Source organism: Polypterus senegalus, chromosome 3 (genome assembly GCF_016835505.1).
Source record: "Polypterus senegalus isolate Bchr_013 chromosome 3, ASM1683550v1, whole genome shotgun sequence".
NCBI lineage: Eukaryota > Metazoa > Chordata > Cladistia > Polypteriformes > Polypteridae > Polypterus > Polypterus senegalus.
The window spans coordinates 32,293,415-32,581,772 of NC_053156.1; the positions used below are offsets into that span (position 1 = coordinate 32,293,415).

Genomic DNA, 288,358 nt, shown 5'->3' on the forward strand with positions numbered 1-288,358 from the left:
TCTATTGGATTGCTGCTGACAGACGGCCTTATATGGGCAGGCACTCAATTACTTGGGAGGACGCGTAGAATTTCGAAATGAAACCTGCTTAATTTTTGTAAGTAAGCTGTAAGGAATAAGCCTGCCAAATTTCAGCCTTCTACCTACACGGGAAGTTGGAGAATTAGTGATGAGTCAGTGAGTGAGTGAGTGAGGGCTTTGCCTTTTATTAGTAGAGATATATTTATAATGTCAAATTTGAATAGGGAGATGTTACTTCATTGTACACTGGGATCAAAACTGAAACTGAAGATTTGCCTGGTAGTTGAAACGACTCCATGTACACTGAAATATCGCCATTCTCTTCAGGATTTCAGGTACCCCCTTACAGATTCCTCCCTGGCACTGGCTGTGTAAAGTGCCAGTCTGTACCGTAGAGCAGATATGAATAACGTCAGTCCTGGAGGGCCACAGAGGCCGCAGGTTTTTTTTTCCAGCCCAACTTCTTAATGAGAAATTAACTATTGCTGTTCAATCACTTATTGCTCAAGTTACATTTATCTGCTTTGTCTCGCTTGTTAAGGTTCCCCACCCTTAATTGCTTCTTTTAGTCTTAAACAGATGCATTCACACTTTTTAATGGCTCCATGCTAACAATAAGACACAAATGACAAAGAAATCAGCAGTTCTCCACCTTACATGTGTGTGTGCATTCATCATGAATTATTTAGAAGTGAACCCAGGTCTCCTTACTGCGAGGCAGCAGCGCTACCCACTGTGCCACCATGCCACCCATTAGAGATTATGAAAGTACTAAAATTCGAAAGTCTTATATAACTGATAGTAAAGATTGCATTAGCGCTAACAAATGGCAATTATTACTCTGTGAAATAATGGAACAGCGAAAAGAGATCAAATAAATGAACACAATTTTTCTAAATAAACAGGATTGTGAGAAATTAATTCATGCATTTATCTCTAGTAGGATTGACTACTGCAATGCGGTGTTCACTGGCTGTTCAAACTGTTCTCTATACAGCCTCCAGTTAATCCAAAATGCCACTGCAAGAATTATTACAAGAACAAGAAAATATGAACACATAACCCCAGTTCTTAAATCTTTACACTGGCTCCCAGTTAAATTTAGGGCAGATTTCAAAATCCTCCTTTTAACATATAAAGCATTAAACGGCCAAGGTCCAGCTTACTTGTCTGAACTTATCATGACTTACAAACCTGAGCGCACATTAAGATCTCAAGATGCCGGTCTGCTTAGGATTCCAAGGATTAATAAAATAACAGTGGGAGGTCGAGCTTTTAGTTACAGGGCCCCTAAACTGTGGAATGGTCTTCCTGCTTCCATAAGAGATGCCCTTCAGTCTCAGCCTTTAAATCCCGGCTGAAGACTCACTACTTCAGTTTAGCATATCCTGACTAGAGCTGCTGATTAACTGTACAGACTGCATCTCTGTTGTTAGTCATTAGCATTAAAACATAAGTAACATGATAATTATATTTGAATACTAACCCTCACCTATTCTGTTTCTTTTCTCGGTACCCAAATGTGGCAATTGGTGCCACGGCCCACCTGCCAAGTTGTTTGCCTGCCTATGGTAAAGTCATCCCTGATGGAGGATCACAGGAATCATGGGAAAGAGGGGTCCTTTCATCGGAGCAACGTTTCAGCCGTGGCATGGCCAAATGGGGAGGCAGCTAGATGGATGAGGTCTCCAGGACTCTAAAAATATCCAAACCTAATTTTGTCATATCATCTACTGTTAAACCGTACTTCTAAAATTTTTATTATTATGCTGTCTTAAGGAATTGTTCTGTTCTGTATATTGTATTGTATTGACCCCCTACTTTTGACACCCACTGCACGCCCAACCTACCTGGAAAGGGGTCTCTCTTTGAACTGCCTTTCCCGAGGTTTCTTCCATTTTCCTACAAGGTTTTATTGGGAGTTTTTCCTTGTCTTCTCAGAGAGTCAAGGCTGGGGGGCTGTCAAAAGGCAGGGCCTGTTAAAGCCCATTGCGGCACTTCCTGTGTGATTTTGGGCTATACAAAAATAAACTGTACTGTATTGTATTGTATTGTAACATAGGTAATATGACCTGCAGTGGGCTGGCGCCCTGCCCGGGGTTTGTTTCCAGCCTTGAGCCCTGTGTTGGCTGGGATTGGCTCCAGCGGACCCCCGTGACTCTGTGGTTAGAATATAACGGGTAGGATAATGGATGAATAATATGACAGAAGTATGTAGATTTTGTTTGGCTCTAAACTTTAAGTCAGAGACTTGTAGATCGTCTAATTCATGTTACCATCAGGGAAAAGTAGTGTTTCTTCCCAATGAAGAGGAGTATCTGTGAGAATTAAAAGTTTTGTTGTTTGGTAAAAGTGAAATCCACATGCAAGAGCGTCAGAGACACGAGGTGTCGTCTATTTATATATATATATATATTTATATATATATATATATATATATATATATTTATATATAAAGTATATATGTATATATAAAGTACTGTGTATATGTGTATGTATTCTGTATGTGTGTGTATGTTTCTGTATAGTGCTGATTGTTAATCTTTAATGTGTAATGAGTTGAAATAATCACCATATCAATTTAAGTCCGTATTGCCCCTACACTTCTTGTCACTAATTGTTGGGATTTGGATACAATCAAGTGAGAAAACTCAACTGAAAAGGGTGAATTAAAAAAATAAAAATGTTAAAAAAAAGCTTTACCAGAAATACAAATTTGAATTTATTTTACGTGTAAATATATCGCTAGCATATTTTTCTGAAAGCAAAATAATTGAAGAAATAATTGACATAATGAGGTCATTTAGAAGTACAAGCGATCTTCCAATTTGGGAAACTTGTTAGAATGAAAACTGAACTGAACCTGAAAGTAAAGAAATGTTTGCAGTTAGTTTTGAGTCCTCTAGATAGCAGTGATTCAAACTTTGTAATGCAAATTCCCGTTCATGATTATATTTGCATATGCTGTCTTCTTGGAATCTGTTTATAACATCTGATGGGATTCTGAACTTGTTGTATGTGAACATTAAAATAACAGGAGCTTGCTTTGCTCTTTACAGTACCATCACCACCACCACTCTTAGTGCAATTAGTTCTCTTTGTCCCGACTGGGACATAAGGCTGAGATGATCTGATCTGGAAGAGGTGTTAGTGAGGAAAGCAGGGGGGTGTTTACCCCGTGGCCTGAATGGGGTATTTCAGTGCCTCAGTGCAGTGACGCTGTGCTGTAAAAATGGCGTCATCTTTCGGATGAGATGTAAAAGTGAGGTCCTGGCTCAGTGGTCATAAAAGATCTCTGGGCATCCTTTGTGAAGATTAGAGTGTATCCTGATGTCCTGGCACAATCGCCCACTTCAGTCCAGTCATTCTAGCCCTCTAATTATTTCCTGTCTCTAATTGGCTATTTAACCACCTTAAGAGCTCATGTGTGGTGAGTGTACTGGCAAAAATATGGCTACCGTCTTATCATCCAGATGGATGGTACATGTTAAAGGTGGTTGAAGTTGCTCCACACTTGCTATGTAAAGAGCTTTGAGTAGTGAGAAAAGCAGAATATAAATGGAAAGAATTGTTATTATTATTATGATGATGATGATGATTATTACTATTATTATCTGGCCATTGGCAACATGTTGAGTCTCACCCTAGGTGAGGTTCACCTCCATTAATTTAGATGTTATTGTCCTCTGCCATGTTGTTTTTTATTGTCCTTGTTTCCTCATTACAAATAGAGTCAGTCTGTGAGCTACTTTTTTGTATATTATCAAGTGATGTAAAATGAAATTGGTATTATCTGATGCAAAGGAAATTTTCAATTTAGATTCTGTTAAAGAAGGTAATCTAACCTGGTCTTGTTAGAACATCAAAACTTGATTGTTTTTCTTCTTACGTTAAAAATACGAAAAACATGCAGTATTGTATTTCTACTTCTGTTCTCCTTAACAATGATGTTGCAAAATCATTTTTTAGTGTAAGCCTCCCCCTAGTGGTGCAAATGGAACAAGCATTAACCCAGGAAATGTTTGGTTTAAGGTACTGGTTCTTCTTTTTCAGCTTGATGTTTTCTTGCTTTAACAAGAGACAAGAGCCGAGAGAAGATCAGCAAATCCGCAAAGCTGTAAAATACATAAAGCACTGAACATTACTGACATCTCCATTTTTAATGCGAGTTCTGCTCAATAACAAAATGCACTGAATTAGTAGACTAAACTAAAACCCTGATTTTACAATGATGCCAAGAGCATATTGACCTGTTATCATTGTGGCAGTTAATGTGTTTTAAATAACAATTACCTGTGTCACATGTGGAGAAGTGCGCACAAAGGGGACTGGCAAAGGTTTCTAGTAATGGTAATACCCTGCTGCTCCAGGGGTTGGCACTGTGTGCTAGAATCTCTTCTCTTCCTCCCTCTGCAGACCTGGGGCCTCATACATAACGGCGTGCGTAGAATTCGCACTATAACATGACGTAAGCACAAAAGCGAAAATGTGCTTGCGCACAAAAAAATCTAGATGCATAAATCGGTGCGTTCGCCAACTTCCATGTTCTTCCACTACATAAATCCTGATCAGCATGAAAAGTAACGCTCGTGCACACGCCTGCTGCCCCACCCCATCTCCTCCCAGAATTACACCTCTTTGAATATGCAAATCAATATAAATAGCCCTTAAGCTCAGAGTTCTGTGAAAAGACAATGTACGAAGGAAAATATAAATGTTTCAGCGAATACCAAGTGGAGGCAAAGGAAAATGTACTATTTGTTGGTTTAAACAGTGGTATAATCAACAAAAGGAAGTTGATCGAGTGACATAGTGTGTTGGAGAAACTTGAAAGTTCACAAAGTCGCACAGTGCCTGAAATAAAAAAGAAGAAGAGAGAATCGAAGAAATGTGACGTAAAGAAAGTTGTGAAATAGCCCGGGCAAGTGGCGAGAAAAAATATAGCCAGCCTAAAATTAAAGAGTCTTTCATAAAAAGCACACCGTATGAAAAAACGTCCCAGCTCCATAAAGAAATCACATGTGCCATCGTGCATTACATTTGTAAAGGCATGACCCCCGTGTATGCAGTTGGGAAGGGTAGCTTCCGAGACCTCGTCAAAGTCCTTGACCCGAGGTACATTATGCCCAGTCGTAAGCACTTCAGTAAAGTCGAGTTGTCTCGCTTATATAATGCATGCCGGACCCAAGTAGAGAGGGATGTTCGCAGTGTGGTCCATTATGCCTTGACAACTGACCTGTGGACGAGCAGAGCTACGCAGCCCTACATGAGCGTAACCATCCATTACATCAGCAAAGACTGGATTCTCTGTGCTCACTGTTTACAGACTGCGTACTTTCCAGATGACTACACGGGAGCCATGATAGCCCAAGGTGCGTTACTCGTGCAGTAATTTGTATGAGGTACTTTTAGTTTACTGTTCTGTCATTTTTACTGTAGTAATTCTGAGAAAGACCCCCTAATAAAGTATTTATCTATCTATAAATTTGACAGAGTCATTTTTTCTACTTTTACAAAGTAGCCTTTTATGTTTGCACTTTTATTCATGGCTAATGCCTTAAACAGTGTTATGTTCAACTCTGATATTTACTTTTGATATTTTATTTTGGTTTGCAAACTTTGCAGTACAAGGTTGAAAAATGTTTTGTGTTTATTTTTTATAATTGAGTGCTTTTCTGTTCAGAAACTTGAAATGGTTGTGCACTTTAATTTTTTTTTTTAAATAAAGTTTATTTTGATAATACTATTTAAATAACTATGATGTGGATAAAAAAATGTGAAGGCTACTGTAGCTCTACCTCCACCACATCTGTTGTCAGTTGATACATTTATATTGCTAAACTAAAATGTATTTTTCTCATTTGTTACAGTTCAGTTAAATGTCACTTCAAAATAAAGTTGCAAAAAAAAGTATGCAATGATATTTTTGTCAAACTTTTCAGAGAATAACTGAAAACGTACTTTATTGTGGGTGGTATATCGTGATATATATCGTTATTGTGATATAAAATAATCCATATCGTGATATATGATTTTTCCATATCGCCCAGCACTATTGGAGATGATCACCTGGAGGCTCCGAGGGGAAAAAGGAGACTGCCCGAAAACGGCGGCCTGCTCCTGTCGAAGCCAGAGCGCCTAGGAGTCGACTTCCGCGTGACGGTAGCCGAGGAGGGACACGGCAACAAACCCGGTGCAGGCTGGGAAGGAGGAGGACCGCGTCCCGCTGTTTGCGCCTTCAAACCTGAAGGAACGGACTCGGACATTCCGAAGGGGAAGGGGGAGGTGAGCGAGGCGCCGCTCACCCCACAAAAAGGTAAGGAGGGTCGGGAAATGGCTGTTCGGGATGTCATAAAAGAAAAAAAGACAAACCACAGCCTGCTAAAAGCGGCCCGATCCTCAACCTGTGAAGAGAACTCCAAGTCCCAGAAGCCTCTGCGAGACCCGTGTTATTAATAAATCAAAGGGCATGCAGACAGTAAAAGGGCTCTCTTTCACTAATAGAGAGACCCAAACTGTGGACAAGCCCCAGATTAAACAGGGGATCCCAAGAATAAAGAGGGGGTCTCCTGACAAAGTTGAGCAGCGAGCTGAGAGCTCAGGGGCAACCGTGGAACCCTCCTCAGTGGACAAAGGGGCGGAGCGGAAGTTTCCAGACTGTTTCCAGACTCGCAGAGGGATACACACTGGAGGAAGGCGGCTGTGCTACAAATGCCGACCGGGACATATATGGCGAAATTGTCCTGGGAGGACGTGGAATAGAAATCCTTTTTTATATAATATTCCCCCAAGGTTCTCCCAGAAGTTTTCTGGACTTCGCCAGAGCCCGAACAACTCCTCCTGGAGGAAGACCTCCCTCGCGGGGCTGGCCACTCAATCATGATTCGTCGCTGGGGAATACTGTAAGATATGGCCGGCCATTCATCCCAGCCAATACCCCCAAGCCGCCAGGTGGAGCCCTCCTTGCAGCATGGAGGTCCCCAGAAGACCAGCAGGGCATCATGGACAATGTGGTTTTTATGCACAGCCCTGCTGGATGCCATGGGGGCCACAGGAGGGAGCTGCAGGGAGGACCGATTGCTTCTTCGTGCCCTGTGCCCCGGAGGTTCGTCATAGGAAGAGCGACGGACTTCCGGGTTGAAGAAAAGGACTATTTACCCTGACTCGGAAGGAATAAAGACTTGTGGACTGTTGGGCAGAAACACCTCCGGGTCAGGGAGTATAAAAGGACTGTGGGAGCTCCCAGACGGCGAGCTGAGTTGGGAGGCAGGGTGGCTAAGCGTCTGGGAGTGGAGGATTGGTTTATTGGTTATTTGTGATTATTATTGGAGAATTGTGGAGAGGAGCGTGCTTTGTGCACATAATTATTATAATAAATAATTATTTGGACTTTTATTTGGTGTCTGACGTGTGGTCCGAGGGTACAAGGGTGCGAGCAAGCACTTAATCTGTCACACCACCAATTCATGTCCTTACTTTTCTTTCTCCAAATACCCAATCGCCACACAATCAGCTCTGTAATAGGCTGTAAGCCATCTGTAAGCTTAGAACGCCGATTCTTCAAAACTTTTAAGGAACATTGAAATATCTTCATAATGTTTAATTATTCTATCCATCTATCCTTCCAGTGTCACGCCAGCCACAGCAAGAATACAGCGCGAGGCAGGAACAATCCGTGAACGAAGTTCTAGCTCCTGGCTTGCGCTGCGGCACCGTGTAGTTAAAGTTAGTTTTATCTGTATAATATAATAAACATATTTTGCTGCATTTCATCTTAAAAACGATATCGTCATCATATGTAAATACGCACTTTATAAAGTGGCTCAAGTTGTGCAATATTTTAACTGTATCGCAAGTTTACAGTGAGGTGATTGTACTTATAAGTATAGACAGTTCTACAAGGAGCAGTTGATGTACTGATTGAGTGCGTTTAGAGTCCTTGGGATGAAACTCTTACTGAACCGCGAGGTCCGTACAGGAAAGGCTCTGAAGTGTTTGTCGGATGAGAGCAGTTCAAATGGACAGCATGGCTGAGGCAGCGTGGGCTTGATGCTGTATCCCGATAATTCTCTTTCAGATCAGCTGCTGCTGTGATTCCACACTCAGATACAGTGATATAAATACTCCGAGTGGTGCAGTGAGAGTAATATGGAAAAAGATGATCCACTGTGGCAACCCGTAACGCGAGCAGCTGAAAGAAGAAGAAGGTGCAGTGAGAGTAACAACGGTAAAGCAGTTACGGTATTTGGAATAGTTTGACCATTCTGTGGACCATTATATTGTTACAGGTTAATTACAATCATTTGCATTAAACTAATAAGCAATATGCGGTCAATTTCAGTGTATTTATAAAGCCGCGTCAGGGATGTGGATCTGAAAAAGAAAGATAAACCACACAGGAACAGTAGCACTGCTTTGACACTGGGTGCCGCCAGTCTGCAAAACCGAGTGGAGAACTTGTGTACGACAGGGTATGAGGTACCGTGGAAATGGGCGTGGCTTTACGGCAAGTTTATGTTTTATACATCGCCATTTGAACGTGGAAACAGGAGTATGCAACATTTATACATGAGGCCCCTGGAGGTTGACAGCTTTACCACCACTGAAGTCGCTTGCGGTGTCCATCCATCTTGACCCACCTCTTCCTGCTGGAGGTCTTCAAAGCCAGAAGACCTACCATCTTAAATTCAGTTCACTTTGAGCACTCGTGTCTGAAAAGATGTCTACACATTTATCGTATTATTTTCTTACCTGTTTTGTGTCTCAGTTATATGGGGTCACCTGGGTGGTCCCCTAACTCTTTATTGTTATCTCTCTGGTCGCTTACATCTCCTTGATTAGCAATTCAAGTTCAATTTCAAGCTCAATTTATTGTCACATGTACAGTTTAATTACACTTGCTAGCACACCATTGTCATGAATTACAAATTGTTAATAAAAAGTTGATCACCAAATCAATACACATAAAAAGAAGCTGAAAACCCAAGAGAACTCCCTGTTTATTGTGTGTTAACAAAGAAAAAATAAAAGAAAAATGATTTGCACTCCTGCTTTGGTCTCTCTGGTGTGCCTTCCATGTTTGTTGTCTGTATTTGGGCATGCCTGGGTGACATGGTGACTCAGTAAGAAGACCAGGGTTCACATCCCAGTTACTCCTTTTGTGGAGTTTGCAAGTTCTCCCCATGTCTGAGTGGGTTTCCTCTCTCAGTCCAAGGGTGGATTTGCGACTCTAAATTGGCCCTGGTGTGTGTGTATGTGTGTGTGTTCAGCCTGCAATGGACTGGCACCCTTTTCCAGGGTCTGTTCTTGTCTTGCGCCCTGTGCTAACTGGGATAGGCTTCCGCCCCCTCGGTGACCTCATCCTGGATTGAGTAGGTTAGAAAATGATATACCATGATGTTCATAAAAAGGTTTTATAGTAGTTTATAGTTCATGCCAAATGGCGGACCACTCTTGCCTGGAAACTGCTGCTACTGAGGCAATGTTATGAAGTAGCTGAAGGACAGGTCTCTACCTTACAAGGTGGCAAAAACAATCCCCACCTCAGATCCACTCTGTGACCCCTCCGAGCAAGACCAAGTAAGTCAATTTACTTTCCAGTATTCTACATAAATAAAGTTTGTTTGACTTTGTGTAAGTGTGGTGGCAGACACTCATCCTGGTCTCACAGTTGCCTACATGAAGTTCAGCATGCTAACTCTTGGAGAACCCCATGTTTCACATGTCAATCTAACACATGCATTGTGGGAATCACCCATCCCAATTCCTTCCTGTGCTATGTAGAGTGGAGTATACGCACCGTTTCCTGTGTGACAAAGTGAGAAGCATTTCTGTGTGTGTAAAATAACATTAGGGAGCGTGCTGAATAATTTCATTTATTCTTTTTGTGTGCCGTTCTGCATATGAATCCAGCTTGCTATATGATGACTAATATAGTAATAAAGTGCAACACAAACAGGAAACATTTACGGTGGATTCAAAAGGTAATCCGGCCACTTCACTTTCAGCACACTTTGTTGTGTCGTAGATATGATTTCAAATGGAGAAATTTGCCCTCATTGATCATCAATCTTCACTCGATAACCCATAATGACAAAGGTTTGCAAATGAATTGACAATCAAAAGCTGAAATCTCTCATTTATCTAAGCCTTTAGACCCCGTGTTGTGGCACTCCAAATTCTGCAAAAGTGGTTTCATTTTCCTTGAGATGTGTTGAGAATTTGATTGGAGCCCATCTGTGGCAAACTGAATTGACTGGACATCGTTTAGAAAGACTCACACCTGTGTATAGAAGGTCCGCAATTCACACTGCATATCATGGCTATAACCAAGCCATGAAATCTGAGGAACCCCCTGTAGGCTTCCAAGATCAAATTATGACGCCTTTTAGAACAGAGGAGGGGGATAAAAACAATTTCTAAAGCTTTGAGTCATCCCAGGAGCACCGTGACCTCAATATTTGTGAAATGGAAAAAGTTTGGAACCACCAGGGGCCTCATGTATAACGCCGTGCGTAGAACTCACACTATAACATGGTGTAAGCACAATTGCCGAATTGTGCTAACGCACAGAAAAATCCCGATGCAGGAATCTGTGCGTACTCCAATTTCCACCGTCTTGCTACATAAATCCCGGTCAGCGTGAAAAGTAACAATCATGCACGCGCTTTATGTAACGCCCCAACTCGTCCCAGAATTACGCCTCTTTGAATATGCAAATCAATATAAATCGGCCTTAAGCTCAGCCTTCTGTGAAAAGACAATGGGAAAAGCACGGGGGAAAATATAAGAATTTCAGCGAATACCAAGTGGAGGCAAAGGAAAAACATACTATTTGTTCAAATAAACCGTGGTATAATCAACAAAAGGAAGTTGATCGAGTGACATAGCGTGCTGGAGAAACTTGAAAGCTCACGTTCACAAAGTCGCACAGTGCCGGAAATAAAAAAGAAGTCACATATCAAAGTCGCCGTGAAAAGGCGAATTGTAGCCCACTGTCTGAGTGTCATATGAAAGCTTATTAGGGTACAGAGAAAAAAAGGCACACAGTGGGGAAAAAGCACGAAATGTCCACTTCAATCTCGAAATTTCCACTTTAATCACGTAGTTTATTTTGTCATTAAAGTAGAACATCATAAACTTCATCTTAAGATCGTTTAATTAACCAGTTTATCAAATCACATCAAAGTAGCACGTTAAATGCTTTGTTTTGTATTTGATCTTCTTTGTGCTCTGTGTGTGAATCATTACTTGCTTCTTAAACCGGCTCTCTTCCTCCGATTGGACACAGAATCCATTACATTCGTGATATTACAGCTCTCTGAATAACTAAAATACTGAGATGTATACGTGATGTAATTTTCATGATGATAGGAGTTAAAGCACGTTTTTAAACATGGGTTTCACGGCGCAGTGATTGCGTGCGACCTTCAAATGAAATAATTTATTGCAGCAGTACTCAGGGGCGGATCTAGGCTTGTGGTGGCCCTGAGCAGAGGAAGAATCGGTGGCTCCTTCGCCCTCCAATGTCAATATGGTATCTTATGCACGGCGGATGGCGACGTTCGTTGACACAAGCATTTAACTTTTGCCGAAATGTGTCGCTCCGTTTTTAGCTGTGTTGTTATTTTCTCTTTCTGTTTTATATTCAATATATATTGGCGTGGCCGCCCCTGCAGTCCTTGCTTTTCTTTCTCCAAGTAACCGATCGCCACACAATCAGCTCTGTAATAGACGTTAAGCCATATGTATGCTTAGAGCGCCGATTCTTCAAAATGTTTAAGGAACATTGAAATATCTTCGTAGTACGTGTTTAATTATTTTATTCTTCACGCCAGTCCCAGTGAAGAAGATAGATTATTTAAATGAAGTTAAAGTTTTACCTGTATAATATAATAAACATATTTTGCTGCATTTCATCTTAAAAATGATACCGTCATCATATGTAAATACGCGCTTTATAAAGTAACTCAGGTTGTGTAATATTATAACTGTAGTGCAAGTTTACAGTGAGGTAATTGTACTTATAAGTACAAACAGTTCTACAAGGTGCAATTGATTAAGTGCGTTTAAAAGTTCTTGGGATGAAACTGTTTCTCAACCATGAGGTCCGTACAGGAAAGGCTTTGAAACGTTTTGCCGTGGCTGAGGTAGCGTGTGCCTGATGCTGTATACCGATAATTCTCTTTCCGATCAGCTGCTGCTGTGATTCACACTCAGATACAGTGATATAAACACTCCGAGTGGTGCAGTGAGAGTAATATGGAAAAAGATGATCCGCTGTGGCAACCAGTAACGCGAGCAGCTGAAAGAAGAAGAAGAAGGTGCAGTGAGAGTAACAACGTGAAAGCAGTTATGGTATTTGCAATACTATGGCTATTCCCTGGACCATTATATTGTTACAAGTTAATTACAATCAGATGCATTACACTAATAAACAATATGCGGTTAGTTTCAGTGTATTTATAAAGCTGTGTCAGGAAAATAAGGTGTAACCACACAGGAACAGTAGCAGTGCTTTGACGCTGGGTGCCTCCAGTCTGCAAAACCGAGCGGAGAACTTGCGTACGACAAGGTATGAGGTACCATGGAAAAGTGCGTGGCTTTACGCCAAGTGTAGGTTTTATACATCGCAATTTGAACGTGGAAAAGTTCTTACACAACATTTCTGTGCGGACGCACCATTTATACATGAGGCCCCAGGACTCTTCCTCATGTTGGCTGTCTGGTCAGACAGAGTAACCTGGCAAGAAGGGCCTTGGTCAAAGAGGTGACCCAGAAACCAATAGTCAATCTACTAGAGCTTCAGAAGTCATGTGCTGAGATAGGAGAACCTGTTGGAAGGACAACCATCTCAGCAGCTCTCTATCAATCAGGCATTTATGGTTGGACAGAAGCCACCCTTAAGTAAAAGGCATATGGCAGTTTGAAGGATTCTGAGAGCATAAAGAAAAAGATTTTCTGGCCTGATGAGACAAAAATTGAACTCTTTGGCTAGAACTCCAAGCACTGTGTCATGTGAAGACCATACACTGCTCATCAAATGCCTAATACCATCCCTAAAGTGAGCATTGTGGCGTCATTCTATGTGGGTGCTTCTCAGCAACAGGAACATGGAGACTGGTCAGAATTAAGAGAAGGACACATGCAGACAAATATAGAGATGTCATTACTGAAACCCTGCTACAGAGTGTGTGAGACCTTAGAGTGGGGTGACGATTCACCTTTCATTATGACAATGACCAGAAGCGTAGAGCCAAGTCAACCCTGGGATAGCTTCAGGACAAGTCTCTGACTGGCCTTGAGGGGCCCAAACAAAACCCAGAACTAAACCCCAGAGAATATCTGTGGTGAGACCTGAAGAGAAGAGTTCTTCAATAGCGGATTAATGGAAAACTGACAAGTCTGATTTCACACAAGAAGTCTTGAAGTTTGGACAAAAAAATGGGACAGATTTAGACAATTCAAGTCACAGGAGTTTGTGACAAAAACTGGACAGATTAAGACAATTACAGTCACATGAGCTTTTGTCAAAATCGTTACAGATTTAGACAATTAAAGTCACAGAAGTTTGTGACAAAACGAGATAGATTTAGACAATTAATCAATTAATCAATTTGACTTGTCTCTAAAATATTACTACCTGATGTTGCAAATACAAATTTTACAATCGCAAATGTTACAAACCTAACAGAAGTATTCTCTGACAAAACAGATTTAAAAGCACGCTGTTACAAAAACATCTTTAAAAAGTTTGTTTACATGGAAATCTGAATTGTCACAGAACTCAGTAATTCAACTGTACGGATATAGCAATATTTGCATTTTTATTTCTCGTATTAATGTTAAATACTTTTCAGTTACAGGAGAGTAAATATCAAATAATAAAATTAGAACGTGCACTTTGTAAGACAAATCAGATAGTCCATGATGATGTCATACTCTATAAATCCCATGCTGAAATCACCCCAATTATAGCATCCCATTCTGGAAATTTTGAGGTAGTTATATTTTTTAGGGGTGGTACCTCTAAATATTGATATATCCAAATGTTCATTATTAGTAGATCCCGACTGCTCCTGCCAAATTTGAGGTTTTTCGCTAAATGAGAAATAGTGTTTGTGTTGAGGAGTGAGTGAGTCAACTTTGCATTACTTCTACTGTCGCACACGCATGCCTGGGAGAGACAACTCCAGAGCTTGTCAACTTGGAATTCTACCCCGAGCCAAAGGTAGGTGCTAGCTTTAATGTTTCTAACTAACTGTCATGATTTGGTATGATTTTGACTGCTCAAAAACCGCCAATGTCTTCTTTTTGTCATTAGGTCCACATCCAGTGTTGCTTGGGGCATGGCTACTGAGGCTGGGACCCACCCGTAATCAACACGACGGGATAATATTCAAAGTTTATTTTTGTGCTCCTTTCTCGTGTGTACTTTCGGTCTTGACCGTCTTGTTCTCTTGACCACAATTATTATTTCTCGTATTGGGCTTTGGTTTCGCTTTATATTTTGCTTTGTTTTCTTTATCTTGTGCATCTCCTAATTTTTGCTCAAAAGCTCATCTGCCAGTTCGCTGTTAGTACACCAGCATCTCCAATATGTTGAGTTTTCATTTTCGGGGCTTTCCATCAGAAGATATATGAATTCCTCCTGGGAAGTGGGGTGCTTCTCATATTACATGTAACATGTTACAGATGAAAGAAATCTGATCTACTGGAGTATGATTTATTAAGATTATTTGTTAGCTGGGTTGTCCCAAAATCTCATTTGTGTACTTTTAAAAAGTTGTCAAGTTTTCTGCTTCAGCTTCTTTACTCTGTAATGTTTTCATGATTCCCAAGACCCTTTATGGACAGAAGTGCTCTTGGACTCCTGTCTTATATGCAGCTGCCCTTAATTTCTACCAGAGTTCTCAGGTATGCAGTTCACCATTTAATTGTCAAATTTCTGATGTGCCAGTTTTGACATTGGCCTCCTTCTCCTAATTGCCAGGACGCTGTCAAGTGTGGAAGGATAAAGTAAGTGTGAAGTGTGGCACAACTGCGTCTCACTTTGTTCCATGCTAATCAGGTCAATGACCCAGAAGACCTCCTCTAAGCTTGACTCTCCAAGATGCTTGTGCCCAAATATGTCCTGTCTTTTTCTAAGCTGCTTAATCCACACCAGAGTTGCAGGGGGTACTGGAGTCTATCCCAGCTGACATAGAGCTCAAGGCAAGAACAAATCCTGGAAAGGGTGCCAGTCCATCACTGGGAAAACACACACACACAAACCAAACACATACCAGAGCCAATTTAGGACTGCCAATTCTGTTGAGTGTGATCGCTGTCAAAAATAACTCATAATAATTTAAGTCAAATTTATACTTCACATGTGTCAATTACGCTTGCTCTTCTTAAATTTATCCTTGCTTAACTGCTGCTAGGGAAAGCTCCAGTCCCCGAGATCTCCAGTTAGATCACAAACACACAACACTGAGGCGGCAATTGAACTGACGACCAAAGCTTTAGCTCATATATATGGAGTAGGATCGCTGTCAAAAATAACTCTATCTTCTCACTTTTTCTGGCACATGCATATTAACAAAAACCAATTATTTTTACCTCGATTGATAAATAGATAGATAGATAGATGGATAGATACTTTATTAATCCCAAGGGGAAATTCACATACTCCAGCAGCAGCATACTGATAAAAAACAAAAACCAATATTAAATTAAAGAGTAATAAAAATGCAGGTAAAAACAGACAATAACTTTGAATAATGTTAGCATTTACTCCCCCGGGTGGAATTGAAGAGTCGCTTAGTGTGGGGGAGGAACGATCTCCTCAGTCTGTCACTGAAGCTGCTCCTCTGTCTGGAGAAGATCCTGTTCAGTGGATGCAGTGGATTTTCCATGATTGACAGGAGCCTGCTCAGCGCCCATCGCTCAGCCACGAATGTCAAACTATCCAGCTTCGTGGCTACAATAGAGCCTGCCTTCCTCACCAGTTTGTCCAGGCGAGAGGCGTCTTTCATCTTTATGCTGCCACCCCAGCACACCACCGCGTAGAAGAGGGTGCTCGCCACAACCGTCTGGTAGAACATCTGCAGCATCTTATTGTAGATGTTGAAGGACGCCAGCCTTCTAAGGAAGTATAGTCGGCTCTGTCCTCTCTTGCACAGAGCATAAGTATTAGCAGTCCAGTCCAATTTGTCATCCAGCTGCACTCCCAGGTATTTATAGGTCTGCACCCTCTGCACACAGTCTCCTCTGATGATCACGGGGTCCATGAGGGGCCTGTGTCTCCTAAAATCCACCACCAGTTCCTTGGTCTTGCTGGTGTTCAGGTGTAAGTGGTTTGAGTCGCACCATTTAACACAGTCCTTGATTAGCTTCCTATACTCCTCTTCCTGCCCACTCCTGATACAGCCCACGATAGCAGTGTCGTCAGCGAACTTTTGCACGTGACAGGACTGAGTCGTATTGGAAGTTCGATATATATAGGCTGAACAGGACCGGAGAAAGTACAGTCCCTTGCGGCGCTCCTGTGCTGCTGACCACAATGTAAGACCTGCAGTTCCCAAGACGCACATACTGAGGTCTGTCTGTAAGATGCCACATTGTTGCAGGTGCTGTGTGTGCTCCGTGTTGTTCCAGGTTACAACAAGAGTGAAGGAGTCGATTTAAACTTGAAAGAACTGCCAGCTACATTCATGAAAATACGAACAGCAAAACAGGAATTTGAATTAAATGGCGGAGCGGGTGTTTAAGGAAGAAGCCCTGTGGGTGTAACCTTTAAAGTGCAGGATTTCGATGTTATTCAAAATAAGAATACATGTCTGGCCCTGTGAGATGAGGTCATATCAAACATCAGGACAACGATGATCACATTTTTCAACATCAACAGACTTGTTAATAAGGAGTTTGATTGAACAGACCCTGAACTGCTGAGGAGTCTGGGAGAAAGCATTAGAAAACAAAAAAAACGTCTGGAGCAGGGGCACATTTTGCACCACAAGGATGCACCTGCACACACACTGTGCTATCAAAGAGTTTTTGACTAAAAACAATCTGGTGGTTGCCTTACAGATGCCCTAAATTCACCAGATCTCACTCCCTACAACTTTTCTGCTTCCTGAACAAGTTTTTTTTTTCCCCATTTTAGAAATCCAGGAAAACAACAAAAAAGACACACAAACGCAATAGGCACTAAACACAGTAAAAAAAAAAGAGTACCGGAAATGTTTACAGGGATGGAAGAAGTACTGGAACATGGGTATTACATTTGAAGTTTTTTTTTTTACATTCCTGAAATTTTTGGGTCTCCTATCATATCTAACAAGCAAGCTAAACGTATGTGTGTGTGTGTATTATATATATTTATATATACTGCTCACAAAAATTAAAGGAACACTTTAAAGAAACACATTAGATACATCACATCTCAATATGAAGTTGGATATCTATACAAATAACGACAGGGCAATGTCTTAGGAACAAAAGGATGCCAATGGAAATAAAAGTTTTTTGCCTACAGAGGGCTCAATTGTGTAGACACCCTAAAATCAGAGTGAAATGAAGATGTGGCAGGCTAGTCCATTTTTTCAAAAACTTAATTTCTGCTACTCAAAATGCTTTTCAGTATCTTGTGTGACCCCCACGAGCTTGTATGCATGCTTGACAACGTCAGGGCATGCTCCTAATGAGACGACGGATGGTGTCTTGTGGCATTTCCTCCCAGATCTGTATGAGGGCATCCCTGAGCTGTTGTACAGTCTGAGGAGCAACCTGGCGGCGCCTAATGGACCGAAACATAATGTCCCACAGATGTTCTATTGGGTTTAAGACAGGGGATCGTGAAGGCCATTCAATTGTTTCAATTCCTTCATCCTCCAGGTACTGCTTGCATACTCTTGCCACATGAGGCCGGGCATTGTCGTGCATTAGGAGGAAACCAGGACCTAATGCACCAGCGTAGGGTCTGACAATGGGTCCAAGGATTTCATCCTGATACCTAATGGCAGTCAAGAGGTCGTTGTCTAGCCTATAGAGGTCTGTGAGTCGCTCCATGGATATGCCTCCAAGATCATCACTGACCAACCACCAAACCAGTCATGCTAAACGATGTTACAGACAGCATAATATTCTCTACGGCTTCTCCTGACCCTTTCACGTCTTTCACATATACTCAGGGTGAACCTGCTCTCATCTGTGAAAAGCACAGGATGCCAGTGGTGGACCTGCCAATTCTGGTATTCTATGGCAAATGCCAATTGAGCTCCCCGGGGCTGTGCAGTGAGCACAGGGCGCAGTAGACATTTGGGCCCTCAGGCAACTCTCATGAAGTCTGTTTCTGATTGTTTGGTCAGAGACATTCACACCAGTGGCCTGCTGGAGGTCATTTTGTAGGGCTCTGGCAGTGCTCATCCTGTTCCTCCTTGCCCAAAGGAGCAGATACTGGTCCTGCTGATGGGTTATGGACCTTCTATGGCCCTCTCCAGCTCTCCTAGAGTAACTGCTTGTCTCCTAGAATCTCCTCCATGCCCTTGAGACTGTGCAGGAGACACAGCAAACCTTCTGGCAATGACACGTATTGATGTGCCATCCTGGAGAAGTTGGACTACCTGTGCAACCTCTGTAGGGTCCAGGTATTGCCTCATGCTACCAGTAGTGACACTGACTGTAGCCAAATGCAAAACTAGTGAAGAAACAGTCAGAAAAGATGAGGAGGGAAAAATGTCAGTGGCCTCCACCTGTTAAACCATTCCTGTTTTGGGGTCATCTCATTGTTGCCCCTCTAGTGCATCTGTTGTTAATTTCATTAACACCACAGCAGCTGAAACTGATTAACAACTCCCTCTGCTACTTAACTGACCAGATTAATATCCTATAAGTTTCATTGACTTTATGCTATACTCTGATTAAAAAGTGTTCCTTTAATTCTTTTGAGCAGTATATATATATATATATCTCTATCTATCTATCTATCTATCTATCTATATCTATATATATATATATATATACACACACACACACACACACACATTATATCTATATATCTATATATATATATATACATACACACACACATTATATCTATATCTACAGTATATATATATATATATATATATATATATATATATATATATATATATATATATATATATATAAGCGAAGTACTGCCTTTTATTAAGAAGAAAATTAAACCTTTTTCAACTGTGGGAAAATATACCAATAATTATTTGTTAAGGATCTCTTTGTATACCACATTGTCAGTTCGGCCCTCCGGTTGTAATATGACCAAGCTGTGCGCTGAGTTTACTCTTGAGCATGCAACGTACAGTTGGCCATGTGAACAGTAATCTTGTCTCAAATCTCACAGCTTGGATTGCTGCTGTCATAATGGGTTTGAGTTTCATGGTTTGTTTTAATTATGACAGTATTTGCAGGACTTGTGTTTTAGTGACATTCGGCATCTGTCAAGCGCTGTAAGCATACAACCAGTTTCATCGATAACTTCACATCCAGCTTTTGAGAGTTTAAACATTCATAAACATCAAAGTGTCCACTACTAAAATCGTCACCTGTGAATCTAAGATGTTTAAGAGGAATTGGCGGTTGTCCAAAGGTGTAAAATATTTGGCCATTTCGGTACACTTGAAAGCGACAACCGAACAATTCAGCGGCAGCCATCAACTCACATGCAGATGCATAGGTGAAGGGCTTAAGCATTTCACTTTTATAGAGCTCCTGTGTAGTATAATTATCTCCTGTACCGTCATCAGTCCACACCTTGAACCTGTCCCAGTCATTCAATACATAAGACACAATGTTCCTCCGGATATCAAGAGTGAGCCTGATATGGCCGTGCAATATGTAACACAGAGAATGGAAAAGGTAGGTCCCATCTACTGGCATGGAAACCACTCAGTAAGTGACAGTTCTTTAATCGATGGCGATCACCTCGATAGACATGTTAATGCGGGTACGGTTGGAATGATAAAGGACATGGGTACCTGAACAATGTAAAGTAAGTCTAAAATACCTACACAATAACTATAATCGTAATAAATGAACAATAAAACAGCGGAGAAGCCGTGGATTAAATAAAAAGGCTGTAGTTATCAGCAGGGAGATGTGAATCCCGTGGCGAAGCAAAGAAGGGAATGAAGAGACTGGAGTGACAGACGGCCTTATATAGGCAGGCAGCCAACAACGTGGGAGGCGTTGGGATGGGGGACCCAACGCAGCCTCACACGGTGACTGAGCTGCAGGCTATGGACGTATATATGTACGTAAGTAGGATTCAGTTAGCGTTGGGAACCCGCGTACCAAATTTCTTGAAGATGGACCCATAAGTAACAAAGACCGTTGGAAAGTTCAATATGGCGGCCGACAGTGGCGTCATACCACCGAAATAAGTACGTACATTGGTTTCGGTTAGCGCAGGGAAGCCGCCTACCAAATTTCGTGAAGATGGGGCCATAAATAAGAAAGTTCAACATGGCGGACTTTGTTGACCGTTATGCGTAGAATTTCGAAATTAAACCTGCTTAACTTTTGTAAGTAAGCCGTAAGGAATGAGCCTTCCAAATTTCAGCCTTCTACCTACACAGGAAGTTGGAGAATTAGTGACGTTGGAAAGTTCAATATGGTGGCTGACTGTGGCGTCATACCACCAAAATAAGTATGTATATTAGTTTCAGTTAGTGCAGGGAAGCCGCCTACCAAATTTCGTGAAGATGGGGCCATAAATAAGAAAGTTCAACATGGCGGACGTTGTCGACCGTTATGACCGTTACGCGTAGAATTTCAAAATAAAACGTGCTTAACTTTTGTAAGTAAGCTGTAAGGAATAAGCCTGCCAAATTTCAGCCTTCTACCTACATGGGAAGTTGGAGAATTAGTGATGAGTCAGTGAGTGAATGAGTGAGTGGGTCAGTCAGTCAGTCAGTCAGTCAGTGAGGGCTTTGCGTTTTATTAGTATAGATCTGTAACAGGCTCTATACAGTAAATAGAATAGACGGTAACAGATTTGTGCCATACCAATGGTTCATGATATTACAAGGACTCTTACTGCATACGTATGTAGCACAGCCTCAGTTTTTCTTGATCTGTTCGTGTCCAGCTAGGTAGCCTACCATACATTAATACATGATTTAAATATTTCAGTTTTTTTCTATATATTAGGAGGTTTTTCAAAGCACAATGAACTAACTTCATATGCAAAGAAGCCTGCCCAGAATGAAAGGGTGCTTTATCAAGCAATGGAGCTACAAAGAACCACACAAACTAGAAAAGAACCAAAAAAATGCCAGTCTTCTTTAGGCTGCTCCCGTTAGAAGTTACCATAGCGGATCATCTTTTTCCATATCTTTCTGTCCTCTGCATCTTATTCTGTCACACCCATCACCTGCATGTCCTCTCTCGCCACATCCATAAACCTTCACTTAGGCCTTCCTCTTGTCCTCTTCCCTGGCAGCTCTATCCTTAGCATCCTTCTCCCAATATACCCCTCATCTCTCCTCTGCACATGTCCAAACCAACGCAATCTCGCCTCTCTGAGTTTGTCTCCCAACCGTCCAACTTGAGCTGACCCTCTAATGTACTCATTTCTAATCCTCTCCATCCTCATCACACCCAATACAAATCTTAACATCTTTAACTCTGCCACCTCCAGCTCTGTCTCCTGTTTTGTGGTCAGTGCTACCGTCTTCAACCCTTATGACATAGCTGGTCTCACTATCATTCAATTAAGAACCTTTATTTTCAAGAGTCTGGAGGGAATATAATTTTGCCACCCTTCAATGGCTTCATTTCATCACTTAGTTTTGTTGATTACATTATTCAGCACAGCTCTAACTACCTGGAGGTTTTAAGCAGTTGTTTTCAATAATTACTTAAATGTTTAAGATCTAGTGAAGACAGACAATGAATTTATTTGAGTTCAATAAAAAAAAAACTTTTATAATTTACTTTTTTCTTTTTTTGTATTTAAGATAACATGCATACATTTAATTACTTAGATGTACTGCTTCTTTAATTCTTATGGCTTCAGAGCATGTATCCTATTTAAAAAATATATATTTTTAAGATGCAAATTTTGCAATGGAGGTTGTTAAAAATGTGCTGATCTGTATCGCTTGCAGCCATAACAAAGTTTAACAAACGATTCCAACCACTCCCTGAGAAAAATGTTTGGCATGACAGATTCTGTTATATCTATGGATTCAACACAGACATCAGTGCACCATCGATTGGAATGTATTTTGTAATAAAAACATTACTTCAAATGTTTCTGATGCACCATATGTTGGAATGACAAATGCTCTCAGTTATATACCATTTGGCATGGAATTCATAAAAGCAGTGTTAATGTTTGTGATGCACCATCTGTTGGATTGACAGAGACATAGAAACTAGACAGAGACTGACACTTATCATTTCATTAAGTTGGGATTAAAGAAAACCAAACAGGATTTACCTTAAGTGTAATCATGCATCACAGTACACTGGTGGGAATGGGACTGGGGTAATATCAAATCCGATGCTCCCAGAAGGAAAAAAAAGAACAGTCTGGTGCAGGGCAAGTGAGAACAACATTAGTAGAGGAGAGGATAGCCATGAGACAACAGTGTGTCTGAAGAAGGTGGGATAATGCTTGGGAGAGGAAGGTGACATGGGTTGAGCTGACCCAGGAACAGGTTTTTTTTTGTTCAGGCAGTCTGTCATATATTTGCCAGTCCAATGAGCCTCTACATCTAGATTGAGAAGGAGACGCCAGCATGACAGTTGTGTTGAAAATGTGGAACAATATACTTGGATGCTGCTCCAAGGCACTGCGGGTGGGGAGAGGCTGCTGGCAATACGAACAAATACTGCAGGAAATCTCAGAAACCATCAGTGCAGGAATAGACAAGAGCAAGAGGTCCTGTCCCATAAAACAGGCCATAACCTTAATCTATAGGCGCAACCATCAGCCTCTGCAAAGATAAACACAGGAATACCGCTGTCTGCAACAGACTGATTGTTGATGGAGGAACAAGAAGGGTCAACTAAAGTTCCCCCAGCACATTGCAGGAACAACAGCAAGATCAGATGTCTTCCTTGTGTCTCGTGTTATCATGTTGGAGCTAATAGTCCGTTGGGAAGATCATTTGCATGAAGCCATTGAAAGGAAGCTCTCCAAGTATGAGGGACTTGTTAGGGACTGCAAACAGGTTGGAAGGTAAAGTGCATTCAAGCCAAGTTTGGTCACAGGTTTTGCCGTACGACCTCCGGCCAAGGCTTTCAGAACATTAGGCATCAAAGGAAAGAGGAAGAGAAGAGCCAGCTGATATATCACTGAAGTGGCAGAAAGCATCTTGATGACTGTGGTTCAAGAGAGGAGAAGCGTGGCAGTAAAGTAGCTAACTGGCCACCTGCACACAAGTGGTGGTTTGATCAGCCCCAGTTGGGTCACATGGAGGTGGATCTATGATGCTGAAAGACCCAAAACACCTGGGGCCTCATTCATAACGCTGTGTGTAGAATTCACACTAAAACATGGCATACGGACAAAAGCGGAAATGTTCGTACGCACAAAAAAATCCAGATGCATAAATCAGTGCATTCGCCAACTTCCATGGTCTTCCGCTCCATAAATCCCAGTCAGTGTGAAAAGTGACGCACGTACACGCACCTGCTGCCACTCCCAAACTCCTCCCAGAATTACGCCTCTTTGAATAGGCAAATCAATATAAATAGCTCTTAAACACAGCGTTCTGTGAAAAGACAATGGCAAAAGCACTGGGAAAATAGAAGAATTTCAGCAAATACCAAGTGGAGGCAAAGGAAAAATGTACTATTTGTTGGTTTAAACAGTGGTATAAACAACAAAAGGAAGTTGATTGAGTGACATAGAGTGTCGGAGAAACTCGAAAGCTCAAGTTCACAAAGTCGCACACTGCCCGAAATAAAAAAGAAGTTGTCAGATATCAAAGTCGCCGTGAAAAGGTGAGTCGTATCCCACCATCTGAGAGTCATATGGAAGCTTATTAGGGTACAAAGAAAAAAAAAATAGGGCCACAGTGAGAAAAAAGCTTGAAATGTCAACTTTAATCTCGAAATTTGTACTTCAATCACATAGTTTATTTTGTCATTAAAGTAGGATATCATAAACTTCATCTTAAAATCATTTAATTTACTCGTTTCTCAAATACCATTGTAACTACAGTAGCACGTTAAATGCTTTGTTTTGTATGTTCTATGTGCACTGTGTGTGTGAATCACTACGTGCTTCTTAAATGGGCTTTCTCTTCCATTACATTCATGAAATTACACCTCTCTGAATAATTTAAATACTGAGATGTATACTTGATATCAATTTAATGATGATAGGAGTTAAAACTTATTATTAAACATGGGAACACGAAGGTGCAGTGATTGTTCATGCCTCCCGTAAGATGATTGCTGTGCCGTGCGTGACCTTCGATGAAATAATTTATTGCAGCAGTACTGTCTCTTTCAAACGTACTAACTTCCAATTCCTGTCCTTACTTTTCTTTCTCCAAATACCCAATCACCACACAATCAGCTCTGTAATAGATGTTAAGCCATCTGTAAGCTTAGAACTCTGATTCTTCAAAACTTTTAAGGAATATTGAAATATCTTTGTAGTACATGTTTAATTATTCTCTCCATATATCCTTCCAGTGTCGCTGCAGCCCCAGCAAGAATACAGTGTGAGGCAGGAACAATCCCTGTACTAGCTACCACTGCAACACCATGTCCTCACATGTTTAATTATTAACCATATAGATTATTTAAATGGTAACATTTTATCTGTATAATATAATAAACATATTTTGCTACATTTCATCTTAAAATGATATCTGCATCATATGTAAATACACGCTTTATAAAGTGGCTCAGGTTGTGCAATATCATAACTGTATCGGAAGTTTACAGTGAGATAATTGTACTAATAAGTACAAACAGCTCTACAAGGAGCACTTTGTTGACTGATTGATTGTGTTTAGAGTTCTTGGGATGAAACTGTTTTTGAACCGTGAGGTCCATACAGGAAAGGCTCTGAAGTGTTTACTGTATGAGAGCAGTTCAAATAGACAGTGCGCATGGCTGAGGCAGTGTGTGCCTGATGCTGTATTCAGATAATTCTCTTTCTGATCAGCTGCTGTAGAGCTGTGAATCCCCACTCAGATACAGTGATATAAATACTCCGAGTGGCGCAGTGAGAGTAAAATGGAAAAAGATGATCCGCTGTGGCAACCCCTAACAAAGGCAGCTGAAAGAAGAAGAAGAAGATGTAGTGAGAGTAACAACGCAAAAGCAGCTGTGGTATTTGAAATAGTTTGGCATTCTGTGGACCATTATATTTTTACAGGGTAATTACAATCAGATGCCTTAGACTAATAAACAATATGCAGTTAATCTCAGTGTACAGGTGCTGGTCATAAAATTAGAATATACAAGTTTCACTTTTTGAATGGAATTACTGAAATAAATCAACTTTGTCATGATATTCTAATTTTATGACCAGCACCTGTATATGATAACGCTGTGTCAGGGATGTGGATCTAAAAAAGAAAGGGAAACCACACTGGAATAAAAGCACTGCTTTGATGCTGGGTGCTGCCAGTTTATAAAACTGAGCAGAGAATTTGCGTATGCCAGGGTTTGAGCTAGCATGAAAATGTGCGTGGCGTTATGTCAAGTTTGGGTTTTATACATCGTGATTTCAGCGTAGAAATGGGAGTATGCAACATTTTTGTGCGTACGCACCGTTTATACATGAGGCCCCAGATGAACATCAGTAGTAGTAACCACATGAGCCACCATGGTACACTGCTTCTCTGACTGCATCTTTAAACACAGGTGCTGTCATAGCCCCCTGCACGCTGCAAAGTGTTTGATTATTATTTCTGTTTTCTAATCTCACACAGTGGCTGTATGACTATAATTTAACTTCACACTACTTTTTGGTTCCTTAACAAATTACTTTAAGAATTTGCATACATTTTTTGACTGAACCCATTCTACCAAAAATAACTATAAATTTGACATAGAAAAAAGTAGGTTTTTACTATTCAGTAGTTGTGAAAACAAAATTTACAAATATGTCTTAATCATTTGTGGCAGTAGGGGGCAGTAGTGCACCCTTGAACCCTCAGGTACAACTCCAGATACCAGTTAAAAGTCCACAACCTTTTTATTTTCTTTTAACACAGTGCACCAAGCACCTTCCACACTACTCATAAATAACCAATAAACTAACACAATAACCACTCCTCCTCGCCCAGACACTTTGCTCCTCTACCTCCCAGCTCAGCTCAGTGTCTGGACTGAGGCACTGTCCTTTTATAGCCCCTGACCTGGAGGTGTTCCTGTCCCAGCAGTCCACAGTTCCTTATTCCTTCCGGGTCAGGGCAATCAGTCTTTTATTTCACCCCGGGAGCACGCCATTCCTTCTCGTCACGTGACCGTGACGTACTCCCGGGTCATAAGGCACAACAGAGCCCATAAGTCCCCCACAGCGACTCCTGGTGGTCCCCAAGGTATCCAGCAGGGCTGTGTATAAACACTACAGAGTCCATAAGGCCCTGCTGGACCTCGGGGCACGATCCTGCTGTCGGGAGAGCTCCTCCTGGCGGCCTGGGGGTGCGGACCGTCATGGGAAGCCGGCAGTCCTCCACACATTACATAGTCCAGCATTTCTCAACCTTTAAGTATTTGCGACCCGAGTTTTCATAACAGTTCTAATTGCGTTACCCCCTAACATTTTTTTGAAATGTAGATGCATATTTTATTATACCTACTTAACTTTTATCGACATTTGTCTAACTCTATATTTATTGTTCTACTATCAGAATGTAGTTTAAGTTAATTTGTTTTGGTTTCAACAGATGTTTTTTCATATCTTTGATTCTTGTTTTCTTTTTTTCACATCTTCACGCCCCCCTTTTTGTTACTTTGTGCCCCCCTAGGAGGGCCCTCCCCACAGGTTGAGAACCACTGACTTAGTCACAATAAGCATTACATACAGTAAGCTGTGCTCTTTAATAACAAGATGCTAATTCATATGTTCTTCTCTGTAAATATTGTGTTATCTCAATTAGTACTTACAATTCTCACTTTCAACCAGTTTATTACTTTTGAAACGTTTCAAGAAGATATAGAACAACCTCATCGTGGTGTACCTGTAAGTCTAATACAAAGACAAAACATTGGTGGGAATGTAACGGAGCAGCCCAAGGATTATATTTGTCCTTCTAAGCAGGATGTGAGGTTAGCACCTGAATCAATGCAGCGACTCCAATGTACGGTGTAATTGAACTGTAATCGATGTATTTGGCAAAGACACAAGCTTTTATCTTTATTATTTAGAGTTATGTTCTCTTTCCATCATCACTGGACATTTCATTCACTGCCCCCTCCCAACCGCCTTATCTCAGCTCTCTGTGTGCATCCGCAAAAGCAGATTTTCATTGAACCAAGGAACATAATTCAGATTCAAACTCCCTCATGTGCTTGTTCAGCTGCTCCTTCAGCGAAGCAATGAATAATCACAACTCTTACCAATAAAAAGTAAATGGGTAACTTTAAAGATCCACATCACACTACAGTGCACCTCCACCGGAGGCATTGTGGTTACTGGGCAAGTCAGTTTACATACGTGCAACCACAAAGACCCAAGGGAATGCTGGGATTACTAAAGACTTTGTGCATTGAAAGTAAGTTAAGGTTCATGATTTGTTGTCACACATTGCTGCTGTGTACACTGCAGGGTTTGTGTATTTTTAATTCTTACCACTTACCCATTTATTTATATATTTTTTAAATGTGTTACTTCTTAAACAAGCTGCCTGCTGCTGATGATGGTAACTTGGGCCTGCTTCTGTCATCTAGTGACAGCTGTTGCAGGAGAGCTTAAGCACGCATGTCAGATGCAATGAAGTGACAAGGACTGAACAAAAGTGAAGTATACATTTAGTTTTAATCAGATTGAAGTTTAATAAACTTAGTATTGACATTTTAACATACAGAGGGAGTTGTAGTGCAGACCTAGCATTCCTACCTCATAGCTCCAGAGTCTGCATAGCATTTTCTTGTTCTTCGCGTGCTTTAGTGGATTGATTGTTATCGGAGATGTGTGCTAACTATGTAGGTTTACCTGCTTTAACACTGAATACTGGAAATGTGATAGAAATACTTCTCGATTAAGAAAAGAGAGTACATTTAGATCTTTATGTGCTGTGAAGTAAATACAATACAATGCAATACAATTTATTTTTGTATAGCCTAAAATCACAAAAGGAGTGCCGCAATGGGCTTTAACAGGCCCTGACTCTCTAAGAAGACAAGGAAAAACTCCCAAAAAAAAACCCTTGTAGTGGAAAAATGGAAGAGAACCCCCTTTCCAGGTAGGTTGAGCGCAGGGTTATTATAGTTAACGAAGACTAAAATAAAAACTGAAACTATTATTAAAAAAAACATTTTCGTAAACTGAAATAAAAAAAAATACCAAAACCGAAATGAAAAACTGAAAATAAATGAAACTATTAAAGTAGCTGGAAAGGATAACTGCAATAAAATAATAATTTACTAAAAATATATTTAGTTTTCGTCTTAGAATAAATATTCTTGCAACTTGTAACTTTAAACTCTCAAATCAAAAGTCATCCGCCACAAGCCGCCCGCTTATGTTCATAGGACGGGTGTTCACACAGCATTTGCGGTGACAGAGCAAGCTGAATACGGGCGTGTAAATTAATTGAATGCCTTTGACTTGCACAACTTGAATTACTAGTAAGATGTCTCTTCCTGTATTGGCAGCATTTGAACTAGAGGTAACTTTTGTTCTATTTTTCAGGAATCCAAATCATTTGCTGTGAACATGTTTAAAGGTCAGCTCAGCACTTCCCAGGTTTTTCCTTTTCCTTCAGGTGGGTGATTTTCTTTGTCAGTGGAATAATGATTGCTGTTTATTTATTGATATTTCCGTGCAGCGCCGCATTGTGCGTAGAGCTGAGTGCTTAGATGGTTAAACAGACTTCATAAGTGAAGATTACACAAGGCTCAGTCATTAAAACATTTCAGTTTTCCTTTTAATGTTTCAGCATTGAGGTTCTATATATTGTTTTCCCACTTTTTAAACCACTAGGGGTCTCTGTCCTCTGCTCGCTTTGCTTGCCAACCCCTGGGCAGGAGCTGCGCGCTAGCCACTTTGCGGATCTGCTGCTTGCATATGGGGAAGCGGATGTACAATTAAAGAGATTGTTATTTTCATGGGAATTGTTACATATTCATAATAGAATTAACTATTTTACATTACAGAGAGTAATTAATGGTTGAGAGGAGCAAAGTTATTATAGTTAACGAAGACTAAAATCAAAACTGAAACTATTATTAAAGAAAAATTTCGTAAACTGAAATAAAATAATTAACAAAACCGAAATAAAAAACTAAAACTAAACTAAATTATTAAAGTAGCTGGAAACGCTAACTGCAATAAAATGATAATTTACTAAAAATATTTTTAGTTTTTGTTTTAGAATAAATATTCTTGCCTTTAGTCTTTAACCCTTGTAACTTTAAACAGTAAAACAGAAAGTCATCTGCCACCAGCCACCCGCATATGTTCATCCATTGAACGATGAAGGAGAACGTGTGTTCACACAGCATTTGCCGTGACAGAGCAAGCTGAATACGGGCGTGTAAAGCGTGCTAAATAGAAACCGATTTACTGTGCCACCTTTCTTTGCACTTGTATATCAAGATGTAACTCAAATGCCTGAAGTTGGATTGTGCTGGTCAACAAAACCTTTACCGTATGGACAGAAAAATCACAAGTCAGTAACGTTTCAGTTTATTTCTCAGGTGCCTGTGTTTTGTTGGCAATAATTAATCTGCCACATTGTACAGGAGAAGTCATTTTTGAAAATAAAGCGGCACTGATCGAGAGACTGACAAGGTCATCATACAAGATCAGCGTATTGTTGCTGACCAATCACTTTTGCTTTAAAAAAGTCATTTAACAATGAAACGATACAAACCTTGTAACAATGCTGAGTTGCAATCTCTCTGCTGAACTACAGGTAGTTGAAGAGAGTCTGCCAACTGGTTAAAAACCAAACCTACTAATGTCTTTTTGTATTTATTCTATATTTATTAATTTATCTTTTTTTAGGTTATATTCACAGCTCAAAATACCCGATATTGTGAAAATAATCAAGTAGCAGAATTATGTTTTAAAATGTGTTTTTTTCTCTCTCTCTCAAAACAGATAGTTGAAATATGATATTCTTTTTGTTCTTAACATCAGCCATATCATACATATTGCATACCAGGGATTTTTTTCTGCCCTGCATCCAAATCTGCTGGAGTATGCTCCAGGTTTCCTGCGATCCTGCTCAGGATAAACAGGTTTATATAATGTATACAGTGGTGTGAAAAACTATTTGCCCCCTTCCTGATTTCTTATTCTTTTGCGTATTTGTCACACAAAATGTTTCTGATCATCAAACACATTTAACCATTAGTCAAATATAACACAAGTAAACACAAAAAGCAGTTTTTAAATGATGGTTTTTATTATTTAGGGAGAAAAAATCCAAACCTACATGGCCCTGTGTGAAAAAGTAATTGCCCCCTGAACCTAACAACTGGTTGGGCCACCCTTAGCAGCAATAACTACAATCAAGCGTTTGCGATAACTTGCAATGAGTCTTTTACAGCGCTCTGGAGGAATTTTGGCCCACTCATCTTTGCAGAATTGTTGTAATTCAGCTTTATTTGAGGGTTTTCTAGCATGAACCGCCTTTTTAAGGTCATGCCATAGCATCTCAATTGGATTCAGGTCAGGACTTTGACTAGGCCACTCCAAAGTCTTCATTTTGTTTTTCTTCAGCCATTCAGAGGTGGATTTGCTGGTGTGTTTTAGGTCATTGTCCTGTTGCAGCCCCCAAGATCGCTTCAGCTTGAGTTGACGAACAGATGGCCGGACATTCTCCTTCAGGATTTTTTGGTAGACAGTAGAATTCATGGTTCCATCTATCACAGCAAGCCTTCCAGGTCCTGAAGCAGCAAAACAACCCCAGACCATCACACTACCACCACCATATTTTACTGTTGGTATGATGTTCTTTTTCTGAAATGCTGTGTTCCTTTTACGCCAACTGTAACGGGACATTTGTCTTCCAAAAAGTTCAACTTTTGTCTCATCAGTCCACAAGGTATTTTCCCAAAAGTCTTGGCAATCATGGAGATGTTTCTTAGCAAAATTGAGACAAGCCCTAATGTTCTTTTTGCTTAACAGTGGTTTGCATCTTGGAAATCTGCCATGCAGGCCGTTTTTGCCCAGTCTCTTTCTTATGGTGGAGTCGTGAACACTGACCTTAATTGAGGCAAGTGAGGCCTGCAGTTCTTTAGACGTTGTCCTGGGGTCTTTGTGACCTCTCGGATGAGTCGCCTCTGCACTCTTGGGGTATTTTGGTCGGCGGCCACTCCTGGGAAGGTTCACCACTGTTCCATGTTTTTGCCATTTGTGGATAATGGCTCTCACTGTGGTTCGCTGGAGTCCCAAAGCTTTAGAAATGGCTTTATAACCTTTACCAGACTGATAGATCTCAATTACTTCTGTTCTCATTTGTTCCTGAATTTCTTTGGATCTTGGCATGATGTCTAGCTTTTGAGGTGCTTTTGGTCTACTTCTCTGTGTCAGGCAGCTCCTATTTAAGTGATTTCTTGATTGAAACAGGTGTGGCAGTAATCAGGCCTGGGGTGGCTACGGAAATTGAACTCAGGTGTGATACACCACAGTTAGGTTATTTTTAACAAGGGGCAATTACTTTTTCACACAGGGCCATGTAGGTTTGGATTTTTTTCTCCCTAAATAATAAAAACCATCATTTAAAAACTGCATTTTGTGTTTACTTGTGTTATATTTGACTAATGGTTAAATGTGTTTGATGATCAGAAACATTTTGTGTGACAAACATGCAAAAGAATAAGAAATCAGGAAGGGGGCAAATAGTTTTTCACACCACTGTATGTTGTTCTTAGTCTCAGATGTTGTCTCTTTCATTTTGTGCCTGTCCACACTCCTATAACCTACTCTTGCTCTGCTCATTAAGGGTTTACTGTACTTATTAATGGGCTGTTCAAGTCTCACTGCCCCTAACCTTGTCACTAAATGCTTGTTTTTCTTTGTTTCCCTCAATACAACAAGGTGGGGTCTACACACTGATTCAAGCCTTAGAGTCCTGTTCTTCCTAAGCCCCCGTGATTTTCATGATCACACCTGTCAGAACACGGTAGAATTTATTTTCTGATTTTTGATATCTTTTCAGGCCAGGTGAGAAAATTCTGTCTATAAATTGTATGTGCCTGAGATGGAATCAGAGATCAATATGGCTGGTAGAAATAACAAAGCCCAGTATGTGAGATTTTTGAATACAATATTGAAGGCATTAATCTTATTGTCTTGGAGCGAGATATGTTGTGTGCTGTAGACATTCAGAGTAAAAAACCCTTAATCCTTAAAATTCACCTAAATATTCTTACAAATTTTCCTATTCTGGGCAATAAAAGGAAAAGATGACATATGTCAACAGTCGGCGCACATTTATTCAGCACAAATGACATAGAAAATGTTTTAAAAATGATAGAATTGTATAAAATTGTTCATATTCAGTATCTGCTTTTGATTATGCTTCTTTTTATCAGACAAAAACAAAACCAGATAGTAAATACAATACAATACAATACAATTTATTTTTGTATAGCTCAAAATCACACAAGAAGTGCTGCAATGGACTTTAACAGGCCCTGACTCTGGACAGCCCCCCATCCTTGACTCTCTAAGAAGACAAAAAAACACTCCCAAAAAAAAACCCTTGTAGGGAAAAAAATGGAAGAAACCTTGGGAAAGGCAATTAAGAGAGGGACCCCTTTCCAGATAGGTTGGGCGTGCAGTGGGTGTCAAAAAGAAGGGGGTCAATATAATACAATACACAGAACAGAAAAAATCCTCAATACAGTATAAAAATAAAAAAAATTACAAGTACGGAGCAGAATTTAATAGTAGATGATATCACATAATAAGATTTGGATTTGTTTAGAGTCCTGGAGACCTCATCCATTAAGCTGTCTCTCCTATTGGCCATTCCACAGCTGAAACAGCACTGGGCCAGCCAATCCAATGAAAGGACCCCACTACCCGATGATTCCTGCGATCCTCCATCAGGGATGACTTTACCTTAGGGAGGCAAAACAGCTTGTCAGGTGGGCTGTGGCACCAAGTGCCACATTTCAGTACGGAGAAGAGAAACTTAATCATAAGCTTCCACTAACATTAAACGCGTATTATATCTAAACCTGTTAAGCATACAGTTCTATCTGATTGTGACACAAAACTAAACTCCATAGTAACTCTTTAACTGTACCATAATTACTGAAACTAATAGATATAAAAATAAAATAGAAATGTCTTTGTGAAATTAAAACAATAAAAACTAAATTAAATTAAAAATATATGAAGGAAAACTAAAACTAAACTGAATTTCCAAGTTAGGTCAGAAAAAAATATAGAAATAAAAACTAATATAAAAAGGCAAAACTATAATAACCTTGTCTGGGCTTACAGACAGTGTCAAATAAGGGGGTAATAACAATACAATACACAGAACAGAACACAAGTAATCCTCAATACAATACAAGAGTGCAATAGAAATATTACAAGTACAGAGGAGAATTCAACAGTAGATGATATCACATAAATAACATCCATCCCCTATATCCATCCACAACACAAGCCCCCAAAGATTTGAGATAAGAATAGTGGCCACTACACCACCAGATCACACAGTTTCAACATAATGTGTAGCACTCTGGGTCTGGATTTAAGAGGGACATGCTCCTCCGATGGACGTGGACTGTGCGAGGTCCCCAGAGTCCACCTTATTAAAAAGATAAGTGTCTGTATATCCATCCAGTTACTATGTCTCTGTCTGTTTAGTAATAAAATGTATTGCATTTGTCATTCCAACAGATGGTGCATCAGAAACATTTACACTTGCTTTTACAAATTACATACCAAATGACATATAAGAGACTCTGCATGGTGCAGTGCAACCACTTACCACTGAGGTCTACTTGGATGTCAACCCGTCTTAGATGGGTAGCACAGCTAGCACCTGGAGGAGTCAGCTATAAAGCAGCTCTGTGAGCAGCATAGAGGGGACACACAGACAGAGCACTCCGAGAGCACTTTGTACACACTTAATGACTGCTAAAACCCATCGACCTTAATGCTTGGCCACTGGCTGTTTGTCGGCTGATCCTTATCCTCTAAAATCTCTGACACTCCAATTGTTGCTAGTGTCAGCAAACAACAAGGCAGTTTCACTGAAATAATACACAAACTTTATTTTCATTCTAAAAGTATATTTATTTGTAGGGAAACCAGGCATGTAAAACACAAGAATATGCTAGAATTTTAAACTGAAGAAAATATAAAACCAGATCAGAGATACACAACAAGCTTCACGTCAGGTGGCTAATTGGTTTTTGGTTGCTACAGTCTTTGTCTTCTTAGGAGAAACGTTATGCTTATTTTTTCTTCTCCTGTTGTGACGTTTCTCCCTCTATGCTAATTGTGATGTCTCTAACAAAATCCTTTTCCTTTATTGGGTGCCTTGGTGGCTAATAGCAATAGTTGGCCAAAATCAGAGAACTGAGAATTTCTACTGGTCTTGTTACTTGGCAGTGAAGCTACTTGTAGCTAAACATGTTAACGGTCCCAAGTATCTATTTCATATCAAATTGTGTGCATATACACACTGGCTAGTTTATTTGATCTTAATTTTAACTCTTTTAGGGTGGATGTCGACTTTTGTCAATAGGAGGGGAGGAGGGTGGTAATCAACTGTAAACAGTGACAAAACCCTCCCTTATGTTTTAGTTTTATTCTCTTTGCTGGAAGGAAAGTTAGCTTCATGGGTTTGACCGAGATTCCCTGCACTCATGTGAGTAGCGAGGAGCAAACAGCGGCAAAAATGACATTGATGTCTTGCGATCGATTGAAGTGAACCACCAAAGCAAAATGCTTTGCGGAACCTTCTTACATATTATCACTGAATTGGACTCAGACTTGTCAGACTCTGATTTTAATGCAACTGATTGAAAATAAACATGTGGTGTTGAACATGTTCGTGTAACTGATGCACCCACGATAACGTTTGCCTGGGAGGACAGCCACTTACAATGGCAAAAGGTACAAACCAGATTGCATTGCACTGCGAACACGGCCGCCACTGCCACACCAACCCCCCACCATGTGAAGACAGCCGGGCAGTCAGCTTGCCACACATTCCTGCCAGCCAAGCCAGAAAAGACGGCGAACTAGTGGCCACAGCACATAGCAATACACATTTTATGTTGATTTATGTATGAAACCATTGAATTAAACAGTCTAATAGTTCTAGTTATTAAACAGTCTAATAATGTACTTCTAACACTTTTGTAGTATTTGTTTTTACATTTGCCTATTCCTCAGTATTCTTCAGTCTTATTAATGTACATGCCAGTGTCCCCTCTCTATTATCTACTTCTCCAAACCTCCTGTTCAAGAAGGCACTTCCCTGTTAAAGTTTAAGTTTCCCTGTTTAAGTACATTCTTGGTTCACACTGTTTTATTTAATTAAAAGCCATGTTTTATGTAAACAATCCAATCTTCTTATATAATACGCTACCATGGCTGTCCGTTTGTCTGTCCAGGATTTTAAGTCACCTGTAGCTCACAAACCGTTTGAACTATTGGCCTGAAATTTGGTACATATATACAGTACTACGTGACGTCTACTATCCGGTTTCGGAGTGAGGATTGACCTCCCAGGTTATTCCTCTTTTTATTATTATTTTGTTTTATTGTAGAATTAACTCTCGGCATTGGCCAACAGGGCGGCCATGTGGCACACATGTACAGGCACCGCTCTCATCCCTACCACCTTCACCGTCACTTCCCCTACCTCTTCATATCTCAAATCATTCTTAAGTATTCAATCTGCCTCAAGTGCCAGCTTAAGTGAAAGTAATTGCAACACAAACACTCACTTAATCAGTTTTAACACGAAAAGATGCCGACAGAAGAAGAGAATAAGCGGGGCGCTAGGGTGGAGAAAAGAAGAGCTGCTCAGGAAGTAGTGTCGTGGCGAAAAATTCATCATCAGAAGGCTTTTTACCTAAAAATAAAGGCTATTAGGACTCGAGATAGACAGACAGAGTTTTAAAGCTTTATTGCAATAAATCAACAACACGGACTCAACCCAATTCGACCGAATGAGATTGAGCCCTGAACATTGCCATAATCGAAGTTTTTATAACAATTTCTTATCATTTTAACCTTGTTCAATGAGCTCATTCCGCACCTGGCTATACTGTCTATTGTTTATTTCAGTTTCTGTTTTTCTTATTCCTGATTGGTTCTTCAGCAGGGCAGATGTCCTCTATTCCATATTTGGTCTTTCATGGTGTCACTTCCTCCTCTAGCCTTTCAAGCTATACTATAATATTGGCCTAAAGCTAAACTTTAATTTAAAAAGAAATACTGTATATGCTTTCATTTAATCATTGCTTGGCATACTTGAGTTGTCTTAATTCCTACACTAAAGCTAATTTCTAATATATTCTTCTAATATTTTGCTAAAGCCTGAATTTACAAAGATTTTCTCTTCATGCGTTACAGTGTGACCTTGCTTACAGAAAAAGCCTTTTGTTGCCTCTCTGCTGATTCACCAGTTCAGCTTGTTTCGCTACGTGCCTTCCAGAGCCATCTCCTCTGTGTTATCACTTCCTAGCTTCCTAGCCTTGAATCACAGGTGTTCTCAACCTCTTATCCTGTTCTAAGATGGTTTCTGTACGTCATGTTTTGTTCTTTTTCCTGTACTTTCCCAAACTAGTAATTTCTGCTGTAAGCTTAAAATAATGCAATATAACTGATTTTTAGTTAACTATTTGCTTAACCTATCTGATTTGCTTAACATTCTAATTTATGCTTAACCCAATGTTTTAGAAGCTTTTAATTACTTTTTATGGCTCTTTATGTTAATTTGCTATTCTCTATGCTAATATAAAAAATTTTCCTTCTACAGTAGCAAGCGCATCAACCTCTGAGCAATTGAATGCAAAACATACAGAGAAAGAGGATGAAAACTAGGAATGCTCAAGTCAAGTGTATTCACTGCACGTTATCGTAGTAGGTAATGAAACTGCTGATAAATTGGCACAAAAGGATTTGGATAAAGTAGGTTTAGAATTGCCATTGGTGAGAAATGAAATTTAAAGATTGATCAAAAGGTTGATCATAAATGAGTGAAATACACAGAAGACACATGTATCAGCTACATCCAATGGTCAGTGATATATTCAGATTCAAAAGTCATTCATGGCAAGAAGAAACAACAATTACCATAATAGTCTTCAATTTGGACATTGTGGATTAAATTACTATTTATATTACTTTGGCCAACACAGAGATGGGAATTTTCTGGAATGTGGGAAAAATAAAACATTGGTCTACTTTATAATGTATTGCTAAAGGTTTAGAAGAGTACATAACAAACTAATGGATAAATTGGAGACTATGAAAAGCCTTTTAGTGGTAGTGCTGCTGCCTCGCAGTTAGGAGACCTAGGTTCGCTTCCCGGGTCCTCCCTGCGTGGAGTTTGCATGTTGTTCCCGTGTCTGCGTGGGTTTCATCCGGGTACTCTGGTTTCCTCCAAAGACATGCAGGTTAGGTGAACTGGCGATTCTAAATTGTCCCTAGAGTGTGCTTGGTGTGTATGTCCTGCAGTGGGTTGGCGCCCTGTGTTGGCTGGGATTGACTCCAGCAGACCCCCATGACCCTATAGTTAGGATATAGCGGGTTGGATAATGAATGGATGGATGACATATTAAAATGATACAGGGAATTAACAGTTTGAAAGAATGATTTATTGAGAAATCATGAGAAGATACAAGGTATTTTGTTCAGCAGATGGCAGTGATGTATCAGACGAAGTGATGTCAGTCTACCACAACAGTGAAGAAGAAGCTCACCCCTAACTCACCTGTGTGTGTCTGTTGTAACCAAATATGTGAACAGAAATGAAGGAGAAAAGGTAAGGGACTGAGAATTACAAATCTGCTCCAGGCCACAAATCACTGGGATAATATTCTTGGAGAAGAAAAGTCTGCAATATAAGAATAGTCTAAGGTGGAAGATGGAATTACATAACAAGCTCTGTTATTGGCGAGGAGTGGCATCTAAATTGAGCGATTGAGCTGGAACAAAAACCTGCTGCCATTGCAGAGCTCCAGGACTGAACTTGAGCACTCTTGACTTAGTGGATGCTTTTATCTTAGGCGACTTAAACTGTTGCAATATAGAATCTTAAAAAGTATTATATCATGTTTGCCTGAGCCTTGGAGAATTTTTTTTTTTTTGGAAATGCATACATTATATTAAAAAAGAGCTTCACTCTGCATATAAGTTTTTAATTTTGCTCAAATGAAATGTGGTGATCTATAAAGCAAAATTTACAATCTATACAGGCAACTTACAGACTCTTGTAGGTTATTTACCTACAAAGGCATTATTTCTAGTGACCAATAATTTTAATGCATCTGCACATTCTTCCTTTCTTGTTATTCAAGTTATTTATGGGACTCTTTCTTTAAAATGATCAGACAATTTATAACTTAATAGTAGAAGAATTGGTGACAGCAAGAGATTGCACAGATACTGTATGAGGATCAAAGATTTTAGGTAGAGTCACCCATCACCTGGATAGCAAGCCAATCATATGTATGTAACAGCACATGTTTCGAATCTCACATGGAATTGTGACATAAACAACTGCCCTTCCAAGAGACCCAAAAAGGAGCCAAAGAAAGTGAGATATGTCCGAGAAAGAGACACCATTTCATCTCGATATCAAAAAATGCAACTCATGTATCAGCCCGACTGTTAAATCTAAAAGCTTATTATTCTCTTTTGACATTGCTTCTAATCTTTAGTAAGCTTTCAGAGACTAAATGTATCCAGACTTTTGTATATTTTCTTCTCCTGCTATTGTTCTATTATAATAAATACTAGTTTGCTTTATTTTTTTTTTAACTTTATCTTTATATCTGAAGTGAATGAAGTAATAAAGTGAATACTGGGCTCCTACACTCTTAAAAAAAGCTGCCACAGCAGTTCTTCAGAGCCATGCAATAGGGGAACCATTTTTGGTTACAAATAGACTATCCACATTAAGTTTCCAGAAATAACTTTTATTTATTTAGGTCCGTTACAGTACAGTAAATAACCGTGACTAGATGGCAAACAGATCTGTAAAATATGAGCGGCTCAAATTTTAAAAAGACTCTCGCTGCACACAATAACACAGGCTAAGTCCACATTTTCTTAATGTGTTCATATCCTGCTGGTAGCCTACCATACATTAAAGATTTCAGTTTCTTTTCTACATATTAGGAAATTTTTCAAAGCACAAAAAGACAACTTCATATGCAATAAACCCATCCCAGAATGAAATGGTATTTTGTCAAGCAATAGTTCTACGAGGAACCATACAACCCAGTAAACAACCATAAAAATGCCATTAAAGAACCATTATTTTTAAGAGTGCCATTTTCTTTCTTACAGGGTTTAGTAGGCAACAGGGAATACCCCAAAAGGGTTTTAAGCAAGTGCATCTAGGTTATTCTCTGGGATCAAGATATGTCAGCCTTTAGATCTAGATTATATTCAGAGATATTTATATGAATAAGTTCTTGGGGATCAAGGTGTGTCAATTTTTATTTTGTCACACAAGTGCACATAGGAGATGATTTGAAGGTTCAAATAGTCCTATTTCTCAGTCACACTGGGGGTTGGCTCTGTCACCTAATCCTTTTTCCTTTTGTCCCTCTGCAGACCAGCTGAAGGCCCTCCATCACATTGACATCACTACCTTTCCAACCCCTATCGATGTCACTTCCGGCATACTTTGATGACATCATATTCACTACCCAGAATTATTCTTCCTGAATCGTCAGTTCCTGTTCTGGCCTTCCTGACTCCACTCTGTCCTCCGTTCAGCCATAGTTATAAAACAGCTTTTCACCCTGTAAGTCAGTTCTGTTTTGAACTCCAGTCTGTAAAGGCGTGTTTATTTATTTTTGCCAAGTTTTCAAGTATGCAGGGTGGCCATCTCCAGACCTTTTTGTGACTCCTATCATCCTCATTACAAGGTCTAGATTACAGTCAAGGACACAGAAAAGGTGTGTCAACTTTTATATGTCTAGGTAATCCTCATGCCTAAGGGCTAGGTGTAATCTGGGAACATCAAGCAGGTTTACCTAGAGCAGTTTTTCTTAAAGATTTTGGGTCACAACATGTCTAAAATTGGATCACATTGAATTACGATTGAATTGAATGAGAAAGGGTCACAAGCGGTTTGCAGAAAGATTTGGAATGGATTGTTATTTAGCTGCTTGCATGGCTGAAACAAATCCCCTGGATGATGGTCAGCTATGATCCTCCCCACTCAGAATGACAGCATGATGATGGTACGCTGTTTCTTTGCGATTCTTCTTCATCTTTTGGCTGCTCCTGTTAATAGGTCACCATAGTGGATCATCTTCCATATCTTCCTGTCCTCTACATATTGCTCTGTTACACCTTATCACCTGCATGTCCTATCTCACCACATCCATAAATCTTCTGTCAGGCCTTCCTTTTTTCCTCTTTCCTGGCAGCTCCATTCTTAGCATCCTTCTCCCAATAAACCCAGCATCTCTCCTCTGCACATATCAAAACCAAAGTAATCTCGCCTCTCTGGCTTTGATTCCAAACCGCCCAACCTGAGCTGACCCTCTAATGTACTCATTTCCAAACCTGTCCATCCTTGTCACACCCAATGCAAATCTTAACATCTTCTACTCTGCCACCTCCAGCTCTGACTGCTGCTTTCTGGTCAGTGCCACCGTCTCCAACCCATATAACATAGCTGGTCTCATTACCATCCTGTAGACCTTCCCTTTCACTCTTGCTGATATACGTCTGTCACAAATCACTCCTGACCCTCTTCTCCACCCATTCCACCCTGCCTGCACTCTCTTTTTTACCTCTCTTCTACACTCCCTGTTACTCCATACTGTTGATCCCAAGTATTTAAACTCATCCACCTTTGCTAACTCTATGCCTTGTATCCTCGCCATTCCACTGACCTCACTCTCATGTACACATATGCACTTTGTCTTGGTCCTACTGATCTTCATTTCTCTCCTCTCTAGAGCATATTTAAAGCATATCTGCACTTCTTCAAGGTCTCCTCAACCAGTTGCCGACTCTAATTACAGATAATTTGACATCAGCAAACATCGTAGTCAACGGGGACTCCTGTCTAATCTCGTCTGTCAACTTGTCCATCACTATTGAAAATAAGAAAGGGCTCAGAACAGATCCCTGATGTAATCCCACCTCCACATTGAATGCATCCGTCACTCCTACAGCAGTCCTCACCACTATCACGCTTCCCTTGTACATATCCTGTACAACTTTTGCTTAGTTTTCTGCCACTCCCATACAATATCACAACTCTTCTCGTGGCACCCTGCCTTATGTGTTCTCCAGAGACACAATGCAACTCCTTCTGGCCTTCTCTATACTTCTCCATCAAAGCCCTCAGAGCAAACATTGCATCTGTGGTGCTCTTTCCTGACATGAAACCATACTGCTGCTCACTAATTATCACTTCCCTTCTTAACCTAGCTTCTATTAATTTTTCCCATAACTTCATGTTGTGGCTCATCAGTTTATCCCCCATAAGTTACTACAGTTTTGCACACCCCCCTTATTCTTAAAAATCGGTACCAGTACACTTCTTCCCTACTCCTCAGGCATCCTCTCACTTTCCAAGACTCCATTAAACAATCTGGTTAAAAACTCCACTGCCATCTCTCCTAAACACCTCCATGCTTCCACAAGTATATCATCTGGACCAACGGCCTTTCCATTCTTCATCCTCTTCATAGCTGTCCTTACTTCCATCTTGCTAATCTGTTACACTTCCTGATTCACTATCTCCACATCATCCAACTTTCTCTCTCTCTCATTCTCTTCATTCATCAGCCTCTCAAATTACTCTTTCCATCTGCTCAACACACTCTCCTCGCTTGTGGGTACGTTTCCATCTTTATCCTTTATCACCCTAACCTGCTGCACATCTTTATAGCTCAGTCCTTCTGTCTAGCCAATCGGTACAAGTTCTTTTCTCCCTCCATAGTGTCCAACCTCTCATAAAACTCACCATATGCCTTTTCTTTAGCATTCACCACCTCTCTCTTCACTTCATGCCTTATCTCCTTGTACTCTTGTCTACTTTCTGCATCTCTCTGACTTTCCCACTTATTCTTTGCCACCCTCATATCTCTTGTTTCCTCTCCTGTTCTTCCCCATTCCACTATCAAGATTATGAGTCCTCCTTCCTCTGTCCAGATGTCAGGCCACGCAACCTTCTTGTTCTCACCCTTACTACTTCTACTGTAGTTGCCCAGCTGTCTGGTAACTCATCACTGCCACCCAGTGCCTGTCTTACCTCCTCCCTAAACTCAACCTTACAGTCTTCCTTTTTCAACTTTCACCATTTGATCCTTGGCTCTGCCCTCTCTCTCCTCCTCCTCTTCTTGATCTCCAGCATCATCCTACAGACCACCTGTGGTATAGCCGGTCCACAGCTCACGTCAAGAGGCCATTTTCTAAAATAAATAAGGAGGTGTGGTGGTGTGTGGTTGAAGCGGTTCCTGGGGAATTCGTGATGGGGGCATTTCTCTCCTAAGTGCACAGGTGAGAAACCATCCGCATCCGTAATTGTTCCCAGGAGCTGCTGATTTCCACAGCTGCCACGTCCCCGTCATAAATAGAAGCGCAAGGCAGCTAGCACAAGGGAAGAAAAAAGAGAGAGAAAGAAAGAAACGGAGGTTGCAGGAAGCAGCAAGGAAAGAGAGCCAGTGTGAGCAAGCGAGAGCGAGAGAGAGAGAGAGAGATAGAGAGCACGAGCAAGTGAGCAAGTGAGCAAGTGAGTGCTCATAGGCAGTTGGACAGTGAACCCTAGTGGGGTCTTTGGCCAACACCTAGGGCAGTTGGTAGTGGTCGCTCCTGCTGAACATTGCAAGGAGCAGGAGTGACCAGCAGAAGGATGACTCGTCGTGGAAGACAGTGGGAGTCGGGAGGCTTGGGTGATGGATTCCGCTACGTGAGTATTGTTTTTAACCTGCACCATTTCCCTCATTTTTATGGATTATTTATTTAAAGATTTTTACAGCACTGCACTACTTTAATTTGGACACTTTATTTTTGTTTGTTGAATTTAAATAAAAGCACTTTGCACCTTTTAAACCATTCCCTTGCTTCATTGTTTGTGCCTCACTGCCAAGCTCATTGGTGGCATTGCTGATGGTGTTAGGTTCAAGGGCTCCCGGAAGGATGATGAGAGTGTGGACCGAACCTGCATCGCCATACCACAATCCTATGCTGCCTTACTACGCTTTCCCCTGCCACCACTTTGAAGTCTCCATTCTCCTTCAGATTGAACCTCCTGAATAGGATATCTTCTACTTGTGTGCATCTTCCTCCCCTCTTGTACATCACCCTATGTTCCTCCCTCTTCTTAAAATATGTATTCACCACAGCCATACCCAAATCCAGTATCATCTGACCTTCTTCATTCCTCTCCTTGACACCATACCTACCCATCACCTCCTCATACCCTCTGTTCCCTTCACCAACATGTCCATTGAAATCTGCTCCTATCACCACTCTCTGTCCCTTGGGTACACTTTCCATCACCTCATCCAACTCACTCCAGAAATCTTCTTTCTCATCCATCGCACACCCAACATGCAGGGCATATGCACTAACAACATTCATCATCACACCTTCAATTTCCAGCTTCATAATCATCACTCTGTATGACACTCTCTTCACCTCCAAAACACTCTTGATATACTGTTCCTTCAGGATAACCACTACCCCACTTCTCTTCCCATCCACACCATGGTAGATTAATCCGAACCTGCCCCCAATACACCTGGCCTTACTCCCCTTCCATTTAGTCTCTTGCACGTACAATATATCAAACTTCTTTCTCTCCACCATATTGGCTAACTATCTCCCTATACCAGTCAAACTACCAACATTCAAAGTTCCTACCCTCACTTCCAGTCTCTTTATCTTCCTCATCTCCTCCAACCTCCGGACACACCATTCCCCTTTTCTTCTCCTTTGACTAACAGTAGCCCAGTTTCCTCTCAACACCTTTTTTGGCTAACAGTACTAGCCATTGTTAACCTTAAAAAGGGGTGCCCATCACTTTAAGAGTTTTGCAGCAATGTCATTTTTGTTAAGAATCCAAAAATGCTTAACATTATCCTTTAAATGTATTATTATTATTTACTAGCTGACACCCACCATAGCATACGGCGGTGTGAGAATAGGAACGGAAAATGGTGAGAAAGGAATTCAGAAATCAAGAAGAAATAAATAATTCTTGAAAGACGCAGTTGTGAATAGGTGTTTTGGTGGAGATGACAGATAATGAGTCGAAAGATCTAACCCTACAAAAAGCCACGTACAACTGACAGTGGCTGAAGAGTGGCTGTTATAGATTAAGGCAAATCTTTGCAAACATGTACAAAAACCTGTTGACAGAGAAGATACTGTCATTCATTTTATAACAAAGGCTTAGGAAACAACCGTTGCAGTATAACGAGTATGACAGTTTACCTTCCTGTAGCAGGCTACGGAAAAGCCTCCCAGGCGCAGACATGGCTGAAGTGAAAGGTCACGCGGTCAGGCTAGATATAGGGCGGTGACGTGACCATAGACATATATTGGTAGACGCCGCATTCACTGTGTTGCCCAGTCGACACGCTATGTCAGCGCATCCGCCCTATTGCGAGTGGCAAAAGTGCCATTTAAACTAATACAGGTAGACGTGGAAACCAGGTTTTTTGATGAAAAAACAATAACGTTTAAAACAGTATCGTTTACCTACAACAGATTTTGGCGAATCGTTTACATGCAATTATTTATATCTATTTATACACTAATAATGGCAATTATTAAATGATAATAATAATAATTATTATTAAATAATTCCTCCATATAAGTAACATTTATCAGACTGCCTTCTTCCATCTCCGAAACATTTATAGATGTCCTGTTCTTACTCAACACAGTACTGAAGTATTGGTTAATGCCGTAGTCACCTCATGTATAGATTACTGTAATGCTATTCTATCTGACATTCCACAAAAACTTATCCATCGCTTACAACTTCTTGAAAATTCTGCTGTCAGGATAATAACCTGCTGTTCTAAATCCACTGAACATACTATACCTATTCTCTCTCAACTTCACTGGCTCCCTGTTAACTACAGAATACAATGCAAAATACTGCTCTGAACATTTAAAGCTCCCCACTACCTCACTGATCTCCTACAGACTGACGCTCCTCTCGCTCACTCAGATCCTCATCTGCAGCTTTACTTTTTGTACCACACATCAGACTCAGTGCTATGGGAGCTCGAGCGTCTCTCATGGTGCTCCTCAACTCGGGAATTCTCCTCCCTCTCATATATGTCAGCTTGATTTAATAACACATTTTAAAACTGCCCTCAAAACTTATCTTTTCAAACTGGCATACCAATTGTGAATTTTGCACTGTTACTGCCAGTTATCTTTCTTTGTTTGCTGATTATTGCTTTTTGATTTTTCATTCTCTTGTTTTAATTTTACTAATGTGAATTTCCCCTTGGGATTAATAAAGTATCTATCTATCTATCTATCTATCTATCTATCTATCTATCTATCTATCTATCTATCTATCTATCTATCTATCTATCTATCTATCTATCTATCTATCTATCTATCTATCTATCTATCTAATGTTGTTTAATTTTATTGTAAGGTGACCTTGAGTGCTAAGATTATAAAACAGGATTTTCTAATGGCCAAGTATAACCAAAACAATTGTTCAGCCTTACCCATGAAATGTAATCCCTCGGGATCTGGTTTGGAGTGTACAGCAGTTTGTACAATCCCAAACAGCACATGTGTGAGGCCTTTATCCATTACTTCACTCCAAAGCAGTGCCACTCACAATTTAGCGGTGACGTTGACGTACAGTGCTGCTGGTCATGTGCCGTCTAGTAATTCTATGTCTATTGGACGTGGCACCAATGGGGTCATGAGAGAGAAGTGGGGAACACGGTAGTCCGAAGGAGAAATAGGAATCGAGAAGAGCGGCGCGGGAGTATATGGGAGGTCTCAGGCAGCGTGGAGAAGGGTTTGGAAGAACAGGAATAGGAATCGAGAAATGGCGTGTTAGCTGCATGTGGGTAGGACCAGTTTTGAAGAGGAGCCGCAGGCAGCATGGAGAAGGGTTTGGAAGAGGACGAATAGCAATCGTGAAATGCCGTGTCAGCTGTGTGTGTGCGGGACCACTTTTGATGAGGAAGCAGGACGAACCAGAAGAGAAATATATATGAGATGTATTCTGTAGTATTTATTTTCATTTTCATTTGCCATCTTGAGAGTTCAAGGCACAGTGTATATAAAAATATAAAATTAGCTTAAACATAGGAAGCAAAGTTTGGTGTGAAAAACGTTGTCAGAATAGGTGATGTTCAAAGTGGTGCCACTGAGAGGTAAGTGTAGCAGCCACTTCTCTTTTCAATATAGAGTGTATAATGATCTTCATATAAATATAAAGAACAAACTGGTTAAGTTTGCAGATGATGATAGATGGAATGGCAGATGATCTACAATTAGTTGAATTATTACAGAAGGACTGGAAAGAATTCATCTGCCATGGATTTGCTGAAGTCTGAAATTTAATGTAAATAAATGTAAGGTACTGCATGAAGAAGGAAAATGATTAGATTTGAGTACACAATGAGCGGTCTGAAATTTGAAAGTATCTGTTATGACAAGGAACAAAGAGTCATAATGGGTTGGTCATTGCCCACTCCCAGACATTGTACAAAAATGATCAATAAATCCATTATGTTATTAGATTGTATGGACCTGATGTGTAAAGTATTAAAAAGCTCTGAACAGCACAATTAAAAAAAATATAGGATAGCCCTTATCTCGTACATAAGGGACACTTTTACGTACTTATAAGATGTTTTCACGTATGGGCAGGATACTATTACGCACATGCAAGATATTTTTACATACGTACAAGATACTTTCACGTTCATACAAGATCAAGTTAGATTAAAAAAATTAGTAAAGTGCACTTTAGAGATCTTATACATACTTGAATACATCTTGTATGTATGTGAAAGTATCCCGTACATATAGGATAGGGGTTATCCCATAATTTTTTTCATTGTGCAGTTCAGAGCTTCCGTAAAGTATAAGAAAAGAGAGCACTGCAAAAAAAATGCATATGCATAAACTAGACCAAAAAAACATTAAATGGAAGTTGTTTTCCTTGCATTTAGCAAAAATAAATCTGCCTAAGGGGTAAGCTTTACTTGACAAGATTTCTTAAAGTAAGTTAAATAATCATAAATACAAATTAAGTCAATAATTCTTGCACTAAGGAAAATAGATATAATGTCACGATTTAAATCTTTTCATTTTTTGCAGTGAGCTAACACTTAAGCTATATAATGCAGTAGTGAGACCCCATTTGGAGGACTGCACTCTACTGTAGTCCTGCAGCTTTGATTTCTGTGTTACAAAGAAAGACATGGCAGCCCTACAGAATGTCTAAAGAAGAGCAGCTAAGTTGATTCTCTTTGTCATCTTGCAAAGCACTACATTGTTGTATGAAAATTTGCTATACTGTATAAATAAATGTCGTTGTTATTTCTCTAAGACACTGCCTGCCACTGGTGGTGACATTGTGTATGTGTGCTTCTATTGTCTGGTGACACCTATTGAGAGAGAGATTAAGCGTGAATGTACTGTGCAATCAAGTAACAAAAACTAAACTTAGGTTAGAAGTATAAATTTATTCCTAATCAGGTTAATGTTCAATAGATTTAGCACACATGTGTTAACATATAGAGGGAATGGCAGAAATAGCAATCTCGCTTCACAGCTCCAGACTCTGCATAGTGTTTGCTTGTTTTCCCTGTGCATTTGTGTATAGATTGGCATTTGTGACTGTGCTAACTCTGTATGATTACATGCTTTAACACTGAATACTGGAATGTGTCAGGAGTTCTTCTCAATTAACAAAATTAGACTTCATGTGCTATAAAGTAAATAATATCCATCCCCTATCTCCACCCACAACCCAAGCCCCCAAAGGTTTGAAGCATTGATATTTGCCATAACACCACCAGATCATACAGTTTTAAAACAGTGTAGTGTTCCGGGTCTGAATTTGAGAGGGAGACGCTCCTCTGGTGGAAGCGGGCTGTCCAAGGGGCCCAGAGGCCGCTTTAATAAAAGGATACGTGCCTGTGTGTCTGTCCATTTGCTCGTATGTCTCTGTCATTCCAAATGATGGCACATCACAAACATTATTAGTAACAAAATGCATTGCATTTGTCATTCCAATAGATGGTGGATCACAAACGTCAACACAACTTTAACAAATCTCATACCAAGAGGCATATAACAGAGACATACACATTGCATTGTGCACTACAAGCGTTTAATGCTAAGGTCGATGTTGATTACTTAGATTTCAAACTGTCGTAGATGGCAATCACTGCTAGTCTTTGAATATTTCATCTGCAAAACTAACTATCACAACTCTTACTGCCTTGATATTTTGTCCGGTTTAAATGTGAGAAAAGTAGCACTAAAAGATTTGCAGTAACCTACCAGCTAAATTCAGGCAACACTAATCGACTCTAAAGGATTGAACAACAGGAAAAGGTTTAGCCTGTTGGTTTTAATTAACCAGTGATGAAATCGTCATGAAAAGAGCCATTTAGAAATGGGCAGCTGTAAAATAGAAATGGTCTTAAAAAATACAACTATTTTGAAATAAAACATGTAATAATTAAAAAATAATCACATTGCATTTCATAATAATTAGATGACTTATTTAATTATAAGTTTTTCACAATTTTTAGATTCATAAGGGGAAAGTAGCGCAGTAAGATGGCTGCAACAACGACAGCTCCGAGTCATCTCAGCAAAAAGTTATTATTTATTTTCTTACTACTCACTCTCTTTGTGCATACAACTTTATCACACTTTCAGTATGTTGCTAGTCTATTTTTAACTTGTTTTTTTCAAATAATTTTTAGCTTTATTGGAACTAGGCTGAGTGACTTGTTTTTCTCGTCATACACATTTCATTGTATGTTGACCCTGTGTTAACCTACATACTGTATGACAAATAAATAAACCTAAACCTATCCATCCATCCATTATCCAACCCACTATGTCCTAACTACAGGGTCACGGGGGTCCGCTGGAGTCAGTCCCAGCCAACACAGGGTGCAAGGCAGGAAACAAACCCCAGGCAGGGCACCAGCCCACCACAGTTCATTTATATATTGCAGTATTATTTATTTCATAATTTCCATTTTATTTATTTCATTTTGGCACAAACGGTATTCCACATAGAAGAGGAAAAAAAGACAAGCTAATTAAATGAGATCAGTTACAGAAAAAAAATGACTTACTGGTTGCAACAAAAACCTTCATCCACATGGCATCCACAGGACCACTGCAATAGACGAGATCATTTGCCTAGGACTGGCACCGACTCACATGCGGTTTTGTGATAGAAAAGGTGATAGGTTGGAGGAAACAGAATGTTCATTTGTTTCTGAACCTGCTTATTCCAATATTAGCACCTATCCCAGTAGCCCTTGGCACAAAGATGGAGCCAACCTTATGCGGAAATAATTTCATATCCACACTCTTATACACCTGTTTACTTTGAACATGTCGATCTGTTTAATTTGTACAAAGAATATCCAAAAGACACAAGGAGAATACACAAACTCCACACTGATATTACCAGGGGTGCAGCTCTACATGTCAATGTAAGGGACAGAGCTGAACTAACGGTCACCTCCTCAGCCTCACAATATATCAGCCATTTAACAACACCATTACTAACAAAATTTTATCAGTGGGTATTTTAGATCATTAAACCAGTTACAAAACAATAGCAACTCATATTATGTAACATTTTAAGCCAAATGCAAAAGATTATCAACTTGTATTTTGTAATGCTATAAACACAAAATACAACAAAACATATTTCAATATCATGTAAAACCAGTGGTGGACCAAATTTTTGGGGTCCTGAAGCTTGAACTATTATGGCAGCCCTTTCGCAACCAGCAACGAGGTCTGGGTAACCACAGTTATCTTCTTCAATGGGGTTATTCCACGACAGATAACCACAAGTTTTTAAAAAATGTAACCACACATCTCAGATTTTGATTACAATTGCTGTACTGGATTCCTCACATGTCAAAGTCACAGGTGTGGATAACAATTTCCAATGCCTTATAGTTGTCAATTTATGCCAGGATGAAAATATTGTAACGTGCAGGCAATGCTTTCTAGCCTTGTCTGAGGGTAAGGGAAGACTGGAAGGGGAGGTTTCTAATTGAGAGGGGCGTGTTTTCTTGTTTTTGTGGGGTTCCGGGTGTGTGCTGGGGTGGATTTCTGTAGTCAACGAGATTGCTCCATTATTTTTGTATAGGACCAATTAAACTAAAATAAAACTGAAGAGGCCCTGACAGCTGTGAGTGCTCCTGTTATTAATTACCCAGATCGCCACAATATTATATAAATGCATGATGCATCATAGAATAATGAAATAAAACAAAGAAAACACCAGTCAGTATAATCTTTTATTTTAGACACCTGTGAGAATATATACAACATGAAGGACATTTTACAACATATTCACATACAATTTGTTATATCATATTCATTTAAAAATTATTATTTTGTATTGAATTACACTATATTATTGTCTCAGTAAAAAGTGTTACTGTCGATCGCACGCCCAGGATATTACTGAGGATAGAATTTGAATTTAAGACTCGGGAGGTGTGAGGGGTTATTAACGGCTGACCAACAGCTAAATGAAAAAACATAGATGAACTACACTACCCACAATGCAATGCAATGCAGATACGCCCCGCGATCGGGATATGATAGCCGGCATCCGCTGCCCTTCTTGTAAACGGTGATAGGAAGACGTGGTTTTTGACAGCGGCTACTTATTTTAAAACTAATCTTACTGGAAGATCAGTTGGTTGTGGGAGGTGACGTGAATCTTTACCTAAAGTTCGACCTGCTTGCTGAACACTACGAAGATTTTTTGGAGCTGACGTTTTCATATTATCTTAACGGTGTCCACCTTGCCTTTAGCCATGCTGCTCAGTAAAGTGAAGCTTCCCCTCGGCATCTACAACTCGGCCCTGAAGTATCTACGATCTTCTAGCGGGTTGGTACCTACTATACAGGGTGATCCAGATCGTCTGGATGACTTTGATTTATGCGGGAACGATTCCAGTTCGGTGCGAAGACGATTCTTCATGTGGTCAGTTCGCGCACATCTTGATGGTCCGGGATTTTTCGGGTGATTTTCTGTGTAATAAACTTAAGTTATAGCGTAATGAAAATTGCATAATTAGATCTGGACCACCCTATAAACATAATGGGCATTTGAGTGTCCCTTTTGTACTTTTTGTTTTCTGATATAATATGATCAGGGCTCTTTGAATTCTTGATTATCAGATATTTCATTCCAGGGTAAATTTTGAAGCTAAATTTGTTCGAAATCTGTATTCAGAAATTAGTGGGTGGTTGCATTTCCCTTTCTTAGAAAGCTAGGCATGGTTTATTCATTTATTAAGTTTGGCTTCGTTTCACTAGCAGTGAAATGAAAAACGAACGTTAGTATATTAATGGAAATGAAAGTATCCCGTCCCAGTGACCTTTGTTGCTTCATGGACAGAGAAGAAGCCAACTCGGTTTCTTTTCTGCAGTTCAAAAGGATATGTAAGACAATCGGTTATAGGAGTTGAATTCCAACGACTAATGTCTACATCATCATTTGTAATACCGAGTTGGTATATTAATAGTTTAGTTAGACGATTCTACGTGTAACAGTTGGGTAGCGGGCAGTGCAGTTGCCTTATCGATCGTTGTGCTGTCGCAACATTGGGATCTCATTCTGGTTTGGAGTTTGGAACTTTTTTTTCCTTTTCTGAAGATTTTGCACCAGGATCCCAAAAAAGGCCCTGTTACTGCTGATTAGCGATTTCAGGCATAATTCCAGTTTTAGGGGTTACGGTTATTTTTGCCCCTGCGTTTAGTGTTGCACCAACAGTCTTTAATTAGTTTGAAACAAATATACGACGTATTTTAGTTTGAATTATAAATCCTGCCATTTTTCAAACCTGTTTATCCTGAGCAGGGTCACGGGGAACCAGGATCAGGAACAATCCCTGGACAAAGCGCCAGAATACGTTTTATTAAAAACAATCTTCATAATGGACAAGGATGTCTGATTGTAATTTACTACATAAAATCCAAGCGTCAATCCATTATATGCGTGCTGTTTTGTTGGATAAGTAATTTTAAATTAAGCAGGTTTTAGTGAGTAGTGTTCCGTTATGGTACAGGTTATTGTCCCTTGTCCATTCTTCCAAGGACAGGCATCTGTCCCATACACAACTGGCCATTGCTGTACTTTTTAAAATTTGTTTTCCAATTGCCTAACTTTGTATTTTCTAATTTAAAAATATTATTTTTTTAAACTCGATTATACAGTGCAGGGTCACGTGTTTACCATCTCACCAGCACTGAATGCAAGTTGGCAACTGATTCTGGATAGGATTCCTGTCTTTTACAGAGCAATCCTCAAAACACCCACATTCATTTGCAACTAGAGTTAGTAAATTTAAAATTCTTCTTCTTTCGGCTGCTCTTGTTAGGGGTCACCACAGCGGATGATCTTTTTCCATATCCTCCTGTCCTCTGCATCTTGCTTTGTAACACCCACCACCTGCATGTCATCTCTCACCACATCCATAAACCTCTTCTTAGGCCTTCCTCTTTTCCTCTTGCTGTTTATTATTTACTTATTTGGCTGACATCTTTATCCAAAGCAACTTACAATATTTGACACACAATTGGTTACTTTTCTTTTGTTTTTCCAATTGGAGCACAGGCCCATGAAGTAACTTGCTCTGGGTCACACACTGCCAGTAGCAGCATCTGAATCCACAGCCTCAAGGTTTGAAATCCAAAGCCTTAACACTACTCCACACTAACCATGTGTTTTTGCCTAAAGTGCATGTCTTTGAGATTTGTAGGTGGAAAACTGAAGCACCTGAAAATAAAAAGTTGTAGCAGATATTTAGTGTCCACAAAATTAAAAAAGATGGAATCTTAACAGGGATGGTTAGAGCAGTGACTTGAGCAATCTGGGCCTCCAGGCTCAACACAGGGTCCAACAGCTCACCCTGACCTTTATTAGTTATAAGTATTTTTAAATGGCAACCGAGAAATTCCCTTTGTTGTTTAGTCCCAATGAACACTTTATTTTTCTTAGTTCTTTTTGTTTAATTGTGAGAAATCCTGCTTAAGCAGTTAATGTTGTTATTACAGGGAATATGTTTGTCAAGTGGGCTTAAATCACCCGGGGAGGCTGCACCATACAATTGCATATCATCTACATAGCTATGAAAGTCCAGCTTTCTTGAGCTTGTGTGTTGGCAGTTTGTTCCTTAAATGCTGATTGTGGGGCGTTTTTAATGTTTGTTATGGACATTTTTAATGAGTTGCAGTAATAATTGGAGGTGCTTTTTAAAAGTGGTGACTTTGCTTCTGTCCAAGCTGCAGGGTGTAAACCCATCCTGTCTAGATAAGGTCAATGTGCCATGTAGTCTCATATTCTAAGAGGATTGTTCACTTTATATTTGCTTACAGTATGAGTCATCTGATTCATTTAAGGACTACTTTCTGGGCAGCCCACTGGATTTTACATTGCGGAAAGCCACCTGTCCATTTACAAAATCTGTGGACTCCTGCCATATGCCACACTGGAAGGGTTAAAATCATTTAAGTTTAACAATTAAAGAATAAATTAATTCACAGTGTATTTTTGAAATATTCTTTACTTACTGCAGGTTTAACATATTTCCATGCATCCATTTTCAAACATATTTATCCTTGAGCAGGGTGATGGAGATGCTGGAGTCTATGCCAGCAAGCCAAGGGTGAAGATGGGATTAATACCTGGATGGGGCACCAGTGTTTATGTATACTTACAAACAAATTCATAAATTAAGTGAGCATTGTAATTAAAGGATGGCACGGTGACTCAGTTGTTAGTACTGCTGCTGATTTTGTCATTAGCATTCCCTCATTGTCTGTAGGCTTTTCTCTGGTTACTCCTTTTTCCAAAAAAATATGAATTGGTGGCTCTAAAATTGGCCTCAATATGTGTGAGTCTGTGTCTGTGTGTACCCTGTAATGGACTCTCGCTGTTTTCAGGGCTGCTTCCTTCCTACATTGCACCCAATACCATTCCCAGATAGGCTTTGGTTCGCTGCAACAAAGAATTGGATTGAGCATGTCTGAAGTATCAATGTATTTATATGAAAGCTGAACTAGGAAGTTTGTTTGGAGATTGCTCGGTCTAACTATTTTAGGGTTTCAAATGCTTTTCTCTTGAGTAGCGCTAAGCCACTATGCTTCTCCTGGTATTCACAGGGGCTGCTTTGTTTGTAGAAAGTAAGATGCTCAGGACAGCAACACAACAGAGACCTTAATGTAAGACGTCCTTAATGTATCCAGCGACAGTGTTGGCTTCTGAAATGCCTACCGCACATACTCCATAGGTAAAGTGTGTGCCCATCATTTGATGAGCACACCAGGATGTGCAGCAATAATACTTTCTCTCCATAAACCTGTTCTAATAGACTTCTGATGCATTTAAAACCCTTCAACAGAAAAATGGAGAACTTACAAATGTGTCCTTACCATGAGAAAAATCATACCAGGACTATGCAATAAAATAATTATTTCCAGATCTGTTTCGTTACAAACATGTGCCAGAAACACGGAAGCTATGTTTTCTTTGATTAAAACTTTGAAAAGATGTATTTGGTTAAGTTTTAGGCTTTTATTTTCCGGTGGTGCTTCATGCTCCATTGACTCCATTATGAAGCACCAGAGCAGGAAAGATAAATATTTTTTTAATTTATAGGGAACACTTAGTCTTGGAACATAGTTTCCCGTTTCAAATGCATACAGTATATACCATGTTTATGAAGAATAAGTTTGACTTGAAAAATACCAAACTTAACCGTTAACGTTTCAGTTCAGTTTTACCCTTGTGACTCCTGTCTAAAATCACTTAACAATTTGAGGACCCAATGCCCCCCAACCTCTCACCATCACCTGATAGATGGTACCTATGGTCCGGATTGCAATGATTGTCTCATTTCACATCTTCAAAAAGGCTGGCTTGAGTTAAGGTATCAAATCAATCCGGCTCCTTCTTCTAAAGACTACCTCAGTTTGCGGGGTTGAGGAAGTTTGATTTCTAATGTCCACTCAGAGGTCATTCTCATTGTTAACTTGTTTTGTTTTTTAGCAGGCCCAGTTGCACGGATCTTGTTCTCTCCATTAATAATGCCCGTCTCTTTGCAAGTCATTCTGCGCAGGTGAGTGTTCATTTACTTTCTGCATATCTTATCTATTTACAATATTTATTTATTTAATGATTAATTTTTTTCACAGTGCGCAACTGTACATCTCAGTGTTGCACATGCTGAATACAAAATGTTTACTGCAATTGATATTTGTACTTAAAGGCTACAGCCTGTCTACATAACACTGGGAAATTTGTAAATATCTTTTTGGGTAACCACCTACCTGCTTAACTACAAGTTCACATTGTCTTTGATGGGTACAGCACATCTTGGCTATCCTCTGGAAGTCTCAACAGCACTAAGAAAGCCAGGATTGTCTGTATTATTGGACAGTGGAGTCTGCCCTCACTGTACTGAGTCACTGAATTTGAACTTTTATGTAAGAGTGCAGTGTGACTTGGGCTTTCAACTGTAAATTAAATGTTTGCTAGTTCAGTCTACAACACAGATCTCTCTGTGATCTTCAATGAAACAGTTCTTGTGTTGTGGTAATTAGAGGCAGTTATACCATGCTATTTATTGTAATTTGGAATTTATGCCCGCTAAGTAAAACAAACTTTGATGTGTGCTTAATGTTGGTGCCGTCTTGTGTACCACATAAAATGTACTTAATGACTGTGGGCAGTGTTCACATCCGTCAGTGTCATTGCTTCCTTTGGAAGGCATTTTTTTCCCTTTGGCAGGTAAAGGAATTGGTCATGCAATAGTTTGATTTGGAAATGGTAGAGCAGATGTGAGTCCTGAGGCATTCCCTTCCTTTTGCTACAGTGAGGCAGTACCAAAAAAATTTAACAAGAATGCATTCCACTTCTGCAGGTCCTGTGACTGCAATTTTGAAAGTCACCCCTGTGCACTAACAGTCACACTAAATGCGTTAAGAATAGTTTCCACAGGGACTACTAGATTCCTGCCAATTGTGGATATTAAAGTAATTAGAATAGTTGTGTGGTCTTTTCAAATTTTGTCCTATCAGTTAAAGTGTGTGTATAGGGTGTTGGTGTGGATTGAAACAATTAAAGTGTTCAATTCAGTTTTTAACTGTGCTACAAAAATTAAGAGTTATAGTTGGGGTAGAAATGCAACATGAAACATAATGTTCAAATGTAAACAATGTGAAATGATGCAATGAATGCAAAAAAATCTATATAATGTATAAAACATGCATATAACAATGCAAAGAAGTACTAGGCACAAACATAGAGTTAGGGCTCCAGGGATCTGTTCAATATCCAGATGAAAATTAAAATAAAAGTTTGGAGTAATCATAAGAAATGTAGTAATTTACTTAAACATTAATAGTTGCATCATCCATGCATCCATCCATCCTCTTCCTCTTATCCGAGGTCGGGTCGCGGGGGCAGCAGAGTGAACAGAGATGCCCAGACTTCCCTCTCCCCGGCCACTTCTTCTAGCTCTTCTGGGGGAATCCCGAGGTGTTCCTAGGCCAGCCGAGAGACATAGTCCCTCCAGCATGTCCTGGGTCTTCCCCGGGGCCTCTTCCTGGTTAGATGTCCCCGGAACACCTCACCAGGGAGTCGTCCAGGAGCCATCCTGATCAGATGCCCAAGGCACCTCATCTGCCTCCTCTCGATGCAGAGGAGCAGCGACTCTACTCTGAGCTCCTCCAGGATTACTGAGCTTCTCACCCTATCTTTAAGGGAAAGCCCAGACACCCTGCGGAGGAAACTCATTTCAGCCACTTGTATTCGCGATCTCGTTCTTTCAGTCACTACCCATAGCTCATGACCATAGGTGAAGTAGGAATGTAGATCGACCGGTAAATTGAGAGGTTTGCCTTACGGTTCAGCTCCTTTTTCACCACGACAGACCAATGCAAAGCCCGCATCACTGTGGATGCCACAAAGATCCGCCTGTCGATCTCACGCAACATTCTTCCTACACTCGTGAACAATACCCCGAGATACTTGAACTCCTCCACTTGGGGCAGGGTCTCGTTCCCAACCCTGAGAGGGCACTCCACCCTTTTCCGGCTGAGGACCTGGGTCTCGGATTTGGAGGTGCTGATTCCCATCCCATCCGCTTCACACTCAGCTGCAAACCGATCCAGAGAGAGCTGAGGATCACGGCCTGATGAAACAAACAGGACAACATCATCTGCAAAAAGCAGTGACCCAATCCTGAGTCCACCAAATCTGACCCCCTCAACGCCCTGGCTGTGCCTAGAAATTCTGTCCATAAAAGTTATGAACAGAATCGGTGACAAAGGGCATCCCTGGCAGAGTCCAAGTGTTACTGGAAACGGGTTCAACTTGCTGCCGGCAATGTGGACCAAGCTCTGACACTGATCGTACAGGGACCGAACCGCTCTTATCAGGTGGTCCGGTACTCCATACTCTCGGAGTACCCGCCACAAGATTCTCGGAGGGACACGGTCGAACGCCTTTTCCAAGTCCACAAAACACATGTAGACTGGTTGGGCAAACTCCCATGCACCCTCCAGGACCCTGCTAATGGTGTAGAGCTGGTCCACTGTTCCGCGACCAGGACGGAAACCACACTGTTCCTCTTGAATCTGATGTTCGACTGAAGGACCCTCCTCTCCACGACCCCGAATAGACTATTCCCTCCGGTCCCCCTTCTTAAAGAGGGGGACCACCCAGTCTGCTAATCCAAAGGCACTGTCCCTGATGTCCATGCGATGTTGCAGAGGCGTGTCAACCAAGACAGTCCTACAACATCCAGAACCTTGAGGAACTCCGGGCGTATCTCATTCACCCCCGTGGCCCTGCCACCAAGGAGTTTTTTGACTACCTCAGTCCCAGAGATGGGGGAGCCCACCTCCGAGTCCCCAGGCTCTGCTTCCTCATTGGAAGGCATGTTAATGGGATTGAGGAGGTCTTTGAAGTACTTCCTCCACTGACCCACAAAGTCCTGAGTTGAGGTTAGAAGCGCACCATCCCCACCATATACAGTGTTGACACTGCACTTCCTTCCCCTCCTGAGACTCTGGATGGTGGACCAGAATCTCCTCGAAGCCGTCCGAAAGTCGTTCTCCATGGCCTCCCCAAACTCCTTCCACACCCGAGTTTTTAACCGAAGCCGCATTCCGCTTGGCCTGCCGGTACCCATCAGCTGCCTCAAGAGTCCCACAGGTCCTGTAGGACACTGTCTTCATCTTGACAGCATCCCTCACGACCAGTGTCCACCAACGGGTTCGGGGATTACTGCCATGACCGGCACCAAACACCTTACGGCCACAGCTCTGGTCAGCCGCCTCAACAATAGAGGCACGGAACATGGCCCATTTGGACTCAATGTCCCCCACCTCCCTCGGGACATGGTCGAAGTTCTGCTGGAGGTGGGAGTTGAAGCTACTTCTGATAGGGGAGTCTGCCAGATGTTCCCAGCAGACCCTCACAACACGTTTGGGCCTACCAGGCCTGACCGGTATCCTCCCCCACCATCGAAGCCAACTCACCACCAGGTGGTGACCAGTTGACAGCTCTACCCCTCTCTTCATCCGAGTGTCCAAGACATGTGGTCGCAGGTCAGACAACATGACCACAAGGTTAAGTGGTTAAGTTAAGGTTAAGTGATGAGGCCTAGGGTGTCCTAGTGCCAAGTGCACATATGAACACCCCTATGGTTGAACATGGCGTTCGTTATGGACAGTCCGTGATGAGTACAGAAGTCCAATAACAAAACATAGCTTTAGTTCAGATTTTGGGGGCCATTCCTCCCAATCACGCCCTTCCAGGTCTTACTGTCATTGCCCATGTGAGCATTGAAGTCTCCCAGCAGAACGAGGGAGACCCCAGAAGGTATACCCTCTAGCACCTTCTCCAGGGACTCCATAAAGGGTGGGTACTCCAAACTGCTGTTCGGCGCATACACGCAAACAACATTTAGGACCCATCCTCCCACCTGAAGGCGGAGGGAGGCTACCCACTCGTCCACCATGGTAAACCCCAATGAACAGGCTCCAAGTCGGGGGGGCAATAATAATGCCCACACCTGCTCTGTGCCTCTCACCGGGGGCAACTCCAGAGTGGTAGGGAGTCCAGCCCCTCTCAAGGAGATTGGTTCCAGTCCAAGCTGTGCATCGAGGTGAGCCTGACTATATCTACAGTAGCTGGAACCTCTCAACCTCGCGCACTAGCTCAGTCTCTTTCCCCTTCAGAGAGGTGACATTCCACGTCCCAAGGGCCAGCTTCTGTAGCTGAGGATCAGACCGCCAGGGTCCCTGCCTTTGGCCACCACCCAACTCACACTGCACCCGACCTCCCTGGCCCCTCCCATAGGTGGTGAGCCCATGGGAAGGGGGACCCACGTTGCCTCTTCGGGCTATGCCTGGCCAAGCCCCATGGGTGCAGGCCCAGCCACCAGGCGCTCACCATAGTTGCATCAGACAATTTTAATTTTGAAATATTTAAAAGTGTGCTTCTTTTAAAATGTTTAATGTCTAAAAATTCTTCATTATCATTTTTCACAATTCTGGTTCATATTGGGAAGGGAAGAAAACTCATCATATTCGTAATCTTGAAATAGTCTAAAATGCTTTTCTACATGGTTATGTTTGCTCTTAGAGTACTGGCACCGCCAGTAAAGAATCAAAAATATTGTCACATTCAAGATCAGCAAGCTCAATAAAGCATTAAACGTCACTCCACATGCCTATATTAGTGATTCCAATTTTTTTAAATTTAAGTTGAGGAGTAACTTTGACTCCTCATGTCCCATTAGAGGTGAATTCCTGGGGTTTGTCATTGTGGCATGCACAGCTTGTGCATGTTCACCTGTTTGGTGGTTTAATTACCGTGGGCGTGTGGAAGTGGTGGGGCTAGTGGCATTAAGCATAAGGGATGTTGCTCGTCTTTCAGTGCTTTTCCCCTTCACTCTAGAACAGTATTTCCCAAACTCTGCCCTGTGGTCCCCCTGTCGCTGCAGGTTTTTGTTCCAAGCAGCTTCTGTTTTTAATTGGACTCCTGGGCTAATTAAGTGATGTGTTATTTTCCAAGTTCTATGTTTTGGGAACAATATAGAAATTAGAAAACTAAGTTTGGTAAAAATATATACATACCAAGCAGTTATATGGGAATAATGTATTTTTTTTGTTTTTAATATATTCATCGTGATTTTCATTCTTCTTTTCTAGGTGTTCTAATTGTTTAATTAAGTCATTATTTACTAATTAGTAGGTCTGATGCTAAAGTACTTGCAGCATTTGATTATTCAGTGTTTGCCAGTGTGTCTGCTCTGCTCATTTTTAATTATCATTAACATACAACGGAGGAGACAAACTGCCCCAAGAAAGGGCAAGATATAATGAAATCAGCAAAAGAGAGTTAAACATGTAAATCTATAGCAGAAGCAGAAATATTTCTAAATGTCTTATAAATGTAAAAATCATGCTGCTGTGATTTTAGAATAAAAGAAAAATAATGACAGCTAATTAAATGAGATCAATGCTATCTGGTGTTGTCACTGATTAAGAATCTGGTTGGAACAAAAACCTGCAGTCACAGGGGACCCACAGGACCGAGGTTGGGCAACACTGCTGTAGGGGAATCATAAACCATGTTATCAGTAGTGTTTCACCATCTCTCTCCCCAAAGTCTCCTTTGAGCATAACCCATGACACCCTTCCCAGCCTTACATGTGTGAAAAAACATACTAATAATTTATACTGTGTGTGTGCGTGCATATGTGTGCTTATATTTACAGTGTGTGTACTTCTGTGTGTATGTATGTATTATATAGTAGATAATGGTTATATGTACCTATTCAGAGAAAATGAGTTTGAGAGAATATATTTTAGTTCTGGTCCTTTCTTTTCAATTAGTTAGGTTTTAGTTAATTCTGCACAATGCATTTTTAGTTCTCTGAATGACAAATTGCATTTCTTCCCTAGCATCTTGTAACCCCAATCAAAGTGTTGTACTATAACTTTGACCTCAAGTTATATGCATATTATTAAGCACATATTCCGCAAACAGTATTCTGTTGCCCAAATGACGTTTCCAAGTACCAGTCTGTTAAATTCAGAATTATCTTAAGGAAAATATGAAAAAGAAAGGGGTGTCTAGGATTTTTCATCCTTCTGTTTGTTTTATAAACTCACGTAAGATCCTGTAAGTCTGAATTTGTGTTCTAATAAGGCAGCATTTATTGTAAGGCAGGAACCAGTTCATATTGAGGTCCCATTTCATTGTAGGACACTCTTAAACTCGGACAGTTTAATATTGTCTTTGGGGTATGGGAGCCAACACTGTATCCAAAGAAAAACTCTTGTGAATATGTGGATTTTGCACAGTTTCTTGTGTTATAGCATCACTAACCACAGTGCCCTGTGTTGCCATCAGGCTGGTTTTCCATTTAAAGAGCAGGAAAGTGATGGTGAATGTACCGTGTAGTCTGACTCTAAATGCTTAGTCTTCTAAATAAAGAGTAAACATTGATTGTGGACTTTTACCTCTAGTTTCCAAGTCGTCAGTCGCAGAGCTAATATCTTTTTTGTCATTTGGCAAAACATAGCCCTAGTGTGTGCTTGGTGTGTGGGTGTGTTTGTGTGTGTCCTGCGGTGGGTTGGCACCCTGCCCAGGATTGGTTCCTGCCTTGTGCCCTGTGTTGGCTGGGATTGGCTCCAGCAGACCCCCGTGACCCTGTATTCGGATTCAGCGGGTTAGAAAATGGATGGATGGATAGCGTGTACAGTTTATTGTAGGTGTTCTGTGATTGTATATTACCACTGGTTTGATAATTTTTTGTTAGTGGAGTGCTGAGATTATTCTTTATGCTCGCAATTCTTTCTGTGTGGCTGCAGAGACTTTCTAAATTCATGGTGCCTGTTTGAATTTTTTATATGCAGTGTATAGTAGGGTTGCATGGTATACCAGTGCTGAAAAAGTACCAAATATATCCACTTTTTAAAACGGTTCAGTACTAGCATTTCACTAATTTTGGAACAAAAGTTAATGGTAGTTTTCAAATACCTACTGTTCAGTCGTTTCTAACTGCAATTGGAACTCCAAAGTGCCTGCCTACTGCTTGAATTTAATATATACGTATGAATCACTAAAGGGCCCAAACTGTTCTTCAAACAGAAATGCATGTACAGTATGTAATTTATTGGAATAGTCCAAAGAAGAGGCTCCTATTATGGAGGATTTACGGAGTGCAGTGGTGCAGAGTGGTGTGTATGCATGTGGGCTGGGGGTTGAAAACATAGCAAATGTTGGTTTCCTAGCATCTTTCTCTGTCATTTTATAAGAATTATCAACCCTCTTAAGGAGAACCCAATTCAGAACCCCTCGAACCCTCCTTTCGAACATCTATTAATGTAAACTTGCTGGATAGTCTCAGAAGGAGTCTGCCGCAGGTCCGGGGAACGAAACACCTGTGACACGATGGATTTGAGGGGAGTCCTCTCTTGTTTGCTTTGGAACTGTGTGGAAGGTGACCCGGACACAGACAGACAGACGGACGGACATCGCTTTTTCACCCAACACACTTTTATTTACAATATTTACAGTCCTTATCTCCGTGCACTTCCCAGTGCCTTCTGCACCGTTCCCCCAAATGTCCAGGCCTCACAATGCCTCTCTCTCCTGGCCGCCTCCAGTCCTCTCTCCAGCTCCTTCTCTCTGCCACCCGACTTCCGCCAATGACTGGAGGGAGGCGGCCCCTTAAGTAGGAACCCGGATGGGCTCCAGCTGCTTCCCGGCACTTCTCCTTGGACACACTCCTGTGTGGCGGAAGTGCCGGCTGTGCACCCGGAAGCCGTCCGGGTGTCCCCTGTCATCTTCCCCCCAGCACTTCCTGGTGTGGCAATAGTGCTGGGCTCCAGGGTTCCTCAGGCACCGGGGCGCCGCCTGGCAGTGGCCACGGGACCCTACAGGGCTGGGGTTCCAAGCCCTGTACCCGAGGCCCCCAACATAACCAGGACGGACTCCCCAAAATTGTTTATTGCATTAAAACAGCTGACTATATGCCTTAAATCTCCCTTCATTTCTTGTGTTAAAGTTTTGACGATACTGATAACCAAATGCAAGCTGTTCAGCTTTTAACAAAGAAAAGACAGGCTTGTTATTTTAAATTTTTGGGTTGGTAAAATTCAGCCAGTGCTTTAATTATACAGCTATGCTGTCCGCTCTCTTGACATGGTAACTTGTACACATACCTTTTTTTAATCTAGGTTAAAGTTGAATGTAGGTATGACACTGTATCTTGTGACAACACACACACACTGTTGGAAAGTGGGACAAAGGTGAATGAGAATAGTGAGTCAGAAGGAGGCCTCTCACTAGGCAGTCTGAAAAGCTGTGTCTGCTGCTTAATCAGGCTTCTGGCAAAATGTCTTCTTTCAAAATCAATGGAGATTAGCTGCCCTCTTACTAAGCTTTCAATGACTTTAAATGCTTTATGACAGGCAAGTACCAATGTAGGGGTCTTTCTTAGTGTTGTGGAGTGTATAAGGCTGTAAATTCAGATACCCCCAGATATACAGGCGTAAATATATGCTGTATGATTTATGAAATACAATAACGACAACAACATTTATTTATATAGCACATTTTCATACAACTAATGTAGCTCAAAGTGCTTACAATATACCTGCCGTTAATCAGCAAAATACACCAGTGCAAAGCACTTCCAAAATAAGCTACAGCTTTATTTTTACAGTTTTTGTTTCATTGTGTGGCGATAGAACATCCACCAGTCTCACCCCTGCTACTCATGCTGCCGTTTGGGCATAAATGTGTTAGGGCTTGAAGCTAATGAGCCAGGGTACTGTACTGCACCTAGTGAATTCTAAATGTCTGCCTTCGTTTTTCAAGGTTTAATTCATCACACTCTATCTGTTTATTTCCTGTTAGTTGATTGGTTTGGACAAATGTTTTAGTTAAACCATGTTTATAAGATGGTATAGTGGTTAGAGAGGCTGCCTCATGAATCTTTTGTCTAGTTCCTGTCTTTGCGGAGTTATTACATTCTTCTTTTATTTGCTTAGGTGTTTCTTCTAGGATTCCAGTCTTCCATCCAAAGAAATTTGCGTCACCTTAATTGATGATTTTAAATGGTCTTTCTGGGCCAAATACAGTGGTGTGAAAATCTATTTACCCCCTTCCTGATTTCTTATTCTTTTGCATGTTTGTCACACAAAATGTTTCTGATCATCAAACACATTTAACCATTACTTAAATATAACATAAGTAAACACAAAATGCAGTTTTTAAATGATGGTTTTTATTATTTAGGGAGAAAAAAAATCCAAACCTACATGGCCCTGTGTGAAAAAGTAATTGCCCCCTTGTTAAAACATAACCTAACTGTGGTGTATCACACCTGAGTTCAATTTCCATAGCCACCCCCAGGCCTGATTACTGCCACACCTGTTTCAATCAAGAAATCACTTAAATAGGAGCTGCCTGACACAGAGAAGTAGACAAAAAGCACCTCAAAAGCTAGACATCATGCCAAGATCCAAAGAAATTCAGGAACAAATGAGAACAGAAGTAATTGAGATCTATCAGTCTGGTAAAGGTTATAAAGCCATTTCTAAAGCTTTGGGACTCCAGCGAACCACAGTGAGAGCCATTATCCACAAATGGCAAAAACATGGAACAGTGGTGAACCTTCCCAGGAGTGGCGGCCGACCAAAATTACCCCAAGAGCACAGAGACAACTCATCCGAGAGGTCACAAAAGACCCCAGGACAACGTCTAAAGAACTGCAGGCCTCACTTGCCTCAATTAAGGTCAGTGTTCACGACTCCACCATAAGAAAGAGACTGGGCAAAACGGCCTGCATGGCAGATTTCCAAGACGCAAACCACTGTTAAGCTAAAAGAACATTAGGGCTCATCTCAATTTTGCTAAGAAACATCTCCATGATTGCCAAGACTTTTGGGAAAATACCTTGTGGACTGATGAGACAAAAGTTGAACTTTTTGGAAGGCAAATGTCCTGTTACATCTGGCGTAAAAGGAACACAGCATTTCAGAAAAAGAACATCATACCAACAGTAAAATATGGTGGTGGTAGTGTGATGGTCTGGGGTTGTTTTGCTGCTTCAGGACCTGGAAGGCTTGCTGTGATAGATGGAACCATGAATTCTACTGTCTACCAAAACTCCTGAAGGAGAATGTCCGGCCATCTGTTCGTCAACTCAAGCTGAAGCGATCTTGGGTGCTGCAACAGGACAATGACCCAAAACACACCAGCAAATCCACCTCTGAATGGCTGAAGAAAAACAAAATGAAGACTTTGGAGTGGCCTAGTCAAAGTCCTGACCTGAATCCAATTGAGATGCTATGGCATGACCTTAAAAAGGCGGTTCATGCTAGAAAACTCTCAAATAAAGCTGAATTACAACAATTCTGCAAAGATGAGTGGGCCAAAATTCCTCCAGAGTGCTGTAAAAGACTCATTGCAAGTTATCGCAAACGCTTGATTGCAGTTATTGCTGCTAAGGGTGGCCCAACCAGTTATTAGGTTCAGGGGCAATTACTTTTTCACACAGGGCCATGTAGGTTTGGATTTTTTTTTCTCCCTAAATAATAAAAACCATCATTTAAAAACTGCATTTTGTGTTTACTTGTGTTATATTTGACTAATGGTTAAATGTGTTTGATGATCAGAAACATTTTGTGTGACAAACATGCAAAAGAATAAGAAATCAGGAAGGGGGCAAATAGTTTTTCACACCACTGTACATGAAAGAATGCTGTTTGTTTGTTTGTGTGAGTGGGCTCAGTGGTGCACTGGCACCTTGTCTCTGGCACTCCAGCAACCCTGAATTGGATTAACTGTGTTCTGAGAATGTTAATTTGGCTTGTCTTTTTTTCCAGTACACATAAGGGAGAAAGAGAGAGGATACCGTATAGACAACCAATACTCTTTACGCAAAGGGATATCATGAATGCAAGTCACTTTGACAGTGGCAGTTGGGTATTTCAGCCTAAACTGCGCAGCAGTACTTTTTTTTTATCCTGTCCTACCTCTTTGTCCAGTATTTAGTTGTAGACTGTTTCATTAGACAGCATAATAAAGTTGGCAACAATGTGGTATCTTGAATTTGGCCTTTGTTTCTTTTCTTTTTCTACCACACAGCAGCTGTCCAACTGATCTTCTTTTATATTCAATTTTAGGCAGTTTTTGACAAGACTGATGCAGAGGTGGATACCTCATCCAAGTCTAGTGCTGAGAAGAAAACTGCTGTCCTGGTAAGAAAAGATAAAGCTGGAGCACTGGGTTGACTGAACCAAAGTTTAACTTGTGAAATACCTCAGTTTGTTGTTTCTGTGAAATAATTCACACAGATTAGCTTGCATTTTTTAATGTTTACTTCAGTGTTTGTATCGTTATGTCTTATTTCACAATGAGGCTATGTTTGCTATCTAGGAGACAGAGTATTTCACCCTTTCTTGTCATTGCTGTTTGCTAAAGCTCTATGTGGCCTGGTTAGCCTCGTGTTTGACACATTCATGTATACTGTTGTAAATGTTTTATAAAATATTCCCAAACAAGAAGATGCAGAATAAAACTTAAATAAAAAGGAAAACTATACAAGCACTTTATTTAATTAGCAGCCAAGCTGTTAAGCCCACCTTGAGAAAATTGAAAATATAAAAAGTAGTCACAATAGTTAAGTGCTACATGAACACTGTGTACAACAAGTTTAAGAGTAATACAGTTTGGAAACAATTTGCAAGTATTTAAGTATTGGAAAAGTTATTTTTTTCCCCTTCTGATTACAAAATAATAAATTATAAAATAATAGTATCAGGGTAAATGCTTAATTAAAGAAAATGTTTATTATAATAGGTGGGAATCAATCGTGGATTTCATGTCCGCACGGCTGTCTGTCTCCATTCACACTGTAGTATTTCTTGTCACTTGTTCCTCAGTGAGAGACACTAAGGGGCAACAACCAAAGCCTGTATGTTTGTAAATGTTGTATTTCTATAGTGGCTAGTGTATTGTCTTGAGTTGGTTATGTCTTGTATCCTATATTTTGCACACAAACAAAGTAAATTCTGGTGTGTTTCACATACTAGCAATAAAGTGATTCTGATTCTGAAATGCATGTGTGTCAAATATGTCTATACAGTGCTTTAGTTTTCAAGCCATTAAAAACAAACAGATATTGTGCTTTGTAGACATTTATTTTGTTTATTGTCCACTGTCCCCAACATGTACACACTTCCAGATTGTTCTTATATATGCTATCATTTCATTTTCTAACCCGCTTAATCCAGACCAGGTTTGCGGGAGATGCTGGAGCCAATCCCAGCTAGCATAGGGAGCAAGGTGCCAATCACCTAATCTGCATGTCTTTGGAGAGTGGGAGGAAACCTGAGCACCAATCAATCAATCAACATTTATTTATTTATTTATTTTTTTTTTTTTATTTATTTATTTATTAATTTTATTACAATCAATACATAGCAATCAAGTTTTAACAAAAAAAAAAGAATTATGCTAAGAACAGATCGATCCCCACCCTTGAGAGAGAGAGCAAGCCAAACGGTGTAAAATTTAAGGCTTTTAAAAATACCTAAATCAACAAATTCTATGTGCTTTATGAAATCATTTCAAAATATTACTGATTAGATCCTGCCATGTTTTGAAAAAGTCTGCACAGATCCTCTAACTGAGTATTTGATTTTTCCAATTTTAAATAATATAACACATCAGTTTCCCACTGACTTAAAGAGGAGAGTTTGGGTTCTTCCAGTTTATCAGAATAAGTCTGCGTGCCAACAGTGTAGTGAATGCAATCACAGTTTGTTTGTCTTTCTCCACTTTAAGACCCTCTGGAAGAACCCCAAACACAGCTGATAATGGGTTAGGAGGGATTGTGAGTCCAAGACTGTCTGAGAGGTAATTAAAAATTTTTGTCCAGAATAATGTTAATTTGGAGCAGGCCCAGAACATGTGACCTAGTGAGGCTGGGGCTTGGTTGCAACGTTCGCAGGTTGGATCATGCCCTGGAAACATTTTGGAGAGTTTTAGTCGAGACAGATGTGCTCGATATATAATTTTGAGTTGTATAATTGTATGCTTTGCATATGGAGCTTGAGTGAATTCTCTGCATTGCTACTTTCCACTCCTTTTCTGATATATTAATTGAGAGGTCATTTTCCCAGTGTCCTCTTGGATCTTTGAAAGGAAGGGATTGTAAAAGGATTTTATATATTGTAGAGATGGAGTCTAACTCCTTGAGATTGAGCAATAATTTTTCCAGCGTGGATGAGGGTGCAAGATGAGGAAAATCTGGAAGGTTCTGTTTAACAAAGTTCCTGATTTGAAGATAGTGAAAGAAATTTGTAGCTGGAATGTTAAATTTGGAACGTAATTGTTCATAGGATGCAAAGGCGTTGTCTATATAAAGGTCTCTAAGCAAGTTAATTCCAAATTTTTCCAGATATTAAAAACTGCATATGTTTGTGAGGGTTGAAAGAGGTGGTTCTTTTGCAGGGGTGCCACAGAAAGAAGCTTCTCCGTCTTAAAATGCTTTCTACATTGGTTCCAGATTCTAAGTGAGTGGAGCACAATTGGGTTATTAGTGTATTGCCGATAACGTGTGTTTATTGGAGCACAAAGCAAGGAATACAAAGAAGTACTGCAGGATTTTACTTCTATTGCGGTCCATGCCTGTGTATGTTCTTCTATTTGTGTCCAGGTTCTTATCGACTGTATATTTGCCGCCCAGTAATAAAACTGGAAGTTAGGTAGAGCCATGCCGCCTTCTGCCTTTTGTCTTTGTAGGGTCGCTCTTTTGATGCGTGGATGTTTAGAATTCCAAATAAATGAGGTTATTGTTGAATCTAATTGCTTAAAGAACGATTTATTAATGTATATTGGTATGTTTTGAAATAAAAAAAGGAGCTTAGGAAGAATATTCATCTTAACAGTGTTAATTCTTCCAGCTAGTGTGAGATTGTAACATTTGTGTAACATTTATTTATATGGCACATATTCATACAAAAAAATGTAGCTCAAAGTGCTTTACAAAATGAATAGAAAAATAGAAGACACAATAAAAAATAAACATAAGTCAACATTAATTAACATAGAATAAGAGTAAGGTCCGATGGCCAGGGTGGACAGAAAAACAAAAAACTCCAAAGGCTGGAGAAAAAAATAAAATCTGTAGGGGTTCCAGACCAAGAGACCGCCCAGTCCCCTCTGGGCAATCTACCTAACATAAATCAAACAGTCCTCTTTGTATTTAGGGTTTTCATGGAAGGACCTGATGATGATGGTCACGTAGACTTCTGGCTTTCAGTTCATCAATGTTGGTGCATCATGATGCTTTGAGTAGGTGGAGGTGGCGTAGGCCGCCACCACAAAGAAACCGGAAAAAGAAACAGAAGAGAGTAGGGGTCAGTACGGATTTTAGAGCCACCATGAATAGTTATTATGATGAATTGAACATACAGAGTATCAGGATTAAGTTAAAGTGAAGTTATAAAAAGGCCATGTTAAAGTAATGTGTTTTAAAGTGCTCTACTGTATTTGCCTTTATTTGTATTCACCAGTGATATTTCAGTTCTGATATTAATAGTTTTAATTTTTATTTTATTTTATAAAATTTATTTCAATTTTTATTTTGTTCTAGTTTTCAGTGGAGTCAACAATTTTTATTTTTATTTAGTTCTATGTTTAAAATTTTTGTTTTTATATTTAGTTCTGGCCTTTTTATATAATATTAGTACGATTTTAGTTTTTTTCTTTCTGCTGCATGGCTGCGAATGCTGGCCTACACATATTTCAATGCAAGTTTTGTTTCAGTCAACAAAATACACTCACAGTTCATAATGCCGTTAAACACAGCTTGACTAACAATGACCAAACAGATTAAGTGGCCTAATGAGTACAGTTGGCAAGATTGAATGTTTCAACCCAAGAAACCAGTCTGCGCAAGCACATTGTTGTTGAGCTTTAAATAAGCCCAAATTTTGAGAGATTTGTTCATGTTGCAACAATGCCTGCTACACAGATGAGCCACACAGTGAAAATATTCGCTTGACGAGCGCCTGTAATGTAGTTGCACAGACAAGGTCCTTGGCACTATTAGGGACACCAGCAAGACTGTATGTTGATGATTTCTGCTGCCAGTCCTGAAGCAGTGACGTGCGGTGAGGTTCATGGCGGGTGAGGCACTGACTCCTTCAGAATCAGATTTACAAATACACTGGTGTAAAAAACTATTTGCCCCTTCCTGATTTCTTATTCTTTTGCATGTTTGTCACACAAAATGTTTCTGATCATCAAACACATTTAACCATTAGTCAAATATAACACAAGTCAACACAAAATGCAGTTTTTAAATGATGGTTTTTATTATTTAGGGAGAAAAAAAATCCAAACCTACATGGCCCTGTGTGAAAAATACATTCATTCTTTAAGCTAAAAATGTTACAGAGTATTGATCTGTGTCTTGAGGTTACTTAAATCAAAAACTTTGCTACTTCAAAGTGATGTATTCAATTAGTTTTTAATAAGTAACATGAATAGTATTTAATAAGTTAAATAATGAACTTGGGCGGCACGGTGGCGCAGTGGGTAGCGCTGCTGCCTCACAGTTAGGAGACTTCCTGTGTGCAGTTTGCATGTTCTCCCCGTGTCTTGTAGGTTTCCTTCCACAGTCCAAAGACATGCAGGTTAGGTGGATTGGCGATTCTAAGATTGGCCCTAGTGTGTGCTTGGTGTGTGGGTGTGTTTGTGTGTGTCCTGCGGTGGGTTGGCACCCTGCCCGGGATTGGTTCCTGCCTTGTGCCCTGTGTTGGCTGGGATTGGCTCCAGCAGATCCCCGTGACCCTGTGTTTGGATTCAGCGGGTTGGACAATGGATGGATGGAAATAATGAACTTTTAAAGGATAACTTCCAACCACTCTGTGTATACATTTTATTCATTTCTATTCAAACACATTTACACAAGTGATGTTTAAGTCTCTGCCTGCCTAAGATAAACACATTTTACTCCATCAGTTTTTCCCCACACCCAGTAATCTTTGCTAGAGCTGTGCATAGCCTTGTTTTAATGTGTAATGTGAAATCCAAATCTTCTCACATTATTCCAGATGTGGCATCATAAGTATCAAGTGTCCTTCCAGATAAATCAGTTTATGCCACCTAACATTGGGGAAAAACCTGCTTTGTCACACTGTAAAAAATGAATATAGACTTGCTTCAAAAGACTATTTGCTGTAATAGCTTCCCCCAGAGGTGGTTCAACCAAGAACTGAACATTGGGGGGAAGGAAATGGTTTTAGGAAGCAGATGAATACTTAATGTAAAAGCTGTTGACAAAAGAATTAAGAAGGCATAAATTCTTTATTTTTTAGGGCAGTAATCTGAAACAGAATGTTTTGGGTTATTGTATGTATACTGTGTGTGTATATGTATGTTTTATTTATTATTTTTTTTATAATGCCACATCTTCTGATACCTGAATTATAAGGGACTTCCTTATTTAGAGATTTATGCAAAATATGCTAATTCCAAAAATACCTGGTTTACTGTAGGTGTTACACTATTTTGACCACAGCTGAATATATATTGTCCAGTCTGGATGATTTTATTACCTGCAGGCTTTTCTTGTTCATTCAGCTCCCAGTTTCTGCTCTGGTTCAGTGGCTGATACAAGAGCAACGACCAACGTCAGTCCTTGACCCAAAGGTTTTTCTGTTGCTAATCCCACATGTTTAGTACAATATAATCAACTATCCTTGTGCCTGTGCTCATGGTAGACCATCTAAAAAATTGCACTTAAAGCCTGCAGTATCTAACAAATACTTCCTTCATACTCTGTACCAGCTGTCTGACAGCTGTGCCCGTATCCATGTGTATCCAATGCTAATTCCAAAATCCAGTTACATATGTAGCTGATCCTAGCCATCTGCTTTCATAATGAGTACTGTGGCAAGGCTGCATTTCTGGGTGGTCTCAATGTCCCCAGCTAAGCATGTCACATAAATCTGCCACTTGAGAGGCATTTAGAAATCTTTGCTTTTCTATAAAAATACTATTTGATCACCTATTACAATTTGTTCATTGGTAAAGAACATTGTGATTATTTGCTGTAAAAAGACCTGTATCAGCACTACAATATTCATATCTACGGGCCATATGCTGAACATTTTGTGCACAAGACTGACAAAGTATATAGTCAAGGAGCAGACTAGCTTTCATACTGGCCAAATTTGAAATGAACTTATTGGCCTTGTGTTCATGTGACTAACAAAATCTTTAGTTCAAATTAGCAGAATAGCTTTACAACATCTGTCCACACTCTAAAGCACCTCCTTAATATCCAATGTAAATGTCACAATTTATACTTTTTTTTTTCTTTTTTTAATTTTTTAATTTTAAGTTGGTTAGGGGTAGAGAGCAGAATTTAAATTTTTATTTTCTAGTTTTGTTGGTTGTGTTGCAGTAAATTAACTGAATTCCTTTGACTTGCACATCTTAGATTACTAGTAAGATGTCTCTTCCTGTATTTGAGGCATTTGAACTAGAGGTAACTTTTGTTCTATTTTTCAGGAATCCAAATCATTTGCTGTGAACATGTTTAAAGGTCAGCTCAGCACTTCCCAGGTTTTTCCTTTTCCTTCAGGTGGGTGATTTTCTTTGTCAGTGGAATAATGATTGCTGTTTATTTATTGATATTTCCGTGCAGCGCCGCATTGTGCGTAGAGCTGAGTGCTTAGATGGTTTAAACAGACTTCATAAGTGAAGATTACACAAGGCTCAGTCATTAAAACATTTCAGTTATCCTTTTAATGTTTCAGCATTGAGGTTCTATATATTGTTTTCCCACTTTTTAAAACACTAGGGGTCTCTGTCCTCTGCTCGCTTTGCTCGCCAACCCCTGGGCAGGAGCTGCGCGCTAGCCGCTTTGCGGGTCTGCCGCTTGCATATGGGGAAGCAGATGTACAATTTAAAGAGATTGTTATTTTCATGCGAATTGTTAAATATTCATAATAGAATTAACTATTTTACATTACAGCGAGTAATTAATGGTTGAGAGGAGCAAGGTTATTATAGTTAACGAAGACTAAAATCAAAACTGAAACTATTATTAAAAAAAATTCGTAAACTGAAATAAAATAATTAACAAAACCGAAATGAAAAACTAAAACTAAACTAAATTATTAAAGTAGCTGGAAAGGCTAACTACAATAAAATAATAATTTACTAAAAATATTTTTAGTTTTCGTTTTAGAATAAATATTCTTGCCTTTAGTCTTTAACCCTTGTAACTTTAAACAGTAAATCAGAAGGTCATCCGCCACCAGCCACACGCATATGTTCATCCATTGAAGCTGAATACGGGCGTGTAAAGCGTGCTAAATAGAAAGTGATTTACTGAGCCACCTTTCTTTGCACTTGTATATCAAGATGTAACTCAAATGCCTGAAGTTGGATTGTGCTGGTCAACAAAACCTTTACCGTATGGACAGAAAAATCACAAGTCAGTAACGTTTCAGTTTATTTCTCAGGTGCCTGCATTTTTTGGCAATAATTAATCTGCCACATTGTACAGGAGAAATCATTTTTGAAAATAAAGCGTCACTGATCAAGAGACTGACAAGGTCATCATATTGTTGCTGACCAATCACTTTTGCTTTAAAAAAGTCATTTAACAATGAAACGATACAAACCTTGTAACATTCCTGAGTTGCAATCTCTCTGCTGAACTACAGGTAGTTGAAGAGAGTCTGCCACCTGGTGAAAAACCAAACCTACTAATGTTGTTTTGTATTTATTCTATATTTATTAATTTATCTTTTTTTAGGTTATATTCACAGCTCAAAATACCTGATATTGTGAAAATCCAGTAGCAGAATTATGTTTTAAAATGTATCCCGCTTTTTTCAGTTGTTTTTTCTCTCTCTCTCAAAACAGATAGTTGAAATACGATATTCTTTTTGTTCTTAACATCAGCCATATCATACATATTGCATACCAGGGATTTTTTTCTGCCTTTCATCCAAATCTGCTGGAGTATGCTCCAGGTTTCCTGCGATCCTGCTCAGGATAAACAGGTGTATATAATGTATATGTTGTTCTTAATCTCAGATGTTGTCTCTTTCATTTTGTGCCTGTCCATACCCCTATAACCTACTCTTGCTCTGCTCATTAAGGGTTTACTGTTCTTATTCATGGGCTGTTCAAGTCTCACTGCCCCTAACCTTGTCACTAAATGCTTGTTTTTCTTTGTTTCCCTCAATACAACAAGGTGGGGTCTGCACACTGATTCAAGCCTTACAGTCCTGTTCTTCCTAAGCCCCCATGATTTTCATGATCACACCTGTCAGAACACAGTAAAATCTATTTTCTGATTTTTGATATCTTTTTAGGCCAGGTGGGAAAATTCTGTCTATAAATTGTATGTGCCTGAGATGGAATCAGAGATCAATATGGCTGGTAGAAAGTAACAAAGCCCAGTATGGGAGATTTTTGAATCAACACAAATGACAAATCAATCACAAATGACATAGAAAATGTTTTAAAAATTATAAAATTGTTCATATTCAGTATCTGCTTTTGGTTATGCTTCTTTTTATTAGACAAAAGCAAAACCAGATAGTAAACCATGTAGTGTAGTAAGCTTCCACTGACATTAAACGTGTATTATATCCAAACTCATTAAGCATACAGTTCTGTCTGATTGTGACACAAAACTAAACTAACTCTTTAACTGTACCATAATTACTAAACCTAAAGCTGAAACTAATAGATATACAAATAAAATAGAAATGTCTTTTTGAAATAAAATACATAAAAACTAAATTAAAATAAAAAAAATTACGATGAAGGAAAACTAAAACTAAACTGAATTTCCAAGTTTGGTGAGAAAAAATATAGAAATAAAAACTAATATTAAAAGGCAAAACTATAATAACCTTGAAGCGGAGAGCGGGACTTGACAAAATTTCTTGGGAAAAAGACTTTTCTTTTATAATAGAGCGAAATGTTTCTGTTGAATAGGTAGCATTGTACAGCCAAAGGTTCAATGAGGGCCAGAGCATTGTATTTTAAATTTTTAACAATTTGAAATAAAGTTTCAACATCAGTTGTTTTGCAATAAAGATGCAATATCCGTAATTAATTTGAAAATTTCTGATATTTAAAACATTCTATTTGTAGGTCTGGGCCATGATTGCTTTTGGATTTAAACTGTTTTTAAGGCGGTTTGTCCTGGTTTTCATTGCTCTGTAATCTCTTGCCTGATGGCAAAAAGCTGGGAGAGGCAATGACCAGGATGTGATGAATCCTTTGAAATGTCTATTGCTTTTTTGTGGCAACGGAAGGTGTAGATTTGTTCCAGAGTGTGGAGGGTACAGCCAGTTGTTCTCTCTGCTGTTCTGACGACCCTGTGGAGTGCTTTCCTTTCTGAGGCAGTGCAGCTGCCGTACCATACACACAATCAGAACGAGAGCACACTCTCAACGGAACAGTGATAAAAGGCAAGGAGCAGATTTTTGGGGAGATGGTTCTTTCTGAGGATTGTCAGAAAATACAGTCTCTGCTGCAACTTCTTCAGCAACTCCTTGGTCTTGGTGCTCCAGGTCAGGTCATCCTCCAGCTCAAAGCCCAGAAACCTGAACACTGGGACCCTCTTCACACGGGTCCTGCCAATGATGAGTGGCTGGATGTCCGTTTTGTTTATTCTACAGTCAGTAACAAGCTCCTTTGTTTTGGTAGTGTTGAGGAGCAGGTTGTTGATTCTGCACCACTCTGACAGCCACTCCACCTCGTCTCTGTATGCCAGCTCACCCTCCTTGCCCGAGATGAGTCTGACCACCGCCGTGTCATCAGTGCTTTTGCTGGCTAATATACGCCCAAACTTTACACCGGTTGTTACAGACTGAAATCAAAGGCTACTTCTTTTTTGGCGCATACACCGTCAGAATAGTGCTGTCAGATCTAAATAGCAGTGTGGCGAATTCGTGTACTGAAGTGACTTTAGTTGCAGGTGGAACTCCCATTTTACTTTATGGTGCCATGCAGAGTGCAGCAGTCTGTTAGCCAGTGAAAGCACTGTGAGGAAGTTGTCTGTTGTTACGGTTGTGCCTTTATCCAGTCTGATAGCGGCATCAGCCACAGCTCTATTCTCGTAAAAACAATGGAGATAAATGCCATCAGCTCAGAGAGGGAGAGGCAAGTTTTTGTATCATGTGAACGTCACTGAGAGAATAAAACTGAATAATGTAAAAGTAAATTTAGATATTACATTTATCCAGTCTTTCACATAAAATGAACTGACCTTCTTAATCCAATTCAGGTTCCCTGGTGGTTGAGAGCTTATTCCAGACCATTACAGGACTCTCACACATGCGCAAAGTCAATTTCAGTCATCAAAGGGAAGACCTATGCAAACATTAACCAAGAGTGGGATTTGACCAAAGTTTACTGGATCCTTGAGATGGGATTGCTATCCACTACATTGCCTAACTGCCTTAGTTCATTTTTTAAAATTTTCAAATGCTTTATAATGATCTGTTTCATAATATAAATCAGGAAAGTATAGTTGTGTCAATGGTTGGTGCTAATGCCTTATACTCCGCATCCTGGGTTTGAATCTAGTGCTTATAACAGTCTTTGTTGTTATTGGTTGTGTTTTATTTATTTATTTATTTATTTATTTAATATTCTCCCCATCTGTTTATGGATTTTTTGCTAGTACTCTGCTTTTCCTCTTACATCACAAAGACATGCATGTAAATTTAGTTGCCATTCTAAATTGTCTGTGTGTGTTTGTTCATAAGCACAAGTAGGCCCTGTGAATGACCAGTTTGGCTGCTATCTTTCACCCATTGCTACCAGTATATACAGTAGCTATATGATATGGTAATATTCATACATACACTGAGGACTGCAGCTCCCTAATGACCCTGAATTTATGAAACAAATTTGAGAAGACGCCGCATCCCTCATCAGGAAAAAGTGTTTGGGAAGATGAAATGAGAAATTGTATAAAGACATAATAAATCCTTATCAGTGTCTGAAAATGTTGATAAAATATTCAATATTGCAATGTTATAAATAAATACATTTATTTTAGTAGTGTGAATCTTCTGACATATATATAGGCTTCTGTTTCTTATACAGCTAACTTGAAACAATGAAGAATGAAACTAAATGGATTGATGGCTAAGTGATATTTGTGCTCTTTGAGTTCTAATGAGTGAAATATGTCGATGTGTTCTTTGATTGTTTTCCAGTAATGTCTGAAGAGCAGGCTCAGTTTCTCAGTGAACTTGTTGGACCAGTTTCCAAATTCTTTGAAGTAGGTACACTTCTTTTTCTGTTTCTGTGTTTACCATTGCAGTTTGTTTGACATAAAGGCCCAACAGGCTTGATTTTAGAAAGCAATCCAGTTCTTCATCCTGTTATATAACTTTCCATAGCTTTAAATGCTTCTGTTTCTTTTGGAGTTTTTCTTCTTAATTTATACTTTTCTGTATAGTTTGCTCTCATAATTGTGTCCAAATGATGATTAGCAATCAGCACTGTAAACACTATCAAAAGCTAAAGGCCACTACCATTTTCACTTGTCTGTTCATTTAAAAAATGCTGTTTACCAATGGGCACACATATCAGTATGTTTTCAGCGTTGGGATGCATGTAAGGTAGTAAACTCTAAGGGAAAGGAGTGATTGCCATAAAAATGGCAAAGGAAACATAAGCATTTCAGGTTTTGGCAACAGTAAGAATATTATAGTATCACTTTGAATAAGAAAAACAAACATTAATATAAAAGTAAAAATAAAACTGTGCAATGTTAAGATGTTAACGAGCCTGTTAAGAGCAATTGCTACAGTAGTTGAAGAGACTGCTGTACTTTCTTTTTTTACTTTTTTAAAATTGCAGTCTGCACTGATAATTAATTATGTTTAATAGTGTAATTCAGTGATTATAATTTTGCAGAGGTTTATCTCATGCACTTATCCTATTCCTTTATTAGGAAGTTAATGACCCAGTAAAGAATGATGTCCTGGAGAAAGTAGAAGATGCCACCATGCAGGGTTTGAAGGAGTTAGGAGCTTTTGGTCTTCAGGTTCCTACAGATCTAAGTGGAATGGGACTCACAAACACCCAGGTAAAATGGCACATGCCGATGGGAAAAGTAGAATTAATGTTATCTGTTTGAATCAAATATCAATTTAAGCAGTCTTTCAAAACAAGGCAGATGGTAGTAATAGGTTGTTGTACCGTGTTAGCCATTATGAATGTAGAGAAAAGCCAAGCAAAATGACACCTTTTATTGGCTAATTAAAAAGATTACAATATGCAAGCTTTCGAGGCAACTCAGGCCCCTTCTTCAGGCAAGATGTAAACAAGGCAGATAAATTATTTTCACAGCACATAAAGAAGAACAAAGGATTAGCCTTTGGATTTTTTTTTTTTTTACACAAAATTATTATCTTAATTCAGTTATACCAGTATAGGGAAATGTGGAGCAGCACAGAGTGCAATATAGAAAGCAATTCCGAATGTAATGCCTTCTTGTTGCAGGCCACACCCAACTTTCTCCCACTTACCAGGTTTGCTGTCCATTAATCAAACATTCATACCTGTGATCTGTAGAAGATAGATAGATACTTTATTAATCCCAAGGGGAAATTCACATAATCCAGCAGCAGTATACTGATACAAAGAAACAATATTAAATTAAATAGTAATAAAAATTAAAAGAATTAAAATAAAATTAATGTTCGCATTTACTCCCCCGGGTGGAATTGAAGAGTCGCATAGTGTGGGGGAGGAACGATCTCCTCAGTCTGTCAGTGGAGCAGGATGGTGACAAACGTCTGTCACTGAAGCTACTCCTCTGTCTGGAGATGACGCTGTTAAGTGGATGCAGTGGATTCTTCATGATTGACAGGAGTTTACTTAGTGCCCGTCGCTCTGCCACAGATGTTAAACTGTCCAACTTTAATCCTACAATGGAGCCTGCCTTCTTAACAAGTTTGTCCAGGCGTGAGGCGTCTTTCATCTTTATGCTGCCACCCCAGCACACCACCGCGTAGAAGAGGGCACTCGCCACAACCGTCTGGTAGAACATCTGCAGCATCTTACTGCAGATGTTGAAGGATGCCAACCTTCTCAGAAAGTAAAGTCTGCTCTGAGCTTTCTTACATAGAGCATCAGTATTGGCAGTCCAGTCCAGTTTGTCATCCAGCTGCACTCCCAGATATTTATAGGTCTGCACCCTCTGCACACAGTCTCCTCTGATGATCACAGGGTCCATGAGGGGCCTGGGCCTCCTAAAATCCACCACCAGCTCCTTGGTCTTGCTGGTGTTAAGGTGTAAGTGGTTTGAGTCGCACCATTTAACAAAGTCCTTGATTAACTTTCTGTACTCCTCCTCCTGCCCACTCCTGATGCAGCCCACAATAGCAGTGTCATCAGCAAACTTTTGCACGTGGCAGGACTCCGAGTCATATTGGAAAACGTGCATAAACACACGTAATATGTGGGATTAAACTGGAGGGCTATAAAGCTATGCCAACATTGCTGAACCCATTCCTACAGACATTAAAATTCATAAAGTGGCCAGTTGGTCATCCAAACACCTACAAATCTTTGGGGATGTGCGAGGAAAACAAGACTACGGGGTTAGGGGGGGACCCACAGACTTGGGATACACAAATATCAACATTGACAATGTTCAGGTTGTGGATTTGAATCCTGAAAACCTCTGAAACTTCTTCACACTGTGCCCCCAACATACTTTATTAAATTTGAAATTTTTATGGTTATCTTATGTATATATATTTTTTTATATGCTGTCAAGACAGACTCCACTACCAGTTTTATCCCCACCACTATTTTTTTTTTCCTCTTAGCAAGTTAATTAACCTATTAGTGCTTTAAATACAACAACACTGAATTGTTGTTAAGCATTTGTACTTTATCGGTCACTTTAAATAAAAATTTCAAAACTTAATCAGCTATGTAACAGATTGTGTTTTTTTTTTTGTGTTTTTGGCCTGCAGTATGCTCGGCTGGTAGAAATAGTAGGCATGCATGATCTGGGAGTGGGCATCACACTGGGCGCTCATCAATCCATTGGCTTCAAGGGCATCTTGCTATATGGAAACAGGCAACAGAAGGAGAAGTATCTTCCCAAACTGGCCACAGGTAGGCACCAGAGAACAAATCATTTGAAACACTCTGTACAGTGCATATTTTTGAAATTGAAAGAAAGAAGAGAGAGAGTGAGAGAGAGAGAGGTGGGTTGTATGCACACGTGCTTGTCTGTATTTTGAGCACTTTTATTGATAGTAAGGGTAATTGCTGGAGCTGCAATTGGTTAAAAGGGTATCTTATTGCTTACCACAGGTGTATCCTTTCCATGTCATTTTTATTTCTGTTTAATTAGTATTTAATAGCCTATGTTTTTGGACTAATTGACTTTCAGCAGCTCTTATACACTGCAAGACGACGATCTGTCAGCAACAGGTGAGGGTTTGTGAAGTGACACAAAAAACAATGCTTCCAGATAATTCTGTGAGAACAAATTGGAGACATTGCTGTTTTTTTTCCCCATCTTTTCCCCCAGTTTGCTATGGCAGAATGCACTTAAACCACAACATTTTGAACAAAGCAAATAATAAGCTCTGAAAAATACCTTAACTCTGCTCTGGGCAGTAACATTGTATACAGTCTTTAATAATATCTGGATACATTTTCCTTGGCATTAGAATTTACAATTTTGGTAACAATCGAAAAAGTTTTTTAAGAACAAATAGATATATTTGTCTCACTAACGTTTTAGTCCCCACATTTGCATGTCTGAAAAAAGTAATGTATTTTAGTTGCAGTTTATTTTAGCCTTAATTTTCATTATTTACTTGTGTGCATATATGCAAACGTTAAGGCAAAGAATACAGTATGATGAGCCAATTTATTCTTACAAATGAGCTACTTCCAAAGTCTTTGTTTTATATTAGTTTGGTTGAAGCTCGATCTTTTGAATCCAAAACAAGTTCTAAAGTTTGCAGAAAGGCAATAGCAGTTAAAAATTACAGCACATGCAATTTATTTCAACACTTAAAACAGAAATGGCAAAATGGTGCCAGTGCAAGAAAGCATGGGGCTAAAATAAAGCTTTGCTGTATTTTTTTGCCTTGCTTCAGCATGCACCATATAAGGTGTACTCCTCTTTGTATTTTCTGTTAGACAACGTGATTACATTCGGAGCAGAGTGTGCCTTGTCTGTGGCTGGGGGAAGAATACTGTACACCTTCTTACGGTACGATGGTGGCCAGGCAATGGTGGAGGATGACGAATGAGAAAGCTCTCTGAAATGGGTGGTCAGGTCTTCAGATGATAAAAACAAGAGCAAAATAAGGACATAACATGAGCATCAAGATTTAGAGGCTGGTCAAATGTAATACCCAGGTTCCAGACACAAGATTTAAAGTTGAATGAAACAGCCGACAACCTGAGACCTAAGATTTCATGTTGTGCTTGTTGCTAGAAGGAATCCTATAAAGTTCTCTTTAATCCTGGGTACTTCCTCCAGTGTAACAACTCTTTAAGTGTTGTGTGCTCCCCATGGCTAACATCAAGTGTGCAATCTAAAATAATGGAGTAATATTTGGACTGCTTGAGGTCATTCACGAAATGCTCGATTTTACCTTCTCACTTATGGAATTAATGAGCTCATTGAATTGTTTTGCCAAGGCAGCTTATATGGGTGCTGGTGCCATACTCAGCATTATTTATATGCTGTTTTATGAATGAATGCCTTTCTCTTGAAGCAAACAGTGATGATCAGACTCATCGAATAGTGAACACAAAAACTTTGCTGCAAGGGAAATTGCAACAGATTTAACATATAATACAATGGGGGAACAATCAGTTCTTGTTTCTCATTTAAAAAAAAAATGGTTTTAGTATTCCTAGCCATATTTTGTTTTTCCACACACAATGAGTCGTCCCTCATCAAGTTCCCACGTGATTTTAGTTAAGTAATTTGCAGATCAGTTCTCATTATTGTGAAGTAATAAGCTGCTTTTCTTATGGATCATTTTGTGGTGTAAAGAAATCCGTTTTGTGGATTGTCTATCAAAATTAGTTAATACCCTGTAGTTAGCAACTGTAGATCAATTAGTTTAAACCAATCCGGCCATACCATTATAAGTGTGTTTTTTTTTTTTCCCTGGATAGTGCCATTAGCTCTTAATCAGATATCACAGCTGAAAGCTGCTGCCCAGCTGCCTACCCATAATGAACAGATAAGCTATCTACAAAATGTCACTCTGTAAGAGTGACACAGTTAAACAACTTGCACCTTACCACATTTAACATTTTGTCTACCTGTGGCATACAGAAAGGGAAAAAAAACGCACAAAAACACATCTGAATGCAGCTATTGTGACTGTCCAGCCAGGGGATTCAGGGGGCCCTAAGCATTTGCCTAGGTTGCCTAAGCCACAGGCCGGCTAGGACTACCAGTCTCTGGTGAAGCAACATCAATGCTTACAACCACAGCACTTGGCATCCACACGCAACAAATGAGATCAATGAACATTTCATTAAATACCATTGTTTTAGTTTATGTATTTTTTTAATGAATTAAAAAATATAGGATAACAAAAAATGAAATGTGGCATTTGGAAAAGTCTAGGCACTGTTTCAGTTCTGAGATCTCTGAGCTTGTTAGGTAGTCAGTCTGGTCTGGCTTAGCTCATTAGGTGTTAGTATGATGAAGAATTATCACTAGGAATTGTCACCTGATGACCGTTCCATAGCCTATTACCTTCTTGTACTTTTCAAACATTATGCAACACTCCACAATTGTGAGCCCTTCTGAGGATCTAAAAATTAAACTAATTGTTACCTACAAAGAACGGAAAAATGATTAAAAAAAATGAAAGGGATTCAATCTAGAACTTGCCACAGTGCAAAATATCATTAAGAAATATCAGTTAAGGGGAACCATGGAGGTCAAGACAAGATGTGGAAGAGCTTCTTCAAGTCATGGACCTACCATTATGTGTTTATACAAGGCACCTAATTTTACTAAAATACAGAGCAATAGAAAGGAATGAATAGGTAGCTTAAGATAAAACTTTTTTTGTTAAATTAAGCATGCATGAGTTTTTATATTAAACATCAGAAGGAGAAACATCGGCTTTACAGAAGCTCAATAAATACATAGATATTATAATAAACAACAACCCTGTCTCAAATGCTCACATACGTTTCAAAATATATATATATACCTGAATTACTTTGACGTCTATACTCTGGATGAAGATCAGAGCTATTATAAAATTGCTTTTCTTGGAACCCGCCACCATCTTGTTCTTGCTTGCCTTGAACTTCAAATGTCTACTGGCTCAGTGGTCCATCACTTGCACACCCCATGACTGCATAGTCATTTAAAAACTTGTGTAGGTAGCATACAATTAATAATGATGAAAATGCACCACTACAATATATGAACAGGTTTTTGTGCTGTTTTTAATTTATCAGGAGACTGAGTTTTTATATATTACATTTGGTTTTCCTTATCTCATTTGTTATGTTTTTTTTTTACTTTTGATTTTAAGTTGTCATTACATAACTGGCTTAACAGCCTTCTTAAAGTAAATCAGATAAAATGAAAGCAACATATATGTTTTCCATTGGCATCCATAATTAGTTACTAATTAAGGAATTGGCTGGAAGGAAAACCTGCAACCACTGTGGTGTTTCATTTTTGACATCCCTGTTCAAGATTATGGAAAACCAACATGGGTCTTTTTCACAACCTTTGGCCACTGGTGACTTTTAGATAGCTATGTCCTGAAACTGGATAAACTGAAAGCTCTCCTGAGCCGATAAGGGGGAACCCTCTTTCAGTGTCATGTTTGCACCATATGTATTTCTTTTGAGCAATTTAGAGGCTTTGTATCTTCAGATGCTCTTTGAAAGGGTTGGATTGCTCATCAACTTATATTAACTTTGTTCTCATCTCATTGTGCTCATAGGAGAAACTATTGCAGCGTACTGCCTTACTGAACCCAGCAGTGGATCGGATGCTGCTTCCATCAAGACTACTGCCGTGAAGAGTGAATGTGGGAAGTACTATATCTTGAATGGAGGCAAGATCTGGATCAGGTAAATCTATATCACTTAGAAAGATCTAAGGAACTTAAATATAGTGCAACTAATGAAGAAATGTGGTACACAATAAATAAAAAACCTAATTTTTTTTACCATGGGAAGTAGAGTAGATTTGGCTGGAAGTGTGTCAGGAAGAAAATTGGGAAGTGCTGATGTCTGGGTTTACTAGATGGCAAAAACAAAATATAACTGGATAAGGAAAGTCACCAACAGTATACTTTTATTTGGTATACTCATTAGACATCAAAGCAAACGGGCCACTGGTGAATAGAGAAACATTATCTTAATGACTAAGGGAAATAGTGAGACTCTCCTAAAAGTTATTTTTGGACCCATCAAGTAATTTATTTTTGGACCTGTAGTTCTTAACCTATGTCAGTTTGTTTAAGTTTTACATCTGCAGTCTTTCTAAGTAAACCGATTCCCTGTGACCCCATATATTTTTTCATATGCTTCCTTTTAATGCAGATACGGTTATTTAGCATTTGACAGCAATTAATGTTCCAGTCACTTAAATTGTATATGCTCAGGTTTATACTGTTATTTCTACTGTTTTTCATATACTTTTCCTGCATATTTAAATTTTCTGGTGCTTAAGTTGATGTCAGACTCTTGTTGAGGACAAATGATCTAACTTCTGAAAATATCAGTATGGAGTGATCCATACGTTAGTTCCATGACAATTACACTTTAGTGATACCACAGGAAATCACTCAAATGATTTATCAAAACAACTGATTGTACTGTACGATAATATAGAATCAAGTAGATTAATGTACAATATATAATGTTTATTGTGTATACAAATAAATGCAGAATAAAATGAACAAGTAAAGAATAAGTTAAATATTTCATTTGAAACTAAACACATTGGGCCAAAAAAAGTACTGAGTGGCTTAATGCCTCTGTGCATACTGATTTTTACAGATCTTAAGTGTGTGAGTGTGTGTATGTTTGCGTGTGTGTGTTTTTCTCTCTATCATCATCATCAAGAATATGCTCAGTTACGGCAATCAAGCTGTCTGTCATCTTCACTTATAAGATTCTTTATGTGTGTGTTTCAGCATCTACATGTTTGTCTCTGTGCATGCATACTGTATATGTATATTTAAATAAATTATCTCAAAAACTACTTGTGCAAAAACTTGACATATCAGTAGGCCTGGTCCTACAACTAAATGCATCAGACTACAAAAATCAGCACTACATTAAATGGTGTCTATGGCAGTCATCATTGAACATAGGGCAAACTGTTTCGGAAAGATCTCAAGATAAGTGCTGGTCCAATAACAGCAGGCCTTGAACCTGTGACAAGTGAAACATGATGCATCTTACCTGAAGAAAATTCAACTTTTTATCAGAAATTATTGAACATAATGTCTCCATGTTCAGGGTGGGTATTTTGAGGACCACTTGTTCTAAAAAGTTTTTTTTTATTTTGATGTCATGGAGTACTCAATGAGCGCAACATAATGCAAAAACCAGATTATTTAATGACAAAAATTGTAACCTTATGATGTGAAAATTGTTTTTGATTGTCCACAGACACACTCTTCTCTCTCACACACACCATTAATAAAACATATAGAGCCAGTTTGGTGTTACCAGTTAGCCAAACATTTGCATCTTTTGAATGCTGGAAAGCAATGCAGTCCTCAGAGAAAATCTATATGAGGGAGTGAACCAGGAATAAGGCCAAGATTTCTCGTTGTTTGGAGTAGCATGTCTAAGCATTGCATCTCTATCCTGCTGCTATCATACTTAACATTCAAAAGATTTCTGGAGTAGATTTACACTTTAAATACAAATAGATAAAAAAGGCATATTCACTCCTGCTGTATCCAATATACCCAGTAGGTGGGTGGTGCTGTTATTATTTTTAATTCTAAAATGAACACTGTTGTGTTTTCACCAACACAAAGAAGTTAAACAAAAAGTGAATATAGACATCATTGTGCTCCATCATGGAGTTGTGTCATCTGAGGAATTGATTCCTGCCTTTTGGAAACATTTTGGCTCTACATGATCACTGTATCCTCCCTGCGTGGAGTTTGCATGTTCTCCCTGTGTCTGCGTGGGTTTCCTCCGGGCGCTCCGGTTTCCTCCCACAATCCAAAGACATGCAGGTTAGGTGGATTGGCGATTCTAAATTGGCCCTAGTGTGTGCTTGGTGTGTGGGTGTGTTTGTGTGTGTCCTGCGGTGGGTTGGCACCCTGCCCAGGATTGGTTCCTGCCTTGTGCCCTGTGTTGGCTGGGATTGGCTCCAGCAGACCCCCGTGACCCTGTATTCGGATTCAGCGGGTTAGAAAATGGATGGATGGATGGATGATCACTGTAGTGATGGATGAAATGTTGAAAAGCCATCAATGGATGAGATAGCTGAAGAGTAACACTTAAGAAATATGTGGTCCATTATTAAAAGCACAGTAGATACTTTTAAAATTCTCAGCTAAACCTTTTCGAAATATGCACCTTATCAGTTTTCTTTCGTTCTACTCCTATCAATTAATTCATTTTCTTTTCCAATTGCATCTTCTGCAAGGGCAGCTGGGTGGCGTGGTGGATGTTGCTTCCAGAAAAATAAACTATGGTTTGAAATGAACACCTAGCCGTTGTCTGGGTGGAGTTTCACATTCTTCCCATGTCGGCTTAGGTTTTTCTCCCAAATCCCCTAATATGTGCATTTTAAAAATACCCGTGCTTCACTGCAGAGAAGTAGTGTGTTAAAGAAGTAATGAAAAAGAAAAGGAAACATTTTGAAAATAATGTAACATGATTGTTGTTTTATCTTGGTAGAGTAATATATATTGCTCTACTTTCCCCTATTGTATTATTAATATGTAGCCTTAGAATGCCTAATCTCACAGACTTACCACTGTATATAACTTATCCCCACCTTCCCTTCTATATCTATAACCTCAGGCAATTAGATGTAGTAAAAAGACAAGCAGGAGTTAAGTTACACATAAAATAATGTATTATTGATAATATTCATAAATAATAACAAAATGCAAAGTACATTTGAATATTGGCAACCATACAACCTGATAAAATGGTGATGTGTAATTCAGGTGGCACACAGACTTGCAGTTACTAAAATGTCTCTAGTTAAGGCATCGTTGGTGCTCAGCTTTCAGCCACATGTCTGTTCAATATGGCTGCTGAGCTGTGCTCTTCATTGTGTTGTCTTCATCATTACAGGTTAGCAAGAGAGATGCTTCTTCATATGTGGGTCAGTCAGAGAGATGCTTCTTCATATGTGGGTCAGTCAGAGAGATGCTTCTTCATCATATGTCAGTCAGTCAGAGAGAGAGAATGTGGTTGAGCAAGTACATTTATAGATGTTCTCTCCAATTCCTAGAACCAATAGGACATCATGGTACCTAAAGGCCTCTGAGACTAGCCAATTCCAAACAGCCATACCTCAGACCAATGGGTGAAATAGAACATCTTATCTCCTGCCCCCCAAGACCATATATTACACTAACCTGGCTTTGTGTGGGGGATGGGAGAAAAGACTTTAGCAAAGAAATGCTCATCAAACTGGTTTAAGACACATCCCCCAAATCCTGTCGTAAAATTACAAAGAGACAGTCGTAAAAAGGGGGATGGGGGAAGGCAAACATGAATACCTTTCACCACTTGGTTTGCCTAAATTATAAATAAAGACATACAAAACATTTATCAAGTTATATGCAAAATCCTACATCACAACAATTGTCAATGTAATTGTTTTGTCACTGTTATGAGTGTTGCTGTCATCAAGGATTTGATTATCATTATTTCTTTCAATCAGGTTCGTATTTGTAGGATGTGTTGTGTTCAAGTTACATTCGTGTTTGTCAATCGTTGTAAAGATAACAGGTTTCATTCATCGATTTGTTTCTTACTGCATCAATAAAGACGTGACACACTGCATGGACGGGTTTTTTTTTTACACTGTCTTCCTTTAGCAGGACATTGACTTTTTCCGCCGTGTGCTTTGTTTCTGCAGTAGTTGCACTTATGAATATGCTTGTATGTGTCAGACGCTGCCTTCTCAATTGTGTAATTCGGTTTTTGTTCAGCACTCTTTGGAACTGTTGCTTTTTGTCTGTGCACTGCGTCAGTTCACGTGAGCGCTTCGGTGTACATGCATCGAAGGTTCCCAGCTGTGCTGGTGCCATCTCGTGCGATGTCCATGGCTGTATTTAATGTTCGCTAAGACCCAGCACTTAAAAGTTTCTCTCGCAGTTTCGCTGAGTTTATGCCAAACACCACCCTGACCATCTCATCTTCGTCTGCATAAGCACAGTCCTTCACCCTTGAATATTTAGCGGCAGTTTTTCTATTGGATTTCCGCTGACGGACGGCCTTATATGGGCAGGCACTAAATTATGTGGGAGGCCTAACTCAGCCTCCCACGGCCATCGAGCAGAAGTCTATTATAGTATATGGATGAAAAAATAGGATCCAGTTATGACCATTACGCGTAGAATTTCGAAATGAAACCTGTCCAACTTTTGTAAGTAAGCTGTAAGGAATGAGCCTGCCAAATTTCAGCCTTCTGCCTACACGGGAAGTTGGAGAATTAGTGATGAGTGAGTGAGTGAGTGAGGGCTTTGCCTTTGATTAGTATAGATAAATTAATGTGTGGTTGTGTGCTTGAGTAAGAGCAATGATGGACTAGCTCATTATCCAGGACTGGCTCCTACTTTGTAGCTAGTGTTGCAGGGACAGGGTCTACATTATTTGTAGTAGATTGACAATCCTCCTAATTATTGAGTTTATGTATTTCTGTTGCCTCTTTGCTAAACTGCCACATAAAATCAAGCTCCTTGCCATGCAATCTCCATTGAGAAATGTATGCAGTAGAATGGGTCCTATTTAAGAGCTCAGTGAATTTAAAAATGGCACTTTCATAGGATCCCACCTTTTCCGTAAGTCAGTACACATGCTCCACTAGATCTGCACTGTCAAGTGTAAGTGCTATTATTGTGAGGCGAAAGCATCTAGGAGCAACAACTCTAACACAAACAGGTAGACTACACAAACTTGCTTCAGTATCTTGCAGTCTGATGGACAAGTCTTGGTTTGGTGGACACCAGGAGAATGTTACCTTCTGGACTCTATATTAGTACCTACTGTAAAGTTTGCAGTAGGAGAGATAATGGTCTGGGTATGTTTTTCAGGGTGAGCTAGGCCTGATGACTTCAGTGAGGGGTTTTGTTAATCTTCCAGCAAACAAAGACATCTTATAAAATTGTGCACTTCCACCTTTATGGACCTGTTTTTTTTGCATTGTCATGATGGAAGAGAAGTGCCTTACCCATATTGTTGCCATAAAGACATTGCTTGACCAGTTTGGTGTTGAGGAACTCTAGTGGCCTACATAAAACCCTGTTGAACACCATTTAGATGAACTAGAATGCCAATTGCAAGCCAGATTGTCTTGTCCATTGTTTTTTGGCTGAATTTGGTACACATTTCCACCGACACACTCCAAAATCTTATGGAAAGCCTTCCCAGAAGACTGGAGGTTGTTATAGTTACAAAGGGGGCAACTCCACATTAATGCCAATGGTTTTTAAATAGGATATCCAATGAGCTCATATAGACTTGAGGGCTAGGTGTCAACCATCTTTTGGCCATATACCGCATCTTCCTGTATCCTGGTTTAAAAATAAAACATCTGACAACTTAGCTGTCAGATACTGTACTTATTACAGTTGTGCTTAAAAGTTTATGAACCCTTTAGAATTTTCTATATTTATGCATAAATATAACCTAAAACATCATCAGATTTTCACTCAAGTCCTAAAAGTAGATAAAGGGAAACCAGTTAAACAAATGAGACAAAATATTATACTTGGTCATTTATTTATTAAGGAAAATGATAGAATATTACATATTTGTGAGTGGCAAAAGTATGTGAACCTTTGCTTTCAGTATCTGGTGTGACCCTCCTTTGCAGCAATAACTGCAACTAAACGTTTCTGGTAAATTTTGATCATTCCTGCACACCGGCCTGGAGGAATTTTAGCCTATTCCTCCGTACAGAACAGCTTCAATTCTGGGATATTGGTGGGTTTCCTCACATTAGCTGCTCGCTTCAGGTCCTTCCACAACATTTCGATTGGATTAAGGTCAGGACTTTGACTTGGCCATTCCAAAACATTATTCTTCTTTAACCGTTTTTTGGTAGAACGACTTGTGTGCTTAGGGTCGTTGTCTTGCTTCATGACCCACCTTTTCTTGAGATTCAGTTCATAGACAGATGTCCTGACATTTTCCTTTAGAATTCTCTGATATAATTCAGAATTCATTGTTTCATCAAGGAAGGCAAGCCACCCTGGCACAGATGCAGCAAAACAGGCCCAAACCATGACACTACCACCGCCATGTTTCACAGATGGGATAAGGTTCTTATGCTGGAATGCATGAAAATTTCCTTTCTCCAAAAATAACGCTTTTCATTTGAACAAAAAAGTTCTATTTTGGTCTCATCCGTCCACAAAACATTCTTAATATAGCCTTCTTGTTTGTCCACGTGATCTTTAGCAAACTGCAGACGAGCAGCAATTTTTGTTTTGGAGAGCAGTGGCTTTCTCCTTGCCACCCTGCCATGCACACCATTGTTGTTCAGTGTTCTTCTGATGGTGGACTCATGAACATGAACATTAGCCAATGTGAGAGAGGCCTTCAGTTGCTTAGAAGTTACCCTGGGGTCCTTTGTGACCTCGCCGACTATTACACGCCTTGCTCTTGGAGTGATCTTTGTTGGTCGACCACTCCTGGGGAGGGTAACAATGGTCTTGAATTTCCTCCATTTGTACACAGTCTGTCTGACTGTTGATTGGTGGAGTCCAAACTCTTTAGAGATGGTTTTGTAACCTTTTCCAGCCTGATGAGCATCAACTACTCTGGGGAGAAAAAAAATCTTCCTGGCTTGTGCATTAAGCACACTTCATCATCATGGTGTCCTTCATGGTACCTTTGCAGAAGATACTGCAACATCCAAACCAGTTCTGCCAGGTACTACAATGCCTTCTACCCCATGGCTATCCAGACTTTGAACTCTGTGATACCCCACTGCCCTCAGATCTGCTCCTAGTAGCTTATTTATATAGTAGGCTACTTTTGTTGCACTTGTCAGTACTGTTTTTTGATTATTACTTTTACTAATATTAATTATTTACTTCCATACATTTCAAACTACCATCTATTCACTTACCCATTATTTATTTGTAATAATTTATTTATTATAGTATAGTTCTTTACCTGTCTTAGACTTCTCCTGTGTTTATGTATATTTCACACTGCAGTCATGGGGAACGTTATTTTGTAGCAATGTATGCTGCAGTACACTGTATGGAGAGTATGACAATAAAGCCACATAACTTGAATATGTTATTCACTGTTAAACTGAAAGAATTTTCCAGGTTCCACTTTATCGATAACTTTTTTTTTTTTTTAATTCTATAGATCTAAATTGGGTCTCTATTTTTTCTTGCCTGCAAAAAATTTGAGGTTTAATTCACTTAGCCTGTCAGTGAAGGAAATGGTGTTTAATCCAGGAATATGGTTGGTTGCATATTGTTACTTTTTACAGCAAAATTAAACTATTAAACTTGTACACATCAACAACCATTTACTGGTTTCAGATAACTTGTTTATTAAATGAAGTCCCACTCTTTATACAAAACTGATTAAATGACTGCAATTTATTGTCTATACTAAAATGGTTTTTATGCCTACCAAAAATGTGTCCACATTTTTACAAGATCCTATATATATATTGGGAACTATACCTGAATCCATTGTTCCTTTTGCCCTGCAGTAACGGAGGACTGGCTGAGATTTTCACTGTTTTTGCGAAGACTCCTGTTAAGGATGAGACCACTGGGGAGGTGAAGGATAAGATTACAGCATTCATTGTGGAGAAGGGTTTCGGAGGAGTCACAAGGTGAGTTGTTGAGCTTTGTTAGTTGATGTGGTGTCACAAAGTATTGCTTAAACATTTGTGGTTAAACAAATACAGTTCATACTGTAATTTTTTATTTTTACTATTACAGAGAGCACAGCTGAACATAAAAATACATTAAATGTGAATGTGTAATTATACTACAACAAATGTTCCTAGTCATCCATTATCACAATGCAAACTACTGTCTGAAGGAAATTGTACATAGCTATAGTATAGGCAAAAATGCAAACCAGGTATAAAGTGTGATCAGGAAGCCTAAATAAAGATGTACACCAGCCTCAGCTTATTTTTTAAATGCACTGTCTTTATCTTTAAATGCATTTCTAGGCTTACTAGATATGCGGTCTAACTGTTGTGTGGCAACATGACAGAGATTGCATCATATCGCTTTCCTCTTTTGCATCTAAAATGATGCAATTATAAGTAAAGATTATTTGTTATTTAAAAAATAAATTTACACTCTCTCTGCTAAATTAATAAACATCATTTATTTTCTATATCAGATTTCTGTGGTTAACTTCATATTGAGACACTTCTCAAATCACACTTATGTTGTTGAACTTTATTTCTTTCAGTTTTCAGCACAGGGAGTTAAGTGACTTTTTCAGGGTCACAGGTGAGAACTAAACTGACAACTTCCTAGTTACATTATTCAATTCCTTAGCAACCTAGCTTGTACTAACTGCTTCAGAAAGGTGTCCTAAATGGAGAGATGATGCACAAGAGTCCGGATTAGTGACCGAGAGTTCCTGAAACTTTAACATTATTAATTTAGAACAGTAGAGTTTTGGGTTTATCTGGAACTCCCAGAGACCAAAACACATTTCTCTCTGTTGATACTGGCAGCCTACATGCCAAGACTTAAAGAAAGCTGTTTAATGTTGTAATGACTGTATTATCATGCTACACTTGCATCAGATGTACTATGACTTCCTTTTATTGAAGTGGATTAACATACACTTTAAGGTCTTTTGAACAGCCCGAATTCTTTGAAGCATGGGTACAATAAGGTGCTGGAAACCTTCCTTAAGGATTTTGGTCCATGTGACTCAATAGCATCATGCAGTTCCTTAGAGTTTTTTGATCATTCATTCATATTGAAAACCCCATGTTCCTCACCACCCCAAAGGCAGTGTAATGGATTCAGATTTGGGGAATGTGCATGCCATTGGAGTAAATTGACTTTACTGTTTCATTCATTGAAACAACTTGCGAAGATGCATAATGAATAACATGGAACATTATCCATTTCATGAAGGCTGGACTTTAGCCTTAAATGGGATGCATGTGATCAGCAACAGTGCTTAGCTATGCTGTAGCATTTAAGTAATTCTCCTCTAGCATTTAGCAGTCTGATGTGTGCCTTGAAGTCCAAGGAGTTTATGCTTAAGCTTTATAACACACTGGTGAAACCTTATCTGGAGTCCTGTGTGCAGTTTTGTTCTCCAGGCTACAAAAAGGATGAAGCAACACTGGAATAAGTACAGAGAGTGAGACTAGGTTGACTCCACAGCTACAGGGAATGACTTTTAAGGAAAGATTTAAAGAGCTGTGCCTTTCCAGGTTATGCAAAAGAAGATTAAGAGGAGATATGAGTGAAGTGTTTACAGTTATGAAGGGAGTTAGCACAGTGGATCAAAACTGTTATTTTAAAGTGAGTTCATTGAAAACACTTCGACACAGTTGGAGACTTGTTAAGGGTAAATTTCACACAAACATTAGAAAGTTTGACTTTACAAAGAGAACCATAGAGAAATGAAATAAGCTACCAAGTAGTGTGGTAAACAGTAGGACTTTTGGGACTTTCAAAAGTAGACTTTGTTATTTTATAAGAATTAAGTGGAAAGAACTGGTGAGCTTTTTTGGGCTGAATAGCCTGTTCTCATCTAGATTGTTCTAATACAAATATTCCTGACATTATACTTCCAATATTAGCAACCTGTGTCCTTACAGAAGATAGTATGAATCATTGGATTTATGCTGTTGCCGAATTCTTACCCTACCACATGTAAGCTGCAGCAGAAATAGATTTGTCAGACAAGCTAACGTTTAGTTTCAATCTTTATTCATCCACAGTTTTGGTGATGAGGTGCCCACTGTAGTCTCATCCTTCTGTTATTAGGTGGCAGTAGTGGAACCTAGCATGGTCTGCTGCATCTGTATCCCATCCACTGTGTTATCCATGCTCTTCTGCACACCACTTTTGTTATGGGAGGTATTTTCTGCAAAAAAGAAAATGAAATTGAAAATTATAAAATGAAAATGCTTTCTCTCTTTTGCAATTTCATTTTCAAAGTCTGCATGCAAGAATGTTGCAAAAATATAAAATAAAATTAAATGACCCCATTTGCCATTTCATTTTAAGTCTGAATAGCCATGAAGGAGCAAAAATGAAAATTAAAACGCATTTCTACTTTTCATTTTCAAGTTGTCTGCAAGGAAATAGCTTGGGTCAATCGGCGAGGCTTTGCACCTTGATTTCCCACAATTCTTTGTTCTTCGTAGCTGTAGAGCCAGTTTGATCTTGATTTTGATCTTCACGTAATCGTAGTTCAGAAGTAATTAATGTGCTGTTTAATTACAGTATTTAACTTGACGGAAATTAGCCTTTACTATGTCATAATTTACATTTATTTACACTAAATGGAAACGGGATGCTTTGTATTTTTGTAGTATTATATTGTAGAGTCAGCTCTGAGCCACACAATGGCTGGATTTGCTGCTCTTTACATGGTTCTTTGACTAGCTTGCTATCCTTAAAAGGACTGCTTGCCTTTTGCCATACTAGTTGGAAAAGCCAGTGTAACAGGGCAGAGTTGATCACAGTACATGGGTGAAAAGATTAAAATTGCGTGAATTAAACACTTTTGAAGTGAGAAGTATTCTATTGATCGAAGTAGCTCTATAGCTACGAAGCACAAAGAATTGTGGGAAATTGAGATGCAAAGCCCCGCCCCTTGACCTGCACTATTTCCATGTTGAGAACTTGAAAATGCAAAGTGGAAATGCATTTTACTTTTCATTTTTGCAGCTTCATTGCTATTCAGACTTCAAATGAAATGGCAAATGGGGTTATTTCATTTTTTTTTTTATATTTTTGCAGCATTCTTGCGCACAGACTTTGAAAATGAGATTGCATTTTCATTTTTTAATTTTCATTTTCTTTTTTGCAGAAAATACCTCCCATACTTTTGTAAAGAGGCGGCACGGTGGCGCAGTGGTAGCGCTGCTGCCTCACAGTAAGGAGACCTCGGTTCACTTCCCGGGTCCTCCCTGCGTGGAGTTTGCATGTTCTCCCCGTGTCTGCATGGGTTTCCTCTGGGTGCTTCGGTTTGCTCCCACCATCCAAAGACATGCAGGTTAGGTGCCTTGGAGATCCTAAAGTGTGCTTGGTGTGTGTGTGTGTCGTGCGGTGGGCTGGTGCCCTGTCTGGGATTTGTTCCTGCCTTGCATCCTTTGCTGGCTAGGATTGGCTTCAGCAGACCCCCTTGACCCTGTGTTAGGATATAGCGGGTTGGAAAATGACTGACTTACTTTTGTAAAGACCTTTTTTTGTTAGTATGAATGAATTTAGCCATTCTCCTTTGACCTCCCTAATTAAATGTTTTTTTTTTTTTTTTCTCTGTAAACTATAGAGAATATAACGTGAAAATCCCAGCAGGGCAGCTGTTTTTAAGATGCTGGAACCTCCATATTTGGCACCAACAGTCGTACCATTTTTGTTGCCCTTTTGTAATGTTTAATTGAATAAAAACTAAGTGCAGACTATCTGCGTTACTAAGCAGGTGGCTCTAATAAAGTCACCGCTGCATGCATACTTTCTCTCTCTGGTTCATGATATTGTCTGATCCAATACTAAGTTGCATAGAAAATCTCAGCCTGTCTAGCACTACATTGTTTTCATGCATCTAACTGGAGATGAAGATTTGTCTTCCATATGTAACTACTTTATTTTTTTTAAACTACATTTGTTAATGCATGGTCACAGGAAACTAGAGCCCATCCCAACCACATTGCAAGACATGAACCAAACCTGGACAGGATGCTAGCCTGAGATGGACTGTCCTGACTTGAATTTCCATATACGCTGACACTAGGTCAGTTTAGAATCTGCAAGTAACCTGACATGCATGTCTTTGGGATTGAAGAAGAAACACTGACACCACAGAAGATGGTTTATTGACACAGAAACAATGCCAAGACTCCAAACAGACTGTGTCTATGGTGTGGAATGAACCCGGGTCACTAGAACTATAAGGCATCAGTGCTAAACACTGTAAACCTCTGTTGCTCCACATGTAACAAGGGCATTCTTATTGGCAGTTGTTTTCTCAATGTCAAAAGCTAAATTTAGCCTTGCAATATACAGTACATTCTGTGAAATAACATAATAAATAAGAACTTAATGTACTGCGATAAATACAAAATATGATATTCAACAGGTCCACTGTTAATGGATAGCATTCAGACAAGTGGGATGCTTTGGTTGTTTTTCACTCATGCTGAATGTGGTGTAAAACCTGGAGTGATGTTTTCTAATTGAAAATTAACAGAAATGACTGCACAGCCAGGGAAGCTGGATTAAAAATTCCCAAGGTAAAGGTGATATCTTTTTAATATTTATTAGAAAGGTTAACAGTTTAGAAAAGCAAAGACTATAGATTTCTTAAGTGGGCAGTCTTACCTGTTGAATCGTGCATAATGCAGCATGAAGCACTGCTGAAGAACATTTTATGCAATAAAGACTAAAAACTTCATAATGCAGTCTATCATACTTTTCCATTGGATAATAGCTAAGTTGTCCCAATACTTCATCTAAATTCTTTCTAAATGTTAATTCTTTTTGTTCAGGTACAAGGCTCAGAAGTTTGTTTTAAATTCCCACAACCCATTAAGTGCTTAGCAGCTTCTGACTTAAATAGTCTCACTAAAGCCAGACTCATGTATGTCTGGAGACAACCATCAGTGAATTGTGCTTTAACTCTTTGAGGGCTGAATATTTTTTCCAAAAAACAATTTTCTGAAATGCAATGGCGTCACACAGACATCAACATAAAATGTCTGTTGTTGCATGCTGTGGCTGCCAGTTTGCCAAGGATGTGTGGCAGGCTTGTTGCCAGGCTGTTTTTGCGTGACTGGGCCAGCAGCAGCAGCCATCACTGTCGCAGTGCAGTGTATTGCAATCTGGCTTCTACCTCTTGTCATTGTTAAGTGGCAGTCCTCCCAGGCGAACAGTGCCATAGGTTTGTACCTGTTCAGCACCAGGAATAGCTGGGGACCAATCACCTGAAGCTGGCACCTCACAATCGTCTTTGATCGCTTGTATGAAAATCAGAGTCTGACAAATCATAGTTCAGTTCAGAGAGAACGGGCAAAACGTCGTCCCCGGAGTCCACTTGGATCTCTCGCCAGGTGTCAGGGCCATTTTTGCTGTTGTTTGTGCCTTGCTATTCATGGGAGAGCAGGAAATCTCGGCCAAAATCAATGAAGCTAACTTTCTTTCTAGCTGGTTATGATAGTTGATTACCATCGTCAACCCCTCCTTTTGACAAAAGTCAACATCAGCCCTGAAAGAGTTAAACTGGGTGGGAACAGTTAGTACAAAGTGTCACATTTCCAAAGCAATCCAGTGCCTCCTGAAGGTGTTTTTTAAAGTTTAACTGCAAAGAGCACAAATGCTTTTGTTAACCTTTTCTAATCGAGAGCAAACTTCTGATTATGACAATCTGTAAAGCCGAAAACTCTGCTATAAGACCCTCATTAAACAAGTGTGTTGCATGTGCAGAGAGCACATTAGGCATGTTAAAAATAAACCTTACCTGTTGCAAAGAAAATGCCTTTCTGTACATTCAGATTATACATTGGCAATGGAAAACATCAAATGTGAATGATGTGCTGTCACAGGTGCTGAGTGTGCTCTCTTTTGTTCAGCATTACCATGATAGTGCAGGAGTCAGTGTAAGTTTGAAAAAATTGGCAGTTATCTTTGTGAAAATAAGAATTGCAAAATAAACATTTGAGATAAATGGTGTGTCACACACTGTGAAAAGGACTGGTGTTAAGAACACTGATGACAATGAGCCACAGGAGATGCCAATTTCAATACTCCAAATACTTAAATCCGCAAATCTGCTTAATGACACCAGCAGAAGAGTGACAAGGATACATAGCATCCACCTTCTGACTACATGTCTAAATGAATAACTAAAAGAAGTTAACATTTCTGTCGAATTGGAAATTCAAACATGCCTTGCTAGAATGTAATCACAGTGTTTTAACACATTGTGTACCCATAGAGCACAATGCTTATATAGACTGTGTTCACATGTATGACACATAGTAATGCAATAGTCAAAATGACAGAAAGATGATATAGCAGTTAGAAGCACATCTCAAATGCGTGTAGCCAAGTAGCTCTGTCTTCTCTTGCAGGACTCATTAAAATATACAAATTAATCATTAAGCATCAGTTACCTTGTGCTACTGAGCTCCTGAATGGATAAAGGCAATTGTAGCTTTTTATAGCTTTTAAGCTCAGCGGCAAGGTTTTTTTTTTTTTCTCAATTTCATTTGCTCTCTTCCGGAATCCCGGCGGTGGTTTAAGATGCATGGATTGGACGAATGGAGGGTGGGTGTTTTATGAAGAATTCTTTGCAGCACAGGATTTCATTGCTATTTACTACACTCTTTTTGAAACGTGCTGTCCCCAGATGTGTATTCTCGTTTGAGAATCATGTCTGCCTCCGCGAGAGTTAACTTTAACTGCACAAATACTTAATTTCCACCTATGTTCTTAAATATGCAATTCACTACTATAATAAATAATTCAGGTGCATTAGATTTATTAATGCTTTAAGAAACCCTCAATGTACTAATTAATTTAACACACCACTGGGGGAAGGGGAGTGTTCCAAAGTAATGAGGTCAGTGACTTCATTTAATGTTGTAACGGCCTTTCTCTTAGCAATTTGTAGCACCAATTTGTTTGTATAAATATTATAAAATGTGTGTTCATGTAGGCATCATTCAGCACCTATAAAAAGTATTCACCCCTTAACAAGTGTGCATATGTTATAATTATACAACATTGAACCATACAGGATTTAATTTGGATTTATAGCACATTGATTAACATTGTTGTTTTAAGCTGTACCTGTTTCGGATTTGACTTTTCACTTACGATCATTGTCTTTTTGGAAAACGAACCTTCTTCCAAGGTGCAGGGTTCTTGCAGACTGCATCAGGGTTTTCTATTGGAGTTCCATGTATTTTTCTGCAATTATTTTCCCTCTCCCCTTACAAGCCTTCCAGAGACTGCTGCTGAAAGTATCCACACAGCATGATGCTGCCACCACCATGTTTCACAGTGTGGATAGTGTATTTTTGATCAAGTGCATTGTTTGGTTAATGCCCAACACAGTGTTTACTGATAGCCACAAGGCACAATTTTGGTCTTATCAGACCACAGAACCATATTCTAACTGACTTCAGAGTTTTTTCTTTTGTACCTTCTGCTGAGATGTCGTGTGTGTATGTGTGTGTATTTCTTTTAACAATGGGTTTGTCTTTTCCACTCTCCCGTAAAACTGTTACTAGTGAAGCACCCAGGCGAGAGCCTAACTCATTATACCTTGTAACTTCTTCACTTCTCATTTTGGTGGCCCTCCTATCTACTCTTTGGTAATTCTAGTGTTAAGAGACAAAGCCTATGAGAAAACTCGTAGATCTGGCCCACCTTAAATCCCATTGCACCACTCCGTCAGCCTCATTTTTGTCTTCTAAATGTGCTGATAAAGACAAGCAGCAAGCAGCCTGCTATTGCATCCCTCCACCGCCGTAGAACGTGCACATATTTCAGTAGTAAATGGCAAAATTTTGGCATAAACTATATAATGTGTGAAGCCTGAAGTCCAAAGGTCAAATAAACTCTTTCACAAAAGGATCAAAGATGGGACAACAGCTTCTGTGGTGTAGCGGTAAGATTTGCTGACTTGTAATCAAGAGTCCCCGGTTCAATCCCAACTGCCTCCTATATTTGCCATTCAGTAGTGAGCTGCTCTTATTGTTAATATTATACAGTACACACATGCATTTGGTTTGCGTCTGTAACAGACGGTGTACATTTATAGTACTTGTAAAAGATACCATTTTTTTTCACTTTTATTCTCTGTCACGATCACGGTACATGCTACCACCCTAGGGATCTGACGCTGTTAGTTTTTATTTGAAACTGGAAAGAACTGTCGATGTGAGTGGTGTTTTGAGGCAATGGAACTAGACATTCTCTGATCTGCAGGGATAAACGCTGACACACAAACGCTGGTGAATTTGCCTTATTCGTATCTCACTGTCACTTATTTTTTTTATTCAGTTTTTTTTTTAGTGTTCCTGCTTATGCAGAATTAGCATGTACCTTATGGTCTATGATGTCAAAGCCACACTGACAAAAAAACAGAGACATAGGTATATGTTTATATATTTTATATATTTGTAATAACTCATTTTATGACCCGTATAGTACATTTCGGAAAACATTGTGGCATGGATGCAATATTATTCATATTCATTCGCAAAACATCTTGCAGTTGTCATCAGTGACCACGTGTTTTTTTTTCTTTTCTTTTCCCAATCTTGCCAGTCTCCACGTTGTTGTATGGTGGTGTATCTTTTGTACTCCAGGACATGCAGAGGAAAGAATAGTACAGAGAGGTCAGTTCAGCGCTATATGTAGTCATCAGATTCAAATGTTAACAGTTCGCACACATGCAAGGACCGTCCTTTCTACATTTACGACATGTGTACCGGTTGCAATGTTACAGCTGAACTAATTCTGTGACATCTAAATCCAGTTGGCCGATCTAGCGATGATTCATTTGTGCCATATTAAACTATGTATTTTAAATTAAATTTATATGTATGTCTTTTCTAAAACCTTTCTTTCATTATCTTATAGTGGTCCTCCAGAGAAAAAGATGGGCATCAAGGCCTCCAACACAGCTGAAGTCCACTTTGATTCTGTACGCGTACCTGTGGAGAATGTGCTGGGTGAGGTTGGAGGTGGCTTCAAGGTGGCAATGAACATTTTAAACAATGGGCGTTTTGGCATGGCAGCTGCCCTCTCTGGTACAATGAAAGGAGTCATCAGCAAAGCGGTAAGAGAACATCAAGTTATTAATTTTGGCATTAACATTTCTGTAGTACATGGCTAGTGTAAGGGTACTAGCCTCCTTAGTGCATATATTTTTTTTTAATCATATCGACCTGTACCAGTTGCTAGACAGAGGGGCTGAGCTGGGAAAATTGTGCGGCAGGTTAGGGTGATAAAGGATAAAGATGGAAACATACTCACAAACAAGGAGAGTGTGTTGAGCAGATGGAAAGAGTACTTTGAAAGGCTGATGAATGAAGAGATCGAGAGAGAGTAGAGGTTGGATGATGTGGAGATAATGAATCAGGAAGTGCAGTGGATTAGCAAGTTTGAAGTAAGGACAGCTATGAAGAGGATGAAAAATGTAAAGGCTGTTGGTCTAGATGACATACCTATGGAAACATGGAGGTGTTTAGGAGAGATGGCAGTGGAATTTCTAACTAGATTGTTTAATGAAATCTTGGAAAGCGAGAGGATGCCTGAGGGGTGTAGAAGAAATGTACTGGTGCTGATATTCAAGAATAAGGGGGATGTGCAGGACTGCAGTAACTACAGGGGAATAAAATTGATGAGCCACAGAATGAAGTTATGGGAAAGAGTAGTGTAAGCTAGGTTAAGAAGTGAGGTGATGATTAGTGAGCAGAAGTATGGTTTCATGCCACGAAAGAGCACCACAGATGCAATGTTTGCTCTCAGGATGTCGATGGAGAAGTTTAGAGAAAGCCAGAAGGAGTTGCAGTGCATCTTTGTGCACCTGAAGAAAGCATATGACAGGGTGCATCAAGAGGAGTTGTGGTATTGTATGAGGAAGTTGAGAGTGGCAGAGAAGTATGTAAGAGTTGTACAGGATATGTACGAGGGAAGTGTGACAGTGATGAGGTCTGAGGTAGGAGTGACGGATGCATTCAAGTTGGAGGTGGGATTACATCAGGGATCGACTCTGATCCCTTTCTTATTTGCACTGGTGATGGACAGGTTGACAGGTGAGATTAGACAGGAGTCCCCGTGGACTATGATGTTTGCTGATGACATTGTGATCTGTAGCGATAGTAAGGAGCAGGTTGATGAGACCCTGGAGAGGTGGAGATATGCTCTAGAGAGGAGAGGAATAAAAGTTGGAGCAAGACAGAATACATTTGTGTTAATGAGAGGGAGGTCAGTGGAATGGTGAAGATACAGGGAGTAGAGTTGGTGAAGGTGGATGAGTTTAAATACTTGGGATCAACAGTACAGAGTAATGGGGATTGTGGAAGAGAGGTGAAAAAAAAAAGTGCAGGCAGGGTGGAATGAGTGGAGAAGAGTGTCAGGAGTAATTTGTGACAGCAAAAGTGAAAGGGAAGGCCTACAGGACAGTAGTGAGAACAGCTTCCTTATATGGGTTGGAGACGGTGGCACTGACCAGAAAGCAGGAGACAGAGCTGGAGGTGGCAGAGTTAAAGATTCTAAGATTTGCATTGGGTGTGATGAGGATAGATAGGATTATAAATGAGTACATTAGAGGGTCAGCTCAAGTTGGACGGTTGGGAGACCAAGTCAGAGAGGCGAGATTGAGTTGGTTTGGACGTGCAGGGGAGAGATGCTGGGTATATTGGGAGAAGGATGCTAAGTATAGAGCTGCCAAGGAAGAGGAAAAGAGGAAGGCCTAAGCAAAGGTTTATGGCTGTGGTGAGAGATAACATGCAGGTGATGGGTGTAACAGAACAAGATGGAGAGGACAGAAAGATATGGAAGAAGATGATCCGCTGTGGCAACCCCTAACGGGAGCAGGCGAAAGAAGGACACCAGCCCAAAAAATGATAAGCAAAATACATTTTATAGAATAGCTTGAAGTCATGTTTTAACTGGTTTTTGCTCTAAATTGTATTTGAAAATTGACATTATGGTATGAACATTGGATAGCTAAATGGGATGAAAGAAATCCTTGCATTGGAATATGGGTAGAGAAAAGCTCATTTTGCCATGTGTTCACATTATAAATCTGTGAGTTGCACTCTCTTGAAGACCAGCAGGAGGAGCACAAGTTCTTTTTGTATTTGTTGTCACTATACACTGATTCACAACTGAACTTACAACATACACAGTAATTGACAGAGCATATACTGTACCTGAGAAACACACATGCACAAAGTACAACTAAACAAATGGGAATTGGTGGTAAATCAGTCTTCTAACATAAATCCATTTATCTGTTATTATCTAGAAAGAGGGTGTGGTTGATCATTTGATGCAATGTTCTATCGCCATATGCTACCACACAGTGCCTGCCAGTGAACTTTCCTCATTTCCTCCCTCTTCACCTTCTGCAGTCTTTGCTCTGTGTACTTTCCAATGTAAAAGTAAAAGGGGCTAGATGGGCCAGAACAGAAATACAAGATTTATATTTACTGTATATAGAATTTATATATGTACTGTTTTTAGAACACTGCACCATTGACACTTTTGCTAATTATACTTTTGTTTTGACTGGTTTTTAATAAAAGCACTTTTTCCCCCATCCTCTGGCCTCATCAGTAAATTATCCTCATATGTCAGCTCATCTCGGTCATAACTATCGACGATGTGGGTTCAGCAGATTCCCATGTGGGAAGAGGGAGTCTGTAGGGGACCGACATCATCACACACTTGCCCTCCAAATGGCACAGCTGATAGAAAATAACATCAGAACAAGGCAGCTTGTGCACATAGAAGTCTCACTTTACTATGGCTGTCTGTGGATGTTTGGTTAAAATGTGCTTGTTCTTCACTCAGTGAAGTGATGGTTAAGCTTCAGCAGGAGTTGGCTCTCAAGGTTCTTGCAGTGAAGCTGTGACCGTTTAGCAGTGAACAGGAGCCCTGCATGAGTAAAAAGTCTCACAGGCAGCAGACGCAGGAAGTTTGTGTGTGGTCATGTGATTGCGTGGCTATGTCTGAATGGTGAAATGGAGTCATGTGATTATTGTTGCTAAGTCTGATTGGTGAAACAGTCATGCAGTAGATCCACTGGTGACTTCTCTCTTGCAAAAACATTGTAATGTGAAAATGGAAAAAAGTAAAGAGTCGAGTGTTGCCCAATGTAGCGGAGTGAGGGTAGTGTTTCTTCTTCACAAATGTACTCAAGTAAAAGTAAAAAGTATGGTGCAGTAAAACTAGTCTTGGAAGTACAATTCTTTTAAAAAGTTACTCAAGTAAATCTAACGGAGAAAATGTAACTCATTACTACCCACCTCTGATACTCTTTGGTATTTACTAAACCTTTCTGTATGCCGTTAAAGAAATGCTGGTACAATCATTCTGATGGAGGTTTAATTTAAGATTATATTCCATGACAAGTAAGGAGTTTAAATTGTATAATAGGAGTGTGACCAATTCATTTTTAAGGTGAGCTACCAGTTCCCAGTCCTAGTGGGCGTTGTTTATTTTCTGACCTCTTGCATGGTTTAAATTGAAGTGTACCCAATTCCATGTACATGTAATAATAGGTTTTTATTCTGATAAGAAAAAAAAAACATACTTAAGTACTTCCTACTTTGGTTTTTGCATTTTTCTAATTAATGAGAAAAAATGTTTCTGTGCTTATTTGTAAGTTGATATATTGCGCAAATGCCCGAAAAACAGATATGGCTAGCATTACACTACACAACTTTCAGTAGAAGAGCATGTCACACTTAATGACTGCAGTTTCTAGCCCTTGTTGACTTTGTTAGATGTCAGATTACACAACTAGTTATCAGAGGGGATGATGGATTGCACAAGACCCTCAGGACTTCTAAGCCCAACTCATTTTTTTGGCAGCCATTCGATGTAGAGCGTCTTATTTTTTCCTCCTCTTTTCTTCACTCAGGCATGCCATGTTTTTAGGCATTGTATGTACAGTATTTTATTTCTAACTGAACCCCCCAATGACTTGTGACATTTTTTTGAGGCTGGACAGAGAGTGCTATGTCACATTACATGACCGGTTATTGCTGGTTTACCACCACTGCCCAAAAGTTATGTTTAGCCCTGTCACTCTACTTAACACACTACATGACTTTTGTAATGATTTTAAGTTGTAACCTCCAGTTAAGTAATCATAAGATAATCCCTGTGAGTCACTCACAGCCGCAGTACACACGTGTTACTATTATTCGTATAGTGCAGTTTCCAGCTAACTTAGTGCTCTGTAAGTGCTCTGCGACTTAATACAGCAAAGTGAAACTTGTGGAAGACAGCTCTTCTGTTGTAGGAGTTTGAGTGTTTAAACAGAAGTGTAATCTAATATATATACTCAGCAAAAAAAGAAACGTCTCTTTTTCAGGACTGTGTATTTCAACAATAATGTTTTAAAAATCCAAATAACTTTACAGATCTTCATTGTAAAGGGTTTAAACAATGTTTTCCATGCATGTTCAATTAACCATAATCAATTAATTAACATGCACCTGTGGAATGGTCGTTAAGACCTTAAAAGCTTACAGAAAGTAGGCATTTAAGGTCACAGTTCTAAAAACGCAGGACACTGAAGAGACTTGTCTACCGACTGTGAAAAACACCCAAAGAAAGATGCCCAGGGTCCCTGCTTATCTGCGTGAACGTGCATTAGGCATGCTGCAGGGAGGCATGAGGACTGCTGATGTGGCTAGGGCAATAAATTGCCATGTCCGCACTGTGAGACGCATAAGACAGCGCTACAGGGAGACAGGAAGGACAGCTGATAATCCTCGCAGTGGAAGAGCCCGGATCTTAATCCCATTGAGCACGTCTGGGACCTGTTGGATCGCAGGGTGAGGGCTAGGGCCATTCCCCCCAGAAATGTCCAGGAACTTGCAAGTGCATTGGTGGCAACATCTGGGGTAACATCTCACAGCAAGAACTGACAAATCTGGTCCAGTCCATGAGGAGGAGATGCACTGCAGTACTTCAAGCAGCTGGTGGCCACACCAAATACTGACTGGTACTTTTGATTTTGAGCCTCCCTTCATTCAGGGACACATTGTGAAACATTTTTAGTTTATGTCTTATGGTGTTGACTCTTCTAGTGTTCATACAAATATTTACACATTAAGTCTACTGAAAGTAAAAACAGTTGAAAGTCAGAGGACGTTTCTTTTTTTGCTGAGTATATATGTACTATTCATTATATAAACTTTTCTATCAGCCAGTAGTTTTTTTTTTTTTTTGATCTACAGTATAGCAAAAAAAATCCCTTATGTTCACATGGGGAAAACAATAGTAAGCTTAGGAAATGCTGCTTGCTTATTAGGTTGTTTTCATCTTATGGTTCCTTGTTTGTTAGAGGGCAAGCTACAACATCATGTAGTTGTTATTTTTGGTATACAATACATGAACATGTGCAGAGTTTGTTTTTCATCTTGATTTGTTTAATTATATGCTGAAGTACCTTCACAATGTGGTCTTTTTTGGTGGTTCAGCTATAAAGAGACTGGTTTTGTGTAATTAGTCATTTTAAATTGGGTCCTGTGTCAATAAGCATGCATTGCATAGGCAATCACTATAGCCAGGATTAGTTCCTGCCAAGTGCCTTATCCTCTGGAGTAACATAGCCTGGAAACTAGAAATTAGGTTAAGTGGGTTTAGAAACAGATGGGTGGGAGAGAGACCATCTTATGTGTTTTGTAAACATCATATGAATATATCATAAGAAAGGATACAGGATTCTGTTCTTGATATGGCAATTTATGTTCTGATAATTCTACAGTTTCTGAATGCTTAATTCTGGTTGAGGGGATGCAGTTCTGAACATAGGGGCCATCTAGCCTTCACAATTTGGCTCAAATCATAGTTGCTCAGATCCTTATGCTTGCCTGTTTCTTCTTCCCAATGCATTTCCTTCAAGAACTGACTGTTCACTTGTTGCCTGATATATCCCACCCCTTGACAGGTACCATTGTAACAAGATAATCAACGTTATTCACTTCACCTGTCAGTGGTTTTAATGTTGTGGCTCATCTCTGTATTTTCAATTAAATCGGTGTTTAGCAATGCCTTCAAAGCTAGTGTTGATCGTTCATTTTTATTTTGTTGTGTCTTTGTCTTTTGTTCTACTGTAGTTGAAAGATTAATAATTTTGTTGTGACTGCTGTTTTTTATGAAATATGTAATATTATAGATAACAAGCTTCAGACAAAGCTTTGGATTATTATTTTCATTGTTTCCAATAGCATGACTGTTCTTAAATAACAGAAAATTTGGGATCTGTGTACTCTGGTATTTAAAACCTCCGGTCTGATATGTATTGAAGACAAGGGTACTCAATTATGTCTTTGTATTTAGGATTTGTATAAACATTTCTATGGTCCTTTGCTAACTTTTTTGATACTGTAAAGGACAGAGGTCAAAACTGGAGATGGAGCAAACTAAATCATCAAAATATAGAGCACAAGATTGTAATTGGAAACCAAAAAATGAAAGCACGTAATGAAATACCGGGAAATTAAAAATAAATAAATCACAAGGAAAAAGAGGAAAGGAAAAAAGAGTTTTAGGATCCTAAAGTTGGACGCCATGACATTGTTTTGATGACCTTTTAAGTCCACCGCCAATTCAGACATCATTAGTGCTATGTCTTCTGCTATATGCTGGAATGTTACCTTGGATATGGGAGACACAAATAACACAAAATACCACAAATAGTCTCCGAACTCAAGCAAGATGTGTGTCAGTAGTTGGCTATTGAATGTAGATATTTTTATTTACGTTGATATTTGAGGGTTTTTTGTTCTTTTCGCCTAAAGCACCCTATGTTGAAGCTAGCATCCATGGTTCTTTATTCTCAAATTCTGGGTGAAACTCTATGGCTATAGATTATTCTTTGAATAAGTCTATCAGAAAGGAAACTGCTATCTTAAACTGAAATTATCACTGATTACATTTCTTTTTTGGAATTTTTACTACCTCTGTTCATTGAGCTGTAAATTTTGAGAATTTTTGATATTCTGATATGCTTGCACAGGAATTCTGTCTCTGTGATGCGAACTCCGCACCTCTTTTTCAATCACCATTACTTGGTACATTTTGAGTTAATAGTTTTTTCTTTACTGTGCAGAAAATCATAGGGTCAATTGTCATTATTAAAAATGCTATATACATAGAATAAACCAAAAGATTACTCTGTATATGCACTTGTACATACCACTTTGCTGCAAGTGCCTGTTTACTAAATATCCATCCAGCCATCCATTATCCAACCTGCTGTATCCTAACTACAGGGTCACAGGGGTCTGCCAGAGCCAATCCCAGCCAAAACAGGGCGCAAGGCAGGAAACAAACCCCAGGCAGGGCACCAGCCCACTGCAGGGTACACACACACACACCAAGCACACACTAGAGACAATTTAGGATCGCCAATGCACCTAACCCGCATGTCTTTGGACTGTGGGAGGAAACCAGAATACCCGGAGGAAACCCATGCAGACACGGGGAGAACACGCAAACTCCACACAGGGAGGACCTGGGAAGCGAACCCAGTTCTCCTAACTGCGATGCAGCACTGCGCCACCGTGCCACCTTACTAAATATCTCGTATTAAAAAAAAAAATCATATAATAAAACTTGAATCATTCCTTAAGTTTCTGGACCACGATGATGATGATGATGACACAAGCTGACCTGTGCTGAGCCTTTTTTTTAAACCTCATTTTGTGTCAGTGCCCCTTCTGGTGTTGTAGGTGGTGTATTTGTTTTCAGACTTTGTGCAAACAATGTTTTTGTGATTGTTTGTTCAGTGTTCTACAAGGTATAACAGAAAAGGTGGGTAATAAAGACTAAGTGGGCCCCATGTCTAAAGGACTCCCCTGCCATGTGTATCTTTATGTAGGAATAAAAAAAAACTTGCCTGTGGTTTACTGTAAGCTTCCTGTGGCACAGGTGGTGCTGTAAAACCTTTGGTCAGCTTTAGTAGTTTCCTGCTGTGTGCCGCAGGAAGAATTGTGAAGAAAATATTACCTAATGATACATCCTTCTCTGATATGTTTGTCAGCAAGTTTAAAAATGAATTAACTAAATCATTACTTGTATAACTGCACTGGTAACACTTTGATGGCATTGTGTCAGCAGGTCGCATGCTTTACACAAAGGGGCACAAAAGATTACTGTGTCTACTTAGTGAACCGACAACATTTTAAAGAAAAAAAGCAAAAAAAAAAAAAAAATGTGGATTTGAATAGTTCACTAGAAAGTTGAAAATAAAATTTAACAGTCTTTCAATACATTTTTCACATTGTTGACATGAAGCTTTAGACACTTGAAGTGAAAGATACACAAAAATGTTCCCTTTCTGTTTAGTGACAAATTTGACAATGCTTTGCCTTTGTTTATAAAGTTTTAACAAAATTTATATTCTACTTTAAGGTTATGAACTTTTACAGTAGATATTATGGATAAACATTAGTAAACTTATTAGCGGGCAACTTTGCCTTTTTATCTGTTAAAAGTTTGCAAAGCGCATATAGTTTTACTTTGAAGATCTGTAGTTTGATTTTGGTACCTTGTTCAAAGACTAAAATTTTATTTTCAGCTTCTTAGTGCACTGCAGATAAATCTACAATTTAAAAACTTGTCATTTTTTATTTATTTTAGAATTTTCATTTTTGAAAAGAAAGACTTTGTTTATCATCTTGCGTTGTTTTCTTGAACTCTTTCCTGCCAGGTTGCTTGCTATATCCACTAGAGCAGTGCTTCTCAAGTTCATTTTTGGAGAAAGAGGCTGTAGGTTTTTGTTCCAACCATTTCTGTTTTTAATTTAATTTAAGCAAGCTGTTTTTCCCAGTTTCTATGTTTTAGTGTCAATTCAAAAATTATAAAATGTGGTTTCCTAGAACTGAATTGATATGTTGCAAGCATTAATGTATGTTCATGAGGATACATTTTTAGTGTTGGTTTAAAGATTTCCATCATCATTATTTTCATTCCACTTCTCCGCTTGTTCTTGTTGTTTAAGGCATTGCTTACTATCCAGTTCTTTAATGGGTATAACACTGTAGTAGCAGCAGCCTTTCAGCATTCAGTAATGTTAACTCCTGCATTTTCTTCACTCTTTGTTGATTGTTGTTATAGCATACAATGAATATAGGGAACTCCACAGCATAAAGATGAATTAATTCAAAATAAAAAGAGAGTTGAGGATTTAAGTGATACAAACAATACATTCTTATAAACAGAAATCTTTACATGGTTGTGTTTTCCTGAATGCAGAGTAAGAGAAAGAAAAAGAACAATTCACTAAACCCTAAAATTTGTTAGAAATAAAATACTTGCTGATTGTGAAACTGGTTGGAATGAAAATCGGTAGCAACGGGATGCCTCCAGGACTGAATACGAGAAACGCCAAACTAGAGGAAAATAATGAGAAACGTTCCTGCCTCCAGCCCAGAAAATGAAAAAGCTTCCAGCAGGTGATATCCCAGAATGGTTAAGCTGCTAACATCTTGCATATCTGTGGTGATGTAGCCAATAACCAAGAGATGCTTTGATTTTGCCACTCTTTATAACTACACCGCTAAGGCTGCAAGAACACACACACAAAAATACATTATAACTTAAGGGCAATCAACTATTAACAAATAATGGGCACTCTCTAAATGATACTGTCATTTATTTATGGGGTCCTCTGCAGCAGTGCTAAAATTTTCACTTTGCATCTGTAAGAATAAAACATACAACATATTAGTACATTTTTAATAAAATGAATTCTAGCTTGTGTGCACTGCTGCAGAAATCCCTGAACCAAATGCCATTTAACTGAGGTTACCGACAGACTGGTAAACAAACACTTTGACTTGAAAGCTGAGAAGTTTTGGGACTAAATGTGCTTTTTGTGGGCAGATTTGTTTATGTGGGACTGTTATGAGCAGTTTTGCAATAGAATAACATCTCATTTTATCATGAAAATGTTTCTAAATTTTGGAAAATTGCATATAATGTTTATACTATAAAGTATGCATACTGTATACATGTATACTGTAAAGTACTGCCACCTTGATTTTACCTCTACCCTTAATGTATAAGCACAAATAGGTTAAAATACAAACGTACCTCAGTAGCTTTAAATATTACATACTCATGTACAATACATTTATTTTAGATATTTGGTCTCCATACATAAGGTTGCAGCAGAGGCACAATTCACACTTTCTATAAGTGTAATTCAGCTAGCATTAGTAGAGTGCTGTTAAAATCAAACTAACAATTTTGACAGTCTTGTGCCTACTTTACACTTACACACACACACACACACACACACACCCCAATCTGCAGGTTTTGCTATTTGAAATTTCTTCAGATACACCCACAAAGTTACCCAGATGCATATTTCATTTCCACCAAGTCATATTGTGCTTCCTAGAAGTGAGAACATAGGCTTGCAGTTTGTTGCCTGCTTCTGGTCACGCTCTAGGGGAGTTTCCCCAAACCTCTTCACATAAAGCTTATGTTTTACAAAGCTGTAAATCTTTAAGTGCATGCATGAAACCGGATGTTTGGGAGGAATTGTACCCATATTTTTAATAGATAAGCATCAACCTAAATGGTTATTTTGGATTAGATAGAAGATTTGAAATTTTCTAATCTAGAATGCTAATTAATTTGGCTGCTGGCATTTTATTTTCTGTGACTTGGTCATGGGGGAGAAAATTATTGTCTAAAACCTATTAATGTCTATTTTTAATTGCCATAGGGTGACTGCAGCTTACACCAGAAGTATTGGGTACAAACTGATCTGTGTCCTGCCAGCAGTTAAACTTTTTTGGACAGATTCAGCCTTACTGTTTAGAATACACCACATAGTGGAAACTACTTTAAAACACAAGCAGCAATAAAATACATTGCACTTTTAATTCAAACTGAAGACCCATCACAAACATCAGCACAGCAGTTGGGATTCCATTAGTAAATGATAATCACTAACACTGTGATTAAGTTTGGGATGCTCCAATCACATCTTGTAAGGCAGATACCAATCACCGATTTCATGTTACTCGATTCGCTGATTCCAGTATAGATTTTTTTTCCCCTTTTTTATCCCTTTAAAAATGTTTTTATATTAAGCTCCTGCATAGCCAGACACATATAAGCCTTATGCCTTATATTACAGTGTACTTTTATAATAAACTTTAGACCCCATATGTTAACTGTTCATTTTTATTAAAAAATAAAATTCTGTAGGCTTATTGTTCATTAAATAAATAAAATGCTTCTCATAATCACAAGCTGCCCTGTTGTTTAATTTTTTTTTCTGTACCTACCTGAGAAAAGGCTCAATTGTGAAAGTAGTTTTTCACCATTTCTCTAACAACAAATAAATGATGTATTCACACACATTCAGTTAATTGATATTGGCAATATACGCACTTATAGGTTTTAATCATTATTTGCAGTAAAGATTTTTTTTTTTGGTGTTTAAAATATGTATTTACTATATTTGGTTTTTTTTCTCCATTCAATATATCAGCTAGACATTCATAATTTTTGACATATAAATATAAACATGGATTACTATTTTAATTATGTGGTACTTCTTCCCTACCAAAGCTTATGCTCTATGACACACATCAACAAGTAATAAATGGTACAAATCTTTAAAACAGCTGCAAATGTTTCAAATGTTCATAAGTAGTTCATCAAGAAGACACAAGACTAACATGCTAAACATTTTACTGTTAAGCTTACAAGCCTATTGTTTACTAATCACAAATTTCAAATGTGTCTTTATCTTTTCTTTTCCTAATTAAAAATTCAAGCTGCTGCACTTAAAACAAGCTTGCTGTCCAAACTCAAATGGTGTCTGCTTTAATTCAAAGGACAAAATAAAAAGTTCCGAAATCATTAAAGCAGCTTTTCAGGCCATTTGTTTAATGGCACGGGACAACTTCTCTTAGTTTTCATGCAGTTTATTACTCCGCTTTCTTTTATGTAAAGGCTAATATTCTAATCGTGTCTTGCAGTCTGGTACAGCAAGCCTCAACTTTACACTGTGTGAATTTTGCTGCAAAAAAAAAAGAAAGATGCTGGTTCAACTGCCGTAATACCTTATGTAAAGGAGCACTGCAACTATATTACCATAAAGACTAGAAATACAGGCACTGAAAAGAATATTTTTTGTGATCGGCCCTTTACCGATTGGGTCCTTTTTAGTGAAAATTGGCCAATTTAGATTGGCAGCCGATAGATGGGAGCATCCCTAAATAGAAAATGAAAAAAAAAAGCAGCAGTATTAATCTCATTTAATTTTATTTACCATTCTATTTATCAGCACTCATCAATGTAGCAAAATGCGAGTCTCAAACCACCTTTGTCGTAAGGTCAGCTACGTTACTTTTTGTAATAGTCCAATATTTTTTTCCAGTCTTTATTTCCCATCTTTGTTTTCTATTTAAAATATCCTTTATTAGATTATTGTGTCTATGCCGTCTGTTGAAGGTGAAAATGCAATGCAGTTTATTAGTCCATGTAATAAACCCTATGGAGAGAAACCTTAAGTGAGTGTGTTCATGAGTGACATTAAAGTTGTTGAGTTACACGTATTTGAATTCATTTCAATTAGTTTCATTTATTTCTGTGGCAGCAAGATTTTGACAGATGTGCCATTGAGATATATATATATATATATATATATATATGAACACTAATTCTTATTGTTAAAAAGCTGAACTTTGTGTTTTCTGTGTCCCTCAGAGTGCCGTCAAGTTTCCTTTAATACACATGAAGGTTCAGTTCTGTTGATTTCAGTTTACTTTTGCAGGGTCAGATTGCTGTAAGACGTTCACATGTAAAAATGCAAATACAGTTTACTAATTACATATTCAATCAACAGTTATAATTCACACATTCTTTTGGTCCTCAAGACCTCTGCCCTTTGGCCAGTCAGACTCTCTTGGGCATTCTCTTCACTCAGTCTCATTCTATTCTGTGCTATCTATTATGATGACAGAATCTTTTCTTCCTGTGATTCCAAGGTCCATAGTATACTCTGATCTCTTTTGCATGGACAGGATTACAGCTTGGAATTTGCCAATTAACGGTTTACAATTGTTATAACACAGGCAGACCTTTGCCAATCTGCCTCCCAATAGTACGGTTCCTTTGCTTGTTCGGCATTAGTGTTGGATCTGCAATACATTTCCCTGTATACTCCCAAGTGTGTTGTGCTTCACACTGCATCTCTCTTCATAGCTGCCTCCCTGATGTGCTGCACCCTGCACCATATTGAACCAATAAATCCTAATGAAGTTAAGATTGCTTCAAAGCAATAAGAGAGAGGTGTCCCCGGTGAACCCCTAATCACATTGCACCATGCATCACATTGAAGCATCAAGTTGGGTGGTGGGGATTTATGATTGCTTTGTAATAATATGGGGTAAGGTGTCCTCCTTGCACCACCACATCACTCACTTCCCAGATCAAAATGCCACAATAAGTATCGCAATGAACCAATGGATCCCCATGGAGTTGTGATTACTTCGAGGCACAGGGGCACTATCAAGTAACGAGCATATCAAAGCAGTGAAGTGGGTAGAGGGGTGGGTACTGTTTTTAATTTTGTGCATTTTGGTACCTTTACATTACTTAAAATGTCACTTAGTTTTTCATTTAATGTTTGTTTCCTTTATTATCAAAGTTTTACTTATTTACATGATATTTTAAAGGTATGATGTAGTGTTTATCTACTGTTTATAGGTGATCCTTCTGTAATCCGGCATTTTCACTAATTTGGCACACATCAGATCCCAGTTGGTACCAGATTAGTGAAGGCCTACCTGTAGTTTTATTCGTCTCGGTAAAAACGTAATATGCCCAGCTAAACAGCAGCTCTAATCAGACCTGAGACTCAGCCTGAGACTGAAGGGACGCCTCTTATATAAGCAGACAAATAATTTCACAGCTTTGAAGCTCTGTAGCCAAATGCTTGACCTCCCACTGGTATTTGTGTTAATATTTTGAATCTTCAGTTTGAACTCTTGATATTTTAATACACAGTCCAGTTTAAGTAATGCTAAATTCAGACAGGTAAGCAGGGACTTAATCATTAAAAAATATACGTTAGAAAGAGGATTCTGAAATCCTTTTACACTCGAAGTCAACGAAAATATTCTTCATGCTGTGCCACCTTAAATTCCTTTGTTTTGCAAATGAGTCAATCAGCACAAGCAGCAAGTAGCCTGGCGTGAAAGTGGATTAGTACATTTATTTTAACAATTTGTCTTTTAAATGTCTTTGTATAGAGTTATTGGGTGTCAAGTAATGAATTATTAATTATAATTAATACTATTATTTATTTTACTAAGTCTGTTTTTCCATGTTTCTTTGTTGATTAGCTCAAATTGAAAAATGTATTGGTAACAGAACATATAGTGCGCACGCCAAAATGACTAAAGAAACAGGTGATAAGTGGCATTTTTCCATACCATTTTAACAAAGTTTACTGTTCGATGTCACTCACTGAGCACCCTGCTAAAACGACAATAACAACAGTATTTACAACCTTAGAGCATAGACTTCACGACATCATTGTGCATGAGGAAGCAGCGGGTAGGTGGCTGCGCATGCAAGCTGACACTTTGCATGGAGCATGCGTTAAATCAAAAGAGAAACGGTGTGCAAAGATGTTCATGTCTAGGTTGAGTTGTGGTTGTTTCAGATTTCTTCTGTTTAAGATTTATAGAGGCCACGGTGCTCTCTGGAACCTTCAATTATGCAGGATTTTTTTTTTTTTTGTAGTCAGTCCCAGATCAATGAATCAACAAAGTCCTGTTTCTAAGCTCTGCAGACAGTTCCTTCGACCCCATGGCTTGGTTTGTAATCTGATACTCCTTTTCAGCAGTGGAACCTTCTCCTTCCTAAAAATCCATCCATCCATTATCCAACCCGCTATATCCTAACTACAGGGTCACATGTCCAACCAATTGCATTGACCACCGGTGCACTCCAAAGAAGCTGTAGAAACCTCTCAGTGATAATTGATAGAATGAGATCCTCCAAATTTCAAGTGTTACAGCAAAGGATCTGAATACTTGCATCAATGTGATGCAGTATTTCACTTTTTTATTTTTAATAAATGAACAAAAATTCCTAATATCCAGTTTTCATTTTGTCGTTCTTGAGTACTGAATGTTATTTGATATGAGGGGGGTGTAATTTAAATGATGTTAGCACAAGACTGCAACAAAACAAAATGTGGAAAAAGGGAAAGGGTCTGAATATTTTCTGAATGCACTGTATTAAGTTTGTGTCTTGAAAAAACATTCTGTACATAAAGGATAAACAAATGTGCCAATAATATAGTAGACTCTATGCAGTGCTCTTGAGCAAGTACTGAGCCCATAATAAATGTCAAAATCATAAAGCATGGTGTTTTATTAGCAAATATATTAAACATAATGTAAGAGAAACACAAGGAATTAAAAAAATAAACAGAATTAAATTCCAGAATTCTTTCTGTATGTCTTTTTTCACTTGCATATTATTTATTTATTCATTTATTTGTTTTTTTCAATCAGGTTGATCACGCTGCAAACCGGACTCAGTTTGGGAATAAGATCCACAACTTTGGAGCAATCCAAGAAAAGATTGCACACATGGCAATGATGCAGTACGTGGCTGAGGTAAGAGAAATGAAAAATCATCTTCTGGGCAGTATATTAAAACTGCAAAATGTTTCATCAAAAAGCCAGCCCTTAAGTATATCTTGAGATTTTAAAGATGGAAAACTGTAAAGGCCCTAATTTGAGGACGTTCAGTACTGGTTGGGCAAAATAGTTTTTTTGTCCTCTTCTTGTTGGTAGAACACCAACTGCAGCATCTGATGCTGAGATCTTAACATTACCCATTTTGATTGGCCTGTAGTTGTGACTGCAGCACTGCCCTTGCAAGTTCCTAGCATGTTGGCTTATCTAGTGCATATCTAGTGCAATACACACTTACAGTCTGCAGGGTCCAACTGGCAAAGTTCCCAGTTGGGGGTTGGTCCACATCAGTCTCTCTCCAACTATTCATGTAAGTGTCAATAAGAGTAAGTTGTCTGTCTATTAATTTCTTTTTTTAATGTACCATTTAAATTAAGAATTTTTGCTTTTGACAGTTTTGCAGTATGGAATGCAGTGTTGGAGGGGTGATAAAGAGCTATTGCCTTTATCTGTGACTCTGAACACAATGTCAGTACTTAATGTACCTACTCATTTTTGTACCATTTTTGTTATACTGAACACAAATGATTCACCTTCTTTTTCATATTATTAGAACATTTGAAACATTTTTACAGGAACAAAATTTTCAGTTGTTAATCCTATTAACCTTTCCTTTCATAATGTATAACATAAAACACACACAAGAATATACGCAAACAGGAATGTCATAAGCAATTGGTCACCAATATGATATAATTATTTCACTTATTTAGTTTTGTCACTGTTCAACAAAAAGTTTAAAGTGGCAGCGAATTGTCTATTCTAAATAATTTATAAATAAATAAATAAAAAAGACTTCTTAAATATTGACCCATTTTCAGATCTTTGCAAGATCTGGTTGTCTTTTTTTTTAAATTAAATAAAATCCACCTACATAAAATTTAGGCAGTTTCCCATAGTTTGCATGAAATAGACCTGTCTCTGGAAAGTCCCACGGAGGATACTGCTGTTCCTAACAAAATGTATGTCAAGAAAAATGATGCAATTTAGAGAGACGTTTATTGAAAAGAACCAAGTAGGAAAAACTTTAAAATAACCAGTGCACTGAAAATCCCTTAAAGTCCAGCAATTTATCATGTCACTTTACTCATTCTGCCCTTTTCCTAGAAGGGGGTGCAGTATCCAGAGTGGGAAATATGGAGGTGCTGTGGCAGGGTGAATGACTAACAAATTCCTCTAAAAGGATTATTTCAAGGTCTCTAAATCATTGAAATATTACTTTTTGAAACACACATCTCCCAGGATAAGTTGCGGCTCCCCTATGATCCTGAACTGAATTAAGCATTTATGTAATATGTTATGTATACAGTATAATTAAAATGCATGATATAATTATGTAAATTCTTCAACCTGCTTAGTGCAACTCAGGGCTGTGGGATGGAGCCTGTATTGGCTGCTTGAAGTTTAAGCTACAATGCCACCTTTGCCCAAAGTAAGTATGTGAAATTTGTGCTGTACTAGATCTGCCCCATTATTGCTATTATTTTGAAGTGGAAGCGTCAAGGAACAACACAACTCAGCCACAAAATGGTAGATCATGCAAACTCCTCCAGCAGGGCCAAATAGTGCTAAGGCACAAAGGCTTATTTATTTATTTATTTATTTATTTTCACACGCTATCCTCTGTTACTTAACTAATAACAGAATTCCAAACTACCTCTTGAAGCAATATCAGCACAACAACTACGTGGTGGGGAGCTTTGGGAAATAGTTTTCCTTGACCAAACAGTTGTACATATGCCTAAGATCAATATGTACAATGCCAGGTATTGGCTGGAGGGGTGTAAAGCAGGCCAACTTTGGACTGAGGAACAGTGGAAACATGTTATCTGGATTGGTGAATTGTGATTCACTAGCTGGCAGTCTAATGGACAAATCTGAGTTTGGTGGATACATAGTGAATACTTTATTCCTTCTCCACTAAATTTTAATGGCCCAGGACCGTTTTTCAGGGTTTGAATTAGGCCCCTTGGTTCCAGCAACAGGTTACTGTTATTTCTACAGCAAAAACATTTGAGACAATGGTGTAATTATAACTTATTGAATGATACAGTTGTAAGGAAAGCAATTATAAAGATTAAAAAAAAAAGAGAAACAGAAAAAGTAGTTGAGCAAACCTCATGTTATAAATTCTTAGGGATTCAGGTTGAAATGTATGTGTGCTATACTGCATGATGTCCTTTTTAGCATCTGTATATATCTTATGTACAAGCCATCTCTGGTTTTGGAATGCTTTTCCATAAAGTCAAATTGAAGCACATTATTAAAAGAGTAGTCCGTGTCTTGGAGGTTAGTAAAGCATCTGTTAAACGGCAATTTTTAACATTCCTCTCCACATCATAATGGGTGATGGGAAGGGTCAGCAACTTGAAATTTCTTGGAATCACTTTCACTTAGGAAAGCCCAGATGTCTCCAGCTATACTCACCAACTTCTCTTGCTATACAATGGCTGTAAACTGGTGGCACCTGCTCAGCCCAGAGCTACAGGGCATTACAGAGGATGACTAATTCAACCCAGAATATTGCATAGCTCACTTCTGTCAAGTGCAAACTGCCATATTAAAGACCTCTAACATCCAACATAGTCACTTTTCTTGCTGGTCCGTCTGGGACCATTAGTACTCTTGTCACTAGATTCTGGGACCATTTTTAACTTCCAGTCATCTATTTGCGCAAATGTATGTACCGTCTGTATGTATGTATGTCTGTCTGTCTGTCTGATGTTTTAAATATGGTGTCATATTCATTCTTAGATTGTATTATACTACTGTCACTTGTCTGTGGGAGACATATGAGAAAAATAATTGAACTATGTACCCATAGCAGTAAATTTTAACTTTATAGTCAAGTTAACTTGAAGTTGTCCAAAAAAGCTTCATTAGACCTTTAATGATCCTACATATCTTGTTACAGGGTTACTTAGAGCAGAGGCATATAACTTTTGTAAACATTAAAGTAATGTTTTATGATGGAAAATATTATTTTTCAAAGTCAATATAAAGATGAAATTAATTTTCATTAATTACAAAATCTACAAAAATATAAGATAGATAGATAAATATATATGGGTAGACATAAAATAATCAAGGTAGTAAATTAGTATGTACTAACAGTTAAAATATTTTACAAGACAATTCAGTATGAAGAAAGTATATCAACATTTTTCTGGCCTTGTTTTCATAGACAGACCACTGAAAAGCAGTGTTATGTATGGTATTACTGTACATAGTGGTTGATTCCTGTTCCTTCTTCTGAAGTATATACAGTGTACAGTGGTGTGAAAAACTATTTGCCCCCTTCCTGATTTCTTATTCTTTTGCATGTTTGTCACACAAAATGTTTCTGATCATCAAACACATTTAACCATTAGTCAAATACAACACAAGTAAACACAAAATGCAGTTTTTAAATGATGGTTTTTATTATTTAGGGAGAAAAAAATCCAAATCTATATGGCCCTGTGTGAAAAAGTAATTGCCCCCTGAACCTAATAACTGGTTGGGCCACCCTTAGCAGCAATAACTGCAATCAAGCGTTTATGATAACTTGCAATGAGTCTTTTTCAGCGCTCTGGAGGAATTTTGGCCCACTCATCTTTGCAGAATTGTTGTAATTCAGCTTTATTTGAGGGTTTTCAAGCATGAACCGCCTTTTTAAGGTCATGCCATAGCATCTCAATTGGATTCAGGTCAGGACTTTGACTAGGCCACTCCAAAGTCTTCATTTTGTTTTTCTTCAGCCATTCAGAGGTGGATTTGCTGGTGTGTTTTGGCTCATTGTCCTGTTGCAGCACCCAAGATCGCTTCAGCTTGAGTTGACGAACAGATGGCCGGACATTCTCCTTCAGGATTTTTTGGTAGACAGTAGAATTCATGGTTCCATCTATCGCAGTAAGCCTTCCAGGTCCTGAAGCAGCAAAACAACCCCAGACCATCACACTACCACCACCATATTTTACTGTTGGTATGATGTTCTTTTCTGAAATGCTGTGTTCCTTTTACGCCAGATGTAACGGGACATTTGCCTTCCAAAAAGTTCAACTTTTGTCTCATCTGTCCACAAGGTATTTTCCCAAAAGTCTTGGCAATCATTGAGATGTTTCTTAGCAAAATTGAGACGAGCCCTAATGTTCTTTTTGCTTAACAGTGGTTTGCGTCTTGGAAATCTTCCATGCAGGCCGTTTTTGCCCAGTCTCTTTCTTATGGTGGAGTCGTGAACACTGACCTTAATTGAGGCAAGTGAGGCCTGCAGTTCTTTAGACGTTGTCCTGGGGTCTTTTGTGACCTCTCGGATGAGTTGTCTCTGCGCTCTTGGGGTAATTTTGGTCGGCCGGCCACTCCTGGGAAGGTTCACCACTGTTCCATGTTTTTGCCATTTGTGGATAATGGCTCTCACTGTGGTTCGCTGGAGTCCCAAAGCTTTAGAAATGGCTTTATAACCTTTACCAGACTGATAGATCTCAATTACTTCTGTTCTCATTTGTTCCTGAATTTCTTTGGATCTTGGCATGATGTCTAGCTTTTGAGGTGCTTTTGGTCTACTTCTCTGTGTCAGGCAGCTCCTATTGAAGTGATTTCTTGATTGAAACAGGTGTGGCAGTAATCAGGCCTGGGGGAGGCTACGGAAATTGAACTCAGGTGTGATACACCACAGTTAGGTGATTTTTGAACAAGGGGGCAATTACTTTTTCACACAGGGCCATGTAGGTTTGGATTTTTTTTCTCCCTAAATAATAAAACCATCATTTAAAAACTGCATTTTGTGTTTACTTGTGTTATATTTGACTAATGGTTAAATGTGTTTGATGATCAGAAACATTTTGTGTGACAAACATGCAAAAGAATAAGAAATCAGGAAGGGGGCAAATAGTTTTTCACACCACTGTATATGGATGTTATCACCATCACCTAGTTACAATTTTGTTTCCCTAGCTGCTATTTTCATATTTATGCTTTTGTTTTTCTACAGTCGATGGCCTATATGATCAGCTCCAACATGGACATGGGTGCATCTGACTTCCAGATTGAAGCAGCAATAAGCAAAATCTTCGCCTCAGTAAGTAGCTCTCAACTTAATTGTATTCTGAAAATGTTCATGCTAGAGATATAAGGTAGTTAAAAACAAATTTCTAATTTACTATGATTAGAGACAGATTTTAATTAGAATCATTTTTGGAACACCTAATTGTGTCTTTTGTTTTGCTTAAACCCCATTGTGTGTTTGTCCCATTTTCCAGTTTTATACCTAGGTGTTATATATCTGTAAGAATGCTTTGTGACCGCATTCCTGTGAAGAAAGACTTTGGTTTCCTAGACTCTGAAATGGGGAAAAATGGGAAAGAAAAGTATATCCAGCAAAAATTACTTCAGACACTGTCCATGAATTTTTGGTAATAATACACTTCATTTATATAGCTCCATTCCCATCCCATATGTTACACCTTCAGAGGAATACTAAAACACATAAGAGTCAATAGTTAACATCAAATGCAATCAAAGGCAAAATCCAGCACACTGACAGTGTGGGTTGCCTCTACTTTCCAACTCCTCTTGAACCCAACACCTTCAATAATGTAACTGGATGAGCCGGCAAATGATAACACACACACACACACACAACACATTGCAAGAGGTAGGTGCATAATGTGCAAAAGTGCTTTTCTTAAAAAATATGTCAAAATAGTGTCCAAGAGTGCAATGCAAATCCGTAATAAATACATAATCCACAAACAGAAGAGCGTCCATGTGGAGGTTAAAATCAGTCAAACAGTCTAATAAAATAAGGTAGGAAGCTGTCCTTAAAAACTTGAGCACTAAAAGCAGACGTCTCCTTGGCTTAATCCTAATGGGTACTTGCAACCATGGAGGTGCCTTATCTGCAGTTCAGACAACCTTCCAAGCTGCTTCTAGGCTTGGGCTCCTGTAGCCCTCTCTGGCTCCCTGCAGGGCACCACACCAAGCCTCTGACTCCCCCTGCTAGGCTTGCATCCTTGCAATCCATGGCTCCCCCGCAGGACACCTCACTGAGCCTCTCCTTTCCCTGTAGCTGTGCTGTCTCCCTCCAGTGAGTTGCTCCAACTGAGCAGCATGTGTCAGTCACTCCAACTTCTAAGTCTTTCAGCTGAAGTGGCCATCAGCCCCTGAGTATTGATCAGTACAGTGCCCACCGAATAGCTGCCACCACTCCAGTCTGCTTGTTGATCTTGCATTCCCTTTTTCCCTGTTGAAGAAATATGTACACTTCCCCAAACATGTGCATAAAGGGTTGAATAAAGTGGGACCAAGAGGGTTTAAGTGTGATGGAGTTTCATAGTTTTGATTTAAACTGAAGTTTTAAAGGCATCGCTTACCATCTATTAAACATATAGGATCATTCATTTCTAAACTTGAAACAGTGAGAAGTCAAGCAAAATTATACCTTTTATTGGCTAACTAAAAACATTACAATATGCAAGCTTTTGGGGCAACTTGAGCCCCTTCTTGAGGCATTTTGCCTGACCTCTCACTACATCCATAATGGTTAACGTGGTACAACACCCTAGTACTACAAACTTGAAGCATACATTTAATGTTTGTAGGGATCTGCAGTAGTGTTTTCTGGTTTGCTTTTGGCAAGAGAGCAGCAAACTATGGAATGGATGCAAGTCCATGACAGGGAGCACCTCTCACAGCACAGTTAACTTACATGCATGTCTTTAGAAGAGGAGAGTAAACTGGCACATTCAGAGAAAAATACATGTATATTTAGAGAAAATTGTGAACTCCCCTCTGACAGTCCAGGTCTGAGTTTCAGCAGTCTTCTGGAAACATACTTCACCATACTTTGCTTTTTCATTTTTGTTTTATCTAATCTAGTTCAAGGTTATTCAGAAGACTATCATGACAGAACTAGACACAAGGCAACAATAAATTTGAACCGAACACCGGTCCATGCACACACGTGCACTTGCTCAGGTAATAACCTTTGCATACATTTAGATACATGGAAGCTAAAGCTGACCAGATCCAAATTCAGACACAGTGTCCTGGGTCTGCCTTGCAAGTAAGCCCTCTAGTTTGCAGGGAAAACTTGGGGGTTGGTGGCAGGATTGGCACTCCAGCCACCGTTTAAAAAAAAAAAAAATAATAATAAACCACACACACACTGTTCCATTCCATTCAAAGTAGTGTTTTGCTGAGCTGTCGCCCATTGCATGGCTGTGCGTGGGTCCTAATTTGGAATCCTGAAGTGGTTCGTCGTGTGGTGGGTGTGGCAACGTACCATATCAGTGCATGCTCCCAACCTCTTCCTCCACTTTCTCCTGGGTCTGAGTTAGCTACACTATCCTTTTCTGTACCATAAGTAACTTTTAAAGAAGACCATTCTCTCTAAAAAAGAGCTGGGTACCCTTATCTCTTCTGGAACAAATATGTCAATGTCTGGGAGTTCGCTTTTTCTTATTACTTACACAGTACAGATTTACATACAATAGGTCTTTCATAAATTACCTTATAAAGCAGTAAGTATCCATGTTATATAAATACCTTGTAAAAGTATTCAGACCCTTGACCAATTCTCTAATATTATTATAGAGTATCAACTCCTAATATGAGAATTTAAGTGCTAAAAGTCAGGTTTTTTTTTTTTAACGTGACATTGTTTTAAGTTATCAAAAATCTTAAATCTGCTACTGGGGCAAAAGGTAACTGTATAAAATTTTCTTCTTAGAATTCAAGAAATTTGACAAACAAGAGAAGACTATTTAGTCCATCAAACCCATTTGTGTATCTAATGATAAGCTTTCCCGATATCTCATCCAGATAAGAACATGTTCTGGGATGTTTCTGGTTGCTCTCCTCTGCACAGCTTCAAGTGCTGCTATGTCTTTCTTGTACAGTGGTGGCCAGAACTGCACGCAGTACTGCAGATATTATGTTAGTAGTGCATTGTATAGTTTAAGCATAACATCCCTTGACTTAAATTTACAAGTTTTTATGATATATCCTAACATTTTATATTCCTTTTTAATTGCTTCTGTGCATTCCTTAGTCTGAAAATGTTGCATCCTTTTCCGAGGTTGCTCCCTGTATGATAGTGTCTCCCATCTTGTATTTTTAATTAATGCTCCTTTTGCCCATGTGTAGCACTTTGCCCTTTGCTACATTGAACTGCATTGTCCTGGTGTTCGCCCGGTTCTGAAGGTTGTCCAGATCTTTTTGAATTCTTTTTTCTGCCTCACCAGAGTTTGCCATCCCTTCAATTTTAGTGTCATCTGCGAATTTGACAAGTTTACTAACTATACCAGAACCAATGTAACTAATGTAAATCAGAAAAAGTAATTGTCCAAGGACAGACCCCTGGGGGGGCTACACTAATGACCTTACTTCATGTGGAGCATTCTTCTGTTATCTGTACTCTTTGTCTCCTTGTGGTTAACTTTCAACAGATCCAGTTTTGCTACTTACCTCTGATGCCCTCAGCTTCTAGATTCAGAATTAATCTTTAGTGTGGGACTGAGTCAGAGGTTTTTTGAAAGTCTAGGTAAATTATGTCTTATGGTTTGTTTTTTTTTGTCAGTTATTCTAGTTGCCTTCCACTCATTAACCAATGATGGCTGCTATTTAAATATTATTTTCATTTAGGTAATTTTTCTAATTTATTTCTTCTTATAGTTTCCATAATTTTACATGGCACAGAAGTAAGAGTAATTGGGTTATATTTATTAGGATCCATTTAGTCTCCCTTCTTGAAGATTAGAGTTACATTTGCAACTTTCCAGTCCTCATGTACTTATCCTTTCTTTATCGACTGTTGAAATATGCCTGTATTATCGTGGTATTTCCCTCTACTTGCCCTTTACCTGTTTCCTCAAGGGTAAGTGTTCTTGTCAAGTTCGTTATTGGGTTGGTCTACTGTTGCACTTTAAGATGAACACACACATACACAGCTATACGCATACACACAGACCCTAACCACAACAGTGCCCTATGAATGACACACACACACTGATTATCCTCTAGCACTTTAAACCACGCAAGTGTGTTAGGAATAACACAGCCTGTCACTTAGCACTTCTAGAGACTTACTTATTATCGGCACAAACAACATACGATGTTTTAGTGATATCTCAGACCTAAATATTACTTTTGGTCTACAAAAATACATGTAAACATACAAAGACTCAGCACTCTTGACTATAGGCCATTTATCAGCTAAGAATACGTTCTTCTCTCGTACTGTCCCTTCTTTTGAGTGGGACCCTCACTCTCAGCCTTATAAACCTTGCAGCACAGATATAATGGCAAAAAATCTGGCTACACTAGGTGCTCAATGAAATCTAACTTATTAATTCAATCACTCTAGACATTAAGACAAAGCATAGAAAGTTAAAAGCAGCATGATATTTATTACAAGAATAATAATACCACTGGAACAAAGAATAATAAAAAAGAGGTACTGATAGGAAAGTCTGAATATATATAGTCTTTAGAAAAAGCTTACGAAAAAGTTACAGATGACAAGGATGAATGTCCCAGGGAGGCGTTTGATTTAGCAATCGATGTTCATGATGCCTTTCTGACGACCAGTGCCATTTTCGTCCATTCCTTTTCTTCTCCTTCTGTACTTTCTTCTTCACCTTCTTCTCTTTGCATCTTTTCTGTCTCAAACTAAGGCATATTTATTATGAAATGCGATGCCTTGGTTTCACAACACATGCACCTGATTAGATGGCTGTCAGAATGGTTGATTAATTAATTCCCCAGGTAATAAAGTCTTTTGAAAGTGCCTCCCAGGCCGTAAACTCAATTGTTGTCCCAGATGTCCATCCATAAAGTAATCAATAGCCTGAGGTATCAGCTCAGCATTCTTTCCTAGGCTGTAAACCAAATTAGCACTAAGCTATGAACAACTGTTATAAAAGTAAGGTGTAAGGGAAGAAAACCCGCTTTAATTTGTCTTAGTTCATCTCTTGTCTTGTCTCAAACAAAATATAATGGAAGATGACATCTTTCATTTCATTCAATGCAATTGGTAAGATCCCATCAGGTCAAGGGGTTTTTATTGATTTTCAATATATTTTGGGCTTCATGCACATCTGACTCTTCCATTTTAAAATCTTTGAACTCTGAGTTTGTTTTTACCTTTGTAAGAGGCATTCTGCGTCTTTCTTCCTTTATAAATACTTTGGTGAAATATTTGTTCAGTTGATTTGCTATTTCCATCTCATTTTCAATGATTTCTGTATTCATGTCTCTAGGGTTTATTAAATTCTCTTTTGTCATTTCTTTACTGGAGTAGTACTGAAAAAAATTTTTCCTTTCCGTTCTCTAGCAATTTTTATTTTGGTTTCTCTTTTAACATTTCAAATGCATTTTTGATCTTTTGTTGTAGTTTATGATTTTCCTCAATTTCAGAATTATCTTGCTTTTTTTTTTTTTTTAATAATGGTCCAATTTATCCATTTTGGCTGATTCTTTAGTCTTTTTTGTTTATCTGCGTTTCTGAAGTGACACCAACTGTCATTTATAGTTGCTAAATTTTTGGTTTCCTGTTTGATGTTTTGCAAATTCTTCCTAATCCCCCTGCTTTTCTCAATTTTGTTGTGTTGTACATTTGTATGTTTTCAAAGATTATCTGAAATTTTACCAATTGTTGTTGTCACTGTTGCTTAAAGTATTAGTAACGTCTGTTCATTTTACTCGGACTTTATTGTTTGACAAAATGAGATCTAGACAGACATCACCATGTGTTGGGCTTGAGACAAACTGGGTGAAATAACAGTCATTTGCCACCTGCACCATTTCACTTTCCTTGTTTGTTCTTTCGAAACGAGCTTCCCAATCAATGTTTGAAAAGTTAAAATCACCCATGACCACAATCCTCTTTGTTGCTTGCACATATTCTTAAGTCCTTTGTGTTCAGTCTGTCTCCGTGTTGACTAGTGTGCACAGTCATTTGGGCCCATTCTTTTAAACCATTTTGTTGTATAATTAAGAAGTTAAATAGAGCTTTTCTATACATGTCAAAGTGCTTTACATAAACGGGGCGGTCTGGGCACTTCAACCAGTACCAATGTGTAGCATCCACCTGAATGATGTAACGGTGGCCATTTTAAACCATTACTCTTACCACACACTAGCTACAGTATTAGAAGGTGAAGGGGTGAGAGAGATACTGTAGTTAGCCAGTTAGAGACGAGGGTTGATTAGGAGACTAGAATGGATGAGGCCATGAAGGGTTGTTTAACCAGGACTTTGGGGAGCACACTACTATTTTTGATACCTGCCCAGGGATCTTTTATGACCACGGAGAAGTCAGGACCTTGGATTTGTGTCTCATTAAAAGTTTCAGCACAGTTTCTCAATCACCAAACTGGGGCATAGGAACCCACTCACAGACCACAGGGTAATCTTCCCTTGCTGGTGTCTCTAATACCTCTATCAGCAGCAACCCAAGGTTTCCTGGTTGGTCTCTCATCCAAGCACTGGCCAAACCCCAACATTCCTAGCTTCAGGGGGATTACATGTTCTGGAGTGCAGGTGGTATGTCTGCTATTGGTAAGGTAAGTCAGATGATGCTTGTGCACCATACTTTTCAAGCAGTGCCAAAGACTGCGATCAAGCCTTTGACTGGGCAGTTGTAGGATGTTCACCATTTTGTGTTTAAGCTAGTCCAAGGTGACCATGGCCTTGTTTTTAGGATCTTTACCCTCATTAAAGATTAAATTTCACCCAAGCTTCAGATTTTTTTCCTCAAACAGGTTCCCCTACCATATGTACTTGTATTTTCCACCACCCGTTTTTTCTGCTTTAACCAAATGCCCAGTCCTTGCTGATGGAAAAACAGTCTCACAGTATAGTATAGGCACTCCACTGCAGATTTGGTTATTTGTTTATTTTGGGGTGTGGGCAGTATTACATTTCTTTTAACTTTGGCTGAAAAGTCTTGTCTGACCACAAACCTTATCCTTGATCACAACGTGGGACACCTTCACACTTTTTTTCGCTAGCCTGAGATGTACTTTCATATGCGCTTTTGTGCCACCCTCCGATCCACACCCATGTTCTGCAGAGCTCTTAATGTCAGTTTTGTACATCTTTCCTCCATTGAACACAGTATCTCCTTCAAAGTTATGTTTGTCTCTCTCCCTTATAAATCTCTTTCTTGTTTGTGTAAAACAACCTTTTTTTTAGGCAGTGTCTGGGTGTCCTTATGTGGCTTCCACCTGCTGATAATTAAATCAACTGTGCCCTCTGACCTATTCAAGCACTATATTGTTTTGTGATTTTTTTTTCTCCTAATTTCTGCTTGTGTATTTTCTTATGTCTGATTTCTTTGGAATGCTCTTCAGTCCTCGTATTATTCTAATGAGCCTTTAATTGTAGGGTATTTATCCAGAAAATGTGAGTTATTTAAGTGAATCACTGGTGGAGGCCAATTGGAAGGCCATTGGTTTCCTTGATTGGAAGTCCATTTCCACCTGCTGTAAACTTAGACCTTCCACAACATACGCAAATGGCAGATTCATTCTCTTCCTCCTCCTCCTCCTTCTAAATTGCAAATATTCACAATATTGAGTTTCATTTCTTAGAAATGAAGATATACAGTGAACATTTTGGGAAGGATTTGTATTCATTAAAATTTGAGAATTGGTCAAGAAAATAATTACTTCCAAATATGCTTCACAAAGCATTAAAGTATTTAATTTAGTGTCCTTCATCGTGTGCAGTTTGTAGCAATTTTTTACTTGTTTATTGATTTGTTTTATTTCACAAATAATGAAGTCTCATTGCACTTTACAGTGCAGTTACTTCATAAATTCTCAACATCTGCAGAATCCTCCCCATTGGATGCAAGACAAAAAATTAACCCTGGAGGGGCACCAGTCCAGTGCAGGGCTTACTTGTACATGGGCTTGCTTAACAAGTATAACTTTGGGATGTGGGGAATAAACGACAGTACCCAGAGAACAACCCACAGACACCAAGGTACACCTTCTGAATTTCCACACACATCCAACTAATTGGTAAATGGCATGCCAGCTGCCCCACACAGTTAAATGCTCTATTTTGGAAAGAACTGCTCTCACCTACTCTGTGATTAAGAGGGAAAATGTGTGGGTGTCTTTTGTATGTCATATAGAATCTCTTTCTTGTGGCATTCACAACAGTTTGTCTGACTTAAAAATTAATTCAATAAATAAATCATGAAAGCTTTTAACACCTAGAACATTCATGATGAAATTATATGAACCTAGATCTGAAGGTGCAAGTCTAAAACTTAAATAAAAATGTAATGGCTGGAAGATGGGAAAGTCAAGAGTAGGCATTGCTGCTCTTTATTGTGCTCGTTATTGAAAAACATGCAAGCAGTCAAAAGTGAAAGAAAAACTAATCCTAAATACCAATGCCCACATTATTATTCAAATCATCAAAGTTAAACTGCCATGCAAAGTTCCTGACTGCAAACATTTTCTCTTAAAACATGAACCATCTTTGCTTAATTAATTACTATGCTTTTTATGGGGACAAAATGTACTTTTTTCTAAAAAATTGTCCATAATGATCAAGAAAGCTATATAATTCTGTAGTTGGGCAAAGTCTATGATAAAGTCCATTGATAATTCCTCCCATGGTCTAATGGAAGAAAGAGCAGGTTGCAGTAGTTGAGCACCAGATGTGATGCTACACTTTGAATAATCTGTAATGATTTGGTGACACATGCCAGTAGAAGGTTTGAGTAGTTCAGATGAGTTAAGACCAAAGCCTGGACTAGGAGTTGCACTGCATACTCTGTCAGATATGGTCTGATCTTATAGATGTTGTATAAAGTGAATCTGCAAGACCGAGAGACTGTAGCAACATTGTCTCTGAAGTATATCTGGTTATGGATCAACACCCCTAGGATATGTGCAAAGTTGTTAGTAATAATGACCTGTACTGAACAGAAAGATGAACCGAGGTTACAAGAAGGTCTGTCTTTGCCTGGTTGAAATGGAGCTGGTTTTTCTTCATCCATGTTGAAATATCAGGGAGACATGCAGAGATTTCAGCTGATACCATGTTATCCTAAGACCTCTTGGTGCCAGTTTGGCTGAGACTTAAGAGTATCTGAGGTAATGGCACATACCTTTGTCCTTAATTGTAACATTTCACTGTGTCACCTCTTCATAATTGCAAATTTAATTTAATAAAAAAATCCATCCTGTATAGTGCCATTCCTATTAAACATCATCCCAAAGCACTGTATATGGAGAGCACAAATTCATTTGTGTATTTTTGACACAAATTCTCTGTTATTGAAACATAAGAAAGTTAACTGTCTTCTAACACTATCACAAGTGAGAGGAGGGTATTTTGGGACTTATGAATCATTTTACCTGATGGCTTATGTGTTTTAAAGTATCAGTAGGTATAGTTATTCATACTGAAACCTTAAATGGGGAAAAAATAAGCTTATACTCATTCAAGAATATTTAAACTGCAAATGCAACAACCCAGAGTGCCATTACAGTCTGATACTTGGGTTTTTGGGGCCCTTATGCAGTTCTCCAGTGTTTGACACAAAAGTGTTCATTATATATTCTTTTTATGCTAATCTTAAAAGCATGTGGAACCCCCATATTGTATTTTATTAGATACAGTATGAGAAATGAAAGTCGTAAATTAAATAAGTGCTTAAAGGTGGCAGTGTCTTTTTCAGATATACTAGACTTTTTTGTCATAATTCATATTGAATTCATAATACCATTATAATGTATAAAAAATGTAAAGCACATTCACACAAATCATCAGATATATTTTTAAAATTCTATTTTCCTAACTTTAACTGCAAAGAATCTTCCTAATCCACACTTTTTCAGATCATTTCCAGTTGAGATTTGTTCAGTCTCTCTTAACACATAGTTGTTCTTTTAAAAAAATAAAAAATCAAGCATAGAAGTCCTTTTTTGTCAAAGACTTGTGGGGGAAAAAAAAGTCCTAACATTATTTAACAATTTGGACTGCCCGTTGAAGATCATAATTCATTCTGTCCATTGCAGTACATGTTAAATTGTACCAGATTTGCCAATGACTTTGTATTTGTTCCAGTATTTGGCCAGGCAAAAGTTATGGAAATTAAAATGTTTAATTTTATCTTTCAAGTTATTTGTTAGGTTTAAAGATACCTAAGCATATGCCTTTAAAAATATGAGCTTTTTCATTCTAGTACGTTCCTATGCAAATAAATAGATCTTTACAAGAGGCTGACTTCAGTGTTGTCAGAAGTAGGGCAAATGTGGACTAGTAACAGAAACGGAGAGAAGAGTAAAATTACTAGTTAACTGTATCCTCGCTAAGAATTTAATTTGCATTTCTGGCAGTGTGAACTTAACTGCACCTGTGTTTTTATTACATACAGTGCTTGTCCCAGCAGCATGTGGTATAAGACAAGGACAGCCATGATAAACAGTTTCAACTGGAGGCCAACATTGATTTTGCTGTGCAAATTCAGGGACTAGATGCACAGGTGGAAAGCCATATTAATAAGAAAACTCCCTGATGAAGGGAATAAATGCTTTGAAAAATTTTTTTGAAATAGGATCGTTTGAAGACAAAAGCTTCATTGTGTCCCTTGAAATATTGTTAAAGATATAAATTTTGAAACTGAACTTGAATAATTGAATTATTTTAGGATAGTGGAGCAGAGCGGTATGACAAGTTTTTAGGTAAAATGCAAGTATAAATTTTACACATTTCTAAATACAGAATTAGTACGTAGGAAAACAAAGTAGTTTGAAACAGATTAGCACAAATGGAACCCAATAACACCTGTTCATTAATTAATTGTTAACTTGTGGCCAGTTTACAGTGGAGGAGAGGAAGGTAACCTCTCCAGTCGGCAGCATCCCTGGATACAAACCTCTGAGAAGCTTATTGGAGAAAAAGTCAAAGGCACAGTCAGACACGGTCACAGTCTTAGAAACCTAGCCCCCCAAAACAACTCCCCCCAGTGCATTCTATAGTACAGTCTGTGCTGGGTCCTCCAGACTGGTGACAAAATCCATCCATCCATCCATTTTCTAACCCGCTGAATCCGAATACAGGGTCATGGCGGTCTGCTGGAGCCAATCCCAGCCAACACAGGGCACAAGGCAGGAACCAATCCCGGGCAGGGTGCCAACCCACCCCAGGACACACACAAACACACCCACACACCAAGCACACACTAGGGCCAATTTAGAATCGCCAATCCGCCTAACCTGCATGTCTTTGGATTGTGGGAGGAAACCGGAGAGCCCGGAGGAAACCCACGCAGACACGGGGAGAACATGCAAACTCCATGCAGGGAGGACCCGGGATGCGAACCCGGGTCTCCTAACTGCGAGGCAGCATCGCTACCACTGTGCCACAAAATCTTTCCATGCAATAATTTGAAGGCTCCCTATATCTCAGATGATGTTTATCTGTTATGTTTACAAAAATGGAGTAAGGAACAGTGCCATGGGCAGTATCCCAAGCTCAGGCCCAAGATGGCCGCTATATAAATGAGATAAGCCTGGTGGCGTTTAAATCCGGTGCAATAAAGAAAACGTTTTGGAAATGCAGTATCATTGCAGTCCAGAGTGGGCGTTCAAGCATAAATGGGCCATGGTAAAGTCCGCATCCCATCCAGTGTGGGGATCAGGTCTTGTGCCCATTGCATCTGTCCTGTATTCTGAAATCTGCATTCCTTGTATTTAGGTTTAGAAAATTAATCAAGATCATGGCATTTGCCAAGAGAGAGCATCAGGTATAATAGGTAGAATATTATTTAAATGTATTCATATGTCTTTCATTTTTTATTGGAGCACTGTACACAATTACAATAAGGGTATATAACATATCAGCCAATAACTGCATAAGAAATACTACATCAAACATAAGCAGACTTTGTATTCCAAAGTTTCAAGAGTACATTCTGACATCTCTTTCATTTAACCTGAAGAATGAAGTGCAGTTATGTGACTTGAGACAAAACAAAACTTGGATCCTCGGCTTAACAATTATGGAAAAGGGGAGTTAAGTAATAAGATCTACAGTTTCCAAAAAGTTCACATATACTACACAGATAAGCAGTTCATCCATATATCATGTGTTCCTGAGCCCATTGAAGCAGCTTTAAGCAGGAATCAGCCTCGGTGAGGACACCTGTCCATTGTAACATCTGCTCAAATGCCCATCTACCTCAAGCACATTGAGTGGAACTAATGAACCTCAAATGTTCGCCTTTGGGTTATTGAGTGTTACAGGACACCAGAGCCTTTTAAGCAGCATTAAGCAGGAATACATCTGTCCATTGTAACATCCACACACACACACAAACGTCCACCCCAAGCCTATTTAGTGTTACTGATGAACATCAAATGCCCGTCTTTGGTTTGTTAGAGGAAAACCTTAGAGTCTAGAGGCGAATCCACGCAGGCATGGAGTGAACATGCAGACTCTACACAGACCATGACCTGGGGAAGGATTTAATCCATGGTGATAAAGAACACTGCATTACTGTTCTATCCTATGGCTTAGTAATAATTTCTGTTTTCACTAAAAGTTTTCATTTAAGTGTACGCCCTTTACTAGAAATATACAGTAGCAAAAATATTTCACCAGTTATAAAAAGAGAATAAAACATACAGTATTAATGTAGCTGAGTTTAGCTTTTTTCTGCAGGCTTTTGTCACTGTTTGTTCTTCTGCTTAAACTTGAGGTAAGTGATCTAGACCACAGAGACCATGGGTGTTTGTTGATGTGAGAAGTGTGGATTGTACTGGTTTAACAATTTAAAATGGATTCCATAATGTAAAAGAAACCACAGTTTTTGATGTGAAACAGTGATATTATTGGCTGCTATAGATATCTGACAATATAATAAATAGGAAGCTTCAGCTTTTTAGCTTGGCTAAAGAAAATGCAAGATTGTGGATTTAAGAGAAAGAACACATGGTTGACATGTGGTGATAGAATAAAACAATTTTGTTTTTATAAAAGCAGAAGTAGTGGTTTAGGATTTAGAAAAGCCCAAGATGTGCATGCAGGCAAATGAAACAGAAAGTTCAAAGCAACATTTTCTTAACACTTCTTTTTGCAATGTGATATAACATTGTCTAATATTCCAAATTCATCTGAGAGCTTGGTGGGGGTCAGTAGTCATTGTAGCCTTGGGTAGAAAAGCACAAACTGACCCTGGATAGGACAGCAGTCCACTGGAAATCACAGGGTGGGGTATGTTATGGTGTGACCACAACCATTATTAGAATTGAACGCTGGAAGCAGCACTAAACGCTGCACCACCATTTTACAGCAGTGTTAAATGTAATGTAACATTGCAATTGTACAATAAACTTGTTTTACAAAATGTAAAGGTACCATTTAAAACCCATCAGTATTTGAAAACTATGGGGAGTGAATACTTGTGCAAGGCACCGTGTTTTATTATATTTAAAATGAAGTTTATTTTTTTATGTATGTTACTTAATCCACATGGTTTGTACTGATGGCCAAGAACAATTTTTAATCTAATGTTTTTATGCTGAACAGATATAACACATTTTCTGATGGATTGGGAGCCTTTGGTGACTAACGGTGGTCAAAAGAAAGTAAAAGATCTCATTTCTTATGAAAATTTTTATAAATGCTTTTTATCAGGTATCACTGATTTAGGGTGGAGAAAAATACAAACTACTGAGTTTACTGGCTATACTGTAATAATTGCACCGCTTGGGACACACACACACACACACACACACACACACACACACACACACAACTGTAAATGTTTGTCATCGACTAATCCCCTTGTAAAGTTTCTTGAACAATGATAGTCATTTGTGACATCAGAATTAAGTAAGGCCATAGATGCAATGAAGACACACTTTCTTTGCAAGTCTGTGATTTACCAAAAAAAATCCCTACTCAAAAAGCATTCAGTTCAGCAAATTCCTCACTTCTCTGAATTCCCCCTGATTAATTAACTGGCTTGTGCTGTTTAGTAGATGCTTTCTTTAAATGCGGGTCATGTACAGTAGAAAGCTGTGTCATTGCTTTTGATACTTTCTTGTTCACGTTTTAATGCAATAGGCATTATATTGTGCCTTTTTTAAGGGTAACATGAAAATAATATACATATGAACCTAAATTATTTTGTATTTGGTAAATTATTTAAGTAAATATGGTCAGATTCTACCAGGAATGAGGGGGGTTTTTTTGTTTCACATTCCTGGCTGTACTACCCAAGCTGACTTTTGCTTTAATGTTTAAATGAAAATAATTACAAGATGTTGCTAAAACATCACAAGTTTTTTCTCTTCTTTTTAAAGATAAAGAAGGAGACGATTATGTACAATTAAATATGGCATACCATTTTTTTTTTTTTTACTCAACTGCTCATTAATGCAATGGCTCCGCTTGTATGCTGCAACTCAAAATATATGTAATACAGGCAAGGGCAAGAGATTGTTGTCTGTCTAAACATTAGATTGGGCAAGACATGTAATCTAAATTACCATTGTTTAATTATTGGTGATCGATGTGGTGGACCCAGGATCTCACAGATAGCTGCCCTCATGGGATTTTCATACACTCTGGTCTCTAAAGTTTATGAAAAATGGAGCAATGAACAAAAAACACCCACTTCGCTAGCAGTTTTGAGGAAGAAAATTCCTTCATACTAAGATAGTTGAAAGAAGAATGTCCACAATCATTTAAGCTAATACAAAAGGACACAAATACTCAATTTACTGCTCATAAAATAGGGGTATGTAGACAGGCATGTCTAAGTATACACTAAAATGTGTTGAACCTTAAAGTGGATAGGATACAAACGTCGAAGACCACACCGAATTCTAGTCCTGTAATTGTGGCTACAGTGGGCATGTAATCCGTAAAACTGGATGATTGAAGACTTAAATGTCACCTAGTCTAAGCATTCTTAATTTCTTCTGTGACATATGGAGTGTGGGATAGTAGGATTAGAATTTGGTGTACTCTTATGAATCAATGGATACATCCTGCTGTATCAACAGTATGTGAGATGTTTCCATGCCTTACATCAGGCTTCTTAATACCAAGGGATTATCATTTGAATTTTTGCTGACCATGTGTTTGGTAACAAGCTACCCTTTTTAAAATGGTTAATGCTCTGAGTCACAAAGCACACACCTCACGCATGATACTTACTTTTTCTTCATCATCTTTCCCCACCTCCAAATATGGTTGATGTGTTTGATCAACCTTCTCCCTAACAGCTTGGCCTTGCATGTCATTTCCAGTCAAGCCCTTTTCCTTTAGATCTTTTACTTTATCCTTCAACCTCCACTTTGACATCCCTCATTTTCTCTTCCCCTGTACTTCCATTGCCATCACTCTTTTTCTGTCCTCATCACATGCCCTTACTACATCACATGCCTGCTTTATTGTACTTTCTTAGATGTCTCTCCCACTTTTGTTGTACCGATGATGTCTTATTTCTTATTGTGTCATCTTTTGTAACTTCACACATCCATCTCAACATTTTCATTTCTGCCACATCTCCTGCGTTCCATTTACTGCCTATGTTTCAGCTCCATGTGGCATTGCTGGTCTTATCACTGTCTTAAACATCTTACCTATAACCATCCATCCATCCATCCATTTTCCAACCCACTGAATCCAAATACCGGGTCACGGGGGGTCTGCTGGAGCCAATCCCAGCCAACACAGGGCACAAGGCAGGAACCAATCCTGGGCAGGGTGCCAACCCACCACAGGACACACACAAACACACCCAGACACCAAGCACACACTAGGGCCAATTTAGAATCGCCAGTCCACCTAACCTGCATGTCTTTGGACTGTGGGAGGAAACCGGAGCACCCGGAGGAAACCCACGCAGACACAGGGAGAACATGCAAACTCCACGCAGGGAAGACCCGGGAAGCGAACCCGGGTCTCCTAACTGCGAGGCATCAGCGCTACCACTGCGCCACCGTGCCGCCTTCTTACCTATAACTTTTGCCTTAATTCTTTGATCACATAATACTCCTGATACCTTCTTCTAATTGTTCTAACCACAGTTTAATCTGTGGGTTATCTCTGCATCTAGTTTTCTCAAGCTTACCACTGATCCTAGATATTTAAATTTATCCACTCTCTTCAATATGTCTCTGTGCAGGCGGACTTCTAAATCCTGATCATTCTATCTTCTTATTTATCTTCAGCTCTTTATCTTCCAGTGTCCTTCTCCATTTTTTAAACTTCCTTTCCACTTTCTCTTTTCTGGTTCTACAACAAAGTGTCATAAACATTAAACATAAATGATACATGATCCAACCTGCGAACGTTGCAACCAAGCCCCAGCCTCACTAGGTCACATGTTCTGGGCCTGCTCCAAATTAACATTATTTTGGACAAAAATTTTAATTACCTCTCAGACAGTCTTGGACTCACAATCCCTCCTAACCCATTAACAGCTGTGTTTGGGGTTCTTCCAGAGGGGCTTAAAGTGGAGAAAGACAAACAAACTGTGATTGCATTCACTACACTGTTGGCACGCAGACTTATTCTGATAAACTGGAAGAACCCAAACTCTCCTCTTTTAAGTCAGTGGGAAACTGATGTGTTATATTATTTAAAATTGGAAAAATCAAATACTCAGTTAGAGGATCTGTGCAGACTTTTTCAAAACATGGCAGGATCTAATCAGTAATATTTTGAAATGATTTCATAAAGCACATAGAATTTGTTGATTTAGGTATTTTTAAAAGCCTTAAATTTTACACCGTTTGGCTTGCTCTCTCTCTCAAGGGTGGGGATCGATCTGTTCTTAGCATAATTCTTTTTTTTTTTGTTAGAACTTGATTGCTATGTATTGATTGTAATAAAATTAATAAATAAATAAATAAAAAAACATTAAACATAAAGATTACAAAGTCTTCATGTTACTTATTTTCCCAGATCCCAATCCAATAGACTATCAGTAGGATGAGAGTTGTAGTTGGTGGCCAAAGGATCTGCAGAAAATGCATGATACTGTATGTTTAGAATTGGCCAGAAGACCCTTAAGTGTGTTTCCTTTATCTTCTTGAATACAAGCATATTTTAAGAAAGTCATATTAAAAAATAGTAAAAATGTATGATTTTGCATGAACTGTAATGAAACACCCACAGTTTGCACATCAATGTTTCTAATTTCAGAATATTATCTGGTTTAAAATGTAATACCCATCTCATCAGTCTGGCATCATTAGTCACTATTTACAGTACTGTGTTCACACATTCATACATATATAATAGATATAGATATAAAGGTTAAAAGTTTTTCCACATCTAATTGGAAAGAAGGTTAAATATACAATGTTTCATCTATGTAACCTTTGTCAGGTGTACAACTGAAAAGGAGAAAGCAGGTAACATATACAGGGAGAAGGAAGGAGCAAAAGCCAGGGCATATGAAACGAGAGAAGGCTGAGACTAAGAGTAGATGTGGAAAAGCTGCCATTATAGAAGATGAAGGGAGAGATTAATTAGTTAGTCAGTCATTAAGACCTGAAGAACACAAACAGGAAGATAAGTGTGGCAATGATTAATGTATATGTTGTATTTTATAATAGGCTTTGTATGGTCTTTGATCTTAATGTCTCAGTTACAGGGAGCACATTTATCTGCTGGCTATCTCACCATTTTAGCTGTGTAGATGGCCGGACACGGCCTGATCTGAATTCAACAGGTTTCTGAGTGTATGCATGTACATGTATTATGCATACTGTTCTGTATTATAAACTATTAGGTCATCCTTTAAAACCTATCATGATGACATAAGCTTGTGCTTTTGAACTCTTCTGCAAAGTAAAAAAGTGAATGACTAAGACAGATGTCTCTTTCCAAGTAGCACAAACCTCTGGATTAAGATGCTCTCTCCAAATTGCAGCCTGTCCTATTAATGGTACAGTTTCCCACATCTAGAAACCTTCTACATAAATTTTTAAGAATGGTACTCTCAACACTGAATATCTTTTTTTTTTTCATTTTGAGAGTGCTGCCTCCCATTTTGACAATGCACTCTTTTCAGAGAACATTTTTGGTTCCAGAGAACCTCATTGAATTTGCCAATGTAGAGTTTGCCATTCCATTCTTGCCTGCATGGATTTTCAGTTTGAATGGCCTTTCCTCACGTCACAGTGAATGGTGTTTTAGATAGGATCGGGTGTAGCGTGTGCATGGGTGAACCCTAAAATGGGGCCTTGTCTAGGATTTGTTCCTGCCAGATGCACACAGGAAATTCTCTAACCGTCATTGCACTGAACAGGAATAGAGGGTGTTGAAAATGGCAGCACAGTGGTGCAGAGGTTACAACCTATGCCTAACATGTCAGCATCCTGAGTTCAAATCTTGCACAGGGTCATTTTCCATTAGGAATTTAACCAGTATTTTATAGTTCATGTGGGGTTTTTCTCCTGGTTTTACTCCTACATCTCCAAAGAGTTAAATGGAGAATTTAATTTGCTGTGTGTCTATGAGTGGACCCTCCAGTGCTCTGCCACCCTGCCCACAGCTGGTTGTTGCTTTGCACCTGATCCTGTTGAGGTAGGCTTTGACCTCCTATGATCCTAAAACTGGATTAAATGGCTCTGAGAATAAGACTGATGGAGCTACTTCTAGAAAATGTACATTTGAAGTCAGAAGTTTATATCATGCACTTAAGGTGAATTCTTTAAAAATCAGTTCAGAAGTCCTCCACAGATTGTACACTAACAAATGATAAATTCTGCATGTCATTTAAGATATCTACTTTGTTCAGGGCAAAAGTTATTTTTCCAACAATGTTCACAGACAGAGTATTTCACATTTTATTGACTTGTGAGTGAGTGAGTTACACGTTTACATACACGTTGGTAGCATTGCCTTTAAATTGTTTTAACTTTAAAATCTGTGGAGTGGTTATAAAGTGAGTTTTAAAGAATTCCCCCAAGTGTATGTAAACGTCTGACTTCAGCTGTATGCTGATTACTTTGTAACAAAGGTTTGTGGTGCTGGAAATTTCAAGTGCTTTTTACAGAAATTGTAGACATCACTGAACTGAGACACACGTAGCATGAAATAAGCATCTGCAAATAAACTATTGTGGTGTGTTGCTGTTGTGTGCAATAGTCAGCCTGCAGCCCGATTGCCATGTTAATGAGTTTAACCACCACATTAATTCAATGTGGTAAATTAATAAATGTTCAGAGATGCACTGTGGTTAATAAATGAGGATATCACCTTTTTTATTTGGTTCTTTCATTTGTGTTTCCCAGAAAGTAAGTTGCATTTACTGTATAATATGCGAAAACTGTTTTCATAAAGCCTCATGTTCACATGGGAGTATAGGTTTCACTCTGTGTCTTTTTCGTGAAAGGTGGCCATCATTCCTCGTGCACTAAAACTAGATGTTATGCAAATGCAAGATGTGCTTACTTTTTTATCTGATGCTGGAGCCCTGTATTCCTTTTGCATCATCTTAGAAAAGAAAGCTTTAGCCTAAAACTTATGTAAGGATTTTCCTAACCAAACAGGGGATTTTACAAGTCGTGTCCCCTAGATGGGGATCTCCAGCTGCTAGCACATCATAATCTCCATTAACTGAAAGCTAAAACCAGCCACTGCTTTGTTGTTTTTTAAACAGTGATTGATGAATTTATTGTTTTATTTGAATAGGTTATGCTTTTTACAAGGGAATATAATGCTTCTCTCCTAAGTCACATTCACAGAAAATAGACAGAAAAAAGGTGGTTTGACATTCTTGGGGAGGCCTCAATCCACTTCTGGGAGCAGCTAAAATTCTACCCAACCAAAGTATGCTGCCGATAACTCAACACATCTTGTCATCCATGTTGAATGTTCTCTGCCTGGCACAGAGCAATCTGGAGGACCATATTGCGATTTGTACCTTAGGGCCGATTATTGGATTATCTAAGTACAAGCAAAACTGTATAATTTAGGAGTACTTTGCTGAGTTTCAAAACTTGAATTGACAGTTTTTTAAAATAGTTTGGTGAATAGGGATTGGACTGAATACCTTTTTGTTATTTTATCCTCCTCCTACAGAAATGAGTGGTGAGCATACACGTTATATTATGTTGGATTAGTGCTGCTCTCTTTCAGATCTAGGGATCTGAGTTCTAATCACATACCAGTCAGTGTCTATCTTACTCCTATGTCATACTGAATTTTCTTACCTGTTCCAAAGATGTATGTTAGGTTTGTTAATCACCACTGAATCAATCTAGTGTGAGTGAGAAGTATATATGCAATTATGCTATGTGGTCAAGAAGTATCATACATCTAGTTCATGCAAAATCAGCAAAAGTTGTTTCTCTTAAGAAAGAGAAGGAAATGATGAGGGATTGAAGCTCCTTAAGGACTTGAGCACCCTCACCAATTACTCCCTATTTCCTTAACAATGTGTTGTTTTCATATTATAGGAAGCAGCATGGACTGTAACTGATGAATGCATTCAGATCATGGGAGGAATGGGATTTATGAAGGTAAGACACTGGGGATTGTATTCTTAATTACTGGAGAAAGGTCTTGGGGTCTGCCAGTTTTTTTTTTTATTCTGGTAATCCCAGCCTAAAAAATGTGTGGTGTTCTCTTTGAAGACTATGAAACACGCACAAGATATCAGTAAAATGTAGGGATTTAATGGTGATCTTGCAGAGGTTTGAAAGTCTGGTGATGAGATTGCACAGGGTCATGTACATATCATGTCTTCTTCTAAGCTTTTCAGGAAAACTGTTGGTGGATGGAAATGTCATACGGGGTGAGCCAAAATGAAGTACCACATTTCTCCTGGTCTTTGTGTGAGGTAGAGGTAGCTGAGTGGGTTGGGGTGGGTTCCTTTGATAGGCAATCCCTTGTAGTTTTCAGTCAGCCACATGCCTTGGTCTAGTGCGTACTGTGCTTTCGCTGTTGAAGCGTTATTCAAAAACAATAAATCCATCATCACTACACAATGCGCCTTCCGAAAGCACTTCAGCATTTATTATCGTGGTATTTCCTTCCACTTGCCCTTTTACCTGTTTCCTCAAGGGTAAGGGTTCTCATCAAGTTCGTTATCGGGTTGGTCTAATGTTGCACTTTAAGATGAACACACACACACACACAGATAAACACACACACAGACCCTAACCACAACAGTGCTCCATGAATGACACACACACGCTGATTAACCCTTAGCACTTTAAACCACACAAGTGCTATAGGAATAACAGCCTGTCATTCAGCACTTCAAGAGACTTACTTATTTTCGGCACAAACAACAATACGATGTTTTAGTGATATCTCAGACCTAAATATTACTTTTGGTCTACAAGAATACATTTAAACATACAAAGACTCAGCACTCTTGACTATAGGCCATTCATCAGCCAAGAATACCTTCTTTCTCGTATTTGTTCCTTCTGTTGAGTATAGCGCTCTCACTCTCAGCCATATAAACCTCGCAGCACAGAAATAATGGCAAAAATCCGGCTGTCACCAGGTGCTCAAAGAAATCTAACTTATTACTTCAATCACTCTAGACATTAAGACAAAGCATTGAAAGTTAAAAGCAGCAGGGTATTTATTACAAGAATAATAATAATACCACAAGAACAAAGAATACTAGAAAATAGGTAGTGATAGGAAAGTCTGAATATATAGTCTTTAGAAAAAGCTTACGAAAAAGTTACAGATGACAAGGATGAATGTCCCAGGGAGGCGTTTGATTTAGCAATCGATGTTCATGATGCCTTTCTGACTACCAGGGCTGTCTTCGTCCGTTCCTCTTCTTCTTCTCTTCTTCTCTCTTTTTCTCCCTTTGCTTCTCTCTCCTTCTCCCTTTGCTTCTCTCTTCTTGCTTTCCAAACCAAGGCAAATTTATTATGAAATGTCAAGCCTTGGTTTCACAACACATGCACCTGATTGGCTGGCTGTCCAAATGATTGATGAATTAATTCAATGTCCGTTTTCCCACACAACAAAACCTTTAATGTGCTCTGAGGTATCAGTAGTTCTTCCTGTCCCAGGCTATAAAGCAAATTGTTGTTCCAGATGTCCATCCATAAAGTAATCAATAGTCTGAGGTATCAGCTCAGCATCCTTTCCCAGGCTATAAAACCAAATTAGCACGAAGCTATGAACAAGTGTTATAAAAGTAAGGTGTAAGGGAAGAAAACCAGCTTTAATTTGTCTTAGTTCATCTGTTGTCTTGTCTTGAACAAAATATAATGGAAACCAATATGTACAGATTTTATACACCATAACAGCATTCCTCATAATGGTGACGTGCCAAACCAGAAAACAATTCTTCAGTGAGTGGCTAAATTTAGACAGATGGGTACAACATTGAACAGAAAATCTCTAGGCCATCCTGGAGGACTGTACGAACGCCTGAAAACATCCCAGCTGTAAGGGCATCAACTTTGCAGTCTCCTTGACGTTCAGCAAGCAAACATGCTTCTGCCTTAGGCATTTCCAACAAGTCTTTGAAGAGGAATTTGCTTGAGGACCTTAATATAAGATTAAGGCACAGTTCCATTTGAATGGTTGCATAAATAAGCAAAACATTCGCTATTGGGCTGATTCCAACCCATGTGAACTTTAAATGAGATCTCTGCACAGTGTGCTTGTTATAGTTTGGTACGCCGTTGCAGAATTTGCAGATCCCTTACTTTTTTGAGGAAGGGGGAGCAATGGTCACTGTCACTTCAGAATATAACATTAAAATGCTAGAGAACTTTTTGCAGCCCCAACTGGAAGAAATGGATGTGTTGGATGCGTGCTTTCAACAGTATGGATCAACAGTTCATACGCAAGTTTTGCAGCGGATGTTTCCAGGGAAGTTGATCTTCCTGCACAGTGATGCCGGGTGGCCTTCATGTTCACCTAATCTTGCTCCGCACGATTTCTTCTTGTGGGGCTGTCAAATCAAAGGTATATACACACCGACCTCCAAACCTTGAAGCCCTCAAGGACCCTATTCACCACAAAAACAGTGCTATTCCTCTTAAAATGGTCAAACGAGTCATGTGAGCATTCAGAAATCGTCTTGAAAATGTATCACTAATGATGGCCACCACCTTGAAGACATTATTTTTTAAACTTCTTTTTTTTCTTTTTTTTAAAAATCTATTTTGTTTACCCTTTCTTGTGTTGTAATGAAATTTATTTTATCTTGTAGCGTTTTTGTAGAATAAACATTTGAAATGTGGTACTTCTCTTTGGCTTACCGTCTATTACCGTCAAGACTTGGGCGCCGCCGCGAGTGGCAGCCTTTCCAGCAGCTCTGTGTACGATTTTATTTTTCTATCCTTTTTCTCTATTTTACTGATCACTCGTATCACTTTCTTTTATGTGGACTCCCCTGGACAGTTTTTACTATCCATCCATCCTCCATGGGGACTGGAAGAAGTAGTTTGGGAAGCAGGGCTTGAAAGATATTATAGTCTGGAAGATGTCATTGCTTGTCTGTTTTGTTTTATGATCATCTTGGCTCCAGGTGGAAGCGAAGTTAGGTTAGGTTGCCGTGTAGTGCTTAATTCTTTTAGTTGTGTACCTGTCATAGACTCCAGAAGACACAGACTCAATTAGCAATAATATATATTGTAATAAGAATGACCCAGAGACATTGGGAAGGTTTGGGGCAGCCACCCATATAATGTTTCCCGGCTGCAAAATTGGTTAAAGAGAACAACCATGTTCACACGACTGGGTCCAAAACAGAACTGATCATTGTCTTAAGATGGCGGCTTTTAAATGCTCGCAGAGGATTTGATGTAATCAGGACCGGAAACGGAAGTGACGTCGTTGGTTGCCCCGGAACCGGGCGAGATTTCCCGAGAATGATCTGCAAAGAATTGAGAGAGAGAATTAGTACCCTTCTCCACCCCCTGGTCCACTGTGGAATTACATTTACTCATTTCCTTTAATTGTCCCCTAAACACACGTGTGTGACATATATATAAAAATACTCACTCCAATCATGTAGTAAGAAGATTAGATCATCCACTGATGAGTGTATTTGTATAATGCATAATTCCAGACTTACGATGGATGCTGCCAAGACATTTGAGGTCCATTTCTCCAAGATTTAAGTCGGATACTATATATATTATATGGTAATGCCACCAAGGTGAAACTGCTCCTTACGTCACAGAAGGAGTTCAAGGTGAGCAGAGCAAGAGAGGTGCTGCTTTATAAAGACTCATGTGACTCAAAGTAGGCCCAGGAAAGGATAATAGTCAAGAATTGGAGAAAATGGAGAGTGGAGGAGTGACTCATGGAAGGGCTACTCTGGGCAACTTTTTTATGCTCGGGTTCAACACTGCCAGAGGGAAGAAAAAGCAGCTTTTTCATGAGGGGTTGAGGGTGAGTGTGGAGGAATAGAGTTCCTCAAAGGTGGTTGGAATGAAGCCAAAAGGAGCCTGGAAAAGGTGGGAGAGGGCAGTGAGGAGGAAAATTGAAAGGGCTGATCTCTGGAAGGCAAAACCATAACGTAACAAGTTCCTTACCTAGTCTGTGTATAAGATCTTACCGAGTCTATCAAGTCTACAAAGTTAAGGGAAAAGTAGAGTCCCCAGGATGTTAGCTGTGTACGAAGGTTGGAACTGTAAAACAGGAATTTTTGGCCAACATTCAAAAACAGTTCCCACAGCTAGATATGCTTGTCATCTCTGAGTCAACAAAAAATATCATTCATTTGGAAGTGACAGTGCCTTTTTATAGGATTGACCAGAAAGAGCCAATCTATATAATAAAAGACCAGCGCGGTGTCCGTGTCTGGGACCGCGTTCCTTTTGGCTGTTTAGCCATCCGGTAGAAAAGCTCCAGTCCGTCCCCTCTCAGAATTCCTGCTTATCCCCCTCCGTTCTTTCCCCTTTGCTTTTATTTTTCCTGTTTCCGAAAATCTTTTCAAAAGAAAAGTGAAGAAATAGACAGAGCGTCACATTAACGTCTTCTCCCCTCTGCCTATTAAATAAGAAATTAAATGAAATAAAAAAATCACGAAAGAAACAGAAACCACAACCTACCCTTACAGCGTCCACCGCACTTCTGGCGTTACAGCCAAACACGTGGTGTATGCAGGTTATGAGGTGTGATGCTAATTAACGCCCGTACTACAACAGTTGTTGATATACTATTAACTATTTACACGGATCAACTCTTTTGGGGAAGTTCATAACAAAAAAAAAATTAAATTATAAATAACATGTGCACTTGAGTATTTCGAGCCCTGCTTCTGAGTTGGATGGTTCCCCTGGTCACCAATTCGTGTGTTTCACTATGCCCACTATGCCTTTCCGTCTTCAGTTACCCATGTGCACTTGTACGGAGGAGACCTTACGGAACAATGCCGAAATGAAACACAACTAAAACTGCTGCTACGAGAGAGCGTGATCACGAAGCAAAGAGGCAAAGGCGTGACAGTCGCTCCCAAGAAACGAACACTCAGCATTCACACAGATTAGCTCATCGACGCGTCTCTGCCGCACAATGAAAGGCAACTGAAACCCCTACAGAGAGAGAGAAGACAGATTACGCTGTGATCGCGAAAGAAAGAGGCAAAAGCGTGCCAATGAGACACCCGACGAGAGGTCCTTACGATTGCAAAACAACCGTAATAGCCAAAAAATCAAATGTGTTGCGATAAAGGACCCAGTTCACAACTGGCAGCCGCGTTTAAACAGGGAGTCCTTCAACTGTGGTCATCCAACGCGCAACGTAGCGCGCGCCAAGTTGCTAGTTAGATATAAAAGACCAGGTATAACTGTTAAATGCAGGCCTTGAAAGCAAAATGTATGCCAAATGAGGTTTCTTGTATGGTTTTTATGGTCTATTCCCTCTACAAAGCCCTCAGCTCACTGATTAATGGAATGAAAAGGAGCAGAGAAAGCATTGAGATGGTTCTAAATGAAGAGACAATGTCCTTGCAGGACTGAAATTTTTGCCACTTAAACAAAATGGTAGTTTGATCTGCTATAATTTGGTCACCTGGATGAGCATGTCTGATGTTGAAAGACTTGATGCATATGGTAACTTTAGGACCTTCACTGATGATGTGTCTGAGAGCATCAGATGATGTATTCTAATAATAATAAAAAATAGTGCTTTCTCTATGTCTACCTGTTACACCTGTTCATTTTTGCCTATAGTAATGTGATTTCAACTTTAAAGTAAGTAAAATAAAAATGGGCAAATTTCCAATATGTTGCAGAATTAAACTGTAATACGTACTATATTGCCAAACATCTTGCAGTATTATTGTATTGTGTACCATGTATTATCATCATGTTGTATGGCTGAGTCCATACTTATTCTTATTTCTTATATTTAGATATAAACTTGAACTCAGAAAATACCTATTCATCCCTTTACTGAAAAGTTTTCTTTATAGATGTGGATGGTTTTAAAACCAAAAACATATTTATTACATGAACTGTTGACTTTTCTGCTCATATGAGGTTGGACTGGTCACATAACTTCAGGTTAATACACCCACATTTGAAAACATGGTTTGATGTAACTTCAGCCTCTTCAAATATAAGAAGTAACAACAGCAACTATGTGTGCATTTTGAACTACCGATAAAGGCTAAGAGATAAAGAAAAATTAAGTCATATAGTATCATTTCATTGATTTACTTTTATTTCTTCAGTGATTTTGTTCAAAGTAAACTTCATCATTCTACAAGAGCTAAAAAAGCCAGTAATACTGAAATCACTAGGGCTGTGTTAATTCATTATTTTATCTTCTTTCTAAAATCATAAAAAATGAAATCTGTGACAGACAGAAAAATATATTGTTCACCAATATTTAGACTTTGTTTTCAAGCTTAGAAAAATCATTATTTAGAATTGTTATTTGACCAAAATAACACCTTTTAACTGCATGTTACTGTTTTACTGTATTTTGTAGTTGAAAGAGTCAATCTGATGTGCTTGTTATTAGTTTTCTTGTGTTTCTTATTTTGATTTTAGGATGCTGGTGTGGAAAGAGTGATGAGAGATTTAAGAATCTTCCGCATTTTTGAAGGCACAAATGACATTTTACGATTGTTCGTAGCGCTCAATGGCTTCCAGGTATGATAACATTAACTTACTGTAGATAAAAACAGTGGCTGGGTTGCTGGGTTTGCAGTCCAGATTGATTGCAAGTTTGGGTGCCTTTTAACACTAGAATTACCAGAGCCTACGAAAAAACTCGTAGATCCGTCCCACCTTAAAACGCTTCGCACCTCTCCGTTAGCGTATTTTGTCCTTTAAATGTGTTGATAAACAGCAAACAGCAAGCAGCCTGCTATCACAAAGCACAGTTTTCTCAGCTCAAGTCTGTTTACCTGTGTGTCAGTTGCTTAGAGTTGTATAGAGTGAGAAGTCAAGCAAAATGACACCTTTTATAAATACTATATCGTTATTTGGAACACTTGCATTTCATGTGTGTTCCGTGTCTACAACGATCTATGTAAAAACATCGTTAAAACAGAAAGTTTTTCATGTTTTAGTAATAATTGACAAAATGTAGACATGAAGTGTATAATGTGTGAAGCCTGAACTCCAAATATCAAAGAAACATTTTCACAAAAGGTTACAAATATAACAGAACAAATGCGCTTCCAAAAATATAACTGGTAATCAAAGCTTCACGGGCTCGATCCCGGACGAGTTCGTTTTGAGAAGTGAGCTGCTCGTATTCTTACTATTTTAGAGTAAAAACATACATTTGATTCCAGTCTGTAATAGCTGGTGTAATTTATGATACTATGATACTATGATTCAGTTTTATTCTCTCAGTCGCGTTCACAATCTCAACAAACCACCCCAAGCGCATTTGACACTGCTGTTTTCACATAGACGCGCTATAACAGGGGTAAACTCAAATCATGACGACGGTTCTACATCAAATCAAAAATGCACTTTTGCCATCGCTGTACTTTGTATATGTATATCGGAACCACTGTACTCTACTTGTGACTGTAGGAAGTAAGTAAAGAAATAAAGGTAAATGGGTAATTAACATTCGATCTGGCTCTTACAAGGACGTGCATGTGCCCAAAAAATTAACATTTATATGTTACTTACATAAAAGCCAGATCGAATGTATTTACTTCCTACAGATTTGGGATTACCTTTGTTATAGTGCGTCTATGTGAAAACAGCAGTGTCAAATGCGGGGGTGGGGTGGGGGGTAGTTGAAATCGTGAACGCGACTGAGAGAATAAAACTGAATCAAAAATAACGATGCTAACCTTTACAAATATCATAAATTACACCAGCTGTTACAGTCTGGAATCAAATGTATGTTTTTATTCTAAAATAGTAAGAATACGAGCAGCTCACTTCTCAAAATGGGCTCATCCGAGATCGAACCCGTGAAGCTTTGATTTCCAGTCAACAGATGATACTGTTGCACCACCGAAGCAGTCGTATCAAATGCGTGTCAATGTCGCACCCTAACGCGGGTTCTTTTTCTGCAGTTATATTTTTGAATGGAAGTGCATTTGTTCTGTTATATTTGTACTGTTTGTGAAAGTGTTTCTTTGATATTTGAAATTCAGGCTTCACACATTATACACTTCATGTCTACATTTTGTCAATTAGTACTAAAACATGAAAAACGTTTCTGTTTTAACGATGTGTTTACTGTGCATAGATCGTTGTAGACATGGAAAACACATGAAAAGCAAGTGTTCCAAATAACGATATAGTATTTATAAAAGGTGTCATTTTGCTTGACTTCTCACTCTATACAACTCTAAGCAACTGACATGCAGGTAAACAGACTTGAGCTGAAAACACTGTGCGGGGTGGGGGGATGTGATAGCAGGGTGTTTGCTGCTTATCAACACATTTAAAGGACAAGAGACGCTGACGGAGAGGTGCGAAGCGTTTTAAGGTGGGACAGATCTACGAGTTTTTTCATAGGCTCTGGTAATTCTGGTGTTAAGTGGAGTTTACATGCTACACCAATATTAGCATGGGCTTCTTGGAAGGACTTTTTACTTAACACAACCCAAGGGGTGACTTTTTATCCAGTTAGGTTGCTACAAAACAAATGTGGCTGTCCATGAAAAAACGGCATCAGAAAATGGAACAGTGGCTGATATACATTTATTTACATCCAGTCTTTCTCTAATCCACTCATCCATGTTCATGAGGAACCAGAGCCTGTCCAAGACAGGCACTAACCAACACTGGATGGGGAGAAGCCAGTCTCACACACACACACACCTGCGCACTCTCACTCATAATGAGCTCACTGAGAGAGGTGCATTGGGAAATTTGAGTATCTGGTTGGAAAAGCTTCACAGAAAATACAAGCTTCACATGAACAGTGACCAGTGACTTTGGGGCAGCAGGACTAACCACTGTACTACTGGGATACATTTAATTTTCACTTCATTAAATTGTTAAGGAAACAAAACATCCAACTTTAATCTTAGCCACACTTGGTTTATATTACAAATATGCAAATATTGTTAAAACATTTTCTTTTGCTTCTACAGACTGGTAATTGTTTTTGTTATTATCAATCAATCAGTTTTTGTTTTATACAGTGCCATTCACAGTAAACGCCTGCACACAATGCTTTACCATCATACTGAAACAACAATTATGAATTATTTCTGGAAGAAAAATAATGTTTTATGTTTTCACAGGATATGCCATTATGCTAGTGATTGTGTCAGATAAGTTTCTGTTTTAACATTGACCCTTTAACCCCCATCAAATTTTTGCTGTTCATTGTATTTCAAAAACTAACATGAAAAATGCATGGTAAAATGTTATGATGGTGTTGTCTCTTGATTTTTTTTGGTGGTATATATTAAGGTACTGTTTCATCCATTTTTTTTTTATTTGCACACCAACAAACACTTTACTGCAAACGGTAGGATATGAATAACAAATAAATAAACAAATAAAAAGTTACAAGTTGTAACTGCTTTTAATATCAAACATGACAAAAGTATAGTCAGACATTTAAAAAAGTCTAAGATATATGGATGGAAATGTTGAGCCTGCTGATGAAGTAGAGTAGATTTTAGGTTTTATGCAAAAAATGAAGTCTAAGCGAATGAAATGTTTTTGTCAATCCATTAAATCTGGTTTTCCTTATTGTAAGATTTTTTGTTTTTTTATCAAGAAATGTATATGTAGGTTTATTTATCTTATTTAAAAAAACCTTGCAAAGTAAAGTTTGCTTACCCCATTGGCAGATTTGTTTTGCTAAATAAAATTTGTTTTTATTTAGCAAAAAAATCTTCCAATAGAGTAATCAAAATATATTTGACATGATATCTTAAAATAAGGTGAATAATCTTAAATATTAATTTCTTGATAGTTCAGTACATCTCACAATAATGAGATTTAATGACTGTATGCCTTTTTGAAGCAATGATGGCAAATAACCTCAAGTTTTCAGGCTCTCTCTTTTTCAAAGTTTTTTTTCAAACCAAACCAAAATGAGTCCAAAATTCAGAAGTTATGTTTGGCTTCAAAATAATATCCATCTTCAATGTCATTCCTTTTTATTATTCTTACTTAATACGATGCAACAGAGTATTTTTATCCCCATCTCACTGGAATTGACATGCAGCACGTTGGTGCAGTGGTAGTGTTGCCTCAAAGTAAAGAGGCTGAGGTTCAAATTGCGTTTGCATGTTCTTGGCTTGTCTCCATGGGTTTCCTTTGAGTGTCCCTGTATCCTCCCACACTCCAAACACATGTACTGTATAAGTAAGTGAATTGGTATTGCTAAATTGGACGGTGTGTGGGAGTCCATATGTTATTCCTGCCTTGTGTTCAGTGGTTGCTGGGGTGAGCTCCAGTTGCTCTCCGACCTTCCCCTGGATAAGCAGATTAGGAAGATCATTGATTGGCACTGTAATTGTGTCTAAAGGCAGAAACTGTCAAGTCAACATTGGGAAGATCATTATTCACTTAAATCAATTTTTTGAAATTTTGGTCCATTTAGGCAGCATTGGTGACACCTGTAGATTATGTAGTTTTTATGTATTCTTATCCCAGCTCATTTTCAAAGTAAAAATTTGATAACACTTTGGTTTAGGTATTGCAAAAATGCATCTATTACTCATTTATTTTTATGTAACAAGATATTGGCCAAAGTATTTTTTTGTTTTAATGAAGCATCACAATGAGGCACAATGTGGCCCATTAAAACAACTTCACTTTGGAACAGTCAAATGTGTCTTAAGTGAGACATATTTCTCTTGATATTGCAAACTTCAATATGTGGTGTAAGAAACCTTCATATTCATGAGCAGTTTTACCAGCATGTCAAATATCCACTTAACTAAACACCAAAAGAAGCCTTTGTTAAAATCTTGTTACGTAACAATAAATGAATAATAGATGTATTTTTGCAGTTCCTAACCTAAAGTGTTTCCAAAATTTCAGTAGCTACTACCTGATTTACATTTTGTCAAGGTAGGGTATTTTGGTTGATTGTTTTTTTTTTTTCCTTCGGTATGTTGGTTGATTTCTTTTTTTTTTTTCTTCCATAAATCGGCTGTGAGTCGGAGAAAGTGTCGCCATAATGAGCTTGTTAACCATGTACCAGCACAGGCCTAGATAACACTTGTGGGAAACAGCCCGGACACAGACAGGTATACATGATTTTAAAGCACCACACACGTTTATTTACAACTATTTACAAATCAGTGACACACACAACCCAGTGCGCATCACCAATCACCCCAAAGTCTAGGCCTCTTCTTCAGGTCCACTTCCTGTCCTCTCCTCCAAGACTCTGTCCACTTCCACCTGACTCTAGCCTTCGAATGGAGGTAATTGGCCCCTTTTATCCTCACCCGGACGAGCACTAAGTGCATCCCGATAACCTTCCACCTGCCCTCCCAGGTGTGGTGGAAGTGCCAGCTGTACACCCGGAAACACTCCACTCTTCTTCTCCCCAGCACATCTGGGTGTGGCGGAAGTGCTGAGGGCCAGGGCTCCTCAGGCATCCGGTCACCCCCTGGCAGTTACCACAGGCCCCAATAGTGTTGAGCTTCTAAGCTCTGTTCCCGTGGTCCCCAAAGCCACCAGGACGGTTGCCCCCTCATGGTCTAGAGGAGGCGTAAGCCCCCCTCCGGTCCTTTCGGGCATCCTGGCTGGGTGCCACCCCCAGCTGCTTGCCACACACTTTATATTTGTAAATTTGTGAGGTTGTTCTGACCCTCATTCATTATAAAAAGAAAATTCTATTTCAGTTGACACTTTATGAGTATTTACTTTAGTTGAGTTATTCTAGAACCTAAAAAGTGAAGATCATGATTTTTGACTATTTGATCTTATTCCTTATTTTATTTTATTACTGAATTTATTACATCATTGATAATTAATTTTTCCTAATTTTTTATAGTCTTTGCTATTTTGCTTCAGTAAAATGGATATCTGAGTTTTCGATTGAAACCTTTCATATGAATCTTCATTCTTGAATTAATATTGTGGAGAAAGAATTATTAAGTAGTTAGAAACTTTTTACAGTCACAACCTTTGCCTCCTGTTAATAATTTGAACAATCTGTTTCTCTTCTTACTTGCTGGTTTTAACACTTCTACTGACAATTCCTTTGCTTTTAACCTTGCAATATTTCCTGGCTCATATCCCAATTTCCATTCTTCTATACAAACTTTTCCACCTAGCTAAAACTGCTTTGGTTGTATATGCCTTTTTAAACAACATTCAGCTATCAGACCAGGAAATAACATCTTTGCCCCATATTTGGGAGGCTTTTCTTAACTGTATCTGGAGGAAGGAAACAAAAAGGTATGTGTGGAGTGCTGCAACTTTTCAAGTTGTCTAATGCGTATTATGTAGTGGGTATTATAACAATGAAGAACTCCATATTATACATCCAGAAACCTTGTATAGCTGCAAGACTAATCCACATTACATAATTATTGATTTACTTACCTTTCATTTGCACAAAAAGTGGCTTACAGATTGCTAGTGTGTGGTAAAATTGTTTCTGTTTTTGACTCTAAGAGTTGAGTACCTACTTGTCAAGTTAATCTAAATTAGTCTTGCAGTCAATGTAACACTTGTGATTTATAGTCCAGTGCTATAGCCTTGGGGGGCACTGAGCTAATTGATTCGACAGCAAATGAGAGCATTCAGAGAGAATGTATGAGTAAAGCTGGGATCAGGTAATTCCCTTATTCCCAAATTTACTCTGGCCTTCCACATCAGGCCAAGTAGCATTATTCCAACCATCTCTTCACACCGGGGCCAGTCATTACATAAAACTGGACTTTCCCCTTGTGCTGCTGTTTAATCTTTTAACATTAATCATGTTGCATCAGAGATAGGGCTTGTTTTAATTTGTAGCAAATATTTATAGATTTTACTGTATACAGAGGAGCAAACTACTTAAAATACTTATAAAGCAGGAATTGTGGTCTAGTGACTTCGGCACTGGACTTTAAATTCTAAGTGTGCTGTTTTAATCTCTCACTCCTACCCATGGGATCATTTAGTTTATTTGCTTGCATTTGACATGTGCATTAAGGAATGCAATTGCTATAAGGTTTAGTACTTTACTGTTAATGCATAATAATGTATTTACATAGAAGTGCAGGATACCTGAGCCTGTATTCAGTAAAACAAAGCAATGTAGAAATAAATTAATTTGAATCACATACTGTTTTAATTTCCATATACCTTCAGTGTGATCACTGGCAGGTTGAGTGAGTCTATCAGTATGAACTGCAGCAGTAGCCTAGTGCTTTTCAGTCCAGTTCCTTCACCCTCTACACATACAATAAGTATAAAGGATGCAGAGATCTGTGCTTTGTAATCATCCACATAGAATTCACAAAGTTTAAAAGAGAAACATTCCAGTTTATGGGGTTGGGTTTGAGTTGCAACCTATGGTGACCTAACCAGGGTAGTGTAGAAGTTTGTTTTATGTATTTTTCCATTAATTTCATGTAAATCTAGTCTCGGCTGCTAATTAGGCGTAAGATAGCTTCAGTGTGGATTTTAAAATCTCAGCAGTAATGAAAACAACATATAGATGGCCTTGCAAAAAGATTGCTGAGGTCATATAATCCAAATTTTTAGAATACAGTGAGCACTCAGTAGGTTTCACTAAAATCAAACAAAACCAAACGTGTGTTATGCTTATGGTAGTTCTGAAGTACAAAATCAAATATGAAAAGAAATACTTGCTTGAAAATGACTCTCTTTAAAAATGTTTATAAAATGCCTGGATTTTCATTCAAATACAAAAGAATTAGTTCCATTCAAGCTAATACTACGTAAATAGAAGCAAACTGCACTGTGCAAAAGATGAACTCGTAAATGAAAGTTGGTACTGAATATAAAGTATTGTGGCCATTATGGCATGCAAGCTTCTGTATTAATTAAAGAAGAACACTATTGGTGCGTTTTCATCTCCCAGACACCCAGGATAAAAAAGTTTAATATTTAGTATCTAAGTGGTTCACACTGCTTCCTAATGAATCCAAAGTCATGGGTTTAAATCTATCACTCAGTCACTTTGTTGAGTTTGCGTGGTTTCCTAGATTCTCTGTGTATCCTCCCATATACCAATGACATGCTTATTATGTCATTTTAGTTGGCAGTTCTAAATTGTCCAAGTGTGAATGGGCTCTGTTTTGGGCTGCCACCCTCTTCATAGTTGTTTTCTGCCTTGTACTGAATAATAACAAGATAGTCTGAAATAGTGTTAAACAGGTTTGTTTTATTCTTTCATTCTGCACTAGAGCTACACAGAATTTGTTTCAGTTGCCACAGCTCATGCAGGACATGCTTGTTACACCATTTTGAATGCAGACCATATTGGTTTTAAAGCATAACAACCTAGTGTGCATTTTGAGAAAAAAACAGCCAAAATAAAATTTAAAAATAATTAAACACTATGATTTCCATTTCAATCATAAGAAATGTTAATGTGCATCTACTTTTCCAAGGACACACACAAAGAAAAAAGTATGTGATACTACAGGCCAAATCAGATACTATCACTAAACGGAAAATGTTAGGAGCTAAAAATAAAAGCCTTCTGCTGCTCCATTTATCTCTGGCCAAGGGGGCACACGAGTGTCTGCCTAAAACAGACTAGCTCCTATAGCGATAGCAAAAAGGCCTAAATGAGCTGAAGAAATTAATTGTAAAACATTGTTAGATAAATGTGACACATCTCTGTTACACTGGAAGAAATAACAGGAAGCAGCCCTACTACTTGTTACTTCTACTTAATACTGTGTTTCTCACCAGTGTGAGTCTTACACTGTTCTGGACTTGTGCCTATTTCTGTTGTCTTTTTAGGGAACCATATACCTATACTTGGTTCATTACCCTAGAAAGCACTGCATTCACACAGTATTGTGTGAAATTCTCTCCACCTCTCTTTTTCATTTCTCTTAAAACACTGTGCCCCACCCCGATGATACTCTTGTCTATACCAGCCTCTTGCTGTCCAGCCACTTGTTCATAACATTTTGTTAGTATTAGTGATGTGTTGTTCGCGAACGAGCCGGCTCTAAGAACCGATGCTTTGAAGCGAACGAGAGGAGCCGATGCCAGTCGAGCAGAGCCGAAGCTTCAGCCGCTCCTGCTCAGCTCTGCTGAAAATCCATTCGGCAGGGACGGGACTTTATTTATATGGGCACACAGAACATTTGCTCATAATGCCGGCTCGTTCACAAACGACACATCGGACTAGGATCGTACCACTATGTGAAAGAAGGAAGGGGGGCAGATGCTCCGAAGACAGCGAGTGTTGGTACAGGCCAGGTACACAGAGTGACACTGTCGCTCTGTGTACCTGTCGATGCGACAGACGAGGAGCCAGATTTAAATGCAAGCGCATCGTGAAGAAAAAAAAGAAGAGTAAAGAAATGAGTGAAAGCCGAAAAAGAAGCAGTATCTGGCTGCATTTAAGTGATATTGGAGACTGCAAAGCTAAGTGCAGAATTTGTAATATGAAAATATCCGTTAGAGCAGGGTCAACAACAAACCTGCACAGACATAGGCTATAAGATCCACCCACCCATCCTTGCAACTGGAGGAGAGTGTGCCCTCTCTCCTGCCATCCACTGACCCTGGAAAAGAGACGAGTACTTCTGCTGCAGCATCCACTGTCTTACCGAAAACTGCAGGTATAACACGGTCTTCAGTTCAAACCAAAATAAGCACATTTATTCCAAAATAAATGACGCCAGACAAACAAATAAGTGCCGATGAGGAGCTGGCTAAAATGATAGCTAGCGACTTTCAACCATTTTCCATTGTGGAGGACATTGGATTTACAACTTTTGTACAGGCCTTAAACCCCATGTATGTTCTTGGTCTAAAAACTTTTATTCAAAGAGTCATAGTGTTGTGTTGTTGTTGAGATTGGCCTTTATATGTTTGCTGAGGTTTTGTGTTAAGTTGTTCATTTAAAGCTTTTATTTAAATGTTAAATAATAGTAACGGTGTATTTCTGGTAATGCAAAAAATGCATAAAAATACGTAATGTCTGAAAACAATGAATAAGAAATTGCTTATACACAAACCATTCATAATTGCTTAATTAGGCTAAAATATAAGCATCCAAGTGATACTAAACGAAGAGCCATTTGGGAGCCATAAGAGTCGGCTCTTTAAAGGGAGCCAATCCAAAAGAACCGGAGTTCCCATCACTAGTTAGTATCATCTACCCAATTATGCCACATTTGAATCAATAACAATAATTTTAATAAGAACCCTTGTTCAAAAGTGCCATTTTGTTTAATCTGATTTGGTTGTTACAACACTTACAGTATATTTCTAAAACTATATATATATATATATATATATATATATATATATATATATATATATATATATATATATATATATCATAATAGGCTGAAAGATTGTTTAAAATATACAAACTTTTAAAGTTGCACACACTTCCTGTTGGTGTCATAGTTTGTGGAACTACAAGCAATAATGTTTATTAAGCATTTATGAAACATTTTATTGCTGTACTACTGAAACACATAAAGCAACAGTCCTAAAATAATATGCAAATAAAAACCAAGTTAAAAATAAGGAGATGTTGACACATGTTTTCTAAATAATTACTTCTTTCAGTTCCTCTAGAAATTCTAATGTATTTTCCCGAATGTAATTTTGCCAAATAATAGTTTTCAAACAAATATGGATGTAAGGATGCAAATGCAGTTGTTTCATATGGTCAGATGTTCTGAGTATTCGACGATCTTCTCAATTGTAGCTGTGCATTTCTGTTTTTGGGGTGTTCCCACAGCATGTATTCTGCCTATGAGCCCAATTTGCTTGATGTTCAGCAGATGTTGCTGCAGTTCTTTCTCTTTCTACCATGTCTCTTGGTTTTGTAATCACTATGATGTAATAAACGCACAACCATGGATCACTTTACCAAGGTTGCCACTATGTAAAATTTTTGGAATTTCCTGACTATATCAGATCATAAGCTTACAGTTAACATCAAGGTCAAGGTTCTAGCGCCAGTAATCATTGGGAGTAATGCAGGACAGGCAGACAGCCGTTAACATTTTATGTAGATAATGCACAGTACACATTTAAAATTTTGAGTATTTAATATACTATTTATGAAATGCAAACTAAATTTGTGTTTGCACACATGACAGTAATACCATATAAATCTAGTTCAGTGAAATTCTTACATACATGTGTACATATTAGTGTTTTTTGCTACAAAGTTCAAAATTTTTTAAACTGAATTTTTCTTTTCTTTAAACACTCCGAGTGTTTCTACAAAATATATATTGCATCTTATAAATTTTCAACAGTGATATGCTAGAAATAATGGAATGTGGAAAAAAAATGCGGTCTTGAATAATTTTTTTTAATAAGCCAAATTAAAGTTTCCTTATTTAATATGAAAAAAAAAACCAGAAAATTTAATGTTTGAAACCCCTTGACACTTTAAAAACAAAGTATGCAACAGGGTTATTAATGTCATTTTATTTGCATGTATAGTTTACATATTGATTACTATTCATAGATGCTTGTGTTAAAGACTGCTGCTTTTGTAAATCATTTCGGCCGTGAGTGCAATTGTCAGTTTATTGTTTTGTTTTGGCCATACACTCTTTGTATTTCACAACATGGTTGTGTGTTTTCAAGTTTAGAAACAATTTCGTCATGCTCTATTTAGTTACAACATCATCACAGTTTACATTTGACTTCAGTTTATTAAGTTTCCTGTTTGTAAAAAGTAAAAATATATGACCGAAGGATGGACGCTGTGTCTTATTTAGATAACAAGGATTCAGCTTAAGCATTTATGTTGTCTCAGGCACAACAGATTGCTTTTGCTTTGAATGTGAGGGCTGAATGTGGTAGAAGCACATAGTTCAATATTTTAACTGGAACTGGGTGTTATATATAAATTTTTTTAAGGGGGTAAGTTTCCAAAAGTACACAGCAGGAGAGAGTTTTTACTAGTCCTACAGATAACGAGGAAAATCTGTTTGTTGAGAGCTTCTTAGTGTTGGTATTGGTAAATTTTCAGAATGTCTCCTAGCTATATTAATAAAGGTACATTATGCCAATGTGATGGGTTTTCACCCAGGACTAAAATGCTGAGACTGATGGAACCATTTACACTTGCATGCAGACCGTGTATTACATAAAGCTTTTAGCCACATTTCTGTATCACTGTGTGAATTATCAAATGAGACAAAATTTCACACAACTTCAGGGTTTCACTGCACCAGTTAGAAAAGGTTCACACTTTATATAATTTGCATTCTGATATTTTCTTCTTCTTTTTTTTTTCTCATTTATTAATTGGTGGCTGTTTTGCTACCATTTTAGAACTGATTGTTTTAATACTGTACAGTATTAGGTGGCATTCCCTATGTGAAGTGCATGTGTGTGATGGTTTAGATAGCCATCTTAATTAAGGAGGAGGAATTTTATGCACTGTGGTGGGCTGGCACCCTGCCCGGGGTTTGTTTCCTGCCTTGCGCCCTGTGTTGGCTGGGATTGGCTCCAGCAGACCCCCGTGACCCTGTAGTTAGGATATAGCGGGTTGAACAATGAATGGATGGATGAATTAATTTTATGCACTTTATTCTTGCAAAATAAAGACACTTTCTACAAATCTGAGAAACTACTTTCTCAAGCAACTTCTTTTTAAAATTTTTGATTTGACTTTTTGTTGTCACATACTAAGATTTTATACTGTACTCTATGCATGTGATAATACTTGTATTACTATAACTATAAGTCGGTTTTACCCTTTTTGATCTCCACATTTGTTAATTGAACACTACTTTTACTCTCCTTTCTCTCTCTCTCTCTCTCTCTCTCTCTCTCTCCTTTGAAAGAATTTTTTGCCTTATTGTCAAAAATTAATGAAACATTTTGATCTCTGTGCATTTATTTAGAATCTTGATATACATCTATTGTTTTACCTAATCAGATCTGAGTAAAAATAGTACTCATTCCAAACATATATACAGTCATACATTTTTTTTTAAACCTGACTCAAATAGGAACAAGGGTGCTTCATAGTTATTTTAATGTATATGTAACATTTTGTCCGTATTTTCATCAATTCTGAGTCATAAAACACTCATTGCCTAATGTAAATAGGGTAGTACCTTACAGTATCTGCAGCTGACATTTAAAAGCTCTTTAGCTTTCTAGCAGGCTTTAAACTGAAAAGCTTAGCTTGTTGAGCCAAACATAACTCTCATGTGGAATGCTACTTTTTGCTTTTGAAAGGATCATTTTTGAATCACCTGCGGTGGTTGGCACCCTGTCCGGGATTGGTTCCTGCCTTGTGCCCTCTGTTGGCTGGGATTTGGCTCCAGCAGACCCCCGTGACCCTGTGTTCGGATTCAGCGGGTTGAAAAATGGATAAATTTTTGAATCATGCAGGACCCTACACCTTCTTCATTATCTAAAGCACGTTGTCATATTTTAAGATCACTGACACCTTTTGTAGCATGCTCTTTGAGACTGGTGTCTCTTCGTAGGTTGTTTTTCACACTTCAGGGTCATTTTCAACACTGAACAATGAAATCGGTAAATTGTTATATTTTTACACTTTGTTACTTGCTTCTTGTGGTTATTTTTTATAAACTAAAATTTCATGTTCAGACCATCAATATTAGAAAGTCAACTCTGCTAGTTTACTAATAATGCTGCATACTCATTGATGCTACATGGAGGCCCTGTGGCCTTCTTACTCTTGCAACTCCTATAAGCTGTAGTGTACTGGAGCAGCAACTTACAAATGGCCACCACCCAAAGTCTTACTTTTCCTCTGCACTAAAAAACATGGTAAGTACACAACTCTCTGTACGGTTGGATTGACATGGGAAAACATGCTTCACAGTGTTCAAAGTGAAATTGAGATAAATTACTGCCCATTCCCACAGAAAACTAAAGAATGCTGCCTGCCAGGGAAAGTGGAGAATTAACATCTGGTGCATAATTCCTGGTGGACACTATACTAATGAACAAAATGTTTGGAAATGTTTAGCAAAAAAAACAAAACATACAGTTAACACTAGAATTACCAGAGCCTACAAAAAAACTCGTAGATCTGGCCAAACCTTTAATCCCATTACACCTCTCCGCCAGCGTCCTTTGTCCTATAAATGTGCAGATAAAGACAATCTGCAAGCAGCCGGCTATTCCATCCCCCCGCCGACTTAGAACGTGCATTAACTTCTCCCAACTCGTGTCTTGATTGCCTTGATTGATTATCTGGGAGTGAAGTGGAGTTTTAGAGTGGAAATAATAGATAGCTATCGATGCATTTCATGTGTGTTCTGTTACTACAGTAATCTGTGTAAACACATTGTTAAAACAGAAACTTTTTCATATTTTAGTAATAAATGTTAGAAAATGTAGGCATAAACTATAGAATGTGTGAAGCATGAAGTCCAAACATCAAATAAACACTTTCACAAAAGGTTCAAGAACGATACAACAGCTTCCGTGGCTTAGCTGTAAGATTTGCTGACTCAGCGGGCAGTAGGCTGGCTGTGTCTCAAAGACCAGAGTTCGGTTCTTCGTTGGGGAGAAAGTGTTGTTTTTTTTTTTTTTTCTTTTTAACCTCAAACGGACATAAAATTTATGAATTGGTATGCACTGTCAGTTAATTAGATCGTTATATTTTCATGTGGGATGCTCCTTTTAAAATATTTTTTACCAATTGAGACTGCAATTAATATGAACAAGTGTCCTTATAACTGTTATTTTTAAGATCCATAACACACAGACAGACAGAGCAATAAGTAATAGAGAGACAGACAGGCAGAGAACTCAGTAGATCTATAAATAAAGAGGGAAGGCACATGTACTGAAAGAAAAAAAAAGATCAACATGTGCATTGATCCAGCTGCACAATGCACATGTAAGATTTGACTCTAAGTAACAGTGCGAGTACACACAGAAAACAAAGTATATGGGTGTACTGCATAATATCTGCAAAAAGAGCAGCTTACTACTGAAAACGTCATATATAGGAGTGAGTGGGGATCGAACCAGGGACTCTTGATTACACTTGGTTTGCGTCTGTACTTGCGCTATTACTTAGAGTCAGATCGGGGGTCCAGAGGAGTGAGTGTTAGAGCACGTGAGCTTATTCAGTGCAGCAGGATCAACGCACATGTTGATCTTTTTTTTCTTTCAGTACATGTGCCTTCCCTGTTCATTTATATATCTAGTGACTTCTCTGCCTGTCTGTCTCTCTATATAAAATCATTCCCGATTAGATAGATATATATAACGTCAAAGCCTGATTATATAAAGTCAGCGTCGGAATATATAAAAATATTCCCAAATATATCAAATTTCCGTGCTTGTTATTTCACGCGTACTAGTGAAAGGTAAACTTCGACAGAAGCCACTCAGAGTCGATCAGGCTTGTGAGGTTCATCCAAAAATACGTCCATACAAAAAGAATAAATAAATTTAGTGTTCAAAATTCCAGGCACATACATCATTTTGAATGAATTAACTCAACAGTGGGTTTTTTTTTTAATATTTTTCTGAAGATGTTTTTGTTAACTTAGTTCATTACGTTGTAGTAGGAACTCATTGAGTTTACTAAAGATGTGCCTGAGTCGTTTCAATCAACATCAGTATAATCTGACTTGTATATATTCAGGAATTAGGTTATAAATTCCGACGCTGACTTTAGATATTCGGTAATGACTTTATATATTCTAACTCTGACTTTACATATTGAAGTTTTGACTGTTGTATTGTTCTTGAACCTTTTGTGAAAGTGTTTATTTGATATTTGGACTTCAGGCTTCACATATTTTATAGTTTATGCCTACATTTTGTAACGTTTATTACTAAAATATGAAAAAGTTTCTGCTTTAACAATGTGTTTAGACAGATTACTGTAGAAACGGAGCACACATGAAATGTGTGTGTTCCAAATAACGATCTATCATTTCCGCTCTAAAACTCCACTTCACTCACAGATAATCAATCAAGGCATGAGCTCAGAGAAGTTTGTGCACGTTCTAAGTCAGTGGGGGGATGGAATTGCTGGCTGCTTGCAGCTTGTCTTTATCAGCACATTTAGATGACAAAAGACGCTGGCGGAGAGGTGTGAACGGATTTAAGAAGTGATTTAAGGATGGACGGATCTATGAGTTTTTTCATAGGCTCTGGTAATTCTAGTGTTAATACTAGTTTTCAAAGGCAGAGCAACTGTGGTGGCATAAATATAGCCATTACCATAACATTCTTAAACAAGCTTCTAATTTAGGATTGCATAGAGGTAAACCCTGTCCCAGCATCACCATTCACAATATGGACACAGCCCTAGATCCATTGTGAGGCCATTGCAGGCAACTTAAGCACTCACACTTACACTTGCACTCTAACTGGAATAATCTGGAATTTCTAGCAAACCTAAACAAAACGTTGGGTATGAGTGAGGAAAGCCTCAATACCTGAGGAAACCGATTCAGACATGAGCAATGTACAAATTATTAAATATTTGAAATTTGGATCTATGAAGGGGTAGCCGTGCTGCCCATGACTTTTGACATCCCCAAAATTAGTGGATGATATTTGTATAATCAATATCTTCCTCCTTTCAATATCATGTACCACTTGGAAATAAAAAACTGTGATGTCATCTTTAAGTCATTTAAGATGAGAGCAGTGTATGCCATGGGGTTGGATGCCTTTATTATTTCTACTTTGGAAATATAACTCTGGACTTGGTTCATAAGAACATAAATGTTTTGATAGGAACAAGCTATTCAATAGAACTTTATAGATAGATACCCCACCCCCCCCCAAGAGGGGAAAAGTTTTCTTTTAACAGAAGCTCCGTAAATAAATCAATAGATAAATAAGTAAATATATATGCACAAACACTTCTATGCAATTTTGCACCCATCTACACACTACACCCTTAACTTAGTTTGATGCCCAAACTCTCATGTAGTACCTTATTAAATGCTTTCTGAAAGTCAAAATAAATAATATTGTATGCTGCACTTTGATCATATCATATTTTTGTTGCTTCCTCATAAAATTCCACCATGTTAGTAAACGTTTATATCCCTCTCCTAAACCTATGCTGACGGTTCAGTAAAACGTCTATTCTTGCCATGTGGATGCTACAGAAATGTGGGGTAACCAGGCTGTTTTTGCAAGCTATTCGTTCACTATATGACTGCAGTGAAAGCTGTGTCCTAATGTTTGACATTGTGTCTAATTCATTCACTATGATGTCAGACACCATCAAAGCTTTGTTCTTTCACCTATAATGTTTAATGTTTACATGGACAGGATATCAAGGCTCAGATGAACATGTGAGAATATCCAGCTGGAGGAGCTAGGGGATAGCATCGTTGTTTTATAATAGCGGGTTTGTGGGGGAGTTAGGGTGAGAATCCGCATTTTCTGAGATCATAATCTGAGATTATGGTTCTCTCTCAAAAGAGGGGGGAGCAACTTCCCTTGGTGGTGGAGTTTAAGTACAGGCAATGGATGAAAGGAATCAAAGATTGATAACTGGATTGGTGGTTGGCTGCTTCTTTGCAGGAGTTGTATAAGTCCATGGTGATGGAACATGAGCTGAGTCTATAGACACAATTTTCAGTTTACCAGTCAATCTTCCCCCCCCATTCCTCACCTATGGATTTGAGCTGTGGATAATACACGAAAGAATGACCTCGCGAGTACAAGCGGCAGAAATAAGGTTTCTTTGCAGGGTACTGGACTATCACTCTGTGATAGTGTGAGAAACTCAACAATTTGGGAGAGCCTCAGAGGGGAGTCAGTGTTCCTCTGTGTCGAAATGAGCCAGTTGAGGTGGTTTGCGTGTCTTAACAGAATGCCCTCCAGGCAGCTCCCATTGAAACTATGCCTAGGCTTGTCCCACTAGGCAGAAACCCTGCGGCAAACACAGGGCACAGTTGTGGGATTATCTCATTTAGCCTGGGAATTCCCTTAGAAAAGCTGGAATCAAGCTGGGGACAGGGAAGTAGGCGCTGACCTGCTTGGCCTGCTGCCTCCACAACCCTTAACAGGAAAACAGTCTTGGTAGATGAAATTAAATGAGAATTTCCCAATATGCAGCTAATAATATAAGCTAATCTGCACTTGAAAGCCCCCTTGTAAGGTGCATTTCTGTAAGATGGACACATTTTTACCTACACTTTATCACTTCATGTTTCACATTCAAGTAAATGACTTTTTCATCTTTCTTGGGCTTTTCCAAATATTTCTCAATCTTTTTTGGAGACAAATTGCTCATGAATGAGAGTACACATGTAAGCAACACACATGAAAAGTTAATAATAGTAATAATTAATTACATTTATATAGCAAATTACATTTATATAGCAAGTTATATTTATACAGTGCTTTTCTCACTACTCAAAGCTCTTTACATAGTGATGAACCACTTCAACCACCACCAATTTGTAGCACCCACCTGGATGATGCAGCAACAGATATTATTACACCAGTACACTCACTATAAGTTAGCTGTTAGGTGATGAAGGGGTGTGAGAAAGACAGCCAATTAGAGACGGGTCAGTGATGAGCATTTTAGGTATGACTTTAGGATAAAACCTACACTTTCAGAAAGATTCCCAGGGATCTTTAATTACCACAGAAAGTCAGGACCGTCTGAACTCCATCATATTTACAGTACAGTGTCCCCATCACTGCACTAGAGAATTGGCATTTACACACAGACCACAGGGTAGGCATCACCTGCTGGCCTCTCAAGCACCTCTTCCAGCAGCAACCCTAGCTTTTCCTAGATGGTTTCCAATCCAAGTACTGCCCAGGCCAGAACATGCTTAGCTTCAGGTGGATGACCTGTTCTGAAGCTCGGGTGGTATTGCTACTCACAATTTGACTAAACCCCATAGTATGTGAAATCCGCATCATCTTAGAGAATCTTTGAGACTTTGATTGTGTGTCACCAACTTGCGGCTCCATCTTAAACATCCAGCCCTGTTTTGCTTTGCAGGTTGCATCAAGGTGTACTTAAAATGCCTCTGAATATAACTGGGTGTTAGCATCGGCTATGCATGCTTACAAAGTATCACTAAATCAGTGTTTGTAAATGTGAAAATTCAGTGGTTCCTTATACTAAAAGGGGTGTTAAGTGACTTTCTTCATATATCCAGATTTTGCTAAAGCTGTTGTTCGTAATTTGAAGGGAGCTTGGTTTTTGCCTGTACAGAATTGATGTACTTTTAGGGCAGTGCATCAAGTTGATTAGGAATATTTCACTATATATTATTTACAATTCTACAGATTCTCTAGAACTGTGTCCCTCATGCAGTTTGAGGTTCTGTTGTACCATTTATAAGCTCACTACAAAGTAGACCAACCTGATTTATATCAGCATGATTGATGAGTATGGGTGCAGTTGCCTCGAGGGATCAAAAATAGACTGTTTTCTATCCTGAAGAATGGTTGTAGTCTAGCTATGATCAGCAAATCAAAGAATAGTCTGAGTTTTCATCAACCTTTTTTATCCCCTTTTTTGCACTGTGGGGTTTGATTAAGACAAAATATTTCCAAACTCCCAATCTCTGTTGCTTTCAGAAAGCTTGTTTCTGATAGCATGGAAAAGAAATAACCTCAAGGGAGGGCATGTTAACTATGTATCCACACAACAGGTGAGTTTGGTAAGAAATCTGCAGTGAAATAGTTTTAGTAGCTAAATTAAATGCAGTTTCTATTCTATATGGAGAATGCTTTTATTCTTTTCTATAGTTGGGCTCCTAGTTTCAAAAACCACATGGATTAAAAAAAAGAAGAAAAAACATCAGGCTTAAATTTTCCTTCAGTCCGTTTATGTGAGTGTGAGAAAGTGTATAACCTCCAAGTGGTAACAGGGTCTACTAAGGAGTGATTTGGAAATTGTACAGTGATAAGTACTGCTTAGAATAAATAGGCTGAAATCAAACAAAGCACCAGGACCAGATAGTATTTATCCTCGAGTTCTTTATGAGGTTAGTGAGTACATATATAAACCATTGAAACATTTTTTTAGGAAGTCTCTACACACTGGGGAAATTCCAAAAGACTAGAAAATGGCAGAAATTATCCTGTTACATAAAAAGGATAATTGGGCAATGCAACTACTGGTTAGTAAGCTTAATTTGCCTCACAGGTAGATTAATGGAAGAAATTATTAAAGAAACGGTTGATAAACACATGTCAAAAACAGTTTTACTGAGCCATCAGCATAAGTTCAGAAGAAGGAGGTCATATTTTACTAACATACAGAAATTTTATGAGGAAGCAACAAAAGGATATGATCAAAGTGGAGCATGTGATATTATTTATCTTGACCTTCGGAAAGCATTTAATAAGGTGCTACATGAGAGTTTGGGCATGAAACTAAGTTAAGGGTGTAGTGTGCACAAAATTGGCTCAGACGCAAGACACAGAGGGTTATAACCCTGTCAGAATTGTCTGATGTTAAGAATGATATGCCACAGGGGTCACTGCTAGGGTCTGTGTTATTTTTAATATATTTAAATAATTTGGATAGGAATATAACTAACAAGTTGTTTAAGTTTGTAGAAGATACCACGATTGGTGGACTGGCAGATAATTTTGAATCCATTGAATCATTACAAAGGTACTTGGACAGCTTATACCAAGGCCTTGGCAGATTTGTGGCAGATGAAAATTAATTTAAGTGAATGTAAAGTATTACACATAGGAAGTAAAAACGTTAGGTTTGAATAAACAGTGGGAGATCTTAGCATCAAAAGTACGCCTTATCACAAGGATTTAGGAGTCATAGTTTACTGAACACTATTAACTGCCTTACATCATTCAGAAGCCCTTAAGAAGACTAAAATAATAATAGGTTATATAACTCCCTGATGTGTAGAGTACAAGTCCAAGGAGGTGATGCTGAAGTTTTGTAATACATTGGTGATACTGTATCTGATCTGGAGTAATGTGTTTAGTTTTGTTTCAGGCTACAAAAAGTACTTAGCAGCACTGGACATCATCCAGAGAAGAATAATTAGGCTGATTCTAGGATTACAAGGGATGAGTTATGAAGGAAGATTAAAACTACTGAGCCTTTTCAATTTAAGCAAAAGAAGTTTGAGGAGACATGATTGAAGTGTTTAAAATTATGAAAGGTATTAGTAGAGTAGATCGAGACTGTTACTTTAAAATAAGTTAAGCAAGAACTCAGGGACACAGTTGAAAACTTATTAAAGGTAAATTTCGCACAAACATTAGGAAGTTTTTCTTTGCACAGAGAACTACAGACACATGGAATAAGCTACCAAGTAGTGTGTTAGGTAGTAGTACTTTAAGGGCTTTCAAAACTCGACTTGATGTTATTTTGAAGGAATTAAGTGAATAGGTGTGGTGTGCTTTGTTGGGCTGAATGGTGTGTTCTCATCTAGATTGTCCTAATGTTCGGAAAAGAAAAATAAAATCTGGTGTTTTACCTCTCCTTCAGTCATATTACATTATCTGTCTTCTGAGAGGCAGCTGGGCTGAGTGAATTATAATCTCCATTGGTGATTCCAGCTAGCAAGGTCGATGCAACCTTTTGCAAGATGCACTTTGGGGCTGTCTTAAAACCATTTCCTTTGTCCAGGTTGGATTCTGTAGCCTTGAGAAGTAGAACAATATTCTGGGGAGAAGAGTGTCAGGCATTTTGCTATAGTGGCCAGTCCAAGGGAGTCTAGTTTTGAACAATCATGCATTAAATGTCACCTTTGCCTTGCCAAAGGTACAGGAATTGTTGTCAGTCTTCTCTTTTAATACAGAGAATCTTATGCATGAAAAACTGAGAGAAGACTTTTCCAGTGATCCGTCAACCTTTCATTTACATATTTTACAGATGACAACAAACAGCAATTCAATTTACTTACATAAATAGCACAACTTAAAATGATGATCAGATCTACTTAGAATGCTGCTGTAGCTGCGTTTACCTAAAATTATCAAAGTTCTACAGCTTCAGTATGCTTCATGGGATTCTGAAAAAATCTTGACTTGTTGAAATGATTTCACAGACAAAATATCTTTGTTTTAAAAACTTCAGTAAATATTCAAAGTAAAACAGTTTTCATAAAAATAGAGAGAAAACTGATTCAACAAAGAAAAGAAAAGTTCTGTATGAAGCTTATCTTCTTTCATTCTTTAAGTTTGCTTACAGTTAATCCATTTCTAAACAATAAGAAAACTATGCTTATCCCATTTTCATATTGTAAATGGGTCTTTCGGTCCCTGCTAGCAATGAGACCTATTCTAAAAAACAAGTGACTCAATTAACACACTGTATTGTAGATATAGCAAGAGAAGTCTATCTCGTATTAACTTACATGGGGTAAAAGATTATACCATACTAGCCAACCCGTGGCGTACCATACGCCGCATAATCAGGCCGGTTTTTTAATGATTTTTAAGCACAGGGAGAAAATTAACATTTGAAAAATCGGTAATGTAATAAATCAGCAAGAAAAGCAACATTGTAACAATGCACAGAACGAACCAACACACAATCGTCCGTGACTGAAAACTGGCGGACTGCTATCGCGCCTTCTCCTCACAGATGGAGGGATGAGGGTGGACGGCACTCAGGCACGGAGGGTGGAACGGGAGGAGAGGAGAAGGACGTCCATTCTGCTCCCCCCGTCATACTAGTCTGCTGATTTCTCGTCCAGTATGCACTGCCTGCCCATGTGCCCACCTCCAACTCGTCACTTGAGTCGTTGTCGTCTTTGCACAGTCCAGATGCACCTGTGACTCGCATCTAAGAAGACGCATGTTTGTCGCGGATGCGAATTGCTGTATGTAGCGTGTAAAACAGTTTGTTATGGTGTACGCGATCGTGTGTCGTAACCGAAAACTTGGTTTTTAAAGACTGCTCACTTCATTGTGTTTTAACCTCAGTTGTAAAGGATTGTTTTAAGGATCCCATGGGATAACCCTCACAAACCATTTTACACGCTGCATATGGCGATTCACCTCCGCGAGAAACATGCCTCTGTGAACAGTCAACGTGGCTCGGAGGTGCATGTGGCCTCTACGTCAGACGAATATAAATAACGCCGTTTTTTCTGTGTCGTCGCGTCCGAGTTGGTGGGCGTGGCTCTGCGAGTTGTCGTCGTATCCAATGGTCTTGGAGTTGGTGGGCCTGGCTCCTTCCTGCGTGCGCCATAGGTGTCTGTCTTGTCGGCGGCTTAGTGAATCCACGCCCCTTCCAGCGTGCTTTCCATGGGTGTCTTGCCTTAGTGAAATATATATGTAGATTCTAATGGCTATTCTTCTATAGGAGTCGAGCAAACACTATACAAATTTAACTTTAAGCATTAAATTTCTAAGATTGGCTCTTACAGCTGCAAAAGAAAGAAAAATTAGGTTTCACCTATCAGCCAAGGGTGACAAGAAACATTACATAAACAAAGTGAATAAAATCTCGCCTGGCTTTTCAGAGAAATAAGTAACTTGTTATACCCACAGCCAACTAAGTAATGCATTTTTATAGTACATGTTTTTAGTGAACATCATTTCATATTACCTTATTGGTGGTGTCACACATGTGCGATTAGTGAAAAGCCAAAGGGCTTGATGGAGCAAAAAACCCAAGAGACGAAGTATTAATGCCTCTCAACTGCTCCAATTCTGCTCCTCTGCATATCTTTCTGATGTCCATAGATGACCTCAGTTCTGCACCCGGTCTGTCTCCTAATTCCTCTGTCCTCTCGTGCTGAATCTCTCCAGTCCCTCTCCAATGTCTTCACTTCCGACATCAACCCCATCAGTTGCTGTCCACATCATCCTCATTTCCTCTATGTGCTATACTTCCAGTCATAATTAGATAAAAGCTCAATCCTCATTTTGTTTTGTGTCTACTGTTTTGGTTGGTTTATTTTGACCTCAGTGTCAGACCCATTCATCTCTTTGGGCTACGGAGATTATATGGGGACAGATCCCCAACCCTTAATCTACTTCCCTCTGATTATTTCTTCACAGTCGTTAGAAAATGAAAAGTATAATGTCACATTCTACCCTCATCTACTCTGCATGTGTATTTGCATTTTAATGTACATATTTGTTCAAAGTGACTTAAAAATCAGTGATGTATAGTACAGTTGTTTCTATATTTTCAAATTATGAGAACTGACAAGTGATTTTGTTGGCATTACATAGCAAACATATTTTATAGACTCATTAATTAACTGGATGATATTGTGGATTACAATTCAAGGCCTTGGTCACAAGAGGAGCCCACTGACTAACTTTTTGCAGAATTTGCAAAGCAAAGCCCTAACAGATCTTTTAAAGCATGTAGTCCTAGGTAAGACCCCCTTTTGCTATTAGAGCAACACAATTTCAAGGCATGAGTTTAACAAGGTTCTTGAAACATTCCCTAGGTATTTTGATCAGTGGTGTCAGACACATAACTTCTGCAAACTTCTCTCTCCACCTCATTCCCAAGTTTATCCTTTGGATTGAGATCTGCAAACTGTACAGGCCATTGGTGTAAACTGAAGGCATTCTCATAATCTTGAAACCAGCTTGATATGATGCATGTTTTGTGACATGGTGCATTATCCATTTGAAAAATGGTAGTCAGTACCCATAAAGGGATGATCAACAACAATAAATAGGTATGCTGTGTTATTCAAATGACATTCATTTGGTACTTAGAAGTTGAATGTGTGCCAGGAAAACATTCCCTGGACCTTAGACTGTCACCATAAGGCAAGATGGATGAATGGATTCATGCTGTTTACACCAAATTCCAAGCTTAGCATGTGCATGTTTCTGCAGAACTATAAATCAAACTTGTCAGATCAGGTAACATTTCCCAGTCTTCAGCCATGTTTGATGATCACATGCCCACCACAGCCTCAATGACAAGAGTGGAGGCTGTTGTGGTCTTCACCCATGTAGCCCATCTGCTTCAAGGCAGACATTTTATGTGCTTATAGATGCCCTTCTGCACACGCCTGATTTCAGAGCATTTGTGTCCTTTCTGTTGGCCTCAATGGAGCTATCCATCCTTCCTCTAACCTCTTTCATTAACAGAACTGACACTTTTTTGTTTTCTTGTCTGTTTGTTTTGTTAATTTCACCATTCTCTGAAAGCTCAGTAAAGATTCTAGGGTGTAACATTGTAGACGTTTCACACTTTTGAGTGTATATAGCCCTTTCCAAACGTCCATGTCAGGTTGTAGCATATCATTTTGCAACCTGTGTAAGAAAACATTGTTGAGACTTTAAGAGTAAAGTTTTTGAAATTGCAAAAAAATCTAAAGCAGCTTGTGAACCTAAATAGTAGTTTTGGAATTTCAAATCTTGTATCAGTAATAACATTTTGCATTTTTTTGGACTTTTTTATTTATTTATTTATTTTTTTTGTCATTTTCTGTTTTTTAGCTTGGATTTCAAATTTTCTTGCACCACTCCTTGTATAACGGTGCAGCTACAGAGCCCTTACTTGTTTAGATTTTCCAGGAAAAAGTCTACTACATAAATATTTTTCTTTATAATTCTACATTCAAGACTAGTCCTGTGTGTTAATAAAGTAAATTTTCTATAATTAAAGGAAAAATACATTATGAGTAGCTTATTGTACAATGATCAAGGTATAACTTGATTGATTTACTTTTGAAAGATTTAAGGGCGTATCTCCTGCAGAATTCCATCCCCCGGAAGAGTCACTGTTTCACTGTATAAAAGCTGTTCAAGTGGGATGTGATGGCTATTAAGTTAGTTTGTGTTTGGGCATATGATCATCAAAACTAGATGATTGAAGATTAGAAAGATGTTGTCTCATCTGAGATATCTTCATTTCTTCAAGATATCTTATATCAAACTATCTAAAAAAAAATAAGCCTAGTTGTTTCATGCGGTAGGTGCCTTTCATCTTTAATGAAATCCCACCCAAAGAAGAAGTTGGGTTGGGTTAGGTGTGGGGTGTTGGCATTAAGGGTGCACAAGCATACACATTTTCTTTTCAGTACTACTTCTATCAAACACTATCAAAAACAAAATCAACTGAAATGTACACACAAAAAAAATAAAAGACCTTATACTGAACACCTTCTAACTGTGTGTTCTTTTTTTCTTTGATGTAGAATGTTGGCAATCAACTGAAAGGACTACAGAAGGCCCTCAAGAGTCCAATCGAAAATGCAGGTTTATTGGTTGGTGAGATCTCCAAACGAGTCAAAAGGTATGGAATTCCAGCCTGGTTTCAGTTACTTAGCCTTTGCAGCCAGTCCATAGACAGTTGCTCTAAACGTTCTGACAGAAAGGAAGGAGCTTACATTAGTGGCCGAGAAATAATTATAAGCAGAACTGAATATCTTCCCTTTATTGTAATTGCTAGATATATTCAAATGAGGTAAAATTGCCTAACTGGTACTTGGGGTATTAGGGATTTTTTTTTTTTTTGGAATCACACTTATGTTGCTCCCTGCTCTTGCTTTCACACATCATATGGATGAAATTGTAATTTTGTGGTGAGGCTTCTCTTTTAGGAAACAGTGCCATCAGAACTAAGCCAAGTTTTAGTACAAGTCATTAGATGAAATTTGTCAGTTTTCTGCATCTCTTGTTTCGACCCCCGATAGATTAGTATGGATTGAATAAAGGGTTTGCAAAAATTGATGAAAGAGATCATGGTAAGATTGTTACCATCTCCTCCATTCCTGAGTCAAATTCAGTTTACTGTCTTCTTAAAATTTCCTTATAAAAAGAAAACACCACAGTGATTCAAATGTAAGCCATCATTACAAACAAGTTGATTGTTGGCCCTTCCTAGAACGAGTTCCACTTATCAATAAAATGCACATTATTATTGTATCATTTATCCAGAGAAGTGCAAACAACATGCTAAAACATTCTCTCCCTCTTCTAAAGTAGTTACTTGGCTAGACCCTGTCATTCTGGCTATTGCTGCATTCTTTGCAGTCTGGAACAAAGTTGTGAAATGGCTCTTCTGTATTTTAGTTTGCCTGTATTTCACATTGTTTATTCCTATGTCTAATCATAGTTCCACTAGCCTTGTGCTTACTAAGACCATTTTAAAATAGTTTTTCAATGCCCAATACTCAAGCACTCCGAAAAGAAGAAGTTAATTCCTTTCCTTTAGCCGGAGCCAAGTTCACGTTACCCACTATAGAGTCTCTGATTACAAAAACATTGTTCTATGTGTCGGGTCAGGATGAAGCAATGTCAGAGCCTTGAGTATCGCTTTGCATTTAATTGCTGTGGTGGCAAGAGGGATTGTGACTTTCTTCGGCGCTTGTTATCTTTTCCATATTGTGCTCGCCATCAGCATGGAGGTGAATGAGACTGTTACAGTCATGTGAAAACATTAGGACACCCTTTGAAAGCATGTGGTTTTTTGTAACATTTTTAATAAATGGTTATTTCATCTCCGTTTCAACAATACAGAGAGATTAAAGTAATCCAACTAAACAAAGAAAACTGAAGAAAAGTCTTTTCAAGATCTTCTGTAAATGTCATTCTACAAAAATGCCTATTCTAACTGAGGAAAAGATAGGACACCCTTGCCCCTAATAGCGAGTGTTACCTCCTTTGGCTGAAATAACTGCAGTGAGACGGTTCTTGTAGCCATCTACCAGTCTTCGACATCGGTCTGAGGAAATTTTACCCCACTCCTCAATGCAGAACTTTTTCAGCTGTGAGATGTTTGAGGGGTTTCTTGCACGTACAGCCCTTTTCAAGTCACCCCACAGCATCTCAATGGGATTCAAATCTGGACTTTGACTTGGCCATTCCAGGACTCTCCATTTCTTCTTTTTCAGCCAATCTTTGGTTGATTTACAAGTATGTTTTGGGTCATTGTCATGTTGCATGGTCCAGTTCCGCTTCAGCTTTAATTTTCTAACTGATGGTCTCACATGTTCTTCAAGCACCTTCTGATACACAGTAGAATTCATCGTGGATTCTATGATGGTGAGCTGACCAGGTCCTGCTGCAGCAAAGCAGCCCCAAACCATGACACTTCCACCTCCATGCTTCACAGTTGGTATGAGGTTCTTTTCTTGGAATGCTGTGTTTGGTTTACGCCAAACATGTCCTCTGCTGTTGTGTCCAAATAATTCAATTTTGGACTCATCTGTCCAAAGAACATTATTCCAGAAGTCCTGGTCTTTGTCAACTTTATCTCTGGCAAATGTCAGTCTGGCCTCGATGTTTCTCTTGGAAAGCAAAGGTTTCCTCCTTGCACACCTCCCATGCAAGTTAAACTTGTACAGTCTCTTTCTGATTGTAGAGGCATGTACTTCTACATCAACAGTAGCCAGAGCCTGCTGTAGTTCTCGAGATGACACTTTAGGGTTTTGGAGACCTCTTTTAGCATCTTGCGGTCTGCTCTTGGGGTGAACTTGCTGGGGCGACCAGTCCTGGGCATGTTGGCAGTTGTTTTGAAAGCCCTCCACTTGTAGACTATCTTCCGGACAGTGGAATGGCTGATTTCAAAATCTTTGAGATCTTTTAAATCCCTTCCCAGACTCATAGGCTGCTACAATCTTTTTTCTGAAGTCCTCTGACAGCTCTTTTGTTCTCACCATGGTGCTCACTCTCACTTCAACAGTCAGGAGCACACCAAACTAAATGTCTGAGGTTTAAATAGGGCAAGCCTCATTCAACATGCAGAGTAACGATCTACTAATTATGTGCACCTGGTGTGATATACCTGTGTGAGATCTGAGCCAATTTAAGAGGGAATACATGTGAGGGTGTCCTATCTTTTTCCTCAGTTAGAATAGGCATTTTTGTAGAATGACATTTACAGAAGATCTTGAAAAGACTTTTCTTCAGTTTTCTTTGTTTAGTTGGATTACTTTAATCTCTCTGTATTGTTGAAACGGAGATGAAATAACCATTTATTAAAAATGTTACAAAAAACCACATGCTTTCAAAGGGTGTCCTAATGTTTTCACATGACTGTATGTCTCAGCAGTGGCTGTGCTGCTCCCCAGTTTAGGCATTGCACACATTTTGTCAAAGTCACCGGTTCTTAATTGCCACCACACTACTTTCTCCTGACAGACCACCCAAACCAATCAGATGGAAAGCACAAGCTGTTTCCAAGTGGCATTTCTTTTCCATCAAAGGAGGGTAACCGAGTATTCTGTAGTCTTGACTCTATCCCTAGTATCAGTTAAATGATGCACAGCATCAAATAAGATTTCAAAAGCTAAAAGTTGTAACCTTTTTGAACAGTTAACGACATTTAAATAATTTGTAGTATGACTAAATTCAACAATATGTTGTATTTTTTCAGAAGCATCAGTGTAGCTTAACTTGATTGCAGCTCAATAATCAGTCTTAGTTTATTTCAGTGTGTTTAGGAAGCAAGTTCACAGTTCAGTTTAATGGTTTGAGAAGACATTTCAAACTTTCCATTACCATACATATGGAAAAATTTCAGTTCAACCACTCAAGAAAAAATGTAGTTTCAAAACGGAAATAAAATTTTCAGTAGTACAGTTTGACTATTAACATACACAAGCAATAAGAAATTACCTCAAAAAGTTGTTTGCTGTTTTTGTTCCCACTTCTAGTGTTTTTAAATTTTGAACAGAGTCTTGCAAATTGGGCAAGCGAGTGTCACTTTCAATGTGAATTAAGTCACTGGTTAGCGTAATTTTGTAACAAATGATAACTTATACAATAACAATAAAACAATAATGTTTTAGGGTGCAAGTTAGCAAAAAGTGCTAAAAATACTTTTTTTTTTTTTTCTTCAAAACTGAAGGAATGTGACAGTTCAGTTAGAGGTGTTGAACTTGCCCGAATTTATGTGCCTCTATGAGTCATTTCATTTTCTTTGTCCAGTCTAACCTACAGAGCAAATGAGCCATTCAACTAATGGCGCAGAAACCCACCTTTGTTTATGTGCTCATGTGACTTTCACTGTTTGTTTTACCACAGTAAGCTGCCTTTAAATAAACCGTCTGACTATTTTTATTCGGAGGAAGTGCTGAATGATGTATGTGGCTTTGCAGGTATAAACAGAGCAACAGTGTCTTAAATGCGTGTGATTATATGTCAGTTGTATTAGGACTATCACAATGTATTTTTCTTTCACGTGGTTTACATCCTGTTTTTGGTTTTTTTTTTTTAGATTTCGCTTTCTCTATACAGCTTCCGTGTTGGGTTTTCCCTTAAACGGTGCTGTATTCTAATGAAGGTGGTTCTCTTTTTATAATTTAGGTCACAGCAACTGTTTGAACAGAAGGGAGCTTTTCAGTTGTGTTCTTCCATATACATCACCATATACTGAATATTTTATTACCCCTAAGAACTTCCTAATACTTATTTTCTTTATGTTAGGATTAATAGATACAAGCACAATAATCATTTGTTGAGCCAATTGTGTTTAGTAAATCTAGACAATCAGAATTTGACTCCTTTGATAATAAGCACACATACAAGCTATTTTATTGAACAGTAACTTGGGCATGGAACCTCCATTTTGTAAGCTGTCTTTCATTCTATTTTTCTGTTTAATGTAGAGACCTGCAAAATGTTACATGCAAAAAAAAGAAACATTTTAACCACAAACTGCTTTCCTACTGGGCATGGCTGAATAGGATTAAGATTTTACAGCAATGTAACATTCTAATCAGCTATGTAATGAAAATTTTGGGTAATCCCTGAGGAATATAAATCAATACACTGTCCGCATGGCACTTCCAGATCCAAACAGCAGTGTGGCAAATTGGTCGAGCACTGAAGTGACTTTAGCTGCCACTTTACTTCTGGTGCCAAGCAGAGTTGTGTTTCGGTGGAGCAGTCTATTAGCCAGTGAAAGCACTGTGAAGAAGCTGTGTTTTGTTACAGTTCTGCCTTTGTCCAGTCTAATACCAGTCACGGGACATCGTACCTTTGACTGCCGGTACAACAAGTAGTTCTGTGCAGGCATCAGCCATAGCACTGTTCTTGTGAAAAGAATGGAGATAAAGGCAATGAAATCAGAGAGGGAAAGGCAAGTTCATTGTACCATGCGAACTTCACTAAGAGAAAAAAAATGAATGATAATAATAAAAAAAAAAAAAACACTAACTTTTACAAGTAGCCAAAATGTACACCGGGTGTTACAGACTCAAATCAAATGTATGTTATATTATATTAATATTAAGAACAGCTCATTGACCTGGCAACCTTTTGGTTTTAAGGCAGCAGTTCTTACCTCTATACCATCCAAGAATACATGTTAACTTCCTGTTGATTTTTTTTTTTACTTTGGTTATATTCTTGAATAAAAACGCACGTTTATTTGATATTTTGACTTAAGTCTTCACACATTATACATCACGTCATCATTAGTACAACATAGTACAACAGTTTTTGGGTCTGCTTTAGGTATGTGTTGAGCATTTCTTGCATTTCTCGCATTTCCTTTCATCCTACACTTAAACAGGTCTTTGTAGACATGGAATACGCATGAAATGAATTTGTTCCAAATAACTTTATACTGGGAGAGTTTTTTTTTGCCAAGTTGAGCTCTGTCAAGAACGGGGGATGGGATAGCAGTTTGCTTGCTGCTTGTGCTGATCGACACATTTACAAAACAAAAGACGTAAATGGAGAGGTGCGAAGGAATTTAAGGTGGCCTGAGATTAAGAGCTTTTTTGTAGGCTTCAGGGATTCTTGTGTTACTGTTACTACTTTGTATGAGTATTTGAATAACTACATCATTGGTAGGGCATGTAAGCATTTGTGATTTTTCCCTCTACTGAACCCTTATTAATCTAAGGGTCTAAAACTGCATAAACTCCATATGTTAAGTTGGGTTAAGTGTAGTATACGTGCAAAATTTCATGAACATACTGTCAACTGTTTTAAAGTAACACATGGTTTAGGTGGTGTTGGCCATTACAACTGCCCAATAAAATTTCTGAAACCCTGTAAAGCCTATATTTAAATTGCATGAACAATAAAGTAAATGCAACATTTTGTGAAAACAAACATAGCTGTTTTTAGGTGGGCATAATTTTTGCCTTAGTCCTCCATCCCCTCACTACTGTTGTTTCCATCGAATCACTGACTTGGAATATGACCATCATTGTAAGTAGGGCCAAATCTAAACAATATGCCAAATTCATTACCATCACTTGAATTTTTTTTTGCATCATCATGCAGGTTTGGTTTTGCACTACCCCTCCATTACAACTCAGTTTCACAATAGAACTTTTGAAAGGCATTAAAGGCTACACTTTTAGTGATGTTAAGAGTAATATACATGCAAAATTTCATTATAAAATCCAATTATAACCACCATTCCCAAAGAAAGTTTTGAAACATCATATAGCCTCAATTTTAGCTGGTTTTAACTTTATTGGGCATAAAATATTTTGGAATAATGTGCAGTTTTTGGGTTATCCACCCTATTACAGCACCTCTTCCAGATTAAAGTTTTAAAATTCCATATAGTCTGTGTTTTGGGATGGATCAACAGCAACATATGTGGAAAATGTTATCAAAATCGATTCAGCTGTTTGTGCATGATTGGCTAAAAACAGAGATGTGTTCTCAGGGCTGAAATAATGCCCTTAGTGTTTAAAGAACATTAGTTGAGGTCAAACAATTTCAAAGACTAATAGGGTATTGTGATTTTCTTTATATAGATTTAACAAATTCAGCTAAAGTTATGCCTAAAGCAAGTTACGAATACAGCATTACAACAAATAAGGACATAACCGTACAGCATTCATATACTGAAGCATTCATATCTATTCAAATGAACAGTAGTAGAAAGAGTCATCCATAATGCTTTATCCTTCTGTTTCTGGGGTAAAAAAAAAAGGACATGGGGGGGAAAATGGTCCAGTAAACGTAATGGAGAATTCAAAATTCATATATATAATATAGAAAACATATGGGGTTATTTGGCAATGGAAGAGAAGAATACAAAAACTCCAGTTAACATTGTTTTTCCAGAAAACAGACCTCTGGAGAGCACATGGATCTTAGGAGTTCGCAAAATACATCTGGCTGACCAAATGGCTGCCTGCCATAAACATTACTGTTTATACCAACTTTTTCCAACTACTCTAAAATCTCTTTTCATGGCCAAAACTAGCAGTTTAGTCAAAGCAGCAGTGACTACAGATGCCATGAGAAGATACTAAGAAGAAAACACAATTTGAGAGGTTTAACAATGGCTAGAAATAATGCCAAATTGACAGTTCATTCAGCATATGCTGGATTTCAATGCAAACACTCATATGAGACATCTCTGACACTGTAATTTGATCCTGTAAATGTTTGCAGTTCCTACAGATAAGACCATATAGAAGGAAAACTCTTTGTTTATCCTTGGAATGTTTACAAGGCTAATGTGCTTTGGTCAAAATTCATAGTCTGCACTAATTATTTTCCAGCTTTGAATAAAGGCAGAGAAAGCCTTAGGCAGAAAATCGGCCATAAAGTTACGTCTAACGTTACGTGAGCATTGTGCTGAACGAGTTCCTCAGGTTGATCAGTGTGTAAGAAACCTTTTTGACAGTCCGTGATGAAGCCAACATCCTTCTCTCTCTGCCTCCAGAGTGTTTAGGCTAGCCCCGCAACATATCCGTCCCAAAATTGTTGAAATCTGCTGTTGACCTCTCTTGTACCCATGCTATTGTCCAACATGTCACTGTGTAAAAGGGAACACCTGCAGCTGCAGATGCCAAAGACCCTGAGCTTTATAAGGAAATCCTGCCAACCCAACCCTTTTGTCTATAGCATCTGTGTTTCCATGCCAATCCAGATGTTTTATCTTTTAGGTTCCTATGGTGGCCCCTAGTGTTAACATAATTAAAATAATGTATACTGTTAATAATTAAACATGTAGGAGCACGATGGCACAGCGGTGGCAATGAGCTGGCGCCCTGGCCAGTTATTGTTCCTGCCTATCTCTCTATGCTTGCTGGGACTGGTGCGACCCTGGATGGATGGAATAATTAAACATATATAAGGAAGGTTTTTCAATATTCCTTAAAAGTTTTGAAGAATAAGTGTTCTGAGCTCACAGCTGGTTTTACATTTAGTACTGATGCTTATCGTATGGTGATTGGTTACATGCAGAAAGAAAATGGAAGGACAGGAATTGGGGTTTGGTATGTTTGATAGAGACAGTACTGCTGCAATAAATTATTCTATCAAGGGTCATGCGTACATCCCAGTAAGCATCTTGCAGGAGGCAGAACAATTCCCAGAACAGGCACCAGCTCATTGCTACCACTGCACCACCATGCCCCCACATATTTAATACATGCTTTAATGCACGACGGCTTTTGTGACGGTATATTATCATATCACTCCCCCCATCCCCGCACCTCCAAGGTCATGTGAAAAGACAATTTCCTATCAGAGATTAACAAAATATATCAAATGAAAAAATGTAGCCAACCGAGTTAACTATTGAACATGACAATAACTCTGAAATTAACTGATGACAGTACATTTTTTATGAAAACAAAGCTTTACATTTCTGAAAAAGCCAACACTGTCATACAAATGTACAAAAATTTCAGTCAAAAGAAAGACACACTTTTTTTTTTCCCTTTTCTATCTAATGCCAAGTTGCTTTTCCATATAAGAAAGAAAAAGAGAAAAACTGATGATAGCGTTGGTAACTTTTAAAGTTTCTTGATGGTTGACATTTTTAAAAAAACTGAGTCGAGTCCGTTTTATAATGAGGCAGTTATAATTTTAAGCTTTGAAACCAATACAGTGAATGATTTGTAGTGATATTAAATCAGCGTCTAATGGATCAACACTGAGTTATCATTATTAATATCATTGAATACCGCCATTGAGGCTGTCTCTTGGAATAGTACATACATACACAGTATATTCCACGGTGCCTGGATTCAATTATCTAACAAGCTATCAAATGTATTATTGTGTGATTAAATGTCTATGAATGAAACCACTGTAAACCAAAAAATACAAAGAAGTAGCGTTCATGGCTCCAACCCAGAAAGTGGTTACAGCCATTGTGGAATCCTGTCATGCACAAAACTCACAAATTCTTGTTTCACAAGAGCAATGACATTGATAGACAGTGAAGATGATAGGTGGGACAACCAGAAATTGCAAAAGGGTCAGAATTTAAAAAAATATATCACTATTTGATTTCCTAATTATACTTCTTGTACAAATATTGTGTACCATGGCAATGCTGAGTGATTTCACTAGTTTATTTGTATACAGTGTGCAGTATTTATTTAAGTAGATAGAACAAAGAAATGTTCACCATTTACAGAGTGTCTCTGTGTGTGTGTCTCTCTCTCTCTCTCTCTCTCTCTCTGTATAATATATAATATATACAGTATAATATAATATAATATACGATTTTATGTGGTGTTTTTTGTCACGCTTTAAATCAGGCTTATTTTAAAACCTACATATATATTTTTGGTATCATTCTTTTCAAAGTTTATCAAACTTTAATGTGATGTTGTTAGATTTTTAATTTCTTATTCTATTTTTAAATTATAAACTAAAATATCAAGAACTCCTGTCCTGCAAGGCAAGACTTTGTGCCAAGAGATTTAACCACGCCCGGGGCTGGAAATGAAAGACAAAGAGTAGATGACAAAGACAGCTGCTGTTCAGGCTTTTAAGTGTTCGAAGCGCAGAGCAAGATGCAGGTCACGCGGCACAGCAGCAGCAGCAGCAGCAGCAAGCTAGTAGCTGATCGACCAAAGAGGACGTAAAAAAAAAAAAAAACTGTATTAGTTTCCCATTATTTCACCGTTTAAGAGGGGGTTTCGGAGAAGTGACCGCATCTCCTTGGGGTGCATTCAGCCCCCCTCTTCAGAACACAACTGGCATAGACGTTAAGTGGCTGGTGCGTAGAGCAGGCCGGGATGGTTGACGTGCAAAGTGAGCAAGGTGGTAAGCCTCCTAGTAAATACATAAATAGGTAGGTATTTAAATAAATATACACACACACTTTGGTCTGAATACACCCCAGAATAACTACCGTATTTACTCATGTACCATGCGCCCTTGTGTAAGACGCGCACCCTAATTTTTACAAAGAAAATCGCGAAAAAAGTTTTGCCCCGTTTACGATGCGCGTTGTGATTGTATAGGAAGTGTTTAGAGAGAGAGAGAGAGAGAGAGAGCGAGCGGCGAGTCTGCAAGCACGCGAGAGAGAGAGAGAGTGCGAGTGCGCGAGCGAGAGAGAGAGCGAGCAATCCCAAGCGGAAGAAGTAAACATTACAGAATTACATTTCCTCATGTATGACGCGTACCTGATTTTCTAATGCAGATTTTCGGGAAATAATGCGTGCGTGGTACACGCGTAAATACAGTATCAAGCAAGTAAATTAACACTAGAATTACCAGAGCCTACGAAAAAACTCGTAATTCCGTCCCACCTTAAACTGCTTCTTAAATCCCTTCACACCTCTCCGCCAGCGTCCTTTGTTCTCTAAATGTGCTGATAAAGAGAAGCTAGGAGCAGCCGGCTATTCCATCCCCCACCAATTTAGAACGTGCACGAATTTCTCTCAGCTCATGCCTTGATTGAGTATCTGGGAGTGAAGTGGAGTTTTAGAGTGGAAATAATAGATCGTTGTTTGGAACACACGCATTTCATGTCTGTTCCGTTTCTACAGTAATCTGTGTCAACACATTGTTAAAACAGAAACTTTTTTATATTCTAGTAGTAGATGACAAAATGTAGGCATAAACTATATAATGTATGAAGCCTGAAGTCCAAATAGCAAAGAAACATTTTCACAAGAATAACACAATTGCACTTTTATTCAAACATATAACTGCAGAAACAAAAAGCCGCCTTAACATGCGACATTGACACCAGTTTACTGTAACTGACTCCGTGGTTCAATAGATCAGCCCCGCTTGCGAATCAACGGGTGACGGGTTCGATCCTGCGCCCCTCCGTTTTGAGAAGTAAACTGCTCTTAGTCTTACTGTTTTAGAATAAAAGCATACATTTGATTTCAGTCCGGTGCAATTTATGATCTTTGTAAAGGTTAGCTTTTTTTTTTATTCACTTTTCATTCTCTCAGTCGCGTTCAGAATCAATCCATACAACCCCATCTGACACGGCTGTTTTCACTAAAGACGCGCTATAGCTCTGCAGTGTACCACGATGCATACTAACGCTAACCCCGGTTCTGACACACAAACGCTGGCGAAGCTGCCTTCTTCGTATCTCACCGTCACTTGCTTTTCTTTTTATTCAGTTTTATTGAGTGTTCCTGACAGTCCCGCATGTTGCTGTATGCTTTTCTTTTGTACTCCAGGACATGCAGAGGAAAGAATGGTAAAGACCAGTAACCGCGCTATATGCAATCATCAGACACTCCCCATCTGCCCGTGTCGTTCAAACACAGGAACATATATTGGTGTAAAAGTATAACAAAAGTGCACTTTTATTCAAGTGCACTTTTTCCATCGCCTTTTCCTGTAAGAAGCAATGTCTCTCTATGCTGTGGTTTCTATTACACACCTGAAAGAAAGAGACAATACATATGAACATATCCAGCATACAGCAACATGCTGGGACTGGCAGGAACACTCAATAAAACTGAATAAAAAGAAAATCAAGTGACGGTGAGATACGAAGAAGGCAGCTTCGCCAGCGTCTGTGTGTCAGAACCTGGGGGGCGTTAGTATGCATCGTGGTACAGCACAGAGCTATAGCACGTCTGTATTCTGTTTCTTTTGTACTCCAGGGCATGCAGAGGAGAGAATAGTAAAGAGCAGTAAGTTCGGCGCTATATGCAATCATCAGACACTCCCCATCTGCCCGTTGTTTTGTTATACTTTTCAATACTTTTATACTGCTCAAGCGGGCATGCTCAAAAATACACGTGTAATGCCACGAAAAGTGCACGCAGACACTTCATTTCGCAAACAAAACAAGTGCACTTTTATTCAAAACTACCTGTATAACCGAAGAAAAAGAAAGCAAGTTACAGTAGGCGATTGATCGACATCTTGCATGGTGCAATGCTAAGAAGTGCAGATTTTCATTCCGTGCTATATAAAATCATCACATTCAAATATTAACAGTTCCCACACACCCAAGGACCATCCTTCCTACATTTACGACCGTGTACTTGTTGCCGTGTACACACCTCTCTGTGCTATGGTTTCTATTACACTGAATGAGCACCTGACACTGTACTTTCTTCCCTGGGGAAGGTCCGCATCAGAGAATTTCCAGTTCCTGCATAAATTCACACCCGATCTGACGCTGTTCGTTTTCAAATAATATTGCATTAGTGCGATTATATTTTCACATATATTGTCTCTTTCTTTCAGGTGTGTAATAGAAACCACAGCATAGAGAGAAGTGTGTACACTGCTTCTTACAGGAAAAGGCGATGGAAAAAGTGCACTTGAATAAAAGTGCACTTTTGTTATACTTTTACACCAATATATGTTCCTGTGTTTGAGCGACACGGGCAGATGGGGAGTGTCTGATGATTGCATATAGCGCCGAAGTTACTGGTCTTTACCATTCTCTCCTCTGCATGTCCTGGAGTACAAAAGAAAAGCATACAGCAACATGGGGACTGGCAGGAACACTCAATAAAACTGAATAAAAGAAAAGCAAGTGACGGTGAGACACGAAGAAGGCAGCTTCGCCAGCGTTTGTGTGTCAGAACCGGTTAGCGTTAGTATGCATCGTGGTACACTGCAGAGCTATAGCGCCTTTAGTGAAAACAGCCGTGTCAGATGGGGTTGTATGAATTGATTCTGAACGCGACTGAGAGAGTGAAAAGTGAATAAAAAAAAAAAAGCTAACCTTTACAAAGATCATAAATTGCACCGGACTGAAATCAAATGTATGCTTTTATTCTAAAACAGTAAGACTAAGAGCAGTTTACTTCTCAAAACGGAGGGGCACAGGATCGAACCGTCACCCTTGATTCAAGCGGGGCTGATCTATTGAACCACAGAGTCAGTTACAGTAAACTGGTGTCAATGTCGCATGTTAAGGCGGCTTTTTGTTTCTGCAGTTATATGTTTGAATAAAAGTGCAATTGTGTTATTCTTGTGAAAATGTTTCTTTGCTATTTGGACTTCAGGCTTCATACATTATATAGTTTATGCCTACATTGTGTCATCTACTACTAGAATATAAAAAAAGTTTCTGTTTTAACAATGTGTTGACACAGATTACTGTAGAAACGGAACAGACATGAAATGCGTGTGTTCCAAACAACAATCTATTATTTCCACTCTAAAACTCCACTTCACTCCCAGATACTCAATCAAGGCATGAGCTGAGAGAAGTTCGTGCACGTTCTAAATTGGTGGGGGATGGAATAGCCGGCTGCTCTTTATCAGCACATTTAGAAGACAAAGGGCGCTGGCGGAGAGGTGTGAAGGGATTTAAGAAGCAGTTTAAGGTGGGACGGAATTACGAGTTTTTTCGTAGGCTCTGGTAATTCTAGTGTTAAAAATAAAGAAAACTACAGGCTTGTTTAGTGTATTTCACATTTGTCAATGGGACAACATAGTGGGCCTGTAAGGAGACCAGGGTTCGCATCCTGGGTTCTCCCTGCATGGAATTTCCATGTTCTCTCTGTGTGGGCTTCCTCTGGGTGCTCTGGTTTCCTCCCACATTCCAAAGACATGCAGGTTAGGTGAATTGGCAATACTAAACTGGCCCTAGTTTGTGTTCTTGGTGTGTGGATGTGTGTGCACCCTGAGATGAACTGTCTCCCTGTCCAGTGTTTGTTCCCTGCCATGTGTCCTTTGCTAGCTGGGATAGGCTCCAGCAGACTCCGGTGACCCTATTAAGGACAAAGCGGGTTGGAAGATGACTGACATCTGTCAGTATATATTTATTATAGTGCATTTCACATCTCTTTATCTGTGAAATAGTTCACTTTAGATATTTGAAATTTTTACATATATGTGACTTTATATATCTCTCCACATATACAGGTATATTTCATAAATATATATATCTTTATCTTTTACTTTCAAAGTCCATTACAGCCCTGAAGAATATTATATTCTGGCCCATATACACCAGCCAAAAAATAAAACAGGAACCAAGCAACTCTCAATAGGAAACAAATCAGATCTGATAAAACTCACTTTAAAAATATACACTCTAATGCAGATAATGAAACAAGGAACAAATACCTTTTTTAAGGCACTATGTGTATGTTTATTAAGTGTATTTCATTATTTTCACATTAGGAGAAAATGTGGAAGTTGTGAGAGACTGCAGTGCACCGTGTGGCCTCTCTTTTTTTTTTTTTTTCTTTTTTGTCATTTGTACTGCCATCAACTCAAGAAAATCATGAGTATTTTACCTCTCGTATATAATGTTTGTAGTTTTCTCTCATTTTAGTTTGCTAAAAATTTGAGGTGAACATTATACACAAAGCATAATTTTAATTAGCTATTTTCAGTAAGAATGCAGGTACTTGAATTCATTATGTGTATAAAGTGCTCGGTTCTGTCTGTGATATCACTTCGCTGTTGGCTGGAGCTGTGATGCCGTTCTCCCCTCTCACTTCAGGTGCTGCCTCTCATCTTTTGCTAACTACTAAGTCCTCATGCACATTATACTGCATTATTATAGTCAGTAAATTTGACTTGATCGACGGACTTGATAGCAGTAGGTAGGTGGTCATGGTGTTCTTCCAGTAGGTATATCATTTTAATTCTTTTAGGGCATTGTCTAGGTTTGGTTCTGCTGCCAGAATAAACCACAAATTGTTTTTATTCTGAACTAGAGGCACAGGCTAGAAAATAGATGGATGGCTGATTAGATGTATATTACTTCATCTGGATAAATATTTTTGGCTACAGTGCTGTACTACGGTTCAGAAGGCAAGTTCAAGCTGCTGTGTGAGGCATGATTGCTTTGTTGTTTTTATTTTCTAGTGTATTTTGTTAGGATCGTATGACAAATAAAACATCTTCTACATCCTGTGTCTTTTTAATTAACATCTTGAAAAAACAGGAAATTATGTTAAAGCCGAAGAAGGAAAATCATTTTCTAAGCTACTAAAGCTGAAACGTTTCTGCGTGGTTTGTATTTTTGGGGTTGGATCACTTCCGTGTTTAATATGCTGCATTGTTTTTACAGTTGGTTAATTAACTACCTTTAATGCAAAAAGCAGCTTGTTATACTTATAGGTTTCAGGTGGTTATATTCGTTTTAAAAAGCACATTTAAGTCACATACATCTAATGCCACTGAGTGATGAGCCCCATGCATTCTGTTGCTTGTGTTGAGAATTCACTGGTTAGAGAGCAACAGCATACTGACTGCTTGGTTTATACTGAGGTGATGACCTAGCTTTGAAACTTTGCCCCTTATTCCTAGCGCAGTTTGGTACAATTGAAAAATACAATTATCAAAGCAATGGATGTTTACTGTAAACTGTACATTTTTAAAAATTTTGGAGCTCAATAAAATGGACTCATCTCATGACTTGTTTTCTGCCTTTTGCAAGGATGCACTGCAGTAATGATGACTATTATGTTTTTTTTTTTATCTAATTTCCAGGAAAGCGGGCTTGAGCACTGGTGTCTCTCTTGAGGGTGTGGTGCATCCAGAGCTGAATGAAAGTGGCAGACTGGTGAGTATCAAGATCAATGCTTTCCAAGAGCCCTACAGCTGTATTTTGATGAATATCGGTCAAGTATTATTCGCTAAGGACGATTACATTCTAACTTTGGGGTTTCTTTGAGACCTTATTCAGTTTGATACAATCAAACATTTTGTTTTCTCCACTTCTGAGTAGCCTGTACTTAAACAGATAATAAATAACAGATGAACTTATAAGGGTATTTGTTACAGCAGTGTTAGAATTTTCATGCTTAGAGGGTGCAGTGAAATGCTCACATTTATGTCCAAGCAACATGCAGAACTCGTCACCGGTCAACATGTTTAACAGGCTTTTGTAAATCCATCCATCCATTATCCAACCCGCTGTATTCTAGCTACAGGGTCACGGGGGGGTCTACTGGAGCCAATCCCAGCCTACACAGGGCGCAAGGCAGGAAACAAACCCTGGGCAGGGCGCCAGGCTTTTGTAAATATGATTTAAAATTTAATTACATGTATTTTCTAAAAAATGTATTATAGTGCCACGTATTTTGGGCTTTTGACAGTGAACAATAAAACTGTTTAGGATTTATGTGCCTACAGATTAGTGCCCTGTCATCTTTGTTTTTCAGCCTACCCAATACAAAATTTGGAAGCTGGTTGCAGATTAGGGTAATGCATACCAGTATCGTTGGTGACTAATACAGTTAGGTTCATAAATATTTGGACAGAGACAACTTTTTTCTAATTTTGGTTTTGTACATTAGCACAATGAATTTTAAATGAAACAACTCAGATGCAGTTGAAGTGCAAACTTTCAGCTTTAATTCAGGGGGTTGAACAAAATGATTGCATAAAAATGTGAGGCAACTAAAGCATTTTTTAACACAATCCCTTCATTTCAGGGGCTCAAAAGTAATTGGACAATTGACTCAAAGGCTATTTCATGGGCAGGTGTGTTCAAGTCCGTCGTTATGTCATATCAATTAAGCAGATTAAAGGCCTGGCGTTGATTTGAGGTGTGGTGCTTGCATGTGGAAGATTTTGCTGTGAACAGACAACATGCGGTCAAAGGAGCTCTCCATGCAGGTGAAAGAAGCCATCCTTAAGTTGCGAAAACAGAAAAAACCCATCCGAGAAATTGCTACAATATTACGAGTGGCAAAATCTACAGTTTGGTACATCCTGAGAATCAAAGCAAGCACTGGTGACCTGAGCAACGCAAAAAGACCTGGACGTCCATGGAAGACAACAGTGGTGGATGATCGCAGAATCATTTCTTTGGTGAAGAGAAACCCCTTCACAACAGCCAACCAAGTGAACAACACTCTCCAGGGGTCGGCGTATCGATATCCAAGTCTACCATAAAGAGAAGACTTCATGAAAGTAAATACAGAGGGTGCACTGCAAGGTGCAAGCCACTCATAAGCCTCACGAATAGAAAGGCTAGATTGGACTTCGCTAAAGAACATCTAAAAAAGCCAACACAGTTCTGAAAAAACATTCTTTGGACAGATGAGACCAAGATCAACCTCAACCAGAATGATGGCAAGAAAAAAGTATGGAGAAGGCATGAAACAGCTCATTATCCAAAGCATACCACATCATCTGTAAAACACAGTGGAGGCAGTGTGATAGCTTGGGCGTGCATGGCTGCCAGTGCCACTGGGACACTAGTGTTTATTGATGATGTGACACAGGACAGAAGCAGCTGAATGAATTCTGAGGTGTTCAGAGACATGCTGTCTGCTCAAGTCCAGCTAAATGCAGTCAAATTGATTGGGCAGCGTTTCATGATACAGATGGACAATGACCCAAAACATACAGCCAAAGCAACCCAGGAGTTTATTAAAGCAAAGAAGTGGAAAATTCTTGATTTTAACCCAATTGAGTATACATTTCACTTGTTGAAGACTAAACTTCGGACAGAAAGGCCCACAAACAAACAGCAACTGAAAGCCGCTGCAGTAAAGGCCTGGCAGAGCATTAAAAAGGAGGAAACCCAGCATCTGGTGATGTCCATGAGTTCAAGACTTCAGGCTGTCATTGCCAGCAAAGGGTTTTTAACCAAGTATTAGAAATGAACATTTTTTTCCAGTTATTTAATTTGTCCAATTACTTTTGAGCGCTTGAAATAAAGGGATTATGTTTAAAAAAATGCTTAGTTTCCTCAATTTTTTTCTTTTTGTTCAACCCACTGAATTAAAGCTGAAAGTCTGCACTTCAACTGCATCTGAGTTGTTTCATTTAAAATTCATTGTGGTAATGTACAGAACCAAAATTAGAAAAAAGTTGTCTCTGTCCAAATATTTATGGACCTAACTGTATATAACTAATTAGACCTGAAACACATAGCACTACTGCATGTTAGCAATTTTGTGTATTAAAGGATTGTCACTGCAAATTATTTTAGTCTCCTATTAATAGTACTAACATAAAAAGCATGATAAAATGATTTGGACTATTTAATGTATCTATACATTTCGTAGCCCTTATTTCCAGTTCATATAGCTATTCTAACAGCACTGGGTGATAGAATAAAACTAAGCCTGGATAAGGTACCATTCTAATATTGTGATACTTTGGAATTTCTTTTGACTTAGAAGCAAGTTGCTAAGAAGTTAATGAGTCAATCTGCTTTTGAATATATTTGCGAAAGCAGGTGATATGCTAAAAATCACTTTTTTTATTTGTGGATTTTTTTTACTTTATGTATCACGTTTCATAGTGTAAAAGGCCATAGTTTGCACACACACACACTAATATGGTCTTGTATTATGTACTCCAAATCTAGGATGATGTTCGTTCTGCACAAAATCATTTTTGTTCACTGCAATTGCAGTGAGATTTTCTCACCCAGTCCTTAATAAAACGAAGCCAAGCTAGACACTCAGAGATTTGGGCTTCACCTTTTCAGGGAAGAAGGCTGTGGGAGATGTCTTCCTAATCTCCCAGTGACTCATTTCATGCAGAGGCTACTTGCAGGAAGAAATGTAATTATAGAAAGTCCCAAATGTGTCAGTTAAAGAAGAGGAAAAATAAAACATACTTGTGCTGAGGGGAGGGAAGAAGAAACAAAGCAGATGAAAACCTTTTAGAGAACCTCAATTACTTCCCTACAGTTATTGTCTCTTGCAGTCTAGAATGGGGAATTAAAACCAGTCTTCAACCGATGTCTAACTGAGAGACACTTTCTCCTTATATATACACCACCAAGATTCTCAGAAGTAGCTAATTCCCATTCTCAGAAGATGTGTTTTTCATCCTACTATAAGCAGAAATGTCTGTGGTAAATGGGGGCTCGTGTTTTTCAATATGGTACTCCTTAAAGACCTCCTGAATTACTGGCTACTCTGATTCTTCTGCATGGCAGGCTTGCTTCTAGTCCACATCCCATCAGAGGTGGGCTCACACTAAAATCCTTATACCAGACCTTTTTTTTAACAAGCACACTCAAGAGTTAAGGAACATTGAAGTACTAAAATAGCATTTATTACTAAAAAAAAAAAAAAAACACTGTCTCCATTTGAGAAGTATAGTTTACAAAAAGATTAACGTTAAAAAATTCTTTGTTTAAAATTATGCCTACTGGTATTCCTCTGAAGCCTCACCCCAGTTTAAAATAGTAAATTAAAGTTTTATTTGCCATCCCCTGAGTATTGCAGAGTTTGTGTTTTATCCTCTGCCCTACTCTGACAGTTGACTCTGACTACAGCTAGCAGGATGTTCCGTTTTTATATATTTTTAGAACATGCATGTGAGAGGTCTTAAATTCTGTTGCCGGCAACATTTCAGTCTACTTGGCTTAAAGAAAACATTACAGATGAACCCTGGTTGTTATAGTTACTCAGTGTTTTTCTAGTCTTATTTAACATGAGAAACCAGTTTTTTCAAGTTTTGCTTTCCAAGCTGTTAGCAGCTAAGCAGTGTCTTTTAGGTGGATCTAAGTAAAGCAACCTGCTATTAGCTTTGTCAATTTGTCTATCATGAGAGAAACATTTATGTATGTATATATATTTATTATTAACCAGTAACGGCGCACTGTACGATAAAGTGCAGTGAATACAATTGACTTACAGTTTTTCATACTCTTTCTCTGTACGTTTAGCATTCGTTTGCTCAGAGGTTGATGTGCTTGCTGCTTCCTGAGCAGCTCTTGTTTTATCCACCCTAGCGGCCCGCTTCTTCTCTTCTGTCATCGGCATCTTTTCGTGTTAAAACTGATTAAGTCAGTTTTTGTGTTGCAATTACTTAGTACATTTTCTTTAATTTTTCATTTAAGCGGTACTTAAGTGTTCAATCTGCCTCAAGAATGATTTAAGATATGAAGAGGTAGAGGAAGCGACAACAAAGGTGGTAGGGATGAGAACGGCACTCGTACACCTGCTCTTCGCACTGCCAAGAGTTGATTCTACAATAAAGTAAAATAAAAGTGAATACAGTAATAAAAATCATCAACCTGAAAGCGGACAGTAGAGGTCACATAGTATATTTGTACCAAATGTCAGGTCAATAAGTCAAACGATTTGCAACAGGTGATTTAAAATCCTGGACAAACAGACAGCCACAGTAGCGTATTATATAAGAAGACTTGCTGATGTTCAATGCAGACTTTCTAATTAGAATAGTGACTATGTCTCAGTTTTCTGATTTTCCACCAGCAGTTAAGTTGTAAGTGGGATTACATCAGAGATCGGCTCTGAGGCCTTTCTAATTTGCAATGGTGATGGATAGGCTGGCAGATGAGATTAGATAGGAGTCCCTGTGGACTATGATGTTTGCTGATGACATTGTGATCTGAGGTGAGAGTAGGGAGCAGGTTGAGGAGACCCTGAAGAGGTGGAGATATGCTCTAGAGAGGAGAGGAATGAAGGTCAGTAGGAACAAGACAGAATACATGTGTGTGAATGAGAGGGAGGTCAGGCAGGGAGTAGAGTTGGCGAAGGTGAATGAGTTTAAATACTTGGGATCAACAGTACAGAGTAATCAGGATTGTGAAAGAGAGGTGAAAAATACAGTACAGGAATGGTTGGAGAAGAGTGTCAGGAGTAATATATAACCAACTGGTATCAGCAAGAGTGAAAGGGAAGGTCTACAGGACGGTAGTGAGACCAGTTATGTTATATGGGTTCGAGACGGTGGCAGTGACGAGAAAGCAGGAGACAGAGCTGGAGGTGGCAGAGTTAAAGATGCTAAGATTTACATTGGGTGTGACGAGGATGGATAGGATTAGAAATGAGGACATTAGAGGGTCAGCTCAAGTTGGACGGTTGGGAGACAAAGTCAGAGAGGCGACATTGTGTTGGTTTGGACATGTGCAGAGGAGAGATGCTGAGTATGTTGAGAGAAGGATGCTAAGGATAGAGCTGCCAGGGAAGAAGAAAAGAGGAAGGTCTAAGAGAAGGTTTATGGATGTGGTGAGAGAAGACATGCAGGTGATGGGTGTGACAGAACAAGATGCAGAGGACAGAAAGATATGGAAGAAGATGATCCGCTGTGGCAACCCCTAACAAGAAGAAGAAGAAGAAGAAGAAGAACTGCATCAGTCGGCAAAGTCAGTAGTAACAGTTATAATGCTCGGCAAAAATGAGTACACTATATTTGAAAATGAATTTTTCGGTGAACACCAGAACAATAAGCAGAATTCTGGCAAAACTGAGTTTTCTTAAACAACATAAGTCTGGTTATCAGCATTGTTAAGATAAGAACATAATAAATTTTATTCAAGTGTTGAAGTGCTGCAAAAATGGAATCACCCTACTACAAATTCCACCAAATGTAGCATTTTTTACAGCCTCCATAATTTTTAAGAACAGCTCCAACTCTTCTAGCTATCTTACTCTATTCTTGGAGAATGAGTTCTTTTAGAGACTGGGTTCTGGATGGAGAATGATGCTTAACATGTCTTTTCAGAATTCCCCACAGGTTTTCATACTGGGCTGAAGTCTTGTGACATGCTTGGCCACTAAATCACTTTCACCCTGTTCTTTCTCAGAAAGACAGCAGTGGTCTTGGATGCACAGTGCCCTTCATAATTTTTGGGACAAAGACACATTTTCCTTGATTTACACCTCTGCTCCACAGTTTAAAATTGCATATCAAACAATTCAGACATGATTAATATGTACAATGCAGATTTTCATTTCAATGTATTTGCATACAGTTTGGTCATATCCTGTAGAAATTAGAAAACTTTTTTTTGTACAGTCTCCATAGTTTTTGGGACAATTGGTGTCTGATGACCCACGGCATGAAGAAATGGTAGCATCTTCTTCATTATTTTGCAGTACATCTGTGAATTCATCGTGCCATCAATGTGCAAGTGCAATTCCAAGACAACAGCAGCACACGTACAGCCCCACAAAAGAACACTGCCACCACCACCCCTTAAAGTGGGTAGTATGCATTTTTCATTGTCCTCGTCACCCTTGCAACATCTTAATGTTTGGATGTCATCAGTTCTAAAAAGAGTTTCCTTTGATTCATCCCTCCAAAGTACAGAGTCCCAAGAGTCTTCACTTTTGTCTGCATGGGCCCTTTGCAAATGCTAAACTTCCTTTGCTGTGCATTGGTTTTACCAGTGGACAACATCCTCTTGTGCTACTCCTCTGCAGCGTGTGTCATGTTGTGTCACAGAAAACAGTCACACCATTGTAGTTTTTTACTGGTTTAACTAACTGTGATGAACTTGTATGCCGATTTTCCTCTGCTCTTTTTATTACAAAGCGCTCATGTCGAGGTGTTCACTTCCATGGGTGGCCTTGATGTCTCAAGGGAGCTTTGCCACAAGTCCATGTTTTTTGAATATCTGAGTTTCTTACTGTATTCCATCTGAATAACAATAATTTATTCATTTTCTTGTAGTCTTGACCTCTTTCTGTAAAGAAATGACTTTCTTTCTCAAGTCTTGTTACATTTTTCTTCCATGTGGTGTCATTGTTGTTAGCATTGAATGAGAGGGAATTTTAGATCTTAAATACCACCATTAATCGTCAGTTATCTGACAACTGTGTGATGATTGATTTTATTAATCTGTAGTTGAATTCCTGTTAATTAGCATTTTATCAAGTGTTATTTCTAAGACCTTCATGGGGTGTACTCATTTTTACACCATGGTTTTAAACCATTTTGTTTTTTATACTAACAAATCTTAATTGCAACCAATAAACCTGATTTTCTGGACTGTTTTATGACAAAGGATCCCTTAGAAAGTATTAATTCTAAAGGGAGAGAGAATTTTCTCGTTTAAGCTGGGCACTGTATTACTCTGCCCCAGCTGTACTTTAGAGGCTGAACACCTCAAGGAGCTCCTTGTCCTGTTTTTCTCCCTCTATATCAGAAAACCTCTGGAGATAGATAGATACATACATACATACATACATTTCATTCATTCATTCATTAATCCCAAGGGGAAATTCACATAATCCAGCAGCAGTATACTGATACAAAGAAACAATATTAAATTAAATAATAATAAAAATGAAAAAAAATAAAATTAATGTAAGCATTTACTCCCCCGGGTGGAATTGAAGAGTCGCATAGTGTGGGGGAGGAACGATCTCCTCAGTCTGTCAGTGGAGCAGGACAGTGACAAAAGTCTGTCACTGAAGCTACTCCTCTGTCTGGAGATGACACTGTTAAGTGGATGCAGTGGATTATTCATGATTGACAGGAATTTGCTTATTGCCCGTCGCTCTGCCACAGATGTTAAACTGTCCAACTTTAGTCCTACAATACAGCCTGCCTTCTTAACAAGTTTCTCCAGGCGTAAGGCGTCTTTCATCTTTATGCTGCCACCCCAGCACACCACCGCGTAGAAGAGGGCACTCACCACAACCGTCTGGTAGAACATCTGCAGCATCTTACTGCAGATGTTGAAGGATGCCAACCTTCTCAGAAAGTATAGTCTGCTCTGACCTTTCTTACATAGAGCATCAGTATTGGCAGTCCAGTCCAATTTGTCATCCAGCTGCACTCCCAGATATTTAAAGGTCTGCACCCTCTGCACACAGTCACCTCTGATGATCACAGGGTCCATGAGGGGCCACCCTTTCACTTTATTCTTTCACATTCCACAGCTTATCTATGAACTTTGTATTATGAATAGGGATCCAGGAAGAATTAATACAACCTTGTACTAAGTAAATCTGAGCAGATATCCCAAGTGTAAAGCCCTCATTGACCAGTCGGTACTTTCTAGTGTTCTTTTAAACTGTATCCCAGATTAATTATAAAATCCTATTATTAACCTACAAAGCTTTAAATGTCCTCTCACCGGACTACATCAGTGGCCTTCTCCATCACTATGGTCCTGTTCGTCCACTAAGTTCCTCTGATTTTGGCAATCTTGTTGTGCCTCACACTAACCTGCACTCTATGGGTGACAAGGTCTTCATTTGTATAGCGCCCAGACTTAGGAATGACCTCCCTAAATTAATTAGATCAGCTGACTTTTAAAAAAACAACTTAAAACTCATCTGTTGAGGAAGACTTTTAACTTAATCTGACATTTTGCCTTCATTTTTCAGTCTTCCTCTCTGTCCAGATGTTCAGTATAATGTATGTGTGTGTTATATAACAAATGATGTTATTTGCTAGGCTTTTCTTTTAGTATAAAATTTAGTATCTTTCTCCATTTTATTGTCTTTTGTTCTGTTTAATGATTTTGAATATCCGGTATTTATCGTTCTGTTGTGGTGAAAAAAGTTCACCAGTTGATCTACGTTCCTATCCTCACCTATGGTCATGAGCTATGGGTAGTGACCGAAAGAACGAGATTGCGAATACAAGCGGCTGAAATGAGTTTCCTCCGCAGGGTGTCTGGGCTTTCCCTTAAAGATAAGGGAGAAGCTCAGTCATCCGGGAGGGGCTCAGAGTAGAGCCGCTGCTCCTCCGCATCGAGAGGAGTCAGATGAGGTGGCTCGGGCATCTGATCAGGATGCCTCCTGGACGCCTCTCTGGTGAGGTGTTCCGGGTACGTCCAACCGGGAGGAGGCCCCAGAGAAGACCCAGGACACGCTGGAGGGACTATGTCTCCTGGCTGGCCTGGGAACGCCTTGGGATTCTCCCGGAAGAGCTGGAAGAAGTGGCCGGGGAGAGGGAAGTCTGGGCCTCTCTGCTTAAGCTGCTGCCCCCGCGACCTGACCTTGGATAAGTGGAAGAGGATGGATGGATGGTATTTATCGTTTTTAGTGTTCTATTCAGGAAACATTTTTATCCAATGTTACATATACCTGCTACTTCTTTCTGAAACTCTGCAAAGTGCCTTGAGCATGAGGAAGGTGCTATATGAATAAAATGTATTATTGCTATTATTATTTATTCTTTTGCATTTCTTTTTCAGTTGGTGCAAGCAGTGGAGCAGTTTGGGGCCGTGATTGAAGACTTGCTTCTTAAGCATGGCAAGAAGATTGTGGGTAAGTTTATAGAATCCACAGGACTTTAAGGAATCAGAGTTGCTCTTCATAGTCACATGTTTTATGCTAGTCTGCTTTGATGTCTTTCAGATGAGCAGTTTGTACTAAAGAGAGTATCAGATTCTGCTATTGATCTTTACGGGATGGTGGTTGTCATTTCAAGGTAAGCATAGTATAAAGATCTAGTTAATGTTAACAGTTTATGTCCTGACAGTAGTTTAATAGTAAGTAAAATTTTCCATATATAATGTACACTTAAAACTACTAGCTATATCGAACAAATTTCTGCTCCCCAAACTATAAGTGGCAGTGTGAATCCCAAATGGACTTGCATTTTGATAAAATTAAATGTGTAAAGCAAAAGCCATCATCATTTTTTGTTCTGCAAAGAGGTGAGTTCAAGACACCTACGTTTTTCTCTGTCCACAACCATTCACGTGAAATTAATATACAAGTACTCTTCTTTTATTACTGGTTATTAACATTGTTCCTGTTTGCTTGTTAGCTATGTCTTTAGTAATGTAACATTTAAAAAGTGAAACCTACTCTTTATCAGTATTTGCTTTGAATAACATACTGTAGCTGACTACAGAGGATGCAAAGAGGTCCAAGTTTGTTGTGTTATAACACAAAACAGCTAAGTTAACCAGCAGACATGCATCTTACAGCAGCCTAATTTTACACAAGTGACACACAAGAGTATTTCAAACTAAAAGTTGTCTTATGCTATTTATTCTGAGTAACTTTCTCTAAATGATTTTATTCCAAGCCATTTTGGTTAACATGGTGCTCAAATTGTTTCTATTTTTTCGCTTTATACTTGCAAAAGGTATGTTGGCAGTTAATTCTGTTATGCCTGATTGCACATCCATATTTCATAGTTGTTTGTGTACGTTGCAGTGAACTCACAAGTCAGTCAAATTTGAAACAAAATTTCATGTTGATGCGTTACTCGATATCCATTATTAACGACAAACTTGAAAAACACACTTGAACTCAACAGCGGTTCACAAGCGACTGACAGCATCAAACAAGTTAAAACTTGTCACAAACTAGGCTCTAGGATGGACATGTCAGAACCCGCATTGAATTGTTTTACATTGCCCTTGGATGGCGCTCTGAAATCAACTTTCACCGTACTTTTTGATCACACCTCGTATGAGATTTGCACATGTATATGCTGACATGTCACAGCGGAGTAAATCTTCCTTTATTAAAAATCCCATCTACATACGACTCATTACCTTCAGATAAATGAGTTTCACAACTTTCTAATGGTGTATAGTTGGTTACGATTCTTCATTTGTGGTCAGCTGTGCGTAAAAGGCAGGAAATATATTGTGTATGTGACAGCAAATCTTTAGGTTTTTGGCCGAGTGCATGAAGATTGTTCGTTTGATGTACAGTAAGACTTGAAGTTTGTACTCGGTGTAGCTGCTTGTAAGTAAGACATAATCAAGAATGAGCCAAACGTATACCAAAAGAAATCTCTCTGTCCAAAAAAGTTTGTTTTAAAAAGGTTTAGTGAAATTTCAAATCAAACGGTCCACACAAGAATAGAGAAAAGTTGTTACACACGTAGAATAAAAGGCAAAAATAAAAATGTTTCTTCTTGTTAAACTACAGTTGTTTCTATGATTAACAATGAGGTATTTCTTTATGCTTTACGTCACATTCAGTACGTTCTAAACGTATAGCTCTGCACATACAACACTATGGCACAGTTTGACACTGTGTGCCCTCCACGGCAAGGCAGGTCAGTAACTGAGAATAATCTGTAATCAGATGGACAAGAAGTGGAATATTTCATTTCAATTCAGCTTATGGTGGTTACAAGAGCCTTCTACTGTATATATTATGCACTAATTTATATGCAATCATTTAACATAACTTCTATCAAATTAACATGAGCTAAATAACTGGCAGTTGGCTCTTACACTAGGGAAACATTGTCTTCAAAAAAAAAAAAAAGACAAAATGTGGTTCAGGGAAATCCTAGAAAAGAATGCTGGTGAAATATGAAAATATTTAGTCAAAATTCTGACTCAATTGAGAATGACAACATTTCCTGAAGGACTTGATGCCATGTTTGATTTGTCAGTACCACTCAGTATAATGTTGAAACATCCCAATGTGCAGTTTTGCAATTCAAGCGTCATGGGTCCAGTTCCCATACCCAAATGCTGTCTGGTTTTCCTATGTTAAATTTCTTTTGTACCCACTTGAAGTTTCACACGAGGACCCCCAACACATTTTTATCAAATGCCACTGGCTATGTGAACTTTCACACCTTGGATGAAAATAACATAGTGCCCCACCTTGCCACCATTCGCAGTTTCACTTAAGGATCCCCATCCCAAAAAAATCTACCAAAAGTCACTAAATCATACTGTGCAAACTTTCACAGGGAGTCATTCTCTAATTGACTGTTATTGAATCACACCACCCCATCCTACACCATCACTTAAAGTTTCATGTAGGGAACTCCGCTCCTCCACAATTCCATCAAATGTCACTGATCCACTCCACTGATTCTGAATATGCCAGTTTTTGACTTGACTGCCAAAAATGTGCTGTTTAGGTTGGTTGGACATTTAGGTGTATGTGTGTTCCCTGTTCAGGGCTGTTTTCTGCCCAGTGTCCAGAACTTCCAGGAAAAACTTTGCCCTCCACACTAGAAGAAGCTGACATGAAAATGTGTGTTTTGTACTTGGTTTATTTCAGATATGAAAAATTAATTTAAAAAAAAAAAAAAGAAAAACAACAAAATTAAATAAGTAAAAGTACACTAAATGTCTGTTGGGCAACTCCAACAGAAGGCAAGAGGCGATGTATGAATTTTAGCACAAAAACCCCAGTCTGTTGTACAAAATGTCAGATGTCTCTGTGTCCAGTAGTAAACAGAAATTGCATCAAGGACTGGCTTGAAAAATAACTTTGAAAGTAAAGGTTTGGATTATATGTATGTACAGTAGGTACAGATTGTGTACTTGTTGCTTCAGAGTGATATATAAAGTGTGTGCCTGTATATATTTTTTCCTCTCTAAAAAATGAAAATATAACTGCAATTGCAATACTTGTTTTGAGAGGTTGTTTATATGCAAGTGACCATATGTTTCCAAAATGGGGGGGGGCAATTTGAGCCAAAGAGTAGAACATTGCAATATTATGGGATATGACATCTAAACTTGGTCCATTGATAGCTGACACATTGGGGCCCAAAAGAAAATGGATTCCAACATAAAATATGTTGGTTATGTACTGTAAAATCCAGTTTTCAGGAGAGATATTCCTAAAACATATATATTTTTGTTTTATTTAGTTGATATTCATGTGAAACAAAGATTTTTATTCTTGTAAAAACTTTTATAAAAGTCTACTCTTCAGGCATTTAAAGCTCCTTTATCACATAAGTAGAATAATAGCCATTCATTTTTAGGTATGTAATTTAGGAGCAATAATACCAAAAAACCTTTGGGGCATTTTTCATGTGTCATTTGAAAAGATTCTAACCTGCTGCTTTAGGTAGGTAGATTGTTTTATCTACATAGGATTTTATTTGTCCTGAGAGGGACATTTTAGTCAAGAGAAGCTGAAGAAATATTATAAAAAACAATAATAAACACCCTCATACACACACAAGAATTACAAAAATGAAAAATTCAGACTTTTAATCTGAACATAAAATGAGCAGTCACCGTGAGGCACTAATAAACGCATATTTCCGTTAAGTATGAAGGAGTCCCAGTTGCGTTTCTTGACGCATTTTTCCTTTTTGCTAAATATTTTGTTGGCTGAAAGTTCTTCATGCTGCTTGTGTCAGAAAGAGAATTTGCAGCATAGTCCATAATGGCTGTTCATTTTTGTCTTAATTCTCACCCCAGCTACTACCTCTAGCGGGTTGAAAGCACATCCCATAACTGAGCCTGCCCTCTTAGATCAACTTGTTTTCGGTGCACACCACATCATCGAAATTTATGCTTTCTATCATAGACATTTACAACATGCGAAGGATGTCACTACCCACATTGAAAGAACACAGTTTGCAGAGAGAAAGGAGGCTGCTCTGGCCTTTCTTTTATAGTTTGGCTGTGTTACGAGACCAGACCAGCCTGTTATTAATGTTGGCCACTTGTAGCAGTGCACTACCTCCACATCCTCTGCCTGGGTGTAGAAAATCTTTGGTGCAGCAAAAGACAATAGCCGTTTCCTTAGTTGTTCTAATGTTAACCTACACCAAGAAACAAAGTTCCCACCCAAGTCCTCTACTCTTATCTTATTCCCATTGTTTATACACTGAATTACAACTGAATCAGTGGAGAATTACTTAATAAAAAAAAGGGACATCAATTGCTGTTAGATTTATAGTCCAAGAAGTACAGGGTTAAGAGAAAAGGAGATAGGACTGTTCCTTGTGCTGCTCCAGTGTTGCTCACATCCACATCAGAAACACAATCCTTGTGCCTCTCAAACAGTGGTCTGCTTGACAGTTCATTTTCCAGGTCACCATAAGCTCATCCATCTGCATATCTCTGAACTTACTTAATAGGAATGGCTGGATGGTATTGGATGCACAGGAGAACCTCACACTTTCTCCCAGATAGGAATAAGCCTTGTGGAGCAGATAGATAATTCCACCTTCCAGGATTGTAGGTGGAAGATAGACGGATCCGATTGTGGGGGATAGTGTTTAGGACTCAAGCCAGAAAGCTCTTCTTAATGCAAAGAGTTGTGGGAATCAGAACCAAACTACTGAGCCATGTAGTTGAAGCAGCAACCTCTGGATAAGATATTGGGACAGATTAGCTATTAGTTAAACAAATGAGCTTGATGGACTGAAATGTCCTTCTGTAATTATGAACCATGTGAGATGTTTACTGCAGAATAATTAAGGTACATGAGAAGGTAAACTTCATGTTGCAATGCTACATTTTGCAACACGTTTAAGACCTGCTATCTTGAATGGCAGTAGCTCAGATTCTGACACTGTGGTTTTATTATCTGTAAGCTTCACTTCCTTCTTTAGGTTGCCTCATACTTGCATTGCTTCTTCGGCATTTCTTCATTACTTTTTATCATGAGAATTGTTTTAGAGACCATTGTCTGTATTTTAGGATCATTATTATTACGTGTACAGTGAAATTCTTACTTGTTTATACTAATCAGCATGTAAAACATTGTCACTCTCTGGCACCATGATTAGTAGAGCAATCATAGAAAACATTTAGTCCTAACTTAGCAGCGTAACAAAAAACAGACAAAAATCATAAGCACTGAAATATGTTAATTATTTGCATTAAGTGGAAGGTATTAGGTACAGTATATCTTGTTAATATATACAAAATGTATCGTATTTTAACGTATGCAAAATAAATGTGTCCACGTGTGTTTGTGGTTTTCTGAAAAAAAGAAAAAATACGGAAATGGCTGTAAACCAGGAGAAACATTAAAACGTCCAAGCAGCAGTTGAAAATAAAAAATAATGACCTAAATGTCTGGAGTATTTTTTACTGTATATTTGTCTAATGCCTAAGATAGTAATATTGTTTTATATACACAGAAGATTTAGAAAGTTTTCAGACCCTTTTACTTTCTGCACACTTTACTGTGTTGTAGATTTCATTTTAATGAATACATTTGCCATTTTGTCCATCAGTCTAAACTCAAATACCCATAATGACGAAATGAAATCATGTTTTCAGATAAGTTTGTACATTTAATAAAAATCAAAAACTGGAATCTCTCATTTAAGTATTCACACCCTGAGGTGGTTGTTCCTCTAACAAGTTCTCAGATCTCAGCAGAGGACTTCTGAGGCACTTTTAGAGGGTCCATTGGGTTCTTGGTCTCCTACGTAACCAAGGCCCTTCAAGGAAGCCCTCAAAAGTTTTAGAAATGGTTTATTCCCTTGACTTGATCTGTGCCTCACAACATGTTGATCATGGAGGTCTACAGAGATTTGGACTTGGACTGCATGGCTTGGTTTTTATCCTAATGTGCAATGTGAATTCTGGAATTTGTATACGCAGGGTGTGTGTCTTTCTAAACAATGTCCAAACAATTTAATCTGCCACAGGTGAACTCCAATCAAGTTAAAAAAACTGAAAGTTAGGAGGATTGTGAGGCATCAGTTTTGCAATGTAGTCACAATGTTTTTCACTGCATCATCTGAGAAAAACCTCAATGCATGTAGTTGATTTTTCAGAGTTGGGAATGCCTAGAAATCACACGGCACTAAATCCGGGCTATATGGAGGGTGTTCCAGTGCAGGCCCACCAATTTCAGTCAGTGCAGTGGAGCAGAAACCATTTCTGGTTGTTTTAACTGTTCTTCTCTGAGATTTCTAGGTACTCAGCTGACTCGCACATGACACATTTTCAGTTTCTCTGTTACAGTGTGTTCATTCCATTCAAACAAGATGCCAAGTGAAGCCAAAAGTTTGGGTAAAGTGAGCCTTCTGTCTTCTTGCAAGACTTCATTAGCCTTGGCAATGGTAACATCCATAACCACTGTGGATGGCTTTCCAGATTGAGCTTCATCATTCACCACCTCATTTCTGACCTACAGCAGCAAGGCTAATAGTTTCATCACCGTACACTTCCCATAGCATTTCAAGAGTTTCATTACTGCTCTTCCCAAGCTTAATGCAAATTTCAATCACAGACATTTGCCCTACTGTCACAAGAACATTTTCATCATCCACCACGACGACGACATATAGGAAGTTCTTCCACTCACTGTAGCAGAACACTGAAGAATGCAGTGGTCCAACTGAAGGTTCACACACGTCAATGTATGCCATTCACAAACACCTGCACAGCATTCCCATCCTCCATGAAATAGAAACAGGGACAATCTCGTTACTTTTCAATCAGCCCTCATATTGCATTTCATTTGGAAAACCTAAATGCCATTTATATATTCTATGACTGCATGAAGTCTTTCTGGTTTTATTTTTTCCAACTGCATGGACTAGTGAATGGATGCTTGCTAGTTTTTTGCTGGAAAACTATATGACAACACATGGATTTTATTGTGCCTGATGTGGTTTTATGAAAGAAAGAAAATAAAGAGAAATGGCCATAAACCTGGAGAAGCAGCAAATGAAAATAGAAAATAATTTCCTGAATGCCTGCAGTATTTTTTATTGTATATTCTGCACATTTTACTGTGTTGTAGATTTCATTTTAAATGATAAATTTGCCATTTTGTTCATCAGTCCACACACAAATACTCATAATGACAAAGTGAAATCATGTTTTTAGAAAGGTTTGCACATTTAATAAAAATCAAAAACTGCTTATGGTGGTAAAATAATCCATCTTTGTTTGCTATAAAGAGTCACCTCTTGGACTACATGACTTTTTTCCTCTGTGACAGTCTATCAATTGATCTAAACTCTGCAACTACTGAGTGAGGGGGCTGTAAAAAAAAAACTAAGGGTTGCTCCAGGACATTAACCAAGGTGGGAACAATTTTGTGGATAAGCTGATTAGGATTTTTTTTTTTTTTTTTTGTATTACTAAATATTTAATCTGCAGAAAAGCAGATTGCTTCCATGTTCACATTAACTGCTTTTTAGATTTCAGAAGGTTCAGAAGAAGGTTGTTTCTCATGAAAGGACATCTATGCAGACCTTTTTAAAATTCTAAGGGTATTAAAACCTGTGTAGGCAGACAAACCACCGCGGCACCCAACTGTGGAGCTATCTGCCTGCCAGATTAGAGTAGCTCATTTTAATGTCAGCAGTTAGATTAAAGCTGAAAATATTTGGCTGACACCTTTATACAAGGAAACGTACAACCACTGATTAAAAATTTTGGTGACTAACTGTACTGCACACCTCTCATATGTGGCTACACATTAGTTGCACAGATCAAAGCCATGTAGCCGTGCACCAGTAGCAGGCCCAATTCGTTTAGTCCAAAAGTTGTCACACCCAGCAATTTCATCCATGTTTTGTAATGGCTGTCATGAGTGATAGTTGTTCATGTTTGGTGAAAGAATTCCTATAGAATTTTGTGTAAGTTCAGGAAGACTGTTAAAGAAAGATAGAGACTATTGAAACATTGTATAAAGCATATGAAACATAGACAAATGGCATTTTCCAACCTCCAAAAAAAAAGCTAACAGTGCTGCCTTGGAGATGTCAAAAATATGGTGCTATATTTCTTTTTTTATAGTACTGTATGAGGTGTATAGATTTTGAAAGAAGGTATGTTGAAAAGAATAAGTCTATAATTGCAAGTGTAATCTTTTCATTTCAGCAGGAATTAAACCAACAACCTTGTGGTTCAAAGTCCGGTGTCTTAGCCACTATACCACAACTGTCTGCAGAATGGAAATGTAAAACCACCCCCATGCTAAAGTTTGGGCCCCCTGGTCTGTTACTGTGAATAGTTAAGTGAGCAGAAGAAGAACTGATCACCAAAGGCATAAAGTTAAAGATGACACATTTCTTTTCTGCATTTTATGCAAAATTAGTATATTGTTTTTGTTTTGTACAATTCTACAATGTTAAAAGGAAAGAAGCACCATGCAAAAGTTTGGGCATCCCAGGATATCTGTGGTCTCAGATAACTTTTACAAAGTCTCACATCTTTAATTAGCTTGTTAGGGTTGTGGCTTGTTCATGGTCAGCATTAGGAAATCCCGGGTGATGTAGATTGCAAAACTATTTAAATTCTCTGCAATCTGCTCAACAATCAGCAGCCATGTGCTTCTCTAAGCAGCTGCCTAGCAGTCTGAAAAGTAAAATAATTGATGCTCACAAAAGCAGGAGATGGCCACAAGAAGATAGGAAAGCATTTTCCGGTAGCTATTTCCTCAGTTTGTAACTTTACTAAGAAATGGCAGTTAACAGGAATGATGGAGCTCAAGTTGAAGTCTGGAAGACCAAGAAAACTTTCTGAAAGAACTGCTCATCGGATTGCCTTAAAGGTAAACAAAAACACTTGTTTGACTGTAAAAGACCTTCGGGAAGATCTAACAGACTCTGGAGTGGTGGCACACTGTTCTACTATGCAGTGACACCTGAACAAATATGGCCTTCATGGTAGAGTTTCTGCACCCTAGCCATAAAATTCAGCACCTAAAGTTTGCAAATGAGCATCTAAATAAGCCTGGAAACAAGTCCTGCGGATTGATGAATTCAAAATAGAACTTTGTAGCCACAATGTGCCAAGGTATGTTTGGAGAAGAAAGGGGTCAGAATTCCAGAAAAAGAACACATCTCTGTCTATTAAGCATGGTAGTGGATCGATCAGGCTTTGGGCTTGCGTTACAGCCAGCGGCACAGGGAACATGTTAGCAGATTGTGGAAGCAAACATCACACCATCTGTAAAAAAGATAAAAAGATGATGGGTCTTACAAAAAGATAATGAACTGAAGCACAATTCAAAGTCTACAGTAGAATACACCAAGAGGTGCAAGCTGACGGTTTTGCCATGGCCTTCACAGTACCCGACCTAAACATCATTGAAAATCTTTGGAGAGATCTCAGAAGAGCAATGCATGCAAGACGGCCCAAGAATCTTGCAGAATTAGAAGCCTTTTGCAACTACAAATGGGCAAAAATACCCCAAGTAAGAACTGAAAGACTCTAAGGTGACTTCAAAAGTGTTTACAAGCTGTGACACCTGCCAAAGGGGGTCTAAGTACTGACCATGTCAGGTGCCCAAACCCTTGTTTCAGTATTTTGTACCTGTAAATGATGGTAATAAAATATAATCTTGCTTAATATATTAAAGAAATGTGTCATCTTTACCTTTTATGCCTTTTGGTGATCAGTTCATCTTCTGCTTAACTATTCATAGTAACAGACATTTTAAGCAGGGTGCCCAAGCTTTTTCATGCCACTGTATCACACTGCTGTCTGTTTACATTTCCTTCTGACATTCCAGTCCAGTATTTTTTTTCAGCAATTTTGTTAACCTCTTCCACATCTTTGTTTGGAATTTGCAGAACTCTACAATTCTCACGAACGGCATATCACTGAACTCTCGATTTAATCCACAAAATATTCTAATTTCTTTTTATTTGGACAAGTCCCAGCACCTTTAGCATATTCCACTGATTAAATATTTAGTTTTTCTCTGTGATCCTTTGAGCATTATCTGTGGTATACTTAAAGCCAAACTGATTGTTCTGTAATGCATGTATTCCAACACGCAGTCCACACATTTTGGACAATTCTGTCACACTCCCGTAGCCTCTTAACATTTCCATCATTGTTTAATCTTAATTGAATTAATTTTACTTATTTCTTCTTCTCATAAACTAACATTTGAATAGTGTAAGCTTCAGGTTTCCATCACTATGTCCCCTAAAAATTACTAATATAGATTTTTACTAACAGATATTTATCTGAAAGGTGAAGAGAAAGTGGTGTCAACAGCTGATCAATTTAAGTAGTACATACTTACATGTGTGGCTCTTTATTTTGTTATCTTATTTCTCTTCAGAGCATCCAGATCTCTAAGCCAAGGCCACCATTCTGCTCAACATGAGAAGATGTTGTGTGAGACGTGGTGCATTGAGGTAAGAAACAGAATACTTCAAAAACTCTTAATGTAGAGATTACTAAAGATAAGGTGGTTCATGTTTCAGACTCTCAAAACCTAAATTAATTTATGGTTAACACTTTTCAAATGCACTGTATAAAGATTTCACATTTTATTAGATGGTGACATAGTGATCCGTAATGCCTGCCTCACAACCCCAAGAATGTGGCCCAAGAATCACAGCCTAGCCACTGAGTGGTGTTTTCTTCCTGTGTTGGAGCGAGTTTACTCTGGGTATTCAGTCTTTGTCCAGTCTTCATGAAGATGATGTCGTTAGATGATTATGAGCTCTATACTGACCTGATGTTTGAGAATTTGAACATGAGAGGGAGTCTTGTCCTGTCCAATGTTGTTTCCTTCTATCTCCCGCTTGCTGCTTGTTTTTTTAGTAAATAACAAATGCATATTCTCCCTTAACGTTACCCCTGAGTTCTCTTCACACTTTTCTATTCCTGCTTTTGAACTCCGGACCTGATCCTCATATATGGGTCCTGTAATCACATAAGTGTTAGGCATATGGTACAAGATGGAGAGGCGCCTTGGTCCTTGCTCAGCATGGCATACACTGACCCCTGTTTTCTGAAAACCCAGCTTTGTTCATTGCTCTCTAACTCCAGACGTATAGGGGTTATTCATACTCTGAGTGAGATATTTAATGCCTCAAACTTCCAAACGCAACATTTGGTCAAATATTTATAGTTTTTCATTTCCTCCTTCACCTCCTCCTCTTTTTCCTTTTATCTACAATATTGAAGGACACTTGGGTTCCAATTTCTCTTTGTATATTTCATTTTTTGTATAAATTCTAATACATATTAAGCTCTCCTGTATTCAGAAAACTAGTGTCGACTTTATATGCGATGCCAGTTAAGTCCATGTAGCAATGAGATTTTCACTCCAAACAACAAAGATTTCTTGGAGTTTATTGTTTAAAAATCTCCACATTATCAACTGAACCAATTCAAGCCTGATTATCATTTATTTTCTAACCCTCATAGACTGTATGTATGTAAATCTATGACCCCAACTTTCATTCTTATCCCTTGAGCATACAGGGTACTTTTATTTATATTCTTTAAGATTTCACCTAAACCTTTAGTTTTTGTCTGGTGTGCTTAATTTTCTAGACCCATTGTGTGTACTAACATTAAAAAATATTACTTATGGCAATAGCAGGTCCAGCTCAGCACCATTCACACAAGAAGTTCCTCAGGATTGTCATCAGCCCTCTGCTATTCTTCTTATTATTAATTCATTTCATTTTTCAATTTTGAAACGTAGATTTTCAGAAATGTAGACTCCAGTCGCATTCTGATTTCTTTGTTCTTATTACATAGCCCTTGCCTGATTGGATCCTAATCTTACAACATCTTGTTCTCTGATTGGTTCCCCTTTATGGAAGATAAACAAATAAAAACATTATATATAAAATAATATAAAAGAGTTGCTTTCCATGCCACTTGTTGTGTTGCTTGCGACTGTTAAATGCATGAGGAGGAGTAAAGATTTATGAAGCACACTGAGAGAGTTGGCTTCAAAAATGGCGAGTCCTCCACTATAAAATGCATGTTTTTCTTTTATATTGAACTAGCAGAATACCCGCGCTTCGCAGCAGAGAAGTAGTGTGTTAAAGAAGGTACGAAAAAGAAAAGGAAAAATTTTAAAAATAACGTAACATGATTGTTAATGTAATTGTTTTGTCATTGATATGAGTGTTGTTCTCATATCTATCTATATATATATATATCTATATATATATATATCTATATATATATATATATATCTATATATATATATATCTATATATATATATATATATCTATATATATATATATATATATCTATATATATATATATATATATCTATATATATATATATCTATATATATATATATATATATATATATATATATATATCTATCTATATATCTATATATATATATATCTATCTATATATATATATATCTATCTATATATATATATATATATATATATATCTATCTATCTATATATATATACCCACGCTTGCAGCGGAGAAGTAGTGTGTTAAAGAAGGAAAGAGAAAGAAAAGGAAACATTTTGAAAATAACGTAACATGATTGTCAATGTAATTGTTTTGTCACTGTTATGAGTGTCGCTGTGATATATAGATATATATATATATATATAGCAAAATACCAGCGCTTCGCATGCGATGTCATGTGTTAAAGAAGTTATGAAAAAGAAAAGGAAACATTTTAAAAATAATGTAACATGATTGTCAAAGTAATTGTTTTGTGTATTTGGCGCAGCGCCAAGTTGTTTTCGGTAGCTGCATCAGAAAATGTACCACGACGTCTGACACGCCTCCTTTTTACTGTTTTCTCACAGCTTCGATTTTTGAAATGAATCCTGCCCAACTTTTGTAAGTAAGCTGTAAGGAATGAGCCTGCCAAATTTCAGCCTTCTACCTACACGGGAAGTTGGAGAATTAGTGATGAGTCTGAGTGAGTGAGTGAGTGCGTGCGAGCGAGCGAGCTTTGCCTTTTATTAGTATAGATTCCAGCAGAAAACTAACGAGCGTCCATCCATTAGTCCATGTGGGGGAAAAAAAGCCCCACATAAAGAAACAGAACATATAAATTGCAGTTAGGTTTTATGGCTGGGTGCAGGAATGACAGATCACAAAACAGAGAAATAGCTGGGACACCAACCGGGTAGTCTGTTTAATAATGGAAGGCCCAACAAAAATATGCCCCTTGGGTTCAATAAGCAGCCCGCTTGGGCAAAATAAACAACAAAAGTTATTTAGCACTTCACTATGAAAATTGGGATCAGTCACTGTAGCTCTGTCAGGCGGTTTGCTCTGTTTACAAATGACGCCTCCACCTGTGCAGCTGGGCTTTTTATATCGTGCGGACTAGAAGGAGCGGGGCTAAGCGTCCTCACCAGTGGTTTCTTTCTGTTACGCGGTGAGATGGAGAAGAAAATGTTAGCGACGGCGCGCTGTCTCAACCCAGCAAGTTATAATATACCTCGATTGAGCCCATGAGGAGATTCTCCAACATGAATGCATGACAATTTCAAACATGAAATGTAATATTATAATTTATCATGATAACAAGTATAATTATTATAGCAATATCATTATTATAATAATGTGCAGCGGGTTTCAGAAAGTATTCGGACCCCATCACTTCCTGCACACTTTTTTTTTGCGCTGCAGATTTAACTTTAAATGTATAAGTTTAATATTTTTCCCAATCATTTTTCACTCAACAACTCATAATGACAAAGTGAGGACATGTTTTCAGAAATATTTGCAAATTTACCTTGCCCCTAACATAACAGCAAACATAATTTACCATATTTATACATCGGTAATTTACATTAATAGTGTCAAAGCCAGCATACTCATGTACAATAACATTATTTTGCAGTTGACTTGAGCTTCATACCACAGGTTTCATCTGAGGCAGATTCAGCTCCTTAATGCAGTCAGTACAACTAGAGTTAGAACAGTGCATTGTTTCACCAAAATGGCACTTAGCCAGTTGGCAACACCTTTTGAAAAGATGCATGTGGTGGGTAAGACAGAGAAATCACATATACCACATAGGGGCACGACTCCTAGTTTTGCGTCATTGCACTGTATGGTAAGGAAAATGCAAGTGAGCATGGAGAAGAGCATGTCTTGAGGGAGCATTAAGAAAGCACACCTCCTCCATTTACTCTCATTCATGTGCAGTGCTGAGAATGAAAGGTTGGTGGGGCAGTTCTTGTACAACTACATGCCAGGCTAATTGAAACATAACAGAAGTATGTTGTATTTTTGTTACACTGGGGTGGATAAGATGGTATAAGAAGAGTATAAGAGTAGGAGAGATACTAATGTTACAGTCAGAAACAGACTAACAGTAAGAGAACCCCTCCTGCACAATATGAGAAAAAAACATGTCACTCTTCACCACACCGATTTAAATGTTTGTATATTTTACACTGAGGCGTATGGTGAAAGAAATGTAATATACAATTTTTACAGATGATGTATCCAAAGAAATCCCCTAATGGAGTGAGCTGCTGACATGCCAAAGATGCTGTGGGATATGAACTGTTTTTTTTTTTACTGGGAAGTGATCCATCTGTTTCTTCGCTTTTGCTTGTACTTCACCCCTTCTTTGAATTGAATGTATTCCAGTAGGACTGAGATAATATCCTGGGACTTTTGGCTGTGGTTTTGTATTCTGCTCTTCTTGTGTTTTTGTATAGTGCACATGTGTGTTCATTTTGAATTTTATGTTACTTATTGTTTTAAGACAAATTAACATTTTTTATAGTCTCTTCAAGGTGTGGCATCCTGTTTTTTATTATTGGACAAGGGGAAGCTGAGCAGAGCCATGGGGCCCTATAGTCAGTAGCCTCTGTGGTGGTGAACCTGATCGAGACTTTTCTTAATATAACTTTCCAGATCAGTACAGTTTAATTTAGGATACAACTCTGCCACACCATTAAATTTTCTCTAAACCCCCCCATGTCTCCCTGGAAATTATCACATTTTCACACAGCATCCTTTATCATTTTTAGTCTTTGCTCTTATTAGTCTTTCTTGCTCTTCTTTTTTTTCTCAACAGGCTCATCAGCGCATCATGCAAGATATTAAAACTTTAAAATCAAGCTCCTCCAAACAGATTTTCAAGAACCTGCGTGCCATTTCTGCAGCTGTGGTTGAAAATGGTGGCACCGTGTCTCCACATCCCTTGGGCTTCTAAGGCAACAGGCGAGCGAAACAATGTGTATGTGTGCATCAAAATATGTTGGCCAAGGCTTTGTGTTGTTTTGGGTTTGTTCTTCTAATTTATTGCAGCCATATAATATATTTCCCATAAGTTTATTCAAAATTATTTTTTTCTTATACACTCCTGGTCAAAAGTTTTAGAACACAGTTTTTTTTCAGTTTTTAAGGAAATGCACACAGTTTAATGTGTTAATATTTAATGAAATCAAGGCATAGAACAAATAAGCAATGGCAAATAAAAAATAAGTCAAAGAATCGTTAAGTGTACAAAATATTATTCAAAGTAGCCACCTTTTGCTGATATAACAGCCAAACTGTGGTAACCCTTTTGATCCAGAATGCCAGTCACTCTGTGTAAGTCACCAGCTCTGTCTCCAGCAAAAGAACCCCCCAGACCATCACACTTTCCCCCTCCATGTTTGACAGTTGGTGTCACACACTGAGGAACCATCCTTTTACCAACAAGACAGCATAAAAACATACCACATGATGAACTGAAGATTTCAAATTTTGATTCATCAGTCCATAAGACTTTTTTTCCAGTCTGTAGTAGTCCACAGCTGGTATTTCAAGGCCCTACTTTGTCCTTTAAGGCATGGGTGTCGAACTCCAGTCCTGGAGGGTCGCAGTGGCTGCAGGTTTTCATTCTGACCATCTTCTTCATTAGTGACCAGTTTTTGCTGCTAATTAACGTCTTTTGCCTCAGTTTTAATTGACTTGACTTAGACCCCTTAGTTGTCTCTTTTTCTTTAATTAGCATCCAAACATTAATGAGACACAAAACGAACCGCGACATGACCAGCTCACCTGCGCCCATCACACAATATCTAAAAATAAAGAAAGGTGATGGTCTTGGTAAGGTTGATGACTCAGGTTACCAAAACATCTTAACAATGTTCTTAGAAAAAAACAGAAAAATCAACAGTTTTGGAAATGTCTGCTGTGGCAGAATGAGAGCAGCAACAGGCCATGGAATTAAATTGCGATTAATTGGCATTCTTTCCAGCCGTTAACCCGGCACTGTTAAGTTAGGTATGGTTTGGATAAACAAGTTCAAGGATGGATGAACTGAAATGGTTATTTCTTATTATGCAGTTTATGCATTATGGAGACACAAATATTCAATTTCAATAATAAGAAATGGTGCAAGTTCAATTTTATAGCACACACATTGAAGTGCGTATTTTATTATAAAACTTGAACATAAATATTTTTATTTTTTACAGCCAAAATTGTCTCATTTCCTGTCACATGCCCCTGTCTTTGCCTTCTACGATCCAGATTTTTGCATTTTTGGAACATAACATCTTCCAGGAATTGAAGATCTGCTCAGAGTTACAGGAACTGGAAAGAGAAATGGAAAAAAAGAGACATTTATATAACTTAACAGGTTTGAATTCCATCCAGGGCACTTGACTGCTGACCCCCTGGATTTTGTGGTTTTTTTTCAGCAGTTGATGTGTTTAATTTTCTGGAAATGCTAGAATGTGGTAGCAGTGGGGCAGGTTAATAGGTTCACCTAAATGTAGGAAATGCCGCTTCAATGCAATCTTTCTAATGAAATAATTTTTATTTTCTCTAATATTACCTGAATTTGTTTATAAAATTAAAATTATTTCACTAATTTACTTGGTGTTTGTTTATTTTCTAACTGAAGAAAAATGTGTGATTGTTTTTTTCTTTTCATATGGCTCTCTAAGAAGAAAATTGCAGATATGCCTGGTAGGATGGGTTAGAGTCAGGCTTTCCCACAAGCCTGTATTCAAGTATGATAGTTTGGGGAAAATAATGAATAGGAATGGGAGGAAAGGACAAGGTAAGAAGTCAAGACAGGTAGATACTTTATTAATCCCCAAGGGGAAATTCACATACTCCAGCAGCAGCATACTGATAAAAACAATATTAATTAAAGAGCAATAAAAAAAAGCAGTGCAAGTTAAAAAATGCAAAATGGAGACTGTGAGGCAGGTGTAACAGTCAATTATCTTGTCTAATGTTATGTTTACCAACTGGGTGAAGAGTTGCATAGTGTGGGGGAGGAATGATCTCCTCAGTCTGTCATTGGAGTAGGACAGTGACAAAAGTCTGTTGCTGAAGCTGCTCCTCTGCCTGGAGATGACACTGTTCAGTGGATGCAGTGGATTCTCCATGATTGACAGGAGCCTGCTCAGTGCCCGTCGCTCTGCCATGGATGTCAAACTGTCCAGCTCAGTGCCTACAATAGAACTTGCCTTCCTCACCAGTTTGTCCAGGTGTGAGGTGTCCATCTTCTTTATGCTGCTTCTCCAGCACACCACTGCGTAGAAGAGGGCACTCGCCACAACCGCCTGATAGAACATCTGCAGCATCTTATTGCAGATGTTGAAGGATGCCAGCGTTCAAAGGAAGTATAGTCGGCCCTGTCCTCTCTTGTACAGAGCATCAGTATTGGCAGTCCAGTCCAATTTGTCATCCAGCTGCACTCCCAGGTATTTATAGGTCTGCACTCTCTGCACACAGTCGCCTCTGATGATCACGGGGTCCATGAGGGGCCTGGGCCTCCTAAAATCCACCACCAGCTCCTTGGTTTTGCTGGTGTTCAGGTGTAAGTGGTTTGAGTTGCACCATTTAACAAAGTCCTTGATTAGGTTCCTATACTCCTCCTCCTCCCACTCCTGATGCAGCCCACGATAGCAGTGTCGTCGGTAAACTTTTGCACGTGGCAGGACTCCGAGTTGTATTGAAAGTCTGATGTATAGAGGCTGAACAGGACCGGAGAAAGTACAGTCCCCAGTGGCGCTTCTGTGTTACTGACCATAATGTCAGACCTGCAGTTCCCGAGACGCACATACTGAGGTCTGTCTTTAAGATAGTCCACGATCCATGCCACCAGGTGTGAATCTAGTCCCATCTCTGGCAGCTTGTCCATAAGGAGCAGAAGTTGGATGGTGTTGAAGGCGCTAGAGAAGTCCAGAAACATAATTCTTACAGCACCACTGCCTCTGTCCAAGTGGGAGAGGGATCGGTGTAGCATACAGATGATGGCATCCTCCGCTCCCACCTTCTCCTAGTATGCAAACTGCAGAGGGTTGAGGGCATGGCCGAGCTGTGGCCTTAGGTGGTGAAGCAGCAGCCGCTCCATGGTCTTCGTCACATGTGATGTCAGTGCGACAGGCTGGAAGTCATTCATCTCACTAGGACATGATACCTTTGGGACTGGGGTGATACAAGATATTTTCCAAAGCCTCGGGACTCTCTCCTGTTCCAGGCTCAGGTTGAAGATGCGCTGTAGAGGACTCCCCAGCTCCAACGCACAGGCCTTCAACAGTCGTAGTGATACTCCATCAGGACCCACTGCTTTGCTGGCACGAAGTCTCCTCTGCTCTCTGCTTACCTGGGCTGCTGTAATTGTAATTATCTATCTATCTAGTTTTGTTTGTGTAAACTAGCCATTTCACAATTATAAAACCACTACTATGGAACAGTCTTTTGGACTGTTCTAAACAATAACACCTTTTGCTTCTATTCCACTCCACTGCTGTTTACTTATAGCAATTGTTTCTTTCCTGTTGACACTTTTTCAAACACTGTCATGTCTGTCCCATCCAACCAGATGTGGACACTGTGTGGAAAACTCTTCTAAACCCATTTTGAGATTAGCCAGGAGAGTCCAACCCTAGCAAAATCAACACTCAAACTCCATGTGGCCTGTAAAATGTCACATTTCTGCTACATTGATATTGTCAAGCTCCCATTAAATTGTCTTAATGGTCAAGCAGTGTTACGGACAGCTGGCTGAAATTAGGGACTTTGAAATACAAATAAAAATACTTTGGATTTGAATATTCGTGTCCAACTGTCCTTTTCCTAAAACCTCCTTTCAAGAGCAGAGTCGCATGGAATTTAGAGCCTATCACAGCAATCAGAAGACACAATACAGAAACAATCCTCTGGACGAGATGCAACTGGATCCTGGACTTCCTGACAGTGAGACCCCAGATAGTCTGCATCAGAAACACCATCTCCAGTACCATCACACAGAGAACTGGTGCCCCCTAAAGGTTGTGTACTCCGCTCACTTCTGTTCACGATGCTGACTCACGATTGTATGGCTGTGTACAACTCTAACACCATCATTAAGTTTGCAGATGACAATGGTGGTGGGTCTTGGCAGCAATGGGGATGACTTGGCTTACAGAATAGAGATCTAGTGATTGACAGACTGGTGCAAGTTCAATCTGTTTCTTAATATGGAGGAGATGGGATGATTGTTGGCTTTAGGAAGGCCATGCTGTCCACAGCCCACTGCTCATCTAGGGCTCTGCAGTGGACTTCATCACAAGCAACAGATTTCTTGGTGTTTACCTGGCAGTTGATCTTATTTGGTCAATTAACACCATATCCATAGGCAAGAAGATGCAGCACCATCATCTCCACTTCCTTTTGGTGACTGAGGAAGGCAAGCCTACCTCCCCACATTCTACTGGGACACTATTGAGAGCATTTTGACCAGCTACACCACCATTTGGTTTGGGAACTGCAGTGTCTCGGAATGTAAGGTCCTACAGAATTTTTATTCTGCTGTATGAAACATCTATTAGAACTTCACTATCCATCATTAAAGTATTGCATCCATAAAGCCTGTTTTATTGTAGAAGACCATTCCCACAGACGATGTCCCACTTCCATCTAGAAAAAGGTACTGTAGTATCCAAACCAGTTATGCCAAGTTCTGCTACAGCTTAAACCCAGTGGCTGTCCGGATTGTGAAGTCTGTGCTGCCCCGCTGCTCTCAGTAGATTATTTATATGCAGTATATTTGTTACACTTGTTACTATTTTTTTTTTTTATTGTTAGTTATTATTTATTTATTACTATCTTTCAAAGCATTATTATCTATTCAGTTACCTATTATTTATTTGTTTATAGTGTATTATATTTCTTTACCTGTCTTGCACGTGGCCTGTGTTTATGTATATTTTGCACTGCGGTCCTCGGGAACATTATTTTGTGCCAGTTTATGCTGCAATGTCCTGTATGGATGGTATGACAATAAAGCCACTTGACGTAACCTGATCTTACCTGCCCTCTTCTGTACCCACCTGCTGGTTTATGTCTAATTCTGCTGTATGTTACATGTGTTTTGCCATCTGCAATTATTCTTTTTCTCACTACTGCTTAGTACAATCTAAACGTACATACAGTTCTGTTTTGCACTATGTACATGAGGACATTCTTTTTCTCTTATTATTTATTCATACATCATTATTGCCTTACTGCCTGTATATACTTTGTTCCCACCCATCCTCTCTGCAGCTGTGACAAATGACTTTCAATTTGCTTGCTCAGTGTACATAGCAATAAACAGCTAATCTAATCTAATCTGTCCTAACCTAACCTGAAAAACAAACCCCCAGTTTCTTTATCACAAGGCAGTAGTACTATCACTGCACCACCAAACTGCCAAAATGTTAGTATATTTCACTTAAACACATTGTAAAATAAATGTAAAATTAGAAGTGGACTGATGGGCATAGGTGGTCCACTATAGCTTTGACATTGGGAGAGTGGTAATCATGGTGCTGAAGTATTGGGAGTCAGAATGTGTGGATAGCCGTGGTATTTTGGCATTAAGGGCCTGTGGTGCACAGCTCTACCAGATGTAGTTTGAAATAAATAATAAGCATTGCTCAATAATTTTAACTTATTATTAAAATGTTTATAACAACAAGCTTTGTTTTAAGCAATTTTCTTTCCAGTTATATATTATCTGCTGGATGTAATTAATTATCTTGGAAAATATATATATTTTTTTGATTTATGTGAAATTGTTTTTGTGAATGGTTGCGAGTCAGCTTCCATCTGAAGGACTGCAACAATTGGCCCTGCAGTGTTCTTTGTGCTCTTGGCTGTGGTTGTGCCTGTGCAGCCCGTTTCCAGTTTAGCAATAGGTCTTGGAGGTGTCCTGATTTAGGCTGAAAATTGAAGCCCTTTCCTTTAAGAGAAGCCATGTTGTGTGCCGTTGTCAGGGTCACGTCCAGAGATTCTAGGGGCGTGGTCTCTGGGGTCAAAAAACGACAAATAAAGAAACGAGTTTACTATCACTAATGCATCATCCACAAGACATTATTCTGCAACTTAATTGAGAAAAATTGGGCTAAATTTGAAAAACCCACCAAGAAAGTGTAATAAGAATATAAGTTTAATGTCACTGTGCTCTGTACAAAAATTACTTTATAAATCCACTCACATGTACAGGTCAGGCCAAACTTAGCACACAGGGGCTCTCAGCATTTAGAATTGCATTGCTGGGCCAGGCATAGGACAAGATAGACAAAGACAGCTGGAGGGAATGTATAGTCAGCCTAATGACAGGTGTATACTATTTTGTCCTCTGTTAAAAGTCAGCGCAAAATCTTCTTTCCTTGTTTAGAAATGGACTATTTGCTGACATGGGGGCCAGCACGTGGAGGAGCCAGTATAAAAGGCTTGGACAGCAGCCAAATACTTTGAAGCCGATGGATGAATGGGTGATAACGCCATCCGTCCTGAAAATCCTTTCGGCGCAGTGACGAAAATGACAAACTATACACAAAGTGTTGTCATGGCTTCCTCGTCTGTTATGCCGCGTAAATCGTCATTAAAGAAAGCAAAGTTATTTTCTCTTATGTGATTTCTAATCGCCATATCACAGCGGGAGAGGTATCGCCTTTTAATATTATATCTATATAGTTTCGGGTTACTTAAAACGGCGCAATTACAAAAGAACTTATTCCAACTAGGGAGCTAGCGACCCCCTAAAGGAACAGAAAGCCTCCATGTGCTGATGCTCCTGTTACAAAGAAGCACAGAATCCCGGATAGGAAATAGCTGGTATGTATGTAGAAAACGGATTTATTATAATTGTTGTTAGGCCTTGTGTTGACCAACAAGCAGCTGGCCATTATGCAATTTGAGTCAGGCAATGTATGTTGTCTGTGTTTTTTGTTTAAGTTATTGTCCTTTGTCCTTTTTCATGTCAAAGCCTTTTGATTCTAAACTTGAGGTGTTTCAATTTAGGCAGCTCATAGCCAACAGATTTTCTCAAGTATTGGGTGATTGTGAGGCTCTCATTTTAGTTAAGTTTTAAATCTCTATAGTTGTGTTTTCTCAGATGGCGATGATGTCCGAGGGTATCTCAATGACGTGAGGCCAGGCACCGGCACCCTATTGTTTGGTGGATTTTTTTTGTGACCTGAATCTTCCTTGAACTTGAATGTTTTGCCAGTCATTAGCAAAAGTGGAGTGTAGGTAAGGGAAGTTCATTTCAACATTAGATAAGTCTGTACACATTTTTTGATTTGATTTGGTACTCTTTATTAATCTCTGAGAGGAAATTGTCCTTTCACGTGACCTTTGGGATCAGCCATTGTACTGCACCCCTGAAGCAACTTTCCGGTTCATTGCTTTGCCTAAAACAGACCTAAAAGAATAGGATCTTCTGAACTGGCAACCTTCAAGATACCAACACATAGATCCTTATCATCAGAGCCACCACTCTGCCCTTACAGATGACTTCAGGTATGGCCCGTCATTCATGCCTTCTGAGCTTTTGAGGTTTGTAAGGCCACCCTGAGATGAGAAGGGTGGTTGGGAGGCTGTTGCTAATGGTATTATCTCCTTCTTCTTCCACAGTACTGAGAAGACACCCAGTGAAGGTAGCTAACCTGAACCCTTCCTGGTCTGCGTCCCTAAATGGAGGTGCCTCATTTCAGACTGAGCTGTGCCATGCCAGACACACTTAACTGAGGTATTCTCACAGGGCCTGAACAGGCATTTTTGTTTTGTCATTCTGTGCCATCGTGTGCCTGTTTAGTGTCTTATTTGCAACAGTATTAAACGGACTAGGTCCATACTGCTACTTCACCACAGGCCCCGCTGACATTTTCATGCCAAAAATGCCACTGGCAGATGGTGTGCCCTTTTGTCCTGTTCTGCCAGACATCCGGTGTTGCACCTTCAGTTGCGTGCCATTACACTTTTTTAGGTGTTGCCCAGACAATGCTTTAATGAATGTGAATGTCGATTGTTTCAATACGTCTGTGCTTTTAGATAGAAAAAAAACAGCTTTGTGTCCCATTTGTAAAACTGAAGGCTTTCCAGTCTTGAGTTGATTTCTTGAAAGGTGGCCAATAATTGGCACGTTTAAAAGAATCTTGGACTGTGGCTCCTGGGAGAGAAGGCAACAATAAATCTGAATATGGTAAGAATGTTCCAGGAGCCTTTAGTTGGAAAGAGATCTAAGGAACAAGATTTTGCATTTGACATTGTTGATTGAAGTTAAAATTGCTAGTTCATGTCTTAAACTGACGATCGCTTAAATATTTTCAAAGCGTAACATTTTGATTTCCCTTCTTGGAACCTGACGGCTCTGTCTGCGATTTTGTTTTGCTATTAAAGACTTAAAATGGCTGTTATCTGATGTGTCTGCTGTGATATTACTCAGGTCTGCTGATCTCTTAGATAAATAAATGACTGTGTTTTTTTTAGTCATTCAGACCTCCATCCGTTTTCAGTACTTGTTTTATCCAGTTCATGGCATTTAAGCCTGTGCCAGCAGATTTGGGAGCGAGATGGGAACCAACCTGGGTGTGTGCCAGTCTATTGTTAGACTGTAGATAGAAAGAAGTTAATTTGTCTCCAGGGGGAAATTTTGCTTTTTATAGAAGCTCTTTATATTAATAAATAAAGAAGTTGATAGATAGATAACTAAATATACACACAAACTTCATTCTGAACGCTCGACTAAAAAGCAAGAAAATGAAAAATAAAGGCATTATACAGGCGTATTGCTGTTGGTATGAAGGAGCCCCCGTCACGTTTCTTGACACAAATTTCTGCTGAATAATTTGATGACTGCAAGTCTTCAGTGTGTCGGAAAGAGCATGTGCAGCTTTGTTCACAATGGCACTCAGTTTTGTTTTAATTCTTTCTTTGTTACAAACTCCAGTGTGTCCAGAGTGTGCCCTATACCTGAGCCTGTCCTTTTATTTAGCTTGTTGATTCAGTGGGCCTCTCTTGAAGTGATGTTACCAGCCCAGCACACCACACTCGCCATCACAGAGTTACAGAAGATGTGAAGGATGTCACTTCCCACATTAAAAGAATGCAGTCTCCTAAGGAAAAACATCTGCTCTGCCCTTTCTTATATAGCTCCTTTGTGTTACTAGACCAGTCCAACTCATCATTGATGTGGACCCGCAACTACCTGTATCAATGCACCACCACTGCATCCATTCCTTGAGTAATGACTGAACATAGAGGCTCTTTAGTGTGTCAAAAATGAATAATCACTTCCGTGGTTTTGCAGATGTTAAGATGCAGACAATTCTCTTTGCACAAAGAAACATCTCTGCCTGACTCATCTCCTCTGTCTCATCCCTCTTATCAATACACCCCGTAAGTGCAGAGGCATCTGAGAATTTTTGCAAGTGATGTGATATGATCTAGTTTTATATTTTTATTCTGAGGTGCACAGAGTGAAGAGAAAAGAAGACAGACCTGTTCCTTGTGGTGCTCCAGAGTTTCTCACATCCACATCCAGAACACGGTCCTTGAGTCTGCGTGACAGATAGTCCACCATCCAGAACGCCACAGGCTCAGCCACCTGCATATTTCTGAGTTTACCCCTTAAAAGGAACGGCTGGATGGTGTTGAAGGCACTGGAGAAATCAAACAACAGAATCCTTACAGTGCTTTCAGCTTTGTCCAGGTGAGAATGAGCTTTGTGGAGCAGACAGATAATCGCATCCTCCACTCCAATCTATACCTGATAGGCAAACTGCAGTTGGTCCAGGTGGTCTACCACAAGAAGACTCCTATAGTCCAGGACCAACCTCTCAAACGTCTTCATGATGTGAGATGTAAGTGCCACTGGTCTGTAGTCCTTAGGTGAAGAGGCACCTGACTTCTTTAGGACAGGAACAATGAAGGATTTATTCCACAGCAGTGCCACTTTCTGAAGCCTTAGGGGCCCACTGAACAGTGGGCTATACCAGTGTAGTCAACATTTTTCAAATGTAGGAATCAAGCGGGTGGAAAAACTCCAGCTAGGCAAAGGAGAATAGTATAATAACCCAGCATAACATTCTCAGCCTTGTTTTGTCCAAATCAGGTCCAGGATCCGTCACAAGGCAGCAAGCCTTTAAAGGATGCCAGTCCAGTGTTTCTCAAACTGAACGGGTCGCATGATGTCTGAAGTTGGGTCATGCTGAGTTACAATAGTTCTGGATGAGAACGGGCCACTAATGGTTTGTGAATGGGTTTGCCTCTTGCAAGGGGAAAGGCATGAAAATCGGCGGCAATTCTCCAACGGGGGGAAAAAAACGACTTTGTCAATCAGCAACAGTTCCACAAGGATTCTCTGGAAGAAACACCATGGTAATTGCAGGTCACAAAATCACACATAGGACAAAAGTGGGTCGCAAGACTAAAAAAAGTTTACGAACCACTGTGTTACGGGGTCAACTTAGGATCAATCGGGAATCACCAAGTAACCTTTTCAGGATGTAAGAAGAACACCCATACAGACACAGGGAGAACATGCAGATTTTACACAGACAATGACTGGCCTGGGCTTCAAATTCAAATCCTCTGGACATTAAATCAGTGAGGCACAAGCTCTGACTGCTGTGTCACTGTGCTTCCTCGTTATAATATTTAGTATATGCTAAATCTAAATATAATGTCAGCCATTTTCTGTTGATCAATGTGAAAAATAAAATACAGTCATATGAAAAAGTTTGGGAACCCCTCTCAGCCTGCATAATAATTGACTCTACTTTCAACAAAAAAGATAACAGTGGTGTGTCTTTCATTTCCTAGGAACATCTGAGTACTGGGGTGTTTTCTGAACAAAGATTTTTAGCGAAGCAGTATTTTGTTGTAGAAATTCAATCAAATGTGAAAAACTGTGCAAAAATGTGGGTCCCCTTGTCATTTTGCTGATTTGAATGCATGTAACTGTTCAATACAGATTACTTGCAACACCAAATTGGTTGGATTAGCTTGTTAAGCCTTGAATTTCATAGACAGGGGTGTCCAATCACGAGAAAAGGTATTTAAGGTGGTCAATTGCAAGTTGTGCTTCCCTTTGACGCTCCTCTGAAGAGTGACAGCATGGGATCCTCAAAGCAACTCTCAAAAGATCTGAAAACAAAGATTGTTCAGTCTCATGGTTCAACTGTAAGGAGTATAATCAGAAAATGGAAGGCCACAGGCACAGTTGCTGTTAAACCCAGCAGGTCTGGCAGGCCAAGAAAAATACAGACGGATTGTGAGAATGGTTACAGACAACCTACAGATCACCTCCAAAGACCTGCAAGAACATCTTGCTGCAGATGGTGTATCTGTACACCATTCTACAATTCAGTGCAATTTGCACAAAGAACATCTGTATGGCAGGGGGATGAGAAAGAAGCCCTTTCTGTACTCACGCCAGAAAGAGTCACTTGTTATATGCAAATGCTCATTTAGACAAGCCTGATTCATTTTGGAACAAAGTGCTTTGGACTGATGAGACAAAAATTGAGTTATTTGGTCATAATAAAAAGTGCTTTGCATGGCAGAAGAGCAACACCGCATTCCAAGAAAAACACCAGCTACATACTGTAAAATTTGGTGGAGGTTCCATCATGCTGTGGGGCTGTGTGGCTAGTTCAGGAACTGGGACCCTTGTTAAAGTCGAGGGTCGGATGAATTCAACCCAATATCAACAAATTCTTCAGGATAATGTTCAAGCATCAGTCACAAAGTTGAAGGTACGCAGGGGTTGGATATTCCAACAAGACAATGACCCAAAAGACAGTTCAAAATCTACAAAGGCATTCATGCAGAGGGAGAAGTACAATGTTCTGGAATGGCCATCACAGTCCCCTGACTTGAATATCATCAAAAATCTAATGGATGATTAGAAGCAGGCTGTCCATGCTCGTCATCCATCAAATTTAACTGAACTGGAGAGATTTTGTATGGAAGAATGATCAAAAATACCTCCATCCAGAATCCAGACACTCATCAAAGGCTATAGGAGGCATCTAAAGGCTGTTATATTTGAAAAAGGAGGCTCAACTAAGTATTGATGTCATATCTCTGTTGGGGTACCCAAATTTATGCACCTGTCTAATTTTGTTATGATGCATATTGCATATTTTCTGTTAATCTAATAAACTTAATGTCACTGCTGAAATACTACTGCTTCCATAAGGCATGTCATATATTAAAAGGAAGTTGCTACTTTGAAAGCTCAGCCAATAATAAATAAAAATCCAAAGAATTAAGAGGGGTTCCCAAACTTTTTTATATGGCTGTAAATCCACTGTGATTCAATGTTGTGTAACAATAAACTGTGAATACTTTTATAAGCATTCTAGCATTTGAGATGTGCCTGTGGGTATCCATTTTCTTTTGGCCCTGTAGGTCAGGATGTACGCACGCACAGTGCTGGAATTGTTAGTTAGCAAGTCCTGGCGCACTGGGAGAGCTTGTTGATCACTGGGGGGCAATGTACTAACTTGCAGGAACTGTCACTTTATGCTAAAAGATCATATTTGTATTATGACAGAAGAATTCTTAAAATGCAGCCTAAATTTCCAAAACTGTTCACTCCTGTGCATATGATGAAAAAAAAGAGGAGCAAACAGCACCTCTGTCCAATGAAGTCGGGATCCCTAAAGTGTTTCTCCTACAAGCATAAGATATCTGTCGTAAATGTTCTTTGGATGTGCTGAATTTGTACTGCGGTTTAATAATGAAACTCCAGATCTCCTCACTGCAGTTCTTTAATGTCATCCAGTGAATAAAGTCTGTGTGCTTAAAAAAAGAATAAATAATAGTTTTACTTGTTAGAAGCTTGATTTAGTGATGAAGCAGATAATTAGAATGGAACAGTATCCTGCTTTAATTCACTTTTACATTTATGGACTTAGACTGATGTAACATTACATGACTTTTTGTCTTGGGGCATTTCAGATTTCCTGATCACAGTCGCTTATCTCATTGCTGCACAATCTCAGATTACACAACTGAAAATCGCAACACACATCACATTTACAGACTGAGTGCCAAACTTCCTCCACAGTCCTGCTCATCCCTTTATCTGACAATCAATAACATGCTGCCCGATAGAGTCGCCATTATTCAAAAGGTTAACAGTTGTGGCAAGTTGAGCCACAGTCTCGGACTTTTTTTCATTCTGATTTATTACCCAAAATATGAGACATCAGAAAGACTAGCTTCTCTTCTGTTTATGAAGTTCAAAACACTTATGTTCCTTATTCCTCGATATAGTCTATGTATTGAAATGTCCTATGCGTATTCACTGGTTCTCAGCTCTCTTGAGAAGAACGACTTGGCTGACTCCAAGGCTACAGGGGATGAGTTCTGAGGAAAAATTAAAAGAGCTGAGGCTTTTCAGTTTAAGCAAATGGAGATAAAGAGGAGACCTGACTGAAGTGTTTAAAATTATGAAGGGAATTAGTCCAGTGGATCAAGAAGTTTACTTTAAAATGAAAAAAAGAACACAGTTGGAAACTTGTTAAGGGTAAATTTTGCACAAACAGTAGGAAGTTTTTCCTTACACAGGGATCCATAGACACATGGAATGTTACCAAGTTGTGTTGTAAACTGTGGCACTTTAGGAACCTTCAAAACTCGACTTAATGTTATTTTAGAAGAATTATGTGAATAGGACTGACAAGGTTTGTTGGGCTGAATGGCCTGTTCTCGGATTGATTGTTCTCATGTTATAATACTCTGCCCACCCCTCCAACTAAAAAGAAAATCAAACAGGTTGATTTTATCTTAATCTATCCCAAACTAGTTGGTCTCCGCTGTTAGGTGTGTCAAATTAGGCGATGGTCATCACGGGAGCACATGACTGACTGCAACCAGCTGGATAAGATTATATAAATGAAGGCTATGGCTAAAAATCATTGGAAAGGTTGTCTAATGTGTCGTGGGCAGATGCTTTTATTTACAGTGTGTGGACCATGGCCGGCCAGTCATCCCGGCCAATACCCCCAGGCCGCCAGATGGAGCCCTCCCTGCAGCATGGAGGTGCCCCGAATGCCAGCAGGGAATCATGGACATTGGAGTTTTCCTTCACAGCCCTGCTGGATACCCTGGGGGCCAACAGAGGACGCTGCAGGGAGGCCCAGGGACTGTTATTAACCCGGACGTACGTCTTAGTCACAGCGACGGGGGAAATGACGTACTTCCGGGATGAAGAAGAGGAGTTTTGATCTGACCCGGAAGTTCTAGGAATTCACATGGACTAAGGGTTTAGAAGCCCTTCAGGGTCATGGACTATAAAGAACTACAACAACAACAACAACAACAACATTTATTTATATAGCACATTTTCATACAAACAGTAGCTCAAAGTGCTTTACATATTAAAGAATAGAAAAATGAAGGACACAATTATAAAACAAAATAAATCAACATTAACATCGAATAAGAGTAAGGTTCAATGGCCAGGGGGGACAGAAAAACAAAAACTCCAGACGGCTGGAGAAAAATAAAATCTGTAGGGATTCCAGACCATGAGACCGCCCAGTCCCCTCTGGGCATTCTACCTAACATAAATGAAACAGTCCACTTTGGATTTAGGATTCTCACGGAAGGGCTTGATGATGATGATGGTCACGTAGAGTTCTGCCTTTTAATCCATCCATCATTGTTGGAGCCTCGTGATCCTTTGAGTAGGTGGAGGTGGCGCAGGCCACCACCACAAAGAAACCGGAAAAAGAAACAGAAAAGAGAGTAGGGGTCAGTACCGATTTTAGAGCCACCATGAATAGTTATTTTGAGGAAATTGAACATATAGAGTATCAGGATTAAGTTAAATTAAGTTAAAGTGAAGTTATAAAAAGGCCATGTTAAAGTAATGTGTTTTCAGCAGTGTTTTAAAGTGCTCTACTGTATCAGCCTGGCGAATTCCTATTGGCAGGCTATTCCAGATTTTAGGTGCATAACAGCAGAAGGCCACCTCACCACTTCTTTTAAGTTTTGTTCTTGGAATTCTAAGGAGACACTCATTTGAGGATCTGAGGTTACGATTTGGAATATAAGGTGTCAGACATTCTGATATATAAGATGGAGCGAGATTATTTAAGGCTTTATAAACTATAAGCAGAATTTTAAAGTCAATCCTGAATGACACAGGTAACCAGTGTAGTGACATCAAAACTGGAGAGATGTGCTCGGATTTTCTTTTCCTGGTTAGAATTCTAGCAGCTGCATTCTGCACTCGTTGCAAACGATTTATGTCTTTTTGGGTAGTCCTGAGAGGAGTGCGTTACAGTAATCTAGTCGACTGAAAACAAACGCGTGAACTAATTTCTCAGCATCTTTCAGTGATATAAGAGGTCTAACTTTACTTATGTTTCTTAAGTGAAAAAATGCTGTCCTAATGATCTGATTAATATGTGATTTAAAATTCAGATTACAGTCAACAATCACCCCTAAGCTTTTTACCTCCGTCTTGACTTTTAATCCTAATGCATCCAGTTTATTTCTAATAGCCTCATTGTATCCATTATTGCTGATCACTAAGATTTCAGTTTTCTCTTTATTTAACTTGAGAAAATTACTATTCATCCATTCATGAGATACTAGTCAGACATTGTGTTAGTGAATCAAAACTGTGAGAGATCCCAGACAGACGAGCTGAGTCAGGTGGCAGGGTGACAACGTGTCTGGGAGAGTGGAGGATTGATTTATTGTGTTATTGTTTAATGATTATTGTGGAGTGGAGGGTGCTTTGTGCACATTATAGTTCAAATAAATATTATTATTGGACTTTTATCCGTCGTCTGGTCTGAGGGTTCAAGGGGATGACAGCGCCCCCTCTATCTGTCACAAGTGACATACAAAATAATTGAGTAAACCTCAGTCTTGGGGATTGTTTAGGAACAAGTGCTATGTTGGGCATACATTGTGCAATTCTGGCAGAACTTTAAGCCAATTTGCAGCTGCCGACTGATTTTCTGAGTCATCCCAAATTTCTGCTTCATTGACCATTGTTTCACATGCAGTATGAAATGGGTAGCAATGCCCAATTGCATCCTACAGTTCAGTTGTCGAATAAAGGAGACAAATTTCTGTTATGTGAGAAATTTCAGTCAGCTGTCTTGCATTGTGAGCACTCTCCTGACCCAATTTTCTGATGTCGCTGTAAAATTTCATTGTGTTTCAATCACAGTATCTTGTACATTTGGTATTGCCATTATCATGCTCATATTCTCATTTTTGATTTCAAAAATCAAAATATTATATAGCAACACACATACGACTGAAGAGCCAAAGACAAATGCATCTTAGGAAACCTTAACTGGAAGAACCTGAAATAAACACGCACAACGGTAAATTGAATCGACGACAACTCTAATTCTCTCTCTGTAAAACAGACAGACCATATGGTCCATGCCTGAACCATCCTTGTTTCCAGTTACGCCTTTTTGTTTCCTTTGTACTTTCAGGGCACAGTATGGTAAAAGTCAGGAGTGCAGCTCTTTTCTTTGTTGATATTTTTGAGCCTACAGCCACCATGTTTTTTGAATGAGGAAAACTGTCTATTGGGGCCATGTCAAGTCATGTTAAGTCAAGTGGCTTTATTGCCATACCATCCATACACTGTATTGCAGCATACAGTGGCATGAAATAACGCTCCCCCAGGCCGGAGTGCAACATATACATAAACACAGGACAAGTGCAAGACCGGTAAAGAACTGTACTATAAACAAATAAATAATAGGTAACGTTGCATGGCTGCACACGGGTCCTAATCTGGACTCCTGAGTTTGTTTGTCATGTGGTGGGTGCGACAATGCACTGTATCGGCGCCTGTTCCTAACCTCTCTCTCTCTGTCTCTCTCTCTCTTTCTTTCTCTAAGTGAATAAATTGTAATACAGTAATCCCTCGCTATATCGCGCTTCGACTTTCGCGGCTTCACTCTATCGCGGATTTTAAATGTAAGCATATCTAAATATATATCACAGATTTTTCGCTGGTTCGCCGCTTTCTGCAGACAATGGGTCTTTTAATTTAGGTTACATGCTTCCTCAGTTTGATTGCCCAGTTGATTTCATACAAGGGAAGCTATTGGCGGATGGCTTAGAAGCTACCCAATCAGAGCATGTATTACATGTTAACTAAAACTCCTCAATGCTATAAGATATGCTTCCCGCGCGGTGCTTGTTTGCTTCTCTCTATCTTTCTCACTCTCTCTGCCTGACGGAGGTGGTGTGAGCAGAGGGGCTGTGTGCACAGAGGACACGGAGGCTCCTCTACAAAATGCCGCTTTATCGCGGTGCTTCTGTATACTTAAAAGCACGTATTGATTTTTTGATTGTTTGCTTTTCTTAGCGAGCACTGCTCCTTTGAAGATAAGATATGTTTGCATTCTTTTAATTGTGAGAAAGAACTGTCAACTCTGTCTTGTCATGGAGCACAGTTTAAACGTTTGACTAAAGGGTGTTATTTCATGTCTAGAGGGCTCTAATAATGTTAACAGTGTGGGAGAGTTTATAAGGGCTTCAAATATATAAAAATAACTACACAAACATATGGTTTCTACTTCGCGGATTTTCACCTATCGCGGGGGGGTCTGGAACGCAACCCCCCGCGATCGAGGAGGGATTACTGTACAGTGGAACCTCGGTTTGCGAGTGTTTTGCAAGACGAGCTAAAATTTTTAATAAATTTTGACTTGATAAACGAGCAACGTCTTGCAATACGAGTAGTATGTATATGCTTTGTCTGCTGAGCGTCATGTAATCACAACTGAGCTGATGGTTCTTCACTCTCTCTCGCTGCAGGATTGTGGGCAATCGTCTTCTATTCTCTGTCTGAGTCGGCGTGCCTCACTCATATAGTCAACTTCCGTACGAGCGTATACTGTTTACCACAGCATTGTGACTGTGTGTGTGTGCTGTGACTTGCAAGTGCCCGTCTTGCACCACCAGCTTTATTCAGCTTGAACAGTGGCATAGCGTAGTGGGGGTGGCAAGGGCAGCGGGCGCACTTTAGGGGGCGCAAAGAATTACTGTATATTTTAGTCTTTTTAATTGAAATACCTAAATAAGGGGGCGGTGAAATTTTCCTCCACCCCGGGCGGCTGACACCCACAATACACCACTGAGTTTGAAACAGCAACAGCGCGGTTATTTATTGTAGCGGGATCTGCCAATTTCACAGCAGCCAGACAGGGTCGTGGCCAAGTAATACTGTGTCCTGCGCATTTATAATGTTCCTTGTTCTTTGTATCACCCATTGACGGCAGATGCTTATAGCATGTCATGATCTTTTCGGATTTGCTTTTACGGCGAACTGCTACAGCACTGGGAGCCTGTGATTACTTCGGGACGCTCTTCCGCATGTCGTCCCATTGGGTGGAATCCCACAAGAGTTTAGAAACTCACTCACACCAGCCATGATTCTTTTCAAAGGTAAAGGGCAGGTTAAATTGTTTTATGTATTTTTAGTTTATATTTTGTATTAATCATTTTTATATGAATAGTTTTAGGTTGTGGAACAAATCATCTGAGTTTCCATTATTTCTTATGGGGAAATTTACTTTGATATACGAGTGCTTTGGACTGAGAAAATGTTTCCAGAACGAATTATGCTCGCAAACCGAGGTTCCACTGTACTTTGAAATAAATAGTAGTAAATAATTATAACAAATAATCAAAAATAACAGTAATAATAGGTGCCACAATGTACTGCATTTAAATATGCTACCAGGAGCAGATCTAAGAGCAGGGGAGCAGCACAGAGTTCAGACTCCAGACAGCTAAGCCAGCGTTTCTCAACCTTTAATAAGTATTTGCGACCCGAGTTTACATAACAGTTTTATTCGCGTCCCCCTAACATTTTTTTGAAATGTAGATGCATATTTTATTATACCTACTTAACTTTTATCGACATTTATCTAACTCTATATTTATTGTTCTAGTATCAGAATGTAGTTTAAGTTAATTTGTTTTGGTTTCAACAGATTTTTTTCATATTTTTGATTCTTGTTTTCTTTTTTTCACATCTTCGCGCCCTCCTTTTTATTACTTCGTGCCCCCCTAGGGGGGCCTGCCCCACAGGTTGAGAACCACTGAGGTAAGGGTTAGAAGTTGTTGCAGAACCTGACAGAATTGGTTTGGATGCTACAGGACCTTCTACCAGATGGAAGTGGGATAAAGAGGCTGGGAAAGGGGTGGTCCTTCTCAGTGTTATAGGCTTTGCATTTGCAATACTTTATAAAGATGTCTTTCATGGAGGTGTGAGGGGTCCCAACGTACACGTGTAGTCTTGAGCCATCCACACTGTGGTGTGTCATTCGGACCAAACATGTTTGAGCACATTTATGATTAGAGACTCTATTAAGGAGTGTGAATAGTCGCTGGACCATGATTTCTAAAAATGTCACAGTTTGTGCTCAACATTACAGGACAAGCTTAGGAAATGGACCATCCCAAGTGAAGAGCTTTAAACCACACAGAGCAACACAAGACTTATCAGTTTTATCATTGCTACCAAGAACCTATCAAAGCCATTATCAATTAGTTATTCAATTATCAATTCACAGAAGAAGATGCCCATTAAACACTCCGAGGGTGTCAGCAGTTCAGATGGAGGTGGGCAGCTTGTTCCACCAGCTAGGTCCTACATATGGAAAGGTTCTGGGTTGACATTTGATGCCATATGGAGGTGGTATCAAAAGAAGACATTTATTTTTTTATTTATTTATTTTTATTATTCTTTTTATTAATTTTATTTCAATCCATACATAGCAATCAAGTTTTTACAAAAAAAAGAATTAGTTAAGAACAGATCGATCCCCACCCCTGAGAGAGAGAGCAAGCCAAACGTGTAAAATTTAAGGCTTGTAAAATACCTAAATTAACAAATTCTCTGTGCTTTATAAACTTATTTTAAAATATTACTGATTAGATCCTGCCATGTTTTGAAAAAGTCTGCACAGATCCTCTAACTGAGTATTTGATTTTTCCAATTTTAAATAATATAACACATCAGTTTCCCACTGACTTAAAGAGGAGAGTTTGGGTTCTTCCAGTTTATCAGAATAAGTCTGCGTGCCAACAGTGTAGTGAATGCAATCACAATTTGTTTGTCTTTCTCCACTTTAAGACCCTCTGGAAGAACCCCAAACACAGCTGTTAATGGGTTAGGAGGGATTGTGAGTCCAAGGCTGTCTGAGAGGTAATTAAAATTTTTGTCCAGAATAATGTTAATTTGGTGCAGGCCCAGAACATGTGACCTAGTGAGGCTGGGGCTTGGTTGCAACGTTCGCAGGTTGGATCATGCCCTGGAAACATTTTGGAGAGTTTTAGTCGAGACAGATGTGCTCGATATATAATTTTGAGTTGTATAATTGTATGCTTTGCATATGGAGCTTGAGTGAATTCTCTGCATTGCTACTTTCCACTCCTTTTCTGATATATTAATTGAGAGATCATTTTCCCAGTGTCCTCTTGGATCTTTGAAAGGAAGGGATTGTAAAAGGATTTTATATATTGTAGAGATGGAGTCTAACTCCTTGAAATTGAGCAATATTTTTCCAGCGTGGATGAGGGTGCAAGATGAGGAAAATCTGGAAGGTTCTGTTTAACAAAGTTCCTGATTTGAAGATAGTGAAAGAAATTTGTAGCTGGAATGTTAAATTTGGAATGTAATTGTTCATAGGATGCAAAGACGTTGTCTATATAAAGATCTCTAAGCAAGTTAATTCCAAATTTTTCCAGATATTAAAACTGCATATGTTTGTGAGGTTGAAAGAGGTGGTTCTCTTGCAGGGTGCCACAGAAGAAGCTTCTCCGTCTTAAAATGCTTTCTACATTGGTTCCAGATTCTAAGTGAGTGGAGCACAATTGGGTTATTAGTGTATTGCCGATAGCGTGTATTTATTGGAGCACAGAGCAAGGAATACAAAGAAGTACTGCAGGATTTTACTTCTATTGCGGTCCATGCCTGTGTATGTTCTTCTATTTGTGTCCAGGTTCTTATCGACTGTATATTTGCTGCCCAGTAATAAAACTGGAAGTTAGGTAGAGCCATGCCGCCTTCTGCCTTTTGTCTTTGTAGGGTCGCTCTTTTGATGCGTGGATGTTTAGAATTCCAAATAAATGAGGTTATTGTTGAATCTAATTGCTTAAAGAATGATTTATTAATGTATATTGGTATGTTTTGAAATAAAAAGGAGCTTAGGAAGAATATTCATCTTAACAGTGTTAATTCTTCCAGCTAGTGTGAGATGAAGGGTTGACCATCTATGCAAGTCTTGTTTAATTTTTTCCATGCAGGCACGAAATTTTGTTGATAAAGAGCTTTATGTTTACTTGTGATGTTTACCCCGAGGTATTTAAACTGTTCTGCAATGATAAAAGGAAGGGTGTCTAATCTAATATTATATGCTTGAGAATTCACGGAAAGAGTACACTTTTATTCAGATTAATTCTGAGACCAGAGAGCTTTTGAAATTCTGTGAGTGCTGCTAAGACTGCAGGCACAGAATTTTCTGGGTCCGATATATACAGTACCATGTCATCTGCATATAATGAGATTTTCTGTTCCAGTCCTTCTCTGCTAATCCCCTTTATCTGATCAGTATTTCGACAATGTATTGCCAGTGGTTCAATGGCAATTGCAAACAGCAGTGGTGACAAAGGGCATCCTTGTCTTGTGCCACGTTCTAGTTTAAAGTAGTCTGAGCAAATGTTATTGATGCAAACTGAAGCTTCTGGGTTAGTATACAGTAATTTAATCCATGCACAAATGTTGGGCCAAACCCAAACTTCTCCAAAATAGTAAAAGGTATTTCCATTCAATCATGTCGAATGCTTTTCTGCATCCAATGATAATAATATTTCTGGGGTGTTTGATTTAGTTGGTGAGTATATTACATTAAACAGGCGTCGAAGATTTGAAGATAAGTGTCGGCCCCTAATAAATCCAGTTTGGTCTTGTGATATTACGAGGGGAGCACTTTCTCCATCCTTCTAGCTATGATTTTAGAGAGTATTTTAACGTCGTTATTCAGAAGTGAAATTGGTCTGTATGATGCACATTGTAATAAGTCCTTATTTTGTTTTGGAAAGACAGTGATTAGTGCTTGGAAAGGTTTGTGGAAGAGATTGGTTATCTCTGGCTTCTGTAAATGTTGCTAATAGGAGGGAGCTAGCTGAGCGGAGAATTTCTTGTAAAACTCTGCAGGGTAGCCATCAGGGCCTGCTGCTTTTCCACCTTGGAGTGACTTTATAGCATCCAGTAATTCTGATAATGACAGAGGTTTATCAAGTTCCTCCACACTAAAAGCGTCAATTTGTGGTATCTGTAATGTATCCAGAAATGCATTAGATTGTATATTGTCTTCTTTAAACTCAGTAGTATATAGGGATTTATAGTAGTCTCTAAAGTGTACATTATATTTTTGTGTTCGATGATTTTATCTCCGTTCGTGTTAGTAATTACCGAGATTGCGTTATACATCTTGCTTGTGAATTTGTTGCTAAAAGCTTATTAGCTTTCTCTCCATGTTCATAATAATGATGTCTGGATTTGTAAATTAGTTGTTCAGTTTCTTTAGTTGTCAAGAGGTTTAATTCTGAATGTAGAGCCTGCCTCCTCTTATGTAGAGTCTCGCTTGGTAGTCTGGCATGTTCTTCATCTATTTTAGTAATTTCGCTTTTTATCTCTGCTACTTTCTTCGCTCGGATTTATTTCTGTGGGAAAGATATGAGATAATCTGTCCTCTTAAGAAGGCCTTAAGAGTTTCCCAGAGTATTCCTGCAGAGATCTCAGGGGATGTATTTGTCTCTAGAAAGAATTGATTTGTTTGGATATAAATTCAGTACAATTCTCGTCAGCTAATAGAAGCGGTTGAGGCCATCTGCGGGGTGAGTGTATGGGGCTTAGTAATTTCAGCTCCAAGATCATAGGTGCATGGTCCGAAATAACAATAGCATCGTATTTACAAGATTTAATCTTAGGCAAGAAGTTATTATCTATAAAGAAGTAATCAATCCTTGAGTAGCAATGATGTACTGGTGAGTAGAAAGAATATGTTCTTGAATTTGGGTTTAAAACCTCCAGGGATCTGATAAGTTGTGATCAGTTATAAACTTTGTAATTATCTTTGCGGTGTTAGTTGCGTTCCCCTGTGGAGGAAGTCTTATCTAAAAGTGGATTTAGAACACAATTAAAGTCCCCAGCCATTATAAGTTTATGAGTGTTCAGATTGGGAATGGATGCAAATAAATTTTGTATAAATTCCTTATCATCAACATTAGGTGCATAAACATTTATCAAAATCATTTTACAGTTAGATAAGTCTCCCATGACCATCACATATCTCCCTTCAGGATCCAATACTACATCTGATGCTACAAATGGTACTGTTCTATGTATGAGAATTCCCACCCTCTAGTTTTCTTTGTAAAACTAGAATGGAACATTTGACCAGTCCAGTCTTTTTGCAGCCGGAACTGATCCTTACTTAGTAAGTGGGTTTCCTGTAAAAATACTATTTTAGCATTTAAACCTGTTAGGTGAGAAAGTACTTTCTTTCTCTTTAATTCGTGATTCAGGCCTTTAACATTCCAGCTTACGAAGTTAACTGTCCCATCATGGAGACACTGATTCTGAGTTTTTGATGTCATTTTGTAGTCTTAACTGGAAGTGAAATAGTTTAGGTCTTAATTTCCTATTTCCCCAAGAGTTGTTGCCATGCAGCTTATTATTACGTTGATAGTTATAATTATAAAGATTGAGATGATAGATTAGGTATAGATCAAGCCTGCTCTCTTTCTCTTCCCCCCTTAACCCTTTTTGCCCCTCCAAGTGAGGCTAAAACCCACTTCACGCAGTCCCAGTCCTCTGACATACCCAGAGACAGAGCACGTCCAAAGCACAACAAGCCCCCATGCAGTGGCGCTTTAGGGTTAAAAGATAGAGATATCTGTTACCAATATAGTCTTTAAAAAAAAAAAAAAAATTTGCACTTAAGATATATTGTAACAACTGGTAGTTGAGTATTGAAGTTCTCGGAGCTGAACTTTGCTGCGCACTTCCCCCAAGCTATTGGCTAGCGGAATGCCAGCGGCATACACGCAGCTGTGCCTAGCTCATTAAGCAGGCGAACACTCGTGTCCCATACACCGCACAACCCCAAGTGTCTCTGTAAATAATTGCATAGATGGAATATCTAGCAAGACACAGCTCTGTCCTTTATAACCTCTTTAATAGAGCAGAGAGTCAAAAACAAAGCTTAACACATTGCAAGGCCATTGCCAAGGTCATTCATAAAGACATCTTTCTCCATGATGGCAACTGTTACACTTTTATATAACTGGGCTGCAAATGAACCAAACCCACCAAACTAACTTGACATAAACACATAACATCTCTAATACAAAAGAAATCGACTGCCTTGCTTAATTAACATAAAAAGTAACCTTTAAAGAAATACCCATAATGCACCAGGCTGTTAGCGCTGACTGCCGGGTCATTACATAGCCCCCTCCCCAAGAGGGTTAGTGTTCCCACAACCCTAATCTCTCACAACAAAATCCAACAAATGTCCTGGCCGGCGACGAACACGCTTCGGCCTTCCTGATGTTCTATCACCCGTGCCAGGCTCAGTCCTGAGTCTGTCATTGTCCGTCTCGGCACCGGGGGTGGTAGGTGGAGAACTACTCTGGTTCTCTGGTTCCTCTTGTTCTGAGGTCAATGGGTGATATGGTGCTAACCGGTCCTTATAAAGCACCACCCGTCTGCCCCATCCAGGCATTCGGACCCTGAAAACCACCTCCGAAATTTGGTCCAAAATCTCCCCAGGTCCCTGCCAGTGATGGGTCAATTTGGGAGACAATCCCCGCTTCCTTTGGGGGCAAAACACCCACACTTTGTCCCCTTGTCCCAGGGTCGGCCCGTGTGCCCGGGTGTCGTATGCCCGCTTCTGGCGGGCTCCAGCTTCCTCTAGGGCCTCCCTGGCCAGTTGATGGACGGTGTTCAGACGCACCTTCAACCGCCTAAAGTAGTCCAGTTTGGGCCCACCAACAATCTCAGGTTCGGGGGGCGAGCCAAACGCCAAATCCACTGGCGTGCGGAGGTCTCTCCCGAACATCAGCCCCGCCGGTGTGCACTGACTTGACTCCTGTACTGCTGTTCTATACGCCCACAGGACCAAAGGTAAATGCTGGTCCCAGTCTCTCTGGTGTTGACTAGTCAGGATAGCAAGTTGGGTGGCCAGGGTGTGGTTGAAACGCTCGACCAGTCCATCATCGCTTTGAGGATGAAGGGGGTGGTTCTTGTCTTCTTCACCCCCAGCCGCTGGCACTCAAAATTACGCCCTTGGTCACTATGAAGTTCGTCCGGCACTCCGAATCGGGTGAACATCTCATCCACTAGCCGCTGGGCTGCTGTGGAGGCACTCTCGTCAGGAACTGCATAATAAAATAATCCAGCGACCAAGACAAAGCGGTTTCTGGCTTCGGTGACAGGAAAAGGACCCAGGACATCCACCCCAATCCTCTCCATGGGTGCCCCGACTAGGTACTACTGCAAAGGCGCGTGAGAGCGTTGGCCGGGTCCTTTCTGTGCGGTACAGACATCACAACAGTGAACATGCAGCTCTGCATCTTGCCGACACCCTGGCCAATAGAACCGCTGCCGCAGCCGTCGCACTGTCTTAGCATTCCCAAAGTGGCCGGATCCAGCTGTTCCATGAACCCAACGGAGGACCTCTGACCGCAGAGCATGAGGAACCAGAAGTTGCAGGCGGTCAATTCCCCCCCTTGGTGCTTGCCACCGTCTGTAGACCATGCCATCGTGCAACTCCAGGTTGCCCCACTGGGAGTGAAGTGACTTGATATCAGGCCCCTGGGAGGACACGGTTTGCCAGTCTGGAAGTGCTTGGGTCTCCAGCCAGCCCTTTACCTTCACCAACACTTGGTCGTTTGCCTGCAGTTGCCTCAGCTGGTCAGTGGTGAATGGCTCCCCTCCCCCATCAGTGTCACCTAGCCCTGCTGATGCTGATGATGGCCCCAGACCTCTTTCTTCCTGACGACTGCAATACTGACACTCGTCAGTGAGGCATGGACGCCTGGAGAGGGCATCAGCATTGGCATGCTGCCGCCCTGGTCGGTGCTGTACCTCAAAATCGTATTCTTGGAGGATCTCCATCCACCTTGCCACCTGGCCCTCTGGTTGCCAGAAATTTAACATCCAAGTAAGGCTAGCATGGTCAGTCCGAAGTGTGAACCTAGTACCCAAGAGGTAGGGCCTAAAGTGCCGTACTGCCAGGATCACTGCTAACAACCCCACCCCGGGTGACGCAGTAGTTTCTTTCTGGTCGACTGAGGCTGCAGCTATAGTAGGCCACCACTCTCTCTCCGGTCTCCCCCCTCTGGGAGAGTACGGCCCCAACACCCACATTGCTAGCGTCAGTTTCCACAAGGAAAGGTTGATTGGGGTCAGGGTAAGCCAGGACAGGTGCGCCGATGAGGGCGGCTTTTAGTTGCTGGAAGGCTGCTGCGCAGTCCTCAGACCACCCAAACCGCTGGCCCTTATTTGTCAGCTGGTGCAAGGGGCTGGCAATGGTTGCAAAGTCTCTGACAAACCTTCTGTAGTACGAGGCTAAGCCCAGAAAGCTCCGCAGCTCAGTGATGTTTGCTGGTGGGGGCCAGTTGCTCACGGCAGCCACCTTCACTGGGTCGGTAGCCACCCCACTCTCGCTAACCACGTGTCCCAGAAACTGGGTCTGTCAGGTGAGTAGGTTACACTTGGCGGGGTTCAGCCGCAACCTGGCACTACGGATGGCTGTCAGGACCTCCCATAAATTGTGAACAGCCTGGTCAAAGTCTCTGGCATGGACCAACAGATCATCCAAGTAGACTACACAGCGGGTTCGGGGAATGTCTTTAAGGATCCGCTCCATCAGTCTTTCGAAGGTGGCCGGCGTTACAAAGTCCAAAAGGCATCACCTTAAACTGCCACAGCCCTTGTCCGATGGTGAATGCAGTTTTGGGCCGGTCCTCTGATGCCAGTTCTACTTGCCAATACCCACTGCGCAAGTCCAAGGTGCTGAACCAACAGGATCCAGCCACATAATCCAATGCATCATTGATGCGTGGCAGTGGGTATGAATCCTTGCGAGTGACTGCATTTAGTCTGCGGAAATCCACACAGGGCGCCACCCCCGTTTTCTTCCGCACCATGACCATAGGTGCAGCCCAGGGGCTGTCTGACGGCTCAATAATGCCATTAGCTGCCATATCACGAATCATTTCTTCAGCAGCTTGACGCTTCGCAAGAGGCAATCTGTGGGGGCAAAGCGAATGGGGCGGCGTGGCCAGTGTCAATGTGATGTTTCACTAGAGCTGTCCTGGTACAGTCCTCCTCTCGGGCCGCAAAAATGTCCACAAAGTCTTTCAATAGGCGTTGTAGTTGCTCCTGCTGTGGCGCGCTCAGATGCTCACCACTTCGACGGCCCAATTCCTCCACAGCGGCAACCGTCTCAGATGATGGGGGGTCGTGTTGTGAAAGCAGTTGGGATGCACTGGTCTGAGCTGCAATACTCTCCTGGGGGTCCTCTTGAGTCCCTGTAGCTACGAGCAGCGGCGGGAGCGGTGAGCAGGGGTGTCCAGGTGAATTCAGGTTAGCAGCCCTTCCAGGATGGTTCCAGCCCGACCGGAGCGGCACAGTCTCATTACCAAGGCAGAGGACGGCCCTTGACACATCAACACATGCTACCCAGTGGGCCAACAAGTCCAACCCAATAATGCACTCATCTCTGATGTCAGCGAGCCACAACTCGTGGCTGATCTGGCTCATCCCCACCACCACAGACAACAGTTTCTTTCCGGGCATTACTGTCCTTTCACCTGTAACAGTGCGCATTTCGGTATTGGTGGGGGTCCAGTCCTCTGGAAGAGGGCCAGCTGTTTCGGGCAACACTCCTCTTTGTAGCAAACAAATAGTGGACCCCGTATCCACTAGGGCACTGCATGGCCACTGGAAAACCCACAGCGCCCCACTGTAGGGCAGTCACTGTGGAGGGGTGTTGAAAAACGGAGCGAGGGTCCCCTCACAGCCTCACTCCGAGGTCGTTTCCCGGGGATGATGTTGTGCGAGGCAGGGGACTTGGAGCAGGGCAGTCCCTGGCAAAGTGCCCTGGTTCTCCACATCGGAAACGGCGGTCTAGTCTTGGCCTCCGTCGGGGGGTTGATGTTGGTTGTGCGCGACTGACCTCCACTTCCTCAGGCTGGTCCCCTTCCACCCCTCGTTCAACTGCTCTTGTCAGCCGGTGCGGGCGTGGTGATCGACCCGTCACTGACCCAGCCTGTAGCACCTCCTCAGCCCGCTCAGCCTCCCGCAGTGCCTCACTCAGATCTCGGGGTGACAACAGACGGACATGCTGGCGGAGACGCTCTGGTGTTCCTCCCTCGCTGCTGCCGGGAAAGTAGGGTAGCCTTTCCGTGCATAGACCCTGATGTCAGCTGCGAATGCTCCCACACTCTCACCTTCACGCCGGCGTCGGTTAGTCAGCTCCTCTCTGCTGTGCTCCGCTGAGGTTCTCTGTCTAAAGCGACGGTTGAGCAGCGGTGAGGGCCTGGAGATCACGACGCTCCTCAGGTGACAGATCAATGAGTACCTGAAGTGCGGGACCCTCCAAGGCAAGGGCCAAGTGTGTCGCGGCTTCCTCGCAGCTCCATCCATCGTGGAGGGCAGCCAGATCTACCTGTGCAAGATATGGCTCCAGAGGCGTCAACCTGCTGTATCGCGGTAGCTTGGCAGGTGACCTTGTGAGGAGGCCTGGCCGACTGGTGACTTGGGGTGTCGTTTCGGCAGCTGAAGGTTCATTCTGGCCGTGCCTAGAAGAGCGTAAACACTGTCCGGGGAACACTGGCACCATCAGGCCAGTGTGACACCTCTCTCGGCATTGTTCCACTTGTCAGGCTCTAGCATAACGCTGTTCTCTCGGATGGCACGCTCTAATTCGACAATACTCTGCTCCATAACGGCGTCTTCTAAACAGCATGAAATCCCACTTCTGACACCACTGTAACAACTGGTAGTTGAGTATTGAAGTTCTCGGAGCTGAACTTTGCTGCGCACTTCCCCCAAGCTATCGGCTAGCGGAATGCCAGCTCCATACACGCAGCTGTACCTAGCTCATTAAGCAGGCGAACACTCGTGTCCCATACACCGCACGAACCCGAGTGTCTCTGTAAATAATTGAATAGATGGAATATCTAGCAAGACACAGCTCTGTCCTTTATAACCTCTTTAATAGAGCAGAGAGTCAAAAACAAAGCTTAACACATTGCAAGGCCATTGCCAAGGTCATTCTCCATGATGGTAACTGTTACACTTTTATATAACTGGGCTGCAAATGAACCAAACCCACCCAAACTAACTTGACATAAACACATAACATCTCTAATACAAAAGAAATTGACTGCCTTGCTTAATTGACATAAAAAGTAAACTTTAAAGAAATACCCATAATGCACCAGGCTGTTAGCGCTGACTGCCGGGTCATTACAATATATATAGTCTTCAGCAATTTTAGTGCATTAAGATGATACCCCCAGATAATAAACCCGGGTGATGGTGTTAAAGATGTGTCCAAAATAAGCATAACAAGTCTTAATGCAGTAATAGCAATAACAGTAAACCAAGGGTATGATATTGAACAGTCTCATTTAGGGTACACATGAAATAATTAGAAAAGAAAAAGAGAAAAAAAAAGGAGGAAAAAGTAATTAAGCACAATAAAACATAAACAGATAGCATCCTAGTAATACTAAGTAATAATAAGAATATATGAGAATATATGCTGATAAAAAACCCGTATTTTAAAACAAATAGATCAGACAGTAGATTATTAATCCTAGCTTTATCATTTACCGCCATGACTCACTATTATGTATCAGAATAGTCCCGGGATCAGCTTTCTTAATTCATTTTCTGCTCCTTCCTTGCTAGTGAAGACATAGAAATGACCCTGCCATTCCACTTTCAGTTTTGCCGGATACAAGAGGCTGTATTTGACACTGGCTTGCCGTAACCGCTGTTTAATATTATAGAAGGCTGCGCGTTTAATAGCTGTTGCTGGAGAGAAGTCAGGGAAGATACGAATGTGATTATTTTCATATATAACATCTTCCTTGTTTCTGAGGAGTGCCATCACCTCTAGCTTAAATGATAATCGTTCAAAACGAACTATAAAAGATCTTGGTCGGGGTCTGACTGTGTTTGATCCACATAGGCCTACGCGGTAAGCCGCTGCTATCTCAGACTCTGCTTTAAAGTCGCCCCCGATTATTTTAGAAAAAAGTTCAGCTGCGAATTTCACAGGGTTTGAACTTTCTCGATTCTTCGGCAGACCTTCAATTCTGACATTATACCTTCTACTCCCATCTTCTAAAGCAGCCAGTCTGCTCCGTTTTTCTCCGAGTTTTCTACATTCGGAACTGACTGACATTTATTAGCAGACCTAACTGAGTAAGAAGCGGCATAGGACCTCATGAGTGCCTCCATACTGTATACCATACATTGGTGTTTATCCATTGACTACACTGTAGACAAGCATCAAGGACTTGAACTTAATGTGTTCTGAGTGAAGGAGCCAATGGAGTAACCAGGAAAGAGGAGTGTCATGTGCCAGCCTTGGCTGGTTGAACACAAGATGTGCCACTACATTTTGAATTTAAAGCAGTGGCTTGGTAACGCATACAGGTACCTGTGGTCCAAATGCCTGGACCAGACGTTGTGCTGCATACTCCATCTGATACAGCCTGATCTTGCATATGTCATACAGAGAGAATTCTGAATGAGCGACAGACAGTTGCAATGTGGTCAGTAAAGGACAGCTGGTCAACTCTTCTCCTTGATCTTTACGGGTGCTGCTCCTCCTCATGACTCCAAGAGTGCCTCTGTGGGTGTTTCATTTTCCTCCTCACTTTTTCAAGACCAGCATAGTAGGTTTGTGGCTCTAAACTGTCCCAGCATGAGTGAGTTTCACCTTATAAATGATGGTGCCTTCGGTTGACCTGGCACACCAGCTATATTTGGTTTTCTCTTGTGCCCAGTACTGCTGGGAAAAGGACAGACTACCAATAAGCGTGTATTTACACATGCAGGTTCAGTGAATAAATGGTAAGCAGGGACGAAAGAGGGACTTGCGTGATGGTTAGCTGATAAGAAGACACAGTGAGGCACGATATGAAAGCAGAACTTGTGCTGCTTTGGATTGAGAGGAGCCAGCTGATGTGGTTTGGGCACATAGCTCAGATTTTCCATGGGTGCCCAATGAGGATAGACCCTGGGTCAGAAACAGGAAATGTATGGAGGAATTGAATCTCCTGCCTAGCCTGGGAAAGTATAGGAATTCCCAAAGAGAAGTTGCAGGACATAGGGTTGCCACCACAGCCATCTCCTGGGCCGGTGGGATGAAAATTCTATGCTGTGTACCATGAAGAGTGAGTGACTGAGTGACTGAATAAACGGGGACAAGAAGTGTTATGTATGGAATAGAAACAGCACAGTAGATAACTAGAAGAGGATACTAATAGGCGTCTTCACTTGTCGGATTCACCTCATGAAACTAACGACCATTGTAAGGTTTCACAGCAGCAAAGCAAGCTACGTGACTATTATTAGTGTGACTTTAGCATCTCACTATCTAGAAATTAGTGTGAAAATAACCCAAAAATGTTTTGCAAGGCAATTGGCTGAAGCAAAGGAACTTCAGCTCCAGTGCTACCCCCTCAGCAGCCCCAAGTTCATCTGATTTGAGCTGACAGTTACAGAAGCAGCACTTCTGCTTTCCTACAGTTTCATCACAATAGATTAAGAAAGCTGGCAAATAAAACGACTGGCGGAGTGTTAAAAAAAAAAAAACACTGCCTGCCATAGAGCTGAAGTGTAGTCTGACTCAAAGCAGAACTGCGTTGGTGTGGCGAAAAACGCCTAGAAAAGTAAAGTCATCCCCTTCCCCTCAGCCACTTGCTCTTCTCACATTTGCAAGAGGAACTTTCAAATTCAAATGAGCTCAAAAACATTTTTATTACAATACAGTTGTGCACCTTTTTGAACATTGATATGCTTTATTTGGAAATTGGTTACCAAAAATGTAATTCAGTTAGAATCTTAGTTTTGAAAAAACCTAATAAGCAATTACATCTTATCTTCTTGCTTTTTATTCAGGACAAAAGCAATTTGAATGAAACTCTTTGACTTTCAGGGAAGTTGTTGCATCAGTCAAATTGATATCTTTTAATAATCCTTGTTTCATTTTTATGATGTTGAACGAAACTCAACTACGGTTCCTATCCAGCTTATAGCAGGTTTACTCATTTTTAACTTTTTTCTGTTGTCTAATTTTGCTGTTCTTTATTGTCTTCTGAGATCTACATATCTATATCTTTATAGCTGTGTTCTTTAAATGTGCCTAAAAAGGTCATGATGTATGTACCCCCGTCCCCCCAAAACAACACAATGGATTTACGGAAAACATTTATTAGCGACCTTCAACAACACCATTAGTTGTCTTTAAATCTGAAATCGAGAAAGGCAATTAAGAAAAATCCCAGGCAGCCCATTATTACTGGTCAATACAATAGCAGAATTTCACAAATAATAGTAAGGGACTGTGGGGCCTGCTGAGAATGCCTCAGTACAATTTTTACTCACCATCTGTTTCTATGAAATTGTAAAGTTAGAGGTGCAAATAAATCCATCTATGAAAACCCCAACACAATATATAGTTTTGTAGTTACAAAGATGGAAAATTAAATGGAAAGCATGACTGCCAAAAGACTCTTGAATTGAATGAGTTGTTCATCCCGGCCAGGTGATGGAGGTGCTCCGAATGCCAGCAGAGAATTATGGACAATGGAGTTTTTATCCACAGCCCTGCTGGATACCATGGAGGCCGCTAGAAGGCGCTGCAGGGAGGAGCAACGAGGGTTTCACCTACAACCCGGAAGTGCATCCTAGTCACATGGACAGAGGAAATGACGTGCTTCCAGGTTGAAGAAAAGAAGACTTTTAATCTGACTAGGAAGTGCTAAGAAGTCACATGGACAGGGGTTTAGAAGCACTTCCGGGTCACAGACTATATAAAGGACTGTGGGAGATCTCAGAGTTGAGCTGAGCTGGGTGGCAGGGTGGCAACGTGTCTGGGAGAGGAGGAATTGTTTATTATTGTATTATTGTGTGGATTTATGAGTATTGTGGAGAGGAGGGTGCTTTGTGCACTGATCTGCTTTAATAAAGTCAACTTTTAACTTTTATCTGGTGTCTGACGTATTGTCTGAGGGTTCAAGGGGACGACAGCACCCCCTATCTGTCACAATATATATATATATATATATATATATATATATATATATATATACAGTGTATATATATGTAATATGTGTGTGTGTATATATATATATATAATATGTGTGTGTGTATGTATATAAATAATATTTATTTAACAAATTAGGGCATAATTGTATGGAATTAATTGCAATTCATCTCATCTAATAGTAGAACATGCAATCATAAAATAAATATATAAATACACTAAATCACAAAATGAATTTAGAATCAACTCACAGGAATTTTTAACAATTCAATGGCATAGTTTAAACTTAAACAAGGACATGGAAGCTGACCTTTGAACAAAATACTACTTTGAGCAAGCACAGCTTGAATTTGAATGCCTTCCTAAAAGGCAAGTTGAAAATGAGGCCAGTGTATTAATTCTCAAAGGTTCTGCTCTACATCTTTGCTCCTGGCACACTGCTTACCTGGCGGCCCCCCTGCTTCCCCCCTCTGGGCTTCTCAACAGGGAAGTCGCCCTACTTGCAGCTGACCTTCACTCTGCCTACTTCAGCTGTTCAGTTCATCTCTCCGATCCCTGGCTCCAGTAAAATCCTCCTGACGGCGACTTGGGATCCATAGAGACCAGGGTGTCCATGCTGGGAAATACTGTACACTCGCCCAAGTCCCAACTCCCGCTGCCTCACGTGGAGAGTCATCCTCCTTCCGGTCAATCCCGCTCCATGATCATTCAACAGGAGTGACCACTACTACTATTCCTCGGGTGTTGGCCCAAAACCCAGGCTCCCTGTTCAGCTGCAACGCGAGCCTGCCTCTGCGCACGCGCTCTCTCTCTCTCTCTCTATCCACTGCTTCCTTCTTTTTCCTTTCTACTGCAACCTCCCTTCCTCCCGGCTGTTCTTTCTTTCTTTCTTTCTTTCTTTCTTTCTTTCTTTCTTTCTTTCTTTCTTTCTTTCTTTCTCCTCCCCTTCTAGCTGACTCACGCTTCTATTTATCAATATAGCATGGCAGCTGAAATCAGCAGCCCCAGGAACAACCATGAATGCGGATGGTCTGTCACCTGTGCACTTAGGTGAGAAACGGCCACATCGCGAATCGTCCTGAGAACCGCTTCAGCCACATAACCACTTTTTATTAATAAGCAGTGCACAAAGCACACTCCTCTCCACAATACTCATAAATACAATACACAATAATCAATAAACCAATCCTCCACTCCCAGACGCGTTGCCACCCTTCCACCCAGCTCAGCTCGATGTCTGGGATTTCCCATCGTCCTTTTATATTGCCTGACCCGAAAGTGTTTCCAATCCTTCAGTCCATGTGACTTCCTATCACTTCCGGGTCAGATAAAAAGTCCTCTTCTTCATCCCGGAAGTACGTCATTTCCCCTGTTGCTTTTCCTACAACGTACTTCCAAGTTATAGGGCACATACTCTCTCTGGGCCTCCCTGCAGCATCCTCTGTTGGCCCCTGTGGTATCCAGCAGGGCTGTGAAGGAAAACTCCACTGTCCATGATTCCCTGCTGGTATTCGGGGCACCTCCATGCTGCTGGGCGAGCTCCACCTGGCAGCCTAGGGGTATTGGCCGGGATGATAAGCCGGCCATAGTCCACAGTGTATAAGAGTTCTTCAGTATCTGGGAGAGCCACCTGAAATCCTTGAGGTGTCTGAGGTGGCCCAGACGTTGCCATGTATTCTTCACCAAGGTGTCGATGTACCAGACAAGGTTAGACCCTCAAGCACAAAAGATCAGTAATTGTCAAATGGGAAAACTTGAAAAAGAATTGTAAAATGCTGCGGTAGGATGGTGCCCTGCCTGGGGTTTGTTTCCTGCCTTGCGCTCTTTGTTGGCTGGGATTGGCTCCAGCAGACCCCCGTGACCCTGTAGTTAGGATAGAGCGGGTTGGACAATGGATGGATGGATGGAATTGTAAAATGGGTGCCATTGATGATGAAAATTTAACACTTCAGTTTTTGGGGTCTGTTAAAGGACAAGTGTAGTATTTTTCAAGTAAAATGTATTTCTTTACAGTCATAAGATAATTGTGTATTATGAAAAAAATATTACCAAGAATCTGTGATAAAATGTATTATTTCCACTTTACTTCCATTGTCACAATCAGAACTCAGAACTGTGGAAGGAACAGTTTCTGTGTTTTCAACCTCTGCCACCCAGAAACATTTTACCTGCTTTCTCCTTGGTTAAACGAATTGGGTAACACTAGCAGTGAAGAGTTCCATCATCATCGTCTTTCTCATTTATTAGACCAATTAGCCAAGAGAACTAGCATTGTTCATGGATGACGATGTTTAGGTGCATTTGTATCTAATGCACCAAGCACCGATTGCGATATCATACATCATATATGTCTGTCTCAGCATGAAAGAATTAGGGCCCACCATGGGCCAGTCTTGTTGAAATGTGGCACACTAATTCTTCAAAGAAATTTGTCGAGACAGTTCAATTTTAATCACGATCGCTTGAATAATTTGCATTGTACTCAGTTTTAAAATTGACAATATCCCATTGAAAAGCATTGTCAAATTTGCAAACTCATTTGTCTTAAAACAGAGAAATGTTCCATGTGTCTTCAACTACAGATTAGTTTACTGTTTCAGTTTCAACTTGACAGCGTTTACACCTTCTTGAATATTTTGTACACTTTTTTCTTTTTCCGATAGCTGCAGACTACGTGTGTAGGTAGGAGGTTGCTGTCACAGGCTGCTTGTGTGAGGAAACCTGTACATCAGCAAGTTGTTTCAACTTTATGAAATCTTCCCAGCAGCTTCAGTACAAACAGAAGAGAAGCAGTACATCAAGCATCTCACTCCTCCATAGAGTGCCAGTCGAAACCCATTTGGACTTTAGATGGTCCTCCACAGTGTCCATAGCAGACAGTATGTACTATTAGAATTAGATGATAGGTGGGGAGGGTGCTGGGAGATCCCCTTGGTGTCCAGAATCCGGGCCTATTCGGCAACATAAATGATGCCCCTCTTTATACATGCCCCAGAATTTACGGAATGCATGCCCTTCACTTTCATAAATGAGAATGCAGGCAATATCATGAGACTTGAATTTTTCCTAAATGTTATTTTTGATTTGAGCATCCTGTGCTGATCCCAGCAAGATGCCACCCATACCTAAATTCTCTGCTGTTGCTAGTTGCTTTAAGTTGTAACAAGTAAGATAAATGATTTTCCTAATCATAAAAGTATAAAACGCAATCACAGAATACAAGGGGGTATCTAGAATTGAGTGAAGTACCCTGTGGGGTGTAAGCTGTTGTACACACAGCAAATAAATATTTACTCCACATTTACCTGACATTAAACCAACCTCACCACTCCATTATCTGCAGTTTGTAATAATGAACTATTTCACTGACAATATAATTTACTAGAGTGACCAGATGGCCCAATGACAGGATTTGCATCAAGATAAATATCTTGAAGAATGTCAAAATGTTCTGGTTTCAACAGACTGCCTATCTAATAAAACATTACTCTGCTGAAATGAGCGCCATCACAGTATAATTTTAATGTATTTACAAAACTCTGAAGGACACAAAACCCCATGACACCCCATGTAATGTAGAAATGATAACGCGAGAAAGCCTCATTCGGAGCTTGTCTTGAATTTGAACAGCACTGGGAGGACGACTAAGAAGCAGGCAAAAACAGATAGCACTGCCATTTATTTGTTTAAATTTCAACCACTGTGTGGACTCCTATGTGTTAATCTGTGAAAGTGTTTCTCAGATAATAATGAGATAAAGCAGCCATTAAATAAATAAGAATGGGCTTTATGTGTGGGCATACCTGCTACACAAATGTCCCACTCTGGTACTTTGAAAATCTGGTCACCCTATAATTTATCATCAGGGTGCCACATTCACCTGATATCTGTAATGGTCAGTCATGGTAATAAAGTTTGCCCTTCACTTCTGTTATTAGTCCTATATCATGAACTTTACTGAAACCAGACATGCGCAAACACAGGGAATTACAAAATCTATCTATCTATCTATCTATCTATCTATCTATCTATCTATCTATCTATCTATCTATCTATCTATCTATCTATCTATCTATCTATCTATCTATCTATCTATCTTATACTGTCTTTCATGTTATCCTGTCTGTCTGTCTGCCTATCTATCCATGGAGGAATATTTCGGACAAAATTAAATAAATAAATAAATGCTCAAATAAATAAAAGTACTGTGAAATGTGAGCATAAATAAATAAATGTATAATGAAATGAGAGCATAAATAAATAAATGTGTCACGAAATATGGTTTTTGTTGCTTATTTATTTATTTAATTTTGTCTGTAACATTACTCCAAACCATCATGAAATACGACTTGAAATAAAACTGTCACTTTCACTCGTCAAAGTTGAGAGGGTGGGCTCTAACACACCCTCTAGTTACTGATTGGTGAATCGATAGCACAAGAATTAATTATGAAAATGCTTACTACTGCCGATGAAATGGATTCTGCCGAAGATATTACGTATCTCAGAGAGAGAATTGAAGATTTATCAGAAGAAATTACAATGTTGGCGGCCCTTTTAGACTCCGATATAGATTAAACTATTTTTGAAAATTTGGACTGAGAAGGTTCTAGAACCCACTTACTGAACTCGGTCCATTGAGGGCTACAGTGCCTGCTCAGCCTTCATACACACCTGACTGTTTTGCCATGCGTACATTTAGTAACTTGTTGTGTTTTGACCTGGAGATGTTTATTCAATAGAAGGAGTTCTTTACCGAGCTCCTGAACTTTGAGGTAACAGCCTTTTTCAGAGGCAGTAGTGTCTCAGAGGATGGATCCATTTTTCGGCATGAGATTAATAGAATGGTGAGACTGGGATTAAAATTATGACAACACTGAAAATCGTAGATTTTCAATGTTATTTCACTGGATGATGTTTTCCCTGTAGAATTGATTGCTTAAGTTTATAACATGGTGCTGCAAAAGCAAATAATATAGTCTCAGGTGCATGATAAACAATTCAAAGCTGATATCAGATACAGCCTCTTGTATCCTGCCAAACGTGGATGTTCAAGACATGCATTCCATCTTTATGATTACGGAGGAAGCAGAAAAAGAGTTAAAAAGCTGACCCCGACAGTTTTCTGAAATACAATCATGAGTCACACCCTGTCATGGCATGGCAAAGAAGATATCACCGCTTGCAATGATGCTGGTACCGTAATTATACATCCTTTTCCCTACTCGACCACTTTCTGTTTGTTTTAATTACAATTATACAAATTGATATATGTACAGGTGCCGGTCATAAAATTAGAATATCATGACAAAATTGATTTATTTCACTAATTCCATTCAAAATGTGAAACTTGTATATCAGATTCATTCATTACACACAGACTGATGTATTTCAAATGTTTATTTCTTTTAATTTTGATGATTATAACTGACAACTAATGAAAGTCCCAAATTCAGTATCTCGGAAAATTAGAATATTGTGAAAAGGTTCAATATTGAAGACACCTGGTGCCACACTCTAATCAGCTAATTAACTCAAAACACCTGCAAAAGCCTTTAAATGGTCTCTCAGTCGAGTTCTGTAGGCTACACAATCAGGGGGAAGACTGCTGACTTGACAGTTGTCCAAAAGACGACCATTGACACCTTGCACAAGGAGCACAAGACACAAAGGTCATTGCTAAAGAGGCTGGCTGTTCACAGATGATGTCCAAGCACATTAATAGAGAGGCAAAGGGAAGGACAAGATGTGGTAGAAAAAAGTGTACAAGCAATAGGGATAACTGCACCCTGGAGAGGATTGTGAAACAAAACCCATTCAAAACTGTGGGGGAGATTCACAAAGAGTGGACTGCAGCTGGAGTCAGTGCTTCAAGAACCACCACGCACAGACGTTTGCAAGACATGGGTTTCAGCTGTCGCATTCCTTGTGTCAAGCCACTCTTGAACAAGAGACAGTGTCAGAAGCGTCTCGCCTGGGCTAAAGACAAAACTGCTGCTGAGTGGTCCAAAGTTATGTTCTCTGATGAAAGTAAATTTTACATTTCCTTTGGAAATCAAGGTCCCAGAGTCTGGAGGAAGAGAGGAGAGGCACAGAATCCACGTTGCTGGACGTCCAGTGTAAAGTTTCCACAGTCAGTGATGGTTTGGGGTGCCATGTCATCTGCTGGTGTTGGTCCATTGTGTTTTCTGAGGTCCAAGGTCAACGCAGCCATTTACCAGGAAGTTTTAGAGCACTTCATGCTTCCTGCTGCTGACGAACTTTATGGAGATGCAGATTTCATTTTCCAACAGGACCTGGCACCTTTACACAGTGCCAAAGCTACCAGTACCTGGTTTAAGGACCATGGTATCCCTGTTTATGATTGGCCAGCAAACTTGCCTGACCTTAACCCCATAGAAAATCTACAGGGTATTGTGAAGAGGAAGATGCAATACACCAGACTCAACAATTCAGAAGGCTGAAGGCCACTATCAGAGCAACATGGGCTCTCATAACACCTGAGCAGTGCCACAGACTGATCGACTCCATGCCACGCCGCATTGCTGCAGTAATCCAGGCCAAAGGAGCCCCAAATAAATACTGAGCGCTGTACATGCTCATACTTTTCATGTTCATACCTTTCAGTTGACCAACATTTCTAAAAATCCTTTTTTTGCATTGGTCTTAATTGATATTCTAATTTTCCGAGATACTGAATTTGGGACTTTAATTATTTTCAGTTATAATCATCAAAATTAAAAGAAATAAACATTTGAAATACATCAGTGTGTGTGTAATGAATGAATCTAATATACAAGTTTCACTTTTTGAATGGAATTACTGAAATAAATCAACTTTGTTATGATATTCTAATTTTATGACCGGCACCTGTATGTGTGGAAGAAAATAAATTAGTAACATTTTTGTTCTCTTCTAAAGGAGACTGTTAAACATCATACCCTTGGTTTATGTTGTTGTTGTTATTGTATTAGGGTTAACTATGCTTATCCAGGCCTATTTTTAACACCATTCACTGGGTTTACTATCTTACTATTTCAAGACTGTTAAACATATTTTTTGCTAATAGTATTTAGACTGTATTTGAAATAGATATCTCAATTTTAATCCTCATACTCCGCTGCTGGGGGGCTTGTATTGTTTTGTATGTGCTCTGTCTCTAGGTATGTCAGAGGACTGGGACTTTGTGAAGTGGTGTCCAGCCTCAAGTGGGGAGACAAAATGGGCAGAGAGAAAGAGAGCAAGCTATCTGTAATCTATCCTTTTAATTCTTATAATGATAAGTACCAACATAACAATAGGCTTCATGGCAATAACTCCTGGGAAAATTGGAAATTTAGGTCAAAGCTGTCTTATTTTCAGTTAAGACGACAAAATGACACAAAAAATTCAGAATTAATGCCTCCATAATGGGACAGTTAGCTTTGCTGAGCTGGAATGTTAAAGGCCTGAATCATAAATTATAGAAAAAGAAAGCATTCTCTGAACCAACAGGTCTTAACGCTAAAATAGTATTTTTTACAGGAGACCCATTTATTAAGCAAGGTTCAGTTCCGGCTGCAAAAAGACTGGACTTGCCAAATATTCTATTTAAGATTTACAAAGAAAACTAGAGGTGTGGGAATTCTCATCCATAGAACAGACTCATTTGTAGTATCAAATGTTGTATCTGATCCTGAAGGGAGATATGTGATTGTCATGGGTAATTTATTTAACTGTAAAGTGATTTTGATACATGTTTATGCACCCACTATGGATGATAGAAAATTCATGCAAAATGTATTTACACCTATTCCCAATGTGAACACTCATAAAATTATAATGGCTGGGGACATTAATTGTGTTTTAAATCCACTCTTCGATTGGTCTCCTGTCATGGGGGGATGACATTTTACATTGCAAAGACAATTACACAGTTCTTAACTGACCACAACCTATCAGACCCTTGGAGGTTTCTAAACCCCAACTCAAGAACATATTCCTTCTACTTACCAGTGCATCATTGCTACTCAAGAATTGATTGTTTCTTTGTAGATAACAATTTCTTGCCTACGATTAAATTTTTCAAGTACGATGCTACTGTTATTTCTGACCATGCGCCTTTGATCTTAGAGCTAAAATCATTATGCCTCACATACTCATCTTGCAGATGGCATCTTAACCCACTTTTATTAGCAGACAAGAACTATACAGAATTTATATCCAAACAAATCTGTTTTTTTCTAGAGACAAATACATCCTCAGAGGTCTCAGCAGGAATACTCTGGGAAACCCTGAAGGCCTTCTTAAGCTGACAGATTATTTCATATCTTTCCCACAGAAATTAATTGGAAACCAAGAAGGTATCAGAGCTAATCAATGAAATTACTAGAACAGATCAAGAACATGCCAGGTGTCCAAGTGAGGCTCTTCATAGGAAAAGGCAGGCTCTGCATTCAGAACTCAACCTCTTGACAACTAAAGAAACTGAACAACTCATTTTTAAATCAAGACATCATTACTATGAACATTGAGAGAATGCCAGTAGGATCTTAGCTCAATACATTCACAAGCAGGAAGTTCGCACTGCAATCCCAGCAATCATCAACACAAATGGAGACACTTTCATTGACCATAAAAATATAATGCACACATTTAAAGACTACTATAAATCCTTATATTCTACTGAGTTTAAAGAAGACAAGATACAATCTAATGCATTTCTGGAAGTGTTACAGATACCACAAATACATACTCTCTGTGCAGAGGAATTGGATAAACCTCTGGTGCTATCAGAATAACTAGATGCTATAAAGTCACTTCAGAGTGGGAAAGCAGCAGGCCCGATGGCTACCCTGTATTTTATAATTTTATAAAATTTATAAAATAATAAATAATAATTTTATAAATAATATAAATAAATAATAATTACTAATAATAATAATTAATTTTATAAATAATAATTTTATAATTATTATTAAAAAATAATAATTTTATAAGAAATTCTCCACTCAGCAACTCCCCTTCTATTAGCAACATTAAAAGAAGCCAGAGACAATCAAATTCTACCTCAAACCTTTCGCCAAGCATTAATCACCGTCTTTCCTAAACAAAATAAGGACTTATTACAATGTGCATCATACAGACCAGTTTCACTTCTGAATAATGATGTTAAGATACTCTCCAAAGTCCTAGCTAGAAGGATGTAAAAAGTGCTGCCTTCGGTAATATCACAAGATCAAACTGGATTTATTATAGGCTTCCAATCTTTGACTCCTGTTTAATGTAATATATTCACCTGCAAAGTCAAAAACTCCAGAGATATTGTTATCGTTGGATGCAGAAAAAGCATTTAATATGATTGAATGGAACTACCTTTTCACTACATTGGAGAAATTAAGGTTTGGCCTGAACATTTGTGCATGGATCAAACTACTGTACCAATCCAGATTCAGACTACTTTAAACTAGAACGTGGTACCAGACAAGGACACCGCTTGTCACCACTACTTTTTGCAATTGCCATTGAGCCACTGGCAGTTCACTGTGGAAATGCTTATCAGATAAAGGGGATTATCGGAGAAGGACTTGAACAGAACATTTCTCTATTTGCAGATGATATGGTACTGTATATATCAGATCCACAAAATACTGTGCCTGCAGTCCTAACAGCACTTACAGAATTTATTTCACAACATTCCAGTTGTGATGGAATTAAGATCACAAACAAACATAACGATTTAGGGATTTGCCCCTTATATTGTTTACAGTGATTTGTTGGTCAAATTGCGATTGAAATAAAGATCAAAATATTTAACAGACAGGTACAGTATGGCTAGGATTTTATACAGTAGGCAAAATGGCCTCCGGAGGTAATGTGGCAGGAAGTAACATCATCATCGTGGGACCAGAAGTGACATTATTCAGGCTGGACAGAAGTGACGTCATTCGGGCTGGACGGAAGTGGTGTCATCATTGTGGGACCGGATGCTATGTCATTCGGACTGGACGGAAGTGACGTCACCATGGATGGACCGGAAGTGTGATTTGTTATGGTGTTGCTTTCCAGGAAATGGTTTGTTGATGATGGTTCTGAATTATTTATCTTCTTTTGTTCTACAAGATCAGAGAGAGAGGCATTATTACCACGAAACAACCCCCCATCCGACGATAATTCACTCACCTCAGGGCTTGTTGACTGTCTCATAAGTGCACATGTGTGACATGACCCCTCCTCAGCCCAGACCCATTGGGTCGGGTGGCTAAAACCGAGAGGTCGTGGATCCTGGAGAGAGCATCGGCATTGGCCTGAAGAGAACCTCAACGATAAGTGACCTTAAACTTAAAAGGTTGTAACTCCAGAAACCACCTAGTGACATGAGGATTAGACTGACGATTCAGGGCCATCCACTGTAAAGCAGCATGGTCCATCACCAGAGTGAATTCCCGTTCCAAGAGATAGTATCAGAGCTGAGTTATGGCCCACTTAATGGCCAAAGCCTCCTGTTCCAGCACCGCATACCGAGTCTCCCAATCCAGCAGTTTCCGGCTGACGTACATCACAGGGTGTTCAGCACCGTCGATGCATTGGCTCAACACTGCACCTAATCCTGTGTCCGATGCATCAGTCTGGTGAATAAAGGGATAAGAAAAGTTAGGAGAAGACAAAATAGGTGCTGACGTAAGGGCTGATTTTAAGTCACAAAATGCGGCTTCAGCAGAATCATCACACACCACTTTTAGGGGAGCCCTTTGCTTTGTTAAGTTAGATAGAGGCGTAGCCCTCTCGGAAAACCGAGGAACAAAACGACGATGGTAACTCGCCAATACCAAGAAGGCTTGAAACTTCCTCTTAGTAATCGGACAGGGCCATCTGAAAATGGCATAAATTTTCTAACACTGCGGCTGGACCGAACCACCACCCACTAGGTAGCCTAAATATTTTGCTTCCGACATCCCAAAGAAGCACTTCTTCGTGTTGATATGGAGCCCAGCTTTAGCTAGTGTGGATAGAATGGACACCATCTGCTGTACATGATCCTCCCATGTGCCGGAATAGATAACAATGTCATCCAGGTAGGCGGCACTGTAGGAATTGTGGGCTCATAACAATGTATCCATCAGATGTTGAAAAGTCGCAGGGGCTATGTGCAAGCCAAAAGGGAGGACCTTGTACTGCAAGTGTCCACTGGGTGTACTAAAGGCGTTTTTTTCTTTAGTGGATGCCGTTAAGGGAATCTGCCAGTACCCTTTTGTCATATCCAGAGTAGTTAAGAAGTGTGCGTTTCCCAAACTCTCAAGGAGATCATCCATGCGAGGCATGGGGTATGTGTCAAATTTGGACACCTGATTGAGTCGCCGGAAATCATTATAGAACTGCCACGACCCGTCAGGCTTGGAAACTAAGACGATTGGACTAGACTATGCACTATAGCTTTCTTCAATAACATCCATGTCCAGCATCCGTCTAATTTCCAATTCCACTTCTGCTTTCTTTTCCTCCGGAAGTCGGTATGGGCGTTCTCTGACAACCACCCCAGGGTCAGTAATAATATCATGTTCAATCAACACAGTGCGACCTGGTTGCTCGCTAACAACTCCCTGAATGGACAAGACAGCTGTTTCCAGCTCACATTGTTGTCTCCAAGACAAATTAGAACCGAAATTAAGGTGTTGATGTTCCATGAAAAGGGAGCATGCCTGGCCGGAGGGAGGTTCTGTCTCTCTTTCCTTTCACAGTTTCAGCAAATTGACGTGATAAACACGCTCACTTGGTCAATGATCAGGTTGTTTAACTAAATAACTGACCATTCCTTTTCTTTCCTTAATTTCATATGGCCCCTGCCAATGTGCCAATAATTTAGAGTGTGAGGTTGGAATGAGCACCTTAACACGATCCCCTGGGTTAAACTCCCGGAGGATGGTGTTTCTATTATAATATCGTGTCTGCGTTGCTTGAGCATGCTCTAAATGTTCTTTAAGCACCGGTCTTATTTTATTTAATCTGTCGCGTAATTGCGCGATATATTCCAAAATATTAGAAGATGGGAGGACCTCCTCTTCCCAGCCTTCTTTTAAAATATCCAATAGACCCCTGGGTTGTCTTCCATACAGGAGTTCAAAGGGATAAAAGTCCATAGAGGTCTGAGGGACTTCCTGATAGGCAAATAGCATGAGGGGTAGTAACTGATCCCAGTTTCTACCAACCTCACTAAATACTTAGCGTAACATCTTTTTAAGTGCTTGATTAAAACATTCAACCAATCCATCCATCTGTGGATGATAGACTGACATTTTCAGGTGTTTAATTTTTAGTAACCTAGCAACTTCCCTGAATGTATCTGACATGAAAGGAGTTCCCTGGTCTGTTAATACCTCATTTGGAATCCCAACACGAGCGAATATCCCTACTATTTCCCGTGCGATTATTTTGGAGGTTGCTGAACGCAAGGGGACAGCTTCAGGGAATCGCGTGGCATAATCAGCCATAACAAGGATATACTTATGACCATGGAGGGAGGGCTCCAGAGGTCCAACAAGATCGAGCCCAACCCTCTCGAAAGGAATATCTATTAGGGGAAGAGGAATAAGGCGAGTACGGTCCCGTCTGGGAATCTGACGAGTCTGGCATTCTGCACAAGAAGTACAGAAACGTCGGACCTCCTTGTTTATTCCCGGCCAATAAAATCAGATATAATGTGTTCCAATGTTTTTTCGGTCCCCAGATTGGCTCCGAGTAAATGTGCGTGTGCTAATTCACACACTTGTCGACAATACGTGCGTGGTATTAACAACAATGTTCGTTTTTCACCTTCATGCACCGACACGTGATATAATAAATCATTCTTTATAACAAAGTGGGCATTCGTGGTGTGGGATTTATGGAGTCATGTCCATTTACTGAAGTCACCGCATTTCTTGCAAACTTCAAGGAATCATCATTCTATTGTTCCCTTTTAAAAGATTAAGGTGTAAATTTAAATTGTGAAGCCAATTCAGAAATGGAATCAGGGGCGCTTTGAAGGGGCGGAGCTACAGTCTGTTCAGGTCTTTCGACAGGTGGAGTGCCTCTCGTAAACTGTATTTGGGACTATTGGAGCTATTACACGGCGTGGAGACAGTCGGATTATTTTTATCCATAAGCAAGTCCTCTTTTAAAGAAAGGGCTAGTAGTATGTTTACCGCTATTATTTTCAGACCAATCTCGCCCCAGTATACTGGATAAGGTGGATCCAGTATTACAGCCATTACGGTAGTTTTCATGACGTGATCCACCATGACGATACAAGAGGCGGCTTTATAATAACGGGTCTCCCCATGAATACACTTTATACTAATTTTATCATTCAACCATTGTTGCGGTAAAACATAACGGCGAGCAACATTAGAGATGTTACTCCTGGAATCAAACAATGCGGTGACACTAAACCCATTAATCATTACTACCCCAGTATATGGAAAAGACAAGGGATTGATTATGGCACAGTAATTCTCCTCCTTTCCAAGAGAACAGTCCATTGGTTCCAGAGACAGGCATGCAGTAAATAAATGACCCACCCCAAACACACTTGAAACAGCACGGGAGATAGGTTGTTTTTTCTTTTTTACGGACAGAGACTTCATTAGTAGATCAGGAGGGATCAGAATAAGGCACACGAACCTGTCGGGTTAGACGAGGGGACCGTTCTGACCCTTCTGATTTACAGACCGCCCAATGACGCTCCACTACTTCAACGAGACTATCCATAGAAGTAACTTCCTGTTTGCGGACTTGCTGGGCGAGCTTTTCAGGGAGAGCATTAATAAAAGTTTCAACCGTTAATAGCTCGGACATACGTTGGCCGCTATTCACATCTGGCCGTAGCCAGCAGCCGACTTTGCCCTAGACCTCATACACCCGAGTACGGATCGATCTGTCTGTATCGAATTTCCATTCTCTCCATTTCCTTGCCTGCTGTGCCGCAGAAACACCGTAGCATTTGAAGATCTCATTTTTAAGAACATCATAATTGGCGAACTGCTTCTCAGTCAGATCATAATAAGCCCTCTGCACCACCCCCTTCAGATAAGGAGCCAGAATGTATGCCCATTCCGATTGCGGCCAGGCGTGACGTTTAGTGGTACGCTCAAATATTAAAAAATAGGTTTCGACGTCATCTTCTTCTGTTAGGTATGTTAGAACAGGGGGTACTGACCGTGAAGTCTCTGCCCTTACTGCTGCCGCTGCACGTGCCTCCGATTCGGCCAATCGGGTCCTCGTTTCTCCCAGTTGAATTTTGACTTGTTGTAGCGCTGCCATCATGGTGTTCAAAACGGAGTTTCAGGTCTTGTTCCTCTGACATCCTGGAATGATTTAATCCTGCCGACTACACCAATTGTGATGGAGTTAAGATCACAAACAAACATAAAGATTTGGGGATTTGCCCCTTATATTGTTTACAGTGATTTATTGGTCAAATTGCGATTGAAATAAAGATCAAAATATTCGACAGACAGGTACAGTATGGCTGGGATTTTATACAGTAGGCAAAATGGCCCTCATCATGGGACTGGAAGTGACGTTATTCAGGCTGGACAAAAGTGACGTCATCATCAGGGGACCAGAAGTGATGTCATTCAGGCTGGACGGAAGTGGCGTCATCATCGTGGGACTGGAGGTGACTTCATGGATGGAAGTGACGTCATCATGGATGGACCGGAAGTGTGATTTGTTATGGTGTTGCTTTCCAGGAAATGGTTTGTTGATGATGGTTCTGAATTATTTATTTATTTTGTTCTACAAGATCAGAGAGAGAGGCATTATTGCCACAAAACAACCCCCCATTCGATGATAATTCACTCACCTCAGGGCTTGGTGACTGTCTCCTAAGCGCTCGTGTGTGACACAATATACATCAATAAATCATTTTTTAAGAAATTAGATTCAACCATAACCTCATTTATTTGGGCCTTAAAACATCCACGTATTCAAAGATTAACAATACAAAGACCTAAAGCGGAAGGTGACATGGCTCTATCCAACATTCAGTTTTATTACTGGGCAGCAAACATACAAGCTATAAAAACCTGGACACAAATAGATGAACAGACACAGGCTTGGTCAGCAATAGAAATAAAATCATGCAGTACTTCTTTATATTCCCTGCTTTGTACCCCAATAAATGCAAATTATCAAAAATATACTAATAACCCAATAATGCTTCACTCACTCAGAATATGGAACCAATGTAGGAAGCATTTTAATATAGAGAATTTTATATCTGTGGCACTTCTGCACGAGAACCACCTTTTTCCACCCTCTCAAACATATGCAGTTTGTAAGTTCTGGAAAACAGTTGGGATTATATCACTTAGAGATCTGTACATAGACAAAATCTTTGCATCCTACGAACAATTACATTCCAAATTTAACTTTCCAGCAACACATTTTTTTCACTATTTTCAAATTAGAAACTTTGTTAAACAGAACCTGCCCAATTTTCCTCACCTCCCACCAACTCGATGCTGGAAAAAATACTGATCAGTTTCGAGGACTTAGACAGCATTTCTGAAATATGTAAAACCATTTTACAGTCCCTCCCTTTCATAGATCCAAGAGGACAATGGGAAAAGGATCTCTCCCACAACATATCAGAAAAGAAGTGGAAAGTAGCAATACAGAGAATTCACTCGAGCTCCATATGCGCAAAGCATAGAATTATTCAACTCAAAATTATATATCGAGCACATCTGTCTCACTTGAAATTGTCCAAAACGTTTCCAGGGCAAGATCCAACCTGCGAACGCTGCAATCAAGTCTCAGCCTCACTGAGTCACATGTTTTGGGCCTGCACCAAATTAACATCAGTCTGGACCAAAAGCTTTAAATGCCTTTCAGACAGCCTTGGTGTCACAATTCCTCCTAACCCTTTAACAGTTGTGTTTGGGGTTCTTCCAGATGGGCTTAAAGTGGAGAAGGACAAACAAACTGTAATTGCCTTTACTACACTATTGGCATGCAGACTTATCTTGCTCAACCGGAAGAATCCTAACTCTCCTATTCTAAGTCAGTGGGTAACTCATGTTATATATTATTTGAAATTGGAAAAATCTTAGATTTAGGATATGTGCAGAACATTTTCAAAACCTGGCAGGAACTAATCAATAACATTTTAGATTAAGCTTTTAAACACCGAGGAAGCAAATTCTTTCCCCGTCTATATTTATTCACCTCTTTACTTATTTTTACTAGCATTAAGTTTTACTCTGCTGGCTTAGCTCTCATTTTGAAAGGTAGGGGATGATTTTTATTCGATCTTATTTTGTAAAAATTGATTTATTTGTATGGAATGTTGTGTTATTTCAATAAAATAAAAAAAACAACCAAAAAAAAAAAAAAAAATTATTGTACTTTGAGGTTTAGATCTTTTTGGGGTATTGTTTAGCTCAGTTCCAGAGGTCCCATCTTAAATCAAATTTGTTATAAATCAGAACTTCTCTCGTTCTTAGTCATCTAGTTTTGACTTTAACCTCGACTGGTCATTTTTCTTTAACGGACTGAATACTAATCACATCACAAGCACCACTTTCAGCATTACAGGTTTCCACATTGCAGCATGTAAAGATCACCAGCACTCAAGTGCACTTGTAACTTGTTCAGAAACCAATTGTTTAGACAGTTGTTGTTTGCACAGACACATTCCATAGACACATGGAATAAATTATCAAGTAGTGTGGTGAGCAGTAAGACTGTAGGGACCCTCACATCTCAACATGATGTTATTTTGGATAACTTAGGTGGGCAGGATTGGCAAGCTTTGTTGGGTTGAATTTCCCGTTCTCGTCAAAATGTTTCTGATGTTTTAATGTTACTGGAATGCTCTTATGACACAATACAAGGCAGTAAAATACTCTTTCCATTTTCCAAGCCTGCTTAATCCTGGTTTAGGTTGCAACAGGCTGGAGTCTATGTCAGCCATCATAGGGCACAAGGCAGAAACAGACCATGGACAGGGGCGCCAGTCCATCACAGGGCAAACACACACACATTCACACACACAAACACACATTAGGGCCAATTTAGTGTTACCAATCCACATAACCTGCATGACTTTGGACTGTGGGGGGAAACTGCAAAACCTGAGTAAACCCATGCACACATGAAGTACATGCAAACTTCACACGGGTAGAGATAATAATAATAATAATTCTTTACATTTATATACCACTTTCTCACTACTCAGTGCGCTTTTTATAGAGAGTGGGAAGCCACTTCAGCCATCACTAATGCGTTGCATTCACCTGGCTGATGTGACGGCAGGCATTTTTGCGCCATTGTGCTGATTAGCTCTTAGGTGGCGAATGAGTGAGAGAGCGAGAGACAGGGGATGTTTAGGCAGCTATGGAGTGCAGTTTATCCAGGACATCAGGATACACCTTACTCTGTACAATGGATGCCCAGTGATCTTTTATGACCACAAAAAGTCAGGACTTCATTTTTACATATCTGCCATTTTTACAACACAGAGTGTGTCCATCACTGCACTTTGGGGCATTTGGATCCACATTCAAACCACAGGGGAAGTGCCTTCTGATGACCTCACCTACACCTCTTCCAGCAACCACCCAAGCCTCTTCTAGATGGTCTCCCATCCAAGTACTGACCAGGCCTGAACATGCTTAGCATAAGGCAGATGCCCTCTTCTGAGATCCATGTGGTATGGTGGCCTTCTTACTGTGAGGCAGCAGTGCTACCGCCTGCATATATACCGGCATCAATATACAGTAACAACAGCAAAATCATGTGCTGTGGGAAGTAAAACATGTATGGTGAAGGCACAGAAACAGCTGTAATGGTGTAACCACTCCACCTCTATCTGTATGCTGTTCAGCATGTCTGTCTGGCCGCAGATTTTAACATCCATTGCACCTAACAAGGACATTCTGCCATAAGGTCAATGACCACACACTTTCCACCTCCATGTTGAAAAGGACTCTTTAATACTCTCTCAAAAATGGAGAACAGAAGGAACGCCACTTGCAGCCTTTGGTAGACGCCAAACCATTTTTGGATGGAATCTGTTCAATTATTTTTTTATCTTGATCTTATTTATGTTTCTGCATCGAAAAATGTATTCAAAAGGATACTTAAACATCACATAATCACATAATTGATATCAAAAATCAAAAATGAATGGTTAATACTTTATGAAATACTGTTGAACAATTTTCTAATATTATATGATACATAAACCACAGAGTCTTCTGTCTGTTTCTTACATATTACATGAATGTGTGCATTTATTTTATATTATTTCACTAGCAAAATACCCGCTCTTCGCAGCAGCGAAGTACTGCCTTAACATTTTTATTAAGAAGAAAAGTAAACCTTTTTAAACTGAAGTAAAACATACCAATAGTTATTTGTTAAGGATCTCTTTGTATGCCACATTGTCAGTTCGGCCCTCCATTTGTAATATGACCAAGCTGTGCGCTGAGCTTACTCTTGAGCATGCAACGTACAGTTGGCCATGTGAACAGTAATCTTGTTTCAAATCTCACAGCTTGGATTGCTGCTGTCATAATCGGTTTGAGTTTCATGGTTTGTTTCAATTACGACAGTATTTGCAGGACTTGTGTTGAAGAGACATTCGACATCTGTCAAGCGTTGTAAGCATACAACCAATTTCACTGATAACTTCACATCCAGCTTTTGAGAGTTTAAACATTCATAAACATCAAAGTGTCCACTACTGAAATCGTCACCTGTGAATCTAAGATGTTTAAGATGCATTGGCGGTTGTCCAAAGGTGTAAAATATTTGGCCATTTCTGTACACTTGAATGGAATGATAAAGGAAATGGGTACCTGAACAATGTAAAGTAAGTCTAAAATACCTACACAATAACTACAGTCGTAATAAATGAACAATAAAACAGCGGACATGCCGTGGATTAAATAAAAAGGCTGTAGTTATCAGCAGGGAGATGTGAATCCCGTGGCAAAGCAAGGAATGGAATGAAGAGAGCAGAGCAACAGACGGCCTTATATAGGCAGGCAGCCAACAACGTGGGAGGCATTGGGATGGGGGACTCAACGACACTTCACATGGCGAGCAAGCTGCAGGCTATGGATGTATATACAGTATGTACGTAAGTAGGATTTAGTTAGCGTTGGGAACCTGCATGCAAAATTTCTTGAAGATGGGCCCATAAATAACAAAGACCGTTGGAAAGTTCAATATGGTGGCCGGCAGTCATACCGCCGAAATAAGTACGTACATCGGCTTCAGTTAGCCTAGGGAAGCCACCTACCAAATTTCGTGAAGATGGGGCCATAAATAAGAAAGTTCAACATGGAGGAAATTGTTGACCATTATGCGTAGAATTTCAAAATGAAACCTGCTTAACTTTTGCAAGTAAGCTGTAAGGAATGAGCCTGCCAAATTTCAGCCTTCTACTTACATGGGAAGTTGGAAAATTAGTAACGTTGGAAAGTTCAATATGGCGGCCGACAGTAGCATCATACCACGAAATAAGTAAGTACATCTGTTCCGGTTAGCGCAGGGAAGCCACCTACAGAATTTCGTGAAGATGGGGCCATAAATAAGAAAGTTCAACATGGCAGACGTTGTCGACCGTTATGACTGTTACACGTAGAATTTTGAAATGAAACCTGCCTAACTTTTGTAAGTAAGCTGTAAGGAATGCGGCTGCCAAATTTCAGCCTTCTACCTACACAGGAAGTTGGAGAATTAGTGATGAGTGAGTGAGTCAGTGAGTGAGTGAGTGAGTCAGTCAGTCAGTCAGTCAGTGAGGGCTTTGCCTTTTATTAGTACAGAAGATTGTCTGGAAGCATAATACCAGTTTTTGATTTCTTTTACTTGTTCGATTGCCTTCTTCTGTATTCTTATAATATAATCAGTTTAAATTGCAATGAGATGTTCTACCCTGCTTAGTCTGGAATAGGACTGAACCTGCACGTTTAGGACTGTGGGAGGAAACCAGAGAGGATAGAAGGAAGCTCACACAGACATGGGGAGAAGAACATGCAAACTCCACGCAGGGAGGACCCGAGCCATGAACCCTGGCCCTTTGAGAAATCAGAACAGAACGCTGCATCTCTTTACCTCATGTTGTCATTTATTAGTTCACATTTCTGGTTTGCTTCTGTGCAGTTATATAGCTGGGAGTTTACAATTACCAACAACAACAGCCACATTTATTTCTATAGCACATTTTCATACACATGATGTAGCTCAAAATGCTTTACAAGATGTCAAATAAATAGGTGCAAGAAAAGAAAAACTACTTAAATTGAGATAAGACCAAAAATGAAGAAACAGCATGCAAAAATAAATAATGTACACCTACATAAGGTCCATAGGATACATTTAAGATAAATGTATAATCTATATGTATGTGTGTATGTATATACTGTATATATATTAAATCCAACGTCTATCTGTCTGTCTTTATGTTTGTTCGCTTTTCACAAGACAACTACTTAACGGATTTAGATCAGGCTTTTTTCTATAATTTTCTTGAACATTCCGGTTGATTTTGTGACTTATCTCATTGTGCTAAGTATCACAGTTCATTTGTGGTGCACATTTATTTGCACGAATTCAAGAGAGACACTGTGGGCCGAGGGGATGGGAGCAGGCGGCCCCTCCTCACTCACGCGCCAGCCTCTGTTCGAGTCGCTCTACCTCTAGCGATACCTGTTTGTTCAACAGACATTATTATCTAGAGATTGTTAAAGAGTAACGTTTGCCATTTTTGAGAGCGAGATCACAGCTACGTGTGTTTTAGAGGGTAGCTGCTGATTGCCAGAGATATCACAGCCATGTGCTCTTCTCCCCATGCAGGGGACGCTCTCCCGTCAGAGCTGAACACGATCAGATACCGTGCCAACTTTTGACATTGGAGCGTACCTTCCTTCTGCTTGGCCAGAATTAGTTTCTTTATTTTTCTATTGATTTTTAAAGTGTGTGCTGTTTCAATACTATATGGGCAGAGCTGTGGGGGACAGCTAATTAATTATATTTTAGAGATGGCATTCATAATGTAGTTAAATAACCATCTCAATAAACATGCTATTCTTGATAAATTTCAGTCGGGTTTTAGAACAAATCACAGCACAGAAACTGCACTCGTTAAAGTAGTAAATGACTTGTGAGTAAATGCAGACAGAGGCCATTTATCTGTTCTCATCCTCTTAGATCTGAGTGCCGCATTTGATACCATTGATCACAACATTCTTACAAATTGCCTTAGTCAATGGGTGGGCCTCTCTGGCAGTGTCTTAAATTGGTTTGAATCCTACTTGGCAGGTAGAAATTTTTTTGTTAGTTGTGGTAATTACAACTCAAAGTCACATGATATCCTATATGGTGTTCCACAAGGCTCTATCCTGGGTCCGCTGCTCTTTTCAATCTACATGCTTCCGTTAGGTCAGATTATCTCAGGGCACAACGTGAGCTACCACAGCTATGCTAATGACACACAGCTGTATTTATCAATAGCACCTGATGACCCTGATTCTATTGATTCACTAACACAATGTCTTACTTGTGTTTCTAATTGGATGAATAGTAATTTTCTCAAGCTAAATAAAGAGAAAGTGATTGGCAATAATGGATATAATAAGGTTATAAGAAATAAACTTGATGCATTAGGATTAAAAGTCAAGACAGAGGCAAAGAACTTAGGGGTAATTGTTGACTCTGACCTGAATTTTAAATCACATATTAATCAGATCACTAGGACAGCATTTTTTCACTTAAGAAACATAGCAAAAGTTAGACCTCTTATATCATTTAAAAATGCTGAGAAATTAGTTCATGCGTTTGTTTTCAGTCGACTAGATTACTGTAACGCACTGTGATGATGTGGGTTCTGCTCCATGCTCCCATCGTCTGTTTGGGAGCCCTTGAACCCAACACCGTCGATAGTTCTAACCGAGATGAGCTAGACAGTGAGGCAACAATAGCAATGGAGCAAGGCGATGGTTTAAAAAGTGCAAAAGTGCTTTTATTAAAATAGTCAACAAAAACAAGGTGTCCACAAAGTGCAGTGCTTTCAAATAAATCACAACAGCCTGGAATGGGGAGAGTCCTGAGGCTTTGGAAAACATCTTGTATCCCCCCAGTCCCAAAGGTATCATGTCCTAGTGAGCCGAATGACTTCCGGCCTGTTGCTCTGACGTCACATGTGATGAAGACCATGGAGCAGCTGCTGCTTCACCACCTCAGGCCACAGATCCGCCACGCCCTCGACCCTCTGCAGTTCGCATACCAGGAGTAGGTGGGAGCGGAGGATGCCATCATCTATATGCTACAACGATCCCTCTCCCACCTGGACAGAAGCAGTGGTGCTGTAAGAATTATGTTTTTGGACTTCTCTAGCACCTTCAACACCATCCAACCTCTGCTCCTTATGGACGAGCTGACTGAGATGGGAGTAGACTCACACCTGGTGGCATAGATCGTGGACAATCTTACAGACAGACCTCAATATGTGCGTCTTGGGAACTGCAGGTCTGACATTGTGTGCAGCAATAAAGGGGCGCCGCAGGGGACTGTACTTTCTCCGGTCCTGTTCAATCTATATACATCGGACTTTCAATACAACTCGGAGTCCTGCCACGTGCAAAGGTTCACTGACGACACTGCTATTGTGGGCTGCATCAGGAGTGGGCAGGAGGAGGAGTATAGGATTATAATCAAAGACTTTGTTAAAAGGTGTGACTCAAACCACTTACACCTGAACACCAGCAAGACCAAGGAACTGGTGGTGGATTTTAGCAGGCCCAGGCCCCTCATGGACCCTGTGATCATCAGAGATGACTTTGTGCAGAGGGTGCAGACCTATAAATACCTGGGAGTGCAGCTGGATGACAAATTGGACTGGACTGCCAATACTGATGCTCTGTGTAAGAAAGGTTAGAGCCGACTATACTTCCTTAGAAGGTTGCCGTCCTTCAACATCTGCAATGAGATGCTGCAGATGTTCTACCAGACAGTTGTGGTGAGTGCCCTCTTCTACGCGGTGGTGTGCTGGGGTGGCAGCATAAAGATGAAAGACGCCTCACGCCTGGACAAACTTGTTAAGAAGGCAGGCTCTATTGTAGGAATAAAGCTGGACAGTTTAACATTTGTAGCAGAGCAACAGGCATTAAGCAAACTCCTGTCAATCATGAATTATCCACTGCATTCACTTAACAGTGTCATCTCCAGGCAGAGGAGTAGCTTCAGTGACAGACTGAGGAGATCGTTCCTCCCCTACACTATGCAACTCTTCAGTTCCACCCGGGGCGGTAAACGCTAACATTATTCAAAGTTATTGTCTGTTTTTGCATGCATTTTTATTACTCTTTAATTTAATATTGTTTTTTTTTTTCCGTATCAGTATACTGCTGCTGGATTATGTGAATTTCCCCTTGGGATTAATAAAGTATCTATCTATATAAATAAATAATCCATTAAAAGAAATGTGGACGTTTAAAAATACAAAAACAAACAATCCTTTAAAACGAGGTTAAAACATTCATCCGGAAGCAGTCTTTTAAAACAACGAGGTTAAACCCAGTGATTCTTCTAGACTAGCATCTCTCCTGCTTCACCAGTCTGGGCCTCGCAACAGGTGAGATGCTCTCTCTTCAGCTGACCTCCACAGTACCTGCTTCTACTTCTACTAATGTCAGTCGCCTTACTGATCCTTGGCTCCGGTGGGCTCCCCCTGACAGTAACTTGGGAATACCCCTGCGACCAAGGCTCTCAAGTAGGGGACACCACGTCCCAAGTCTCGACTCCCACTACCTTCCGCGGAGAGTACTATGACTTCCGGTCACTCCTGCCCTTCGAAACAAACTCTGCAGGAGCGACCACAACCACTACTTCTCCCAGGTTTTGGCCAAACACCAGGCTGTCTACTCAGCTGCCACGAGCTTGATCTCACTCGCTTCCTGCTGCACTGACTTGCTCTCTCTCCTCACTGCTTCCTGCTGCAACCTCCATTTCCTTCTCTCTCTCTTTCTGTTTTGTTCTTCCCTTTCTAACCGACTTGCGCTTCTTTATATTGAGAGGGGCATAGCAGCTGCAGCACATTAACAGCCTCAGGAACAATCATGGATGTGGGCAGTCCCTCACCTGTGCACTAGATGAGAAATGCCCACACCACAGATCGCCCCGAGATCTGCTACAGCCACCATGCTCCCTCAGCCGCGAGTGTGGTAATTATTTATTTAAAAACAACTGGCCCTTGCTGAGAGGGCTGTGGACCCGCTATACCACACGCACTCCTCTCAGGACTACCCAAAAAAGACCTAAATCATTTGCAACTAGTGCAGAATGCAGCTGCTAGAATCCTAACTAGGAAAAGAAAATCCAAACACATTTCTCCAGTTTTGATGTCACCACACTGGTTCCTGTGTCATTCAGAATTGACTTTAAAATCCTGTTTATGGTTTACAAAGCCTTAAATAATATCGCTCTCCCCTCTTATATATCGGAATGTCTAACGCCTTATATTCCAAATTGTAACCTTAGATCCTCAAATGAGTGTCTGCTTAGAATTCTAAGAGCTAAACTTAAAAGAAGTGGTGAGACGGCCTTCTGCTGTTATGAACCTAAAATCTGAAATAGCCTGCCAGTAGGAATTCGCCAGGCTAATACAGTGGAGCACTTTAAAACACTGCTGAAAACACATTACTTTAACATGGCTTTCTCATAGCTTCACCTTAATTTAATCCTGATACTCTGTATATTCAATTTATCATCAGAACTATTCATGGTGGCTCTAAAATCCATACTGACCCCTACTCTCTCTTCTGTTTCTTCTCCTGGCTTTCTGTGGTGGCGACCTGTGCCACCACCACCTAATCAAAGCACTGTGATGTTCCTACATTGATGGATTAAAAGCCAGAAGTCTACATGACCATCATCATCAAGTCCTTCCATGAGAACCCTAAATACAAAAAGGACTGTTTCATTTTCATTTATGTTAGGTAGAATGCCCAAAGGGGACTGGGTGGTCTCGTGGTCTGGAACCCCTGCAGATTTTATTTTTTCTCTACAACCGTCTGGAGTTTTTTTTTTGTTTTTTTCTGTCCTCCCTGGCCATCGGACCTTACTCTTGTTCTATGTTAATTAATGTTGTCTTATTTTAATTTTTACTTTGTCTTTTATTTCTATTTTCTTCATCATGTAAAGCACTTTGAGCTACATTATCTGTATGAAAATGTGCTATATAAATAAATGTTGTTGTTGTTGATATATTTAACACAAGTAAAAAAAAAAAAAAAATAGAACTGATAGGCAGAAAATAGCGACAATAATAATAAGAGAAACCCCAGTAAACCTGGAGAAAAAACAAAATCTGCAGCGGTTAGGGGCCAAAAGACCACTCAGCCTCCACTGGGCATTCTAATTAACATAAATGTTTTTAAGCAGTTCTTTTTTGTTTTTTAGAATCAGATGATTTGGTGCAGTGGGTCTCGTGGCAACTAATATTAAATACAGATGTGGACAAATTTGTTAGTCCATTTACAACTCATTGAAAAAATGCTGTATGCCTCGCGAAAAATTAGTAAATGAAAAGCCATTGTCTCCTGTATATCTGCATGCCTTTGATAAGTCATTGAGTAAAGCAAAACAAATGTGACAAGAGATCAAGTGTTGCTTATTTTTCAATGATATTCTAAAGTGGCCTGGACACATTTGTTGATACCACTAGAACAGATCCTAAATAACTGGATTTGAGCGATTTTTTCAGACTATCTGTTTTGTTTAATTAGTATCATACATGTCTCCAATCATGCAGTCAGTCACTCAACAGATTTAAATGAAGAAAAGTCATCACTCTGCTGTTTGGTATCACCATGTGTTCCACACTGAATACGGACCAGAGAAAGCAAAGAAGAGAGTTTTGTGAGGAGATCAGAAAGAAAATTATAGATAAGTATGTTAAAGTCAAAGGCTAGAAGACTATCTCCAAGCAGCTTGATGTTCCTGTGACAACAGCTACAAATATTATTAAGACATTTATGGTCCGTAAGACTGTAGCCAACCTCCATAGAACAACTTCCAAAGAGATATAAGCTGATCTCCAAGGTCAAGGAACATCAATGTCTGATTGCACCATCTGTCGCTTTTTAAATGACAGTGGGCTCAATGGAAGAAGACCACTGTTGAAAGACAAAACATAAAAATATCAGACTGGAATTTGCTAAAATGTGTATTGACAGTCCACAATGATTCTGGAAGAATGTGCCTTTGACAGATAAGATAAACCTGGAGCTTTTCGCAAGTCACATCAGCTTTATGTCTACAGATGACAACATCTGTACATACCTACTGGGAAACATGGAGGAGGCTCAGCTTTGTTTTGGGGCTGCTTTGCTGCGTCCATCTCTGGGGGCCTTCAGTGCGTGCAGGGAACAATGAAATATTAAGACTCTCAAGACATTCTGGAGTGAAATGTACTTCTCACGGTCCGAAAGCTCAGTTTTAGTCACAGGTCATGGATCCTCCGACAGGATAATGAGCCAAAACACAGAGCTAAAAGCACCTAATAATAGTTAAGAAGAGTATTGTGAAGTGACATTTTGTGAGCCCTGATTTGAATCCATCAAACATCAATGGAAAGAACTGAAACATGCAGTCTGGAGAAGGCCCCCTTCAAACCATATACAGCTGGAGCAGCTTTCCCAGGAAGAGTGGGCCAAACAATCTGTGGAAAGTAGCAAAAGTCTCATTGATGAGAGTTCCAGGAATCGCTTGTGTGTAGTGATTGCATCGAAAGGTTGTGCAACATATTCTGTTGAATCAAAATTCTAAATAGTCTGGTTTTTGTTAAATATGAAACAAACAATGATGGGTCCAATTACTTTTGTCAGTTTAAAGCTATTTCAGAGACAATTTTTTTAAAATCTTTTATTGATTTATTAAAAGCATATAGCATTCCAAATAATCAAGTCATATTTAACAAAACTAAATTCAGTTCAACCACCACCTATGGGAAAGAGAGGAAGGCCAACAGTCACAGTAAAACTTTGAGATTTGTACAGAGAGAAAAGGAATCCTTCTCCCCAATATAAATGCTTATTCTAAAATGCTATTGATTAGGTACGGCCAGGTTTTTAAAAAGTTTTGAACAGATCCTCTAAGTGATAATTTGATTTTTTTTCCAACTTGAAATAGTATTTAACATCAGTTACCCACCAACTTATAACTGGTGGACTGGGACAAGTCGACAAGCTGATAGCAAAGTTAAGGCAATTACAGTTTGTTTGTCCTCCACCTTAAATTCATCTGGGAGTTCACCAAACACAGCTGTTAGTGGATTAGGAGGGATTGTGACACCAAGGCATTTAAAGATTTTTGTCCAGAATAATGTTAATTTGGTACACGCCCAAAACATGGCCTAGTAAGGCTGGAGCTCGATTGCAAAGTTCGCAGGTTAGATCTTGCCCTGGAAACATTTTGGACAATTTTAAATGAGATAAAAATACTCGATAAAAGATTTTAAGTTAAATAATTGAATACTTTGCTCATATGGAGCTAGAGTGAATTCTGTGCATGGCTGCCTTCCACTCCTTTTTCCACTGTACTCTGGGATTTTTAAATGTTTTTATATGTTATAGAAATGCTGTCTGAGTCTTCAAGACTGATCAATATTTCTTTTGGAATAGAATTAGAGGGTGGGTGAAGAAAATTGGGCAGATTTTGTTTAGCAAAGTTTCTAATTTGCAAATAGTGAAAAAATTGTGTTGATGGGAAGCTAAATTTAATGGGTAATTGTTCGTAGGATGCAAAAACATTATTTATATCCAAATCTCTAAATGATTTAATCCCATACATTTTTCAAACATTAAAAACTGAGTACGTTTGACAGAGGTTGGAAAAAGGTGTTTATCATGTAGAGATACCACAGATAAAATATTCTCTAACTTGAAATGCTTCCTACATTGGGCCCAATGAAGGATAATTGGGTTGTTAGTATATTGGCGATAACTTGTATTTACTGATGTACAAAACAAGGAATATAAAGAAGTACTGCAGGATTTAATTTTTATTGTGGACCAAGCCTGTATATGTTCATCTCTTTGTGTCAATGTCCAGATTTTTATAGCTTGTATGTTTGTTGCCCAGTAATAAAATTGAAAATTTGGTAGAGCCATGCCACCTTTTGCTTTAGGTTGTTGTAGGGTCACCCTTTGGATGTGTGGATATTTTGAATTCCAAGTATATGAGATTATGATTGAACCCAATTTCTTAAAATGTTTTGAAATAGAAACAGAAACTTAGGGAGGATATTCATCTTGACAGTGTTAATTCTCCCTGCTAAAGTAAGATAGTAAGATATGCACATCTTGTTTAGGTTTTTCCAAGCAGACAGCAAAATTTTGTTGAAAAAGAGCTTTATATTTACTTGTGATGTTTACCCCTAGGTATTTAAACTGATCTACAACGACAAAAGGGAAGGTGTCCAATCTGATATTGTGTGCTTGAGAATTCACTGGAAAAACACACTTTTGCTTAAATTAATTTTGAGTCCAGATCTCTTTTGAAGTTAGGGCTGCAGCCACGGAATTTTCCCTGATTTTTCACCTTCAACAGTTGCTGAATGTGCCACATTTTAAGTCATTAAACAGCACTTATGGAAAGCTGAAATCAGACGCATCTTCTTGTATCCCACTAAATTAAGAGTGGATATTCAAGGCAAGTTTTACAATTTTATTTTTCCGGATGAAGCAGAAAAAAAGCTAAAATAATTGATCCCGACACTTTTTGAAATACAATTGTGAGTCACAACGTTTCCTGGCAAGGCAAAGAAGATTTCACCTGCAAAAGAAATGGAACAACTTATTTTTAAATCACAACATCATTACTATGAACACAGAGAGAAGACTAGTAAGATCTTAGCTCAACAAAACCACAAGCAGGAAGTTCACAATGCAATATCAGCAATAACCAGCACAGACAGAGATAAAATCATTGACCATAAAAATATAATGCACACATTTATAGTACTATAAGCCCTTATATTCTATTCAGTTTAAAAAATACAGGACACAATGTAATATATTTTTTGATACATTACAGATACCACAGCTAGATAGTGCAGAGGAATTGGATAAACCACTGACATTATAAGAATTACTTGACGCTATAAATTGACTTCAGAGTGGGAAAGCACCAGGTCCTGATGGCTACCCTGCTGCATTTTATAAAAAAAAATTCAATTAAGTTAGCACCCCTTTTATAAGCAACCTTTATAGAAGCTACAGACAATAAAATACTACCTCAAATTTTTCACCAAGCGTTAATTACCGTTTTTCCCAAGAAAAATAAGGACTTGCAATGTGCATCATACAGATCAATCTCACTTCTAACTAATGATGTTAATATACTCTTAACATAAGAAAGTGCCCCCTTCAGTAATATCACAAGACCAAACTGGATTTATTAAGGCAGACACTTAGCTTTCAATCTTCAACGCAGATTTAATGTAAAATATTCACCCATAAAGTCTGGATGCAGAGAAAGCATTTGATATGGTTGAGTGGGACTACCTTTTCACCACATTGCATAAATTTGGGTTTGGCTTGAACATATGTGCATGGATCAAACTACTGTATACCAATCTAGAAGCTTCAGTTTGTATTAACAAGATTATCTCAGACTACTTCAAACTATAAAGCGGTACTCGACAAGGATGCCCCTTATCACCACTGCTATTTGCAATTGTCATTGAGTCATTGGCTTTTCACTTTCAAAATGCATCAGGGATAAAGGGGATTTTCAGAAAAGGACTTAATGATGATATGGTACTGTATATATCATAGCCACAAATTGTGGGTTCTTTATTATTATGGAGGGGTGCCAACACATTTGTCCATGTCTGTACATCTTTATTGTTCTGCCTATTTTTCAGTTCCTATGCCTTCTATCATGTAGAGTGCAAGCCCTAATCCTCCTAGTAATGCGTAAAAATATTTAAAAAATAATAATTGGTTGACTGCTTAGTACAGTGTCACTACTTTAACTGATGAATAAAGTAAAGAGTGAGTCATTCGATTTTCCTTTTCTTTGTCAGAATGTCCTATAATGCACCACAGAAGAGGAGATCAAAGGCCTTCAATTCATAGCGGAACTGAAGACGCCTCCAACAAACGGCAGGATGCTGACTCTTTGATTTATTTCAAAGCCAAGTCCACACGATCACATAGATATACACGTTGTAAGGAGAGATTTCTTTTCTGGAATGCAATTTGTCATAGACACAGTAATGAAAGCTGACAGACTTTATTCTCATCTGGACCGTTATTTCTTATTTTTGAGATTTTTCATGACAACAGAATGTTGTCCCAGTATCAGACTGTTAAACCCTGCTATTCAGTGCAATCATCTCAAGAAGAACCATGGAGTTCTTTGTCTGCCGTAAAATTATACACCATACTTCAAGATTCACATTATAACACAACATACATTCTCAATCCAACAAAATCCAAGTCATGGTTATGGAGGTCCAGGCACTAGGCCGGAACCTATCCTGGATGGGGTTGTGGTCATATTCACATATGGATTGTGGCTTATTCACATGTACACACACACTCACACGTGACCAATTGTAAAGTCTCCAGTTTACTGAACACATATTTGAGGGAGCACCCCAAAATCCTTGGAATTAGTCAATAGTGTAAGAGTAGTTTGTAGTTGTTGAATGCGCCAATAGGTATTGTATACCTACAGTTTGGTTAATCAGTCCACCATAATTAGGGTTAGGGTTAGGGTTATTATCATGATCGAGTGTGTATTTCTGATGTTTATTCTACAGTTGTGCTGGTGATTAGAGCAAATTGTATTTTCTCCATGCCACCATGACACATTTACAAGTAACAGTGATGACATTGATGGACTTGCTCATGACGAGTTTGTTCCCCATGGACAGACTACTAATCAGTGACATTACATTGAAGTGCTGGGATGTCTATAGGAAAGCATCAGGAAAAAACTCCATAGAAGTGGCTCACCCAAAACCACATTTTGAACCTTGCACAAGGCACCTGCACACACTGTGATGTCTGTCTTATATTTGCCAGATATCATTTCCTGTGTCTTCTTTTTTGTTCCCAAATTTAAAACTGAGACTGTAGCCATACCAGCTGAACTTCAGAACAGGTAGTCCACCTGAAGCTATGCATGTTTGGGCCTGGCCAGTACTTGAATGGGAGACCATCTAGGAAAAGCTGGAAGAGGTGTTGGCGAGGCCATTAGTTTGGGGCGCTTATGCTGTGGTCTGTGTGTAGATCCCAATGCCCCAGTGCAGTGATGGGGACACCATGCTATAAAAATGGTGTCATTCTTTGGATGAAATATAAAGCTGAGGTCCTGACTCACTGTTGCCTGGGCATCCTTCGTTAAGAGTCAAGTGCATACCGATGTCCTGGCTAAATGGCCACCATGACCTGATCATTCTGGCCCTGTAATCATCCCCCGTCTTTAATTGTCTAACTATCTCTCACCACATCACTACCTAATAGCTAATGTGTGGGGAGCATACTGGTGGAATAATGGTTGCCGTTGCATCATCCAGGTGGATACTGCATACTGGTGGTGGTTGAAGTGACTCTCCACTCACTATATAAAGTGCTTTGAGTAGTAAGAGAAGAGCTATATAAATATAATGTTATCTTAGTTTTCTTATTTTTGTAGGGAAGAATATTACTGCTGTGGAAAAAATCCAAGAATAAATGCAGGCATCTGAGGACACATTAACAAAAGAGGATTACAGAAGGTATTAACAGAAATGGAAGAAGTGCTGGGCCACATGTATTGCATGTCAAAGAGAGGAACTGCTGTAAGTTTTATAATAAAGGCTTTTTTTAGCATTATGGGAATTTTTGGATCCCCTTTTATACTGTGGGTAGATCAGGAAGGCTATAGTATCCAAAACAAGACATATAGACATGGGAGAACGTGCAGACTCCATGCAGACAACATACACTTGTGGGCTCTGAACCCATGAGGTGGTGGTGTTGGTCTCTGTGTCAATCAATTCATATCTACGTTCATTTTAACAGTAGGAGTAGAATAATCACCTTAATGGAATGAGCAAATGGGTCAAAAATGGATGGATGAATTACAATAATGAAAATAACAGTCTGAGCTAGTGAAGAAATGTGTTTTACAAATTAATTCTCCTTCATGCCTCTGTGGAGTAAGCACCTTTATAATTTCTCTTAGTGGTGGTTAGTTTTTCGTTTAAGTTGGATCGTTATATTGGTTTTGACTTTGTCAGACTTTTGTGTTTTCTCCTGAATTACATATTTTAATTTGATCTCATTGTTTTTACCCTCACCTTTCTCCGACTAAGTCTTGGGTTTCATTTATCAGTTCCTTGTGTTTTGGTGCTCACCATAATTCTCAGGCACTTTGTGAGTCCTTAAAAGAGTGAGCCCTGCAATGTGCAGGTCCTGGGCTGTTTCTTGTTTTGCTCCCTGATTTGTCAGGGTAAACCCTGACTCCTGTGACTCTGAATTGAGCCCAGTGGGTCTGAGAAGGACTGATTGACATTGGACAATGGAAGAATTATAGAAAGTCCAGAGAAGAGCGAGTTAGCTAAATCCAGGACTCGGAGTGGGAGGTATGAACTGTGAAGAAAGACAGAAACTAAGAGGTGACGTTACTGAAGGGTTTAAAATGTATTATGGGAATTAGTACAGAATATCCAAACTGGCACATTAAATTAAATGCTTCATCATGAACACATTCATCCATTCATAACTTGTGGTCTGAGAATGACAGTCATGTGAGGCTCCAAAGAGTCTCCCCAAGTTTCGTTTTCTTGAAAATTCGGTATTACTTCTTGTATACTAACACAATAAATAGAAGCCTGTCATACTCTAAAATATTCTTTGAAGTTATCAGTCCATCTCAATCTAGGTCTGACTACCTCAGGTCGCTGCTATTTTACTCATAATTTTCATTATTTCTTCATTGTGTACTTTATCTTGACATCTCATTCCAAGCGTCTATCTGTAACATTTCTTCTCAAATGTCCTGAACTTGTTTTTGTCTTCAACCTTTGTTGTGCTTTTCTCAGAAATATATAACAAGGTTTAAATATGCACACTTTTAAAATTCTGTTTTGTATGTTAATACTTAAATGAACCCTTTTGTATCACTTCTATGATAGATGCTATATTTTAATGTGGGAAGCATACCAAAACACTTTATGTGCAATAACTATATCACCCCTAGATGACTATGTGACCCCTAAGTCTCATTTTATTTTCACACAAGCTGGGGTGCATTTTCTGGTCTCTAAAACAAAATATTTCTAGGCAGCTTAATAGGCATTAAATTTCACTCATTTTAAGACATTTTAGTTCTTCTATCTGCATGTTTTTTTAGTCTTACCAAATTAAACATTTCTTGCTGCACTGCTAGATAATTTTACTTATTTCAAGCATTATATTCTCAAAGATGTTGTTTTTTTATTCTTATTTTCTGATATTCAGTATAAAGTATGGGTGCACTTTCCTTACTTACTGAAGATCATCTGAAGAAAAGCCTTGCAGTGTCGTCGTGAGATCGGAGGCGAGTGTGCAGTCTCTTCAGAGGGGCAGGAGGTCTTGTCCTACGTCTGGCAGCAGCTGATGGTCTTTGTCCAAAGGTGATGCGCTCCAACTACACCAGCATTCAAAAGTCTGGAATCACCCAGAAATGTTCATGTTTTTGTTAGAAATTGACACTTTTTTTATCAAGGTAGCGTTAAATTGGTTTAAAGTATAGCCAAGATGTGATTAATGTTGTAAATCACTTGAAAATGACTGATTTTTAATTTATTACTCACTGAATGTCTGCAAAGCCCCGGTTTCAGAAGCCGTCTCTTTAGTGTCTTAATGTTCAGCCTTCTTAGCCCATTCCCAGTAAAACACGTGTAAGTGCAAACTGGTTATTCGAGAAACCTTTGGAATTGTCATAGCACAGCTGAAGCTTTAATTTTTATTTTTTAATTTTTTTTTAAGTCTATTCCATTTGACCTAATCTCGAGAAACTGACGTGTTAACTTCTGTTTTGAGAGAGGACAGCCAACTGGATCAATTTCTTTGCTTTACTAAACCGAATAAGAAATTTAAGGTCCTAAGACAATTAGAAACGTTTCTCTGATAACTGATTAGTTTTTAACTTGACAGACTCTCTATTACCCAACTAGCATGTAAACGTTACTAATTATAGATAAGCTAAGGGAGTTGACCATTAGGACACTGAGGAATTGTCTGCTGAAGATGGGGCTTTACAGTCCTGCGTGAAAAATTAAATAAAACATCAGTCATTTCAATCTTTAGCAATGCCTTGGCTGTATTTTTAAAACAATGTAATAGTACCTTGATAAAAAAAAGACTAAATTTCTGTCAAAACTGTGAAGATGTCTGGGTGATTTCATACTGTTTAATGCTAATGTAGACACACACACACACACACATATACATATACTGTATATTTATATTTTTATAATGGATACCTAATGGGTAACACTGTAGTTTAGGTACTATAAAAATGTATCTCTTACTCATTTACTATAATGTAACAAGGCCTTAACATACACTTTGTTTGGTCTGCATTACACTAACTAAGTATCAGTAAAGTGTTATCTCATCTCTGCAATGTGACCGAGTAACAAAGCTTCACTTTGGAGTGTTCTGAGGTGACTTCACTGTAACACATTTCTCTTAATGTTACATATCTACACAGAGATGAATAACCGACCTGCTATTGTTTTATAAATGTTATCAAGACCAAAGGAAGCCTTTGCTAAGGTCTTGTTAAATAAGAGTAAATGAGTAATAGATGCATTTCTGCAGTACTTTAACTTAAGTGTTACCATATAATGTAACTTAATAAAGCAGTCGAGCTTCTAAACCACAGAGACGTGTCGATTACTGATTCACCTCTGACTGCTCTTCATTTAGGATGGCATCAGGTCCCACCTTCTAAATGCGAAGGTACACTTTAAAATATTATTCAAAGTTTATAATGAATAATATGCTCAAAAGTAAATTGTTTTATATCATGAGTACATAAATTTGGCACTGAGAAGGGGCTTTCACGTTTGTACTGCCTGATGCCACTTTACACCATATGAAAATACTATATCCATGTATTTAAAAAACAGAATATCAGCAGTGCTGTAGTTTAAACATCAAAGTTAACATTGAAACCTATATTCAAAGAAAATTAGTTATTCTTCTTTCCTTTTGTTTCAAAAGATGCCTGTCTGTGTGTGCTTATTAATACACACGAGCTGATCTTATATATAATATCCAGAAGTAGATATGAGAGAAAGAGAGAGAGCGAGAAACATAGATTTATAGATATTATTATGGCATTATACAGATATGTGTGTGTATATATATATACACTCTATCTATCTATCTATCTATCTATCTATCTATCTATCTATCTATCTATCTATCTATCTATTATAGTGCCTCTCCATCTATCTATCTATCTATCTATCTATCTATCTATCTATCTATCTATCTATCTATCTATCTATCTATCTATCTATCTAGTGTATGTACAGTATATATATATGTATGTATATATACAGACATAGGTATATAGATATGAAGATATTCTACAGATGTGTGATATGTATATATATGTATGTGTGTGTTTGCATATATACAGTATATATAAATATATATGTGTTGATATAGATATATAGATATTACACAGATATGTATAAATAAGTGTTCCTGTATTTTATATATACATAAAGATTTATAACATATAGATGAATGGATAGATATTAAATAGATGTGTATAGAGATAAACAATTTAAAGAGTAAATGCACACACACATGTCCATATAGCCATGCGTTAGATAGAAGAAGTCTTCTTAACAAGTGAAAAGCCTACTTTTGTATGTTAGATTTTAAATGTTTGGCCTGAGCATCAAGTGCAGCGTCCTTTAGCAGGGGCCCCTATTGTACCCTTCATACTCTTCTTGTCCTTTCCTAGGCCTGTTGCCCACTGGACTGCTTACTCTCTGTATCTTATCAGCCCTGTCATTCTAATGAGGCTGGTGTTTGTAAAGATAAAAAGAAATGTCCGCACAGGTCCTATTACAGCATACTATGGAATGTTTAGGTTTGTCATGAAGGAAGGTTTAGTTCTATATTTAAAAAGATTTAACATTTCATAATCATTTTGGTCACCTTATACTGTAAATGTGTTGGTATTTATGTAATTATTTCAAAATGCCTGTGTATGAGGAGGTCTGGCATCGTGTGCAAGGGGGTTTCCTGCCTTGTGTCCAGTACTGCCAGGACTGTCCCTGCCTCCATGACCCTTAAATAAATGTGATGTGATTTCATGTTATATATTCACATATCAGGTCATATTTCACATATACACACTCATACATATACTATCTCTTTCTCTCTCTCTCTCTCTATATATATATATATATATACATAAATATATATATGTATTCATGTAGTGCATATATACACAAAGAGTACTATACTGTAAATATTCCAGAGTAAGAACAAGAAGCTGATTTGGAAATTACTGTATTTCATCATGTATATAATACATACTGATTCTTAACACATAACAAATGTCCACATGTGTTTTTGAAGAAAGGCTCAGTGTCCCTATTCAGTTTGACTGTCTTTATAAATAAAAGAAGACACTTTAGTGCTGTTTACTCAAGATAATAAAAAAGCTCCCATACTTCTAATATGTCCCCAGCTCATACTGACAGAAATTCAGACAAATATGAATGTCACTGTAGTTCTTGGCAGTCATTTCCTGAGTGCAGTCCTGATTCATTCCTCTGCCATCTTTAAGTCCTTTTGTGGTCCACTCGAGCTTCACCTGTTGAACCTTTTAGGTTTATGTCGAGCTTCATCTCTTTGCCCGGTTCATATTGCAGTTGGGCTTCACCTATTTGCCCTGTATGTGTTTATGTCCAAGTCCACTTGCCAGCTGCCTTTGTATTCAATTCCAGGTTGACTTGCTTGCCCCTTTATTTTCCAGTCCAGCTTCATCTGCTTGACCCTTTTCTCTCCCATTTTCCCTTTCCATTCCGGGTTGATCTCCCCCTACTTGGCTCCTTCACATTTTTGACTGATTTCAGATGTTTGCACCCTCTGCATTCCAGGCCAGGTCCACCTGCTTTGCTCCTTCACATTTTTGACTCATCTGCCCTTTCTATTTCAGCCCGGGTTCTGCTGCTCGGCCCACTAGTGCCCCATCAGTGCCGTTCAGACGCTGCTCCCATTCTGTGGCTGCGAGTATTCCTGCTGTCGGAAGCAGTGCTTTTTGGTACTAGCGGTCCACTCCAGAAACGCCTTCAGGTTGTTCACCATGCAGGGGAATTTCAGGTGTAGCTGCTCACATAGCTCCTCTTTCCGCAGCCCATAAATCACAGGGCTAATGCACTGAGCGAAGCTGAAGAAGGCATAGTTGATGCCTTTAAAGAGGTCCTGGTTTTTGCTGCTCAGTGTGTAGATGATGAAGTTCACAAAATTGGGCAGGATATACACTGCCAGCTGTAAGCCATGCATACTGATTGTCCGTGTGCCGATCCGGTTACGCCTGTTCAAAACCCCCAGCCTTCTCCCTTCCCGAAAAATCTGGACATAGGTGAAGAGGATGAGGAGGCTGCAGCAAGTGACCAGCAGGATCTTGGCCACCTCCCCTCCTTTCGGTTTTGCAGCCAATTCACACTGGTAGAAGTTCTTGTTCTCCTTGAGCACCAGCCACAGAGGAATGGGCAACGCCAGAATCCAAGCGAGCAGCCCTGTAATCCACGGTTGATACCCTTGGCTAAAAGAACTATATTTGAGAGGAAAGCAGATGGCACAGTATCGGTCCAAGGCCATGAATGTCAAAGTTAGGAGGATGCTGGAGGCACTGGTCATCAAGCCAGTGATGAGAGCCAAGCAAAACCCCTCAGGCACCGACCAGGCCAGGTAGCTCTGCAGGTAGAAGATGCTGCTCATCCCGAAATAAACCAACCCAGAGAAGAGCAGGTGGAAGATGAGCACGAAGCGGGCCTGGTTACGCAACTTCTCCACGCTCAGGATGGTGTAGTTGATGACCAAGTTGAAGAACGCCAGGAGCACAAAGGAGCTGATGGAAGCCAACAGACGGATCCCTGTGTAGGGATGACTGGTTGTGTTGTTCCCACCGTTGGAGTCGTTCATCGTGGAGCCACTCGTGAAAGCAAGAAAAGAGCCGACTTGTCCTCCAGGGTAAGCATGGTGTCAGTGTGCTGAAGTCGTGCTTGGTGGTCTCTAGTCGAGTCTGAGGAGGTCAAAACAGAAGAAGAAGAAGAACTCTCTTTACGTTCACATGCTGTTTGGTAAGAATGTCTCAAAATAGCATGCGGCCCCTGAGTGGAACAGAAAGCTCTCCTCTCGCCGCTGATCCCTCCTCCCTTGCGCGCCCTCGATGCTCGCATTTCAAAAAACGGTTTCCGTCTGACTTCTGTCACAGGGCCAAAGTGGAGCACCTGTTGACTCAAAACGATTTCCTCCTCTGCAGTTTAAAAAAAGAAATGAAAAGAAAAGAAAGCAAGCAAGAGAAGAGGCTGGGATTTCTGCCCAAACCCTCCACCTCTGAAATCTGTGAGAACTCGTCTGTGCCGGCTGCCAAGGAGAACTCAAAGAGCTTCGGAAAAATCCCTGGAGACGCATCACACACATAAGTAACTCAAAACAGGCACAAAAATGGTGATTTCTGCAACATTTTTGAAGTCCTGCGGAACTGAAAGTTCATTAAAAAATCTTCAGCTCAGCAGATTATTTTTTTTTTTTTTAAATATCATTCAATGCTGCACTCGCACAGCTATTCACTTTTTATAACATCCGTCTCTGCATTGCCAGCATGTATTACAGTATAACTCAGGATGCCAGTCTGTGATCAGGGCCATTTGCCAAACCTGCTACTCAGGGTCACAGAGCCCACTCCTGTACTGTATTTTCAGGAACAGGAACATCACATGACTGTTGGTCTGAGGCTGTCCATCCATTTACTGAACCTGCTTGACCGAGTGAGAAGTGCAAGGAATCCGAGGTGACCCTGGCAGTGTCAGGTGCAATGCAAGAATTGAGGCTGAATGGGGTGGAAGAGCACACTGAGACCCCCACACTAGCTTCATCAGCCACCTCCTAATGACTAGCCAGCATGCATGTTTGAAGGAAACCAGGACCTGAGGAGCCAGCAAAACTTCTTGTTCTTCAAATGCTATTTTGCTTAATTATATACAGTATAACACACATGTAAACACACACACTCAAAGTTGGTGAAGCTTGTAGGTTCTCACCACATCTGTGACTTTTCTGTGCGCACTTCCATCCAATGTAAATTTCCAGAAACTAACTTGACCCCAAGTTGGTGTATGCATGAGTAGGACCTGTAATGAACCGCTGTCCTGTCAGTGGTCACTTCCATCCTTTGCCTGATATTGCTGGGATGGGCTCAGTCGCTCACTACCCTGAACTGGACTTAATGGGTTATGTTATGAAGTGCAGACTTGTTTGAACCGGGCTGAAAAGCAGGACAGTGCAGTCCATACAATAAAAGGCAGGCAGA

At 39.3% G+C, this 288,358-nt stretch overlaps 2 protein-coding genes and 1 long non-coding RNA gene across 4 annotated transcripts; 2 read left to right on the top strand and 1 right to left on the bottom strand.

The window, feature by feature from the left end:
• The first annotated feature begins 28,833 nt into the window (after positions 1–28,833).
• Positions 28,834–49,341, top strand: LOC120524995. The gene is made up of 3 exons (XR_005632878.1): positions 28,834–28,910; positions 39,962–40,154; positions 47,690–49,341. It is a non-coding gene; the product is annotated as an uncharacterized LOC120524995 (long non-coding RNA).
• A 1,857-nt stretch (positions 49,342–51,198) lies between these two features.
• Positions 51,199–216,810, top strand: acadvl (acyl-CoA dehydrogenase very long chain). 2 transcript variants are annotated; one of them, XM_039746913.1, is made up of 21 exons: positions 51,199–51,482; positions 55,647–55,716; positions 66,815–66,889; positions 73,218–73,290; positions 77,906–77,970; positions 78,649–78,783; positions 80,684–80,828; positions 84,671–84,800; positions 92,626–92,751; positions 101,726–101,924; positions 117,391–117,495; positions 122,546–122,632; positions 143,013–143,075; positions 149,547–149,648; positions 175,178–175,275; positions 190,593–190,665; positions 199,978–200,050; positions 200,141–200,213; positions 210,515–210,590; positions 215,224–215,385; positions 216,614–216,810. In XM_039746913.1, the coding sequence occupies exons 1-20, from the start codon at positions 51,409–51,411 to the stop codon at positions 215,359–215,361; spliced, it is 1,980 nt and encodes a 659-aa protein (XP_039602847.1). In that variant the 5' UTR covers positions 51,199–51,408; the 3' UTR covers positions 215,362–215,385; positions 216,614–216,810. The 2 variants fall into 2 exon arrangements, with proteins under 2 accessions (XP_039602847.1, XP_039602848.1); XM_039746914.1 differs by having other exon boundaries at positions 55,650–55,716.
• A 68,501-nt stretch (positions 216,811–285,311) lies between these two features.
• Positions 285,312–287,444, bottom strand: zgc:194312 (uncharacterized protein LOC794943 homolog). Its single transcript, XM_039746915.1, has one exon. The coding sequence runs from the start codon at positions 286,966–286,968 to the stop codon at positions 286,024–286,026; it is 945 nt and encodes a 314-aa protein (XP_039602849.1). The 5' UTR covers positions 286,969–287,444; the 3' UTR covers positions 285,312–286,023.
• Between the last annotated feature and the right edge of the window lie 914 nt (positions 287,445–288,358).

What these genes read in the sequence shown, in the direction of transcription:
- acadvl (XM_039746913.1), top strand. Translation starts at nt 51,409, where the DNA reads ATGCTGCTCAGTAAAGTGAAGCTTCCCCTCGGCATCTACAACTCGGCC. An exon ending in TTGCAAGTCATTCTGCGCAG is followed by an intron (nt 55,717 to 66,814) that starts GTGAGTGTTCAT and finishes ATTCAATTTTAG; the next exon opens with GCAGTTTTTGACAAGACTGA. An exon ending in AAGGAGTCATCAGCAAAGCG is followed by an intron (nt 101,925 to 117,390) that starts GTAAGAGAACAT and finishes TTTTTCAATCAG; the next exon opens with GTTGATCACGCTGCAAACCG.
- zgc:194312 (XM_039746915.1), bottom strand. Translation starts at nt 286,968, where the DNA reads ATGAACGACTCCAACGGTGGGAACAACACAACCAGTCATCCCTACACA.